The 247854-nt window shown below is 40.9% G+C and overlaps 9 protein-coding genes and 2 long non-coding RNA genes across 12 annotated transcripts; 8 read left to right on the top strand and 3 right to left on the bottom strand.

Moving 5' to 3' along the window:
* Positions 1-10357: 10357 nt before the first annotated feature.
* On the bottom strand, positions 10358-21598 carry LOC124286744 (ADP-ribosylation factor-like protein 6-interacting protein 1). Its single transcript, XM_046723168.1, has 6 exons — positions 21554-21598; positions 16006-16157; positions 15604-15723; positions 15141-15258; positions 11500-11584; positions 10358-11054 (listed from the first exon to the last, which is right to left on the bottom strand). The coding sequence occupies exons 1-6, from the start codon at positions 21587-21589 to the stop codon at positions 10939-10941; spliced, it is 627 nt and encodes a 208-aa protein (XP_046579124.1). The 5' UTR covers positions 21590-21598; the 3' UTR covers positions 10358-10938.
* Positions 17518-21406, top strand: LOC124286745. The gene is made up of 3 exons (XR_006901098.1): positions 17518-17626; positions 17932-17934; positions 21396-21406. It is a non-coding gene; the product is annotated as an uncharacterized LOC124286745 (long non-coding RNA).
* A 231-nt stretch (positions 21599-21829) lies between the features above and the next one.
* On the top strand, positions 21830-33266 carry LOC124286704 (ubiquitin-conjugating enzyme E2 S-like). The gene is made up of 5 exons (XM_046723123.1): positions 21830-21956; positions 24050-24197; positions 25147-25337; positions 31033-31169; positions 32013-33266. The coding sequence occupies exons 1-5, from the start codon at positions 21948-21950 to the stop codon at positions 32146-32148; spliced, it is 621 nt and encodes a 206-aa protein (XP_046579079.1). The 5' UTR covers positions 21830-21947; the 3' UTR covers positions 32149-33266.
* Positions 33267-38663: 5397 nt separating this feature from the next.
* Positions 38664-48274, bottom strand: LOC124286664 (RNA-binding protein with serine-rich domain 1-like). 2 transcript variants are annotated; one of them, XM_046723064.1, is made up of 6 exons: positions 48132-48274; positions 45562-45672; positions 44950-45123; positions 44183-44415; positions 39897-40038; positions 38664-39449 (listed from the first exon to the last, which is right to left on the bottom strand). In XM_046723064.1, exons 1-6 carry the CDS (start codon positions 48233-48235, stop codon positions 39338-39340), a joined length of 876 nt encoding a protein of 291 aa, XP_046579020.1. In that variant the 5' UTR covers positions 48236-48274; the 3' UTR covers positions 38664-39337. The 2 variants fall into 2 exon arrangements, with proteins under 2 accessions (XP_046579020.1, XP_046579021.1); XM_046723065.1 differs by having other exon boundaries at positions 48005-48190.
* LOC124286663 (protein-lysine N-methyltransferase EEF2KMT-like) lies at positions 48259-61358 on the top strand. The gene is made up of 8 exons (XM_046723063.1): positions 48259-48386; positions 54079-54219; positions 56150-56260; positions 56704-56781; positions 57402-57457; positions 57745-58250; positions 59264-59416; positions 60305-61358. The coding sequence occupies exons 1-8, from the start codon at positions 48276-48278 to the stop codon at positions 60406-60408; spliced, it is 1260 nt and encodes a 419-aa protein (XP_046579019.1). The 5' UTR covers positions 48259-48275; the 3' UTR covers positions 60409-61358.
* A 3138-nt stretch (positions 61359-64496) lies between these two features.
* LOC124286665 lies at positions 64497-64779 on the bottom strand. The gene is made up of 2 exons (XR_006901090.1): positions 64728-64779; positions 64497-64654 (listed from the first exon to the last, which is right to left on the bottom strand). It is a non-coding gene; the product is annotated as an uncharacterized LOC124286665 (long non-coding RNA).
* An 11731-nt stretch (positions 64780-76510) lies between these two features.
* LOC124286675 (protocadherin Fat 4-like) lies at positions 76511-86421 on the top strand. Its single transcript, XM_046723080.1, has 30 exons — positions 76511-76574; positions 76758-76826; positions 76953-77131; positions 77320-77490; positions 77625-77732; positions 77907-78035; positions 78144-78311; positions 78404-78521; positions 78682-78740; positions 78961-79164; positions 79284-79418; positions 79542-79706; positions 79862-80188; positions 80322-80404; positions 80560-80647; positions 80833-80958; positions 81075-81139; positions 81262-81502; positions 81667-81876; positions 81990-82106; positions 82210-82677; positions 82797-83300; positions 83410-83541; positions 83662-83985; positions 84103-84612; positions 84732-84872; positions 84989-85183; positions 85302-85634; positions 85743-85940; positions 86068-86421. Exons 1-30 carry the CDS (start codon positions 76511-76513, stop codon positions 86419-86421), a joined length of 5985 nt encoding a protein of 1994 aa, XP_046579036.1.
* Positions 86422-96724: 10303 nt separating this feature from the next.
* Positions 96725-123415, top strand: LOC124286674 (protocadherin Fat 4-like). Its single transcript, XM_046723079.1, has 74 exons — positions 96725-97114; positions 97356-97487; positions 97677-98183; positions 98293-98430; positions 98577-98765; positions 98933-99259; positions 99370-99501; positions 99931-100242; positions 100407-100529; positions 100637-100822; positions 100941-101069; positions 101176-101358; positions 101472-101594; positions 101714-102028; positions 102156-102338; positions 102450-102572; positions 102735-103043; positions 103190-103372; positions 103493-103645; positions 103969-104154; positions 104305-104430; positions 104556-104738; positions 104847-104969; positions 105171-105488; positions 105641-105826; positions 105939-106076; positions 106208-106516; positions 106632-106814; positions 106924-107046; positions 107153-107467; positions 107579-107767; positions 107893-108029; positions 109097-109151; positions 109287-109478; positions 109592-109714; positions 109833-110015; positions 110165-110287; positions 110438-110620; positions 110733-111038; positions 111150-111269; positions 111375-111560; positions 111669-111797; positions 111943-112125; positions 112239-112370; positions 112727-112912; positions 113081-113200; positions 113445-113627; positions 113775-113897; positions 114013-114204; positions 114343-114471; positions 114591-114773; positions 114883-114999; positions 115126-115443; positions 115565-115747; positions 115927-116049; positions 116254-116574; positions 116767-116952; positions 117123-117254; positions 117428-117751; positions 117924-118103; positions 118239-118544; positions 118725-119057; positions 119338-119460; positions 119685-119882; positions 120080-120244; positions 120387-120590; positions 120945-121076; positions 121220-121341; positions 121586-121725; positions 121875-122024; positions 122164-122327; positions 122634-122858; positions 122994-123187; positions 123343-123415. Exons 1-74 carry the CDS (start codon positions 96725-96727, stop codon positions 123413-123415), a joined length of 14097 nt encoding a protein of 4698 aa, XP_046579035.1.
* Positions 123416-123797: 382 nt separating this feature from the next.
* Positions 123798-133469, top strand: LOC124286673 (cadherin-99C-like). The gene is made up of 23 exons (XM_046723078.1): positions 123798-123999; positions 124197-124296; positions 124576-124709; positions 127717-127817; positions 128001-128069; positions 128196-128374; positions 128542-128712; positions 128847-128954; positions 129129-129257; positions 129486-129653; positions 129746-129863; positions 130024-130163; positions 130302-130505; positions 130625-130759; positions 130880-131044; positions 131202-131528; positions 131663-131745; positions 131901-131988; positions 132175-132300; positions 132417-132481; positions 132604-132844; positions 133009-133218; positions 133332-133469. The coding sequence occupies exons 1-23, from the start codon at positions 123809-123811 to the stop codon at positions 133467-133469; spliced, it is 3390 nt and encodes a 1129-aa protein (XP_046579034.1). The 5' UTR covers positions 123798-123808.
* Positions 133470-133554: 85 nt separating this feature from the next.
* On the top strand, positions 133555-153349 carry LOC124286672 (protocadherin Fat 4-like). Its single transcript, XM_046723077.1, has 49 exons — positions 133555-134019; positions 134139-134642; positions 134751-134882; positions 135440-135949; positions 136067-136207; positions 136324-136518; positions 136638-136970; positions 137078-137863; positions 138062-138250; positions 138374-138502; positions 138617-138802; positions 138921-139067; positions 139233-139556; positions 139654-139839; positions 139957-140026; positions 140345-140787; positions 140901-141230; positions 141365-141499; positions 141624-141944; positions 142071-142247; positions 142369-142497; positions 142627-143247; positions 143368-143550; positions 143667-143795; positions 143931-144443; positions 144838-144978; positions 145085-145276; positions 145385-145519; positions 145633-145818; positions 145983-146306; positions 146438-146896; positions 147032-147352; positions 147460-147645; positions 147755-147892; positions 148052-148564; positions 148685-148816; positions 149006-149512; positions 149625-149762; positions 149909-150097; positions 150265-150591; positions 150702-150833; positions 150947-151123; positions 151263-151574; positions 151713-151835; positions 151943-152128; positions 152246-152374; positions 152479-152661; positions 152775-152897; positions 153017-153349. The coding sequence occupies exons 1-49, from the start codon at positions 133555-133557 to the stop codon at positions 153347-153349; spliced, it is 12864 nt and encodes a 4287-aa protein (XP_046579033.1).
* A 108-nt stretch (positions 153350-153457) lies between these two features.
* On the top strand, positions 153458-172726 carry LOC124286671 (protocadherin Fat 4-like). Its single transcript, XM_046723076.1, has 56 exons — positions 153458-153634; positions 153746-153868; positions 154027-154335; positions 154482-154664; positions 154800-154952; positions 155278-155463; positions 155614-155739; positions 155867-156049; positions 156158-156280; positions 156635-156952; positions 157103-157288; positions 157403-157540; positions 157633-157941; positions 158057-158239; positions 158349-158471; positions 158578-158892; positions 159003-159191; positions 159317-159442; positions 159556-159738; positions 159864-159992; positions 160158-160340; positions 160451-160585; positions 160721-160912; positions 161026-161148; positions 161266-161448; positions 161598-161720; positions 161857-162039; positions 162151-162456; positions 162567-162686; positions 162791-162976; positions 163333-163515; positions 163629-163760; positions 164060-164245; positions 164415-164534; positions 164779-164961; positions 165111-165233; positions 165349-165540; positions 165676-165804; positions 165924-166106; positions 166216-166332; positions 166460-166777; positions 166898-167080; positions 167254-167376; positions 167581-167901; positions 168071-168256; positions 168427-168558; positions 168733-169056; positions 169230-169409; positions 169545-169850; positions 170109-170360; positions 170641-170763; positions 170988-171185; positions 171382-171546; positions 171768-171971; positions 172327-172458; positions 172604-172726. The coding sequence occupies exons 1-56, from the start codon at positions 153458-153460 to the stop codon at positions 172724-172726; spliced, it is 10314 nt and encodes a 3437-aa protein (XP_046579032.1).
* Positions 172727-247854: the final 75128 nt, after the last annotated feature.

Here is a 247854-nt window from a genome sequence, read left to right as displayed (position 1 = left end):
CAGTTGTACAATCGACTCTGCTTTTGGCTGCGACTTCCTATGAATATGGAAAGGTTTTGTCGCTTCTTTTTACGTATATAGCATTTCAACAACTGTAAGGTTTTCATAATTTGAGGGTCAATCGATTTTCAAATGTATGCTTTTCTGACATAGAGGTTAGAGATATGGGCGAAATATCTACAATAATTTTACTGAAAGATTTGGGAACGTAAATACGAACTTTTAAAATGCATTTTAAATAAAAATCAGAATTCAACTATAGATTGTATATAATGTGACATTAAAATATGAACCCGTGAAAGTCCGGGTTAGAATATTGATCTTCAGTAACCAATGCTTGTCGTAAGAGGCGACTAACGGGATCGGGTGGCCAGGCTCGCTGACTTGGTTGACACATGTCATCGGTTCCCAACTGCGCAGATCGATGCTCATGCTGTTGATCACTGGATTGTCTGGTCCAGACTCGATTATATACAGACCGCCGCCATATAGCTGGAATATTGCTGAGTGCGGCGTAAAACTAAACTCACTCATTGAAATATGACTATTATTTTAGTAGTAATTTCGGTGATTTAAAGTGTTGGGTAGTCATTTATAGTATCTCAAACGTCCAATGTACGCTCAGGTATGATGTATGTTCGCTTAACAAGCTAATCATGACGTAATGATTCAGACCTTAACCTATATCTGGCAGACAAGTGATTCCTTCTTGAAGCAAAAAATATGGCCACTCAGGACAGGAACCTCAGTGAAAACTGTCCATGAAGCTTGTTTGGCATCCTGAACTTAGTGTTTGAGAGCTTCGTAGTACGGTACTATAGCTGTGCCTCTCCCTACGTGCTCATTGTCATTGAATACGAATCAGAACTGTTGAAGACTTAAGTGCAATCGAAGAAAGTACAGGAGACAAGAGCTGCAATTTCAGTTTCATGGATACCAAAATATAGGGCTATCTTCTGGAGGATGCTACTGGTGCTTAGTATTTTGTGGACATTTGGGGTCTTTACTAATTATAGTATTTTATTTTTCATCATCCTGGTGAAAACAGTTCATTAAGACTCTTTTACCGAAAGCCTGACGCCTGCCGACTAATAAGTGATCAATTCGTGGTATATTCACCACTCAAACACTGGTATATGGCGAGTGTGTGAAAAATGGTGTGTATTTCATTCTATACCAATGCTCGTAATTCTATACTTCATATGAGTTGTTATTGATTTGTAATACTAGGATAGAAGGGACATAACTCGTAATAGCCACTGTTGACGCTACAGTCGAGCCATGAAGTTTCGGTCCACGTCGGCAAGGGTGGAAGCTGGACGTCCATATTGATCATCCCTGCTTGGAGAAGGTTCCGTAAATAGCGTGAATGGCCACATGCATAACAAGCTAGCCCAGATGTTTGTAAATACACGATTTCATTTAGAAAAAGTGGTAAAATATAACATGTTATACTTGGGATTACACTTTTCTCAGTGAGCTAACATTTCTTTGTGTGGTTTAAACCATATTTATTTCCTTTGATGACACATATCTGAATACATTTACATATAACAGTACTGGCGATTAGGTTCGAATCCCGGATAAGACTCCAACATAATGAAATTTACTAGAATCTGTACTTTACTAAGAAGGTGTAATCCCAAATGACATCTGTTGCACGTCTGAAAACTGTTATAGTCTGATGTATGTATGTGAGATATGTACACTCCCCAAACTAATACATTCACTACAGCTTATAACAACGAGGGTACAGCTAATCGAATCCACCCTCCCTTTTCAGCTTAACCTTACTAGTTTTAACCTTGATTGCACTGTTCCAAAGTTTAATTCCCTGTGTTGTTTTAATTAAATGGTTTGGTACTGGGATGTGGGTGTAAGATGACAGGTATTAAGGGGATACACATCTCTCACAATAAAAGAGTATCAATAAAAATACTGGTCCCATCGTGTGTTACCATCTGCTGATGGCCTCCCCTTCTTGCACTGTTGACGTTGCCGTAGCGGTTCCCTCAATATTGTACTGTGTGTCGTCAACCTAGCATATGGCATGCAGTAAACTGAAGGACAAACATACTTGTATTTGAACATTTTAATATCAACATGACTGAAGGAGACAAAAGACAGCACTAGAATACAAAATCTACAGCACTGATAGATAGTTTCACTATTTCACTTCCCTGGAAGGGCAGCTGAGTTCCACCAACGTTCACATAAAACATTGTCCATGACGTGCCAAACATGACTGTCCGCACTTCCTCTAACATCCTCTCTGGAAGGCACAACATTCCATTGAGAGACCACGGGCGATGTTCACAACTTCGTGGCCGTCTACAACATCGTCGTCAAGGTTAGCAAAGCGATCGTCACGTGTGTCGAATCGGCTCAGTATGTAGCTGTAGCACTCGCGCACCTGGAGCCACTTCCGGTTTGCAAGCTTGACGAACACATCCCGCATCCCTTCGGCAACACACTTGCGATTGAGGAGCAGCAGCCCATGTCCAACATGGCCTCGGTTACCTTGGGTGTCCTTGACAATCTTCTCCGTGATGTCCAAGATGTAGGCGTCCAGGGCCTGAACCTGTTCCAGTGTTTTATCGTGGATGTCTATCAGACCATACAGGCGAAACGAAGCGGAGATCGGATCCTGGGGCTCGGCAATGATGAAGTTGTCAGCGACGGGGAGACCGGTGGCGGGAGTCATGGTCCAATATTGGAGTGTGATGGAGCCTTGCTAGGATTCGTCAAAAGAGCGAAGGGTTACGTATAATGACTGTATGTTCCGCTAGTCAGGAGACGATGGTAGAGATGGGGCTTGTTGACATTTATATACCCCAAACCTGACTTTGTGACATCTTCTCACTCCTCCTCACCGGCATCCTGCTCCTGGACAAGCCGAATGAGATGAACCGGCAGTCACAACGTTAACGGGATTATTATCCCCAAACCCTGTCCATTGTTTTCGGGTCCATGAAAAGAGCTAACGCTTGGGTGTATACTGTTTTGACTGTTTTTCTTGAGAACTGTCATATATTGTTGCCTTAATAGGTTGTTTATACTGTAGAGCATGTTGAAACTATGAGGCGTTCTGTCAGGTGATTCCGGAGACGGTCCACTCAATGTTGTTTTTACAACCCAAGCTTAGGGCAGGTTCTTGGACAGGCTTGGTGGGAATGTATGGATAATCTTTCTTCAAGTAGATACCAATCAATCATTATTTCTGCCCAGATTAGTCAACAGGCCTGTAGTACAATCATACATATTATCGAGGCAGTATATCTCTCCGTTCCTATGAATAAATTATGAGATAAACAGCGTAACCACGCCCGAATAGTTCTATATTATGGCACGTTTAAAGATGACCGATAAATATAAATTTCTTCGTTAATAAATGTCTAAAAATAATGTAATGAAGATGTTTATTCGACAGAGATAAGCGATTGGTCCAACTCTGTGTATACCTATAATCAGCCAGTAGTTGTTTCACTGACTCTATAGGCTGCTCACAGCTATATTACCGAACCCAGTAGAGCATAGTTAATGTTTGCAGCTATTGCATAGTTATGTTCTTCGTTGTTATCGCAATGCATCATCATTACATTTCGGAGTACTCTGTAGGATGGCATATTCAACATCCTTAACCAATGTTGGCAAACTTTCATCTGTGGTTCTATAAACAAGGAAACCTACCACATTCACCATAAATCGTAATGTTTGAAATCCTCAGATTTAGGCGCCATATAGCAATAAAGACTAACCTCAGCATAAAATGTCTTGAAAAATAAAGTCGTGAGACAAGACACCAAGTATATCCACATACCTTATTATGCCTATCGGGATTTTATCACCTTGTGTTGATGCTTCTGTCGTATTAAGCGGCCATGACAGATAATTTGTGAAATTCAGACCTAAATATTTATTGGAATTAGTAGTTGCTATAATAACACCACTTTTGTATTCCCATTTTTCACTAAAACCCAAGTGTTAAAAACAATTAATTTTCCACGCACTGCGTTATTTTTTCATTTCATTAATCCCGTTTTGTAGGCCACGTGTTCTTGAAAAGAGGGCAAAATCACAAGCAATTGCCAAATATTACAAAAACAGTTGGATTGTGTCAGGATGTACCTGAACACCATTGGTGCAGTAATGCTGAAACTGATTGGACAATTCATTGATGAAGAAGGAAAACAAAATGGGTTTATAATAAAAAGTTCAGAGCTAGGCGAAACCGTGTCTACTTAACGTGGGAGATAACTGACATGACGAGTACCTTTCGCTAAAATATGAACACTACATAATGAGGGATCCGTCCGGTAATCTGGCTATGATAGTCCTGTGGATGATGTTAATCGTCACGTTCCACGCTGGGGGAAGATGGCACCCTGTAATCAAATCCCTGTGTCTGACCACCAGACGCTGTGCTGGAGTCCTTCTGTAATACGGATCCCAACGGGGTACATGGTATATAGTCTCGCTTGACTGCGCGAGTGAGTGAGTTTAGTTTTACGCCGCTTTTAGCAATGTCCCAGCAATATCGGCAGGGGGAGACCAGAAATGGGCTTTACACACTGTACCCATGTGGGGAATCGAAGTCGGGTCTTCGGCGTCACGAGAAAACTAACCTGACTCACTCAAACATTCACTAGCTGTCGACATCTGTGAATCGGAGGAAAAACCTCGAATTGTGTGTAAACATGGTGTAACGTCATTGGTGTTCAACCCCTCCTTTAGGTTGCGTAGTCCACCCCAATCTTTGCCGCCAATAGAAACCTGTCATGGTGAAACCCTTCACCAGACGCCTTGCTATCAGGTGGTCGTCATTAGTATTCACCTTCTTGTTATAGAATTATCTATTGATAACATATGCAGATTTGAAACTATTGTCCAGTGCAATTAATGTAATGAAACGATCTTGTCTGGACGTCGGTTCTTTGGTCCTGTGCACACCCTGTGTCTCACTTCAACCCTACTTCTCGGCGGTCCTTGTCCTTAGCAAGATCCGAACCCTCTTAGACTTCAACACCGCCCAGCTTCTAACGTCCAGCCTTGTTCAAACTTCTGCAACTCCTATTACAACATTCCTCAACAGCTCCTTTCGGCGGTCCTTTGTCCCACCACGCTACCAAACTGCACCTATCCTCCAAACTCTTCACTGGCTTCCTGTATCAAGCAGAATTCAATACAAACTTCTTCTTCTTACACACAGTGAATATCTTAAAAGCCTCATTCATCTCCATGTTCCAAGCCGATTGCTCCGCTCATCAAACTCCCTACTGCTTACACAGCCTCACGTCAAAACAGCCATGGGATCAAGAGCGTGTCATTTTCAAAACTGCCCTCAAATGATCTGTTCAAACTCTCTTTTCCATAGACAGTTTCTTTTCTCTTCATAGCGCCATTGAGCAATATCTTTTGGAAATAGGCATAATCAATTATTAATTTCATCTTTGTCATTTAAATGATCGTGGAAGTTTGCGTTGCTGATACATGATGTGAAATTTCATTTTGACTAAAAAGGTATTGTGTCTTCATTGTGATTAGATGTTGCGTTCAGATGCAGTGCGACGGCAGTGTAAATGGACACCTCAACCATAGTCACATTCAAATAATTAGTTCCCATGTTTTTGTCGGTGGTGTATATTAGATGGAACACAATAAGGGCGTGGAGAAGATCGCCACTTCATAGTATTAGCACATGTCGGGAGAGGCAGTGGTAAATACGTCATGTTGTAACCTCTCCATCGCCAAAACTGTCGACTCTCGTCGACCTGTGTTCTGTTATTCGAATACGTTGTCTCTGGAACCCACACGTTTGAGGCTGAGCAAATGTTGTTCCGGTCTTCGTGAAGTTCCATGTGTTGGTGGTACTGGGACGTATACGACTGGGATGTGATCGAATTACCCATATATCACAGCCAAGGGGCTGGACACATCTACGACAGAGTTGGATTCATGACAAAACAATGCCATACGGCCCCCAATAGAAATCCGTAGCTTTCGGTATAGGAAACCTGTCTGTCTGTCAACTGTCTGACGGTCAAGGTCACTGAATCTTGGGAAATCCCATAATAATGGCATTGGCACAACTAACTTGACACCTACGCCGTCATACGGTCATTCAGCAGTTATTCTCTTTTATAAAAAACTAACATTTTGATTTCCTCACAATTATCTATGTATGCAGTGTTACTGAGTAGAATGAGAGTTAATATTCCATATGCTGCACTTTTCCGCCAATTATGACAACCAGTAACTGCTCGAGATTGGGTAAGGAATAACTGTGGTACAATAATAGACAACGCCCCACCACAGGTGTTCATGATGTCATGAGATACTGTGGAACTTTCCTAAGTCAGGACACAACTGACAAAGCAGGCAACATTCCAATAAAACTTTAATCACAAATTGCGTACATATTACTAAATTACTAATGGATTAAAGAGCATCCAAAACTCGACACTGTCTACAAAACTACCTGACAGGCAAGATCTCTGTAGTGAAGGTATCCATGAACAAAACGTCTGAAACTCTATTTATTCTGGCTGACAGAAATTTCTTATAGCTGGGGCAGACATCTTATGATTGAGCAGAGAGAGAAAGCATAATTCATTTATATGCTAATCATTTGCATTTGAGTTACCGGTAGTTAAGCTGAACGAGATTCCAATATGCTATTATTAGGTGGATTGAAGATTCTAGAAAGACGAGTTTAACAAGACTATCTGTCCATTGCTGTATCTGAGCATTCCAGTAATCCATGTATAGGAATGAGACGACAGTAATAGCGAGGACCCGGACAGATGAAGCACCTTATGAGTGACCTTAATTACACAACACTGACAGTGAAACATAGAAATGGATGAAAAAACTGGCATTGCTTTGATGTACCACACAATTTACAATAATGCAGTTTGAAAAATTGATGAATCTTTTAAGTTCTAGAAATTTTCTTTGGAAAACTGGATTTGTTATCAAAGACTGTGAAATGATTTTATTTTTGAACTGGTGTTTTAGAGATAACATTCTGATGTTGCGAAAGAATTATCATGGAATCAATGCTGACTTGCCACTTATGGCTATTAGAAATATCATAGTAATGCAATACAACATCAAGTTTGATTCTTCAGGCCATATCATTTACAACCAATCTTAAATATTAGATAACATCCATCACAAAACATTTTATACACCAACATAGTTATCACAATGTTTATCAAACAAGAACAAATGCTTAACAAATTGGTTTACAGCACAACGTCTGAGACAAAAAAGAGTAACATAGAGATAAAAATATCAGAAAAAAACAGAACCAGAAGTCACAACCTTCTCCCAAAATAGGTGTTCTCTGGTCTTAAAAGTGAAAACAAACAAATCCCATTGCTCCAACATCATATACCTTAAGAATGTCAACACAAATATAATGGGATACCGGTATTAGACGTTTCTCCAAGACAGACCAGGGGAAACTATAACTCATCTGCTGGACATGTGTTTTGCTGGCTGAAGAGATCAGTTTAATATCATTACGAAATGTTTAATGTTTGGAATCCATACATCTATCGCCTCTTTGGGAAGTTCAAATAGGTTGATTAAAACAAGTATCTAATAAAATTACGTGTTAAAATCATCTGACAAATGATACAACCACTGAATAGACATTAAAATCCTTCTCATACACAGGTAGTAAAATGATTTGAAAATAGGATGGAAGATTTTCATGTACCCTGATGTGTAAAAGAACTTCAGGCAGATTCTTTTTCAGTCTCAGTGCTTTTCATAATAATTCTATGAGATATAAGATAATTACAATCAATAAATTGGAGCCATGTGATTGGCTTGTTGCATACTTGTAAAACCCAATGAGCTAACTAAACACTGTGAGTTCCTACTGCTGGTTGTGAAATGACTACTGTTCCATGCTACAGCTGATTTAGCAGTGCCATCTGGAGGATGTGTTGGGACAAGATGCATCTGCGACAGCAATGTTTGATTTATTACATCTCTCCAGCAGGAGTATAAAGAAGCCTGCCATCTCTGTTACACCCTGCTTCTTGAGAATGATTATTGCTTCATCCTGCACAAGCTACCTTGCAAATAATTCTTGTATGTACACGTAGAAGTACTTAATATAAAGGTGACGTTCAGGTCAGTCTTGGTCATATCCACACGCTAGATTAAAAGCACTAAATAGCAAGGTATTTTTAACATAATAATGTAATAAAAATGAAAGACTGAAAAGAGCTAAAAATGTACAAACTATAAATACTTGATTAAATGTTTACACTGCATCAAATATGAATAATAAAACAGATGAAATAAATACCTTGGAATATTGTGTGCCTGGAAATCCACGCAGGAAAGTTTGAAAGTGAATCGACAATCTAATGCAAAGGGAATACAAGGAACAAGACTTACAATCGACAAATAGGAAGTGCAATGATTTGACAATTACAATGATAATGAGTTAAAGCTTGGCACTACATGTTACTGATTGACGATTAAAATGGTTAATAATGCTTCTTCATGCTTTATGCATGTTGCCTTGAACAACAAATGATACACATAATCTCATGACATACATGATACCAACCTCATGGTTAATATGAAGAATGAACATTGTATGCAAAAGAATTATTAAGCAAAATGACTCTTGACAGTACCTGAACTCTGTGATCGTTGTTACATAATTCTATCAAGCACCTGCTCTTTATGCCATTTGACATTCATTGAAACATAGGAAGCTCTGGACAATTGACAGGGTAGAATATATGGAAAAAACTGGCTACTTGAAATTAAAAACCTGTATTCAAAATATTTTAAACTTTTTTCAATCAAACAAATGAGCCAAGATTTTCCATAAGACATTTATGGAGAAGAAACACATATCAAAAACAACCAGTGTCTAGGCAGAACTAAAACATGCAAAAACATGCTAAAACATCCAGTTCCAACAGTGATCTTCAATACCACAAGACACAAACAAGAAACCCACTCATCAAATAGAAAATGTGTAAAAGTTAAAAGAAGCCAATTTTGCATGATCTTATTTGAAATAAGACCTAAATTATATTATGACTGATATCACAATAATTTTAAAAAGCCCATATATTTGATTTTGAACTAACATTACCAAATATATATGTGCTTTTGTGCACTTATAATCTGACAGAATTGTCTACAAACAATGACAGATATATTCTGACTTAAAAAACCCACCTTGAGGCACTTTTACTGTAAACTTTTGTGTGTCTTACACATTTCTATTCTATTGTAAAGATGACATTCCCAGAGAAACCACTCAGTAAATAACATGTATATGAATGTACCATTACAGAAATATATATATGTCCTTAATATTTGACACCAGTAAGAAACCACTGAAGGGACACATCATACTAATTCAGTTCAGCCATATTGAGTGAATGCCTCCTTGCTTGTTTCATCATTGTTTGTCTAATTTCTTCATACAGACATACTGTCTTACAAACTTTACTCAAATTTTTCCAGAACTTCATCAAGATGATATGTCCCTAGATTCACCATGCAACTTTTGGTAACATTGTTCAATGACGGATATATTTGCAAACATATTAATATCAAGTTAGAACATAAGTGAATTCAAAAGATTCTAAAACAGAGATCTGTGAAGCCCCTAAGGAGCTTGTCAAGATGAGAGTTGTGACAACCTTTAGATGAAACCTGCAGCAACAACATGTATCAGTTTGTTTGGTCCTTGCATTAACTACAGTCTGCACTTCTCTGGAGTATGAACTCAATGAGGGGCAAGAGGTAAACCTGGAACATGTCTGCATAACAAACAAGTTGTAATCCTTCATCTTCCTTTTCATACTGTGTGTTTAGTGTTCCACTCGCTGATAGCTGTGTGGGGAAGTCTTATGAGACTGGAACCAGAAAAGTGCAAGACTGTAGTCAATATGTTCCTCAGCATTGTCTTTAATGAGTGAAATGCTCCTGCTTCCCACCCTCCTCCTCCATCTACCAGTGCCATGTCTTCACTGCTTCCCACCCTCCTCTTTCATCTACCAGTGCCATGTCTTCACTGCTTCCCACCCTCCTCCTCCATCTACCAGTGCCATGTCTTCACTGAACATATTGCATGCAACACAATGAGACCACATGTCGTGACCAGGTCATATGCTAAAAGTGCTTACCACAATCCCACAGTGAGAACACTCCCTTGTTAAACCCTTGTGATTCCATAACTACCAAACCAGGTTATTCTTGTGACTTGATTACATGAAAAATATCAAAAACACAATATAGGAACATTTCAGACATCAGATTTGCTCCTCATGAATAAAACTATGATGTAAGTGTTGGGGGTTTACTTCTGTTGCAGTTTTGACAGTTTGTGAAGTTATACCTTAGTAAAGGATGCCGATATACGGCACCCTGACAGGTATGCCAGATTTTCCAGGCTGTGGGTAACTCATTCCCTTCAGCATTAGCAGAAATAACACACCCATGGAAGATCAACCTAACGTAAGCCATAGCAACAAATGCTCCCATTCCATCAGCAAAGGAAATATAACAGAACCCAGTTTCCTAAACATTTAACTACTATCAATCATGTCTCAATGAAATACCATGGCTTTGTTTCATCTAAGTCATCAGTAAATGTTTATTTTGTCATGTTATCTAAGTACATAAAAGCCATGCTGAGCCAAATATATCAAATAATAATGCTCAAGTACTTTGTAATACATTTTCTATTTTTAGCAACTCATTTGCGAAAGATATAGGATCCGACATTTCTTCACCTCAAAAGAGTTAAATATAGTAAAGACAATATGTTCGACATATTTCACCAGCCAGCAAGGTAGGTCAAATATAAACCACTCAACAAGAACATGTAACACACCAATAAGTGACTGTAGCAACATTATGCCCAACAGAATGTCCATAAATTCATGTTCAGTTCTTCTTGTCCTTCCCCATAATGAGCCTCTTGATGACTAGCCACACACCACGGAAGTACTTCTGAATGATGCCATGGCGACGAAGACCGGGCACGAGCAGGATGATGTTGACTGGTTTGGAAACAAAGGGAGATTATTTCTATCATGGAATCTACTAATGATCTCTTACCATGGTACTATGTTCTAAACTAGATCAGCAATGACCTTGCAGCACACAGGATCATAACTATAATCAACACTTAAGTTACACAAACAATTGTGTGATCTCTATTTATACCAATTTAATATGCCAAAACTGAGGATGAAATTTAAGACCACTTAATCGGCCTTTTTAAGAATACTAGACATGATATATGTATCTGTGCTTATGTCTGTGGGCCCCATATTTGGTGGATCACAAATGCATATCATTCAAAGTACGATACAACAGGTGCAGGGCTGAAAATGTAAAGATCTTTCAATTCATTTAATAATCAAACATTGATAAAACATGAAGTGTAATCCCTTCCTTGAAACAAAACAGTACACTCCGAGATGGAAAATGTCATTTACTTACGGAGGAAGTATGTGAGGAAGAGGTTATCGAAAAGACTTCCGACCCAGGCAAACACCACCAGGATACCCATGACCAGGATGAAGTACTGGAACAAGACAGATGCTACAGTATATGGTCCTACACAACTCGGGGACTCAAGCTTACATACCTTCAACCACCAGCAAAACCTTAGGAGTCAAAACAATTGCTTACAACCATAGGTCAGTGACACTGAAAATTAACAAAGGACCATAGTTCATGTTGTTGACTGCCTATGCAATAATAATTTCATTCCTGTTTAACGTGTTTAAAAAATAGCAATATATTTTAAGTTTACTGAGTGAGTGAGTGAGTTGGTTTTTTCCGCTGCTTTTAGCAATATTCCAGCAATATCACGGCAGGGGACACCAGAAATGGGCTTCACACATTGTACCCATGTGGGGGTAACTCGAACCCGGTCTTCATGAAGCTTGAACAAGCTTAAGTTTACTGAAACACAGTTGAGGTAACTCTGTGTAACTTAAGTACTTCATGAAGAGTTGCTTGAACAAAAGTAAGATATATATCCAACAAAATATGTCTGTCTTCACCTAGTGTTGATAATTTAAGAAGACCATAGTTAATACAAGATTGTTCCATACTGATCACTCTGATGTGAAGACTTGTACAATTCCATTAGGCAGACAACAAAGTATTCACTATAACAAAACATATAGCAGTGTTCATTTCACAATGCACCATTGTAACTTTTTACACACTTTTTATAAACTGTTGCATTATTCTGATTGCAATTGTGCCAGACCAGCACATCTATATTTTTGTTAGATAATTTTACATAATGACTGATCTGAATAATACCACTTTCAACACTTTAAAGTATTTCTAAATTAACTCAGCATGACAAGTTGTGATATTTACACTTGTATTCTAAAAGCAGGAGTCCATAGAGAATGAGGTGAGGTTGCATAAGATGAGAAATCCCACTCTGTGAAGCTACAACTTCCTGCATGTTTCATCCAATGAGTGAAGTCTGATAACACAATTTGGTTTTGTACTATTTCTCCATGTCACTGTCAATAAAGCAGCAAGGTATGCACAAGAAATACCATAATATAGGGGAAACAAATATAAGGGAACACCTGTATAAGAAGACCAACTTAACCGTAAGTTGAGTATTGTTAAGACAATGCTGGATTCGAACCTGATCTGCAATCCAAACGAAATGAACAAGTTCCAGGACGATAATGCTCGAGATTTGCTCCTGCAGCAGCAGATAATAAATATTATACCTCCAGACAATCGAACCCGGCTCATTATAACAACGCTTGTACCTGTATAGGTACCCCAATCACTATTCCATTAGTGTTCATTTCAAATATATACAGAATGCACCATTGTAACAAAATATATAGCAGTGTTACAATGCACTTGTTACACACTAAACTGTTGCATTATTCTGATTGCAATTGTGCCAGACCAGCACATCTATATTTTTGTTAGATAATTTTACATAATGACTGATCTGAATAATACCACTTTCATCACTTTAAAGTATTTCTAAATTAACTCAGCGTGACAAGTTGTGATATTTACACTTGTATTCTAAAAGCAGGAGTCCATAGAGAATGAGGTGAGGTTGCATAAGATGAGAAATCCCACTCTGTGAAGCTACAACTTCCTGCATGTTTCATCCAATGAGTGAAGTCTGACAACACAATTTGGTTTTGTACTATTTCTCCATGTCACTGTCAATATAACAGCAAGGTATGCAAGAAATACCATAATATATAGGGGAAACGAATATAAGGGAACACCTGTATAAAAAGACCAACTTAACCATAAGTTGAGTATTGTTAAGACAATGCTGGATTCGAACCTGATCTGCAATCCAAACGAAACGAACGAGTTCCAGGACGATAATGCTCGAGATTTGCTCCTGCAGCAGCAGATAATAAATAGTATACCTTGGCCTGCCAGATCACCAGATGTCTGACCTAGTGAACATTTATGGGATGATTTGGGAAGAAGGGTTAGAGGCAGACCACAGCCACCAGCAAACTTACAGGCACTCAGACAAATCCTCCAAGAAGAATGATTCCAAGGGAGACAATTTGCAATCTGATCTCAAGCATGCTCAGAAGATGCCAAGCATGCATTGATGTCTGAGGCAGCTGGTCCAGATACTGACTATTGCCCACACAATGTCAAAATTTAGTTCCAATAAATTCCACCATGACCAAATATCTTAATGTTCCCTTAAATTTTGTTACTAGTACATTTTTTCTAAAACTGCAAAAGATAATCGACCACTCAAAAGTTAGCAATGCAACAATCCATAGCCATCTGATATCTTTCAGTGTATAGAAACTGAGAAATCAGAACATTTGTCCGATCACGCGGTCAGAGACAAATGAAACTGTGTTCCTGAATTAAGCTGATAGTTTTATAAACTGCCAGATTGAGCCACCAAGACATCAACAAATATCTTAATCATTTGAACAGATCAGTCATGATCAGCTTAGCCACTTGACCTAAGTCCCTGGGATCAGTATATGGACACATGATATTTAACATGTTATGTAACATCATTGGATTACAACTATGCCATAAGTGTTTTGAGCCAGTGGCTCCTCTACTCCAGTCATGTTTAAATTGTTCACTCAGTGGTGTCCAAGTTGTCAGTGACAGTTCTGATTTCAGTGGTTAAAACATTGTAACTTTGGAAGTAGTTCTTGGGCAGAAAATTATAATTTTAACACCATACATTATTCTGTTCCATGACCTAAACTGACTACAAGATCTATAGTGTATATTTTCTTAGCTAACTGAAATCTTAAAGTTTGAAACTGTTTAACATGTTTGTTGAACCTGAGTATTGAAATCATGGTTTTCATAAAATAATGAATTACAACTTTCTAATTTGTAAAGTCAATGAGCTATATTTAAAGACTTCAGTGGGTGTTCCACTTTAAGACATGAATTGACAAAGATCTGTAGACAGTAAACGTATAATGTTGTAGAATTGTAAACTGTGTGACACAAAGGTTACAATGTTTTGATGATAGTATAATTAAAAGCACTCAACTTATTGCTCTGGTATTTCTGAATCTGATAGTGAACTGATTGAAGCTACTTATCCTGGACCGGATAAGGATAAGGAAAAATTTGATTTATTCACAATGCAATGAGAAGTATAGCAGTTAAGATGTCACAATTGTGGTACCTTGTTGAATAGCTCTGTGCACACATATGATAGGAGTAATAGTTCACTAACAGAAATTAAAAGAATATCATTTTCTGTTAGTGATGATTAGTACAGTAAATGACCAATGGTTTTGCAAAATGTCCCTAAACTTTGGGCTTGTAGGAGTCTTTTGGCCCCACTTTTCAATTTTCTGAAATAAACACTGATATATTGATGGATGACATATTGAAATAGTACAGAATCACAAGTCCTCATTATAACATACCTATTAATAATGAATATACATAACACCAACAAAATGGAAAATGATGTTCTAAAACACATTAGAAAGTGTGTGCATTTTGAGCAAACCATACTCATAAAGGTCACAGAGAATATCATTAAATAGGGTATTTGAGACCCTTGTCAATCCTGTTCCCTTTACATCGATTGACATGAACCCAGGTCCTATACTTACCACTTTTGGTTTCTCGACCTTGAGTGTGCCCATGGCGTTCTTGAAATTGACGAAGTGATCGCGGGCGTGCATCAAACGCAAACAGATCTGCTCATACTGCTGCTGCTGTACCACTGTCCTGTATTATAGAGGGAGGAACAACTGTTAGTACAGATACAGTGAAAACACTTCCAGTACTGGGGAGCTGGGGTAGCCCAGTGGTTAAGGCGTTTGTTTGTCATGCCGAAGACCTGGGGTTCAATTTCCCACAAGGGACAATGTGTGAAGTCCCCCGCCATGATATTGTTGGAATATTGCTAAAAGTGGCCTAAAACTAAACTCACTCACTTCCAGTACTGGCAGAGATATGTATTTACATATCTGTAGAAATTGTCTTGTCTTGGTTCATTAACTGTACAATGATCGACAATGCAGGTATGCTTGCTTCATTTGCAATATAACACTATGATCCATCATATCTCACCAGGAGCCTGACGCAAACAGGGTGGGTCCAACTATTGGAACAAGGAAGTCAATCAAACTGATGATCAGGCCAAACAGTGAGAAGGTTGTCAGTACCGATGGCTCGAAATACCAGATTAGTCTGAAATGAAATAATGCCATGAAATCATACAGGTCTCATTTTCACATTTCCTGGACTTCATCATGGTCCAGAAATGATGTATTTTTCTGTTAAGTTCAAATCTGATAGTGATAAATGATTTTTCTTTTACTCTTTATACTTCAAGCACCAATAATTATTAAAATGTCCTATGTGTGCTGTTAACAAAACTCCCTCATTCTTTCACCATATCTTTTATTTTACAGACAGATTTTGCATTATCAAGTATTACATGCAAGTAAGATTTTGCAGAAATGTTCTTACGCGAAAATAAAAGTGGAAAGACCAAGGATGACAGCAGGGTGATATGGCTTGTCCCAGTTAAGAAGTCTGGTCATGGGTAGAAGCACCTCTCTCCAACCCTCCAGGTCTTTCTTGAGTTCCTCCAACTCATTATGAGGGCTGGAACGAGGGCTCTGCAAATAGAACACCATAAACAATAAGAAGAAAAAACCTGATATGTGTCACAGATTATGTGCAGAAAGGTTCTTCTACCATGATATAGTACATGTGAAACCTAAAGGCAACATAAAATGGAAAATGTTAGTGTAAACTCTAGTGGGTTGAGTAGGGCTAAGACTGAATCAGTTCATAATTAAATAAAATATCCGCAAAAAGACGATTAAAATCTTTTAAAGTACATGATTGCAAAAAGGAAAAAAGCCAATAAGGGTTCAAAGTCTTAAACCACTGAGAGGTGGAAGAAGACAAATGTGGAATGCTAACAAGTATAACTAAGCTTCAATGTCTCGGAGTTGAAACCATAGCCTCAGAGTGAGGTACCTGAACACCAAACAATCAGTGATCTAACCCACTCAGCCAGCAAAGTTTCCATCTCCACAAAAAGGTAACGTAAGTCTGACAACAAGTACTCTAGATTGAGTATGTTGTAGTAGTAGTAAAGTCAAGTCACTGACAGGGTCTCAACGCCAGTCTAACACCATCACGTCGACACAGTGGACAGACTATTTTACAAGTGTATGTAATATAACTGATATAGCTGTCGACAATGAGATGATTGATGATGTTTAAAACATTGTTTGAAATTATTGATGGAATGGATTGCGTCGACTGTGATATCGATATTGACATTGATAATGATGTTGACTGTATTATAAACGGTGATATTTCTCCAGAGGAGATTGAAGCAGCAGGTAAACACTTGAAGTGTGGGAAAGCTGCTGGGCCAGATGGCATTAAGACTGAAATGATCATTTGCTGTATCCATTTGTTATCGCCTTATTTGGTGTTGATTTATAATCATGTTCTCAGCTCTGGTGTATATCCACAGGAATGGGCGAAAGGAATTATAGTGCCCCTACATAAGAAGGGTAATGTAAATATAGTTGATAATTTTCGTGGTATTTTGCTCATGGCTGTTTTGGGTAAATCATTTTGCATTGTCATTAATAATCGTCTTCACAATTTTGCAGACTGTTATGATAAGATTCCAGAGGCCAAAGCTGGACTTCCTAAAGGTTACAGTACGACAGACAATATTTTTACCTTACAGTGTCTTGTTCAGAAATATCTTTCGAAAACTGGAGGTCGTTTTTATTGCTTATTTGTTGATTTTCGAAAGGCCTTCGATTCAGTCAATAGAACATTATTGTGGTATTCGCTTTTTAAACAAGGTATTCGGGGTAGATTATTTTCAGTTTTAAGAAATATGTATTCTAAGATTTTGGCTTCTGTTCATCTTAGTCATTCGTCGATTGGTGATTACTTTGAATCAGTGAGTGGTGTCTGGCAAGGTTGTGTTCTAGGCTCATTTCTTTTTGCGATGTTTATAACGGAATTTCAAGGTATGTTACAAAATTCAGGTCTTAGGGGTATCTTTATTGGTTCAGATTATATGGATTTATTGTTATTGTTGTATGCAGATGTTAGTAAAGCTAGTAAGGTCCTCTTTGCTTTGAAGTCTTTGTTTATAAAAGATCCAAGTATACCTGTAAAGATAATGTTCAAGTTGTTTGACAGTAAGGTTAAACCTGTGTTATTATATGGGTCTGAAATCAGGGGGTTCGATGAGAGGAAATCGGTTGAAATCTTTCACACAAAATTTTGCAAATATGTTCTTGGTGTAGGTAAGCAGGTTTCTAGTAATGGAGTTTTAGCAGATCGCGGTAGGTTATATATGTATGTTGATTATCATGTCAGATGTATAAGTTATTGGTGTAAATTATTGAGGATGTCGGAGGATCGTTATCCAAAACAGTCTTATTTACTCATGAGGAAATTAGATTTAGCTGGTAGAGTAATGTGGGCTACTTCTGTTAAATATTTGTTAAGTTCCTATGGGTTTGGAATTGTTTGGTACAGTCAGGATGTTGGTGATATTACTCAGTTTATATATAGTTTAAAGAATAGACTAATTGATTGTGATAAACAGCATATTTTTGGTAATATAAATCAATCTTCTCATTTGATGTACTTTAAAGAAATTAAGTCACTTTTAAATGTTGAATATTATGTAAATTTCATCAACCAAGTAACTGTCAGAAGAAATATTTGCCTTCTCAGATTAAATTCCCTCCCTTTACGGTGTAATATAAGGGTGTGAATGTAGATACGTATTGTAGAATGTGTGAAGATGGGGTGAATGAAAATGTTATACATTTTTTGTTTGAGTGTACTGCTTACAATGCAATTAGAGATAGATATGTTCCTGTAAATCGTCAGTTAAATTTAGTCGCTAATTATCATAATATATTAACTAGTAATTGTAGATTTACCCTTGTAAATTGTTCTAATTACATCAAAAGAAGCTCTTTTGTTACAACATTAGCCATTTAATTGAATTACTTTGTACAGTTGCTCCTATTCCACGAAATTGTACTCCTTTTTGCATGTATTGTACATAGGCTGATGGCCTACAAACCAAAATAAAAGAACATGAACATGAATGTTGTAGTCTTTCATATAAATAGGTACATATTTCATTCTAAAGACACATCCATCTGCTCCATATGTCATATCTATAAAGAAAAATAGTAGACACCACAAGCCACGAAATGTGACAAAAGAAATGTATTGAACAGGTGCTTGTGAACTTTTGTGCTGATACATGCAATTCTTGGAAAATAGCTCTGGAAAATGTTTAAGCATATCTCTAATCATGCTTATGATTCAATCACTGATAGTATAGAGAGGTAACCTCCCAAAACTTAAACAGCCATATCTTAGACAGCTTAAAACAACAAGGTATACTTGAGGTATACCCTTCTGACAAGTAACAAATTCTACCTTTCGAAGTCCAGCCCTATTGCCATAATGACCTAATCTGGGGCAGGACTTTTTATATCCGACATAAAACAAAAAAATGTAATGAGATTATTACAACAGTTTACACATAAGAAAATAAGATTTATGGATGTCAACTTCTTTATTGTAAATAACACGATGTTTCGGAGTGTATGCTTACTCCTTCATCACTCCGAAACGTCGTGTTATTCACAATAAAGAAGTTGACATCCATGAATCTTGCTTCTCTTATGCATTCCACTTCTAAAGGTCCTTCAAAGATTTGAGTTTACACATACTTTACAGATTTTCAAATGAAAAAAAGATCTCCCATCTACAGTTCATATCATTTACTTATCAATACAAGCTAGGTCTACTCAGCAGGGAACACTAATTAGGAATGTTCCATTTCAGCCATAGGTGTTGTCTTAATTAATCCCCTTCATTAGTGTCTACGTTATGGCTGTCTAAGATATGGCGGTCTAAGTTTCGGGAGATAACCTATAGAGACAATGTTCCTGTGAGAGAAGTTTACACACAAGATGTGCACAAGATTTGTGATGCTAAAAGAAGGAGGCTGTTTCTTTGAAACACTGGCACATTTCTTCAAAGTGATGACCATGCCATTATTAATTACCATCCATGATTGATAAAGATACAATATGCAAGTAAAGTTTTGATTCATATGATATATAAGAAAATGTGTCTAGGCAATATTCACAAATTGAATTTTTAATCCGTCAGAAAGTAAGTTGCCTGTTAGTAAGTGTTACAATGAACATGAACTTCCCAGATTTTCACAAAACTGGTAACTTGTTACTTCTTTTCAACTGTAATATCCATATGTCGTTGTCACAGACTAAACTCAATGTCTGTTGTATTGACACCTATGTGTCTGCCTGCCCCTCTGCTAATGACAATATTCAATACACAACTTCGATCACTGACCACATGCAATTTGAACTTAACACCTATCAGGCCATACACCATAAACAAAACGCATTGATTTATGACCCGAGTTTGGTCTCTGTCACATTATAATTACACACACAGGCAGGTGTGATACTTGTACACATAACATGTTATGATGTCTGTTGATTGCAAAATGTTATACACAAAAAATGAGCATGTATTTACAAAACCCAACAACTTTATATACACACACACACAATGAGCCGTGTGGGCATTGGCAAATGTACCAGCCGTTACCCTTGAGTGCACACCCACCCGCTCTGACTGGGATCGGTATTCACGGGTGCTTCGTTTCGAGGGAAGTAAACCCAAGTACAATATATTGCACTTTTGATTTGCGATTGTACGCTTATAATTCTGTTTATATGTTTTTTCATAATCAGCCATGTATATTAATTATATGTCATGAATAAGTGATAATTGTGTTTTAATTATGTTTGATTTTTTGGTTGCATGTGACCTTTAATTAAAATGCTTTAAAAATGGTGGTTGCTATAAAATGCGGTGCCGCCGTCTATGTTTAGCACACAAACTCCCTTAAAAGCGCTTGGATGACAGAACATTGAGAGTAGCTTTAGGCACACTTGATAACCAAGAAATTGATGTCACAGAGCATTGTTTTTGGTAACAATGTTTCATAAATTACTTCATAATGTCAAATGCTTAATAACATCCAGTGTTTTTTTCGCTAATTGCATGTCAACTGTAAAACATGTCACCAATACACATATGATGATTTATATCTTAAACATAAGCCCTATTCCAAATATTTACAATGTCTGTGTGATGCAACACAATTCATCATAGCAAATAAACACTGCCATCCTAAAAGTATGATGTCTGAAAAATATAACCCGACAATATATTGTTTTTGTAGATGCTCACAAAGTATCACCCTTTCAAAATATATATCCATTTGAAAATTATTTGATCACAAATATGAAAAATATATGTTTTGCCTCCTGGGACGATTTTCTAGTTTGTTCCATGACAAAGTGCAAAGTAAGACATGTGTTTCCCCCTTATCTATAAATAGAAACAACAATGGCTACTTGTTGCCGAGTTCGTACTTACTAATTTAGAAAATGTGTCATAATAAGCGGAGGACTGTAACTCTGGTTGGCAGTAAAACAGAACATTTTTACATTTACTGACTTCAGTTAAACACCAACGACCAGGACTATGGGGATATATTAGGGAATATATAAATATATAGCTTGTCTTAAATAATTTCATTCCTGCAGTTTCTGCGCGAGATATTCCGATAGAAACAAAACAAAATTCATTTTCCAGAAAGCCTCAAATCGGTTCTGTCGGCATTGCATGTTTGGACCCCGTGTTTGGTGTGAATGCAGCTTGACGTAGCTGAGCCCTACTCTATTTTGGAATGCGCAGTCCGATTAGGCGGAGACAACGTATCCTCGGATATGATTTGACAGCTTTATTTATTCTACTCCTTTCACATTCGTACACGCTAACGGGGGTCCTTCATGTCGTTTACTTGGTGCAATTGTTTACTTTCAAAGTTCACTTACATCTACGTGTTATTCTGCACAGTAATTGCAAACACATTACATTTAAAACAAGAAATACCCACATCTTCCAGAGGCCGAGATTCAGTGCTGTCCGCCATTTTACTTCTTTGTTATGATCTCGCAAGATGTTAAATTTCCGAGACATTTATTATCAACGTGATTTTCAATATTAATTACAAAAGGTGATTCTAAATAAATAAAAAAGATAATTTTTAACCCTATGATAAAAAATGTTGACAGAAATAATTTAAAGACTGAGCATTTTTGTTAACAATATCTTATCTTGGTTAGGATTGGCTAATAAAATAGGTCACGTCTGTAAACATCGGTGTGATTGGTTAAAATTCATATACGGCCTACTTCAACGTTTACAGTGCAATAACAGAGAAGGTGATCGCCTAGGATTGCCAAATTATTTTCTAGATTACTCCTTTCTACTTCAGTTAGTGTGTAAATATGTCGAGTGTAAGTATCTAAGTTACTTTTCTATTGGTTCTTGTCACCAGTAGTGATTTTAGAATAGAAATATTGTTGATAACCAACATGAAATATTCTGCGTTTTGTTCAACTGAGGATGTTCATTTCGCACAGCTGAGCGACCAAAATTGTGATAAAGTAATATACTAATGGCCCTTATTTTGGCCAAATATTTTGAATTTTAGACAAAAATAACAACATGATAACTTAATCTGCGTGGTGGAGCTGAAAAGCAAACAATTGCGCAATTTGATGCTCCCGTTGAAGAGATGGGCTGTCTATGTGTTTGGACTTGTTATTTGTTGCCAAAAAAGTGAAATTCAAATTATAGTGTACCTTTCATTATGTAGACACTTTTATGTTTGTGTTATATGTCACTGCACTCCACAGTAATGTACTATTATGTAGAGTGATAACAACCTGCTGTATTAACCTTGTAATATTATTGTCATCAGCTGGTCATGGTCTTTAGTGCCTCTGAGTATGAGATTTAATTAACGGAATGATTTCCCCTTTCAGTCTTGTAAAAAAAATTCAGGAAACTAAATAAGATATCAGGAAATAGTCCCTGTCTTCTATGCTAATAACCATGAAGAATAATATTTATACTATCAGCCCCGCCATGTTTGAAGCTCCTTGTATTGTCCTCCTCCAAAAATAACAAGCATATTTCAAGAGCAATAACCATATCTATGTTTAGAATATTAACAATATGGAGGTCAGCTGCAGAAAACAAAGTTCAAACACTGTTGAAACAAAAACATTGTGTTGGTCACGCGATATACAACTTGTATAGTAGATCCCATTGTCATGTATTTTAGCTAGTGCAGTGGGGAAGATTTCTGCCCGTAACCCCCGTTAGTTGTTTATAGATGGGTTTTTATTTAGAAAGCTTACCTAAACCTAAACCTAAACCTAACCCCTCAAAATAATCATAATAAATAGAATACATTTCAAGTGTGGGTTACGGGCAGAACTCTTACAGTGCAGTGCACATTACGTGTGAACGTCTAATATAACAACCAGGAAATAGACATCACATTGGCTTGTGTTTTACCTTTGATGCAGTAAGTTACTTTAATAGCCATATTTACTTTTTAAAAGGGAAAAAAATTGTTTTGTTTTTTTAAAAAAACCGTTTCACCCCTATCATAGTATTGTACTGGAAGTTTCTTTTGCGATCACACACACACAAAAGTGAAAGTTTGGTCTATATCTGTAACAAATACAATTACTCCATTTTGTCAATATGGTTTTGTTATGCAATGTTCACAAAAATGGAATTGAGAGGACATGGTAAACAGAATTAATTTCAGCCAATGTGAACTGAATATTGTTATGAGGCCTTGAATGTAAGAAGTACTGTCATTGAAAATACTCTGTAGAGGTTCTAAGGAGAGTGATTGCAATAACTTTGTGCTACAAGGTTACCTAGGTATAATCTGGATATGTATCAATGCAAAATAAAACAACTACATGGGATAAGGAGTGAGTGAGATGAGTTTTATGCCGCTGTTAGCAATGTTCCAGCAATATCATGGTGGGGGACACCAGAATTGGGCTTCACACATTGTACCCATGTGGGGAATCGAACCTGGGATGGAATAAGGAAGATATGTAAACAAGTATATATTATAATGAATTGTAAAATACTTTTTCCTGGCTATATGCACAAGTTCTGAAGCCACAGTTCTTTTTTATATGCCCAAAGTACTAAGTATGAACTGAAGACTTTGAATGGGCCTCATGGTGTTGGATCACATAGAACAAGCATCCAGTACCAGACACATTACCTTGCCATCAAAATGTGTATTTAAGCTGTGTGTGGAATCAATAATCTATGAGTATCAATAATACAGCATCATGTTTTTATTAGCAATGGTGAAGGTTCTAATTAGAGATGACTCCATTCAGAAAGCTTAGACTCTCTTGCTGAAGGAAAACGTTCTCAGTGACAAAAGGTTATGTGGATCTTGAGTAGGACAGAGTTCAACTTTCAGCTTGCTTAGTTCTGCCATTTATTGATCTTTTCTTCCCTCAGGGGATTTCAGGCTTGATCTTGATTTCTATGTTTTTTTCAGAGATCAAATGTAGAGAATCTGTCCCCACAAGTAATTCGGCAGGTGTCCAAAGAATTAAGTGACCTAGCAACCAAACCCCCTGAAGGAATAAAAGTTTTTCTAAATGAAGAGGATATCACAGACATCAAAGCCATCATCGAAGGACCAGGTAAATGCTGGAAAATAATGCTTCTAGAAATAAATTGAAAATGTGTGCAAGACCGGTTGTAATAATGATCTGCCTATTATTCACTGTACACACACAGATATCTCTGAATTCTATTTTATGGTATTTGCATGATACAGATGTCATCTATATCTTCAGTCAAAGTTATTTCTGCTGTGTCTTGTACTGGGCTCTGCTGGTAGAATCTTACCCTGCATGTTTGCCCATTTGGGGATCAGTGGGGGGATAGGCCTATGTCGACTTAATGAAGTAATTGTCCTGCGAGCCTATTCTAAATGAGCTTTGTGTGGTTTCACTCGGCTGGTTATGTGTCACTGTCAGGGTTTGTTGGGTTCATATCTCAGCTTGGGAGTACAACCTTGGACATGATGTTAAAGAACAAGATACGAAAGTATCAATTCTATCCCATTCAGATGCACAAATGTGACTGAACTACAATGGTTCCAGTATCCAACCTTGCATCATGTCTTGCAAACTACTGTAAGATGGGTTACATGGACAGTACAAAATGCAGCTACTGTTCTAATGAGGTGGATGTTATACATGTACTTATAAAAGTATGAAAAGCCAAGAAAGTTCACTGAAGCTAACGTAGAGAAGAGGTAGCCTACTAAGATTGATTTGTGAAACGGCGCCTATAAAGTAATGTAATGAATTTGTGAAGACAACACATGACTTCATATAGTTTTTCTCTCAACATTGAAGTGCTGTAAAGTCATATAGCAGTAACTGACCAATCAGTATTGCCAAAATGTGCATCTGCAAATATCTAAAAGTTAACACATGATCATTGAAGCCTTCATTTTCTCCTTTAAAATGTCAACAACTACTATACAGACAGACCATGACTGACACAGCAGACATACTGCAGGCAGGGAAGTAACACATCTGCCATTCACATGCTTACTCTGTTCTGTACTTCTGCCTGCAGCTGGAACTCCGTATGCTGGTGGTGTGTTCCGCATGAAGCTGGTGTTGGGCAAGAACTTCCCCTCAGAGCCACCTAAAGCCTATTTCCTCACCAAAATTTTCCATCCAAATGTTGCAACAAATGGAGAGATTTGTGTGAACACACTAAAGAAAGACTGGAAGGCAGAGCTGGGACTCAAGCATGTTTTACTGGTGAGATGTGCTGATGAGGCTGATCACTGGACAGTGGTGTATGTAGATTACACTATATGGGACAGACTCATATATATGAGTATTCTAGGGCTGTGTAGATTACACTATATGGGACAGACTCATATATATGAGTATTCTGGGGCTGTGTAGATTACACTATATGGGACAGACTCATATATATGAGTATTCTGGGGCTGTGTAGATTACACTATATGGGACAGACTCATATATATGAGTATTCTAGGGCTGTGTAGATTACACTATATTGGACAGACTCATATATATGAGTATTCTAGGGGCTGTGTAGATTACACTATATTGGACAGACTCATATATATGAGTATTCTGGGGCTGTGTAGATTACACTATATTGGGACAGACTCATATATATGAGTATTCTGGTATTACTGGGGACTGACTGTATATTACACTATATTGGACAGACTCATATATATGAGTATTCTGGGGCTGTGTAGATTACACTATATTGGACAGACTCATATATATGAGTATTCTGGGGCTGTGTAGATTACACTATATATATATGAGTATTCTAGGGACAGACACTATATTGGATATATATGAGTATTCTGGGGCTGTGTAGATTACACTATATTGGACAGACTCATATATATGAGTATTCTGGGGCTGTGTAGATTACACTATATTGGACAGACTCATATATATGAGTATTCTGGGGCTGTGTAGATTACACTATATTGGACAGACTCATATATATGAGTATTCTGGGGCTGTGTAGATTACACTATATTGGACAGACTCATATATATGAGTATTCTGGGGCTGTGTAGATTACACTATATGGGACAGACTCATATATATGAGTATTCTGGGGCTGTGTAGATTACACTATATTGGACAGACTCATATATATGAGTATTCTAGGGCTGTGTAGATTACACTATATGGGACAGACTCATATATATGAGTATTCTGGGGCTGTGTAGATTACACTATATGGGACAGACTCATATATATGAGTATTCTAGGGCTGTGTAGATTACACTATATTGGACAGATTCATATATATGAGTATTCTAGGGCTGTGTAGATTACACTATATGGGACAGATTCATATATATGAGTATTCTGGACAGTATATATATGAGTATTGGACAGACTCATATATATGAGTATTCTGGGGCTGTGTAGATTACACTATATTGGACAGACTCATATATATGAGTATTCTGGGGCTGTGTAGATTACACTATATTGGGACAGACTCATATATATGAGTATTCTGGGGCTGTGTAGATTACACTATATTGGACAGACTCATATATATGAGTATTCTAGGGCTGTGTAGATTACACTATATTGGACAGACTCATATATATGAGTATTCTGGGGCTGTGTAGATTACACTATATTGGACAGACTCATATATATGAGTATTCTGGGGCTGTGTAGATTACACTATATTGGACAGACTCATATATATGAGTATTCTGGGGCTGTGTAGATTACACTATATTGGACAGACTCATATATATGAGTATTCTGGGGCTGTGTAGATTACACTATATTGGACAGACTCATATATATGAGTATTCTGGGGGCTGTGTAGATTACACTATATGGGACAGATTCATATATATGAGTATTGGACAGACTCATATATATGGCTGTGTAGATTACACTATATTGGACAGACTCATATATATGAGTATTCTGGGGCTGTGTAGATTACACTATATTGGACAGACTCATATATATGAGTATTCTGGGGCTGTGTAGATTACACACTATATTGGACAGACTCATATATATGAGTATTCTGGGGCTGTGTAGATTACACTATATTGGACAGACTCATATATATGAGTATTCTGGGCTGTGTAGATTACACTATATTGGACAGACTCATATATATGAGTATTCTAGGGCTGTGTAGATTACACTATATTGGACAGACTCATATATATGAGTATTCTGGGGCTGTGTAGATTACACTATATTGGACAGACTCATATATATGAGTATTCTAGGGCTGTGTAGATTACACTATATTGGACAGACTCATATATATGAGTATTCTGGGGCTGTGTAGATTACACTATATTGGACAGACTCATATATATGAGTATTCTGGGGCTGTGTAGATTACACTATATTGGACAGACTCATATATATGAGATTTATATGACTATATTGGACATTCACTTACACTATATAGACTCATATATAGTATTCTGGGGCTGTGTAGATTACACTATATTGGACAGACTCATATATGAGAGTATTCTGGGGCTGTGTAGATTACACTATATTGGACAGACTCATATATTCTGAGCTATTCTAGGGCTCATGTAGATTACACTGTGTATATTGGGACAGACTCATATATGAGTATTCTAGGGCTGTGTATTCTATATTGGGACTGTGTGAGATTACACTGTATTGGACTATATTCAGACTCATATATGAGTATTCTGGGGCTGTGTAGATTACACTATATTGGACAGACTCATATATATGAGTATTCTGTGTAGATTACACTATATTGGACAGACTCATATATATGAGTATTCTGGGGCTGTGTAGATTACACTATATTGGACAGACTCATATATATGAGTATTCTAGGGCTGTGTAGATTACACTATATTGGACAGACTCATATATATGAGTATTCTAGGGCTGTGTAGATTACACTATATTGGACAGACTCATATATATGAGTATTGGGACTGGGGCTGTGTAGATTACACTATATTGGGACAGACTCATATATGAGTATTCTGGGGCTGTGTAGATTACACTATATGGACAGATATATATATGAGTATTCTGGGGCTGTGTAGATTACACTATATTGGACAGACTCATATATATGAGTATTCTGGGGCTGTGTAGATTACACTATATTACACTATATATGGTACAGGGCTCATATATATGACAGTATATCTGGGGCTGTGTAGATTACACTATATTGGACAGACTCATATATATGAGTATTCTGGGGCTGTGTAGATTACACTATATTGGACAGACTCATATATATGAGTATTCTGGGGCTGTGTAGATTACACTATATTGGACAGACTCATATACAGTATATGAGTATTCTGGGGCTGTGTAGATTACACTATATTGGACAGACTCATATATATGAGTATTCTGGGGCTGTGTAGATTACACTATATTGGACAGACTCATATATATGAGTATTCTGGGGCTGTGTAGATTACACTATATTGGACAGACTCATATATATGAGTATTCTGGGGCTGTGTAGATTACACTATATTGGACAGACTCATATACAGTATATGAGTATTCTGGGGCTGTGTAGATTACACTATATTGGACAGACTCATATATATGAGTATTCTGGGGCTGTGTAGATTACACTATATTGGATGAGATTCATATATGAGTATTCTGGGGCTGTGTAGATTACACTATATTGGACAGACTCATATATATGGAGTATTCTGGGGCTGTGTAGATTACACTATATTGGACAGACTCATATATATGAGTATTCTGGGGGCTGTGTATACACTATATGGACAGTATTCTGGGGCTGTGTAGATTACACTATATTGGACAGACTCATATATATGAGTATTCTGGGGCTGTGTAGATTACACTATATTGGACAGACTCATATATATGAGTATTCTGGGGCTGTGTAGATTACACTATATTGGACAGACTCATATATATGAGTATTCTAGGGCTGTGTAGATTACACTATATTGGACAGACTCATATATATGAGTATTCTGGGGCTGTGTAGATTACACTGTATTGGACAGACTCATATATATGAGTATTCTGGGGCTGTGTAGATTACACTATATTGGACAGACTCATATACAGTATATGAGTATTCTGGGGCTGTGTAGATTACACTATATTGGACAGACTCATATATATGAGTATTCTGGGGCTGTGTAGATTACACTATATTGGACAGACTCATATATATGAGTATTCTGGGGCTGGTGTAGATGTAGATTACACTATATATGGACTAGATCATCATATATGAGTATTCTGGGGCTGTGTAGACACTATATGGGACAGATTCATACATATGAGTATTGGACAGACTCATATATATGAGTATTCTGGGCTGTGTAGATTACACTATATTGGACAGACTCATATATATGAGTATTCTGGGGCTGTGTAGATTACACTATATTGGACTATATATGGACAGACTCACTATATACAGACTCATATATATGTATTCTAGGGCTGTGTAGACACTATATGGGACAGACTCTATATGAGTATTCTGTGACATTGGACATATATGAGAGATATTCTGGGGGGCTGTGACTTACACTATATTGGACAGACTCATATATATGAGTATTCTGGGGCTGTGTAGATTACACTATATTGGACAGACTCATATATATGAGTATTCTGGGGCTGTGTAGATTACACTATATTGGACAGACTCATATATATGAGTATTCTAGGGCTGTGTAGATTACACTATATTGGACAGACTCATATATATGAGTATTCTGGGGCTGTGTAGATTACACTATATTGGACAGACTCATATATATATTCTGAGTATTCTGGGGGCTGTGTAGATTACACTATATTGGACAGACTATATATATATTCTGGGGCTGTGTAGATTACACTATTCTATATGAGTATTCTGTGTGTAGATTACACTATATTGGACAGACTCATATATATGAGTATTCTGGGGCTGTGTAGATTACACTATATTGGACAGACTCATATATATGAGTATTGTAGATTACACTATATTGGACAGACTCATGTATTCTAGGGCTAGATTACACTGTATTGGACAGACTCATATACAGTATATGAGTATTCTGGGGCTGTGTAGATTACACTATATTGGACAGACTCATATATATGAGTATTCTGGGGCTGTGTAGATTACACTATATTGGACAGACTCATATATATGAGTATTCTGGGGCTGTGTAGATTACACTATATTGGACAGACTCATATATATGAGTATTCTGGGGCTGTGTAGATTACACTATATGGGACAGACTCATATATATGAGTATTCTGGGGCTGTGTAGATTACACTATATTGGACAGACTCATATATATGAGTATTCTGGGGCTGTGTAGATTACACTATATTGGACAGACTCATATATATGAGTATTCTGGGGCTGTGTAGATTACACTATATTGGACAGAGATTCACTATATATATATGAGTATTCTGGGGCTGTGTAGATTACACTATATGGGACAGACTCATATATATGAGTATTCTGGGGCTGTGTAGATTACACTGTATTGGACAGACTCATATATATGAGTATTCTGGGGCTGTGTAGATTACACTGTATTGGACAGACTCATATATATGAGTATTCTGGGGCTGTGTAGATTACACTGTATTGGACAGACTCATATATATGAGTATTCTGGGGCTGTGTAAGGTCCCTGTACCCCTTTCTTATAGTAAGTCATGTGTAAAGGATTGTATAGTGAGCAGATTGGAATAAAAGAAGGTTACTTTGGGAATCCCAAAACATTTTGAGCCTACAACCCACACCTTTCCTTTCACTGCCAGATCTTCCCAGTATATGACACCTCCTCCCCCAACTTGTGGATCAAGGCATAGCTATTATCCCACTTGAGCTACATTATTCCAAGTTGATAGTGAAGTAAAATCTGCTGTTCTTTTCCCCAGACAATAAAGTGTTTGCTGATTGTGCCAAATCCCGAGTCTGCTCTGAATGAAGAGGCAGGCAAGCTGCTGCTTGAACAGTATGAAGACTACTCTCATCGGGCAAAGATGTTCACAGAAATACATGCAAAACCTCCAAAGTGAGTATCTTTATAAAATTAGCATGAATCTATGCCCAAATATCTATATGTATGGAATTTAGAGTGAAGTATGTTACTGGGTTGAAGACTTTGAAATTTGAGAAAATATTGTGCAATAGTTAAGAATGCTGATGTCTGATGAGGCAGAGTTCATCTGTAAAATGTTGAATCAGCACCCACACACAGAAATGTAGATTTGGAGGTGTCCTCCTATACTTGCAGTGGGAGGTGTCCTATACTTGCTGTGGGAGGTGTCCTATACTTGCTGTGGGAGGTGTCATCCTATACTTGCAGTGGGAGGTGTCATCCTATACTTGCTGTGGGAGGTGTCATCCTATACTTGCAGTGGGAGGTGTCATCCTACACTTGCAGTGGGAGGTGTCATCCTATACTTGCAGTGGGAGGTGTCATCCTATACTTGCTGTGGGAGGTGTCCTATACTTGCATTGTTGGGTGTCATATACTTGTTGTAAGAGGTGTCATCCTATGCTTGCATTGGGAGGTGTCCTCCTATACTTGTTGTGAGAGGTGTCATCCTATACTTGCTGTGGGAGGTGTCCTATACCTGCTGTGGGAGGTGTCATCTTATACTTGCAGTGGGAGGTGTCATCCTATACTTGCATTGGGGGTGTCATCCTATACTTGCTGTGGGTGGTGTCATCCTATACTTGCTGTGGGAGGTGTCATCCTATACTTGAAGTGGGAGGTGTCCTATACCTGCTGTGGGAGGTGTCATCCTATACTTGCAGTGATTATTACTGATCAGGGTTAAATTACAATGTCTGTAGGACAGAAAGTTGCTAATAGTTTCATTTCTTAAATACACAAATGTCCTAATTTCAGACTCATGACAGCTGATGCATATAATCCCAAGGAAGATAAACTTACTGATGGTCCAATGGCAAAGAAGCATGCTGGCGACAAGAAGCTCTTAGACAAGAAGAAAAAGGAAAAGAAAAAAGTGCTGAAGCGCTTGTGATGTGCTTAACAGACATATTGTGGACCGAGTCCGCTATCTCAGTACTGCATCAATGCCAGCCATCCTTTTCATGTGATGGAGCCGACAGCAACCATGTGGGTGCATGTCTCGGGTGGGGCAGTTTGCCCTGTGTGAATGTCTGGGGCCTCAAGACGGACAACGTTGTGCCCTGGCTCGATCTGTCTGTTTGGTCATATTTTAGTTTGCCTGCTGACCAGGAAGTCATGTGGGGATTTCTCTTATCTTGACTTTTCATGTCTTGCAAATGAAACCTATTTCAGCTGTATTTGAGCATACACTGTATATGTGCATGGATTACACGTGTGAAATACTGGTAAAAACATTACATCCAGTGATATATTCATTGTGTGATCAAATACAGTTGTGTCCACTGTGTAGAAGTCTGTTCTTTTATCATTCGAGAGACAGCATGTTCTTACCCAATCACCTGCTTAGAACAGTGCTCTCAATTTTATATACCTCTACATTACTATCATAACATACCTTGTCTCAATCAAGAATGTCATCACACATTTATTCATTCATGATCAAACTTCCATTTTTCAAGTTAAGAATTCCAAATTGTATCATGCATCTAATAAACTATGATCCAAGGCTGTATGGGGTGCACAGGTGGTCTAATAGTGCTGTTAAATATTTCTGTACATTCATTACAATCACTTCATTGCAATTTCAGTTTCATCCATGAAAAATATTTATGAATCCAGTGTCATTTTCATAAATCAGTTCAAAAGCTTACCAGCCAGTATGTCATTTTCAGTGAGTGCATTGTTCTTAACAAGTGATGGAGTTGGAGATTGTTTAGTGGTTACCTCAAGAAAAAGAACTAATTTCTGTTGTCTCTGAATGAACTTATTCTATTATGTTCTGTTACATTTGTATTATTTATTACTCAGTGATCCTGTTTAGGATTGCAATTTTACATTTGCAGATTAATGTATGTTGGTCTTCAAGACTTGTACATATGTACACTCATCTGTGAATAGTTTTCTTTTAATTTATGACCGAGTCTTATGGCCCTGAGTGCATGCATGTGTGTAAATGTCATTGTCATTTTTCATAGATCATCAAGATAATAAATTTGTACATACACTTAACATGTCCTCTGTTGTCTTAACACATATTTTCATAAAACATGGAGAAACATTTGGAGCATTCAACCATAGTGAGTAACTGTTTATTTTGAGTCTTCTGTGCAATACTTGCATTTCAACACCATGTGCAGCTGGATTATCCCTTCCATTTGTGCTGTCAAGAGCTATCCTTACTAGAAGTTGTACTTGGCTCCAGTCTTTGCAAATTGTCCAAGGGTCTGAGCAAGATGACATTCTCTTTTAACTGTTGCCTTCCCTACATTCACATTAATTGGAATTGTAGTCCAGTTTTACACAGCAGTCTGTTGGTAGCTTGGTCAAAGGAAGAGTCAGGATGTGGTCCAACTTATATCCAGCCTCATATCACCATTAGATGAAGAGTTGTGTCCCTTAGTAACATTGTGTATATAGTATTCCCCGAAATTATTGAGAAAGTTGTTTTTGCAAATATCTAATGCATGTATATAAACTATAGAAGTTTTACTTAAATGAATATGTTGAGATATGATTCTCTTACAGTCTGTCTTTTCAGTACTTTTCAGACCTCCTTGCCCTGCAATACACGAATGAATGTGCCTAGTTATACTACCGATCAAAGTTTGTAGGAAATCGTGTGACAGTGTATCCAAATATTAGACCTCTTCTTTCTTCATATCATTAATATTTCTTAGTCCTTTTTGGTTAATTCTGTCTTCCATTAGTCCCCACACATTCTCAACAGGGGTAAGATCAGGGATGTAGCTCGGCCAGTCAAAACCTTGAACATTTTCATCCAACAATCAGTTTTGTGTAGCCCACAGTGTGTTTTTGTGGTGTCACTCCACGTGATGATATCCCACCTGGGGCTATGTTTTGGGCATTGGTAGATAGGTTTTACTGTATCTTTTGTCCAAATTTTCACACAGTTCGGAAAAAGCCAGACAGAATCTTCATGAGAAAAGAAAACAGTTTAAATGTCTCTTTTTGTGCATCGTTCATCAGTGGTGAGGAAATTCCGCTCTTTTTCACCCTGTTAAGTCTTTGTAATTCTTGTCTAAGTGTTTTCCCCTACTCACAATCTGACCAAGTTGCCAGTGATCTGTAGTACTGAACATCCTTGGCCACCCTGCCCCTGTCTTGTGCTCAATCCCACCTCCTGACTGAATATTCTTCAAAGTTCTGTATACTGTAGATAGAGGAATGACATGTCTACCAGCTAACTCTTTTGTATTAATCACACCCCTTTCAAAATCATCTTGAACCAGCTTTCTTTTCTCATCTGCTGTCAAATCTGCCATGTCAACTAAGGAAGCTGTCTGCACCACCAGGGGAGATAACTCTTGATGTAGTAAGGTTCACTCTTACTCCATCAAGAGTTGCCTCCCATATTGAGTACCTTACTATATAATGTAACACCTATTTTAAAATTTTGTTAGCAGTATTAGGAAACAAAGATTCTTTTGTTTTCATAAGTGTCTCTCTTGGAACTTTTACTGCTTTATGAACGGCATTTTCAACTACCCCACGTGGATATCCTTGTAGCTGGAGATTCGTCTTCAATTCTTCTAATCTTGCACTTCTTGTGTCCACATCCAAAACAATAGTACCAAAAATAATTTAATTCTCCATAAGTCTCAGTCGTCTACAAAATGATGTATATCTACTTTCAATTCTTCTTTGTTCTGCTTTGGTGTTGGCGTAAAATTTCAAACCCTGTTTAAGTAAACTGATTTCATAGAATAACAAATAAAGTGTCCTGAAACATCGGCGCGATGTATCCCACTGAGTGAACATCTAGATGTTCTCTGGATGCTTTGTCTGGAAGGAAACGATATTAAATTTACAATATTTCCTATTTATCAAGTTCAAAATTCGGACAAAGTAACACGAATTTTAAAAAACACTACTTTATAGACAAGTTCAAACCAATGCTAAACCATTGCAAGCTGTGACCTTGTCGCTCTAGAATGTTGTCCCTATTGTGTCAGGTTATTTCAGCAATGTGTGACACTGAGAAGTACTCATGAGAGCCATCAGATACCTTAATATACACCCAAAGCCATTATAAATGCAATTTCAATTTCATAGCTTATTTACTTTCACAGATATAACATGACAAAATTGATTTGGCAAACATTTCTGCAAAATTTCATGGAGAAATCTATAACAAAGGCACAAATCAGTAACGTCAGAGAGTCACAGAACAAGGCAGGGGGTAAGCAGGATTCAATAACGGGTATGCACACCACAGGCCCTCGTGTCTTTGTGAGGATTAAAGATTAATTATTTTTTTTTAGATGACCATGAACTCGAAATGCTTCACAGGACACAAAATCATGACAAGGCTGGATACTTCGGTGTACCCCACCCACCTGCTTTGCCGATCGCTACGCTACCATCGCATACAATCGATTAAAACTTATTTTTTTATAATGTAAACATATTCATGGATGATTGGCCTGTTGATCACCACTCATGACACCTACCAGTTCTTAATTGTTATTTCTGTAAGTTGATTGAAAACCAATTTTTACCCTCAACTACACAATCTGCACAAAACGGGGCTGTGGTCGAAGTAAGCCCTCGGATTGGTCGACGCTTGTTAATCTCCACATTCTTTATAAATTCGCAGGAGTTTTGACTTCATCGAGTGCTTGACTTGGAAATGTAAGCATTTTTTGTCCAGCATTGGCTTTTCAAAAGAAAGCATCAGCTGCAAAGGTCTTCTTAACAAGCGTCGACCAATCAGAGGGCTTGCACCCGTTTGGTGCAGACCTATTGCACCATGAAGCTACCACCCCCAAAATGCTCCCTTTCCAGAACACAGTTATGAGCAAGATGTTCATGTTGACATAGTAAATGTGTTGGAGAAAACTGACATTGAACTGACAAAATGACATCACACCATGGTGTGTTCTGCAGATTTCCCCATTAGCTGCCCATCACTGTCTGGCAAGTTGATGATGGTGCAGTAGGATCTGACCTTGGTAGGGTCAATGGCACTGTATCCCAAAAGCAGTCACATTTCTTCGGACCGTATGTGGGATGATATGGCATTGTCGTGTCCCAAATGTCCTCCTTGCTGCTGTCTGGAATCTGTGAAGACGGATGTGACGGTCTTGAACAGGGGTTGTCATGGGTGACACACCATGTTGGCAACTGTCCCTGTGGTGTTGAAACGATGTCTGAAACAAGTACTAGTGGATGGGTGGACAGGAAAGTGTAGGGCTACCTGCACCTGCGCAGCACCTTGGTTCAGCATTCCAATTGCCTGGTTTCTGTTGTCTTGCGTGGGGCATGGCATTTTCCCCCAAGTGATGGATGTTCAAATTTGAAGGGCCTGAGAGCAGGGAATGCACGTGCACAACATGACATCTGAATCTCAGAATTACACTGAAATGTTGCGTTTTCAAAAATAAAGTCATTACTGTGAAATGATATGGGCTTCAAACCCAGAATTCCACAGGAGAGACCCAGCACACACAACATCTCTGTGACTTAAGGACAAATACTCCAAGTAACTCTTTGCCAGAAATAGTACATAAAATATTTGTTGCGTTTTTAATGGTTTTGAGTATATATGTGAATGTAATCTATATGTAGATTTATCCATCTTAAGCTGTGGGGTGATGCTTATATGTTTCAAGAATGGTGAATTGAAAGGTTTTCAGGGAGAGTTGCATCACCTTGACCAAAGCAGATTTTCTTGGATACAGAAATATATATACTGAACCACAAAAGAAATGTCGCACCAATAGAGGTTTCTTAAAGCACACACATTAATTCACTCTAATTAACAATCAAAACGGAGGATTGAGTTCAAACGTTACAATTATGGTTAACACATATTCGGGTAGCACATTCAGAGTTCACACAATCAAAATCACCAAAAATGATACTATTAAGATACCCCCAAATCACTATTGTGTGTGGCATCGATGAAAGCGTTACATCGTCTGTACATGGAATGAATAAGCCGGTTGATGAAGGCCATAGGCACTTGGGTCGATACTCTGCAAAATGCCTGATGGAGTCCAGCAGCAGTTGTCGGCCTTGGGTGGATGTCATTCAGTCTTCTTTGAATCTCGTCCCAAAGGTGTTCTATTGGATTCAAATGAGGACTGAGTGCAGGATATTGTAAGGTTTGGATGCCATGTTGTCTTAGGAAGTCCAATGTTACTCTGGCAGTGTGGGCACGAGTGTTGTCTTGCTGGAAGATATCATTTCTGTAACGTCCAAACTTTGGTACAACATGGGGTCTTTTGACTTGTTCAATATAGTGAGTAGCCGTCATTTCCTCACCCTGGACAGAGATTCTGGAACACCACAGTGCCCACTATCTGGTTCAGACTGATTGCACCCCACACCATGATGCTTGGACCACCCCATGAGTCTCTTTCAACAATACACTCATTGGAAAACAGTTCCCCATGCCTTCACCATACTCTCACTCTGCCATCGACTGTCGAAACACAATATCGGCTTTCATGAGAGCACAGCACAGTTCTCCATTGTCGATAACGCCAATTTTGATGCTGAGTTGCCTATTGCAGTCTGACGAGCAGCAAGGACAGGACTATGATATGATCTGTGACAGCAGAGGTTTCTTTCATGCAAATGTTGACGCACTGTATCGGTACTAAAGGGTCTGTTGTGACTCCCAGTGGTCTGACTCCTTGTTTCCGTCGCACTGGGGAAGCGATCCTGCAGATGGTTGCGCACAACGGTCTTGGATGCTGTTAGTAAACTGATACCACTCATTCAGTCTGTAGATTGTCCTAACATGAACATTAAAATGGTGTTTTTATTATGATTGTATGGTTTGGTAACATGTTTTTCAATCAAAATTGACTGTTACTACCAACATCAGTGGGTTTTCTGATGAAAAAGCATTTCACCAAACGCACCTAAAAAGGCAGATGTGGTAAAAGTCTGTGTGACATTCATGAAAATGAAAATGCACATGCATATCGTGACAACCCTACCAATAAAAGTGAGTCCCAAACTGCGCCTGAAATCATTTTGTTTTGACACAATCGCCATGGCACGACTTAAAGCGAGATCAGAGAAACCAAGTCTTGGGACCATTGCAAGTTTGCCAGACTGCACGGAGGGTAGCCAATCATTTTGTAAGTACAAAATCCTGCATTTGGTTTTGAAAGACGACATTTCTTTTGTGGTTCAGTATAGTATGAAGATATTATTCATCTGATGTGGCACCATTATGTCCTCAGATCTTCATTCAGATTGCATCAAGTCACATCTCACAGCCAGCATTGTCTGCTCCAAGCTTCTTACTAAAAAGTCTCACAGGGAAAACCTGTGTTCATCCATGTTGCCATGACCAGTTCTCAGTAAAGTCTTGTCAACAATTTTTCCTATCTAACTGTGATCAGTTGAAAACAGAATTTGACACAAATATATATCTGATGTAAAATCTTTAATGAATAAAATGAACATGATTACAAATTAAGGACAATTTCCCTACAACTGAATGGTTTGATACATCAACTAGTTGATACCTGTAGAACATAATATTGTACCTGTGAATAGCAAGTCTCGACATTGCTATTCAAATAATGTCTAACTCAAATAAATCAAAATTAGAAATATCTTGAAGCAGTGATTTTTGACACAAGAACTATCATAACAAATATAGTAAGGCATCACAAATATTTTTCAGGATATTTCATGTAATCATACATAAATTCTACAAAAATATATCCCCAAGAATATTCATGGTCGCTACTGGTAGTTTGTTTCTGTGCTGTGTTAATAGATATCTCACAATGCCAGGAATTTCAAGATATCAGCTTTATTGTTTGTCACAAAACCAACGTGGTAACATTTGTCATTGGAAACGTTTTCAATCACTCGAAATCATGACTGTATACACATCAACATTGTATTGTAACATGTCTTGTGTAACAGATGATTCCACTGCCAAATTTTGATACCTAAACACAATATAATTATAGGTTGTATACATGGTACATGGAAACTAGAAGACATTAGAGCTAAAATCGTTGTTTACAACCAAACAAGACATGAAAATATACGTTTAAGGAATGGGTCAGTGGTGACAAGTCGCAATACTATCGGGATGAGCTGGAACTGGATCGACTGTACCGTCTGCGTCTTGCAGGTGACCTTGACCTGCTCCGAGACCGTCGTCTTGGTGGTGAACGTCGTCGTGGGGGAGGAGATCTGTTGATGAAAACACAGGTTGATATAGGTTGGTGACACTTCATAGCACTTTGGTGAAACCCATGAGAATAGGTATGGTTCTAACAGAACAACGAAAAAATCTGAATTTATCACATAAGAATGATGGCTAATCTTCACAGCCATTTGCAGCATCCTAGGCCATCTGAAACTCATGCTCCTTTTAACATGTATCGCTTTTGTCCTCAAATAGATTTTAGTAATTTACAAGTTGTGGAATTAATTTTACAGTAACATTTGCTTTTCATCTTGATATATTAGCTGTTCATTTGAATCGTGTAAAGGATCCATGTGTATAGTAGTTTCATCAAAATACACATAACAGTAGAAATTAATCTGAAACCATGACCAGCCTGATTAGAGACAGTATACAGAATACCTTTAACCTTAGATATACAGTTCTACCTCTTGAACCTAGAATGTACCCACCTCCTTCTGTCTCTGTATCTTGGAGGGGACTGCCTCCATCTTGGGGGTGGTCGACGTGGAGGACTACGACGTGGAGGAGGGCGTGGCACTGGTCTTGGTGCCAACACAGCAGCTGCCGTCACCTCTTGTCCATCAATCTGACCTAAAATTGACAGGAGCTTGAATCACTCACTACAAACACAACACCATTAATCTAACCAGGAGTGCTGGTTATCACTCATGATTTGTAGATTGATGATTGGAACTCAGTTATCGTACAATAATCGATTGTAATCACAGACCCAACCATTAAACGATATGGGGATAGAGTAACAACATACATACTAACAGACAGAAACACCTGTCCTTCTTTTGCTTCCGATTACAACTAGGATAGACAACTGAGGTTACTTTTTTCACACACTTATCTTGGCTCATACTGTCTGCTTCTCTCTCCCTTCACTCGAGATACAGTTTAAACACTAGAAAGTGTTTTTATTCCTAAAAACAGATGTCTCCCCCTTCCCCCAGGTCAACGTTGAGTGAAAGTTCATGGTGTTTTATAGTAGTACATGTATATGGTTGATGCTTCTAAGCTTACTACTAATTGGTATTAAGCATACAAATTTCGGTGATGAAGGGTGAAGTGGTTTTAGAGTTATGCTCCAAACACCAAAAAACTACCCTTCAAAAAGACCCAAGTCCAAATTTGTTGCCATTGAAACAGAAAAAAATAAAATTGAAAGAAAAGATCAAACCGACGAAAGGCCCATCTACATGATATGGAGAGGCAGTGGTCAATTAGTTTCAAAATTATGCTCCGGAAACAAACTTGACCCTTCAAAAAGGCCAAGTCCAAATCGTTGCCATGAAAACAGAAAAAAATAAAATAGAAAAAACCCTCAAACCCCAAAAGGCCATATCAACCCAAAGACTGACTGACTGAGTTTGGTTTTACGCCGTTTTTAGCAATATTCCAGCAATATCACGGCAGGGGACACCAGAAATGGGCTTCACTCATTGTACCCATGTGGGGATTCGAACCCGGTCTTCGGCGTGACGAGTCAACGCTTTAACCACTAGACTACCCCCACTGCCCCTCAACCCAAAGAAACTGCCAATCTTCGTGAATCTTGATGAAAAGGGGTACAACCTTCTTTTTGCAACAAAAGAAGTAAATCATAAAGGTGTTGTGGTTTTGTAAGACTTGCATGAAATATGACTTGCTTTACATTACCAGAAGTCTCTAAAGTAAGGCCAGAAATGCTTGGAAAATGCTTTTTGGCTTCAATATCAATATGATGATTTTGACACAAGATAAAAGCACATAATGATACATGTACGACTCTACCTAGTTGGATATTAAAGCTCAGATGAAAAATTGCACTTGAGGGGTGACTTCACAGGAGGAAATTTTGACGTTTTAACAACATTTGTAAATATGTTAAGCAGGGCTGCGCGGTTATAACCGGGTTTACCGGTTCAGACATGAAAACGATCGCATTATGCGATCACGCTGATCGAAAACGGTATTTTGACATGCATTCGGAAAACTTCTTAACACTCAGAAATCTTCAGATATTGCCTTGTTTCATTTGTGCCAAATATTATTTACATTCTTATTTTGTCAGGATTAAAAGTTTTTATTAAAGCTTAATCAAACATGATGATTTTGTTTTGTTTTTGCTTTATAAATCAAGCATTAACTCGAGTATAAGTAGTTTTTTTGTTGAAAAAACTTCTTGCAATATATTGCAATACATATCGCAATATATGCTTTCGCATCGCAATATATTGCAATATGAAAATTCTCTGCAATACCCACCCCTAATGTTAAGTACAAACTGTAGTTTTGAAATACAGACAATAATTATTCATATAGCCTCAACTAATTAAATTACATAAATGATTGTAAAAGGTTTTTTGTTTTTTTTAACATCTATATGTGAAAAAGGTGGAACTCTTGTAGTAGTTATATTCAAAATAATGGGTAACCAATGGGTAAAAAGAAATAAAGTGAAAAAAAATAAATATTCAAAATAATTTCGTAAAAAAGTCTTAATTCAAATTGCATAGATAATCTTGTTCACCCATAGAAGTTTCACTTCGTGTATGAGCATTGAACTGGCAACATGCAACTTGATATCTCTGCTGAACAATTAATTTCAAATTTATACCAGTATTTCATCCTGGAGAAACAAAGGAGGAAACCTCTCGTCAGCTATGACAGGGTTTACTGTAGAATGTGTAAAGCCCTTAATTTGACATATAGTCAGGTTTACAAAGTTGTAAACATTCAGTTACCTCAGGGGTCGTGTCAAAATCAAAACCAGGTAGGAAACACAAACTGGATAGCTTTGATAAGGGCGTCATACGCTGTACAGTTCATAAACTGTATGAATGCAAAATCCCACGGACGTGTGCTAAAATACCAGATGAGATCAAAGATACAATAAATGTCTCGAAAACAACACTTATTGTAGCTCTGGTAGAAATGGGGTTCAGGTACACCAAAAGAGAAGATGACAGAGCTGTGTTTAGAGAAAAGTACTCAATCATGTCCATGCGATCAGCTTATCTCAGAACAGTTGAAGAATAATCGCAATTTGGGGTTCCAAATTATATACCTTGATGAAACCTGGTGTAGTAAAAATCACTCAACCGATCGAATGTGGCTTCATTCAGATTGTTCTAAGGCACCAGTGTTACCATCAGGCAAAGGTAGACGCTTGATCATCTTGCATGCTGGTACCTCTAGCAAGGGACTGATTGGGGGTTTTGACTTTGTTTTTGAGGCCAAGCAATCTGATGGTAATTACAATAGTGAAATGAATGGGCAGATATTTTTGGATTGGTTTGAACATCAGTTTTTACCACAGCTGCACGAACCAAAACGTTATCATTTTAGATAACGCCAGTTACCATAACCTGCGTGTCCCTGGTACTACCACACCCACCATCAGAAATCTCAAGGCTCAGTTGCAGGATTTTCTCACTTCCTGCAACGTGCCTTACAGGCAATCAGAAACAAAGCCCCAGCTCATGAAAAAATCTGGCAGCACAAAAAGCTAATCCAGTACATCACTGACAAACTAGCTGCAAAATAAGGCCACATAGTTCTGCGTACACCAGTACGGCACTGTGAGCTCAATCCCATCGAGCTGATCTGGGGTAACTGTAAGAATTGTATTGCTCGCAATAATACCACATTCACACTTTCACACGTTAAAGAGCTTGTGTATGCTTCGTTTGCGAGAATTACCCCCAGAAGTGTGGCAAAAGGCTGAAGATCGTGTTCTCAAAATCGAGGACGAATACCGTCTGCGGGACGACGTTAACGTCAGCCGAGTTGCACCTGTTGTAATTCCGCTAGAGTCCTTGGCCAGCAGTGATACCGACACTTGATATTTTGAGACGGTCCCTGACATGTACTGCCCGTGCGTTACATAACACTGAGACCCACCTGGCAGGCAGATAGGGTGTTTCTTAGAAGTGTTTCTACCATGGAAGTTTTTCTAAGTTTTTCAATATTTTACGAGTAATCATTATGATTGGGAATGGTACATCGTGATTATTCATATGCCATATTAGGTCGAGGTGGTATGAATGATTATATATGAGTTTTGAATCTGAAATATCAACCATTATCAACTAATTGCCAAAAAGCATTTTCCAAGCATTTCTGGCCTTATTTTAATTCATACATAATCAATATCTTCATCAGTTGTTTTAATCCTCCCCTGACCATTTCCATGATGTTCACATGGCAAAATGTATAATGACATAAAGTGGAAGTGAAAATATGGAATCAGAATTTTGTTTAGTAATGAACTTCCACAATGGTGGGAGAGGAGTGAGTGAGTGAGTGAGTTTAGTTTTACAATCCAGGGATCAACAGCATGAGCATCAATCTGGGCAAATGGGAACCGATGACATGTGTCAACCAAGTCAGTGAGTCTGACCACCCGATCCCGTTAGTCGCCTCTTACGACAAGCATGGGTTGCTGAAGACCAATATTCTAACCCGGACCTTCACAGGTAACGTGGGAGAGGAAGGTGAGCAAGTGAGTGAACAGTATTTCAGTTATGCAGAGGGAAGTGAAACAGGTTTAGGGCATGACGCCCTTGATTCCATGATTAAGAGTCGTGTGCTGACAGACCAAGGATCAATATCAAGGTCTATCTAGGATTTAAACCTATGACCAGCTTACCTTGGTATAGCTAACAGATACATATTTGTCTGACTACTGGGCTACTTATATCCTTTACACATTAAGTAATGACTGTTCTGAGTGGTTCTCTCTTACCTCCATCCATGTATTTGATTGCCTTCTCTGCTTCCTCAGGGCCGTCGTATTCCACATAAGCGAAGCCCCTGTGGTATGGGTGAACTCTCTCAGTCGGCATCTCGATATTCTTGATGGTGCCATACACAGAGAAGATCTCCTGAATGTGTTCCTTGTTCACATTTCGGGTCAGTCGACCAACGTGAACTTTGCATGGCTTGGGAGTGGGGCTACGCTTGCGTTTGCGTGGAGATCTACAATGTTAAATAAAAAATATTTAATATGAACATACCACATTCTACTTGGAAAGAAAAAACCCCATCTGTATTATATATTAAAAATTGAAATGATAAAATAAATGGAATTAGGAAAAGTAACCATATCATAAGAGTTAGGGTGTTGTGTCTTCCTTTTCTGCAACTTCTGATTTTTCCTTTCCTGCTTAACAATAGAAGGTTTGGACAAAACCAGTGCTAGTCGATGAATCAGTAACATCTCTTAGTCTTATCACAAAAACATATATTTGTAATCACAAGATCAGTTATTCAATTCCATCCACTAGATTTACAGATTAGAGATTCAAATATCTCTGAACAATATCATCTAGCATAGCAGGCTGTAAAAAGGTCATTCCTAAATCAGAGAAATTTAATTTCTGACTTTTTTCCTTCCACAGATTGTAAAATGAGAACTGGACATGTCTGTGTTGAGTAGTATATACCCAACAAGAAAAACATTACTGCAACACATGGCTCAAATTCAGTAAACAGTAAGACAGTCAGACTCACGATGATTTGCGTCCCCTGCTGCGACTGCGACTACTACCAGAGCTACTACTTGATGATGACCGGCTTGAGCTAGAACTCCCTGATCGGGAACTGCTTCCTGAGCTGCTGCTGCCAGAGCTGCTGCTTCCTGATGACGATGATGATGAACCTGATCTGCTTCTTGAACCTGAAGAGCTGAAGATAGAGAACATCAAAGGTAACTGAATGTGACTATGAGATGTAACCTGGAAGAGGGGCTCTGGTGATTCACTGAATCAAGTTATTGTGTTACCATATCACAGCACAGTAAGTTCTACTTTTAGGTCACTTATTGACACCAAACAGTGCATATTTAAGTTTTCCTCTTATGTTTAATATTAAGGAAATACCAGATGTAACTAGGGTTGGACATAAAATCAGATACACTGGCTGCTATATTTGTTCAACATGCATGTTGGTTGTAACCTTCACATCCTTATAAAACAGTAACCCTTGAATCATGTATGGTATGTCAATCACATTGTCTGCTGCAGATTTCTGATGATAGTTATCAAAATGAAGTCATTGTGTAAATTATAGAATATCCACATACATCTCATACATGACAACAAAACATAGTCAAGGATAACTTACGAGCTACTTCCACTACTGCTGGATGCTGCTCTCTTCTGTCTATCTCTTCCACGTTCCTTCTTTTCAGTGGCACCTTTCTTCCGCTCTCTACTTCGACTCTGGCTCCTAGCCCTGTCAAACATAAAATAAATGTAGAATGATATATTCTTGGGTAGAGCAGAATCTTATCATCCTTTGAAGTACATCAAAGAGAAAAACATGTTAGAATTTACTCTACAATAGAGCCTTAGACCATAATGTTTACATATCATTTATAGTGCTGGAGTGATCGACTGATCGAATAATTGGTCAATCGATCAATATCCCTTGTGCAAATGATTATCAATGTGCTCAGGAGGCTACGGTATATGACCGCAGATAAGCTGAATTTTGATGAAGAAAAAGCAATCTATACAATGGGGTTGGTTTATCTACAGCCAGGTCACACTTTTGTCAATCTTCTTCTCTGGTGGTAAGAAAAAAACACTATCACTTCTCATGAACGAACTAAAGAAAATGACTTTGTCAGTGAACACGTCAAATTTGCAATTAAACATCATTAGACAAGATTATTTACCGTTTCAGTTAAAATTTGTTTTGGCTAGCAACAAATATGACTTTTTGTGAACAAAATATATATATGTATCCATTTTCAGTCAACTACACTTATTTTCGAGGGGGGAGAGTAGGCACAGCACAGACTGCGATTGCTGTGAATAATGTGACCGATGTTAAAAGAATCGGAGGGACACATGATTTCTACATTCTTTAATCACATTTTGAGTAAAATGAATAAACTAGATTGCAAAGGTAAGTCCAGATATTGCAAAAAACATTTAATACGAGATAGTTTAACAACAGCATTAACTTGTGTAGTTCATTATGGATTTGTTGACACTCTTTTTCCAAAGACTGATCATGACGAGAAGATGAACGAAAGTTAGTGGTTTGGTTTATGTATGGAGTGTAAGGGTCAAATTAAGACCATGGCTTCTCTATGGTAATATACAGTATTCAATATCCAGCACTAGTAATTTATATACAGACAAAGCAAAAACATAAAAAGTAACATTATGCTTCCATGTTGCAATCAACAAGTGAATGTGTATGTGTGGCTTCTAATTGATAATTAACAGTAACATGTCAGCACCACAGATACACATAAAGATTGTAAATCGAACCCAAGTGGTATACTGGGACTCTCTATTATCGCGGGCTCTGTATTATCGCTGCACGCGAAAACATTGGGAAAGCAGACCCACCATGCCCCGCATCGGCTGTTTACATATGCAAATTACGTAAAATATATTCATCGCTCTTGAAAAAGTCATTTATTTTATTGGAATGTCATGTCTAATCGTAGAAATAGTAAAGCATTCATCTTTTCAGTAAGTTTTGGAACATTTTGAAACTAGTATGACCCCTACTGCCATTACATTTAGCAAGAATCAAAACATACTTCATCAAGAGTAATCCAACGACAACTATAAAGGTCATTTGCATATTTTCCGTGCTAAAAATATAACAGGAAGTGACGTATTATGCAACTTCACTCTACACAACGGCAGCAGCACCTTGTATGGTACGTTTTAAAGGCGGAAAAACAATATTTTGTAACGTTATTGTTACCTTGTATCCAAATGAATAGAAGTTTAAGATGTTTGGGTTAAAAACATGATGATATTACTAATGTGAATGAAATTCCTACATAGTTTTTAATGATCAAACTATTTAGATTTGTTACTTGTCTTAGTAAACGTTTCACAGTGTCATCTGCTTGTACCAGCAACATCACGGCATGCCACAGTAAGAAAATAGCAATACCACTGATAATAGAGATTTGCTTCAATTTCCAGGTCAAACGAAGTTAGCGACTATGTGCCACATTATTTGTGACAGAGAACAATCGGAATTTAACTACTGCCTGAAGGGGTTGTTATCGGCAAAGGGTATTAAGCGAGTTATGACTATGTGTCACATTATTTGTGACAGAAATGAGTATACATCAGTCAACTGAAACTATATATAAAATGCTAAATGTCAGTAGCCGTTCATAATCATGATAATCCTGATGGCGACAACATTAACTACCGCGATAATAGAGGGTCCCATGATAATATAGTGCAAACAATTTGATACAAGTGATACTTGCTTTCCAAAGACTAAGTTCATATACCCAAATTTAATCAGTTTACAAGGTTACAGTGTGTACACAGTTCAGAAGTATATTGTGTTATGTTTTGTTGAGACTTGAGAGGGTGAATGGATCGGCAAACTACCAGAACAGGTTTCAGCACACATTGTATGTACAAACGTAGTCATAGACAGACACTAAAATCAAAGACCTTATGTTATCCATAGCTACGTTTTTGCAACAACTTTGCTCTAATATTTCTTTTTCAGAAATGCTCTGGCTTCACGCAGGCTGAAAGTAAAACCACATGCTGGGATGAGGTCAACTTACATCTTGATGATTTTCACTTGCTTACAACAACTATTCGCAACGTGAAGGTACTTAAATATGTAAGAACCTTCCGCGAATGTGGGCTTTCTTCGGCAACAGTCTACTTGTATGTTCAATATAAACTCACATGATCAAAACATATTCCACACGTTTCTGACGACCAGACGCCGACACAACGTAGTGCGATCGTATCGTAAATCTGATTGGATTAAATTTACGACTACACGTCATCAACCAATGACTGCCCTCGATACAAAGCTAATTAACAAAGATGGCCGCGTCCTGTGAAGAGAATCAGAATGCCCCGTGCAGAGAAGAAATGCTCAGAGAACTTAGCTCACAATTCCTAGAAATGGTGCCTGTTCGCAGAATGAAACTTAGGGCGAGTTACATGTTATGTTATTTTAGTTAAGTATGAAATCTGGTAATGACTCAGATATGGCCAGTTACATGACAGCGAATCGTGTGTCTTTCACAGCCAGTGTCTTGAGTTTGGCATTTACCAGGTTGAGGAAACCACCCGATCGGACAATAAAAGGCCGAACGGGATATTATAGGCCGTTCTGCCTATTTTGCTATAGGCCGATCGGGTTATATTTGACCATTATTATTATTATTTCACAAACTATCAATTTCCGCACGAAATGGTTTTATATGATCATACAGATGAATAGTTAATGGACCTCCTCAGCTTGAAAAAATAAGTTTTTGGACCAAATGGAAATTTATATAATGTTCAGGAAAAGATGTTCATTTAAGAACACAATTTTGCACAGATTTTCATTTTGAAAACTGAACTGAATATCTATGTCATTAATTTTCAGTGAAAATTGTCAAAAATATTATAGACAGTTTATATTTAATTAGCTATTTCCAAACTCCTTTATTATGTGATGATAATGCTCAAAAAGGGTTTGAATGAAAATCTTAGGACATCAAAACTTGAATGATGTTAATATCCTCATGCGGAAATGCACCACTCTAAATTTATTTGATAAATATCATAACTAAAGGCCAATCGGTAGGTTTCCCCAACCTGTTTTACATTGTTGTCAGTCAGATGATGATGAAATCAAACTGTTTGTTTAGGAAGTCGCCAGTCACCCCTCCCCTTTCCTAGGTATAGTAAGGAAGAACGATAATTTGACCGGGAATATGTAGATGGAAGTGAAGACACATATATCTCAGCCTGATATAATGTTTAAGGGGAACATGATGGGCTGCGTTGAATGGTCACAATTGACTCACAGATGATCAACTATTAAACTGCAATACAAAATGACATGAGAATGTCAGGATGATGGTTTATATTAGGGTGGACATCATGAGTTAAAGGGTCAGATCTTGAGCAATTCACAGGGACTAATTGCTTGTTGCTTTTGTTACTGTTTTTCCCCATGGGTACCCGGGCGATATCCAAGAATTCTTGACTGATTTGTGACCTCTGCTACATCACCTGTAAGCGCAAGTGATAGCATAAGGGCATATCTTCACACTGATTGATGAAATACAGTTTTGTCTTGGAATTAATTGGGAAATGTAGTTATCCTTTTTTACTGCTAATATTTCAGTTATTTTACAATCTGGCTGAAAATTAGGTCCATCTAGTTTATTATGATAGCAATTCAAAACGTTTCGGAGTTTAATCAATTCTACCAGTAATTAAAAATGTTAGGATTGAAAGAAAACGAAAGTCATGTACGTCTATATATTTTTGGCTTATAATCCTGACATAATTAATCTATATTGTTGGCATGCACTTTGGAACTTCATGAGAATTATATTGGTTGACGTTAACGTAAGCAAACCTCTCTCCTGGACGCTGATACACACAAGTTCTACCATCATTGAACTGTAGAGTAAACCTAGACTCGTCGGAGAAAAGAACTGATGCCCACTGAGCACATTGCCAACGAACATGGCGTCAACAAGAGTCACGTCCTGCCATCCGTCTTGCTGAAGGCGTGGTGGTCGTACTGCTGGTCGCCGTGCCCGAAGATTGTTCCTCCTCAGTCGGTTCCTGACAGTCTGATCAGATACCATGGTACCTGTGGCGGGCTCTCAGTTGGTCACGGAGTTGTCTTGCAGTTACTCTGCGTTGTCGGAGGACCATATTGCTCAGGTATCGGTCTTCTCTAGGAGTTGTTGATGGAGGCCTGCCAGAACGTGGTCGATTATTCAGAGTTGCAGTGACATGAAACCGTTGCCATAACCTTCCTATGACACTCTGACTCACAGCTAGTCTCTGAGCCACACTGCGTTAAGGGTTCATCATCTGGAAGCCAAGCTCGAGCTCTTCCTCTGTCTGTTATGCTCAGTAGACGTCTTGTCATTGTTGAATTTCAAGTGACAATAGCAATGCGACAATTACAAGTTTTATAGGGAAAATAAGCATGCACAGCACTAATCCCACGAAGAACATGTGCAAATGCTGTTCATGATGAAGCATCATCTTCCATAAGCACAGTGGTGGCGCTTCTGTGAAGCACTCGATGTTTCAATTTGTTCATTTTTTAACACCCTACATGATGACTATTGGCACCACGGTTATCTGCAGCCTTTATCCATGTCCTGCAATGGTTTTGAATAAACTACCATACACGGAATGTAACATTTCATTCATGTATAAAGCAACCAGCCTCATCAATAACATTACATAATGACATCGCATGACCCTTAACTTGTTTTTAGTAGTATATATTACATTTGACCACTTTCTAAATGGCATTGTGTAATCATAAACCTAGAATACATAAACACTAACTTTTGACAAATTCTATGTGCAAAATAACAGTGATTAATCAGTCAACATATTAATTTTAATCTGTTGATCAATGTTTTGGGGAACTGGGCTGATAATTCCTGTCTTGCTGCCCTTCCACATGCATATTACAAAACATGTAATATATTTGTCACATCTGACCTGGATTTAAAAGGTTGAGTATTTACCCCAGACACTAGACATGGCAAATGGGAACCCTTGTCAAGTCATCTGAATGGTGTTACCATGCCTGTCATATATTCATTGAGTGAGCATCATGTGAATGATCTCTAATAAAAAAGTGTAGGTTCATACCTCCAACTTGGATGACAACAAGGGAGTAGTAATTGTTGTACTGTATGCAATATTGTTGCCAAAAAACTGAAGATTTGTTGCTGTTTTGTGGATTAGAAGGGAACTTCATTGTTGCATAAATAGTATATACTTCTATTTGCTGTGTACTAAAGTGAAAAATTATATATATTTATCTAAGTGGATTTTCAATTTATAACAATGGTAAAGTTTAGTTTACATCTTTAAATGAATCAGATGTGTCATTTTATTACCATAGGTCAATTAACATGACATATTTGCATAACATAATTAGGGTATATCAAGGTACAAAGCACAGAATTAGGATCATAAGCCATGTTAGTCATCACTCCATCCACACATCACTGCTGGGAAACTTTATTGAAACAAGACTAGATTTGGGTATATTTCCAAATAGCTCACTGATCTTTTTGTCTGCTTAATTTAAGTTGAAGAAATTTATGAACACATGCCCCTGGATATGCATATATAAGTAAAATATTGTCTAAAAGTTAATGTCTGCAGTCCTTGCAGATCAGTTGCATCTGGTGGTAAATTGTCTTACTGCAGCTAGAGACAGAGGTGGCAGTGTTAGATTGCTGAGTTGAAATCATAGTGAAATCATCAGTGCCAAATAGTCTCACTGCAGCTAGAGACCGAGGTGGCAGTGTTAGATTGCTGAGTTGAAATCATAGTGAAGTCATCAGTGCCAAATTGTCTCACTGCAGCTAGACACCGAGGTGGCAGTGTTAGATTGCTGAGTTGAAATCATAGTGAAGTCATCAGTGCCAAATTGTCTCACTGCAGCTCGAGACCGAGGTGGCAGTGTTAGATTGCTGAGTTGAAATCATAGTGAAGTCATCAGTGCCAAATTGTCTCACTGCAGCTCGAGACCGAGGTGGCAGTGTTAGATTGCTGAGTTGAAATCATAGTGAAATCATCAGTGCCAAATAGTCTCACTGCAGCTAGAGACCGAGGTGGCAGTGTTAGATTGCTGAGTTGAAATCATAGTGAAGTCATCAGTGCCAAATTGTCTCACTGCAGCTAGACACCCGGTGGCAGTGTTAGATTGCTGAGTTGAAATCATAGTGAAGTCATCAGTGCCAAATTGTCTCACTGCAGCTCGAGACCCGAGGTGGCAGTGTTAGATTGCTGAGTTGAAATCATAGTGAAGTCATCAGTGCCAAATTGTCTCACTGCAGCTCGAGACCGAGGTGGCAGTGTTAGATTGCTGAGTTGAAATCATAGTGAAGTCATCAGTGCCAAATTGTCTCACTGCAGCTAGACACCGAGGTGGCAGTGTTAGATTGCTGAGTTGAAATCATAGTGAAGTCATCAGTGCCAAATCGTCTCACTGCAGCTAGAGACCGAGGTGGCAGTGTTAGATTGCTGAGTTGAAATCATAGTGAAGTCATCAGTGCCAAATTGAACTTCAACTAATTCATAACAATAATGACTTTGGTGTTCTAATTGTGTTAACTACAAGTAATAAGCTTTGTGCTTCATTGTTGAGTAAACAGCCTTACCAGTTAAAGAACCTTTCCCATCCTTCGCCTAAAACGTAATTATTAAATTGTTGATATGATGAATGAGATTCTTTTTGAAGTAAAATATTATTGAACCTGTGCAATTCTTCTTCTTCTTCTTCTTCTTCAAAAAGACAGTATTGATGTTGTTCAAACCACTTCTGTCATGTAGTGGAGAGAGTATCTGCACACAGAGTTCAGTCCCCTGATGGTGTTATACAAGAAGGACATCGAACGATGGTACTTGTTGTTACCTTGCCGGGTGCTCACATCAGTCATTGCATGGCTCTGTATTAGTGTAATAATCTCAGTTTAATTAAAATCAGGCCTTTATGCTGCTTGCTTCTACACAAAGATGTAAGAAATGCCATTAAAGATCACTAAAGAATTTCTTTTCTCAAACCTTGACTTTCAAGAAGTTGACATGTTCCAACCATGAGGCAGCTTTTTTAAGCTTCACATTAACTGTTTAGAACTCGCGACTTTGATTTCAGACTACAGTACAAAAACTATTTGGCTAAGTGTTTGATTCAAAATTTCAAATCTCAGCAAAAAGAAATTCTGGAATGTCAAACAGATGGCCAAGATTACATGGCAGCACTTTTCATGGATATGGAATGTCATCTGACACATAGTGGTATGATTTCATTTCTTTGATGCAGCGAGCACTAAGATCTAGCTTTCATGAGATCACAGTAATCTTGAATGATGAGTTATGTGAAAACATATTTCACCTCACTGATGCTGCTTACTTTCAGTGTAAAGATATAAGATCTTGCATTGATTGACTAGATTGTAAAAATCTTGAATGTTAACTTTATTACATAATAAATTATCCAACCTTAAATTTAAGAAAATTCAAAACCACTCTAACCTGAACTCATTGTCACTAGTGTGAGACTTTGTTGTCTGAAGCAATCAAATTGAACATTTCAGCAAACTCATAAAGCCTGAAAGAAAACGTACAGGCTCTTGACTTCATTGAATGTACAACTAAAATAATTATTTCAATTGATTCCCTGTAGATGTTGAAACTGAAAGACTGCATTTTCAATGTAAATAGAAAGGAACACATTTTGCGTTACTGGAATATAATATTTTCTTCTGTTAACAGAAAACTAGTGGTTTAGATGTATTTTTAGTTTCCCCATGATGTATAAGCAGTAAGATTTACTGTAAAGGAAGTATCAGGTGGTTCACTGACCCTCCAGGTGAATCTAGTCAACCGTGGGAAGTGACTTTGTAGTCAAATCATTCACATCATTCAAATTGTTTTTGTGGATCAACATCAACACTTTTGTTTAATACATAAACATGTTTGTGAAATTGTGTCACAAGGCATTGCTGAAATAAGAAACACAGTGAAGTTTTCATCACAAGGTGCCTGCAGTATGTTACACTGCCAAACCCAGGTATAGTTCACAATGCCAACTGTAGTCTCAGGAGTCCTAATGGTAGATGTTTGGTTTATTCAGGATGAGTATGCGGACAGTTTGGTGACGTATGCTGAAGGACAGAGACGTATCCTGCAGAGCACCATCCTGCATCCAGTGTGCCGGGTTTACCCTCCATCTCTCAGCTACAGGCGGTACTTCATGAAGCAGCTCATCCACAGGGTCAGTACAATCCCACTCAACATTGGCATCAACCTAGAGCAATACACTGATCTTGTCTCCAACAGAAATCCATAGCTCTCGATTTTAAATGCATTGATCGTATCTGAACGGGACTAGAGAAGTTGTTCCCTACATCAGTTGCTCCACAGGCTACATGGTATTTGGCCCTTTTGGACATTGGTCTGCTTGTGTTTTGGATGAAATACAACAATGCCATTTTTAGAAAGTGATCAAATGTAACATATGTTATATTTGCCACTTTCTTAGTAAAGTATAGACTCTAGTAGGGTGTGGGAGCCCGAATCCCCACACCCTCATAGGGCACCTCAACCCAACAATGTCAGACGCCTAGACCGGCTCAGCCACCACGGCTTCAAACTAGAACAATTTTTTGTGAAAGCCGCGGTGGCTGAGCGGTCTAGGTACTGACTTTGTGTGCTAGCGATTAGGTGCCTGACTCTGAGGGTGTGGGTTCGAATCCCGGATGGGGCTCAACCCAAAAAGTACTAGAATCTGTACTTTTCTAAGAAAGTGTAATCCCAAATATAGCATATGTTACATGTGTTTTGGATGTTTAAAGATGCACTCTGCAATTTCTAGCTACATGATCGCTGCTCTGGCATTGTAATTTACTTGCTGAAGGGGCCTTGATGAACAGGGCTTCAGTGTATATTGTCGAGCTGGTGCTTCTAGTACTGTTTGGCCTTGATGAACAGGGCTTCAACATATGTTGTGGAGCTGGTGCTTCTAGTACTGTTTGGCCTTGATGAACAGGGCTTCAATGTATGTTGTGGAGCTGGTGCTTCTGGTACTGTTTGGCCTTGATGAACAGGGCTTCAATGATAGTTGTCGAGCTGGTCCTTCTAGTACTGTTTGGCCTTGATGAACAGGGCTTCAATGTATGTTGTTGAGCTGGTGCTTCTAGTACTGTTTGGCCTTGATGAACAGGGCTTGAATGTATGTTGTCGAGCTGGTGCTTTGGTTTGGCCTTGATGAACAGGGCTTCAATGTATGTTGTTGAGCTGGTGCTTCTAGTACTGTTTGGCCTTGATGAACAGGGCTTGAATGTATGTTGTCGAGCTAGTGCTTCTAGTACTGTTTGGCCTTGATGAACAGGGCTTCAATGTATGTTGTCGAGCTGGTGCTTCTAGTACTGTTTGGCCTTGATGAACAGGGCTTCAATGATAGTTGTCGAGCTGGTGCTTCTGGTACTGTTTGGCCTTGATGAACAGGGCTTCAATGTATGTTGTTGTAGCTGGTGCTTCTAGTACTGTTTGGCCTTGATGAACAGGGCTTCAATGTATGTTGTCAAGCTGGTCTTCTAGTACTGTTTGGCCTTGATGAACAGGGCTTCAATGAGTTGTCGAGCTGGTGCTTCTGGTACTGTTTGGCCTTGATGAACAGGGCTTCAATGTATGTTGTGGAGCTGGTGCTTCTAGTACTGTTTGGCCTTGATGAACAGGGCTTCAATGTATGTTGTGGAGCTGGTGCTTCTGGTACTGTTTGGCCTTGATGAACAAGGCTATAATGTATGTTGTGGAGCTGGTCCTTCTAGTACTGTCTGGCTTTGATGAATAGGGCTTGAATGTATGTTGTGGAGCTAGTGCTTCTAGTACTGTTTGGCCTTGATGAATAGAGCTTCAATGTATGTTGTCAAGCTGGTGCTTCTAGTACTGTTTGGCCTTGATGAACAGGGTTTCAATGTATGTTGTCGAGTTGGTGCTTCTAGTACTGTTTGGCCTTGATGAACAGGGCTTCAATGTATGTTGTCGAGTTGGTGCTTCTAGTACTGTTTGGCCTTGATGAACAGGGCTTCAGTGTATGTTGTCGAGCTTCGGTGCTTCTAGTACTGTTTGGCCTTGATGAACAGGGCTTCAATGATAGTTGTGCTGCTAGTGGTGCTAATACTGAGGTGTATGTTTGTATGCAGCTGGAGGACTACCCCACGGAGGTGTGTGATGAAGTGTATGAGGCCTACACAGATCTGCTGGGTCAGCAGGAAGAGGAGGATGACACTCTGTGTTACAAGACATACACACTGGTACGTACATTCGCATCAGGATCACCACCTGCTGATGTACAAGAAGTGTCTTTTGTACATTTGCCCAGTTGAATATGGTAGCTTATCAACAGAATACTGGACAAGTGGCATGCTTTTTAATAATTTCCTTCTTTTTGAAATTTCTCAGGGATTTGGTGTTTTGTTCATGAAAAGAGTGAATGGGATATATGTGGGCGATAAATAAGTGAAATGGTCTGATCTGTTTTTCAAAATGTTTTGCATATGTAAGTTGATCTGCTTAAATGATTGTGATATTGGATCGTAATGTCATTGTTACCAGTGATGTCACGGAGACCTGCAAAATTGTGAAGTATTTTACAACATTTCCTTGTAGCAGTACATCTCCCAAACAGTTTCTGCTGTGGATGCCAGTTATGGACGATAAATACATTTCCTAGAAGATGTACTCTCTACTGTTTCAGCCACTGGGTGATCAGATATCTCTACAAGAATCGGTACATCTCGTGTCACAGGGAACAACCGGTCTCAGCACCTGGCAGGTAAGGGGGACAACTGTGTCTGGGTTTGTACTCTCATCTTCAAACCAACACTTTTGTGGTACTAGAATCTGTACTGAGAAAGTGAAATCCAAAATATAGTTTCATTTGATCACTTTCTAAGTGGCATTGTGTATTCATGTCGATATATTGCTGTCAATCATGTCATGTGATATTATAAGTTGTTCACTGGTCACGAGGGGGGCATGGGTTGATGTACCCTCGATGTTTGTTTATGTTCAACAAACAAACAAACAACGTATTTATATTACCGAACATGTTAATTTTACTTTTGAATTGTTGGAAGCACAGGTACAAATCTTTTTGTAGCCATCACTAGATTTTGCTGATAAGAAAAACAGATTTAGAGTTATCTCCCTTCCATTGATTTGCATTCGCAAAACATCAGTAATTTCCGTACATCATACGTGATTCAATGTTATTTGAGGTAAAGAATTACTACCACGAAGTACAAATGAGTTGCCATTGACAGCAGGGTACATTGAAATGTTACTTGCTTGTAAGCGGGGTACATTGAAAATAATAGAAGAGTGCTCAGCCAATCAGAAAGCAACATTTATGTGTGAGGTAAGATAAAGCTCATTGTATTAATTATTTTGCAGGCAGCACAGCATTTGGCTGAATGGGTCTTTGAAAATCAAAATATTTTGCAGAACAGGTATGAAACATTTATAAAAGAAGACAGGATATTCATGTAACAGTTTCATATTCATGTTTCTGTTAAGGCAAACAAACTAAAATGTAAATGAGAAAACTCTTCCTGAAGATACATAGTATATTTTTACCAGGGCCTTTAATTTTTGGTCAAGGTAGTGTGGCTTTCTGTGTCTATGACATTGGCCTTCTTGACTGCTCATTGGCCAGCTGAAAAAAATTATGTTTGTTGTAATCCCCTTTCTACAAAAGTAGAGCTTTGTCTTATCAAAGACTGTACCTCTCTTTCAGGAATGTGTTAGAGCTGGGAAGTGGCTTGGGGTTGACTGGTGTGGCAGTCTGTCGACAGTGTGGCGGCAAGCTCATCAGCTACACCTTCAGTGACTGTCATCCGCAAGTGTTGTATATGTTGGCTAGAAACATTGAACTCAATCTCAATTACAACATTCAAAAATCTGATCCTGGCTCTGACAGGGACAAGAAGATACTCCGAAAAATACGTAGACAACTCAGTCTGAATGCAGAAACAGGCTTATGTGATACTGAGAGACTTGAGAATGAGGCGGTGACCTCCCCCACAAGGTCAGAAGAGGAGACAAATCATAACGAAGACCCTGATGAGATTCACACTGATCTGGAGGACCTGGAACTAAGTCACCGTCACTGGAAGCTGGATGAGACAGGGTTGAGGGGCACTTTGAAGAAAGATGACAGAATTAGGATTGCCAAGCTAGACTGGGAATGTGTCAGTGATAAGCTGCTGGAGAAACTCAAGCCAGATGTTATTTTGGCGGCAGGTGAGTATTCTCTACACGAAAGTATTCACCAGAACAGATAAATAATAATAGAAACCTCTGATCTGTTTGAGCATGTGTGAAAAGTTTTTTCTCTGCCTTCCTGCATCCAATTTTCCCCGGTATAACTAAACTAACAGATCAACAAATGTTTTGTCATCATTATTATGGCTTTTTGTCTTGTCAGTACTTTGCATGTGAACAATTACCATTTGAATACCCTTCCGAATTGCTAATTAAAGTATGTTCTATGTTTGTTCTCTACTTTGTTCCAATATAAACAATGTGAAGGATTTGGTCCACACTGCATTCAGTCTCTAAGCAGTCCAGCTTTAGAACAAGATACTGTCTTGTACATAATTTTACTTGATGCCTTCTTGATTCTATGAATACACAATGCCATTAAGGAAGTGGTCAAATGTAACATGTTATATTTGGGATTCTAAAATCTCATTGTGTATTCATAGCTTTTGGCCTGGGAAACCGTGCCAATTTACACTTATCAGAGGGGTACACAAAGTCCGTGGTCTGGACTACTAGTTGTCCGTCTCCTTTTTTTGTGGAAACCATGGTGGCTGAGCTGGTTAGGCAGCTGACTTTGTGTGCTGGCGATTAGGTGCCTGACTCTGAGAGAGTGGGTTCGAACCCCAGATGGGGCTCAACCCAACAAAAGCACTAGAATCTGTACTTCATTGAGAAAGTGTAAACCCAAATCTAACATATGTTATATTCTTGATTCTAGTCATTACCTTGTGATATTGGCACACAGATATTTACACTGAAAGGCAAAAAGAATGTGATTGACTTTGTAATCTGAAATCTTTGTATTACCACCTGAAATCCAAGCATTTTGATTACATTTCATTTATTAGAAATGGTCAAAACCCTGCTTGAATAAAGTGACTTACTGGCGATTGCATTACAATTGAGAACCTGTGTGGAGAATGTGCGGATTAAGCTACAAGTCTGTTTGTTACATTAAGTTCATCCATCTGTATAATGTTTCCCTGTTGTAGATGTGGTGTTTGATATGAGCATCATCCCAGCTCTGGTGTCGTTACTGCGCCAGCTCCTCACCAGCTCCCCTGACACAGGGCAGGACCCCGTGGCATACATCACCTCCACCGTCAGGAACGAGGACACCCGTGATTGCTTCCTCATTGCCCTAGGTCAGATGAACAAATGTTTTGTGTGTTGTTTAATGCTGGGCTCAGCAACCTTTCAGTTTATGATGGCAGTCTATAGAGAACCAAGTCTTAGTCAGATAGGCCAGTGCTGGCTCTAAATATAAGGAACACATCACTGTTGGGACAGAAACATGCAATCTGCCTTACCACAGACTCTCACTGCTCAACCCATTAAATCACCTTTTACTGTTTCAATTCCAATGTAGTCCTGAATATATTATAGAGTTGTTGCAGCTCATATGGCATATCTGCAATGTCAGGAGCTTGTTGATTGATTGAACAGCTTTTATTTTGCTCTCTGATTTGCATCTCTGCATTCTGTTTTTGTAATGTTTCAATTTCGTATTCATGACAGTTTACACATATATTATCTACTGTTTAATTTATTCAGTTGAAAGGGCGACTCATTGCATCACCAAGATTTGAGTGGTTGCAGACTTGATCGCTATATATGATGCTTGTCGTAAGAGGCGACTAATGGGATCGGGTGGTCAGGCTTGCTGATTTGGTTGACACGTCATCGTATCACATTTGCGTAGATCGGTGCTCATGCTGTTGATCACTGGATTGTGTGGCCCAGACTCGATTATTTACAGACAGCTGAGCTGCCATGTAGCTGGAATGTTGCTGAGTGCAGCGTAAAACTAAACTCACTCACTCTCATATGATATGTTATGTATGAGGATTTGTGTCTTTCATTTACGTCAACCTCTTGTGGTAGGCAGCTTCATAGATTAAATCAATGCCAAACATTAATTGAAACAATTTTGGAACTGAAAAAGACCAATGGTTGTGCAATTAATTAACATGTTATATTGATTACATGCTCTTGAAAACTTTGTGACTGAGTATTTTTTGTTTCTTTTGTAGGAAATGAAGGTCTGGCCTACTCTATAATGGAACCACCCACGGCACATATATTTCATTATGACAGATCAGTCCCTATTGAGATAGTGAAGATATTTGTGCAGTGAAATATCACAGTACCAGCATACTGTGTGGGACCGGGACTGTTTGGAGAGATACTGTGACAATCACATCCCCAGCACCGCTGTTGTCAATGTGGCTTTATCATACACAAGGCTTGGACATAATCACTGGGGGTAGGGGTGGGTGGGTGGGGGTTTAAACTGTAAAGGGAGGGACAAGGGGAGGAAGATTACTCGTCAGGGATAAACTTGCCCAACATATTGCCCCTTTTTCTTCAGACATATATCAATATGACCCATATGCAGTAAAGAAAAGTTTGTCCTTGTCCTTGTTATTGAAATTTAAGACATGATCAGAAATGTTTGTTTCATAATGCTTGTTGTATCTCCATGTGATTAACTAATGGCATCTCTACTGGTTTTAGTCGTTTTTTGCTGAACGTTCCCAGACAGGGAGAACATTCTCAGCGAATTCTTGGTTCTTCATGGTATTCTTCAGTTTACAACCTGAGACATCAACCATTCAAACCATATGTTGAATAATGTTAATTACAAACCCCTAGAAACGATTAACATGTAAATAGTCTGGAGATGTGCTAATAGTCTGTAATATATGATTACATAATTTACTAGTGATTGCTATACATTTTAATAGATTGTAGTGGAAGTGAGTTTTCCAGCAATTGTATGATTCATGTAAATATTTCACTGGGAAAATCATGCTGGCTACTACGGTGTCTGGTTAAATGAAGCAGACATAAAATTCAAGGAAATGTTCTAGTCAAACAGTCGATGAAAGTAAAGTGTTGAAACTTCCGTCTTGATGTGCCAATATTAGAGTTATATATCACCATATATGTCACGTATGTTATATTTGGGATTACACGTTCTCAGTAAAGTACAGATTCTAGTACTTTTGTTGGGTTGAGTCCCATCCGTGATTCGAACCCACACCCTGAGAGTCAGGCACACTAAGTGCCGACACATTGTGTAGTAATGTACAGTGCACTCTGTCTAATTCGGACCAGCTTGGGACCGACTAAAAAGTCCGAATTATACAGAAGTCCGAAGTACACAGATTTTAATGGAGTTATCTCCCTATTATCAGCAGAATTAAAATTATAAACTATTTTTCGCAATGTTATTGAAAACAACGATTCTCGGTCACCTGCTTCGGCAGCGGGTCCACAATAACATTGTCAAAGAGCAAAGTAACGATGTTTCGAGGAATTCATGAAATAAATTGAATAAACTAATGAATGAAATCAACAACAACATTCATAAAAGTTGTCAAACGTACATATAAAATTACTATTTCCATCTGTTTGTGCGATCATGTAATGTAAGTCAAGTCACTGACAAGTGACATCTCGGCTCTCGCCGCCTCAATCTTCACGCTCGGACACGATGTTCAATGCGAAAATATATACATGAAGCATTTTTGTCACAGGTCATAGCCTAGCACGATAAGAGTCGAATATCGTTCCATAATTTACGTATAGGTAGCAATTTCTTACTTAATATGTTCAGAATAGCATTATTTTACCCAAAACTTGTTTATTATGACAACAAAGAAGGATTACGTCGGGACCGTGAGTTCAGTCCTGTTTATACAGCAATCCGAGAAAGACAGAGTCCGAGTTTGACAGAGTGCACTGTATAGTAACATTTCCTATGATATGATAACTTGGGGGCCATGATGTGTAGATTCAACATCAGATAAGGCACCTGTAGGGTCATTGCTCACATTGATCAACAACCACAGAGTTGACCAGACCTGATTATATACAGGCTGCCACTGTACAGCTGGAGTTCTGCAGATTCCCTGGCCTGTTGTGCAGTCAGTGTACATTTTAGACAAGAATGTCAATATGTTGTGTCTGAAGGTATATTGATCATTGATTGTAGGAGTTAAACTAAGGGTGCTAATGCTGGTCATGTGTGATGGTGGTCCCAGTGTGTTATACTGATGAAGTACAAGTATCAATAGTAACCATTCCCAGCTACACTAGTGTGCATGTAGTACTGTTTATCATTCCATGTATTCTGGTCCAGAATATACACTCCCATTGTACTTCCCTTACATCCAGTACAACTCCTCCATCAGTTTGTGGAAGCTATGTCATGGCAGATATTACAAGGAACATAGCACCATGTAGGATGGTGGAGGTGTGATGCAACAGTTCTACTTATTTTGAAGGAATATTGCAGTACTGTATTTCACGTGAAAACAAATAATGCTGGATAGTTACCCTACAATTGTGTATGGTTGCTTCCTGATACTACAGGATGCAGAGGTACAAGACAAAAGGTTGTCCGAGATACCTAATGCTAAACTGATCTTTGGGGAGCAAGGTTTGTGTCAGATGTATGTAGTTTAGAATGGTTCCCTTCTACGCAATTTACTGGGGAATTGGTGATTACGGTGCCACAGTTTGATGTGCAGTGAATGTCCCTTAGGCATGCCCAGACTTGTCCTGGGTGTTGTCCCCCTTTCACACCCAGTGTATTGTCCCAGCTTGTCCATTTAGTTCTCTACCACTTTTTACACAGTGCTGTAACAAGTTTTCCTTGGTGTAGTCTCCCTTTTATTACACAGTATCCTCTGTCACAGCTTTGAAGAAGGGTTTACTGTAGTTGGAGGGTATCAACCCTATCATGGAACAAGTGTAGAACTCACAGATGTGCTTGTGAACATTTAGACTGTATGATGTAATGTGATAGTCCATTTTAACAGATAATCAAAATCATGGGCACTTGCTCTGGGCATTCCCCATTTTAAAGTGAATAGGGGTGAACTTTTATACGCTTTTCTTTGACTATATATGACATATGTTTAATACGTTCCTATATTTATATGTCTTCATATATGCTTGTTTTATAAATGTTATTTTCAACTTTCCTACATCAGTGTCATATTTACATGTACATAGGTTATATATGAACAGCTTTCAGTCTGACTGTATGATTATGATGTTTGTCAAAATATTTCTAGTGTTGATATATGTTTAAACAGTGAAAAAAATACCTTGTTCTCAAACATTGTTACTTTATCAAAACCAGTGCTTACTAGGGATGCCACGATATATCGATGCATCGATACTTTGTCTTAGACGATATAATTATTGATACACGTATATTCAAATCTGTGTCAATATTTAGTTTTGAAAGTACCGGTTTAAATATGTATCATTTACATTTTGCAATTGTTTCATGTGTTTTGATGTTATGATGGTTATAAATGATTATTTTTCATGCACAAAGGTGGGAAATTAGAACTTTTTAATCTTTGAGAATAAAAAAAGTTTATCTATTCATGGACAATTATAAAATATGAAATATTAATGTTCAAAATGTTACTAAATTTACGTAATAATGCTGGAAAATAAGTATGGTGATACGTATCGAATCGTGACATGGGTATTGTGATGCGTATCGATTCATGAAACTGAACAAATGAGATTATAAGAAAATTTCGTCTCTCACAGCCCATATTTATGAAATTTGTTAATACCCTGAGACCTGGAAGAAGAATATTTTCAGAGTTTTTTTATGATCAGTTTGTAAATGTTGAAATGTTAAAGAAACAAGACACTAAAGATGGGCAGCTGTTACAGTGTCTTGTACGTTGGTACAGATAGCATGTTTGTTGAAGTCGACGGGAGTCTTATGTAAATATCACGCAGCTTTACAGCTAGCATTGTGTCTTATACCTCTATTAAGTTGATGTGATACTGGTTATCTCTTGTACAATTATATACACTAACATGTTTCTTGTCATGTGTCTCATTTCTGTGTGAAACTGGGATCTCTACAAAGAAAACAAGTACACTTGTTTCATGGTCGTTGTATCAACTCATTGTCATACTGGATCTCTTCGCTTCCTAGTCATGGGGATGCTAATTAACTGAGTTTGAATTATTCTATGAAATAGTTCAAAATGTTTTGTTTTTTTAAAGAAAGCTTCAAAGTCATTTCCAGGATAGAAAATAGCAATTTGTGAAAAATATAAACCTCTAACAGACAATCTATGTAGCATCCAACATAATTGTAGTTGTTAATTTGAAGTAACCTGAAGAAGGAAAATGTCTAACAGACAATATGGGTAGCATCCAACATAATTGTAGTTGTTAATTTGAAGTAACCTGAAGAAGGAAAATGTCTAACAGACAATCTGGGTAGCATCCAACATAATTGTAGTTGTTAATTTGAAGTAACCTGAAGAAGGAAAATGTCTAAAAGACAATCTATGTAGCATCCAACATAATTGTAGTTGTTAATTTGAAGTAACCTGAAGAAGGAAAATGTCTAACAGATAATCTGTGTAGCATCCAACATACTTGTAGTTGTTAATTTGAAGTAACCTGAAGAAGGGTGGGGTTGCATGGTGTTGTACACTCCTGAGTTACTCAAGATTCTTGATATTGTTTGGTAAGAAGGTAATTGTTGTCACATGCAGGATGTGTATCTGTTGAGTCAGCAGTAATGCCTGATCTCAGCTAATTCCTGGATATCCTGTTTGCTGTACCAGTAACCACACTGATGGGAATGAGAGAGATACATGTGTGAAACATGCAGTGCTTTGCCTTGTTTATTTGTACATTTCTCTTTACATTCCTTCTTTATTTGTATATACCTGTATCTATATGGTGCTCAATATCAGTGCTGCCTTCGTATGTTGTTGTCAGCCAATGCCCCTTTTACACTGATTGCCAAAGAGGCCCTTCTGTTCTCCTTGTAACTACACCAGTTTAACATGTAACTGGACCTTTTTCTCTAGTTTCCCGGTAGGGGATTCTAGTTTAGTACAGGTCCCCTGTTACCAAGCTGGTCGTATGAGGCAACTAAATGGAGACCAAGTGGTAGGGCATGATTGTGTGTGATCATACTCCAACAGTGTGAAGCTTACTCATTAGAGAAAAAACCGGTTTGTCTGACCACCAGTCACTTGTTTACAGGTTGCTGTGGTGTGGGGAGAAGATGGTTAAGTGCAGAATAGGATACAAACAATTGTGGCTGAGAAATGGTTATCAAACTTCATGTGATATATGACTGAGAAGTGGACAGTGCTCCCACCTTGAGAGAATGATGGTGTGAGACAAGGAGTGGTGACAGAGTCTCACCTGCTAAATATCGCCCATGTTGCATGGATGTGATAGCCTCATGTACTGTGGACTTGCTTGTCATGTGAAGATAGAGCTTGATACCACACAAATGTTGGTTATGTAATTAAGATGGCATCCTTGCAAAAATAACACCTTTCATTTGTTCTCCTTGTGTCCCAGTGTTGGAACACACACGTTTATATGTGGATGTTGTCAGTCGACCTGTCAGCTTGTGTACCACAGTGGCTGATGTCTGGATACTTAGAACAGGACTACACCACAAGCCTAGCATGGCCTATCATGCTGACTAGTGATGTGAAATTACCACATTGAATAATATTTGCTTTTAAGTGATTAGAAGACATGTTTTGTGCTCAACATTATTTTGTTGCCAAAAGTGTAGATGTATTTATGTATTGTTGGTGTATAGTGTGTATGAGTTATGAGTACTGGGTTTTGTTGACACGGCCATTGTTGCTGTGTAATTGCATGAGTTTGTGTTGGAATTATGTACAGGTTCTACAATGAAACATTACCAATACTCTTGTATTGTAACATGTCAATGGCAATTTTTATAAAATAAAAGTGATGTCCCAATGTTGTGTTGTCCTATTTTCTGCCAGGATCCACTGATTGTAGGATTTCACGGAAGCTGCCACTATGTATACCGGGAATTCCCGCATTTAGGCCCACACGAAATTTAGCCCATGGGCTTAAATTGGGATTTAATTCTTGGGTGTTTAGAGTGACGTCCCCTTTACAAACGCATGGCGAACCTCGATGTTTTTAACATTAGTAGTGCCTCTGCGAGGTTGTCACGTTTACAGAACATTTTGGACACGGTTACAGGGCAGTTAATAGAGACAGAAATTGATCATCTTAACCCCTATGATGTGCATGCAGTTGCAGTTAAATTGAACCATGTGGTCATTCAATTTTGAATTTATAGACCATAAAGTGGTCATTCAATATTTTTTCGAATTTATAGACCAGTTTCCTGATAAAGAGTTTGAGAAGACCCGATTCTTTTATTTTATCAACATATAGCGCATTTTCGAATTTTAGACCTGGGCTTAAATATGGTTAAAATATTTCAGTGATATTCCGCGGTACATATTGTCCATTTCTTGTTCGTTCCATATGAAACTGATCCGTGAAGATCCGGGTTAAAATTGGTCTTCAACAACCCATGCTTGGCGTAAAATCGACTACCGGGATCGGGTGGTCAGGCTTGCTGACTTGGTTGACACATGTCATTGTATCCCAACTGCATAGACCGATGCTTATGGTGTTGATCACTTGATTGTCTGGTCCCGATTCGATTATTTACAGACCACCGCCATACAGCTTGAATATAGCTGAGTGCGGCGTAAAACTCAACTCACTCACATCTGATGTACTATGATATACTCAAAGAGGAGTCCTGCCGAAGGGTTGGAATCCTCACATAGATACAATGTGTGAAGCCCACTTGTGGTGTCCCCTGACGTCATATTACTGGAATATTGCTAAACACAACATAAAACCATACTTACTCACACAAAAGTGGAATCTGGTGTACAACTACCGTATGCTTATGGAAGGAGATAAGTCTCCTTCATAAAAGTGATTTTCGAAGCAAGCAAAAAAGTTAAAAGTAATAGTCTTTGATATATTATCTGTGGTAATTGCACGAACAAGGGATTTACTGTTACTTTCTAAAATAGGCCAAGGTCGAGTATCCAGGTTGAAAAGTGATCCCCACACAACTTCAGGCCTCCTTTTGACCAATGATGCTATGTGCCACTATGTCAGATGCTTGAGGCAGGAGCATGCCCTTTTATAAATATACAAACGTTTCCTGCACTTTCTCTAACTCTCGGGACCAGATTACCCTGGAGTAATCTGGAATGGGCCTAGAAATGTCCACTCCCTGTTGTCTCCCCGTCTGAATATTGTAACCAGCACATCAATGCCCTCTGCAAGTAGTTCATTTACAACACAGTCTAACAACGTCTACATATTATGATACACCACCAGGTAACAATGTAAACGTACTGTCTGGCTATGAATAATCCAACTCTTCCGGTTTATGTTCGTTTTGGGGAAATCGGGTGTCACGTAAGATCGAACTTGAATTGCCTGTGTGAAGTTTGGCAAAACTAATTGCTTACCAGCCCACATTTTTTCTACGGGCACTAGCATGATAAACGTGTGGTCTCTACCTTGTGTTAGAACTTTTCAAGCTGGATATATTGTGATTTACTTATGGATTATATCATTGGAGGCGAAAAGGCTAACCTAATTTACCGTACAGTTCTCTCTGAACATGACATGACCAATATCAGTTTTCAGATAGCACTAGTTGATTTGTTTTGTCAGTCTTTAACACATACAAATTTGTGACCCCGCCTCACACACCACCCCTCCCTGATGGTGCAGTGTGGGCAGCAATACCTAAACACACACCCAAAACACCGTTGTGAATTCAACGAGAGATATTTGCAATTTAACACTTGTTAAATTTAACATTTGTTTTTTAATTTGTTGTTTAATGCCGCATTGAGCAATACTCCAGTTGATGGCGGCCTTCTAGAACAAGTCAAAACATTGATTACACGACAGTCTCGTTTCCTGTTGACTGGGTTCCGTCCTATTGCGCAGCTTAGTACAAAAACCAGTCCAGAATTTTGAGACCAATTCATTTAACTGGATACATAAATATTAATCAGTATTATTTGATACATCTAAGCACGTGTATATTGCAACACTGCGCTCCTTATAATCCTTGCAAACACGTCGTGTAGCGTGCTCTGTCGTACAGCGAGCACTGACAAACAGAAACCTGGAAATCGTGGAAATCTCAAAACGAGGCTCTGCCGCTAGAAAGGTTTGGCGGTCTGGTACGGACTTGATATTATATCAATCACATTGCGCGTTACAGAACTACACTGAATGACCGCAAAAAAACACATAACAGATGTAACCAGTCAGGTGCATTGTGAATCATTTTACGACCTCATCAAACTGGGGCAGTCTGTGACGTCTTAGTTCAAGTCATGCTGCCTGCACCTCGCCATAAAATGTAGAAATACGACGTTATTAAAGTTTAAAATTAAAGTCCATTTGTACAAACCATTTTCTTATGAAAGAAGGAATTGGAATTCAGTGTAACCATAGTTTTTTGTGATGTCTATTTTCACTTTCACTCGAGAAAATTCGGATCGGCTGAAAAGTAGGTCATTGTCTGAATAGGTTAATGAGACTCATGTTTCGGTTTGATGATAGTCGAGTCGGACAAACGATCCAGTGATCAACATCATGAGCATCGATGTATGTTGTAAAGGGGTACAACAGATGTACGCAACTGGGATACGATGACATGTGTCAACCAAGTCAGCGAGCCTGACCACCCGATCCCGTTAGTCGCCTCTTACGACAAGCATTGGTTCCTGAATACCAATTCTAAACCGGATCTTCACGGGTTCATTTAACACTGTACTTGAATATGAGATTATCAAACTGGATTTTCCGGTCCAACGATCACTTGAATGCCTGTTTCTTTACATCCCGTCGTCCCACGACAGGAGCACTGCTGTGGGTGTCTGTAAATTCTTACCCTTTTAGGCAGTTACGTGAATGGCGAATGTACTGAGTGAGCAGGACATGCACATCCTTTTCGAGAGCACCTAGTGTCATCACTGATTTTCAGTGATCCCTTTGACGGGGGTTTTGTAAACAGTTGCTGCTATTTTCCGTTTACACCAAAATAAATCTGTTTAAGAGGATATTGAGGACCGGGTATTCTGTTGCACATTCTGTGTAGGTGGAACACGCCAAGGGCAGTGTATCAGCCACACCACGTGTAGTCAACGATTAGGAAACAACTTCCTGGCACAACTTACACAACTGCTTTGGTGAGCTCGAAATGGCTGTATTACCAAATGCGGAATTAGAGATTATGTGTGTTGTTGGCAGTAAGCTACACTACAAGTGTTCTATATTCGGCATGCTCGTAGACACAGGCCATTCAAGAAGGACATTTGCTATGATATTCTTCCCAGGGAGCTGAGCTGAGTTATGCAAGTCGTGATTTCGTAATACCTTATAGCTGCGCATGTTGCGTGCGCGCATAGCAGCCCGACTGATGACCTTGGAAATTACCTTTAAAGTTTTAGGTAGTTTTTCTTCAAAGTAATGTACCCCAGACGACAATAAACTCCTCTTTAAAACATATAGAGTGGTTGTCATAAGTAGCGTTAACAGGTTATATCGGGGCACACTGGGTTCAGATTTGGCAGGTCCTGTCTTCTTTATCGAAAGTGCACACCTCGTGATCAAACGACAACACCTCACAGTTCTGCTTCAAGGACGCACAGCCAAACATTGCGCACGGCAAACTTCAAATTTCCCACGTGAAATGTGCACCCTGAATTTCTGTCCTGGTAAAAGTCCTTGCAGTGCCGTCATCAGGTGGTGTCGGGGAGCTTGATACCCACCAGTGTGTAATTTACGTTATGAATGACATTTTGTAAACTCTCGTTGAGACATTATTTCTCACGTTTTTCAAACCGCCGTAGGGTTCGGCGTCAGTCCACATAAAAGAAAATGAGACAAAAACTACATATCTACAAGGGCCTTTTGTTGCCTCGACCCCTCTACCCCCGCAATAGATCAACATTAATAGTGAGGATTCTACATGACCATCGGAAATACCAGATGGTGTTCAAACTGCATTTTATCTCATCTTGTTCAACTGATTTCATTGTTAAATAAGGATCGAAATCCGCCACCTATAAGTTTAGATGGCGGGGCCAATGCATGATATATGGTGATCACAATAATTTGATTTCGTTGCGAGTGAGTTACATATTTCTGAGCATGTAACGGCTTATAGCATTTAAATCGATGACATTAAAATATCAACACCACACTGAACTCAAATCACGATACACGCACCGAGTATAAGTATCTTTTGTATTAAACATTTGACCATTGGGATTCATCCTATTTTGGTGGTAGAGGGGACTTGCTGGATCTCGTGGTCAGGCTGGCTGACTTGGTTGATGGCGAGCCATCGGAACCCTGGATCAGTGGTCACAACATCAACCACTCGATGGCCTGGTTCCAACTGAGGTTTTTACTGCTGGAATATCACTGTGTGTGGCATACAACCACACACACGGTCCTTAGCCTTCACGTGTAACGAGAACCTTCTCATGTATTGAGATAGCAGACGTGTTTGACATCATGGCGACTAAACATGGCCAGAACAATATTTTGTTGGACGCCAATCCCGCGTAAAGGAGCTCAGTGTGTCGTAGTAGTATACATGGATTATGACTAACCGCAAATACACAGAAATTCATTCGAACCAGAAAATAAGTTCAAATCATAATACTTAAGTACTCTGAAGTCTGCTGAGAGAACATCGTAATGACTGTCCTAACTGGAATTGTCCCGTGGAAAGTGAACATAACATTCAGATTTCTGTAACGAGGCCATGTATCTAAGTATTTTAAGAAATTGTCATAACAAAATAATAACCGGATATTAAGCCACGACAAAACGGAACACCTACGAGTTACCATAATTAAGTAGCTCTTTCGTGACAGTAGTGGGTTCGAAATTGAGCAGAGCGGTTATACGACAAATCGTAGAATCATTAAAACATACATCATAAACTTCTGGTTTACTGCATTTTGTGCCCTTTCGATGAAGGTTCTTCTTAATCTGTTGTAAACGGTAAATATAGGTGAACGTTTACTGACTTACTCAACATCTGTTAGCATGCCAATATTGGGAGTATGTAGATGAAATATTGTGTATGTCGCGTATGATCAGAAACAGAATGACATTATGTTGTGTTACAGGGTTACATATTCAATGACCGACTCTGTTTTACAATTGTTTATAGATTTAGATCTCCAGCATATTTGTGTTTGACAATTAGTTTATGGAAGGTTGAAATGCAGACGTTATTAATGACTCATTTGTCCTGAAGACAAAATACAATACTTCAGTGAAGCTTTGGACTATTTCAGTGGCATTAATTAGGTGGTATTTTCCTTGTAGATTAGTCCAGGGCATGTTGTTATTATGTTGACAAGATCGGGACAACGGTACCAGGTGTAATCCCAGGAATGACACATGTTGTTACAACAGAAACAATGTTCGGTAATTGGCCGGCGGCAGAGAGTGACACCTTTGTTATAATTGTCCCGGACAAGGCTTGGTGCATTAAGTGCCGATGGCGGAATGAACCGCTTGTCAACCAAATGACTAAGATCTAAAATTATGAACTTTTAATCTATAGCCTAATCCTGAGAAGTGTTGGATTAGCTGCAGTTTTAAAACACTACAACTACAGATACAACAACCTCTTTTCTTCATCCTTCTAAACTGATTTTAATTACATTATAGTGTTACTGGCAGGTTCAGAAGTATATATATATATACAGAGAGAGAAAGGAATGTATATGTTTCATTTATAAGAGAAACTACAGGATACTGAATAAATAAATGCATTTGCCATTTAAAGAGAATACCTATAGACAGACAGACAGATTTATTTCAGTAAAAGGCCGAAGGTCCCAAATACAGTCTTTACAGAATGTTTGACCTATGTGCGAAGTAATAAAGTAGTATTTAACTATTTCCTTAATCTTTGGACTTTCTCCAGATAATGACATGCATTATAATTATATTATACTCCCACAGGAGTAGTCTACCAGATCAATTGCCAATGTGGAGACTCTTACATAGGTGAAACGTCCCGCCCTCTCCCACTACGAATTAAAGAACACAAAACTTCAGTCCAGAAAAATACTCCAAATCCGCCATAGCCGACCACGCCCAAGCCAACCCTGACCATGCCATCCTTTGGGACAACATCCACATCCTGGAAACCAACCGATCAGACTACAAGATTAGGAAACTTCTTGAAGCCATAAAATTCCAACGCTTCAACCCCACCATGAACCGGGATCAAGGTTATTTTATCTCCTCAGCCTATCACCACCTAATTAAAGATCACCAGTTATCCACCCATACCTCGTCCAATTGGATTCTATGCTCCCTTTTGTGTATTGTAATCACAACCAATCAATGTGTACATCAACCTGCTCTCTTCAACTCACATTACCATCTCAGTGTACATCAACTCTTCTATTGTATAAACTTATTCTGCATATTGTTTTAATCACCATCGCTCTGCTCAAATCACTAATTAGCAATCCAATGTATATCAACCTAGTCAATTGTATATACACACTATGCAGCTATGTATATATTCTCCATGTTACAACTCTTTGTATCACTTGCTGGATAACGGTGTTAGTACCTACACCGAAACGTCGCACTCATTGCAATAAAGAAGTTGACTATCCATAGAACTTGGTTTTCCTTCATCTATACAACTTCTAAAATGCCTCTCAAAGAAAGAACATTATTATTTGTTGATATATACTACTATATATCATTGAAATATAACAGGCATACCATAAATATTGCGTTTACAAAGGAACGGGCATTTCATTACGAAATTCAACTCAATCATATATATGATGCACAAGTTCCATTTCCTGGTCTCTCAGTGAATATTTTACCAACGACCGCTGTCTGTTTGTAAATCCTTCCCCTCGGGTTTCTCGCTTGCTTGCTTGTTGTTTATTCAAACTCAAACTCTTTATTCTCTACAAACCGCCAACGGCGGTACATGAGATAAACGTATATACACTTACATAATATACAAGACAGCAGCTTACACGATAGAAAGATATAAGATAATTACAATATTTCATTTTTTAAATGCATTAAATACATGGTTCAGTAATTTAGAAAGGCCTTTAAGGTCGCTTATGCTGGTAGTAGACAAGAGTTTCTTAAAGATGGACAAATTTGGAAATTCTAGGTATTTAGTGTTCAGAGACTAACGTCGGAATTGGAGAAAAGCTTCACATCTAAACAAGTAGTGAAACTCGTCTCCAACAGCGTTTGATTCACAAAGTGGACATTGTCTGTCTACACGTGGAATGCCCAACCATCGGCCTGTCTCAGTTGGTAATTTATGGTTAGACGTTCTAAACTTCAAAATTGGGTAGTATATATTTTTTGGAAGAAGAAGATATTTTTCTAAGATTGGTTTTGAAATATTTATAATAATCCCCCTTGGAACTTGAATCAACATTTGACTTCCAATTTTGGAAAAACTGGGCTCTATAGGTGTATTCCAACAATATATTCCGTGTGTGTGTGTGTGAACAAGTAAACCCGGACCAGGCAACCAGCTCTACGCAATAGGAGTATCATGATCAGATCTACTCAATAGGGTACCATGATCAACTAGCTTAGCGATTAGGGCCACCTGATCCCGTTAGTTGCCCCTTACAGCAAACATGGGTTGCCATGTTCAGTGATCTCTACTCGATTCCAGTTCCCAGAAACGATAGTTGAATACTTCATCTAGAACATGCTAACTTCAATATTTGTTTTCATTAAAAAACTACATTTCACCTGGAACTTCCAGTCACTTTAATGTCACCTGTAGAAGTCGATAACAGTTAAATGTAAAAACATATCATCACAATCCTATATTGAAATCAATTGGAAAACCTCTCACTACAAAGGGATCAAATGTGACAAGCTGCACATACAGTGAGCCAGTGACAAGGTGCTAATTTTCTTTGGACCAAATTCTCTATTGTCTTCATTGGCAGATTCAAAGCTAAAATCTAATGACGCGACAGGAAGGAACCTGTTTTACCATGTGATATAACATGCTTATAACTGCCGGGGGCGTTTCAAGCCATAGGTTAAATACCTACACTCACTGACGGGCGGTCAAAGGCGTTCTGTCCTCATACGACACTTTCCTCCCCGAATACCGAGGTTTGGCGTGAGCGTGTTGCCTTGGATTATCCACCAGACTTGGTTGCCTGTACACGTGAAGGTAGGTAGTAGCAGTACCTGTATGTGTTGGAATGAAGAATATCATTAAGACAGTAGGAAATACACATGGTATAAACTGTGTTGATTCCAGTTTGTAATAACGATATGTAAATTATTTATTCAAATTTATCTGAACCTGCTGGAAGAAACTACGTTTCATATTGAGAAAATTGAAGCATCTTTTGAAGTAGAGACAAACCGTCTACCATTCATGACACAAATCGACAACTACTTTCGATAATGCGTACATTTTTAGGACCATCATACGAGTGGCGAGAGTAACCAGTAGAATACGAAATGCTTACCCTTTTTCGAACTCTTCGAGTCATCGTGATTTTAAGTCATCCTTTTATATAACTTTCATAGCTCATAGTCAATGGATTTTATTTCTATACTCATTACTTTAATTTACAGAACACATAGGCAGTGCTTGGTGATTTTCTATACATTTATATCAGTGGATATTTTTAAAGGTTGCATACATACACGATTCTGGTTAACAGCTTACTGGAATTATGACTTAATGTTAAGAGATATTAAAGCCAATGATGTTAAATCTGTTGATCGCTGTATTATTACGTCGTTCATGTACACATGATAACATGACTCTTAAACGTAACAAACAAGATTTATTAGTGAGTATAACAGGAACGCTGTAGCGCTACCCGGTACTAGCCAGGCAAATTAGCTGTGTCACTGATCGACATATTGCACTGGCTATTAGCATGCGCTGAACTCAATACTTCTTACCTCATTTACTGTCATCGATATTCCATGTAGGTTACATTTGTATCCATCTTGATTGGGATTGTTATGTGCAGCGGTATTTGGTTATTATAAGCCCTGGCGCATTTTGATCAGGCAGACATGCCAGTCTGAATATCTAAATAGTGATTCTGTTTATTAATGGAAAAATGCCTTTTAAACAACTTTTTACAAAAGTACTATAGAACTTGAAGGCCTAGAATACTCCAGCCAGTCAGATTATAAGGTTGACATATTTTATGCTTGTCAATATCCCATCGCTTGTTATGCATTTAATTGTACTTTGAGTTTCACAAGAGTAATCATTCAGAAAAAGCACATGAGTGAAATAATTCGATTGTTCCGCTAGCAGTTATACGGAAAAACAACAAACATGTCGATAGTTATACCGGATGTTAATGACCCGTAGCTCCATGTGGAAATCAATGTGTTGGTATGATTCAACCAGGCTCTTTACGACGAACCACATATCCATCTTTGTCCTAATTAAATTGCAAAATAAATCATTAGCAATATATGTTTAGCAACTATCACAATCTTACCGACATGTTATGGAGCATATCTTGAAAACACTTTTCTCACGGTAGCATTCAAAACAAACGTTACATCTAAAGTCTACCCAATTGAAAAACGTGAGTCATGGTTTATATGTATTTCAATTTTTCTAACTTGAGTAAGTTGTTAATTCTGTAACAGGATTATGGACATTGGGAACATTCTTAAACATCTCCTTATAAATGTCTATGGATCGTGACCAATACCAACCAGACAATAAAATTAATTCTCCTTATATTTCAATATAGCCTTACAACAGCCCCCGGTGTTTCCTTCAGATACAAAAACTGTCTAAATTATTTTAGTAGTGGTGGTGAACTAAGATAAGACCTCAAGTAATAGCTGTAAGTAACACTTCAAAGCCTCGTGCATGTATACCCGTCTACCCTTGAAATCAAGGCCATTGTTTCAGCGATGTCCACAGGCAATGAGGGATTAACAGTCTTCAGTCTAAAGACGATAATTACAAATGTAGTAGGAAAAAACTCTAAGCTCGGGGCATAATAAGGGATTAAAACTGTGATTAGGCCTATTGTTTAAATTTCAGCCAATAGGAGCACAGGAAACGGATTATCAGCCAATCCTGTTTAAGCGGCGCCCACCTTTCATGGTTACAGTATATAGTGAGCGGGTTAGAAAGGTGTAGCCAGATCAACCCGTTTCGTTGGGCCCGTACCTACCTCTCACACTTACCACTTACCCGGAGAGGAACTTGACTTGGGAAAGTGTTTTACACTGCTTCTTTTTGACATTGCAGGGCCAAGCCCAAACTACACAGAATGAGGACTCTAAGGATGTCCGACCTGACCGCCTTGGAACTGTTACTCATCATACTAGGAACAGCCTTCTCACAAGAACGTGAGTCATGGTTTATATGTATTTCATTTTTTCTCACTTGAGGTTAAGTTGTTAATTCTGTAACAGGATTATGGACATTGGGAACATTCTTAAACATCTCCTTATAAATGTCTATGGATCGTGAACACTTGAATACATTTGCATACTGTTTTCTAATTATATTTCCTATGTGTATCGTTTTAGCCTGCACGCCGATAGATTCTGGCGGAATCTCAACTCTAACAGTGTCAATTCTGGAGGCAACAGAAGCAGGTACGTTGTGCTGTAAAATAATGAAATCAGATTATTAAAATAATGCCAGTGTTATATCTATAAAGATACCTAAACGTGCATATTGTATCTTTTACTTTCTTTTACCGTTATCATCTTTGTTTTCAGATCTAAAGGCTAACCCCGACTTCCACACGGCCCAGATACGGATATTCGGCTCCGTGGGGTCTACTGTATCCCTGATATTATCACGGAACATAGCCGGAATCGACCCCAACGATTACTTTCGACTTGAAGACTTCCAAAGCGGGATTTATCTTCGTCTATTTCGGGCACTCGACAGAGATGTACGTACTATGTGGTCACGTTTACGTACTACGTGGTCACGTTTACGTACTACGTGGTCATGATTCCACGTAATGTTGATTCTATATGAAATAATAAATGAATGCTCTATGTTTAAGATTCCCTGACGCCCGTTTCAACATGTTGTGTGATATCCTATGCGAATATAAAGATTTATGCTGTGTTTCAGGGCGCGTCACCTTCAAGTTTTGACGATCAAAATGTTTTCGAATTCGTCATGGAATGCAACTCTCTGATCTCAGCAACTACACGCTACTATCCACTACGAGTTGCAATTGAGGACACCAACGACAACGCCCCCGTGTTCGTCGGCGCCCCCTATTCTATTTCAGTCAGCGAGGTAAGATCATATAAGATCAATTTCCTTTGAACAGAAAAATACAAATAAGGAAAGGTATCTCATGAAGAGATGCAAGACGTTCTTTTGTCATAAGAGTTCCTGCTGTCTCTTATCACTGCACGTTCTCTTCTCAGCTTGCCCCAATTGGAACGACGGTCTTCCAAGGACTTTCTGCCACCGACCTTGATTTTGGAGGAAATAAGAATATTGATTTTGGTATTGTGCCTGGATCAGGTGCAAAGGTGAGACATACTTACTATAACGTTCAACCGTTATGAATTTTACTGCTACCATGAGCTAATGTTGATCTCTCGAATTCCTCTATTCTAAATCACGTACTGCACATCCCGTTTAATGGTTTCATTGTTTGTCATTGTGGAATTCATAGTAGTTATGCTCACACATGTTGTTTTCAGATTGATGGAAGCACGGTATTCCAGATTAGTCGTCCCAGCGAGGGTTATGTCACCGTGACAGGTGGTCTAGACTTTGAAGATCTGAGCGCTGTCAACCAGGCATACTACGTCCTCAACATCTCAGCCTCGGTAAGCTGCAGAACAGTGTTATAAGCTGCAGTGCAGTGTTATACCACATCAATATAGTTTTGTTTGGTACTTGTATTTTGGTACCTAATGTATTTCTTTTGCTTTAAGGACCGAGCATACCCGCTAACCAACCGCAAAACGTCATTTACAACTCTGAGGATCGACATCACCGACGGAGATGATTTGGGCCCCGTCTTTGAATACTCATCCTGTGCTCGTTACGACGGCATCTGTTACAACCCTCGCTACACCACCACCGTCACCTCAAATGAACTGGTAAGTAGTTCAGTTATATAGTTCTGAAATATAAACAGTTTATTTGTCTGAATACTGTCTGACTATATTTTATGCTGAACGTTTTTCTCCAGACTGGCCAGTTGACGTTCTTCCCATCTCCCGCCATCACGCCCACCCAGCAGACCGTTAGCATCCAAGCCAAGGACCAGGACACATTGAACTCTCCCATCAGATTCTTCATCCAAGAGAGTAAGAAATTTAATGTAGAGCCTACCTAGAGAAAGAAACTTCCAAGCAATCTTACTGATTAATCATTACGGAGACGTCATCACATCCCTTATTACTGTCAAGAGTGAAAGAAAGCGCGGTATTTGTAATTGATTTTTAATATTCGTGCAACCTTTTGCAGCAATCCCGTCAGGATACACCAGCATGTTTGCCGTCAACACCCAGAACCCGCCCCCCGGGGTCAGACATGTACACGGCCGCTATTAACCAGATACAGAGCATCAGTAGACTCTCAACACAGACTCTCACCTTAGTCCTCAGGGTAAGCATGTCTGATGTAGATGAGGAACCAAAGAAAAACTGGAAGTGCATGAATTCCATTATGCCATACATCAATATGATTCCGAATTGTCATAATGTCTGGCAATAATAATCATCATCTACATGTGTGTTTTCATAGGCCGAAGAGCAGTCAGATCGTAGGCGGTATGAACGGGCGCAGATTGTCTTGTCCATCAACTCCGCTAATCTCTTTGCCCCATCTGTGACGTCATCAACCGGAAGTTTGACCGGCTACATCTTCGAGAACTCCGCAGTAGGAACGCTGGTGACCGACCTGTCTAACTCACAGCTATTGCAACTTCAAGTAACGGACAGCGATGTGGTGAGTCGGACCGAACTAAACCAAAACAACAACAAAAACAACACACCCATTAAAAAAACTTAAAACAATATTTATACATGTATTTCCTTTTCCTTCAAATGAGCTTGTTTCACTTCCAGCTTGCGTCTGACCCTAGCCAATCTTACACATTCACTGTAACGGGAACAAGCATCTTTAGCGTCAACAGCAACGGATATATCAGTCTCAACACCAACAACCTGGACTTTGAAACAACACCCGTTGTCTCCTTCTCTGTGAGTAGTGGATCATATTACCTATATGACTTCATATTGAAATGACCAATATACTGGCATGAAATGGGGATACTAGCCACCGAAACATTTACAAATCTTGAGTTCACGGTATATAATTTTCAGGTTATTGTTGCCGAAGCAAGCACCGCAGAGAAACGATCATCTACAGTTTCTCTGACTATCAACGTGTTCAACAGAAACGACTACGACCCGATTTTCCCTGCAACAACATCCATCATCAAGGTCGGAGAGGGAGACTACTCCCGCAATCCTCAAACCATCCTTACGGTAAGTTACAGATATCAACCGTGAATCTCAATACTAATAAATGCTACCTTTGGTAATAGAATATATTTTTTGTCATTTCGTAAAGTGTTGACCATCTGACACATTTGATCATCTTCATTTTTACTAGCTCCCATACTTATCCGTTTGTTGTTCAGGTTGTTGCAACTGATGCTGACACAGGCGTCAATGGTGCCATCACGTACTCTCTGGTTAGCGTCAGTGGTGACGGAGACGGCAAGTTCCAAGTTGACAGTGTATCTGGAAGTATTCAGATTGTCGGGAGCGTGGTCCGGAACACCATCTACACCCTGTCAATACAAGCTACTGATAACGCCCTCGACGGGGAACAGAAGTCGGCACAGACTGCTGTCATTGTCAACGTCACTAGGACTGGCAATGAGGGTCCATCAATTCCATCCCCCAACTACAGCCTGTCCATCAGCGAGGGCGTTCCCATAGATACATCCATATTTGCTGTTCCGGTATGTATTGTGTTATAGTGTAAATCGCGCATCATTCGCCATAACGTTGTGACTTGGATTACACCTTGTATTCAACCAGAAGGCATACACATGATAAAACATTTTTTAATGAACTATCTTTCCTATTTGCCAGGCAACTGATATTGACAACGACGTCCTGACATACAGCATCATCTCAGGCAACAGCAACTTTGACTTCACCATTGAGCAAAACAAGTGAGTAAACCGCTTTCTGTTTTCTACTTCTGTCGCATTACCACATATATTGTCAAAACAAGTAACATAGGCAATTTGTTTTCCATGATATTAAGATATCTGCCCTGAAACGTACTGTTACGGCTGAAGTATTTATGAAACCTGTTTTGTTACAGCGGTATTGTCAGAACGAGAACCCGCCTGGACCGAGAGCGTCGCCCAAACTATTCCCTGTTGGTCTCTGTGTCGGACTCCTCAAGCAGGGTAAGGATATATATATATATAATATACATACACATAAACATGTACTAGTATATCAATATCTAAGCCATTATATAAGGGGTCCTAATGCTCAGTTGTGACCATATAAATATGAAGTGTAACTATTCAACACGACCATTACATGTTGGAACTGAATGTTTATCACACCTCGCTCTTCTTGCCAACAGACCGCAACTACTACTCTCAGCCTCGTAGTCACCGACATCAACGACAACAACCCCATCTTCCTCAATCAGCAATACTCCTTCTCCGTTGACGAGAATGTGATCAACGCACCTGTTGGCAGTGTATCGGTATGCTTTAGTTTTCAGTATATTTTCATTCTTGTTCAGTAATACTGGCCTTCGAATTCCAATATAGGAAGTCTAAAAATGCAAACTGATATATTTGGTAATGTCTCTCTGTGCAGGCAAACGACCAAGATGAGCCGGACACAGTGAACAGTCAGATGTTCTACTCACTGAGTGCTGAAAAGTAAGTACACCGCTTATGATATCATATATCTAAATTGAAATGATAAAATTATACCATCATCCCTGACCAGAAAACAGCATGAATGAAAGAAGTTATTATTACCTTTCCTTGACTATTTTCAGATTTACGATCAACTCCCAATCAGGGGAGATCACCACGACCGAAGCTTTGGACTACGAGACTCAAAAGGTGCATTACGTTCTTGTCATTGCCCGTGATTCTGCTGTCGACAGCCGCAGTGGCACTACCACCGTCACCATCAACGTCCAAGACAAACAAGACAACGTTCCTATCTTTGTACAGTCACTGTACGAGCCCAAGGTTCCGGAGAATGAGGCCAACTATCTTGTCGCTACTATAAAGGTAGGTTTCCTGATAGAATGTAGTTTGTTACACGTACAACTTTGATTTTAACGCCGTAAAAATTTCACGACCAATACATGAAATTATAAGAATACTGATTGATATGAGCCCTTCAGCTTATATGTGTTATGCGTTTTAATAATTATTCATTTGAATGTGAACAGGCTGAAGACGCAGATTCTGTCGACAACATCGTCTACCAACTGGTCGGCAGTGGAGCTAGCAACTTCACCATCTCACAAAATGGCGAGATACACACTCGACAAGCACTTGATTACGAAAGAAGTAATTTTTACGAGTTCTTCGTCACAACAGCAGATGGCATCAACTCGTTCCTCCCGTCAGCTACCGCGACTGTCAGAGCATCCGTCATCGTGAGTTATCTGCCTGTTGATATACATACGAACTAAACTGAAATTGATTTTACCTGAGAAAATCACACATTATTGTTGTATTCTTTAATGACTGTTCCATGAATGACTTTCAGGATCAAAACGACAATGCCCCAGTTGTGAGTTTGTCCGTCACCACTATAACGCTGCAGGAGAGTACCCGGGTGGGGGACGTACTTACTACAGCCTCAGCCGTAGACAACGACCCTGCTGTAAGTATCCCGTCGATGTGAACGTTGAAACACAATCCATTGATTGAAATTGATGCAGTACCATTGAATATGGTTAAAACCAAATGTATTGTTCTTTCCACAGAATATGGCCAACAGCCGCATCTCCTACAGCATCAGCGGCGTTGCTCCATATCAGGGCAGAAACCTGTTTTACATCAACCCCAACAACGGACAGCTGCACCTGGGACAGTCATTTAACACAGATACGTCTGGTGCCAGCAGCTACCAGGTCGTGGTGACGGCCACCGACTTTGGCACCCCACCATTATCGGGTGCAGCCACCATGAACATCAACGTAGTGAGGAACACCCAGGCTCCAGTGTTCAACAGTGCCAGCTACCGGGCCACCATTGATCAAACCGTAGGAGTCGGTAGTAGTGTGCTGACCATGTCAGCCTCTGATGGGGACACCCAGCCACCTTACAACGTTATCTCGTATTCACTCGTTGGGGATGGTAATGCGCCTTCATTCTTCCGACTTGATGGTGTTAACAGCGGCTTGATCATTGTGAAGGATACTTTGACAAAGGATTCAAGTCTGTCATACGTGGTGAGTCTTCTGATATGCAACAGGTATTGTTCAGATCATAAATATTCATGTTCTATTTATCAGAAATCAGGATATATTCTGGGTCTTTCCAATAAAGTTATTCAATATCTGTTTTTCAGTTACGAGTTGTGGCTACTGATGGTGGAAACATTGCAACAACAGCAACAGCAACAATCATCGTCAACCGAAATCTCAACCGTCCCACATTTGTCCGAACGTCACTGGCAGCGACAATTGTGGAGAACTTTCCACTAGCTACTTCCATAGCAAAAGTCCAGGCAGTAGACAGTGATATCCTAGCCCCCCACAATCAAGTGACGTATAGCATCATCGGAAACCAGAACGCTGTGAACTATTTCGCTATAAGCTCAAGTGGAGAAATTTCCCTGAAGCGCTCTCCAACTGACACCACCACCAATACCTTCCAGGTGAATGTGTCCGCTCAGGACAGCGGTCTCCCGGCCCCCCTTGGGAGCCAGACCAATGCTGTAGTCACAGTGACAATTTCCCGCAACCAGAATCCTCCAATCTTCTTCAACTCAAGCTACAGCGTGGCTATTCCAGAAACATCGACCGTTGGATCTTCTGTGATCCAGATCTCTGCAACTGACTCGGACTCAAATGTAAGGATTCTTTTGAGTACATTACGTAGTGTGTGATACTTTTGTAATGAATTATCTATATTATGTGAAATTTTCTATGATATTTTTATGCTGACGTACGTATTTGCAGCCCCAGTTCAACCAGATCAGATACACTGTTATTGGTGATGATTCGGCCGGGACCTTCTTTAGCATCAACCCCATCACCGGACTCCTGTCAACCCAGGCCTCTTTACAGTCTGAGAATGTCGACAGATACAGTGTAAGTATATTCACATTGCAAGCCCTTAACAGTACTATCAGTATCCATGTTCCAGTATTACCTTTCATATCTACTGGGTATCAATACTGAAAATAACGTGCACATCATTGTATTTTTAAGGTTCGAATTGTCGCCTCTGACAATGGTTCCCCAGCCAGAAGTGCTACTTCAGTCGTCCTAGTGAGTGTTCAGAGGAATTTCTTCGCACCTGAATGGCAGAGTCAAACCTTCACTACCAACGTCCTTGAAACACAAGCTCTAGGTGTCCCAATCTTGTCAGTGACCGCAACCGACCGTGACCTGCACACACCACATAACGTCGTCTATTACCAACTGACCGGAAGTGCTGCAGTGTTATCACACTTCCACATTAATGAGGTCACTGGTGAGATCAGCATCAGGACCCCCCTAACTTCGGACACATCGGATCCTAATCAATACGTAGTAAGTACAGATTCATCTTTACTAAACGCGACAATATCTGTTAAATGAAGTTGATAATTCAAATATATTTAAAACCAAATAACAGGTTCTAAACTGAAATGTGTTTATCTGCTTCAGTTCTCTGCTCGAGCAATTGATCGTGGTACACCAACCCTAACTGCATCCAGCGATGCCAGCGTTGTCATCAATGTCGTCCGCAACCAAAACGGTCCCGCCTTCGTCGGTGAACCTTACGGCAGGTCCATTCGTCAGGATCTGGGCGTTGGTGCGTCTGTCATTCAGATCAACGCTGTTGACCCTGACACACAAGCTTCGTTCGGAGACATCAGCTACAGCATCATCGGCATCGACACTGCACCATCCTTCTTCAGCATCGACAGTGTCACTGGACTGATTACGCTGAGGGCTAGTGTAGCCACGGATTCTACAACTGAGTATAGAGCGTTGGTCCGGGTCGAGGACAGTGGATCTCCGCCCAAAAGTGACATCACAGTTGTGACTGTTACAGTTAATAGGAACCTTGCGGCACCTGTGTTCCAAGCTCTGTCCTACAATATTACTATACTCGAAACTCAAAACCTGGGAGACACTATTGTCACAGCCCGAGCTACGGACTCCGATCTTATGGTGAGTGTCTTGCAATGAAATTGTGTCGAACGTCTTATTCTTCGATTTGACCCTCTCTGAACTAATTGATGAAACACTGTACTGTACATTTGTAAACATATGTTTCGGTTTTATTCCAGTCCCCCAACAATGCTATTGTGTATAGTGGAGTGGGAACCGCTCGAGCTCTGGAGTACTTCTACATCAACGTTGTGACAGGCGATATCTCTGTTCGGCGCTCCCTCATTGACGACACAACCGCCAACAACGACAAATATACGGTACGTTGACAGCACGGGATGTTACAATATGCTATGCTTCTACATCATGCTGTAGCTAAAAGACAGTTGAATCATTGTTTATGCACTGAAAATATATATTATTTGTACTGTTTCAGCTTACCGTTGCTGCCCAGGACAAGGGTGTGCCAGTCTCCCTAGGGGCCACTCTACCTACGATTGTCAACATCTACGTGATCAGAAATCAGTTCGGACCGGTATTTGCCAACACTCCATACTCGGACACTATTTCTCAAGCCACTGCTGTGGGAACAAGGGTCTTTACAGTCACAGCCAATGATGAAGATCTTAGGGTGTGTACTACCTTATGGCTATTGAATGGTCAGATCTGAAGCACTGAAAACAAGCAGGTGATGTTCATGATGATGCATTGTCATACCATCTAAAATATGTCTTACTTTTTCTATACAGGCTCCCTACAACATAGTGCAGTACAGTTTGATCGGTGACGACAACGCTCCCAAATTCTTCACCATCAATCCTGTTACTGGAGAGATTGCGACTCGCGCTTCCATTTCCAGCGATACTTCTCCCTCCTACAGACTTCGTGTCATGGCCTACGATGGTGGCAACCCCTCAAGGAATACTTACGAAGTTGTCACGCTCACAGTGGACCGCAACCTGTTCGCACCAGCTTGGCTCCGCCCATCTGGTCCCGGCTTTACTGCTGCAACCACTATCTTCGAGAGCGCCGACTTCAACACTCCTGTATTCCAAGTGTCCGCCACGGATAACGATGCAGCAGTAAGCTCATTGACCAAATATCAATATGCTCGTAAACGTAAAGAATAATCATTCAGAATATTGTTTCAAAGTTCGGTGTATATATACTTGAATGTTTTTCACTTACAGGCTCCCTACAATACAGAGGTTTACAGTCTGGTTGGAGACAGTTCTGCCATGACCTACTTCTCAGTTGACGCAAACAGTGGTCACATCCGATTGAAGACCTCTCTCCTTCAGGACACAGCGCAGCAATACACCTTGCTAGTCCGCGTCACAGACGATGCCCAGCCTCAGAGACCAGCCACCAACACGGCCACGGTTCTGGTTAATGTCCTGCGTAATAAGTTTACTCCTTTCTTCATGGATACTCCATACTCTCGTCCAATCTCGGAGAATCTCGCAATAGGTTCTTCAGTGGTCACGGTTACAGCTTTGGATAATGATCCGGCAGAATACGTTTGAACGTGTGAACTATGAAATTATCGGAGACGACGCTGCCCCTGTTTATTTTAATATTGCCCAAACCACGGGAACACTGTCCATATCGCAATCATTGGTTGGCGTGGCCGAGAGTACATTCTACGTGAGGGTTCGAGCCTACGATAATGGTCTACCTATTCCAAGAAGTAACACCACTGTTGTCACTGTCACCATCAGGAGGAATCTCAATGCACCAGTTATCTCCCCTACACTGTACGAGAAGGTCATCCCCGACACCACTCCACTGGGAACGGTTGTAGCAACTATCGGTGCTACTGATGCCGATTTAAGTTCTCCCCACAATGTCATCCGATTCCTTTACTAGTAGTCCGAACTCAATGGCTGACGAATTCTTCTTCCTTGACGCCGTATCTGGTGATGTGTCGGTGAAAAAATCCCTCACACTCGACACGACCCAGAACTCAGTTTACACAGTAAGTCCATTAATTATTTATTATTATTTTATTCTATATTATATTGTATTAAAGCTTTGAATGTATGTTGACATAAAAGTGGAATTTACACGGAACGAAATATGAATATGTAACGGTATTACACAATCATTCATAATAAGTATATGATTATATCTAAAGATATATCTGTATCTGTATCGTAATATCACAATATTACAGATGGCGATTAGAGCTTCCGACACTGGGATCCCCCCTCTGACATCGCAGGAAGCCCAGGTTCGAATCCAGGTGACACGGAACCTCCATGCCCCACGCTTCTTTCAATCTCAGTACGAAGCCACTCTTCCAGAGATGCGTAGTGTTGGGGCTGTCATCGCTCAGCTCACTGTCTCTGATGCTGACACTGTGGTGAGTTTCGTTTCACAATGTACGTGTCCCAAAACTAACTTAACCACAGAAACTTTCTGTTTCGATCATCGTAGTAATATGAATATGCAGAGGATGAAAACTGCTGGATTGTGTATTTCCAGACTCCCTTCAATGCTGTGACTCTACGGGCTGTTGGTGACGACCTGGCTACAACATACTTCGGCATCAACCAGACTGGTTCTGTGTTTGTACAGAGAGACCTCAGAAGCGACACACTGACGTTTTACAGGGTAAGTGTGCCACGAAGTTGCCATTTGTAATACAAATACAACCATAAATACTTCCACTATCTTGGACGACATGTGTATAAATTCCTGATCTATATTGTCACGATTACCCTCCAGCTCAGAGTAGAAGCACGAGATGGCGGCTCTCCAGCTAGAAGTGCAACTGTCCTTGTCAACATCAACGTTCAACGCAACCTCTACGCCCCAGTGTTTAACCCAGCTCGCTATGAAGAAACCATCATGGAAACAACTGGACTGGGCGTCAGTCTCGTCAGAGTGCTGGCTACTGACGCAGACACAAGGGTAAGTATTGCAATATCATACATATATCGGACTTGTCCGCAACTCTATAAATAAGAGTGCACAACTCACATGGTACCATTATACAGGAATTTCATCTTTCCAAACACCAATGTTCCAGGCTCCACACAATGTATCCCGATTCAGCATCAGCCAAGGCAGTTCGAGTTCTCGGGGACGCGACTACTTCATCATCGACTCCGTCAGCGGAGTTGTAACCCTCAGACAGTCTCTCATGACCGACAACACCCAGGCTACAATTTATACTGTAAGTTAAATTTAGTTAAATAATCCCATCAATAGTATTTCCATTACGTCTTACCGTAAGTAAAATAAAGGTAAGGGCGGTAAAACGTAACTATATTTCAATTATATCCAGGAATTGTATTATTTCAATTGTAGCTTTAATGTCATTTTATCGTTACAGTTCAACGTTGACGCCACAGACACCGGCGTGCCTTCCCTCTCCAGCGCCAACGCTGCCACCGTCATCATCAACGTCGTCAGGAACCGCAATCCCCCATTCTTCATCGGTCAACCGTATAGTACCTACATCAACAGAACCTTGCCAGTAGGGGCAGTCGTTTACGACTTAGACGCTCAGGACTCGGACATCAGGGCTCCATACAACACCATCGAATACGACGTCATCGGCGACGATGTGTCACCCGTGTTTTTCACAGTTGAGGCTCAGTCCGGTCAAATCAGATTGACCCAGAGCATTCTAATGGAATCGGAACTAGTCTACCCAGTAAGTGTCTTTATGCAAATACATTTACCTATTCGCCCTGTTTAATCAATTCCTCTGATAATGTTCCTCACTGTCATTGACCCTTTACCTTTTTCAGGTGAGAATCCGTGCTCGCGATGGTGGTAACCCACGTCTCACAGCAACAGCCCTCGTCTCAGTGATTGTCAACCGCAATCTGCACGACCCCAGCTTCCTAAGACAATCCTACGATATCACCATTCTGGAGACTACAGCTCCAGGAACCAGTTTCATCAACGTCGCTGCCAACGATGCTGATATCACAGTGAGTAGACTGTACCAGATATACGCATATTCTACCCGTGAATTGTGTTATTCTAGCGAATACCGATTGGTGTGTGTGTTTAGCAATAAACGAATATTCTTATTTCTTCCAGGCTCCCTACAATGTGGTTCGCTACTACTTCGCCTCGTCCGTGGATCAGTTTTACCTAGACGACGTTTCAGGTCAGATCAGTGTCAGAAAGAATCTTGTTGGAGAGTCGCAGAACTCATTTACAGTAAGTGACAGAAGAACCACAGATAACAACGGACACACAATATATACAAAAGAACATATGCTTATAAATTCAATCATGTATTGTTTTAAGTTATAGTTTCATTTATATATACACTTATAAATCATAACCGGTTTCATATTAATGCCATAAGTATGTCATATTATTACAGAATTTATGATTTTCTGGTGTATTTTATTTTCAGTTCAGTGTAATAGCACGTGACGGCGGAAGTCCCCCGCGGAACAGTACTGTTGTAGCTGTGACAGTAACAGTCCTCCGTAACAACAACCCCCAACCTTCGTCAGTGAGCCTTACACCATCGACCTGAATTCCACACTCCGCGTGTCCACCAGGCCTGGTCCAGGTGGCCGCCACAGATGCTGACGTACAGGACCCATACAACAGGATCAGATTCACCATTATCGGGGATGATGCAGCACCAAGCCTCTTCACCATCGACGCGGCGCTACCGGCGTTATCAGGCTCAACAGCAACATCAACACCGACTCAGCGGTATTTATAAGATTCGTGTCTTGGCTCAAGACGGTGGCAGTCCGAGTTTGTCAGATACGACTGTCGTGTCTGTGAACGTCACCCGTAACCTCTTTTCCGCCGGAGTTCGGAGCACATTCTCTAATGTTGCGATCACCGAAAACCAAGCCCTTGGGAGTCTTTCTTCTTCAGTGTTGTTGCAAAGCGACAATGATGTCAATGTAAGTTGCGATGACTTGTAAAAATCAATCAACTCTTTCATTTCGTTTAAATAACAATTAAACCAAAAAGATCCTGATACCTGATAATAGCTAAAATCATTCTTCATCCACAGATTCCCAACAATGTGGTCGAGTACACATTGTCTGGCAATGATGCCGCGAAGGAGAATTTCCAAGTGGGCAGTCTGTCTGGTCAAATATCTCTGCTGCGGTCAGTGTCTGATGACGGGAACAGACCTTCCACGTACACCCTCACCATCACCGGGCGAGACATGGGCATCCCTCCACGCGCTGCCATCAACACGGCCACCGTGACGGTATCAGTAGCAAGGAACAACCACGCTCCTACCTTCAAGGGCCTGCCATACCTCAAAACCATCTCCAGGACTCTCGGTGCCAGTGCTAGTATATTACAGGTCACCTCTGTGGACGCCGATATTAGAGTAGGTTTCCTTATATAGTATTTGTTATGTCTTGATAATACGAAACAATATGTAGCTAAGTTACTGAGTTAATTACTTCTATATAAATATATTACTGTTATAAAAAATAATTTGAGTATATATTTCACTTGCAGGCACCTTTTAATCAAGTTACACTGAGTGTTGTCGGAGACATTCTCGCGCCAAATCTTTTTTGCACACTTGACGACACCGGAACCATCCGTGTTGCAAACAACGTCGATCTGGCCCAAGATTCCGCTCTCAAGTTACAAGGTGAGTGAATGTTTCAGTAGAGTTACGTCATTAACATGTATCGCCCAGTTTATACTTAGACAAAACTAGATCACACATCAGTAATTTCTTTCTTCATATAACAGCAACTGTTTTCACTCCACTTGTAGCTGCGAATCCTGGCCTATGATGGCGGTGTCCCATCACTTAAAGTGCAACAACCACAGTCGACATCACAGTTCAAAGAACATCTTTCCACCTGTATTCACCAACAACGATGTAATCCGCGTCAGTCATCCAGGAAAACACAGCTGTGGGTACGCTCATCGCCGATGTCAACGCTACAGACGCCGATCCTGACGCTCCCAACAACGTCTTTAGCTTCAGCGGCATTGGGGATGGAGATGCTGACGATATTTCTTTGTCAATCCGGTCGATGGAAGGATAACTCTCCTGAAACCTGTGAATGGCAGTAGCATATATGGATTTAGGGAGTAAAGGATGGCCTACCTTTATTGTTTGTTATTGTGTTTTGGCTATTTGATTCGGAATGAGGGAATTTCCTTCACAGCAGCACCAAGGTTTTGGTTTTTACATATATTCGTTTTGGTTTTAGCTTATTGTTTCAGGCCCAAGATGGCGGCTTCCCTCAGCTACAGAGCACCACTATCGTTGAAATCAGCATTCTGAGGGACACGGACTCCCTTCAGTTCACCCTCCCTAGCTACACAGCCAGTATATCCGAGAATCTCTGAAGTGAACACTGTAGTCACATCTACTGTCGCACAACCTGGGGTAGGTGGATCAATTTATATATAACAACTTTTTCCGAGTTCATATACATTGGTCGATTGAGTCTTCTTGAATGAATACAACACAGATAGAGACGCCATCTAATATTGACATCGTATTGCAGCCTGGAGTGAGCTACATCCTGACTGGGTACAGCAGTGGACCTGACTACTTCACCATCAACCCAACCACCGGCACCATCTTGGTCAAGAAAGATCTCAGGAGTGACCTCAACAAACTCAACATGTACTATGTAAGTAGCCATGGAAATAGTTTTAAACTGATTACAGGCTCTCATCATCAACAGAAGGATAACCTAAGCAAAACGTGTTTTCAGTATCGTCAGTGTTTATCTAACCTGGTAATATTTCTTTACTTTCAGCTCCACGTTAAGGCGTCCCGTCAGTTTACTACTGGTCTGAAGACCGCCATGACACAGGTAAATATCTCGGTAACCAGGAATGAGAACCCACCTGTATTCAGCACTGAGATCTACCAAGTGACCATCCCCGAGACACTGAGCTTAGGGTCATCTGTCCAGCAACTGACTGCTACTGACGCCGACTCTCAAGACATCCTTGCCTACTCAGTTGTTCCTCAGGGGAACATCTCCGACATCTTCTACCTCGGCCCTTCCTCAGGACTCATCTCACTCAGGACGTTCCTGGAAGGCGGAACCATTAATGTCTATCAGTTTAACGTCATCGTCAGTGACCAGTCGCAACCCGCCAAGACAGACAGAGCTACCGTTATTGTTAATATTCTGCGAGACTCTTTTGCCCCTACTCTGTTAGAAGAGAACCCTACAAAACCAACGTCGTCTTCAACGTTCCTATCGACACTAACATATTCAACGTGGAGGCTACAGACCGTGATCTACAAGGCAGCATTGTGTACCTGAAACCATCGGATACCTTGCTGGACCAGGCTACTTCGCTGTGGACTCCAGAACAGGAGCTGTGACAGTCACGGCGTCTTTAACCACCGATACATCCTCATCATATGTGGTAAGAAAGATATTAAATCAGCTTCTTTTTTCAAAGGGTTTTGCTATTTTTGGATAAAATGAAATTAAATTGATATAGTGTTGAATCTAGGCTTATCATTGTCGTGTTACGTTTCCAGCTGGGTGTGATGGCGCTATGACAGTGCAAGACCTCTCCAGAAGGACTATGCCAACTTAACCACATTGAGGTGAACCGTAACCCCAGTATTCACGCCAGAACACCTATGCAAGACGTATTCCAGAATCCTTTGCTCTTGGTGCAAATCTTGTCAAAGTTACAGCCACTGATGCTGACTCGGTGAGTATTAGAAATATGTTCTTACAAGGTTTCATAATAAATACGTTTCAGCGTATCTGCACATCATAATGTCAGGGGTATGTTCCTCCATAACATGTCTGCATTATCACTTTTCAGCACACTGTTCACTATGAGGATCGTGTCCGCCAACCCTTCTGAAGGAACACAGTACTTCTATATGAACAAAGAGACACAGGGATGTTCACCGTCGGTCGTCCTCTCACAGAAATAACATCAGATGGATTTATAGTAAGATTTTACTGGCCTAAATCTATAATTACACGGTTTAATGATTTTTAAAGATTGTTCCGTGCATTAAACAATAATAACATCAAAGAACCACTCTGGATCATAACGTTAAAAATCACTCCTTTGCCTTTCAGTTCAACGTTCGTGCCTTTGACATCGACGGCGTGCCTCCCCAGCAGAGCTCAACGTTAGCCCAAGTGACTATATCCATAGACCGCAACCAGTTCGGTCCTCTCTTTGTTGACGTCCCATACGAACAAACCATTAGAGACCATTCCTGTTGGAACAAGCGTTCTACAGGTGTCTGCCCGCGACAATGACCCCCAGGGCTCAGCCTTCTCCAACATATCGTACGTCCTTATCGGGGACGACTCTATGCCGTCGTACTTCACCTCAACAGCGTCACGCGGCACCATCTCTGTCAGGGCTAGTCTTTACTGCGGAAACACATGGCATATATCATAGGACGAGTAGGTAGCTTACGACGGAGGTGCCCCACCTCGTAGTGCTACGGCAGTAGCTAAGATCCGAGTCTTGAGGAACTTATTTGAGCCCCAATTCAGTGAGCGCAACTATGAAACAGAAATTCTGGAAACTATCGGATGGTAGGGACATCGATACTACAGGTCCGAGCTTTTGACAGCGACACAAGGGTAGGTACTTTTGATCCGTAACACCTGGTGTCAGGACTGATATTGAGTGCCCATTCTTACATCTTGACTGCTATTTTGCCTGTTCCGCCAATGGAATGTGTTGTGTCAAATATTGGTTGTACTGGCTGAACTCTGACGTTAAGGTTATATATACTCATAGAAACGAGTTAGGAAACACCTGAAGTACAAGTGTTCCCATTATTCTTTTCGAAATTTCACCACAGTGCAATACAAAGCTTGTGAAGAAACCTGGAAAGAATAAAGGAACACCTGTACTTTCTGGTGTTCCTTATTTGCTCCATGAGTATATTTATAGATTGCTTTTCAACAAATACATTTTTAATATGATGCTTGGAATTGCATTGTAATGGCATTCTTCATTATTTCAGCCTCCCTTCAACACAGTCCAGTATGAAATGCAGAGTGGCGCGCGTCAGTCTGACATTTATTTCCGGATGGACAGTTCTTCAGGAGCTATCTCAGTCCGAGAGCCCCTCACTGGCGACACGCAGAACCAGGCTACGTTCAGGTACACGAATCTCTTAGCCTCATATATAAGGACCAAACACTCTGTGTCCAACGACCTTTCATCTTATGTCGTCTACTACCAAATACACCATTTTCTTGTCTTGCAGTTCCAGGTGTTGGCGCGGGATCACTCCGTTCTTGGTGTCCAGTCTTCTGGCTAATGTCAGGATCAACGTCCAGAGAACTTTGAACCCCCTTTCTTCCTGACGGAGCCGTACCAAGCCACCACCATCAACTTCAACACCCCCGCTGGATCCAGTGTCTTCACTGTTTCAACATCGTGACAACGACCTCAGGGTATGTCTTGGCAATAATATGAAGTCATCAAATAAACAATGACATATATACCAACATACATTTAGCAGAAATATACCTTGTTTTCATTTGATCATTTCCTCTTGTTCCAGGCTCCTTTTAACACTACTGTATCCTACACCGTTATCGGCGACGACAATGCTCGAACATGTTCACCAATTGGTGCACAAAGTGGCGATATTTCAACGAACAGCCAAGATCTTCAGTCGGACACTGCTTCTGAGTACAAGGTGATTTACCGCTTCATAATCAACATGTTTAAAATTCTATGTTTCATAGTATAGCAATAATGCGCGTTTTAAGTCAAATACATAATGTTAAAATGATCTTTTATATTCCTGCAGCTCCGAGTACTGGCCAGAGATGGTGGTTTCCTTCGCTGACAGCGACAACGACAGTTCTCATCAACGTTGAACGCAACCTGAATGTTCCCCGGTTCCTCACCCAGAACTACAGTGTCAGCATATATGAAACTCATGACTTGGGGCTTCCCATACTACAACTATCAGCTATTGACCTGGATGTGTCTGTAAGTAATATAATCCTCATTTGGTAAATGAACCAGCATTTCTATTGACAACCCTGTGTGCCCAAGGCATCGCGGTATTCAAACAAATAGGAATCGTCCAGCTTTACAAAGAATCTTCTGGAAAAACTTCTTGTATTTACAATCATGTTGTCTACTTCAGAGTCCATACAATGACGTCACGTTCAACATGGTCGGGGACGGTCAAGCTCAGGAGTATTTTGCTATCGACCCAAGCATCGGCTCTGTCTATGTGAAGAAGGCCTTGACACTCATCTCCACCAAGCAGTTTGTAGCCATCGTGTCCGTGCGGGACAACGCCCCTAACCCCCTGACTGCTGCAGACAACGCCTTCGTCACTATCAACGTCGTCAGAAACGACCACCTCCCTGTCTTTGTTGGCGATTCTTGCAATCGTGATCTGAGCCAGAATGTTGCTGTTGGAGCCAGTGTCACACAAGTCGCTGCCGTCGACAGTGATTCAACGGTATGTTAAAACGATAATTATTATACTAATTATGATTATACCATCGTATTGATGTTAAAAATATTATTAGTGTCTATCATTATTTCAAATACGTCACCATTATATTTATTTTTATGAGATACTTTTTTTTCAGAATACTCCATTTGGCCGTATCACTTACGACATCATCGGAGACGACTCTTCGCCCGTATACTTCAACATCAACCCTTCTTCCGGTCTTGTGTCGGTCACCAGGTCTCTGTCCCAGGAGAATGTTGATAAGTACCAACTCCGTGTACAAGCTCGTGACCATGGCGTGCCCTTCAAGTTCAATACTACTGTCTGCGTTTTGACAATCACAAGGAACTTCCGTGCGCCAGTCTTCATCAACGATCAACACTCCACCACAGTCGACGAGACTCTGCCTCTAGGCAGCGTCATCCTCACCGTCAATGCTACTGACGCAGATAGTCTGGCACCGAGCAACATCGTCCGTTACGAAGCAGTAGCAAATACTGGCGATGAGGAATGTTTCCTAGTCAATGAGATCACTGGACAACTAGTCCTCCGTCGAGCCCTTCTCTACAGTCCATGCACAGCTGCTGTCCTCAAGGTATGTACAAACAATATATATCACAATCATTTTATTAACTGAATTCGTTCCTTTAACCGTTAAATATTTAACTGGTCACAATACTGTCATCATTAAAATTCATTCAAAATAACATTATCAACTTGATCTCTACAGATGTACATACGGGCTTATGATCTCGGAGTTCCCCGCTTGACCAGCTCGGTGGCGAATGTGACGGTGATTGTCAACCGAAACAGTTTCACTCCCCGAGTTTCTCAACACCCAGTACAGGATATTCCTTCCCGAGACCGAACCAAGTGGATCTCTGGTGTATAACGTCACAACACTGGACCGGGACACCGTGTCTCCCTTCAATGTCGTCCGTCATAGCATCATCGGTGACGACTCCGCAACCACGTTCTTCACCATCGACGACGTGTCTGGACAAATCACTCTTGCTCAGTCCATACTTCCTGACACTGAGACTTCATACCGGGTAGGTGTTGTAAGAAATAACTTTAAACATTATGTAGATTTTCTGTTGATAAACGCTAAGCGAAAAAGGGAATATCCTGTATATTCACATTCACATTTATGTTTTAGATCCGAGCAATGGCCACTGACCAAGGGACGCCTGCACGGACAGCTACAGCCACAATCAATGTCCAAGTGACCAGAAACCTGTTTGCGCCTCGGTTTAACCCTCTCAACTACGAGGCCGACATATCACGAGACCAGTCCCTGGGTACTTCCATCATTAGAGTGAATGCTACTGACAGTGACACCAAGGTATGTGATGCCCGTTTTGCAAGAAAAGTCTGTTATTCAAGTACATTTTGCATGCTAGTAAACACTTTTGTAATTATGATATTATTTTCACAACGTTCCTTTGCCACAGAGCCCCTACAACAGCGTGCGGTACGAGGCCACAGGAACACAGCAGGCTCTTTCTTACTTCAGTATCGACAATGTTGATGGAACCATCTCTGCTCAACGATCTCTCACTCTGGACGACACACGACGCTACAATCTATACGGTAAATAAACATATAAAAGGTCCTTTCAGACGTTGTTGATTTAGATACGTTTTCACTTTTCAATAAGTTGCAATAATTTGCATGTGCTTGAGTTGCATTGAGTAAATGTTACTGTTTGATTTTATGTTTACTTATATTCTGGTTTCCTCTGCTCATCAGATGACGGTGAGAGCCACCGATCTTGGCACTCCAACACAGCAAAGTACCCAGGTTGCCACTGTGAGGATCAACGTCCTCCGTAACAACAACTGCCCACAGTTCATCAACCTCCCGGCAAACATCACCATTCCAACCTCAGTCAACTTTGGCAACAGTTTGTATAATATCACCGCTCTTGACAACGATCCACCTGGACGATTCAGCACTCTCATTTACGACATCATCGGCGACGACAATGCACCTGTGTACTTCAGCATCAACACTTTCAGTGGTGCAGTCAGCGCACTGCCCAACCTGGTGTCTGACACCTTGACCATGTACAGGTTACGAGTACGTGGCCGGGACGGCGGCTCTCCTTCCTGCGAGATATATGAAGTCCTCACCATCCACGTACGGCGTAACGAACACCCACCCACTTGGATCTCCAACGGTAACTTCAGTACAACCATCTTGAGACACACAACATCCTCAGCCCCATCACTCAAGTCTTTGCTGATGATCAAGACACAAATGTAAGGACAACGGTTTTCATGTATTTCATGCTTACAGAAAACAAGCTTCCCTTTGGATACTAGATTGTTCATGTGACACATGAGTGTATTCTAATTTCTTGTGAATGTTCTGTCTTCAGATTCCAAACAATGTTGTGATATACAGTCTCGCACAAACATCAAACTACCACGACATATTCTTCGTCGATGACGTCAACGGCAACGTGTATTTGAGGACTTCTCTCATTGGAACAACCAGTAACAGTTATGAGGTAGGCACAGACATATCCGGGCTGACATATTGTTAACTCGTGTCATATTAATTCATGATAACTACTTCTCGACAACATTTTGTGAAGTCATATAAAATTACTTTGTCATAATTACGTCTGATTATAATGTAGCTATGTTCTGATAAGTATCAGTAGGTATTTGATAACACTGACCCTCTCTGCCTGCAGCTGTCCCTCGTGGCGACTGACCAGGGGTCTCCGGCACTGTCCAGTACTCCCGCCAAATTGATCGTCAACGTCATCAGGAACGTCAACCCACCCATCTTCACCATGGAGCCTTACACACAGAACATCAGCCAGAATGTCGTGACAGGATTCCAGGTCATCACCGTGTTAGCAACAGATGCCGACCTCACTCCACCGTACAACACCCTGACATATGACATCATCGGTGACGACTCTGCACCAACCTACTTCGTCATAAACCCATCATCTGGTGTGATCAGCTTGTCCCAGTCAATCTCCTCGGATGTCACAGATCAGTACCAGATTAGAGTGCGTGTCCAAGATGGCGGCAGTCCTCGACTCAGTGATGTCATTGTGGTGCTGGTTAATGTTGAGAGGAACCTGTTCCCACCAACCTTCACTAGCAACTCGTATGGAGAGGTCATCCTGGAGTCTCGAACCGTGGGAACTCGTGTTCTCAGAGTTTCTGCTAATGACCTTGACACAACAGTAAGTACCGAATATTTCATACTCATCTTCGGTGACAGCCCAGTAACTAGGGTCCAGTAGAGTTTCTACTACACCTGACATTTGCTATATCAATGTTTTTATTTTTCAGACTCCAAACCAGATTGTGCGTTATGGTATGTTAGGAGACACAATTGATAGCACCTACTTCATGATTGAAGCCGTCACTGGCGACGTCATCGTCAGACGTCCTCTCACCGACGACACCCAAAACACAGTTGTGTTTGCTGTAAGCATCAACCTTCATCTACTATAATATATATCAGTATTTAGCAAATGAAATATAATATACTAACAGTCTTATGTATCTACTATGTTACATTATTTACCATTCGTTCTGAAATGAATCATTAGTACATATGATGTCTTTTGTAGTTCCAAGCAACAGCAAATGACCTTGGCGCCCTCCAACGTAACGCAACGCCAGTTGACGTGACGATCACCGTCAGGAGAAACCAGAACAGCCCTGAGTTCCTCCAGACGTCCTATACAACCACAGTAACGCAGAACCACCCTGGGGGAAGCAGCGTCTACCAGACAACTGTTGCAGACAGGGACACTGTGGTACGAACAACATACTGATGTACCGATATATAGATGTATATTCACTACACTACTAAATACATACAATTTCCTCATTATTTTCATTGTTTTATAAATTCGATTTTATTATTGCAATCTCTGAGATTAAGAAAATACGTTTTATCCTAACTAAATCGGTTTAATTTCAGGCTCCTTTCAATGTTCTTTCCTTCGAACTTATTGGCGACGATTCTGCGACATCATTTTTCACCATCAACCCAAGCAGTGGTCTCATCACGCTGAGAAATGGTGCTGATCTGACAACAGACACTGAAATTCGCTACATAGCCCGTGTTCTTGCTCGCGATGGCGGCGTTCCTTCCAGAAGTGCGACGTCGGTTGTAGTCATCAACGTGTTGAGGAATCTGTTCCCTCCTGTGTTCATGAATGTTGACTTCTTCAGGACTTCAATCAAGGAAACACTGACCGTGGGGTCTAACATTGCTGACGTGAATGCAACAGATGCCGACACCACGGTACGTCTCATTACGTTAATGATAACGTTCTTAAGTAAATATCCCTAAGTCCTTCAAATATGATATGTATCTTTGTGATATACTTGTAAAACCTTTCCTTTCTGTTACAGGCTCCAGAAAACACGATTCAGTACTCCATTGAAGGTGATGATGTGGCACCAGAGTACTTCTTCATCAACCCTAACACTGGAGAAATTACTTTATTGAAACCTGTGGAAAATATCAACATCAATCTCTTCAGGGTGAGTACCCGGTAAAGTCATATGTGTCCTTACAAGCTAAACGGTGATTCGGTTTCAGCATTATGTATTTTATGCTTATACTTATAAAATCTCTCCCAAAATGTCTCCCTCAGATCCGAACGACTGCGACAGATGGTGGCTCACCCGGCAGGAGTGCCGTTACTTACGTTGAAGTAACAGTTCTAAGAGAGACTGGTCGCCTGGCCTTCACCCTTCCCTACTATCGGGTAGTCATCAGTGAGAACACAGCGGTTAACAAAAACATCTTGGTCGCTCTCGCACAACCAGGGGTATGTACACTACATCATTACAGGTCATTTACACAACGTTGACAGTAATCTCCAAGACATCCTAACATCTAGCATTTGTCATATCAGTTGATTTTTCAGCAGAACTATATTTTGTCTTACTATCTTTCTCTCATTTCAGATTGCGTCCTATCGCGTGCTTGGGATCTCGCCCGCACCGACCTTCTTTGACGTCAGTTCCCAGATTGGTGCTATTGCTGTTCGCCGTGATTTGAGACTTGACCCTGCTCGTCTGACATTTTACCAGCTCCAGATCGAGGCTACCGCTACACTGGACATCAGTGTACAGACCGCCACAACCGTGGTTAACATCACCGTAACACGGAATGAGAACGGGCCTGTTTTCACAGACAACAGCTATGTGACCAGCATCCGAGACACCACTGTCATAGGCACTGTGGTTCTCACAGTTACAGCATCCGATATGGATGGGGTGAGAATGATTCAACGTTTAACATTTGTTTAAAAACTTAAAATTAAAAAATGTTATATAATCTTGATATATAATCTTGATATATAATATCTTGAATATTTGAACTCTCATTTATTATTTTTGGATACTAAATGGTATTCTGACCGAATATTTAAACATTTCAGGATCTAGTAGACTACCGAATGCTGGACAGCAATTCTGCCGGAACGTATTTCTACCTCAACCCTAGAACCGGACAACTCTCAACCAAAATTTCACTCCGTGAAATTAACTTGCAGAGAGTCCAGGTAACTATCTACCAATGTATCCTATTTAAAATCCCACATCCAAAAATAGAAAATCCTTTCTGAAAGTACAATATTTACAATGTTTAAATAAGGCTTTTCTATTCCAGTTCCAAATTCAAGCTGGTGATCAACGAGCACCAGAGAGAACTTCACGGTCCAACGTCACAATTGTCATCGAACGTGATCAGCAACGACCTCAATTTGTTGACGATCCCTACACGACTGCAGTTCAAGAGACTACCGTTAATGGATCAACCGTCTACCAAGTGTCTGCTTTCGATGCTGATTTACAGGTAGGTCCAAATTACATATGACTTTAAAGAAAATGTATTTGAAGATATATACATATATATGCACAATGCCCCTGCTCAAACCTAACATAATAACGTAATAATCTTTGATGGTTTTCAGGGTTCCCTCACGTACGAGATCATAGGGGAGGGTGTTGCTCCAGCCTTCTTTGAGATCAACTCTAACACCGGCATGGTTACTGTCTATGACAGAGAAGCTCTCCTGTTTGACAGAGGGACAAACTACAAAGTAAGTTGATTTTAGAGACTCCTACTGATGATGAAAATGAGAACAACAACTATTATTTCGGAGACTTGTATACACATTGCTAATGTCGTCGTCGTTGTTGTTGCAGCTCGTTGTTGTTGTGTACGACTCTGCCTACCCTGCCGTTAGGGATACAGCCGAGATCGGTATTGCCGTCCTCCGCAACATCAACACCCCCATCTTCACCACCAACACCTACGAGGTTACCATTCCAGACACATACGAACTTGGCACCAACATAACACAGGTCTCTGCAAGTGACAGTGATGACGTAAGTCTAGCTTCAAGTTACATTTTATATATTACGACCATTGATAATGAATTTTTATCAAACGAGTAACATTTTTCTTTAGTTTTAATTCTTAAAATCTTTCATGATTTCAGAATATTGTCAAGTATGAGATCACCGGCGATACCCGCGCCTTGGAATTCTATTATGTGAATCCCGATAACGGAGTTATCTCACTGAAGAAGCTTCTCACAGAGGGATCCCAGCCCACTGATACGGTGAGAGTACATCCTTATGCAACTACAACTGACAAAAACAAAGAAAAAGTATTCTTGACTATTTTTGATCGGTTATTTTTAGGTCACATTATTTTTACGTCATCATAATTATTTTTCAGCTGACAATACGAGCCCGTGACCAAGGTGTCCCCGAGAAGTTCGGCAACTGTTTAGTGATCGTATCCATCAAGAGGGACGATCATGCTCCCGTGTTCACCCGCGTCCCTTACCGGGCCACTGTCCAGCGTCTCTCCCCCGTCAACATGACCGTAATCCGGGCGACTGCCACTGACCAGGACTTGCAGGGAACACTCCAGTATGAAATCCTCGGCAACTATCCCGCCCCAAGCTTCTTCCAGATTGATGCCGTTTTGGGTGACATTACAATCAAGCGACCACTTGCATTCGACAGCCTTCTGACAAACACTTACTATGTAAGTAGAAACAATTAAATTCTTTCACAAGTGACAGTAAATTACAAATCGTATGAACATATGTCTGACATTCGGATTGCATTTCGAACTTTGTAGTCGAAAGGTTATGGTAATATTGATATTGCAGGTAACCATGGTTACTTTTGACACGGTGTACCCCAGCAATAGAGCAACCGCAACAGCCACCATCTTCGTGGACAGGAACCCGAATGGTCCGACATTCAACCCCCAAGTGTATGAACGACAGATAGATGAAAACACATCCCTTGGAGCCCTTATCGTTGATGTCAACGCTACTGACTTGGACAACGTAAGATCATATTTCGTGTTATACATTTTGCTCTTATCGCATAAGTATTAGAATTCTGTGGAATAAATCTTGAGATTGAACCCTGTTTTAATGGTGTTAATTTTCTTCTAGGACGTCATCCGATATAGTCTCAAGGGCGATACTCTTGACAACGAATTCTTCTACCTGAACGAAGACACTGGTTACATTTCATTGAGAAAAAACCTTTTGTCTGTCAATGATCGCCAGTTTAGGGTAAGTAAAACATTCGTAATGTGAATCAATTATTGCAAAATACCAATAACTATTATACATATAACTATTTATGTTAACGTTGAGTTGTGACAATCAGTAACGATTATAGCAGACTTCAATTGCTCTCTGACCACCACTGATATCTCATTTACCTTCGTCCAGTTTAACGTTATCGCGAGTGACCAGTCCAATCCAGAACGAACCTCAACAGCCAACGTCATCGTTAACATCATCCGCGATGAGGCACCACCCCAGTTCGTCCAACTGCCCTACGACACGGTTGTCTTAGAGACAACAAACATCGGCACATCAGTCTACAGGGTCTCCGCCATCGACTCCGACATCAAGGGCACCATTGTGTACACGGCTACCGGAGACCTGCAAGCTCCTTACTACTTCAACATTAACCAAACAAATGGCATCGTCACCGTCCGCAACAACATCAGAGATGATGTCGCATCCAACTATGCTGTAAGTATTTCATATGTATACAGCGACGTTTTTCTATATCATACGAATATGTCATTTCATTTTAAATTATTTCGTTTCTGAAAACGTAGAGGTGGTTCACAAAACCAAATCTGTACTAAAATGTACAATAATTTATGTTCGTGTAGCTGCGTGTGGCCGCATTTGACAACGCCTCTCCCGGAAGGACTGCAACTGCCCTACTGAGTATCCAGGTTCTGAGGAACCCCAGCCCTCCCATCTTCACAAGCAGCCGGTATGAGATCACTATCCCAGAACACCAGAATCTTGGGTCTGTCGTACAACAGGTCATGGCCAGCGATCCTGACGGGGTAACTATTCATTTCATTGTTTCAAGATCATTAGACAACTCATAATATTCAGATGTCTTTAGAAATCTAACTGCACATCACGGATTATGTCAGTCAAAATGTTCTTGACTTGATTTACAGGACGTTCTGCGATTCAACCTGGAACTTGACAACAGCGCCAGTGCTTCCAACAGCCTCCTGGCTCTAGAGTACTTCTACATCCTGGAACAGTCAGGGGTCATCTACCTCCGTAAACCTCTAACAGACGACACGGTCGACACTGCCAGATTCACGGTATGTTTCAGATTCATGTGTTGGTCCTCTGCCTCTTCTGACTGACACTGTTTGTGACAATATGCACGTGAAGCCACAGGCCCTCCTGTCTTTGCGAGGATTAGAGATTTTATAGAATATATACAAAATTTTGAGATGACCCCAACTCGAAATGCTTCACAGTATAATACATTATGACATAATGAATTGTACTGTGAAGCATTTCGAGTCGGGGGTCATCTCAAAAACAATATTTTTTAAAATCATAATCCTCGCAAAGACACGAGGGCCTGTGCGTGAAGCTTGTATGATTTCCTTACTAATCTGGCCATTTATTGTCCTAGATGTTGGCCCGAGCACGTGATCAGCGAGACAATGAAAAGGAGTCGTTCGCTGTCGTCGTGATCAACGTCCAGAGAGACCAGTTCCTGCCCGTGTTCTCACAGACGCCGTACATTACCAGCCTTGAGGAGACCGTCCCTGTAGGCACCGTGGTCTTCAGACCATCGGCATTTGACAGAGACCTTGTGGTAAGTGTAAAGAATATGGAACATTGTCTTATTACGTTTACAGTGTTGGAAGATTAACAATGAAATAAGAACTAGGTAACATAACACAAGAAGTGATATTCCCATGAAAATACGCTATAAAATTGAAATGAACTGAAAATATGTTTCCAGGAAGAACTAGAGTACAGAGTGATCGGCGACACTATCGGCCCCTTTTACTTTGGCATCAACTCCACCAACGGCGTCATCACTCTGAAGAACAACCTCCGGACAGACAATGCCAATTTTAACTACACTGTAAGTATGGACACAAGGACATATACCTCACGGGCATTACAATACACATTGACAAATATATACTTGTAAAACGAGAATATGTACATTGTTTCCTTCCTGTGACATATTTAAAATGTATGTTTCAGCTGAGACTGACAGTTATCGACACCGCCTACCCGACCGAGGTCGCCACTGCCACAGTTGACATCAGGGTATCCCGTAACATCTACGCTCCCCAGTTCACCCAGTCACCCTACCGTGTAACCATCAACGAGACGGCTAGTGTTGGTGTCGGTATACTGCAGGTTTCCGCGACCGACGCTGATGGGGTACGTTCTGCACCAATACTATGGTATCTTCTATAAATATGAAATAACTTCCATTTAACATTTACAGTTGATGTCCTTTCACTGACATTTATAATGGTTTGTTCAAAGGACCGAGTGATCTACGAAGCAGCCGGTGACAATGACACTCTCCAGTATTTCTTCCTGTCCAGTGACACTGGGCTCATCAGCATCCGGGAACCCCTCACATCCTCATCCAGATCTGGTTATAGGGTGTGTAATATATCATATCTTTTACACTGACTGAGTGAGTGAGTGAGTATGGTTTTTAGCCACTTATACCAATATTCCAGCTGGAAATGTTATTTTTAGGGAATATTATTATTTTGTTCAGAAGTTTAATATTCACATAATTGAACAATAAATGTTTTATCCAGAAAGTTCAATAAAATGTACATATTGTTCTATTATCAGATGTCGATCATAGCTCGAGATCAAGGCAACCCTGAACAGAAAACACCCGTCCTCGCTCTCATCACCGTTATCAGAGACCAGGCTGCCCCCTTCTTTATAAACACACAGGATTACAGCACCATCGTGAACGAAGCCATACCAGTAGGCAGTAGCGTCTTCAACGTAACTGCACAGGATGGTGATCTTCTCGGCGCCATCAACTACGAACTCATTGGAGATTATCCTACCCAGAGTTTCTTCAGCGTGGACATACAGACTGGGCAGATTGTCACAACTGACAACCTAAAGAGTGACAGTCTCAGATCGGCTAAATATGTGGTAAGTGTGAATTTAATGATGCATATTGTTTTGCATGGATTTTTTCTTGCAGCTAAATGTTATGATAAGCTGGTCGAAATGAACGACACATTTTCCATATTGGTGGGACGTTACACATACATTGTATTTTTACAAGTGATTTCGCTTTCCAGGCCCGGATAATTGCTTATGATACAATCCGACCTATGGTACGAGCAACCTCAACAGTGGCTATCACCGTAGTGAGGAACCCTAACAGACCACAGTGGCTGCAGTCCGCTTACATCCAGACCATCTCGGAGACCATGATGGCGGGGACTAGTGTTCTCAACGTTACAGCCAATGACAGGGATGCTGATGTAAGTTATCAAGCGTTTGAAACACAATCCTGATTATAGTTGTATTTTATCCTTTTTCATGTATTTCCTTTGTGATGTCATTGCATAAATTGTGTTTCTGTTTTTATCGCAGGATATTGTCACCTATGAAATCCTCAGTCAAACCTCGATGCCTTTTGGTCTGACAAGTCCTTACTTCTACATTGAACGCCAAACTGGTATAATCACTCTCAGGGAGTCAGTCCTCAACGCCGACATCAGCCAAGTTCTGGTAAGAATGTTACATATACCTAAGAGTTGTTTATCATCGGACTCATATTATAGTAAGCATATAATTCTTCTTTAATAAACATATAATTATTTTTTAAACATAAAACATAACATATTTTAATTTTCTTACAGATACTCCTAAGAGCGTGTGACAACGGTATTCCTAGACAGTGTGCTAATTCCTCAGCAGGAATCGACATTATCAGGAATCAGTTCTCTCCGGTTTTCCAAAACCTTCCATATGAGATCGTTCTTCCAGAGGCCACAGAGGCGAGCACCCAGGCAACCCTTCTCAATGTCTCAGCCATAGATCAAGATCTGATTGGCCAGATTGTATATGAGCAGGTGCTTCCTGGCAGTGCCTACTTTGACGTCAATCCCGCATCAGGGGCGATAACTCTCAGATCAAGTCTCCTCCTTGATAGCAGACTTCAAATCGTGGTGAGTAAATACACCTTCACTGGATAAACATTTGTGTACATTTCATGTAAAGACATATTTCCGCCTACATTGTTCTGTTTGTTTTGCTATTAATTCTTTTCACTGGTTTGTACAGTTCCAGGTATTGGCTTACGATGACAAGCATCCCCAGAGAAAGACGACAGCTGATGTAACGGTCAATGTTTTGAGGAACCCAAGTGGACCTCGCTTCCTGCAAGATCCTTATGAAGCGACTGTATCAGAGACGTACCCTCTTGGCGACAGCCTCATCAATGCCACCGCTGTGGACTCCGACGGGGTGAGCTATAAAAACATGATATAGAAATATTAAAATATAAAGGCTTCGATCCCTTTTCAGCTATATCCATGAAAAAAATATTTATACCATACGTATTGTGATTTTGCAGGATGTACTCCGATACTCTCTCATGTCCTTATCAATTGACGAGAATCTCTTCTACATCAACCCTGACAATGGCCTCATCTCTCTCAGGAAGCTCCTCTCGGCTTCCACAGCCACAAGATACTCGGTGAGTTCTGCCTGCATCAATACCCAGCACAATCTATTCCTGCCATACCATTACCAGTAGGTAAATATCGTACCCCCCATACTCACACAGATATTGTACGTTTCAGCTGACAGTCAAAGCAACAGATCAGAGAATTCCTGAACAAACTGCTACTGCCCTAGTACTGATTTCCGTGACACGGGACAACAGTGCACCATTCTTTGTGGGAGGACCCTATGCTATCAGCGTTCCTGAAACCCGGGAGATCAATTCCACCATTGTTGCGGTCAGTGCTCGGGACAGTGACATGAAAGGGTCTATACAGTACGAAGCCATAGGCGTTTACCCAGCAACATCCTTCTTCAATGTTGAGGCGACCAGCGGCAACATCAGGATCATCCGTAGTCTGTTGACAGATGGCCTTCTGTTCACGTCATACACTGTAAGTAGTTACCCCGCTAGTCACTCTTCTGGCCATCTTATTCGGCTGCTTACACACTATATTGACAACAAAATCTTTCTTCTAATTAACAATTGGGCTTTGCTATTTCAGCTGAGAGTGGTCGCCTTTGACACTGCGTATCCCACAGCCAGAGCCACCAGTGATGTAACCATCGTTGTTATTCGTAATGAAAACGGCCCCAGCTTCCTCCCATCCGCAACATATGAAACACAGGTGTCCGAAGATGTCGTGATTGGTACCAGCATCCTCCAAATCACTGCAGTGGACCAAGATGCAGGGGTAAGTCTATGGGTATTTCCTCACAGTAGGCAGTTAGTGGTATGTATGTATAGAGACCTAAAACTGTATTTCATAGACTGACTGTATTTACTTCTGTTAACATGTGATCTATGTTGGTGTTTCAGGACGTCGTGACGTACCAGCTTGTAAACGCCACATCGAGTGGAACACAATACTTCTTCCTTGACCGAGATGCTGGGATCATAAGCACCAAAAAAGCGCTCAGTGGAGCTCCTGAAGACCTGTACACAGTAAGTACTAGATCATCACTTACGTTCCGTATTGACTACTCGAAATTCCTGTCCTTTGATAGTAAATACTATACTTGGATATGTATAACACGCCAACTTTATCTCGCCAACAGATCAATCTCAAGGCAGAGGACAACCGAGGCCGATTTGCACAAGCATCAGTTCGGATTATAATAGTTCGTGTGACCGACAACCCACCTGTGTTCCTTGACGCACAATACAGAGCAACCGTTGACGTCAATAGGCCCCTCAACTCATCGGTCATCAATGTCCGGGCAGTTGATCCAGACTTGGGCGTAAGTAGATCACCTCCCCTATTAAGCTTCAAGATCACTTCTCCAGTGTTTGTTGTTGCTAAAACTGAAAGGTTAACGTTATTGCAGTTTCCACTTTTAACCTTTGACTATTTCTGTTTTTTTCAGAATGAGATCCGGTATGATTTGGTGGGTTACTTCCCTGGAACCGAGTATTTCACCTTGAACCCGAGTAACGGGCAGATAACTCTGAAGAACAACTTTGGGGCTGATACATATAAGACGCTTCTTTACGTGGTGAGTGTTTGTAGTGAACAGCTACAAAGGGTGGTTTTATGCCCATCCTTAAGAATGTAATTACTTGTATTAGAATTTTAATATTCATGTGTAATATGAAAATGTTTTTTTACATACACATGCATTTGTATCTAACTGGGACGCTACTTTACAGTTGCGAGTCGAGGCATATGAGACTTTGCGTCCTGAAATCCGTGTTGCCGTAGACGTATTGATCGACATCAACCGCAACCCCAACGCCCCCGTCTTCAGCAAAGGCGTTTACGTGGTGACCATCCCCGAGTCCACAGTCCAGGGAGCCAGTGTCCTGCAGATCACTGCTACTGATGCTGACGGGGTAAGTTCCAAGCAATACCACCTCTCTTAATTCATCCTTAGTAGTACCTATGGAATAACCTGATGTAACACCAATAGTGTATTACATAAGTAATCCCCTTCTTTTCCCAGGACATCCCAATGTACCAGTTTAACCAGTTAGACGTTAACGGTCGAGATGCAGCTGAATTCTTCTTCTTGAGTGCTTCAACAGGCGTCGTCAGTGTCCGGAAACCTCTTAAAGAGGGCACCTCCCGACAATACACAGTAAGTGTCTACTACTGGTATGTTTGTCAGAACACTTGTGGGTGGAATTACTGAATATCACTCTTTCGTGTGTATGAGTAAATGAAAGATACATACTATTTGAAGTGTAAAACTCTCATATGATGTACTTTACAGTTCACTGTGCAAGTCCGCGACCAGGCGTTCCCTGAACTCTTCAGCACTACCACCGTCCAGATCACCATAGACAGAGATCAGTTCCCGCCTGTCTTTACTCAGATGACCTACGTTACAGCTATCACTGAGACTACTGAAGTGAACACCTCACAGCCTATTGTTGTGGTGCAGGCTGCTGACAAGGACAGAAGGGTAAGTGGGATGTTGTATAGATCTACGTCAGTATACAATAATAGCGATATCATACCGGTAATAGAACTGATACGTGTACGATTTATGAACTAAACCTGACTGTTTTATTACAGGAAGATATTGTGTATGAAGCGATTGGCGATGGCTCAGCTCTGGCTTTCTTCAGGATCGACTCAACTTCTGGAGCAGTATACGTCAAGACTCCTCTGATCCAGGATAGTCTTGTTCTATATACAGTAAGTTAATTTGCTCGAACAGAAATGCAACAACATATAAATAACTTCAACACATCACTAAACTGTAACTAGATGTGACCATTTGATTTAAGACTACATCATCATTTTATTATTTCAGCTTCGCGTACAAGCCTACGACACGTTCTATCCAACCAACATCGGCTACAGCACCGTCACCATCAGTGTAATCCGTAACCCCAGCGGACCCGTCTTCACCGCTAACGAGCATGCCAAGTCAGTTCTGGAGTTTACCACTGTAGGGTCCCGGATCATCACCGTCACTGCAACTGATGCTGATGGGGTAAGACGTTGTTACCGTTGATACAACAAACGGTAATAATTATATCGTTTTTGTATTTCAGATGTAGTACACGTACATGATTTGAAACGTAATGTGAATATTTTTGTTGTAAACGAAGCAAGTTGCTAATTTGACGATTCCTGTTTTAGGATGTCCCAGTCTATTCGCTTGTGGGAGGTATGGAGGCACTGGAGTATTTCTACATTTCCCCCAGCTCAGGGGACATCTTCCTGAAGAAACGCCTCTATGAGAGTCCAACACAACAGTACCAGGTACGTACCGTGTTTCACGAAGGTCAAGGTCACGCTTATATACTAAGACGTCTTTGATGTCACTTGGAATATATGTTCAACAAGATAAATTTCCTCCCGCTCTTAAACATAATGACCATTCGGTAAAATGTGACATCTTTTCCATTACAGATGTTCGTACAAGCCTCCGATCAGCGCAATCCGGTCAGACTGACCAATACAACAGTGTTTGTAACTGTTGCGAGAAGCCAGCCTCCGCGCTTTGTCCAAGGGCCATACTCATTCAGTGTTTCAGAAAAGACACAGATTGGCACGTCAGTCTACGGTGTCAGTGCCATTGACTCTGACAAACAGGTACACGTTGCTTCTTTCATAGCGGTAAATGGATTTCATGGACTCGTAGGTCCAACAATTTACGCCTGTAACTCCCCAGGAACCGAATGTTAACAAGCACTATCAATTTCAGGGCACCATCACGTATGAAATTGTCGGTGACGCCCCAGCCCCCAGCTACTTCGCCGTCAACTCCACCACGGGGGTGGTGACAGTCCGTTCCAACCTGCTGCTAGATAGCAACCAGAACTATATCCTCCGTGTCAAGGCACACGACTCTGCGTTCATGTCTCAAACAGCGACAGCCACCATCAGCATCTTCATCGCAAGGAACGACAACCCACCTATCTTCATCAGAGAACCATATACCATCGAGCTGCCAGAAGAGTTTGCTTTAGGACAACGAGTCATCAACATAACTGCGGAGGATGCAGATAACGTAAGTATATATAGTTGATACCATCCATAAACAGATGGTTCCAGACATCCGCTTGTTTTCACTAAAGAATGTTTAGTGCTATATTTTAATCGCTTGTTGTTTGCTTTTTAGGACAACATCCGTTACAGCATGTTAAGCTCCAGCCTCGCCGACTACTTCTACCTCAACCCAGACACCGGAGTCATCTTCCTGACCAAGAGTCTTGAATCAACAGTCCAGAACAGCTTTTTGGTAGGCACTGATTCTAGTGAAGGACATAATACATCCGCTGTAAACTTCTATAGAAATAGATGATATTTGTGGGTTATAATGCTCTAATCACACGTTTCATTTTAGTTGTCGGTTCGTGCAAGTGACAGCCGCATTCCTCAACGTAGCAACGACGCAACTGTGACCATCACTGTCAGAAGAAACAAGTTCTTGCCTCAGTTCGTTGGCCTTCCCTACACAGTGACCATTGGCGAAACACGCCCTGTAAACGACACCATTCTCTCCGTCGCGGCAGTCGACAACGACCAAAGGGTACGTTGTCAAGGTTCACATACACAATAAAGTCAGCAACATATTTACATATTTACTGTTGCAGAGATTTAGTATTTGTTTTCGTTAAATGTATTTGTTGTGTTTTAGGGTACCCTGGTATACGAAGCTGTGGGATTCTATCCAGCACAGAGCTTCTTTGGAATCAATAACGTCACTGGTCATATCACTGTGATACAGTCGTTGAAGAATGACGGTCTGGCTCGCACTGAATACACAGTAAGTACTGATAGTACTCATTAAGTCAACCAAATTGATGAATCTAAGTCAACCAAATTGATGGCTCTGTTTGAATCTTCTTCCCAAAACAACGGACCGATTCATATGAAAGAATAGTCTCACATGTTGTTTTTACAATTTTCAGCTCCGTGTGGTTGTCTACGATACCCAGGTTCCCGCTCAAAGACTCTCCGCTGATGTCTTGGTGTCTGTCGGGCGCAATCTGAACGCACCAACACTAACTCAGACCCGATATTCACAGGCTGTTGACGAGGATTACCCTCTCGGTGTCCCGGTTCTGAACGTGACAGCTTCGGATCTTGATGGGGTGAGTATCTCGAAACATCCTGTAAAAACAACAAAGCATTAACAAACAGGAATTCCTCCAACCATATATTATATCCTTCAAATGTTTAATGACACTGTTCTCGGTGTTTTCAGGACACAATTTCGTATGACATCGTCGCCGATAACAGCGGTGGATCTGCACTTTCGTTTTTCTTCATTGAGCGACCAACCGGAGCTATTTACCTTAGACAACCACTCTCTGCATCAAGCGCTAATACGTTTGCGGTAAGTAATCTTGTTAAATGTTTTAGTAGAAAGGAGTCGTAATATTGTTCTCACATAAAAAGGCCGACGTTTTACATTAATGAAGTTTCCTCATGGTTTGAGTTTTTCTTTACCAGAACTTCTTTCTAGTAACAGATGCACGCAATATGCACTGAAAATGGTCAAAAGGAAGAAAAAGGAAGAAACACTTTGCACTTAATTGGGTTTCTTCGTGAAAATAAAAATGAGTCATTCAAACACATTTTTTCCCCAAATGTATAAAATATTGCTAATAATATTCAGTATATATTCAATCTGAAGTAAGCAATGTCTTCAATGTAAGCACAGTGTTTATCCTTGCCACATCTACCTTGCAGATGACAGTCCGTGCCACTGACAGCGGTCGGCCACCTCGCGAGTCGCGGGCGGAGGTTGTCGTGTATGTACGGAGGGATGAGTTTGCCCCACGGTTCGAGAATTCCCCACTCGTTGTGGTGATCCCCGAGACCACAGCCAACGCCTCGACTATATTCACCGTCACCGCCACCGATCAAGACCAGCAGGTAGGAATCTGGACCACATGATCAGGATTTCTGTTTGCGACTTCATCAAGTGTCAGATGTGAAACAAGTTAGAGTCTTCATCTCTTCAGCTGTAATGGAACTCTCGTTCTTGGTTAAACTGAACAGTGTTTTTCTTCTTGCTAATCCATATACCCAATTCTCTTTTAGGGTTCAATCCAGTACAGCGTGATGGGAGTTCCGCCAGCACCAACCTTCTTCATGGTTACCTCTGGTGGCAACATTGTTGTCAGAGGTGACCTCAGGAATGACCGCGCCATGAACTATGTTGTAAGTGTATGGTATAAAAACAAATATATATAGTTTTAAGTCGTGTTTAGTAGAATATGCCGGCGGGGAATACCAGAAATGTGCTTCAAATATTGTACCCGAGATGAGCGAATGCTTTAACCAGTAAGTTACCTCACCACTCTGTAAGGAATGTGTATCACCTCTCACTATGTTCCTTTATGCATTTACAGCAGTATTAACTAATCGTTATTCTTGATATTCAATTGGAATTATTCATTCGCAGCTGCGTATCCGAGCTGTAGACAGCGCTAATCTTAACGTGTACACCGAAGAGGACGTGAAAATCTCCATCTTGCGGAACGTCAACCATCCTGACTTCCAACAACAATCCTACTCCACACGCATATCGGAGACGACGCGCATAGGAACATCGCTGTTGACTGTCGTCGCTAACGACGCTGACAATGTAAGTAATATTTGGTTACGAAACAACCTAGCGTCAGTTCATGGACTGTTACTTGCATTATATAAAAAACGCCCGATAATTGAAACCTTTTCGTACAAATGCCACACATAAAGAATCAGGCTTAATCAGACCTCTTTGTGTTTTCAGGATCGCCTTACATATGATATACGCGGCGACGAGCGATGCGTCACCATGTTTTATGTCGGTGCGGATAATGGCTTCATATACCTCCGGCAGTCGGTTATGGATACGGCAGATAGCTCATTTACAGTAAGTCTCCTATAACATGTACAGAATGACCACTTAAAAATCGTTGAGATTCCATAAGCTAACTCACTGCATCCTGCTTGGAAATATCTCTAATTCAACTCGTTTACTATTTCAGTGTACCGTATCAGTGTCTGACAATGGCTACCCAACTGCAAACACTGCGACAACAACAGTCTTCATCGGCATCGACCGCGACACTGTCGTACCCGTCTTCTCATCCAATGGTAGATACGCTGTCAACATCAACGAAAACATCGCTGTTGGCAGTTTCATCAGCTCCGTGCAAGCAACAAGACAGAACCTGGCTGTATGTGTTTCGTGAACAATATGTCTGAAATATTTCCGAAAATGTCTGTGAAATATTTAACAGGATTTGATTGCTTTTCAAACCTTATAAATATGTTTTTTACTTTTTTTTTCTAAGAATTATTTGTATTGTTTCCAGGGTCGCATGTATTACGAAATTATCGGCAACTATCCTGCACCAAGTTTCTTCAAGGTTCACAATATGACTGGTGAAATAACAGTTGAGGAAAACCTCCGCAATGACAATCTTCGACTTGGGTCCTACACGGTACGTATTGACCTCGAATAGACTGAATCACTTACTACAGTTGTTTCAAGCTCATATACTGTACATGACTCAAACTTCACGCAGTGTTCACTCAGACACCATATGTTCATTCATTGTAGCTTCGTGTCCGTACCTATGACACGAGCGTGCCACACCTTGCTGCCATTGCCGAAGTGTACATAACGGTACTCCGGAATCTGAACGGTCCAGTATTCAGTCCCTCTACGTACAGAGTGACGCTCAGGGAAGACGTGGACGTGGGAACCTATATCCAGAAACTCAACGTATCAGACCCCGATGGCGTAAGTTGACTTTTCAATAACATAGTCGAGGTCATATAACGGTACATACAACACTGTTTAATGAGTATTCTGTTTGATGATGTATAATCAACACCATTTCTTCCTCCAGGTTCAACTCAGTTGCTCAGTGGACGCACAAGCCTACTTTGCCATCGACGCAAGCACTTGCTTACTCCGAGTTTCCAAAGCTCTTACAGATGATACCAGCAAGGCAACCGAATACACTGTAAGTACAGTACGAGCATTGAAATAAACACTATACGTACTGGGCTCTTTTTCTGATTTTCTTCTTTCAAATAGAAGTCCAAGTGTTTATGTTTTATAATAATTATTGCTTTTATTTTGTTATAAGATCTTCGTGACTGCGACTGAGATGACCAGCAGCAACCGTCAGTTCGCCACGGCCAGCGTCCAAGTGACCGTCCTCCGTGACCTGTACTCCCCTCAGTTCAACAACCTCCCCGCCACCATAGACGTGAACGAGGACCTCCCAGTCGACAGAGCCATCTTCACTGCAGATGCATACGACGCGGACATCCAAGGAACAATAAAGTATGAGCTGACAGGGGTCTTCCCAGCAAAGAGCTTCTTCGAGATCGACCCTTCTTCTGGTGCCATCGTCCTCATGAACAGCCTCCTCTCAGACACGCTTGGCCGCACGTCGTACACGGTGGGTCCAAGTCCGGTATACTCTATACACAGCAAGGAAATACTGAACACTTCGTATTGAACTATGTGGCAAACATAATGCCGTTCAAAGTTATATTTACTTATTTATTTCTATTACTTAGGCTCGGGTACAGATTTACGACACCGCACGACCTGACAACCGCACACAGGCAGATCTCGTCATCCGGGTAGTGAGAAACTCCAATGGTCCCATCTTCTCTTCTGCGAGTTACGAAGCTTCTGTGGAAGAGAACTTCCCCCTGTATCAGTCCCTGGTTCAGGTCGTCGCTAGTGATGCTGACGGGGTGAGTCCTTATACGATGTCATGGTGTTCCTGTGTTGAATGTGCATGAATATTCCTCTGTGATTACTACAGACGATATGTCTACCAAACGTTATATGCCGATCAAATACTTACTATTCACCTAGAAATACATTACAGACAAAGGTACTTATGCATATGTTTATGATTAATGATTTCCAGGACAAGCTCACATACACCCATCTAGGCACTGCCGAGGAACAGAAACTATTCTATCTGAATCCAGACAGTGGAGTTATCTCCCTTGGTTCATCTCTGCAGGACACGTCCAAGAATCAGTTTGTGGTACGTGATCACCTCAATTATCAGCTCATACAAAACCTTCAAATAATATATAATATAGTTATATGATGAAATTCAACAAGATAATAGCTTAAGAATGATCAGTCTAATACATTCTCTCATCTTAGTTCCATTATGACCAGTGTGACAAATGAAGCTAATTACACATAGCATCATCTTCATCCAATATTTTAATGACGTTTCCAGTTCGAAGTAGAGGCTTCAGACAATCGCGTCTCCAGTATAGCCAAAACAAATCGTGTGACCGTGGTTATAACTGTACAACGAGACAATGGTCCCCCACGGTTCCTGAACGCTCCGTACGTCTTGGATGTCCCCATCCGACAGCCAGTCAACTCCACCGTGGTGATCGTCATCGCCCGTGACCCCGACAACAAGGGAATGATGAGGTACCGACTGGACGGCATCGCCCCCGGCACCGACTACTTCTCCATCAGCGACATCACTGGCAACATCATAGTGAAGCAGGAGTTGACTCTCAACACCGATGTCTATGCTAAATATACGGTAAGTTGCGAAATAACAGATCTTCCCAAAAGACATATCAGGCATTTTGTGAAGTTGACTTTTTATCTGGCTTATAATAAATGTCATATTTCATTGTAAATGAATGTTTAATTTTTGACACTAATATAATAAAAATAGTTCACACTAATATAATAAAAATAGTTCACAAAACTGTTTTTCGTTTTTTCACAGCTTTTGGTATCTGCTTATGACACCAGCAGTCCAGAGATCGTCATAACAGAGCCAGTTCAGATTAGAGTGTTGAGGAACCTGTATTCCCCAGTTTTTGTGACGAAGTCGTACATGCAAACCATCTACGACTTCATCCCTGTAGGATCAAGCGTGCTACAAGTCACTGCCACGGATGATGATATTACCGTAAGTAAACCTTTGAAAACATGTCACCTACAGATCTAAATGTTTATAACAATATAACAATAAAAACCCTCAATGTAATCCCCACATGACATTCACACATCCGTTACGCTATGGAGGATGTAATCCAACATAACTAAGGTGTGACTTTGATTTATTGTGTTTTTATTCAGGCTCCGGAAAACACCTTCACATACGACATAGACAATACTTCGCCAGCCAACGAGTTCTTCTCAGTGGATCCCTTCAGTGGCATTATTAGAACCACAAAGGATCTGTCAGAGAGCACCGCTTCCTCCTACGTGGTGAGTAGAATTCTGTCCAGATAAATACTGAACAATATACCAGCCACAAGAATGCTATTAAAACATTTTCGGTGCAAATGTTTTAATCATCAGTCTCACGTTATTCTTATCGAATCCCCATACTACAATGATTGTATCAACCGAATACCTGCTGACACGTGTTTTCTTTACAGTTTAATATAATTTCCCGTGATCTGGGCGCCAGTAGTCGATCTGACACCGCTACTGCTACAGTTGTGATCCAGCGAAACAGTGGACGGCCAGTGTTCATCAACCCTGATCAGTATGACGTCACCGTGTCCGAGACCATGTCCGTGTTGTCCCCTATCCTACACGTGCAAGCAGTGGACACCGACTCTGTGGACACGCCCAATGGTCAGATCGTCTACACACTCACTGGTCCAGCAGAGGCGCAACGGTTGTTTGAGGTTCATATGATGACTGGAAATATCACGGCCAGAGTCTCCCTCACAACCGCTGCTAATGACACCTACGAGGTAAGAAAATATATCATTAATGAAATATATGGACCGCAACAAATAAAATATGTCAAATACCATTATTTATAAAATACATGTATGGATAATAATTTTCAAAATGATCAAAAGTAATATTTATATTTGACGCTATATATTTTAAGTTAAAGTTCTGATGTTTTTCCCATGACAGCTCACTATTCGTGCCAGCGACCGAGGCACACCAACTCAGAGCTCTGAAGTAACAGTGGTCATCCGAATTCGTCGCGAAGGAACCCCGTTCTTCCAGGAACCAGAATACATCGTCAGTCTGACTGAAAACACAGCAATAGACACTGTAGTGATTGACCTGAATGCCACAGACCCACTTGATGTAAGTTGTTAACGCTCCAACATCAACATGAAACAGACGTAATTGAATACAGAACTTCTGTGTGTAAACAACCTTTCGTCAACTATCAGATGCGATAACATGCGGTGCCATTCATATTGATATTGTCTGTTTCAGAATAAGCTGATCTATGAGATCAATGGTGACGGAATGGCCTCTACATTGTTCCGCGTCAGTCCAGATACGGGTCTAGTGAGCGTGGCCCAACCCTTCAAAACAGACACTCAGGAGTCCTATGTTATCCGTATACGTGCCTACAGACAGACGGACGCAGCAGTGTTCGCCACAGTGATTGTCAGAGTGGTCATTACCAGGAACGCCAATGCTCCAAGCTTCTTGCATAATGACCTGGTGTTTAACTTGGCGGAGAATTACCCTCTGGGCGTTTCACTTGGTCAGCTCAATGCTACAGATAAGGACATCGTGAGTACAAGGCTACACATCCTCTCTCTGCTGTATCTGTTTGATATGAAAAGGATCAGTACTTTAAATTTGATTTTTGAAAATTTGAATTATTACCATTGAATTTTTTAAAGAATTTTCAAATTTAATAATTTATATTCCAAATTAATCTTAATGTAGTTATTTCATCATTTGTTTCAGGGGAATAATGGTAGAATAACGTACACCATCGACGCCCAGAACTCCATACCCCTGTACGTGCGCGACTTCTTCTACGTCAGCCCTACAACAGGTACCCTGTCGGTAACCAAGAGCCTCCAAGAAGACGCCAACCAACCCCTGAGTTATGTCCTCAATATCCTAGCAACAGACAATGGGTACCCTACTAAATTCTCAGCACTTCAAGTGACTGTCAACGTTGTTAGAAACCGCAACGGTCCTGCTTTCTCCAGTGACGTGTATGAGACTGATATCGATGAGGATGTTTCTGTTGGAACCAGCCTCCTGCAAGTACAGGCTGCAGATGCTGATGGTGTAAGTGGGATCATTCATCATCGCCAGATACATTCTTAACTCAATTTCATCATCGTTTGAAGAAAGTCAGCCGGCTTTTCAAACCATACTAATCAAATTTAAAACATTCATTTATCTGTTTGTGGTATAAGCTGAGGCACTTAGTAAATGTCACCTGAATAATGCTTAAAAGGATTTAAATGGAAAACGTGGATCATTATCAGTTTCAATTTTAATGTGTTTGTCAGGGTTCGTTTTATAGGTATTGCTGACAAATAATGTGGTAATGTTTCAATTACAGGGCCGAGTCACCTACACTCTCCTGTCAACTATACCCACATCTCTGTACTTTAACGTGGACGAGAACACCGGCGTGCTGAGTATGGCGGCGTCTCTGCTGATGGACAACGCAGCTGTATACACTGTAAGGATCACCTGTCTGAACATAAAACACAACTAAAACACCGTTATCCATATAGTTAGCTCGATGTGTGACCGCTACATACTAGACAGAGACATTTATGTTTGTGGACTGCCAACCACATTAAGTTCCAGTCAATGCTACAAGGTAGAATGTCATGGCATGTCTAACAGATGGAAAATGTTGGCCTTTATAAAAATGGGAAATAAACACAATCTGTTTTCCAGATGACCGTGAGAGCCCGGGACTACCCAGGTGAAGGTGCCCTGTACCGCAGCAGTGAGGCTACCCTGGTTGTCACCGTGCGACGTAACCCCAACACCCCGGTGTTTGTACAGTCGGCGTACAACATCACCATCTCCGAGTACACGGCTGTTCAGGACGTCGTAGCAACCATCAGGGCCACAGATGCAGACCCTAGTGACGTGAGTTGCCTTCATACTTTAATGATTGGTATCCTATTAAAAAATTGTAAATTGTGATACTTTCTTGACCCTTTCTACTCCTTTCAAATTAATAAAATTACATGAATAATAATAATTATTAATAGATGTAATTACGATGATTATGATGATTGTAACAAGTATACAATCATAATGATATAAATAATGTTGTCTTCTAGACGCCAAGCGGCCAGCTAGTGTACCGCATCACCAGCGTGACGTTCCCCGGCTTCCAGAGCTCCACCCTCCGAAATAACTACGACTTCTTCATCATCAGTCCGACATCAGCAGACATATATCTGGCCCAGACTCTCAGCAAACATGGTGTCCCAGATACGTTTTATGTAAGTGGCACTCTAACGTCGGAATAACTAACAGCAAATTACAATCATGAAAGATTACAGGAAACCAAAATACATCTGGAATATCAGATACGACTTTAAAGGGTCTACAGAACATATAGAACGCGCCATCTCTTGTCTCCAGATTACTATTGAAGCTGCTGACCGCGCCCTGCCTCCCAAGATCGCCACTGCTCAGCTGGAGATTCACATTGTCCGCAACATACACACCCCACGCTTCACTTCCACAAGCTATGGGGCAACTATTGAGGACACTGCGGCTGTTGGGAGAACGCTGTTCACTGTCACCGCTCTTGATGCTGATGAGGATGTACCTCTGAATCAAAATGTAAGTTCATTTTATTTTTATTGAAACATTAACAATTTATTTTGGAAAATCATTGCGTTAAGCAATACATGTCATATCCCAGTAACCATTGAGTAGAGACGGCGGTTGGGTAGCCTGATGGTGAAGCGTCCGCTCGTTATGCTGAAGATCCGGGTTCGACCCCCCACATGGATACCAGGTGTGAAGCCCATTTCTGGTGTATCCCGCCTAAATGGCCTTGATATTTCTGGAATATTGCTAAAAGCGGCGTAAAACCACACTGACTGACCCACCATGGAGTGGACTGTTTCTTAAAGTTGTATGTCATGTCAATAAATTGAGCTCAAACATGAAATGTATCTTTAACTATTTCAGACCCCCAACGCAGAGTTCAATTATATTGTTGATCCCAAATACAAAGACGCAGTGTGGTACTTCGACGTCAGTTCCGATGGCATCGTGAGCATCAGGAACCCGCTCGTATCAACTGATACTCCGTCATTCTTCGTAAGTATATGGCCCTGACCGAAGGTATTTAAACCTGTCATAATCTTAAGTTTGCAGTTGTTGGGAAATCGAGGTCTTCGTTAAAAAGATATCATTTGATTTGTGTTTCATGAAGGCATTGAATATGTGTTTTGTCTTTTCAGTTCAATATTATTGCTATTGACAAGAGCTGGACACCGTTAAGCAGCCGAGTTCCAGTTCGCATCAACGTGACCCGCACCAGTACAGGGCCCAGGATCCTCGGCTTCACAGCGCCTATTTATTAGTGAGTCTCTTCAACGGTCTCCATCGCCTTCACTATTCAATTGACGTCGTAAAGCTCAACTTCCGGACTTTATTGTCCCCGTGTCAATATACTCAAAATGTAAATGCTTCCTTTTCAAATGATGCCATTCAAATATTCATTTAACTTTTACTGGGCGATTCGTTGAAGTGGAATGAGTTATCAAAGAGCACAGAGAATAACGTGGTGGCTTAATGGTTAATAACTTCCGTGTTATCTCTTTCAGCGTTGTGCTACCGGAGAACTCGGTCGGGGACGGCAACCGCTTTAAATCATTGATAGTCCTGGACACGGAGAATCAAGACATTGATCTCAATGTGGAGTGCCGAATCATCTACATTAACGGGGAAGCTGATTTGGTCGGGAGTAAGTGTGAACATAAATTCAGTAACACCAATCTCAAAAGCTAATCGAATTGAAAAATAAAAACATTGTGATTTGGATTGATCAGTGTAAATCATTTTTAATTTACTGTTAATTTTTATGATGTATTAATTAACATGTTCTCATTGTAGCTATATTCAGTGTTCGGACAACCCGAGACGGCAAGAACTGCGAGCTGTATATGATCGGGAACTTGGACAGAGAGCAAGGAAGCCTGTATAACATCACTGTTGGAGTCCATCACCAGACTACTGTCAGCAAGCGATCTATCAACAATGCAGGTACGTCAGCAGATTGTCTCATTTCTCTTACAGGACCATGTTCTCCCACAATCATCTAAATATAATAATTCAGTTACCACAACTCAATTTATCAGTTTCCCAGGGCCGACGATTAATTGCTATTTGTTATGGGTTGCAGTATACAACACGTGGGAATACACCAACATATTGGTGTCGGTGACTGACGTCAACGACAACGCCCCCTCGTTCAACTTCCCCGTGTATCCTGTCGTTAACCTGCAGGCATATGTGACGGCTATAAGCATAGCAGCGCCCCCTAACAGCAAGGTCACTCAAGTGCAGGTAAGTTCACACACAACTATGTGTAGGACATTGAAACCGGTATTCCGGAAAACCCTTTACACCACGGCTTCTGGACATTCCAGTTAGAGATAAGAAAAGTAATTTTCATAAAATAATACTTTCTTCAAATGTGGAATGTGTTGGTTTAAAATAATATTTTAATCAAATGTGTTTTCTAAAGTGTATGTATCTATGATATTTTTTTTATATGAGTAGCCTCCAATTTGTTTTTCTATGTTTAAGATGTTTGTAATAAATAACATTGACGAGGTATTCAAAAGTGTAACGCGCACCTTTCTCCGCCAGGCGACTGACCCAGACTTAGGCCTGAACGGGATAGTGTCCTACTCCGTCAGCCCCATCCCAGGGCTGTTTGATGAGGTGCCTTTCTACATCAACTTTGACGGGGAAATCTACACCACAAAGGACTTCTCCCACGAGGAAGCCTTCCCGCGCCAGTTTGTGTTCAAGGTCACAGCTAGCGATAACGCAATGACGTCAGAACGGCTACAAGCGGAATCAAATGTTTACGTAAGTAAACACTTAAGACAATCAATGCAGCGTTTGATAGTGTTGTTGTCTTGACAACCATCACCATATCCGTATTGTACGCGGGTGCATGTCTTAATGAAATAATGCTTAATGAAATAATGCTATCTGTTACAGGTGAACCTAATTGAAAACAAGAACCGGTTTATTCTTGTTCTGACGAATACCCCTCCGGAAAACGTTATACCAAAGATGGAGTTCTACAGACAAGCACTACAGAATGTCACTGGACGTATCATTATCATCGAGAAAATCCAAGGCCGACTGTTTACTGAAGTAGGATCCAGCGTGTTGGACCTTGACATCACTGGGTAAGATGGCATTCTCCTCTCCTGTCCTGTTAGCCTTCTCTATAGGAGAAGATCAATGTAACTTGCTTATCATTGACCAAATCAACGTGCACTTTGACGTACATGTATTTGTTCAAATATGCGACAGTATCTAATGAAGTCACTGTTTTTTTCAGAACGGATATCACCTTCGTCGTGGTGAACAGCGACAGCTTCCGACTTGAAGAAAACACTGCTATGGACATGTGAGTATATATATATCTTGGTGATTTGGAAACACATGTTTATGTCAAGCCGTACTGTTGGCTCGGCTGTAAACAAAGATTGATACGACTTATATCAAAGGTTTTAATGATTTTACTCGGTATTATATACGAGTACAAATTTCCTTTGAATATGTAACCATTTGTACCCCTTAACACAAAACTTTAATCAACACTGAATGAATATTTACCTAAGGAGAACTGACAATTATTATAAACAAAATAAAGGGGAAATGTACGTTGGGAATACATGTTTACGCTTAACGAACAATTGACAACATTCTTGTTTATTTACAGTGTAACCACAGAAAGCGACCAATCAAAGGCGATCTTGGCCCGTGTGAAACAATCGGCACTACAGATAGGCAGTTTCGTCTCCATGATTCGTAAGCCATACCAAGCGAACGCGATGTCCCGAAGTTCGGCATTTCTAGGCGGTGGCGTGATACAGGTCACTAAGTCTTATGTGTGGTGGCTGAACAACCCCTGGGCAGCCTTCGTGGCTCTCGGCGCCATCATCATCGTCCTCAGCCTTGTTGGAATCATCGTTCTTCTTTATCTTTGGTCAAGGTTGGTACAAAACACAATATAAAATACGCTAATATTGGCTAACAATGTGATCGAACCAAAATAACGGCGATTTATCATTGTAAACAAGCGAATCGCTGAAAATATTCTGATGTTTTCACTAACTCTTTTTGACTCTGAAAGCATTAATATCATGTATATTTGAAAAAACATCTTATAAGAACACGTTATATTTTCAGGTATACTCACTATCTGCATCAGTTCAGGATTTACCATTCAAACTTCACCAATCCTGACTTCACCGAACCACCCAGTTTCCTCAGAGAATATGAAACTCAGGTAAATACATAGTCTGCCAGTTCCCATATCATCTTCTACCTACTACCTACACCTACAGCAAATATCTACGATTCATACACACGTTCTCATTTCACAGTCGGAATCCTTTAATCGGCTGAGCTGCTTGCAGTTATTTCTTATGACTATGGAAAGGTGGAACCAAATTTACAAACTAATTTTGTGTAACACTGACGGTGTTTCAGTAAATTTGTTTGAAAGATTCATTACTGTGAAGTGTTCCCATGAATATGTGCTGATGATAATCTATTCTCCCCTCAGAGTCTCAACATGTACGTCCCCCCTGACGAGACGGTGCAGGCGCTTGGGGAGATAAACATGAACTTTGATTTAGACACGCCCCGTCCCCCTGGCACTCATGGAAGAGGTTCCACACGCAATCCCATCTACCAAAGGTGAGAGACCTGAATGGTTGCCATTGGAGCTCATTAATTCGATTTCCTTAAGCTGTGAACTAAAAGTGTTTGTGTTCATTTATTGAAAAAAGGTCTTTGGTTATAAAAAAAACTTCATTCATGTATAACAAAATCCTTTCTGGTTTATTTTCCAGTCCCCGCGAGCAGCACACTGGCTACGTAGAAGGAACGACCATTTTGTAACTGAAGACTGACGTAATCAACTTGATGGGCGATGATGATTGTCCGTACTGAGGACAACCCACACAATTAGTCCCCCAATAAAACATGTGTTGTATATTTTGATCATAAAACATTGGTGTTTTAAACACTACAATCGCAATCAGATGTACTGATGTAAAATCATATTTGTAAGTATGTGCAAATGTAAATATGTATATGAAACACTCCAAGTGATATCCATATGTATATAGTGACACATTGTCTCGAGAGTTATATTTTGTCATTGCCAAATGAAATCCTTTTGTATATTTATACACTTTTTTATACACTGCTATTTAATAAAAAACTATCATTAATATACATATATGCGTTGTGTTGAAATTGATGCAGATGTAACACTTAATTACACTCAGGCGACTGAGCTCGATCTTGGCGTCATACCACACTGTCACACTAAGAGTAACCTGTGTTACTATGTATGTATTAAAGTCTGCAATTATAATGCTGTGACAATTTTACATTGTCGATTGGTGTCTTTCGACCAATACAGAATATTGGTGATCAAATCCAACCCGGAACCACACAGGGCTGATGTGTTTGGATCACGCCCTGACACACTCTAGATCTTGTATTATAATTACGAGTCATGGTGATTTTAAGTCATCCTTTTATATAACTTTCATATATCATAGTCAATGGATTCTATACTACCCATCAAAAGTTTAGACTCACTAGTGTAAATGTAGCCACTTACTTGTCCACTGCTCTAAACTAGCTTTTTGCAAAATATTCCATACTGTTTAAAGGTACTGTTTAGTTATAAACTGGTGTATTGTAAAACATATTCGTAACATTGAAAAGATTATTGTCATGAGTTCAGTAAATGATTAAAATCTGTGAAAATTGGCGAATTCTTAACAAAACTTTACACCAAAACGCATCTGTTTACACGCACGACATTTGCTCATGCCTTTCGCAATTTGAAGCATCATCCTTGTGCAATTCATCTGCATAAAGTTTTCAGTTGGTTCCCCCAAGTTGGTGGAGAAATTCATCTTCGATGTAACCACATACATATACATAACATATAGTGAGTGCTTTAAGTGAGTCTAAACTTTTGATGGGTAGTATATTTCTATACTCATTACTTTAATTTACAGAACACATAGGCAGTGCTTGGTGATTTTCTATACATATATATCAGTGGATATTTTTAAAGGTTGCATACATACACGATTCTGATTAACAGCTTACTGGAATTATGACTTAATGTTAGGACATATTAAAGCCAATGATGTTAAATCTGTTGATCGCTGTATTATTACGTCGTTCGTGTTTCACATGATAACATGACTCTTACACCTAACAAACAAGATTGGTTAGTGAGTATAACAGGAACGCTGTAGCGCTACCCGGTACTAGCCAGACAAACTAGTTGTGTCACTGATCGACATATTGCACTGGCTATTAGCATGCTCTGAACTCAATAATTCTTACCTCATTTACTGTCATCGATATTCCATGTAGGTTACATTTGTATCCATGTTGATTAAGATTGTTCTTTGCAATGGTATTTGGTTATTATAAGCCCTAGCGCATATTGATCAGGCAGAAATGCCAGTCTGAATATCTAAATAGTGATTCTGTTTATTAATAGAAAAATGCCTTTTAAACAACTTTTTACAAAAGTACTATAGAAGTTGAAGGCCTAGAATACTCCAGCCAGTCAGATTATAAGGTTGACATATTTTATGCTTGTCAATATCCCATCGCTTGTTATGCATTTAATTGTACTTTGAGTTTCACAAGAGTAATCATTCAGAAAAAGCACATGAGTGACATAATTCGATTGTTCCGCTAGCAGTTATACGGAAAAACAACAAACATGTCGATAGTTATACCGGATGTTAATGTCCCGTAGCTCCATGTGGAAATCAATGTGTTGGTATGATTCAACCAGGCTCTTTACGACGAACCACATATCCATCTTTGTCCTAATTAAATTTCAAAATAAATCATTAGCAATATATGTTTAGCAACTATCACAATCTTACCGACATGTTATGGAGCATATCTTGAAAACACTTTTCTCACGGTAGCATTCAAAACAAACGTTACATCTAAAGTCTACCCAATTGAAAAACGTGAGTCATGGTTTATATGTATTTCAATTTTTCTAACTTGAGTAAGTTGTTAATTCTGTAACAGGATTATGGACATTGGGAACATTCTTAAACATCTCCTTATAAATGTCTATGGATCGTGACCAATACCAACCAGACAATAAAATTAATTCTCCTTATATTTCAATATAGCCTTACAACAGCCCCCGGTGTTTCCTTCAGATACAAAAACTGTCTAAATTATTTTAGTAGTGGTGGTGAACTAAGATAAGACCTCAAGTAATAGCTGTAAGTAACACTTCAAAGCCTCGTGCATGTATACCCGTCTACCCTTGAAATCAAGGCCATTGTTTCAGCGATGTCCACAGGCAATGAGGGATTAACAGTCTTCAGTCTAAAGACGATAATTACAAATGTAGTAGGAAAAAACTCTAAGCTCGGGGCATAATAAGGGATTAAAACTGTGATTAGGCCTATTGTTTAAATTTCAGCCAATAGGAGCACAGGGAACGGATTATCAGCCAATCCTGTTTAAGCGCCGCCCACCTTTCATGGTAACAGTATATAGTGAGCGGGTTAGAAAGGTGTAGCCAGATCAACCCGTTTCGTTGGGCCCGTACCTACCTCTCACACTTACCACTTACCCGGAGAGGAACTTGACTTGGGAAATTGTTTTACACTGCTTCTTTTTGACATTGCAGGGCCAAGCCCAAACTACACAGAATGAGGACTCTAAGGATGTCCGACCTGACCGCCTTGGAACTGTTACTCATCATACTAGGAACAGCCTTCTCACAAGAACGTGAGTCATGGTTTATATGTATTTCATTTTTTCTCACTTGAGGTTAAGTTGTTAATTCTGTAACAGGATTATGGACATTGGGAACATTCTTAAACATCTCCTTATAAATGTCTATGGATCGTGAACACTTGAATACATTTGCATACTGTTTTCTAATTATATTTCCTATGTGTATCGTTTTAGCCTGCACGCCGATAGATTCTGGCGGAATCTCAACTCTAACAGTGTCAATTCTGGAGGCAACAGAAGCAGGTACGTTGTGCTGTAAAATAATGAAATCAGATTATTAAAATAATGCCAGTGTTATATCTATAAAGATACCTAAACGTGCATATTGTATCTTTTACTTTCTTTTACCGTTATCATCTTTGTTTTCAGATCTAAAGGCTAACCCCGACTTCCACACGGCCCAGATACGGATATTCGGCTCCGTGGGGTCTACTGTATCCCTGATATTATCACGGAACATAGCCGGAATCGACCCCAACGATTACTTTCGACTTGAAGACTTCCAAAGCGGGATTTATCTTCGTCTATTTCGGGCACTCGACAGAGATGTACGTACTATGTGGTCACGTTTACGTACTACGTGGTCATGATTCCACGTAATGTTGATTCTATATGAAATAATAAATGAATGCTCTATGTTTAAGATTCCCTGACGCCCGTTTCAACATGTTGTGTGATATCCTATGCGAATATAAAGATTTATGCTGTGTTTCAGGGCGCGTCACCTTCAAGTTTTGACGATCAAAATGTTTTCGAATTCGTCATGGAATGCAACTCTCTGATCTCAGCAACTACACGCTACTATCCACTACGAGTTGCAATTGAGGACACCAACGACAACGCCCCCGTGTTCGTCGGCGCCCCCTATTCTATTTCAGTCAGCGAGGTAAGATCATATAAGATCAATTTCCTTTGAACAGAAAAATACAAATAAGGAAAGGTATCTCATGAAGAGATGCAAGACGTTCTTTTGTCATAAGAGTTCCTGCTCTCTCTTATCACTGCACGTTCTCTTCTCAGCTTGCCCCAATTGGAACGACGGTCTTCCAAGGACTTTCTGCCACCGACCTTGATTTTGGAGGAAATAAGAATATTGATTTTGGTATTGTGCCTGGATCAGGTGCAAAGGTGAGACATACTTACTATAACGTTCAACCGTTATGAATTTTACTGCTACCATGAGCTAATGTTGATCTCTCGAATTCCTCTATTCTAAATCACGTACTGCACATCCCGTTTAATGGTTCCGTTGTTTGTCATTATGGAATTCAAAGTAGTTATGCTCACACATGTTGTTTTCAGACTGATGGAAGCACGGTATTCCAGATTAGGCGTCCCAGCGAGGGTTATGTCACCGTGACAGGTGGTCTAGACTTTGAAGAACTGAGCGCTGTCAACCAGGCATACTACATCCTCAACATCTCAGCCTCGGTAAGCTGCAGAACAGTGTTATAAGCTGTAGAACAGTGTTATATGCTGCAGAACAGTGTTATAAGCTGCAGAACAGTGTTATAAGCTGCAGAACAGTGTTATAAGCTGCAATGCAGTGTTATAAGCTGCAGAACAGTGTTATAAGCTACAGAACAATGTTATACCACATCAATATAGTTTTTGTTGGTACTTGTATTTTGGTACCTAATGTATTTGTTTTGCTTTAAGGACCGAGCATACCCGCTAACCAACCGCAAAACGTCATTTACAACTCTGAGGATCGACATCACCGACGGAGATGATTTGGGCCCCGTCTTTGAATACTCATCCTGTGCTCGCTACGACGGCATCTGTTACAACCCTCGCTACACCACCACCGTCACCTCAAATGAACTGGTAAGTAGTTCAGTCATATAGTTCTGAAATATAAACAGTTTATTTGTCTGAATACTGTCTGACTATATTTTATGCTGAACGTTTTTCTCCAGACTGGCCAGATGACGTTCTTCCCATCTCCCGCCATCACGCCCACCCAGCAGACCGTTAGCATCCAAGCCAAGGACCAGGACACATTGAACTCTCCCATCAGATTCTTCATCCAAGAGAGTAAGAAATTTAATGTAGAGCCTATCTAGAGAAAGAAACTTCCAAGCAATCTTACTGATTAATCATTACGGAGACGTCATCACATCCCTTATTACTGTCAAGAGTGAAAGAAAGCGCGGTATTTGTAATTGATTTTTAATATTCGTGCAACCTTTTGCAGCAATCCCGTCAGGATACACCAGCATGTTTGCCGTCAACACCCAGAACCCGCCCCCGGGGTCAGACATGTACACGGCCGCTATTAACCAGATACAGAGCATCAGTAGACTCTCAACACAGACTCTCACCTTAGTCCTCAGGGTAAGCATGTCTGATGTAGATGAGGAACCAAAGAAAAACTGGAAGAGCATGAATTCTATTATACCATACATCAATATGATTCCGAATTGTCATAATGTCATGCAATAATAATCATCATCTACATGTTTGTTTGCATAGGCCGAAGAGCAATCAGATCGTAGGCGGTATGAACGGGCGCAGATTGTCTTGTCCATCAACTCCGCTAATCTCTTTGCCCCATCTGTGACGTCATCAACCGGAACTTTGACCGGCTACATCTTCGAGAACTCCGCAGTAGGAACGCTGGTGACCGACCTGTCTAACTCACAGCTATTGCAACTTCAAGTAACGGACAGCGATGTGGTGAGTCGGACAAAACTAAACCAAAACAACAACAAAAACAACACACTCATTAAAGAAACTTAAAACAATATTTAAACATAGATTTACTTTTCCTTCAAATGAGCTTGTTTCACTTCCAGCTTGCGTCTGACCCTCGCCAATCTTACACATTTACTGTAACGGGAACAAGCATCTTCGGCGTCAACAGCAACGGATATATCAGTCTCAACACCAACAACCTGGACTTTGAAACAACACCCGTTGTCTCCTTCTCGGTGAGTAGTGGATCATATTACCTATATGACTATATTGAAATGACCAATATACTGGCATGAAATGGGGATACTAGCCACCGAAACATTTACAAATCTGAGTTCACGGTATATAATTTTCAGGTTATTGTTGCCGAAGCAAGCACTGCAGAGAAACGATCATCTACAGTTTCTCTGACTATCAACGTGTTCAACAGAAACGACGACGCCCCGATTTTCCCTGCAACAACATCCATCATCAAGGTCGGAGAGGGAGACTACTCCCGCAATCCTCAAACCATCCTTACGGTAAGTTACAGATATCTACCGTGAATCTCAATACTAATAAGTGGTATCTTTGGTAACAGAATAATTTTTTGTCATTTCGTAAAGTGTTGACCATGTAACTGCACATTTGATCATCTTCATTTTTACTAGCTCCCATACTTATCTGTTTGTTGTTCAGGTTGTGGCAACTGATGCTGACACAGGGGTCAATGGTGCCATCACGTACTCTCTGGTTAGCGTCAGTGGTGACGGAGATGGGAAGTTCCAAGTTGACAGTGTATCTGGAAGTATTCAAATTGTGGGGAGCGTGGTCCGGAACACCATCTACACCCTGTCAATACAAGCTACTGATAACGCCCTCGACGGGGAACAGAAGTCGGCACAGACCGCTGTCATTGTCAACGTCACTAGGACCGGCAATGAGGGTCCATCAATTCCATCCCCCAACTACAGCCTGTCCATCAGCGAGGGCGTTCCCATAGATACATCCATATTTGCTGTTCCGGTATGTATTGTGTTATAGTGTAAATCGCGCATCGTTCGCCATAACGTTGTGACTTGGATTACACCTTGTATTCAACCAGAAGACATACACATAATAAAACATTTTTTTAATGAACTATCTTTCCTATTTGCCAGGCAACTGATATTGACAACGACGTCCTGACATACAGCATCATCTCAGGCAACAGCAACTTTGACTTCACCATTGAGCAAAACAAGTGAGTAAACCGCGTTCTATTTTCTACTTATGTCGCATTGCCACATATATTGTCAAAACAAGTAACATAGGCAATTTGTTTTCCATGATATTAAGATATCTGCCCTGAAACGTACTGTTACGGCTGAGGTATCTATAAAACCTGTTTTGTTACAGCGGTATTGTCAGAACGAGAACCCGCCTGGACCGAGAGCGTCGCCCTAACTATTCCCTGTTGGTCTCTGTGTCGGACTCCTCAAGCCGGGTAAGGATATATATATATATATATATATAATAGGCATACACATATACATGTATATAATATCTAAGCCAGTATATAAGGGGTCATAATGCCCAGTTGTGACCATATAAATATGAAGTGTAACTATTCAACACACCCTTTACATGTTGGAACTGAATGTTTATCGCACCTCGCTCTTCTTGCCAACAGACCGCAACTACTACTCTCAGCCTCGTAGTCACCGACATCAACGACAACAACCCCATCTTCCTCAATCAGCAATACTCCTTCTCCGTTGACGAGAATGTGATCAACGCACCTGTTGGCAGTGTATCGGTATGCTTTAGTTTTCAGTATATTTTCATTCTTGTTCAGTAATACTGGCCTTCGAATTCCAATATACGAAGTCTAAAAATACAAATTGATATATTTGGTAATGTCTCTCTGTGCAGGCAAACGACCAAGATGAGCCAGACACAGTGAACAGTCAGATGTTCTACTCACTGAGTGCTGAAAAGTAAGTACGCCGCTTATGATATCATATATCTAAATTTAAATCATACAATTATACCATCATCTCTGACCAGAGAACAGCATGAATGAAAGAAGTTATTATTACCTTTCCTTGACTGTTTTCAGATTTACGATCAACTCCCAATCAGGGGAGATCACCACGACCGAAGCTTTGGACTACGAGACTCAAAAGGTGCATTATGTTCTTGTCATTGCCCGTGATTCTGCTGTCGACAGCCGCAGTGGCACTACCACCGTCACCATCAACGTCCAAGACAAACAAGACAACGTTCCTATCTTTGTACAGTCACTGTACGAGCCCAAGGTTCCGGAGAATGAGGCCAACTATCTTGTCGCTACTATAAAGGTAGGTTTCCTGATAAAATGTAGTCTGTTACACGTACACCTTTGATTTAAACGCTGTAAAAATTTCACGACCAATACTCGAAATTATAAGAATACCGATTGATATGAGCCCTTCAACTTATATGTGTTATGCATTTTAATAATTATCCATTTGAATGTGAACAGGCTGAAGACGCAGATTCTGTCGACAACATCGTCTACCAACTGGTCGGCAGTGGAGCTAGCAATTTCACCATCTCACAAAATGGCGAGATACACACTCGACAAGCACTTGACTACGAAAGCAGTAATTTTTACGAGTTCTTCGTCACAACAGCAGATGGCGTCAACTCGTTCCTCCCGTCAGCCACCGCGACTGTCAGAGCATCCGTCATCGTGAGTTATCTGCCTGTTGATATACATACGAACTAAACTGAAATTGATTTTACCTGAGAAAATCACACATTATTGTTGTACTCATTAATGACTGTTCCATGAATGACTTTCAGGATCGAAACGACAATGCCCCAGTTGTGAGTTTGTCCGTCACCACTATAACGCTGCAGGAGAGTACCCGGGTGGGGGACGTACTTACTACAGCCTCAGCCGTAGACAACGACCCTGCTGTAAGTATAGCGTTGATGTGAACGTTGAAACACAATCCATTGATTGAAATTGATGCAGTACCATTGAATATGGTTAAAACCAAATGTATTGTTCTTTCCACAGAATATGGCCAACAGCCGCATCTCCTACAGCATCAGCGGCGTTGCTCCATATCAGGGCAGAAACCTGTTTTACATCAACCCCAATAACGGACAGCTGCACCTGGGACAGTCATTTAACACAGATACGTCTGGTGCCAGCAGCTACCAGGTCGTGGTGACGGCCACCGACTTTGGCACCCCACCATTATCGGGTGCAGCCACCATGAACATCAACGTAGTGAGGAATACCCAGGCTCCAGTCTTCAACAGTGCCAGCTACCGGGCCACCATTGATCAAACTCTAGGAGTCGGTAGTAGTGTGTTGACCATGTCAGCCTCTGATGGGGACACCCAGCCACCTTACAACGTCATCTCGTATTCACTCGTTGGGGATGGTAATGCGCCTTCATTCTTCCGACTTGATGGTGTTAACAGCGGCTTGATCATTGTGAAGGATACTTTGACTAAGGATTCAAGTCTGTCTTACGTGGTGAGTCTTCTGATATGCAACAGGTATTGTTCAGATCGTAAATATTCATGTTCTATTTATCAGAAATCAGGATATATTCTGGGTCTTTCCAATAAAGTTATTCAATATCTGTTTTTCAGTTACGAGTTGTGGCTACTGATGGTGGAAACATTGCAACAACAGCAACAGCAACAATCATCGTCAACCGAAATCTCAACCGTCCCACATTTGTCCGAACGTCACTGGCAGCGACAATTGTGGAGAACTTTCCACTGGCTACTTCCATAGCAAAAGTCCAGGCAGTAGACAGTGATATCCTAGCCCCCCACAATCAAGTGACGTATAGCATCATCGGAAACCAGAACGCTGTGAACTATTTCGCTGTAAGTTCAAGAGGAGAAATTTCCCTGAAGCGCTCTCCAACTGATACCACCACCAACACCTTCCAGGTGAATGTGTCCGCTCAGGACAGCGGTCTCCCGGCCCCCCTTGGGAGCCAGACCAATGCTCTAGTCACAGTGACAATTTCCCGCAACCAGAATCCTCCAATCTTCTTCAACTCAAGCTACAGCGTGGCTATTCCAGAAACATCGACCGTTGGATCTTCTGTGATCCAGATCTCTGCAACTGACTCGGACTCAAATGTAAGGATTCTTTTGAGTACATTACGTAGTGTGTGATACTTTGTGATGAATTATCTATATCATGTGAAATTTTCTATGATTTATTTATGCTGATGAACGTATTTGCAGCCCCAGTTCAACCAGATCAGATACACTGTTATTGGTGATGATTCGGCCGGGACCTTCTTTAGCATCAGCCCCATCACCGGACTCCTGTCAACCCAGGCCTCTTTACAGTCTGAGAATGTCGACAGATACAGTGTAAGTATATTCACATTGCAAGCCCTCAACAGTACTATCAGTATCCATGTTCCAGTATTACCTTTCATATCTATTGGGTATCAATACTGAAAATGACGTGCACATCATTCTATTTTAAGGTTCGAATTGTCGCCTCTGACAATGGTTCCCCAGCCAGAAGTGCTACTTCAGTCGTCCTAGTGAGTGTTCAGAGGAATTTCTTCGCACCTGAATGGCAGAGTCAAACCTTCACTACCAACGTCCTTGAAACACAAGCTCTAGGTGTCCCAATCTTGTCAGTGACCGCAACCGACCGTGACCTGCACACACCACATAACGTCGTCTATTACCAACTGACCGGAAGTGCTGCAGTATTATCACACTTCCACATTAATGAGGTCACTGGTGAGATCAGCATCAGGACCCCCCTAACTTCGGACACATCGGATCCTAATCAATACGTAGTAAGTACAAATTGATCTTTACTAAACGCAATATCTGTTAAATGAAGCTGATAATTCAAATATATTTAAAACCAAATAACAGGTTCTAAACTGAAATGTGTTTATCTGCTTCAGTTCTCTGCTCGAGCAATTGATCGTGGTACACCAACCCTAACTGCATCCAGCAATGCCAGCGTTGTCATCAATGTCGTCCGCAACCAAAACGGTCCCGCCTTCGTCGGTGAACCTTACGGCAGGTCCATTCGCCAGGATCTGGGCGTTGGTTCGTCTGTCATTCAGATCAACGCTGTCGACCCTGACACACAAGCTTCGTTTGGAGACATCAGCTACAGCATCATCGGCATCGACACTGCACCATCCTTCTTCAGCATCGACAGTGTCACTGGACTGATTACGCTGAGGGCTAGTGTAGCCACGGATTCTACAACTGAGTATAGAGTGTTGGTCCGGGTCGAGGACAGTGGATCTCCGCCCAAAAGTGACATCACAGTTGTGACTATTACAGTTAATAGGAACCTTGCGGCACCTGTGTTCCAAGCTCTGGCCTACAATATTACTATACTCGAAACTCAAAACCTGGGAGACACTATTGTCACAGCCCGAGCCACGGACTCCGATCTTATGGTGAGTGTCTTGCAATGAAATTGTGTCGAAAGTCTTATTCTTCGTTTTGACCTTCTCTGAACTAATTGATGAAACACTGTACTGTACATTTGTAAACATGTTTCGGTTTTATTCCAGTCCCCTAACAATGCTATTGTGTATAGTGGAGTGGGAACAGCTCGGGCTCTGGAGTACTTCTACATCAACGTTGTGACAGGCGATATCTCTGTTCGGCGCTCCCTCATTGACGACACCACTGCCAACAACGACAAATACACGGTACGTTGACAGCACGGGATGTTACAATATGCTATACTTCTACATCATGCTGTAGCTAAAAGACAGTTGAATCATTGTTTATGCACTGAAAATATATATTATTTGTACTGTTTCAGCTTACCGTTGCTGCCCAGGACAAGGGTGTGCCAGTCTCCCTAAGGGCCACTTTACCTACGATTGTCAACATCTACGTGATCAGAAATCAGTTCGGACCGGTATTTGCCAACACTCCATACTCGGACACTATTTCTCAAGCCACTGCTGTGGGAACAAGAGTCTTTACAGTCAGAGCCAATGATGACGATCTTAGGGTATGTACTACCTCCATGGCTATTGAATGGTCAGATCTGAAGCACTGAAAACAAGCAGGTGATGTTCATGTTGATGCATTGTCATACCATCTAAAATATGTCTTACTTTTTCTATACAGGCTCCCTACAACATAGTGCAGTACAGTTTGATCGGTGACGACAACGCTCCCAACTTCTTCACCATCAATCCTGTTACTGGAGAGATTGCGACTCGCGCTACCATTTCCAGCGATACTTCTCCCTCCTACAGGCTTCGTGTCATGTCCTACGACGGTGGCAACCCCTCAAGGAATACTTACGAAGTTGTCACGCTCACAGTGGACCGCAACCTGTTTGCACCAGCCTGGCTCAGCCCATCTGGTCCCGGCTTTACTGCTGCAACCACTATCTTCGAGAGCGCCGACTTCAACACTCCTGTATTCCAAGTGTCCGCCACGGATAACGATGCAGCAGTAAGTTCATTGACCAAATATCAATATGCTCGTAAATGTAAAGACAAAATCATTCAGAATATTGCTTCAAAGTTCGGTCCATATATTTCAATGTTTTTCACTTACAGGCTCCCTACAATACAGAGGTTTACAGTCTGGTTGGAGACAGTTCTGCCTTGACCTACTTCTCAGTTGACGCAAACAGTGGTCACATCCGATTGAAGACCTCTCTCCTTCAGGACACAGCGCAGCAATACACCTTGCTAGTCCGCGTCACAGACGATGCCCAGCCTCAGAGACCAGCCGCCAACACGGCCACGGTTCTGGTTAATGTCCTGCGTAATAAGTTTACTCCTTTCTTCATGGATACTCCATACTCTCGTCCAATCTCGGAGAATCTCGCAATAGGTTCTTCAGTAGTCACGGTTACAGCTTTGGATAATGATCCGCAGAATACGTTTGAACGTGTGAACTATGAAATTATCGGAGACGACGCTGCCCCTGTTTATTTTAATATTGCCCAGACCACGGGAACACTGTCCATATCGCAATCATTGGTTGGCGTGGCTGAGAGTACATTCTACGTGAGGGTTCGAGCCTACGATAATGGTCTACCTATTCCAAGAAGTAACACCACTGTTGTCACTGTCACCATCAGGAGGAATCTCAATGCACCAGTTATCTCCCCTACACTGTACGAGAAGGTCATCCCCGACACTACTCCACTGGGAACGGTTGTAACAACTATCGGTGCTACTGATGCCGATTTAAGTTCTCCCCACAATGTCATCCGATTCTTTACTAGTAGTCCGAATTCACTGGCTGACGAATTCTTCTTCCTTGACGCCGTATCTGGTGATGTGTCGGTGAAAAAGTCGCTCACACTCGACACGACCCAGAACTCAGTTTACACGGTAAGTCCATTAATTATTTATTATTTTTTTATTTTATATTATATTGTATTAAACCTTTGAATGTATGTTGACATAAAAGTGGACTTTACACGGAACGAAATATGAATATGTAACGGTATTGCACAAACATTCATAACAAGTATATGATTATATCTAAAGATATATCTGTATCTGTATCGTAATATCACAATATTACAGATGGCGGTAAGAGCTTCCGACACTGGGATCCCCCCTCTGACATCGCAGGAAGCCCAGGTTCGAATCCAGGTGACACGGAACATCCATGCCCCACGCTTCTTTCAATCTCAGTACGAAGCCACTCTTCCAGAGATGCGTAGTGTTGGGGCTGTCATCGCTCAGCTTACTGTCTCTGATGCTGACACTGTGGTGAGTTTCGTTTCACAATGTACGTGTCCCCCAACCTAACTTAACCACAGAATCTTTCTGTTTCCATCATCGTAGTGATATGAATATGCAGAGGATGATAATTGCTGGATTGTGTATTTCCAGACTCCCTTCAATGCTGTGACTCTCCGGGCTGTTGGTGACGACCTGGCTACAACATACTTCGGCATCAACCAGACTGGTTCTGTGTTTGTACAGAGAGACCTCAGAAGCGACACACTGACGTTTTACAGGGTAAGTGTGCCACGAAGTTGCCATTTTAATACAAATACAGCCATAAATACTTCCACTATCTTGGACGACATGTGAAATGAATTCCTCATCTATATTGTCACGATTACCCTCCAGCTGAGAGTGGAAGCACGAGATGGCGGCTCTCCAGCTAGAAGTGCAACTGTCCTTGTCAACATCAACGTTCAACGCAACCTCTACGCCCCAGTGTTTAACCCAGCTCGCTATGAAGAAACCATCATGGAAACAACTGGACTGGGCGTCAGTCTCGTCAGAGTGCTGGCTACTGACGCAGACACAAGGGTATGTATTGCAATATCATATATATATCGGACTTGTCCGCAACTCTGTAAATAAGAGTGCACAACTCACATGGTACCATTATACAGGAATTTCATCTTTCCAAACACCAATGTTCCAGGCTCCACACAATGTATCCCGATTCAGCATCAGCCAAGGCAGTTCGAGTTCTCAGGGACGCGACTACTTCATCATCGACTCCGTCAGCGGAGTTGTAACCCTCAGACAGTCTCTCATGACCGACAACACCCAGGCTACAATTTATACTGTAAGTTAAATTTAGTTAAATAATCCCATCGATAATATTTCTATTACGTCTTACCGTAAGTAAAATAAAGGTAAGGGCGTAAAAACGTAACTATATTTCAATTATTTCCAGGAAATGTATTACTAGTATTTCAATTGTAGCTTTAATGTCATTTTATCGTTACAGTTCAACGTTGACGCCACAGACACTGGCGTGCCTTCCCTCTCCAGCGGCAACGCTGCCACCGTCATCATCAACGTCGTCAGGAACCGCAATCCCCCATTCTTTATTGGTCAACCGTATAGTACCTACATCAACAGAACCTTGCCAGTAGGGGCAGTCGTTTACGACTTAGACGCTCAGGACTCGGACATCAGGGCTCCATACAACACCATCGAATACGACGTCATCGGCGACGATGTGTCACCCGTGTTTTTCACAGTTGAGGCTCAGTCCGGTCAAATCAGATTGACGCAGAGCATTCTAATGGAATCGGAACTAATCTACCCAGTAAGTGTCTTTATGCAAATACATTTACTTATTCGCCATGTTTAATCAATTCCCCTGTTAATGTTCCTCACTGTCATTTACCCTTTACCTTTTTCAGGTGAGAATCCGTGCTCGCGATGGTGGTAACCCACGTCTCACAGCAACAGCCCTCGTCTCAGTGATTGTCAACCGCAATCTGCACGACCCCAGTTTCCTAAGACAATCCTACGACATCACCATTCTTGAGACTACAGCTCCAGGAACCAGTTTCATCAACGTCGCTGCCAACGATGCTGATATCACAGTGAGTAGACTGTACCAGATATACGCATATTCTACCCGTAAAACTGAACAATGTTATTCTAGCGAATACCCATTGGTATGTCTTTAGCAAAAAACGAATATTCTTCTTTTCTTCCAGGCTCCCTACAATGTGGTTCGCTACTACTTCGCCTCGTCCGTGGATCAGTTTTACCTGGACGACGTTTCAGGTCAGATCAGTGTCAGAAAGAATCTTGTTGGAGAGTCGCAGAACTCATTTACAGTAAGTGACAGAAGAACCACAGATAACAACGGACACACAATATATACAAAAGAACATATGCTTATAAATTCAATCATGTATTGTTTTAAGTTATAGTTTCATTTATATATACACTTATAAATCATAACCGGTTTCATATTAATGCCATAAGTATGTCATATTATTACAGAATTTATGATTTTCTGGTGTATTGTATTTTCAGTTCAGTGTAATAGCACGTGACGGCGGAAGTCCCCTCGGAACAGTACTGTTGTATCTGTGACAGTCACAGTCCTCCGTAACAACAACCCCCCAACCTTCGTCAGTGAGCCTTACACCATCGACCTGACTTCCAACACTCCCGTGTCCACCAGCCTGGTCCAGGTGGCCGCCACAGATGCTGACGTACAGGACCCATACAACAGGATCAGATTCACCATTATCGGGGATGATGCAGCACCAAGCCTCTTCACCATCGACGGCGCTACCGGCGTTATCAGGCTCAACAGCAACATCAACACCGACTCCAGCAGTATTTATAAGATTCGTGTCTTGGCTCAAGACGGTGGCAGTCCGAGTTTGTCAGATACGACTGTCGTGTCTGTGAACGTCACCCGTAACCTCTTTCCGCCGGAGTTCCGGAGCACATTCTCTAATGTTGCGATCACTGAAAACCAAGCCCTTGGGGAGTCTTTCTTCAGTGTTGTTGCAAGCGACAATGATGTCAATGTAAGTTGCGATGACTTGTAAAAATCAATCAACTCTTTCATTTCGTTTAAATAACAATTAAACAAAACAAGTCCTGATACTTGATAATAGCTAAAATCATTCTTCATCCACAGATTCCCAACAATGTGGTCGAGTACACATTGTCTGGCAATGATGCCGCGAAGGAGAATTTCCAAGTGGGCAGTCTGTCTGGTCAAATATCTCTGCTGCGGTCAGTGTCTGATGACGGGAACAGACCTTCCACGTACACCCTCACCATCACCGGGCGAGACATGGGCATCCCTCCACGCGCTGCCATCAACACGGCCACCGTGACGGTATCAGTAGCGAGGAACAACCACGCCCCCACCTTCAACGGCCTGCCATACCTCAAAACCATCTCCAGGACTCTCGGTGCCAGTGCTAGTATATTACAGGTCACCTCTGTGGACGCCGATATTAGAGTAGGTTTCCTTCTATAGTATTCGTTATAACTTGATAATATGAAACACTATGTGGCTAAGTTACTGAGGTAATTACTTCTCTATAAATATATTACTGTTATAAAAAATAATTTGAGTATATATTTCACTTGCAGGCACCTTTTAATCAAGTTACACTGAGTGTTGTCGGAGATGATTCCGCGCCAAATCTTTTCACACTTGACGACACCGGAACCATCCGTGTTGCAAACAACGTCGATCTGGCCCAAGATTCCGCTCTCAAGTACAAGGTGAGTGAATGTTTCAGTAGAGTTACGTCATTAACATGTATCGCCCAGTTTATACTTAGACAAAACTAGATCACACATCAGTAATTCTTTCTTCATATAACAACTGTTTTCACTCCACTTGTAGCTGCGAATCCTGGCCTATGATGGCGGTGTCCCATCACTTAGTGCAACAACTACAGTCGACATCACAGTTCAAAGGAACATCTTTCCACCTGTATTCACCAACAACGATGTAATCCGCGTCGTGATCCAGGAAAACACAGCTGTGGGTACGCTCATCGCCGATGTCAACGCCACAGACGCCGATCCTGACGCCCCCAACAACGTCTTTAGCTTCAGCGGCATTGGGGATGGAGATGCTACGACCTATTTCTTTGTCAATCCGGTCGATGGAAGGATAACTCTCCTGAAACCTGTGAATGGCAGTAGCATATATGGATTTAGGGTAAGGGTGGCCTACCTTTATTGTTTGTTATTGTGTTTTGGCTATTTGATTCCGGAATGAGGGAATTTCCTTCACAGCAGCACCAAGGTTTTGGTTTTTTTTACATATATTCGTTTTTGGTTTTAGCTTATTGTTCAGGCCCAAGATGGCGGCTTCCCTCAGCTACAGAGCACCACTATCGTTGAAATCAGCATTCTGAGGGACACGGACTCCCTTCAGTTCACCCTCCCTAGCTACACAGCCAGTATATCCGAGAATCTCCTAGTGAACACTGTAGTCACATCTACTGTCGCACAACCTGGGGTAGGTGGATCAATTTATATATAACAACTTTTTCCGAGTTCATATACATTGGTCGATTGAGTCTTCTTGAATGAATACAACACAGATAGAGACGCCATCTAATATTGACATCGTATTGCAGCCTGGAGTGAGCTACATCCTGACTGGGTACAGCAGCGGACCTGACTACTTCACCATCAACCCAACCACCGGCGCCATCTTGGTCAAGAAAGATCTCAGGAGTGACCTCAACAAACTCAACATGTACTATGTAAGTAGCCATGGAAATAGTTTTAAACTGATTACAGGCTCTCATCATCAACAGAAGGATAACCTAAACAAAACGTGTTTTCAGTATCGTCAGTGTTTATCTAACCTGGTAATATTTCTTTACTTTCAGCTCCACGTTAAGGCGTCCCGTCAGTTTACTACTGGTCTGAAGACCGCCATGACACAGGTAAATATCTCGGTAACCAGGAATGAGAACCCACCTGTATTCAGCACTGAGATCTACCAAGTGACCATCCCCGAGACACTGAGCTTAGGGTCATCTGTCCAGCAACTGACTGCTACTGACGCCGACTCTCAAGACATCCTTGCCTACTCAGTTGTTCCTCAGGGGAACATCTCCGACATCTTCTACCTCGGCCCTTCCTCAGGACTCATCTCACTCAGGACGTTCCTGGAAGGCGGAACCATTAATGTCTATCAGTTTAACGTCATCGTCAGTGACCAGTCGCAACCCGCCAAGACAGACAGAGCTACCGTTATTGTTAATATTCTGCGAGACTCTTTTGCCCCTACCTTTGTTAGAGAACCCTACAGTACCAACGTCGTCTTCAACGTTCCTATCGACACTAACATATTCAACGTGGAGGCTACAGACCGGGATCTACAAGGCAGCATTGTGTACGAAACCATCGGATACCTTGCTGGACCAGGCTACTTCGCTGTGGACTCCAGAACAGGAGCTGTGACAGTCACGGCGTCTTTAACCACCGATACATCCTCATCATATGTGGTAAGAAAGATATTAAATCAGCTTCTTTTTCCAAAAGGGTTTTGCTTTTTTTGGACAAAATTGAAATTAAATTGATATAGTGTTGAATCTAGGCTTATCATTGTCGTGTTACGTTTCCAGCTGGGTGTGATGGCATATGACAGTGCAAGACCTCTCCAGAAGGACTATGCCAACTTAACCATTGAGGTGAACCGTAACCCCAATCCCCCAGTATTCACGCAGAACACCTATGCAAGACGTATTCCAGAATCCTTTGCTCTTGGTGCCAATCTTGTCCAAGTTACAGCCACTGATGCTGACTCGGTGAGTATTAGAAATATGTTCTTACAAGGTTTCATAATAAATACGTTTCAGCGTATCTGCACATCATAATGTCAGGGTATGTTCCTCCATAACATGTCTGCATTATCACTTTTCAGCACACTGTTCACTATGAGATCGTGTCCGCCAACCCTTCTGAAGGAACACAGTACTTCTATATGAACAAAGACACAGGGATGTTCACCGTCGGTCGTCCTCTCACAGAAATAACATCGAATGGATTTATAGTAAGATTTTACTGGCCTAAATCTATAATTACACGGTTTAATGATTTTAAAGATTGTTCCGTGCATTAAACAATAATAACATCAAAGAACCACTCTGGATCATAACGTTAAAAAAATCACTCCTTTGCCTTTCAGTTCAACGTTCGTGCCTTTGACGACGGCGTGCCTCCCCAGCAGAGCTCAACGTTAGCCCAAGTGACTATATCCATAGACCGCAACCAGTTCGGTCCTCTCTTTGTTGACGTCCCATACGAACAAACCATTAGAGAGACCATTCCTGTTGGAACAAGCGTTCTACAGGTGTCTGCCCGCGACAATGACCCCCAGGGCTCAGCCTTCTCCAACATATCGTACGTCCTTATCGGGGACGACTCTATGCCGTCGTACTTCACCCTCAACAGCGTCACCGGCACCATCTCTGTCAGGGCTAGTCTTACTGCGGAAACACATGGCATATATCAAGGACGAGTAGTAGCTTACGACGGAGGTGCCCCACCTCGTAGTGCTACGGCAGTAGCTAAGATCCGAGTCTTGAGGAACTTATTTGAGCCCCAATTCAGTGAGCGCAACTATGAAACAGAAATTCTGGAAACTATCGGAGTAGGGACATCGATACTACAGGTCCGAGCTTTTGACAACGACACAAGGGTAGGTACTTTTGATCCGTAACACCTGGTGTCAGGACTGATATTGAGTGCCCCATTCTTACATCTTGACTGCTATTTTGCCTGTTCGGCCAATGGAATGTGTTGTGTCAAATATTGGTTGTACTGGCTGAACTCTGACGTTAAGGTTATATATACTCATAGAAACGAGTAAGGGAACACCTGAAAGTACAAGTGTTCCATTATTCTTTCCCGAATTTCACCCACAGTGCAATACAAAGCTTGTGAAGAAACCTGGAAAAGAATAAAGGAACACCTGTACTTTCTGGTGTTCCCTTATTTGTTTCCATGAGTATATTTATAGATTGCTTTTCAACAAATACATTTTTAATATGATGCTTGGAATTGCATTGTAATGGCATTCTTCATTATTTCAGCCTCCCTTCAACACAGTCCAGTATGAAATGCAGAGTGGCGCGCGTCAGTCTGACATTTATTTCCAAGTGGACAGTTCTTCAGGAGCTATCTCAGTCCGAGCTCCCCTCACTGGCGACACGCAGAACCAGGCTACGTTCCAGGTACACGAATCTCTTAGCCTCATATATAAGGACCAAACACTCTGTGTCCAACGACCTTTCATCTTATGTCGTCTACTACCAAATACACCATTTTCTTGTCTTGCAGTTCCAGGTGTTGGCGCGGGATCTTGGCACTCCGTTCTTGGTGTCCAGTCTTCTGGCTAATGTCAGGATCAACGTCCAGAGGAACTTGAACCCCCCTTTCTTCCTGACGGAGCCGTACCAAGCCACCATCAACTTCAACACCCCCGCTGGATCCAGTGTCTTCACTGTTTCAACACGTGACAACGACCTCAGGGTATGTCTTGGCAATAATATGAAGTCATCAAATAAACAATGACATATACCAACATACATTTAGCAGAAATATACCTTGTTTTCATTTGATCATTTCCTCTTGTTCCAGGCTCCTTTTAACACTGTATCCTACACCGTTATCGGCGACGACAATGCTCCGAACATGTTCACAATTGGTGCACAAAGTGGCGATATTTCAACGAACAGCCAAGATCTTCAGTCGGACACTGCTTCTGAGTACAAGGTGATTTACCGCTTCATAATCAACATGTTTAAAATTCTATGTTTCATAGTATAGCAATAATGCGCGTTTTCGTCAAATACATAATGTTAAAATGATCTTTTATATTCCTGCAGCTCCGAGTACTGGCCAGAGATGGTGGTTTTCCTTCGCTGACAGCGACAACGACAGTTCTCATCAACGTTGAACGCAACCTGAATGTTCCCCGGTTCCTCACCCAGAACTACAGTGTCAGCATATATGAAACTCATGACTTGGGGCTTCCCATACTACAACTATCAGCTATTGACCTGGATGTGTCTGTAAGTAAATAATCCTCATTTGGTAAATGAACCAGCATTTTTATTGACAACCCTGTGTGCCCAAGGCATCGCGGTATTCAAACAAATAGGAATCGTCCAGCTTTACAAAGAATCTTCTGGAAAAAAGAAACTTCTTGTACTTACAATCATGTTGTCTACTTCAGAGTCCATACAATGACGTCACGTTCAACATGGTCGGGGACGGTCAAGCTCAGGAGTATTTTGCTATCGACCCAAGCATCGGCTCTGTCTATGTGAAGAAGGCCTTGACACTCATCTCCACCAAGCAGTTTGTAGCCATCGTGTCCGTGCGGGACAACGCCCCTAACCCCCTGACTGCTGCAGACAACGCCTTCGTCACTATCAACGTCGTCAGAAACGACCACCTCCCTGTCTTTGTTGGCGATTCTTGCAATCGTGATCTGAGCCAGAATGTTGCTGTTGGAGCCAGTGTCACACAAGTCGCTGCCGTCGACAGTGATTCAACGGTATGTTAAAACGATAATTATTATACTAATTATGATTATACCATCGTATTGATGTTAAAAATATTATTAGTGTCTATCATTATTTCAAATACGTCACCATTATATTTATTTTTATGAGATACTTTTTTCAGAATACTCCATTTGGCCGTATCACTTACGACATCATCGGAGACGACTCTTCGCCCGTATACTTCAACATCAACCCTTCTTCCGGTCTTGTGTCGGTCACCAGGTCTCTGTCCCAGGAGAATGTTGATAAGTACCAACTCCGTGTACAAGCTCGTGACCATGGCGTGCCCTTCAAGTTCAATACTACTGTCTGCGTTTTGACAATCACAAGGAACTTCCGTGCGCCAGTCTTCATCAACGATCAACACTCCACCACAGTCGACGAGACTCTGCCTCTAGGCAGCGTCATCCTCACCGTCAATGCTACTGACGCAGATAGTCTGGCACCGAGCAACATCGTCCGTTACGAAGCAGTAGCAAATACTGGCGATGAGGAATGTTTCCTAGTCAATGAGATCACTGGACAACTAGTCCTCCGTCGAGCCCTTCTCTACAGTCCATGCACAGCTGCTGTCCTCAAGGTATGTACAAACAATATATATCACAATCATTTTATTAACTGAATTCGTTCCTTTAACCGTTAAATATTTAACTGGTCACAATACTGTCATCATTAAAATTCATTCAAAATAACATTATCAACTTGATCTCTACAGATGTACATACGGGCTTATGATCTCGGAGTTCCCCGCTTGACCAGCTCGGTGGCGAATGTGACGGTGATTGTCAACCGAAACAGTTTCACTCCCGAGTTTCTCAACACCCAGTACAGGATATTCCTTCCCGAGACCGAACCAAGTGGATCTCTGGTGTATAACGTCACAACACTGGACCGGGACACCGTGTCTCCCTTCAATGTCGTCCGTCATAGCATCATCGGTGACGACTCAGCAACCACGTTCTTCACCATCGACGACGTGTCTGGACAAATCACTCTTGCTCAGTCCATACTTCCTGACACTGAGACTTCATACCGGGTAGGTGTTGTAAGAAATAACTTTAAACATTCTGTAGATTTTCTGTTGATAAACGCTAAGCGAAAAAGGGAATATCCTGTATATTCACATTCACATTTATGTTTTAGATCCGAGTAATGGCCACTGACCAAGGGACGCCTGCACGGACAGCTACAGCCACAATCAATGTCCAAGTGACCAGAAACCTGTTTGCGCCTCGGTTTAACCCTCTCAACTACGAGGCCGACATATACGAGACCCAGTCCCTGGGTACTTCCATCATTAGAGTGAATGCTACTGACAGTGACACCAAGGTATGTGATGCCCGTTTTGCAAGAAAAGTCTGTTATTCAAGTACATTTTGCATGCTAGTAAACACTTTTGTAATTATGATATTATTTTCACAACGTTCCTTTGCCACAGAGCCCCTACAACAGCGTGCGGTACGAGGCCACAGGAACACAGCAGGCTCTTTCTTACTTCAGTATCGACAATGTTGATGGAACCATCTCTGCTCAACGATCTCTCACTCTGGACGACACCGACGCTACAATCTATACGGTAAATAAACATATAAAAGGTCCTTTCAGACGTTGTTGATTTAGATACGTTTTCACTTTTCAATAAGTTGCAATAATTTGCATGTGCTTGAGTTGCATTGAGTAAATGTTACTGTTTGATTTTATGTTTACTTATATTCTGGTTTCCTCTGCTCATCAGATGACGGTGAGAGCCACCGATCTTGGCACTCCAACACAGCAAAGTACCCAGGTTGCCACTGTGAGGATCAACGTCCTCCGTAACAACAACTGCCCACAGTTCATCAACCTCCCGGCAAACATCACCATTCCAACCTCAGTCAACTTTGGCAACAGTTTGTATAATATCACCGCTCTTGACAACGATCCACCTGGACGATTCAGCACTCTCATTTACGACATCATCGGCGACGACAATGCACCTGTGTACTTCAGCATCAACACTTTCAGTGGTGCAGTCAGCGCACTGCCCAACCTGGTGTCTGACACCTTGACCATGTACAGGTTACGAGTACGTGGCCGGGACGGCGGCTCTCCTTCCTGCGAGAGATATGAAGTCCTCACCATCCACGTACGGCGTAACGAACACCCACCCACTTGGATCTCCAACGGTAACTTCAGTACAACCATCTTGGAGACACACAACATCCTCAGCCCCATCACTCAAGTCTTTGCTGATGATCAAGACACAAATGTAAGGACAACGGTTTTCATGTATTTCATGCTTACAGAAAACAAGCTTCCCTTTTGGATACTAGATTGTTCATGTGACACATGAGTGTATTCTAATTTCTTGTGAATGTTCTGTCTTCAGATTCCAAACAATGTTGTGATATACAGTCTCGCACAAACATCAAACTACCGCGACATATTCTTCGTCGATGACGTCAACGGCAACGTGTATTTGAGGACTTCTCTCATTGGAACAACCAGTAACAGTTATGAGGTAGGCACAGACATATCCGGGCTGACATATTGTTAACTCGTGTCATATTAATTCATGATAACTACTTCTCGACAACATTTTGTGAAGTCATATAAAATTACTTTGTCATAATTACGTCTGATTATAATGTAGCTATGTTCTGATAAGTATCAGTAGGTATTTGATAACACTGACCCTCTCTGCCTGCAGCTGTCCCTCGTGGCGACTGACCAGGGGTCTCCGGCACTGTCCAGTACTCCCGCCAAATTGATCGTCAACGTCATCAGGAACGTCAACCCACCCATCTTCACCATGGAGCCTTACACACAGAACATCAGCCAGAATGTCGTGACAGGATTCCAGGTCATCACCGTGTTAGCAACAGATGCCGACCTCACTCCACCGTACAACACCCTGACATATGACATCATCGGTGACGACTCTGCACCAACCTACTTCGTCATAAACCCATCATCTGGTGTGATCAGCTTGTCCCAGTCAATCTCCTCGGATGTCACAGATCAGTACCAGATTAGAGTGCGTGTCCAAGATGGCGGCAGTCCTCGACTCAGTGATGTCATTGTGGTGCTGGTTAATGTTGAGAGGAACCTGTTCCCACCAACCTTCACTAGCAACTCGTATGGAGAGGTCATCCTGGAGTCTCGAACCGTGGGAACTCGTGTTCTCAGAGTTTCTGCTAATGACCTTGACACAACAGTAAGTACCGAATATTTCATACTCATCTTCGGTGACAGCCCAGTAACTAGGGTCCAGTAGAGTTTCTACTACACCTGACATTTGCTATATCAATGTTTTTTTATTTTTTCAGACTCCAAACCAGATTGTGCGTTATGGTATGTTAGGAGACACAATTGATAGCACCTACTTCATGATTGAAGCCGTCACTGGCGACGTCATCGTCAGACGTCCTCTCACCGACGACACCCAAAACACAGTTGTGTTTGCTGTAAGCATCAACCTTCATCTACTATAATATATATCAGTATTTAGCAAATGAAATATAATATACTAACAGTCTTATGTATCTACTATGTTACATTATTTACCATTCGTTCTGAAATGAATCATTAGTACATATGATGTCTTTTGTAGTTCCAAGCAACAGCAAATGACCTTGGCGCCCTCCAACGTAACGCAACGCCAGTTGACGTGACGATCACCGTCAGGAGAAACCAGAACAGCCCTGAGTTCCTCCAGACGTCCTATACAACCACAGTAACGCAGAACCACCCTGGGGGAAGCAGCGTCTACCAGACAACTGTTGCAGACAGGGACACTGTGGTACGAACAACATACTGATGTACCGATATATAGATGTATATTCACTACACTACTAAATACATACAATTTCCTCATTATTTTCATTGTTTTATAAATTCGATTTTATTATTGCAATCTCTGAGATTAAGAAAATACGTTTTATCCTAACTAAATCGGTTTAATTTCAGGCTCCTTTCAATGTTCTTTCCTTCGAACTTATTGGCGACGATTCTGCGACATCTTTTTTCACCATCAACCCAAGCAGTGGTCTCATCACGCTGAGAAATGGTGCTGATCTGACAACAGACACTGAAATTCGCTACATAGCCCGTGTTCTTGCTCGCGATGGCGGCGTTCCTTCCAGAAGTGCGACGTCGGTCGTAGTCATCAACGTGTTGAGGAATCTGTTCCCTCCTGTGTTCATGAATGTTGACTTCTTCAGGACTTCAATCAAGGAAACACTGACCGTGGGGTCTAACATTGCTGACGTGAATGCAACAGATGCCGACACCACGGTACGTCTCATTACGTTAATGATAACGTTCTTAAGTAAATACCCCTAAGTCCTTCAAATATGATATGCATCTTTGTGATATACTTGTAAAACCTTTCCTTTCTGTTACAGGCTCCAGAAAACACGATTCAGTACTCCATTGAAGGTGATGATGTGGCACCAGAGTACTTCTTCATCAACCCTAACACTGGAGAAATTACTTTATTGAAACCTGTGGAAAATATCAACATCAATCTCTTCAGGGTGAGTACGCGGTAAAGTCATATGTGTCCTTACAAGCTAAACAGTGATTCGGTTTCAGCATTATGTATTTTATGCTTATACTTATAAAATCTCTCCCCAAATGTCTCCCTCAGATCCGAACGACTGCGACAGATGGTGGCTCACCCGGCAGGAGTGCCGTTACTTACGTTGAAGTAACAGTTCTAAGAGAGACTGGTCGCCTGGCCTTCACCCTTCCCTACTACCGGGTAGTCATCAGTGAGAACACAGAGGTCAACAAAAACATCTTGTTCGCTCTCGCTCAACCAGGGGTATGTACACCTACATCATTACAGGTCACTTACACAATGCTGACACTAATCTCCAAACCATCCTAACATCTAGCATTTGTCATCAGTTGATATTTCAGCAGAACTATGTTTTTGTCTTACTATCTTTCTCTCATTTCAGATTGCGTCTTATCGCGTTCTTGGGATCTCGCCCGCACCGACCTTCTTTGACGTCAGTTCCCAGATTGGTGCTATTGCTGTTCGCCGTGATTTGAGACTTGACCCTGCTCGTCTGACATTTTACCAGCTCCAGATCGAGGCTACCGCTACACTGGACATCAGTGTACAGACCGCCACAACCGTGGTCAACATCACCGTAACACGGAATGAGAACGGGCCAGTTTTCACAGACAACAGCTATGTGACCAGCATCCGAGACACCACTGTCATAGGCACCGTGGTTCTCACAGTAACAGCATCCGATATGGATGGGGTGAGAATGGTTCAAAGTTTAAAATTTGTTTAAAAACATAAAATTAAAAAATGTTATATAACATCTTGAATGTTTGAACTCTCATTTATTATTTTTGGATACTAAGTGGTATTCTGACCGCATATTTAAACATTTCAGGATCTGGTAGACTACCGAATGCTGGACAGCAATTCTGCCGGAACGTATTTCTACCTCAACCCTAGAACCGGACAACTCTCAACCAAAATTTCACTCCGTGAAATTAACTTGCAGAGCTTCCAGGTAACTATCTGCCCATGTATCCTATTTAAAATCCCACATCCAAAAGTAGAAAATCCTTTCTGAAAGTACAATATTTACAATGTTTAAATAAGGCTTTTCTATTCCAGTTCCAAATTCAAGCTGGTGATCAACGAGCACCAGAGAGAACTTCACGGTCCAACGTCACAATTGTCATCGAACGTGATCAGCAACGACCTCAATTTGTTGACGATCCCTACACGACTGCAGTTCAAGAGACTACCGTTAATGGATCCACCGTCTACCAAGTGTCTGCTTTCGATGCTGATTTACAGGTAGGTCCAAATTACATATGACTTTAAAGAAAATGTATTTGAAGATATATATATATATGCACAATGCCCCTGCTCAAATCCTAACATAATAACGTAATAATCTTTGATGGTTTTCAGGGTTCCCTCACGTACGAGATCACAGGGGAAGGTGTTGCTCCAGCCTTTTTTGAGATCAACTCTAACACCGGCACGGTTACTGTCTATGACAGAGAAGCTCTCCTGTTTGACAGAGGAACAAACTACAAAGTAAGTTGATTTTAGAGACTCCCACTGATGATGAAAATGAGAACAACAACTATTGTTTCGGACCACTTGTATACACATTGCTAATGTCGTCGTTGTTGTTGCAGCTCGTTGTTGTTGTGTACGACTCTGCCTACCCTGCCGTTAGGGATACAGCCGAGATCGGTATTGCCGTCCTCCGCAACATCAACACCCCCATTTTCACCACCAACACCTACGAGGTTACCATTCCAGACACATACGAACTTGGCACCAACATAACACAGGTCTCTGCAAGTGACAGTGATGGGGTAAGTCTAGCTTCAATTTACATTTTATATATTACGACCATTGATAATGAATTCTTATCAAACGAGTAACATTTTTCTTTAGTTTTAATTCTTAAAATCTTTCATGATTTCAGAATATTGTCAAGTATGAGGTCATCGGCGATACCCGCGCCTTGGAATTCTATTATGTGAATCCCGATAACGGAGTTATCTCACTGAAGAAGCTTCTCACAGAGGGATCCCAGCCCACTGATACGGTAAGAGTACATCCCTATGCAACTACAACTGACAAAAACAAAGAAAATGTATTCTTAACTATTTTTGATCGGTTATTTTTAGGTCACATTATTTTTACGTCAACATAATTATTTTTCAGCTGACAATACGAGCCCGTGACCAAGGTGTCCCCGAGAAGTTCGGCAACTGTTTAGTGATCGTTACCATCAAGAGAGACGATCATGCTCCCGTGTTCACCCGCGTCCCCTACCGGGCCACTGTCCAGCGTCTCTCCCCCGTCAACATGACCGTCATCCGGGCGATTGCCACTGACCAGGACTTGCAGGGAACACTCCACTATGAAATCCTCGGCAACTATCCCGCCCCAAGCTTCTTCCAGATTGATGCCGTTTTGGGTGACATTACAATCAAGCGACCACTTGCATTCGACAGCCTTCTGACAAACACTTACTATGTAAGTAGAAACAAGTAAATTCTTTCACAAGTGACTGTAAATTACATGAACATATGTCTGACATTCGGATTGCATTTCGAACTATGTAGTCGAAAGGTTATCGTAATATTAATATTGCAGGTAACAATGGTTACTTTCGACACGGTGTACCCCAGCAATAGAGCAACCGCAACAGCCACCATCTTCGTGGACAGGAACCCGAATGGTCCGACATTCAACCCCCAAGTGTATGAACGACAGATAGATGAAAACACATCCCTTGGAGCCCTTATCGTTGATGTCAACGCTACTGACTTGGACAACGTAAGATCATATTTCGTGATATACAGTTTTCTCTTATCGCATAAGTATTAGAATTCTATGGAATAAATCTTGAGATTGAACCCTGTTTTAATGGTGTTAATTTTCTTCTAGGACGTCATCCGATATAGTCTCAAGGGCGATACCCTTGACAACGAATTCTTCTACCTGAACGAAGACACGGGTTACATTTCATTGAGAAAAAACCTTTTGTCTGTCAATGATCGCCAGTTTAGAGTAAGTAAAACATTCGTATTGTGAAACAATTATTGCAAAATACCAATAACTATTATACATAAACTGTTAATGTTAACGTTGAGTTGTGACAATCAGTAACGATTATAGCAGACTTCATTTGCTCTGACCACTCTGATATCTCATTTACCTTCGTCCAGTTTAACGTTATCGCGAGTGACCAGTCAAATCCAGAACGAACCTCAACAGCCAACGTCATCGTTAACATCATCCGCGATGAGGCACCACCCCAGTTCGTCCAACTGCCCTACGACACGGTTGTCTTAGAGACAACAAACATCGGCACATCAGTCTACAGGGTCTCCGCCATCGACTCCGACATCAAGGGCACCATTGTGTACACGGCTACCGGAGACCTGCAAGCTCCTTACTACTTCAACATTAACCAAACAAATGGCATCGTCACCGTCCGCAACAACATCAGAGATGATGTCGCATCCAAATATGCTGTAAGTATTTCATATGTATACAGCGACGTTTTTCTATATCATACGAATATGTCATTTCATTTTAAATTATTTCGTTTCTGAAAACGTAGAGGTGGTTCACAAAGCCAAATCTGTACCTAAATGTACAATAATTTATGTTCGTGCAGCTGCGTGTGGCCGCATTTGACAGCGCCTCCCCCGGAAGGACTGCAACTGCTCTACTGAGTATCCAGGTTCTGAGGAACCCCAGCCCTCCCATCTTCACAAGCAGCCGGTATGAGATAACTATCCCAGAACACCAGAATCTTGGGTCTGTCGTACAACAGGTCATGGCCAGCGATCCTGACGGGGTAACTATTCATTTCATTGTTTCAAGATCATTAGACAACTCACAATATTCAGATGTGTTTACAAATCTAACTGCACATCACGGATTATGGAAGTCAAAGATACATCAGTCAAAATGTTCTTGGCTTGATTTACAGGACGTTCTGCGATTCAACCTGGAACTTGACAACAGCGCCAGTGCTTCCAACAGCCTCCTGGCTCTAGAGTACTTCTACATCCTGGAACAGTCAGGGGTCATCTACCTCCGTAAACCTCTAACAGACGACACGGTCGACACTGCCAGATTCACGGTATGTTTCAGATTCATGTGTTGGTACTCTGCCTCTTCTGACTGACTCCGTCTGTGACAATATGCACTTGAAGCCACAGGCCCTCGTGTCTTTGCGATGATTAGAGATTTTATAAAATATATTCAAAATTTTGAGATGACCCCCGACTCGAAATGCTTCACAGTATAATACATTATGACATAATGAATTGTACTGTGAAGCATTTCGAGTCGGGGGTCATCTCAAAAACAATATTTTTTTAAATCATTAATCCTCGCAAAGACACGAGGGCCTGTGCGTGAAGCTTGTATGATTTCCTTACTAATCTGGCCATTTATTGTCCTAGATGTTGGTCCGAGCACGTGATCAGCGAGACAATGAAAAGGAGTCGTTCGCTGTCGTCGTGATCAACGTCCAGAGAGACCAGTTCCTGCCCGTGTTCTCACAGACGCCGTACATTACCAGCCTTGAGGAGACCGTCCCTGTAGGCACCGTGGTCTTCAGACCATCGGCATTTGACAGAGACCTTGTGGTAAGTGTAAAGAATAGTGAACATTGTCTTATTACGTTTACAGTGTTCGAAGATTAGCAATGAAATAAGAACTAGATAACATAATACAAGAAGTGATATTCCCATGAAAATACGCTATAAAATTGAAATGAGCTGAAAATATGTTTCCAGGAAGAACTAGAGTACAGAGTGATCGGCAACAGTATCGGCCCCTTTTACTTTGGCATCAACTCCACCAACGGCGTCATCACTCTGAAGAACAACCTCCGGACAGACAATGCCAATTTCAACTACACCGTAAGTATGGACACAAGGACATATACCTCACGGGCATTACAATACACCTATTGACAAATATATAATTCTAAAACGAGAATATCTACATTGATTCCTTCCTGTGACATATTTAAAATGTATGTTTCAGCTAAGACTGACAGTTATCGACACCGCCTACCCGACCGAGGTCGCCACTGCCACAGTTGACATCAGGGTATCGCGTAACATCTACGCTCCACAGTTCACCCAGTCACCCTACCGTGTAACCATCAACGAGACGGCTAGTGTTGGTGTCGGTATACTGCAGGTTTCCGCGACCGACGCTGATGGGGTACGTTCTGCACCAATACTATGGTATCTTCTATAAATATGAAATCACTTCCATTTAACATTTACAGTTGATGTCCTTTCACTGACATTTATAATGGTTTGTTCAAAGGACCGAGTGATCTACGAGGCAACCGGTGACAATGACACTCTCCAGTACTTCTTCCTGTCCAGTGACACTGGGCTCATCAGCATCCGGGAACCCCTCACATCCTCATCCAGATCTGGTTATAGGGTGGGTAACATATCATATCTTTTACACTGAGTGAGTGAGTGAGTATGGTTTTTAACCACTTATACCAATATTCCAGCAATATTACGGCGGGGGACACCAGAAATGGGCTTCACCCATTGTACCCATGTGGGGAATTGAACCCGAGTCTTCCGCGTGACGAGCGAACGCTTTAACCACTAGGCTACCCCACCGCCCTCTTTTACACTGGCAAAGGTCATATGATACAGATTTTTACTGGGAATGTTATTTTAGGGAATATTATTATTTTGTTCAGAAGTTTAATATTCACATAACTGAACAATAAGTGTTTTATCCAGAAAGTTCAATAAAATGTACATATTGTTCTATTATCAGATGTCGATCATAGCTCGAGATCAAGGCAACCCTGAACAGAAAACACCCGTCCTCGCTCTCATCACCGTTATCAGAGACCAGGCTGCCCCCTTCTTTATAAACACACAGGATTACAGCACCATCGTGAACGAAGCCATACCAGTAGGCAGTAGCGTCTTCAACGTAACTGCACAGGATGGTGATCTTCTCGGCGCCATCAACTACGAACTCATTGGAGATTATCCTACCCAGAGTTTCTTCAGCGTGGACATACAGACTGGGCAGATTGTCACAACTGACAACCTAAAGAGTGACAGTCTCAGGGCGGCTAAATATGTGGTAAGTGTGAATTTAATGATGCATAATGTTTTGCATGGATTTTCTTGCAGCTAAATGTTATGATAAGCTGGTCGAAATGAACGACACATTTTCCATATTGGTGGGACGTTACACATACATTGTATTTTTACAAGTGATTTCGCTTTCCAGGCCCGGATAATTGCTTATGATACAATCCGACCTATGGTACGAGCAACCTCAACAGTGGCTATCACCGTAGTGAGGAACCCTAACAGACCACAGTGGCTGCAGTCCGCTTACATCCAGACCATCTCGGAGACCATGATGGCGGGGACTAGTGTTCTCAACGTTACAGCCAATGACAGGGATGCTGATGTAAGTTATCAAGCGTTTGAAACACAATCCTGATTATAGTTGTATTTAATCCTTTTTTTTATGTATTTCCTTTGTGATGTCATTGCATAAATTGTGTTTCTGATTTTATCGCAGGATATTGTCACCTATGAAATCCTCAGTCAAATTTCGGTGCCTTTTGGTCTGACAAGTCCTTACTTCTACATTGAACGCCAAACTGGTATAATCACTCTCAGGGAGTCAGTCCTCAACGCCGACATCATCCAAGTTCTGGTAAGAATGTTACATATACCTAAGAGTTGTTTATCATCGGACTCATATTATTTTTTAAACATGAAACATAACATATTGTAATTTTCTTACAGATACTCCTAAGAGCGTGTGACAACGGTATTCCTAGACAGTGTGCTAATTCCTCAGCAGGAATCGACATTATCAGGAATCAGTTCTCTCCGGTTTTCCAAAACCTTCCATATGAGATCGTTCTTCCAGAGGCCACAGAGGCGAGCACCCAGGCAACCCTTCTCAATGTCTCAGCCATAGATCAAGATCTGATTGGCCAGATTGTATATGAGCAGGTGCTTCCTGGCAGTGCCTACTTTGACGTCAATCCCGCATCAGGGGCGATAACTCTCAGATCAAGTCTCCTCCTCGATAGCAGACTTCAAATCGTGGTGAGTAAATACACCTTCACTGGATAAACATTTGTGTACATTTCATGTAAAGACATATTTCCGCCTACATTGTTCTGTTTGTTTTGCTATTAATTCTTTTCCCTGGTTTGTACAGTTCCAGGTATTGGCTTACGATGACAAGCATCCCCAGAGAAAGACGACAGCTGATGTAACGGTCAATGTTTTGAGGAACCCAAGTGGACCTCGCTTCCTGCAAGATCCTTATGAAGCGACTGTATCAGAGACGTACCCTCTTGGCGACAGCCTCATCAATGCCACCGCTGTTGACTCCGATGGGGTGAGCTATAAAAACATTATATAGAAATGTTAAAATATAAAGGCTTCGATCCCTTTTCAGCTATATCCGTGAAAAAAATATTTATACCATACGTATTGTGATTTTGCAGGATGTACTCCGATACTCTCTCATGTCCTTATCAATTGACGAGAATCTCTTCTACATCAACCCTGACAATGGCCTCATCTCTCTCAGGAAGCTCCTCTCGGCTTCCACAGCCACAAGATACTCGGTGAGTTCTGCCTGCATCAATACCCAGCACAATCTATTCCTGCCATACCATTACCAGTAGGTAAATATCGTACCCCCCATACTCACACAGATATTGTACGTTTCAGCTGACAGTCAAAGCAACAGATCAGAGAATTCCTGAACAAACTGCTACTGCCCTAGTACTGATTTCCGTGACACGGGACAACAGTGCACCATTCTTTGTGGGAGGACCCTATGCTATCAGCGTTCCTGAAACCCGGGAGATCAATTCCACCATTGTTGCGGTCAGTGCTCGGGACAGTGACATGAAAGGGTCTATACAGTACGAAGCCATAGGCGTTTACCCAGCAACATCCTTCTTCAATGTTGAGGCGACCAGCGGCAACATCAGGATCATCCGTAGTCTGTTGACAGATGGCCTTCTGTTCACGTCATACACTGTAAGTAGTTCCCCGCTAGTCACTCCTCTGGCCATCTTATTCGGCTGCTTATACACTATATTGACAACAAAATCTTTCTTCTAATTAACAACTGGGCTTTGCTATTTCAGCTGAGAGTGGTCGCCTTTGATACTGCGTATCCCACAGCCAGAGCCACCAGTGATGTAACCATCGTTGTTATACGTAATGAAAACGGCCCTAGCTTCCTCCCATCCGCAACATATGAAACACAGGTGTCCGAAGATGTCGTGATTGGTACCAGCATCCTCCAAATCACTGCAGTGGACCAAGATGCAGGGGTAAGTCTATGGGTATTTCCTCACAGTAGGCAGTTAGTGGTATGTATGTATAGAGACCTAAAACTGTATTTCATAGACTGACTGTATTTACTTCTGTTAACATGTGATCTATGTTGGTGTTTCAGGACGTCGTGACGTACCAGCTTGTAAACGCCACATCGAGTGGAACACAATACTTCTTCCTTGACCGAGATGCTGGGATCATAAGCACCAAAAAAGCGCTCAGTGGAGCTCCTGAAGACCTGTACACAGTAAGTACTAGATCATCACTTACGTTCCGTATTGACTACTCGAAATTCCTGTCCTTTGATAGTAAATACTATACTTGGATATGTATAACACGTAAACTTTATCTCGCCAACAGATCAATCTCAAGGCAGAGGACAACCGAGGCCGATTTGCACAAGCATCAGTTCGGATTATAATAGTTCGTGTGACCGACAACCCACCTGTGTTCCTTGACGCACAATACAGAGCAACCGTTGACGTCAATAGGCCCCTCAACTCATCGGTCATCAATGTCCGGGCAGTTGATCCAGATTTGGGCGTAAGTAGATCACCTCCCCTATTAAGCTTCAAGATCACTTCTCCAGTGTTTGTTGTTGCTAAAACTGAAAGGTTAACGTTATTGCAGTTTCCACTTTTAACCTTTGACTATTTCTGTTTTTTCAGAATGAGATCCGGTATGATTTGGTGGGTTACTTCCCTGGAACCGAGTATTTCACCTTGAACCCGAGTAACGGGCAGATAACTCTGAAGAACAACTTTGGGGCTGATACATATAAGACGCTTCTTTATGTGGTGAGTGTTTGTAGTGAACAGCTACAAAGGGTGGTTTTAAGCCCATCCTTAAGAATGTAATTACTTGTATTAAAATTTTAATATTCATGTGTAATATGAACATGTTTTTTTACATACACATGCATTTGTCCTTACGCTGTATCTAACTGGGACGCTACTTTACAGTTGCGAGTCGAGGCATATGAGACTTTGCGTCCTGAAATCCGTGTTGCCGTAGACGTATTGATCGACATCAACCGCAACCCCAACGCCCCCGTCTTCAGCAAAGGCGTTTACGTGGTGACCATCCCCGAGTCCACAGTCCAGGGAGCCAGTGTCCTGCAGATCACTGCTACTGATGCTGACGGGGTAAGTTCCCAGCAATACCACCTCTCTTAATTCATCCTTAGTAGTACCTATGGAATAACCTGATGTAACACCAACAGTGTATTACATAAGTAATCCCCTTCTTTTCCCAGGACATCCCAATGTACCAGTTTAACCAGTTAGACGTTAACGGTCGAGATGCAGCTGAATTCTTCTTCTTGAGTGCTTCAACAGGCGTCATCAGTGTCCGGAAACCTCTTAAAGAGGGCACCTCCCGACAATACACAGTAAGTGCCTACTACCTGTATGTTTGTCAGAACACTTGTGGGTGGAATAACTGAATATCACTCTTTCGTGTGTATGAGTAAATGAAAGATACATACTATTTGAAGTGTAAAACTCTCATATGATGTACTTTACAGTTCACTGTGCAAGTCCGCGACCAGGCGTTCCCTGAACTCTTCAGCACTACCACCGTCCAGATCAACATAGACAGAGATCAGTTCCCGCCTGTCTTTACTCAGATGACCTACGTTACAGCTATCACTGAGACTACTGAAGTGAACACCTCACAGCCTATTGTTGTGGTGCAGGCTGCTGACAAGGACAGAAGGGTAAGTGGGATGTTGTATAGATCTACGTCAGTATACAATAATAGCGATATCATACCGGTAATAGAACTGATACGTGTACGATTTATGAACTAAACCTGACTGTTTTATTACAGGAAGATATTGTGTATGAAGCGATTGGCGATGGCTCAGCTCTGGCTTTCTTCAGGATCGACTCAACTTCTGGAGCAGTATACGTCAAGACTCCTCTGATCCAGGATAGTCTTGTTCTATATACAGTAAGTTAATTTGCTCGAACAGAAATGCACAACATATAAATAACTTCAACACATCACTAAACTGTAACTAGATGTGACCATTTGATTTAAGACTACATTATCATTTTATTATTTCAGCTTCGAGTACAAGCCTACGACACGTTCTATCCAACCAACATCGGCTACAGCACCGTCACCATCAGTGTAATCCGTAACCCCAGCGGACCCGTCTTCACCGCCAACGAGCATGCCAAGTCAGTTCTGGAGTTTACCACTGTAGGGTCCCGGATCATCACCGTCACTGCAACTGATGCTGATGGGGTAAGACGTTGTTACCGTTGATACATCAAACGGTAATAAATATATCGCATTTGTATTTTAGATGTAGTACACGTACATGATTTGAAACGTAATGTGAATATTTTTGTTGTAAACGAAGCAAGTTGCTAATTTGACGATTCCTGTTTTAGGATGTCCCAGTCTATTCGCTTGTGGGAGGTATGGAGGCACTGGAGTATTTCTACATTTCCCCCAGCTCAGGGGACATCTTCCTGAAGAAACGCCTCTATGAGAGTCCAACACAACAGTACCAGGTACGTACCGTGTTTCACGAAGGTCAAGGTCACGCTTATATACTAAGACGTCTTTGATGTCACTTGGAATATATGTTCAACAAGATAAATTTCCTCCCGCTCTTAAACATAAAATGTGACATCTTTTCCATTACAGATGTTCGTACAGGCCTCCGATCAGCGTAATCCGGTCAGACTGACAAATACAACAGTGTTTGTAACTGTTGCGAGAAGCCAGCCTCCGCGCTTTGTCCAAGGGCCATACTCATTCAGTGTTTCAGAAAAGACACAGATTGGCACGTCGGTCTACGGTGTCAGTGCCATTGACTCTGACAAACAGGTACACTTTGCTTCTTTCATAGCGGTAAATGGATTTCATGGACTAATGGTCCAACAATTTACGCCTATAACTCCCCAGGAACCGAATGTTAACAAGCACTATCAATTTCAGGGCACCATCACGTATGAAATTGTCGGTGACGCCCCAGCCCCCAGCTACTTCGCCATCAACTCCACCACGGGGGTGGTGACAGTCCGTTCCAACCTGCTGCTAGACAGCAACCAGAACTATGTCCTCCGTGTCAAGGCACACGACTCAGCGTTCATGTCTCAAATAGCGACAGCCACCATCAGCATCTTCATCGCAAGGAACGACAACCCACCTATCTTCATCAGAGAACCATATACCATCGAGCTGCCAGAAGAGTTCGCTTTAGGACAACGAGTCATCAACATAACTGCGGAGGATGCAGATAACGTAAGTATAAATAGTTGATACCATCCATAAACAGATGGTTCCAGACATCCGCTTTCTTTCACTAAAGAATGTTTAGTGCTATATTTTAATCGCTTGTTGTTTGTTTTTAGGACAACATCCGTTACAGCATGTTAAGCTCCAGCCTCGCCGACTACTTCTACCTCAACCCAGACACCGGAGTCATCTTCCTGACCAAGAGTCTTGAATCAACAGTCCAGAACAGCTTTTTGGTAGGCACTGATTCTAGTGAAGGATATAATACAGCCGCTGTAAACGTCTATAGAAATAGATATTTGTGGGTTACAATGCTCTAATCACACATGTTTTATTTTAGTTGTCGGTTCGTGCAAGTGACAGCCGCATTCCTCAACGTAGCAACGACGCGACTGTGACCATCACTGTCAGAAGAAACAAGTTCTTGCCTCAGTTCGTTGGCCTTCCCTACACAGTGACCATCGGCGAAACACGCCCTGTAAACGACACCATCCTCTCCGTCGCCGCAGTCGACAACGACCAAAGGGTACGTTGTCAAGGTTCACATAAACGATAATGTCAGCAACATATTTACATATTTACTGTTGCAGAGATTTGGTATTTGTGATCGTTAAATGTATTTGTCGTCTTTTAGGGTACCCTGGTATACGAAGCTGTGGGATTCTATCCAGCACAGAGCTTCTTTGGAATCAATAACGTCACTGGTCATATCACTGTGATACAGTCGTTGAAGAATGACGGTCTCGCTCGCACTGAATACACAGTAAGTACTGATAGTACTCATTAAGTCAACCAAATTGATGGACCTGTGTTAACCTTCCCAAAACAACGGACCGATTCATATGAAAGAATAGTCTCACATATTGTTTTTACAATTTTCAGCTCCGTGTGGTTGTCTACGATAACCTGGTTCCCGCTCAAAGACTCTCCGCTGATGTCTTGGTGTCTGTCGGGCGCAATCTGAACGCACCAACACTAACTCAGACCCGATATTCTCAGGCTGTTGAGGACGATTTCCCTCTCGGTGTCCCGGTTCTGAACGTGACAGCTTCGGATCTTGATGGGGTGAGTGTCTCGAAGCATCCTGTAAAAACAACAAAGCATTAACAAACAGGAATTCCTCCAACCATATATTATATCCTTTAAATGTTTAATGACACTGTTCCCGGTGTTTTCAGGACACAATTTCGTATGACATCGTCGCCGATAACAGCGGTGGATCTGCACTTTCGTTTTTCTTCATTGAGCGACCAACCGGAGCTATTTTCCTTAGACAACCACTCTCAGCGTCAAGTGCTAATACGTTCGCGGTAAGTAATCTTGTTAGATGTTTTAGTAGAAAGAAGGAGTTGTAATATTGTTAGAAAAAGGCTGACGTTTTACATTAATGAAGTTTCCTCATGGTTGAGTTTTTCATGCTACTGAAAATGGTCAAAAGTTAGAAAAAGGAAGAAACACGTTGCACTTGTTTGGCTTTGAGTCATTCAAGCACAGTTTTTCCCCTAATGTATAAAATATTTACTAATAATATTCAGTATATATTCAATCTGAAGTAAGCAATGTCTTCAATGTAAGCACAGTGTTTATCCTTGCCACATCTACCTTGCAGATGACAGTCCGTGCCACTGACAGCGGTCGGCCACCTCGCGAGTCGCGGGCGGAGGTTGTCGTGTATGTACGGAGGGATGAGTTTGCCCCACGGTTCGAGAATTCCCCACTCGTTGTGGTGATCCCCGAGACCACAGCCAACGCCTCGACTATATTCACCGTCACCGCCACCGATCAAGACCAGCAGGTAGGAATCTGGACCACGTGATCAGGAATTCTGTTTGCGAATTCATCAAGTGTAAGATGTGAAACAAGTTTAGAGTCTTCATCTCTTCAGCTGTAATAGAACTCTCGTTCTTGCTTAAACTGAACAGTGTTTTTCTTCTTGCTTATCTATATACTCATTTCTCTTGTAGGGTTCAATCCAGTACAGCGTGATGGGGGTTCCGCCAGCACCAACCTTCTTCATGGTTACCTCTGGTGGCAACATTGTTGTCAGAGGTGACCTCAGGAATGACCGCGCCATGAACTATGTTGTAAGTGTATCGGATAAAAACAAATATATATACTTTTAAGTCGTGTTTAGTAGAATATGACGGCGGGGAATACCAGAAATGGGCTTCAAATATTGTACCCGAGATGAGCGAATGCTTTAACCAGTAAGTTACCTCACCACTCTGTAAGGAATGTGTATCACCTCTCACTATGTTCCTTTATGCATTTACAGCAGTATTAACTAATCGTTATTCTTGATATTCAATTGGAATTATTCATTCGCAGCTGCGTATCCGAGCTGTAGACAGCGCTAATCCTAACCTGTACACCGAAGAGGACGTGAAAATCTCCATCTTGCGGAACGTCAACCATCCTGACTTCCAACAACAATCCTACTCCACACGCATATCGGAGACGACGCGCATAGGAACATCGCTGTTGACTGTCGTCGCTAACGACGCTGACAATGTAAGTAATGTTTGGTTACGAAACTACCTAGAGTCAGTTCATGGACTGTTACTTGCATTATATAAAAAAACGCCCGATAGTTGAAAACTTTTCGTACAAATGCCACACATAAAGAATCAGGCATTAATCAGACCTCTTTGTGTTTTCAGGATCGTCTTACATATGATATACGCGGCGACGAGCGATGCGTCACCATGTTTTATGTCGGTGCGGATAATGGCTTCATATACCTCCGGCAGTCGGTTATGGATACGGCCGATAGCTCATTTACAGTAAGTCTCCTATAATATGTACAGAATGACAACTTAAAAATCGTTGAGATTCCATAAGCTAACTCACTGCATCCTGCTTGGAAATATCTCTAATTCATCTCGTTTACTATTTCAGTGTACCGTATCAGTGTCTGACAATGGCTACCCAACTGCAAACACTGCGACAACAACAGTCTTCATCGGCATCGACCGCGACACTGTCGTACCCGTCTTCTCATCCAATGGTAGATACGCTGTCAACATCAACGAAAACATCGCCGTTGGCAGTTTCATCAGCGCTGTGCAAGCAACAAGACAGAACCTGGCTGTATGTGTTTCGTGAACAATATGTCTGAAATATTTCCGAAAATGTCTGTGAAATATTTAACAGGATTTGATTGCTTCTCAATCCTTATAAATATGTTTTTTCCTTTTATCTACGACTTATCCCTATTGTTTCCAGGGTCGCATGTATTACGAAATTATCGGCAACTATCCTGCACCAAGTTTCTTCAAGGTTCACAATATGACTGGTGAAATAACAGTTGAGGAAAACCTCCGCAATGACAATCTTCGACTTGGGTCCTACACGGTACGTATTGACCTCGAATAGACTGAATCACTTACTACAGTTGTTTCAAGCTCATATATTGTACATGACGTAAACTTCACGCAGTGTTCACTCAGACACCATATGTTCATTCATTGCAGCTTCGTGTCCGTACCTATGACACGAGCGTGCCACACCTTGCTGCCATTGCCGAAGTGTACATAACGGTACTCCGGAACCTGAACGGTCCAGTGTTCAGTCCCTCTACGTACAGAGTGACGCTCAGGGAAGACGTGGACGTGGGAACATATATCCAGAAACTCAACGTATCGGACCCCGACGGCGTAAGTTGACCTTTCAATAACATAGTCGAGGTCATATAACGGTACATACACCACTGTTTTATGAGCATTCTGTTTGATGATGTATAATCAACACCATTTCTTCCTCCAGGTTCAACTCAGTTGCTCAGTGGACGCACAAGCCTACTTTGCCATCGACGCAAGCACTTGCTTACTCCGAGTTTCCAAAGCTCTTACAGATGATACCAGCAAGGCAACCGAATACACTGTAAGTACAGTACGAGCATTGAAATAAACACTATACCTACTGGGCTCTTTTTCTGATTTTCTTCTTCTTTCAAATAGAAGTCCAAGTGTTAATGTTTTATACTAATTATTGGTTATTTTTTTATAAGATCTTCGTGACTGCGACTGAGATGACCAGCAGCAACCGTCAGTTCGCCACGGCCAGCGTCCAAGTGACCGTCCTCCGTGACCTGTACTCCCCTCAGTTCAACAACCTCCCCGCCACCATAGACGTGAACGAGGACATCCCAGTCGACAGAGCCATCTTCACTGCAGATGCATACGACGCGGATATCCAAGGAACAATAAAGTATGAGCTGACAGGGGTCTTCCCAGCAAAAAGCTTCTTCGAGATCGACCCTTCTTCTGGTGCCATCGTCCTCATGAACAGCCTCCTCTCAGACACGCTTGGCCGCACGTCGTACACGGTGGGTCCAAGTCCGGTATACTCTATACACAGCAAGGAAATAATGAACACTTCGTAATGAATTATGTGGCAAACTAATGCCGTACAAAGTTATATTTACTTATTTATTTCTATTACTTAGGCTCGGGTACAGATTTACGACACCGCACGACCCGACAACCGCACACAGGCAGATCTCGTCATCCGGGTAGTGAGGAACTCCAATGGTCCCATCTTCTCTTCTGCGAGTTACGAAGCTTCTGTGGAAGAGAACTTCCCCCTGTATCAGTCCCTGGTTCAGGTCGTCGCTAGTGATGCTGACGGGGTGAGTCCTTATACGATGTCATGGTGTTCCTGTGTTGAATGTGCATGAATATTTCTCTGTGATTACTACAGACGATATGTCTACCAAACGTTATATGCCCATCAAATACTTACTATTCACCTAGAAATACATTAAAGACAAAGGTACTTATGCATATATTTAATTATTTCCAGGACAAGCTCACATACACCCATCTAGGCACTGCCGAGGAACAGAAACTATTCTATCTGAATCCAGACAGTGGAGTTATTTCCCTTGGTTCATCTCTGCAGGACACGTCCAAGAATCAGTTTGTGGTACGTGATCACCTCAATTATCAGCTCATACAAAACCTTCAAATAATATATAATATAGTTATATGATGAAATTCAACAAGATAATAGCTTAAAAATGATCAGTCTAATAAATTCTCTCATTTTAGTTCCATTATGACCAGTGTGACAAATGAAGCAAATTACACATAGCATCATCTTAATCCAATATTTTAATGACGTTTCCAGTTCGAAGTAGAGGCTTCAGACAATCGCGCCTCCAGCATAGCCAAAACAAATCGTGTGACCGTGGTTATAACTGTACAACGAGACAATGGTCCCCCACGGTTCCTGAACGCTCCATACGTCTTGGATGTCCCCATCCGACAGCCAGTCAACTCCAGCGTGGTGATCGTCATCGCCCGTGACCCCGACAACAAGGGAATGATGAGGTACCGACTGGACGGCATCGCCCCCGGCACCGACTACTTCTCCATCAGCGACATCACTGGCAACATCATAGTGAAGCAGGAGTTGACTCTCAACACCGATGTCTATGCTAAATATACGGTAAGTTGCGAAATAACAGATCTTCCCCAAAACAAATATCAGGCATTTTGTGAAGTTGACTTTTTATCTGGCTTATAATACAAGTCATATTTCATTGTAAATCAATGTTTAATTTTTGACACTAATATAATATAAATAGTTCACAAAACTGTTTTTCGTTTTTTCACAGCTTTTGGTATCTGCTTATGACACCAGCAGTCCAGAGATCGTCATAACAGAGCCAGTTCAGATTAGAGTGTTGAGGAACCTGTATTCCCCAGTTTTTGTGACGAAGTCGTACATGCAAACCATCTACGACTTCATCCCTGTAGGATCAAGCGTGCTACAAGTCACTGCCACGGATGATGATATTACCGTAAGTAAACCTTTGAAAACATGTCACCTACAGATCTAAATGTTTATAACAATATAACAATAAAAACCCTCAATGTAATCCCCACATGACATTCACACATCCGTTACGCTATGGAGGATGTAATCCAACATAACTAAGGTGTGACTTTGATTTATTGTGTTTTTATTCAGGCTCCGGAAAACACCTTCACATACGACATAGACAATACTTCGCCAGCCAACGAGTTCTTCTCAGTGGATCCCTTCAGTGGCATTATTAGAACCACAAAGGATCTGTCAGAGAGCACCGCTTCCTCCTACGTGGTGAGTAGAATTCTGTCCAGATAAATACTGAACAATATACCAGCCACAAGAATACTATTAAAACATTTTCGGTGCAAATGTTTTAATCATCAGTCTCACGTTATTCTTATCGAATCCCCATACTACAATGATTGTATCAACCGAATACCTGCTGACACGTGTTTTTCTTTACAGTTTAATATAATTTCCCGTGATCTGGGCGCCAGTAGTCGATCTGACACCGCTACTGCTACAGTTGTGATCCAGCGAAACAGTGGACGGCCAGTGTTCATCAACCCTGATCAGTATGACGTCACCGTGTCCGAGACCATGTCCGTGTTGTCCCCTATCCTACACGTGCAAGCAGTGGACACCGACTCTGTGGACACGCCCAATGGTCAGATCGTCTACACACTCACTGGTCCAGCAGAGGCGCAACGGTTGTTTGAGGTTCATATGATGACTGGAAATATCACGGCCAGAGTCTCCCTCACAACCGCTGCTAATGACACCTACGAGGTAAGAAAATATATCATTAATGAAATATATGGACCGCAACAAATAAAATATGTCAAATACCATTATTTATAAAATACATGTATGGATAATAATTTTCAAAATGATCAAAAAGTAATATTTATATTTGACGCTATATATTTTAAATTAAAGTTCTGATGTTTTTCCCATGACAGCTCACTATTCGTGCCAGCGACCGAGGCACACCAACTCAGAGCTCTGAAGTAACAGTGGTCATCCGAATTCGTCGCGAAGGAACCCCGTTCTTTCAGGAACCAGAATACATCGTCAGTCTGACTGAGAACACAGCAATAGACACTGTAGTGATTGACCTGAATGCCACAGACCCACTTGATGTAAGTTGTTAACGCTCCAACATCAACATGAAAAAGACGTAATTGAATACAGAACTTCTGTGTGTAAACAACCTTTCGTCAACTATCAGATGCGATAACATGCGGTGCCATTCATATTGATATTGTCTGTTTCAGAATAAGCTGATCTATGAGATCAATGGTGACGGAATGGCCTCTACATTGTTCCGCGTCAGTCCAGATACGGGTCTAGTGAGCGTGGCCCAACCCTTCAAAACAGACACTCAGGAGTCCTATGTTATCCGTATACGTGCCTACAGACAGACGGACGCAGCAGTGTTCGCCACAGTGATTGTCAGAGTGGTCATTACCAGGAACGCCAATGCTCCAAGCTTCTTGCATAATGACCTGGTGTTTAACTTGGCGGAGAATTACCCTCTGGGCGTTTCACTGGGTCAGCTCAATGCTACAGATAAGGACATCGTGAGTACAAGGCTACACATCCTCTCTCTGCTGTATCTGTTTGATATGAAAAGGATCAGTACTTTAAATTTGATTTTTGAAAATTTGAATTATTACCATTGAATTTTTTAAAGAATTTTCAAATTTAATAATTTATATTCCAAATTAATCTTAATGTAGTTATTTTATCATTTGTTTCAGGGAATAATGGTAGAATAACGTACACCATCGACGCCCAGAACTCCATACCCTGTACGTGCGCGACTTCTTCTACGTCAGCCCTACAACAGGTACCCTGTCGGTAACCAAGAGCCTCCAAGAAGACGCCAACCAACCCTGAGTTATGTCCTCAGTATCCTAGCAACAGACAATGGGTACCCTACTAAATTCTCAGCACTTCAAGTGACTGTCAACGTTGTTAGAAACCGCAACGGTCCTGCTTTCTCCAGTGACGTGTATGAGACTGATATCGATGAGGATGTTTCTGTTGGAACCAGCCTCCTGCAAGTACAGGCTGCAGATGCTGATGGTGTAAGTGGGATCATTCATCATCGCCAGATACATTCTTAACTCAATTTCATCATCGTTTGAAGAAAGTCAGCCGGCTTTTCAAACCATACTAATCAAATTTAAAACATTCATTTATCTGTTTGTGGTATAAGCTGAGGCACTTAGTAAATGTCACCTGAATAATGCTTAAAAGGATTTAAATGGAAAACGTGGATCATTATCAGTTTCAATTTTAATGTGTTTGTCAGGGTTCGTTTGATAGGTATTGCTGACAAATAATGTGGTAATGTTTCAATTACAGGGCCGAGTCACCTACACTCTCCTGTCAACTATACCCACATCGCTGTACTTTAACGTGGACGAGAACACCGGCGTGCTGAGTGTGGCGGCGTCTCTGCTGATGGACAACGCAGCTGTATACACTGTAAGGATCACCTGTCTGAACATAAAACACAACTAAAACACCGTTATCCATATAGTTAGCTCGATGTGTGACCGCTACATACTAGACAGAGACATTTATGTTTGTGGACTGCCAACCACATTAAGTTCCAGTCAATGCTACAAGGTAGAATGTCATGGCATGTCTAACAGATGGAAAATGTTGGCCTTTATAAAAATGGGAAATAAACACAATCTGTTTTCCAGATGACCGTGAGAGCCCGGGACTACCCAGGTGAAGGTGCCCTGTACCGCAGCAGTGAGGCTACCCTGGTTGTCACCGTGCGACGTAACCCCAACACCCCGGTGTTTGTACAGTCGACGTACAACATCACCATCTCCGAGTACACGGCTGTTCAGGACGTCGTAGCAACCATCAGGGCCACAGATGCAGACCCTAGTGACGTGAGTTGCCTTCATACTTTAATGATTGGTATCCTATTAAAAATTGTAAATTGTGATACTTTCTTGACCCTTTCTACTCCTTTCAAATTAATAAAATTACATGAATAATAATAATTATTAATAGATGTAATTACGATGATTATGATGATTGTAACAAGTATACAATCATAATGATATAAATAATGTTGTCTTCTAGACGCCAAGCGGCCAGCTAGTGTACCGCATCACCAGCGTGACGTTCCCCGGCTTCCAGAGCTCCACCCTCCGAAATAACTACGACTTCTTCATCATCAGTCCGACATCAGCAGACATATATCTGGCCCAGACTCTCAGCAAACATGGTGTCCCAGATACGTTTTATGTAAGTGGCACGCTAAGGTCGGATATGTCCGAAATTTCAGCAAAATGTAAACACATCTACCATATCAAATACCTTCTGTGTAAGTGGCACTCTAACGTCGGAATAACTAACAGCAAATTACAATCATGAAAGATTACAGGAAACCAAAATACATCTGGAATATCAGATACGACTTTAAAGGGTCTACAGAACATATAGAACGCGCCATCTCTTGTCTCCAGATTACTATTGAAGCTGCTGACCGCGCCCTGCCTCCCAAGATCGCCACTGCTCAGCTGGAGATTCACATTGTCCGCAACATACACACCCCACGCTTCACTTCCACAAGCTATGGGGCAACTATTGAGGACACTGCGGCTGTTGGGAGAACGCTGTTCACTGTCACCGCTCTTGATGCTGATGAGGATGTACCTCTGAATCAAAATGTAAGTTCATTTTATTTTTATTGAAACATTAACAATTTATTTTGGAAAATCATTGCGTTAAGCAATACATGTCATATCCCAGTAACCATTGAGTAGAGACGGCGGTTGGGTAGCCTGATGGTGAAGCGTCCGCTCGTTATGCTGAAGATCCGGGTTCGACCCCCCCACATGGATACCAGGTGTGAAGCCCATTTCTGGTGTATCCCGCCTAAATGGCCTTGATATTTCTGGAATATTGCTAAAAGCGGCGTAAAACCACACTGACTGACCCACCATGGAGTGGACTGTTTCTTAAAGTTGTATGTCATGTCAATAAATTGAGCTCAAACATGAAATGTATCTTTAACTATTTCAGACCCCCAACGCAGAGTTCAATTATATTGTTGATCCCAAATACAAAGACGCAGTGTGGTACTTCGACGTCAGTTCCGATGGCATCGTGAGCATCAGGAACCCGCTCGTATCAACTGATACTCCGTCATTCTTCGTAAGTATATGGCCCTGACCGAAGGTATTTAAACCTGTCATAATCTTAAGTTTCCAGTTGTTGGGAAATCGAGGTCTTCGTAAAAAAAAGATATCATTTGATTTGTGTTTCATGAAGGCATTGAATATGTGTTTTGTCTTTTCAGTTCAATATTATTGCTATTGACAAGAGCTGGACACCGTTAAGCAGCCGAGTTCCAGTTCGCATCAACGTGACCCGCACCAGTACAGGGCCCAGGATCCTCGGCTTCACAGCGCCTATTTATTAGTGAGTCTCTTCAACGGTCTCCATCGCCTTCACTATTCAATTGACGTCGTAAAGCTCAACTTCCGGACTTTATTGTCCCCGTGTCAATATACTCAAAATGTAAATGCTTCCTTTTCAAATGATGCCATTCAAATATTCATTTAACTTTTACTGGGCGATTCGTTGAAGTGGAATGAGTTATCAAAGAGCACAGAGAATAACGTGGTGGCTTAATGGTTAATAACTTCCGTGTTATCTCTTTCAGCGTTGTGCTACCGGAGAACTCGGTCGGGGACGGCAACCGCTTTAAATCATTGATAGTCCTGGACACGGAGAATCAAGACATTGATCTCAATGTGGAGTGCCGAATCATCTACATTAACGGGGATGCTGATTTGGTCGGGAGTAAGTGTGAACATAAATTCAGTAACACCAATCTCAAAAGCTAATCGAATTGAAAAATAAAAACATTGTGATTTTGATTGATCAGTTTAAATCATGTTTAATTTACTGTTAATTTTTATGATGTATTAATTAACATGTTCTCATTGTAGCTATATTCAGTGTTCGGACAACCCGAGACGGCAAGAACTGCGAGCTGTATATGATCGGGAACTTGGACAGAGAGCAAGGAAGCCTGTATAACATCACTGTTGGAGTCCATCACCAGACTACTGTCAGCAAGCGATCTATCAACAATGCAGGTACGTCAGCAGATTGTCTCATTTCTCTTACAGGACCATGTTCTCCCACAATCATCTAAATATAATAATTCAGTTACCACAACTCAATTTATCAGTTTCCCAGGGCCGACGATTAATTGCTATTTGTTATGGGTTGCAGTATACAACACGTGGGAATACACCAACATATTGGTGTCGGTGACTGACGTCAACGACAACGCCCCCTCGTTCAACTTCCCCGTGTATCCTGTCGTTAACCTGCAGGCATATGTGACGGCTATAAGCATAGCAGCGCCCCCTAACAGCAAGGTCACTCAAGTGCAGGTAAGTTCACACACCACTATGTGTAGGACATTGAAACCGGTATTCCGGAAAACCCTTTACACCACGGCTTCTGGACATTCCAGTTAGAGATAAGAAAAGTAATTTTCATAAAATAATACTTTCTTCAAATGTGGAATGTGTTGGTTTAAAATAATATTTTAATCAAATGTGTTTTCTAAAGTGTATGTATCTATGATATTTTTTTTCAACTGAGTGTTTTGAAAAATTATAATTATATGAGTAGCCTCCAATTTGTTTTTCTATGTTTAAGATGTTTGTAATAAATAACATTGACGAGGTATTCAAAAGTGTAACGCGCACCTTTCTCCGCCAGGCGACTGACCCAGACTTAGGCCTGAACGGGATAGTGTCCTACTCCGTCAGCCCCATCCCAGGGCTGTTTGATGAGGTGCCTTTCTACATCAACTTTGACGGGGAAATCTACACCACAAAGGACTTCTCCCACGAGGAAGCCTTCCCGCGCCAGTTTGTGTTCAAGGTCACAGCTAGCGATAACGCAATGACGTCAGAACGGCTACAAGCGGAATCAAATGTTTACGTAAGTAAACACTTAAGACAATCAATGCAGCGTTTGATAGTGTTGTTGTCTTGACAACCATCACCATATCCGTATTGTACGCGGGTGCATGTCTTAATGAAATAATGCTTAATGAAATAATGCTATCTGTTACAGGTGAACCTAATTGAAAACAAGAACCGGTTTATTCTTGTTCTGACGAATACCCCTCCGGAAAACGTTATACCAAAGATGGAGTTCTACAGACAAGCACTACAGAATGTCACTGGACGTATCATTATCATCGAGAAAATCCAAGGCCGACTGTTTACTGAAGTAGGATCCAGCGTGTTGGACCTTGACATCACTGGGTAAGATGGCATTCTCCTCTCCTGTCCTGTTAGCCTTCTCTATAGGAGAAGATCAATGTAACTTGCTTATCATTGACCAAATCAACGTGCACTTTGACGTACATGTATTTGTTCAAATATGCGACAGTATCTAATGAAGTCACTGTTTTTTCAGAACGGATATCACCTTCGTCGTGGTGAACAGCGACAGCTTCCGACTTGAAGAAAACACTGCTATGGACATGTGAGTATATATATATCTTGGTGATTTGGAAACACATGTTTATGTCAAGCCGTACTGTTGGCTCGGCTGTAAACAAAGATTGATACGACTTATATCAAAGGTTTTAATGATTTTACTCGGTATTATATATGAGTACAAATTTCCTTTGAATATGTAACCATTTGTACCCCTTAACACAAAACTTTAATCAACACTGAATGAATATTTACCTAAGGAGAACTGACAATTATTATAAACAAAATAAAGAGAAATGTACGTTGGGAATACATGTTTACTCTTAACGAACAATTGACAACATTCTTGTTTATTTACAGTGTAACCACAGAAAGCGACCAATCAAAGGCGATCTTGGCCCGTGTGAAACAATCGGCACTACAGATAGGCAGTTTCGTCTCCATGATTCGTAAGCCATACCAAGCGAACGCCATGTCCCGAAGTTCGGCATTTCTAGGCGGTGGCGTGATACAGGTCACTAAGTCTTATGTGTGGTGGCTGAACAACCCCTGGGCAGCCTTCGTGGCTCTCGGCGCCATCATCATCGTCCTCAGCCTTGTTGGAATCATCGTTCTTCTTTATCTTTGGTCAAGGTTGGTACAAAACACAATATAAAATACGCTAATATTGGCTAACAATGTGATCGAACCAAAATAACGGCGATTTATCATTGTAAACAAGCGAATCGCTGAAAATATTCTGATGTTTTCACTAACTCTTTTTGACTCTGAAAGCATTAATATCATGTATATTTGAAAAAACATCTTATAAGAACACGTTATATTTTCAGGTATACTCACTATCTGCATCAGTTCAGGATTTACCATTCAAACTTCACCAATCCTGACTTCACCGAACCACCCAGTTTCCTCAGAGAATATGAAACTCAGGTAAATACATAGTCTGCCAGTTCCCATATCATCTTCTACCTACTACCTACACCTACAGCAAATATCTACGATTCATACACACGTTCTCATTTCACAGTCGGAATCCTTTAATCGGCTGAGCTGCTTGCAGTTATTTCTTATGACTATGGAAAGGTGGAAGCAAATTTACAAACTAATCTTTGTGTAACACTGACGGTGTTTCAGTAAATTTGTTTGAAAGATTCATTACTGTGAAGTGTTCCCATGAATATGTGCTGATGATAATCTATTCTCCCCTCAGAGTCTCAACATGTACGTCCCCCCTGACGAGACGGTGCAGGCGCTTGGGGAGATAAACATGAACTTTGACTTAGACACGCCCCGTCCCCCTGGCACTCATGGAAGAGGTTCCACACGCAATCCCATCTACCAAAGGTGAGAGACCTGAATGGTTGCCATTGGAGCTCATTAATTCGATTTCCTTAAGCTGTGAACTAAAAGTGTTTGTGTTCATTTATCGAAAAAAGGTCTTTGGTTATAAAAAAAATTTCATTCATGTATAACAAAATCCTTTCTGGTTTATTTTCCAGTCCCCGCGAGCAGCACACTGGCTACGTAGAAGGAACGACCATTTTGTAACTGAAGACTGACGTAATCAACTTGATGGGCGATGATGATTGTCCGTACTGAGGACAACCCACACAATTAGTCCCCCAATAAAACATGTGTTGTATATTTTGATCATAAAACATTGGTATTTTAAACACTACAATCGCAATCAGATGTACTGATGTAAAATCATATTTGTAAGTATGTACAAATGTAAATATGTATATGAAACATTCCAAATGATATCCATATGTATATAGTGACATACTGTCTCGAGAGTTATATTTTGTCATTGCCAAATGAAATCCTTTTGTATATTTATACACTTTTTTATACACTGCTATTTAATAAAAAACTATCATTAATATACATATATGCGTTGTGTTGAAATTGATGCAGATGTAACACTTAATTACACTCAGGCGACTGAGCTCGATCTTGGCGTCATAACACACTGTCACACTGAGAGTAACCTGTATGGCTATGTATGTATTACAGTCTGTAATTATAATGCTGTGACAATTTTACATTGTCGATTGGTGTCTTTCGACCAATACAGATTATTGGTGATCAAATCCAACTCGGAACCACACAGGGCTGATGTGTTTGGATAACGCCCTGACACACTCTTGTATTATAATTACAAAAAGCTTGTTGACATTGACCTGAGCTACTCTACATATTCATAACCCAGGAGGTCAAATGGCACAAACGGCATGTCGAGTTAATTTCATTAAATGCAGATGTTAAGCGGCGACCTTGTCTCGGCTGTTCGGGCATGTTGACAATCAGGTGACAAAGGTGCAGCCCTTCACAATAATAGACCCAGCCAGTTGTGACACGGTCACGCAATGCATTAGTATTCCCTTGATCAGGTCAAGCCGAACAAGCTGTAGTGGCGACATCAGTATGCTAGTATCACATGGCCATTCACACCAGGTGGATTTTATACTACATGTATCGATTATACACACTTTACGATATGTCGTACCTTGCAATTGCCTAATAGTATGCAATCTGACTGAACAGCTGATTACATTCACGGGAAGGCATCAGTCTGTAATGACGTTTTAGATGTGGGGACAATGTGTGTCCGTTTGTGTAGATAACAGCTGATCTCTATTCCTACACAGTTGTTTCTGTTCTGGTCAATCAATGTCACCACCGATGTTCTGGTCAATCACCGTCACCACCGATGTTCTGGTCAATCACCGTCACCACCGATGTTCTGGTCAATCACCGTCACCACAGATGTTCTGGTCAATCACCGTCACCACAGATGTTCTGGTCAATCACCGTCACCACAGATGTTCTCGTCAATCACCGTCACCACAGATGTTCTGGTCAATCACCGTCACCACAGATGTTCTGGTCAATCACCGTCACCACAGATGTTCTGGTCAATCACCGTCACCACAGATGTTCTGGTCAATCACCGTCACCACAGATGTTCTGGTCAATCACCGTCACCACAGATGTTCTCGTCAATCACCGTCAACACCGATGTTCTGGTCAATCACCGTCACCACAGATGTTCTTATGACACGGATATTATGGTCAAACAGTCTCCATCGTTGCACTGGTTTCCCTGCCAAACATGGTTTCTGAAGAAAGATGTTCGCCACTGCTTTGTAGAAATGGCACAACAGTCAGACAGAATGCTCATGTGGAGCGATCCGTTCCTATGTCGGCATCCCTGCGTCTTCCGTGCTATTCCCAGGTCAGTGAGCACCTGTACGACTTGTCTCAGGAGTTTGTCCCAGCAGAAATACCGTTAAATATACGGACGTAAAACCAAATTCATCTCCATCCTCAATAATCTCCAGGGTATACGTTCCGATAAATCTCCACTATACCCTGGATGCATCTACGGCATCTACGATTATATTACCTCCCTTGGATGGCTTTTTGTTCAATCAGGTGTCTACGCTGGGAAGTTGAGCGTACCAATCACAACTCACTTTCGCTTTTTAAATTATCCATTCGTAACTACTCGCCTCTTTCCGTGACTTACAAGAAGACTCGTACCCCTATCGTACGCCATTATTGCCAAGAATCGTGGCAAACCAATCAAATCGCGCGTAGTAAAACGCATGAAAATGGCGGCACCGTTGAAGTTTGAAACTTCGCTAAACTATGCAAAGCACAATTTAAACATAAACTTTGAGCTAAAGGATCAGAAACTTTAAACACTGAAACATATTTACAAAGGAAATGACTGTATTGCTGTTGTGCCCACGGGATATAGGATATTCTAGGAGCCATGTTTGGAAATTCAGAGTTATCTTTCCTTGGTATTATACTAGACTATTTATATCTCCATGCCCGTTTGCGCTTAGACAGGGCCCAGTCGTAAACATGGCCACGAGAGGGGTACGAGAAGCAATCCGGCTTGCCGGAATAACACGAGTAGTTACGAATGTTAAATTATCTAACCGATTAAACTTGGCAACACAATCATATATAGTTGCAGAGGTACTCTGAAAGAGGTAGAAGGAGTTCTTGCATATATTTCTTAAGATTTCAAACCTGTCAATATGTCTGTATGTTTCCCCCCCAACTCTGAGTCGCACTGCGAACAAACTTTCGCGGCTGCGACCGCTATCTTTGTTGACACTGGCAAGCTCGGTTGTAACGGCGGCTTTTCTGATTGGTTACTGTGAGAATGCGGAGCCAGCAAAGGGAGGTAATAAAGCCATCGGCTCGAGCCGTAGATGCATCCAGGGTATAGTGAAGATTTATCGGAAGTTTCATGGTACATATGAGGATAGCCTTCCGCACCTAACGACATTGGTTCACGGCCTCTGGACTAACTATTCAAGTAGGACCATGTGTCTGTTATATGCTGAAATATTGAAGTCAATGACATACCCGCCATATAGCTGGAATATTGCTGAGTGCGGCGTAAAACTAAACTCACTCACTCCATGACATACGGGCGCCATACCAGTACACCAGCATGCATACTGGGTACGGTTTTACTGTAGCTGTCTGTGCTATGATTATTAATGGTGGAACAGGAAGTATATCTTTCCACTAAATGATTACGCTAGAATAACATAAACTGTAATAGACAAGCTCCCACTGTACAGCGCCAAACCACCAGCTGATATACTTGATGTCAATTTCTTGTTTCTCACATCCGTGCTTCCATTTATAAATAGTTTGATGATAACTTTACTTTGCAACGTAATCACTTTGGAGGGTCGTCGAGATACTAATTAGGGACCGTCACCAGCATAATTTGGAACCAGAAATATAACCCCACTTTTAAGATACAGAGTCTTTCATAACACACATGCGTCATTAGCTTGAAGTTCAACCACTCAATGTATCGCACAGGACAGGCCATGTAAAACATACGATCATCATGTATTCAATATTCTTCAGAAATTATAATTATCCCCAGGCTAAAAGGAAGTTTTCAATTGATAAACCGATAATGTCGCAAGAGAGACGTAGGCGGTAATGAACTAATACGCTTAACCCCTTGTGGCCTGTGTCATATGCGATACTTATATTTGTATAGCTACCCTGATTAAATCTTAAATGTTATAATGATTGTGAGTTAATGGCGACACTTATCAATGTCCCTGTTCAACACGGGTCCCGTATTACAGTTCGTAACGTAGTCCCTCTTTAAGCATTACATGTTGTTGGAATGGAATTAAATGTTGCAGTTCAACAAATATCAATGCACGTTTTCTCCAACAATGCTTTCCTCCTTTCATCATTCTGATTATATTTTATTATCATTTTATTGATCAGTCATGTTACAGAAACTCATATAATATATTGTTGACATGTGGCGCAGCCTAAAACGTATTTTGCCATCTTAAAGCTTAGTTTGAATGATATGGACAAACAAAGGTTTGGATCTGGTGAAGTAATATTCGCCATTATGTGACCCGCTTTACCCAAAGGAATCTTGAAGCACATAAAACATCCCTGGAATGAACTAGTTGTTTGATTTAATCAACTTCGTGCTCACTATGAAATTATCAAAGAATTCTTTGATGGCAAAACATAATCTTCTGCGTTATTATCATCTGTTTACGTTTGAAAAGGTTAATTCCTCCCCTCGGAGATGTCATAATGTTCCAAATTTAATTTTCCTGGAAACTAATATGCATCTCACAGACCGACATTCGCGGATGGATCTCGCAATCAGAAAATTAGACATAACATTTATGACTCACAAGAAGTGCACTTCTGGCAATCAGCGTTAAATGTTGATTCGACTATCAGAATGAACAACAAATGCATGTAAACAACGCAAGAAGACAGCCGCTTGTCATTAAATATGGTATAGTCCACTCTTCAAACAGTAGGGCATCATGAAATATAAATGCTAAAATTAAGTACTAGAACAAGGATAAGTGATGACAAATATCGTGTCCAAGAACGTTTATGTCTGTAAACTATAACATCAAGACATCCAATGTATTCCTCATACTTCCACTTTCATGGACGGTGGATTAATCTCGGCTTGCCGCTATTGTTGTCAGTGTTTTTGATTCCGCATGGTGTGATTTCTTGGTTTCAGTGATTTGGTGTAAACCAGCGATGCGGCGTGTCCAGCGGAGTGTCTCCTGGCTGCTGGAAACTTGCAGAAGGTGGCGATATTTTTCAGTGTTTCACAGTCTTTTAGTATACTGTAGAACAAGTACCAACAAACCAAACATATCGACCGCGTACATGATGCCTCAGCTCAACGGCAAGAGTACAGCAACGACTGATCCAAAACCAGGTTGTATACGAAATCAAACGGAGCATTAAACTACTGCATAAATTCATAAGGCTGAATCCGCAAATGAAGCTCTTCTGTTTCAGATTGAGAGCTATATATACAAATTCAAAATGAAAAAAAACCACTAGACATATAAGATTTTTCAACCTATATAAATATTGCTTAAAGATCGACTTAAAGAAACTTTGTCTAAATTCAACATAGGCATCACATGGCTCAGAAGTGTAAAGGAAGATTACATGATTGTTGAATCGACATTGAAAAAAAAATTATACTGTAACACGTAAAACAGATTAAAAGATTTGGACAAACAGGGCAAAAGCTCAACACATTCCGTTAACGAAGGAAATACCATCCAATATAAACTCTTTAAGAAGAGAAACGCACCGGCCAAAAATAAGAAAATGTATTCAACGCATTGAAGTGTACATAAGTCGATTAAGCTTGAACATAGATGAAGGAAAGTCCACACACGGATGAACATATGTATTGTTGTCATTGTCAGCATTAATTCAGTTCACTCACTGCACATGTGTGGACACAAGGGGGCGTTCAGGTCACTTCTCGACACAGCCTTGGAAGGGATTGCACAAGTCGAATTTTGCATGGGGAATTCTTCGCCATTCCTCCTGCAACGCGTTGGCGAGTTCTGCAAGTGTCTGAGGACGATGGTGACGTTTAAGGACGTGTCGATCAAGTTGGTCCCATAGATGCTCTATCGGGTTAAAATCAGGCGAGTTGGAAGGCCAGGGAAGAAGGACATTGACGTTTGCATTGGCGAGATTGGCACCTGTTACATGAGCTGTGTGGGGACGAGCGTTGTCGTGTTGAAACAGTTCCCTCTGGCAGTTAAAAGGTGGGAGGAGGTGAGATCGCAGGATTTGGTCGATGTAGCGACTTGCTGAAGATTGCCTTGAACCAACACTAGCTCTGATCTCCCCGTGTAGGACATGGCTCCCCGCACCATGACGTTTCCCCCACCTTGAATCCGTCCACCTGTCAAACGCAGTTCGGCGCAAAACGTTCATGTTGTTGTCTCCCATCCCGTCGTTGCAGGAGAAGCGCGATTCATCGCTGAACCAAACACAGCGGCAGTTCCCCAGGTTCCATGCCTGTACCCTGTTGCGCCAGGGCAGGTCCAACTTTAGGTCGATATGGTCGAATTACCACTTCTCTGAGACAATTTCGGATGGTTTGGTCGGAAATTCTGCAGTGCAATTGAGCAGGAGTGGTCACTCTTGGTCTTCCACTTCCGGGACGATATTTGGTCCAGTTGAAGTGGGTATATCGATGCCATAATCGAGATATGGTGCTGTGGTGGGCGTTGAAGTGGCAGACTGGGATCCACCTACTTCCAAACGTCCAATTGCGATATTTCGGTAAGTAGCATTCAATCTTGGCATTTTGATCTTCTGATGAATTTGAGTTTGGCCTTTAATAGTCGATGTCTCCACTCCGACACAGTGCACGTGCATTACGTGGAAACGTTTTCTGCATGTACTTTTCACGCATCGTTTTCATTTTTTATGACAAACGTTTACAAACACATTTGGGGATACTTGTGCGCATGTACAACGACAACATCAAGCACGGCCTTTATTAACGGGATTCAAACATAGGAACTGGCTTAATGACGATTGCTGTCAAAATATATCGAGATGAACTGCTGAAAACGCCGTTTTTTATCAATATTCCAGCAATATCACCAGAAATAGGTTTGAGACAATGTACCCATGTGGGGAATCAATGCCGGGTCTTCAGTGAGACGAGCCAAACCTTTGACCACTAGCCTACCCCTCCGCCCCTCAAGCGGGTGTATATCTGGCATTAACAGAATTAACGTATATACACACGATGAAGACAGCTGAGTTGTTTCATACATGTGCAATAAACATAAATCCCATGTGCATTAATCATCACAGATCAAGGAATCGATCAAAGTTAGGGTAATTGATCCCCAGCAACGGAGGTAAATTGGCAGTTGACATCTGTTGACACAGTCATAAGTGCTAATTGCTCTCTAACAACGTTCCGGTATCATGGATCGGATATAGTGCAGTGGGGGCTATTGTGTTAGCACGCGTTTCCATCGCTTCTATTAGTAGAACACGTGTTTATCTTTGATGTGTAAACATTATTTATTATATTTTTAATAAGACTGATATGCACACATGCCACGAGGAGAATTATGTTACAGTGAAATCCATTCTCTTCAGCTATTCCCAATCTAATGGACATGCATTTTTGGCAGCAATCACTGAAAACACATTTAAGGCATTGTGCAATTTCAAGATATGTAATGTTAGTTTGTGTTTTTGTAGCAGGGCATGGAATCATCTCACTGATAACATCCTTACCTTGTCAGCTTCCTGATGGGGTTAACCTCTTTAGTCATGTGGACAAGTCATGTGGGCTTCGGATCATCAGGTCTATGGTTCGAAACCCAGCATGGGAGCAATTTATCAATGATCTAACTAACTATTAATGTACAATCTAACTAACTAACCATATGTGTTTCATTCTGTCTACCAGCATAGATACTTGGAGCATACACTCTATTAAACAGAACAAGCAAACACACTAAGATCACAGTATATACCTTCAATATATGCCAATATGTTCGCTCCTTCACCAATGTGATCAGCACATGGTTGTAATATGTTTTCAAAGCGACTCTGAAAAGGGCATGAGAAACTACGGCGAAGGTACATTTGGGTCGTACATGGCAGTTGTGCGCGAAGGAACACGAGCGACCGGAAGATACTGTTTTGGGCTACTTGTACGTAAAAATTAAAATAACACGAGAAGCTACCTACTACTACTACTACTGCTGCCGCTGCTGCTACTGCTGCTACTGCTACTGCTAATGCTGCTGCTGTTACGGCTATTACTACTACTACTCCTGCTGTTGCTGCTACTGCTAATGCTAATGCTGCTGCTGTTACTACTACTACTACTACTACTACTACTACTACTACTACTACTACTACTACTACTACTCCCTTCTGAGTGGGGATTGGGTGATAAGTGACTTGGATGTCATTGAACACAGCATGGATCGTTGCCTTGGGATGACCAGACGAGTTCCAGCCGCGATTCAGTTGGGATATGGCTCAACATCTGTATCTGCCATTAACCTCCTAATGTCCATAACCATCTACGTGTATACCTTTCAGTCTACATACACATCTTCATCATTCTGTCTTTTTTGTGATGAATGGACTTTTTAGACTTTGCCTTGATATTCCACTGAGTGTAGGTGAAACAAAGGCTGTTCTTTAAAACATGGCGTCTTGTGTTGGTACAGTGTGTCTGGTTGCGATGGTTACCTCCAGATGTGTCTGTAATTGTACTTACTGGTCATCATCTTGTGTCCTGGTATCTACTGGACCTTGATCTCTCGCTTCGTCAGAACACTGCATCATTTCAATACCTCAATACTTGTGCTGGGTTAACGAGTTATTGGTAATGCTACACTTTTACAGGCATATCGGTTCTGTTGATTTCGTTAATAGAAATTGTCTCATTTTTCGGAATTAATTCGCTACTCATTTGTGTAAAGCTCATTAGTCTTCAGTTTCACAATCATATTACAAAATTGTGGAATTGGATGCATTATTGCCATAGGCATGCTTCTCTTAACGCAATCTCGAAATAAAGTAGGACAAGAGGTGTCGCAATGAGAACCTTTAAGTTATGGTTCCAGGGAAATGTCGGACATTTTAGACGGGTCGTTGGACGTCAGATCAAGTTTCCACATTCATACTGCTTTGTGCAAACCACATGAACGTGGAAATAGCGTCAATCAAATATCACAATGACGCCATCTACTGCTGATTCTACAATGTCGCCGTGTAAGGGGTATGGATGTGTGCTGAAACCTGGCCACACAGCGTCGAGCTGGCCTTTAGCTTTAGGCTTCCCAGTGTTTGATGGCAGGTACAGAGATCATTGTTGGATTCCAGCGAAAGCTGACCAGTTGGCTTCCATAGCAGTGGTTGGAGCGCAATTCAGAAGACATTTCACGCAGACCCACATTTACCTGGTATTCGCAGACAGAAGGAGACAGCAAACCTGTATGGATTACTGGCGACTACAGTAGCTCAGCTGCCGTAATTGGAAGATGCATTCCCCTGGGAGTAGCCTACAACTTTCTGGTCAGGGGGAAGTATATTGTTTCTATAGCCAGGGAACTGCTGAAACGCTATCACACTTAAGGGTAAACCTTGTGTTTCTATAGCCACTGATTCGCTGAAATACTATCCTGCCACGGAGCTGCTGATAAATAGAATAAAAAATGGAAACGCGTTGTTTATATAGAAAACGCGTTGTTTATATACCCACGAAAGTCACAAACACTATCACACAATGGGAAACCCAGCACCTCCAGGCAGGGCAACACATTTACGAGCCAATGTTGCTGTAAGGTCGTTCCCACAACGGAACACCGCTCTAAGCGCTGATCAGATTAACGCGAGTGGGATCCACGTGCATCAATCACTGTTTGTAGCCTTCATTTCATGCTACGAAAGGTACTAACACCAATCCTATACGCCATGGTTTGAATATCTATGTATTTCTATTTGTACATCAACTTGGTTTTATACTTCAGTCTTATCTTTTGTGTAAACATCATTTAACATTGTGTAAACTATATAGTATGACCAGAAATTATTGAGAATTTTAGGAATATGTTTAAATTGGATTTCTAGTATAAACAACCTTGACCAGCTATCAAGTGCTTGGTTTCATTCAAGAGAGACAACTCCGTTAATCCTTTTTCACTAGTTTGTGAAGTGTTATCCCCCTTTGTTTACTTGCTAGCAGACGACATTTTCAGTGATCCTCAGTATGGATGATTTAGAGAAGGGGAAGTTGATTTTAGAGTATTATAACAAGGACATCAGATCAGATAAAGTGATTTCAAGTGGAACAGGCATACCTTTGTCCACTGTTTATCGTGTTTTTAAAAATATTGCAAATGGATATGGCATTGAGCACCAGGGAGGCGCAGGTAGGCCCAGAGAATTTATTGTCGGTGACAGGAGGCGGCTTGGTATTCTTGTTTCTAAAAACAAACGAAGGAGTTTAGAAAACTTAAGGCTGGATATGATTGATAGAGGAACTGTCGCTGTGTGTAAGGAGACAATTAGAACTGAGCTGCATGCAATGGGTTGGCAGAAAAGTCGAAGAATTCCATCACCGATCATGAAACCTGAACAAAAGGAGCGAAGGTTGAACTGGTGCTTACAGCATAGAAATTTTAACTGGGACAATGTTATTTTCTCAGATGAAAGTTCTGTGTGGCTGTTTCCTAATACACTGAAATTCTGGACCAAACAAACTGAAACACCTTTGTATCAGCGCCCAAAGTACAGTCCGAAATTTAACGTGTGGGGTGGCATATCTGTGTTAGGGGCAACGCCCCTCTGTGTATTTGAAGGGAATATGAACAGTGAGCGTTACACAGATATTCTCGAGGGACATTTACTTCCATCTGCTCACGTGTTCTATGGAAATCGTTTTATTTTCCAGCAGGACAACGACCCAAAAATCGTTCAAAGCATTCACAGGCCTGGTTTCGGACCCAAAATATGACATTATTAGATTGGCCAAGCTAGAGCCCTGACCTAAATCCAATAGAAAATGTTTGGGGACTTATGAAGGAAAGTGTCAATAAGAAAAATCTGACAAATATGGCTGAAATGAAAGAAGAAGTGGTCCGATATTGGGACAGCATGGACCACGACTTTCTAACTTCTTTGATCAGTAGTATGCCCCGCCGCATTGAAGCCTGCATTGCTGCCCATGATGACTTGACAAAATACTAACTGTTCGACTGTCTTTGAATCTGGAGTTATGTTCTGCTAATATTCACATATAATACGTGAGTAATGAGTGAAAAAATTAAAAAAATAACAATCTTTAAATTCTCAATATATAACCTTCCAACATCGCATTTCTGCACATCACTTGCTTGATATCGGTGTTGGAATATTGCATATACACGAGAAGGTCGCATTCATCTGCAGGAAAGAATTTGTGTATCCATTGAATTATCATCCTTGTTCTTCATCACAACTATTAAAATCTTGAAAGAGGTTACTTCTTTGTTATATGTTTGTTTCACATTGAATCTGTGGTGTTTTCACGAAGAAAATACAACGTGACTAGTATTATGGTTGGCGGAAGTGTACTACTTTTTCTTACACACCCGTGGGTAAGAAACCTATGTGAGAAAAGTGGCATCACACATATGTGTGCGATCGATTTCGAATCCCGTGATTGGCTACTCCATGGTGATGACCTAGGGTCAGGTTATGACGGACTACTTTCCAGATTAAAATTCATTGATAAGTTACTCGTGCTTCAATCGAACAGAAACATGTTACTCGTGTAAAAAAACACCTTTACACCTACCTGTTATTTTCACGATTGCAACATAAACAGGTATGTATACAATGAAACACAATTAGAATAAATATAACACGAATCTATTTATTTTCTAATTCCTTTTATTAACACTAGATTTCCAGTCATGAATTCAAAATGGCTCGGACAATCAGTGATACCTGTGTAAACAATTATGTGATAATCACCGTTAGACATAAAGCCCGGGATTCCCTTCGAATATTCAAATTGTACAACATTGGTACTTTTACTGGAGAGATGCGACATGTGTCATGTGTCGTCTTGCAGAAATACCTGACACGATAACGTCAGTGCCTGTCCATTGTGAGATCGATTTGCCTCGTTGTTTCTTTGATGCATTGATGAAGATGACATTTTTCACTGATAAACATGATGAGGACCCACTTCAAGCTCCGAGATACTATGTGATTCCAATGTTATCAAATTCACTCATGATAATCAGAACGAAAACACACTCGTTGAAACAATGTACAACCACAGGCCATCGTGTCTTTGCGAGGAAAGAATATTGTTTTTTGAGATGACCCCCGACTCGAAATGCTTCACAGTATAATACATTATGACAAGGCCGGACACTTCGGTGTACCCTACCCGCCTGCTTTGCCGCTCGCTACGCTACCATCGCATGCAATCAATTAAAACTTAATGGAAACATAATCATGGATGATTGACCTATCGAGCACCACTCATGACACCTACCAATTCTTTATTGTTATTTCTGCAAGTCGATTGAAACCCGATTTTGACTCTCAACTAAACGATCTTGACACACCCTCGTTTTGTGCGGATATATCGTCAGCCATTTGTGTCAAGATCGTTTAGTTGAGAGTCAAAATCCGGTTTCAATCGACTTGCAGAGATACCCAAAACACTCTTTCGATGACGACAACCACCAAGCGATAACGATGACGTCACACGCTCAAATATTTTACGCTTGCAAGGATTAAAATCATCCACATTTGCATGGTAACATCATCGTTTTAGAGGGTTTAATTAATTTTCTGTGATCTTATCTAGTTTTCATTATCACTATTGCCTTGATGATGCGAAGATGTGGTCACCATGGGGATGAGTAGTGATTAGGAAGCAAAGTGACGTCACTCATTCATAAACGTTGTGTTGTGTGTTATTGCGCAGCTACGATGAGAAAATATGAAATTTGAATCTATTCGACCATAAAATGGTGCGATTACTGTACTCGTGTCTGTCAGATACGCTTTCGCTCGTTAAATACGTTTTGAAACAACTCGTTGTAAGATAAATGGTATCTGACAGACACTCGTTTAGTAATCTCTATATATCACGGGGTCTCGCTCGATTACACAGACAATAACAGGCAATAACATCGCGGTTAATTGATCACGTGATGGTCACCTTACGTCATTCTAAATATACCACAGAATTCTTTTACACATTTTATTTTGGAAACTTACAGTACCAACGCACATGGCTACACATGACATACCACCTTTGTTCATTACAACCATTGTCCTTCTTTCACCAGAGGACAAGTTGAATCCGCGCCTCGCCTTTCCTCAGTTTCACATGAAAATATAGTTTTGTGTGAAACATATCAACTGAACAAGACAACCTGGAGACAACTGATTTTATTTCAATATGCACGCGAGTATTGCTCGTGTAATAATTATAATCGGTTATATATTGTACTTTGAAATCAAACCTCCTCAGGCGTATAATTGTACTAATTTTAGGTTGTTATCTTTTAGGTTGATATTTGTGTACACTAATGACTTTTGTCTGTAATTAATCAATATTGTTTTGGCGTGACGTGATATGACACTCGAGTGAAAGGACATTTAATGTCAGGAAGTTGTGGCCCGTTGTCTGGGAGACAGATGGTGACGATCAGTTAAAAATATGTAATAAATGGAACATTTATGGAGGTTGTCTGCTTCATAAAAACATCATCAACATCGAGTCAGTCGATGAAGTAAACACGTTTTTTACAACAAAATACAAAAATTCTTTTTCCTGAGTGACAGGTTAAAATGCAAGCCGAGGGAAATCAGACCGTTCACCATTACGACGCCATTATCACATCACAAACATGTGCTGTTCCTGTACATTTGTAGACAATATCCTTTCAACCCCCACTCATTGGCGATCCTAATCGAGATGATTGTATTTGATGTACATCCGTGCTCCGCTGACAATTCAGACGATTTGTAAATATTACATTTGCTTGTCTAAATCATGAAACATGCACATCGGAGGTATATGGACGACGCATAACGGGATACTGAAACCCAAACCCATGTCATACAAATGTCACTGTTAAACAAATTATGCTCGATTTCGATTGGTCGGTCCGAGTGTATGATGTCAAAATAAAACACCTGACAGTGTGATTCGGCCACCACATAGAATCGTACGTATAGAACCGTATCGTATGTATGTACATTAAGGCTTGTAGGTTTCGGAAACCACTTCTTTGACGTATCAGAGATTCGGGCCCAGTCATAAAAATCCTATTTCAGTTCAGAGGCACCCTTCTGTCCGAGCTCTTGCCTGGCTCATATAGGTATCGCAATGTGTCACAAAGACCAGAAACAAAGCCCCATTGTACACAGTTGTAGTACCCGCAACACCACAACTTGATACTCAAATCAGTTTGAAGAATTCGTGTGACAAGAACCAATTATCAGTAATGTAATGACCGACAGAATGAGAATAGAGCTAAAAGAACGACGTAATCTGATAAAATGTACAAATGGAAGTATTGTTAGGCACGCTGAGGATTGATTGAAACCCTGAGAGATTTCGAACCAACGATCAAACAAACATGGCACATCTAGGGGACGCAACATCTGTTTCTAGTTTTCGCCGTATCCTCTGTATATGAAACATCAACTGGAGAACTGCAAATTCAATATAACTACATGTAATTCTTAGAGTGACTGTGGTGTACATCCTACGTTGTTAAAATTATGGGAAATACAATCACGAAAAGGGGAAAAGAATTTACTTAATACTAAAGGCCTTTATGGATTTCATATTCTTTATTTTGAGTCACACGACGTTTCGAAGTATATTGGTATGAGGATCTGTTTTTGTTAATTGAAATGTCACGTTAATTAACGTTTGGTTATTATGGGTCACAAAAGATCAAAGCGCTGAGTGTGGATTTGAACTCGCATCTTGAAACTTAGGCTATGTGATTTCACCTGTTAAGAGTAAGCTGAGCAGCTATGCTCCGAGTTACCTCCTCTTTGTTATGCTTCCGGTGGAAGACTTTTAGAGGTCGCAGTGTGATCTAAATGGTCGTAGTGAGGCGCGGCTACTGCTAGAATTATCAAGAACTGTATAATAGATATATAAGGGATGATTGTTGAGATGTACGGGACTACTACTACTGTGGATTTATGCTCATCTGTCTGCTAACAGCGAGGGTTCAAGATCGAAGCCTCGTCTATATTTGATCTTTCAACAGCTGTCAACAACCAGTCAGTGCATCTGTTTTTTACTGGGAATAACAAAGCTTATGTGAGTTAATATTTAGATTTGTGACCCAATTGTATTGTATTAGAAATCTGTACTGTAACCTTGTTTTCTATTCAATATGGCCAAATAAAAAAAATGTTGTAGTTCCGATTGCACCTTTTTAAAATTTAGGGTAGGTAGAATTTAAGTACAAGTAAAGTACAAACTAATAACACATTTAGCAATGCATATTTGTTTATTCAATCAAGGTTTCGGACATCATGGCGACTTTCTCTATCGGAATGACCGAGGTCCGTCGGTGCCGGGAAAAAAACAATGGTATCTAAAAGCTTATTTCATTCATACGGCTTAAAAAATTAGGGAATGTGAGTGAGTGAGTTTAGTTTTACGCCGCACTCAGTAGTATTCCAGCTATATGGCGGCGGTCTGTAAATAATGGAGTCTGGACCAGACAATCCAGTGATAAACAGCATGAACATCGATCTGAGTCATCGATATGTGTCAACCAAGTCAGCGAGCCTGACCACCCGATCCCGTTTGTCGCCTCTTACGACAAGCATGAGTTGCGATATATGTACACGTGAAACAACAACAGTGGTAAGATGTAGGATGACAAGGGAAGCCAGTAGTTATATAAATAGCACTAATTGGCAGCCAGGGAAAATTAATCCAGGCATGAATGATGACGTAACAATGGTGGCATTTAACGAGGGAGAAGGAAATAACAATGGAGGCCATGATTTAATCCAGGCCTAATATATATGTAGCACTTCAAAGACTCCACTTAAAACTAGAATACAGAATGTCAAACGCACCTGTATGTTTGTGAAAACTTTCGGAAAGTCGGACTCAGAAACTGAAACTGAAATTCGATCCTTTCTTTGAGTCTTGTGTGGTCGCAGAAACCAATGTCATCTCATGTCATATCCTAAATATAGAAACTGATGAACTATGTGTTAAATACGAAGGTCGTTCCCTGGCATCTCCTGGTACATCTTCATTAAACACAAACAAAACCATAGCAACGAGACAGAAGCATGGTGTTCATGATAATGTGTCCTCTAGCACTCCCATATCACGTCTTGACCTTATCTAATATGGCTGTCTGCAATGAAAGGTGACACGAGGCGCCGTTACCTGGTCACACAGTTATGCAATCATCCACCTCCACAGATAAATATTGTCCCGACTTTGGAGTCTTGCGAAAGCGACAAACCGTATCATATATTACGGGATCGATTATTTCTCTGTTTGAGGTTTCTATTCTAGGTATCGTCCCGCCCTTCACAACTAGTGCTCTCTCAGGTAACTGGACGTATTGTCTGCTGTTGCGAAATTGAAGAAAGGATTGTGTAAGGGCAAGTCCTTATAATCAACCGTATGAGTGCAGCTTATAGGTCAACTTGTACTCAAGCTGTCATATCTGTCCTATGACGCAATGCTGGCAAGTGAGGGGGAGTCTCTCTGTTGAGTTTACTCCATTAGTTATATTTCTTGTTGATCTACACGTTTGGATTGTAAAGCATTTGTACTCTTAATTCCTGGTTGTCACTTGGACCGTTCTGTACTGCTGTATTTGTTTGGTAGCTACTGGCTCATTGGTCGAATATGACCATTTCGCGTCTTTTGAAAACTGGATGATTTCCAAGTTGATGCATCACCCCCTGACTGATTTGTTGCATACATGTTGTCATGGATATATACGTTGTGGCATTGAGTTTCATGAATCGGTAACGTATCACGATACCCATGTCACGATTCGATACGTATCACGATACCCATGTCACAATTCAATACGTATCACCATACCCATGTCACGATTCGATACGTATCACCATACCTATGTCACGATTCGATACGTATCACGATACCCATGTCATGATTCGATACGTATCACGATACCTATTTTCGTGGCATTATTGCGTAAATGTAGTTACAATTTGAACATTAATATTTCATATTTTATAATTGTACATAAAAAAATCAACATTTTTTATTCTCAGAGATTCTAATTTCTCATCTTTGTGTATGAAAAATATTCATTTATTATAGTCATAACATCAAAAAACATATTACAATTGCAAAATGTAAACGATACATAAACGTATTTAAACCGGTACTTTCAAAACTAAATATCGATACAGTTTTGAATGTGTTGATAATAGTATCGTCTTAGAAAAAAGTATCGATGTATCGTGGCATCCCTAGGCCACGGGTGATTGTCTCATTGTGGACTACTGGTTTAATGTATGTCATATTCTGATTCGTCTTAAGTTTTAACACAGATTTCTAAACTTGAGGAGTTTGAATGCCATGTATGTACATACTCCTGTTACCACATGGTTGGAACAGCGTAGGAAACGTTGCTGGCATTAGTGGTTCATAAGGTTTCCACCTAAGGCTGGCTTGTTGGATGGTCAAGTTTCGATTCTCTTCTGACAGTTTTAAGACGAAGGTCGATGCAGTATTTTATTTTTTTATTCTTTCTGTGAGCCTTTCATAAGAACAGGTCGATTGTTGTCAATGAACACACACGTTACACGTAACTGGACACCTCGATCTTGTTCGTACGAACATAGATCAGTGAGTATAGGTTTGTGAGACAGTCACGGACATACGTATGTAAATACTCGAAACATGAAAATCCTGAGTAAGAACATTATGAAAACTAACATCCAGATTAAGAAACATATTACCTAGATACATCATCATATACATGCGTATAAAGCCAGACCCCTTCTTTGATGTTTTAAGACGACACATACTACATCCATTACAGAGTTATTTTGGAGCTTGTAAATAACTTACAACATATTCTGGTCTGGGATATTAATCCTAACATCGACGTGATTCATAACAACCTTTGACCGACGTAATGACAGCCTCTGTTTGATATAGAACATCCTGCCAAGTATTTGACAATATGAGCATAACTATTATTAATTGATACGGAGGCAGTTACCTTCTACTAGGGTACGTCACGCCTGTATTGTGCTGATAATATGTTTTCGACCCACGCTGGCTGACGACCCCAGTGCAATCCACATGATTGTGTTTGATGTGCATGCGTGTCCCGTTGACAATTCAGATGATTTGTAAATATTACATTTGCTCGTCTAAATGATGGAACATGCACATGGAAGGTAACTGAGCGATGTGTACAGGCACACCGGAAACCGAAGATGTCAGAAAAATGTCGCCGTTAATATCCTTCAGGGTTCTTGATCTTATTTCAGTAACCAAGTTATTATACAGTACACAGAATTGCTTTTCATCAACGGCCTCTTGATAATGTGTTTCGAGTGCATACACTGAGTTATGATCCAGTGTACGTAAACGCGTTAAAAACCATACCACGTTGTTCTTTCGTATGTTATTTCACATCCTATGCTCGATTCTGATTGGAGGTCCAATGTGTGTGATACCTCACAGTGTGATTCTGATTGGAGGTCCAATGTGTGTGATACCTCACAGTGTGATTCAAAGTATCCACCTTCTTTGATGTTTCACGATCCTTTTCAAGTCATGTTCGCTTTCAAACTTTCAATTAGGCTTCCCTACTGGAATTCATGTTTCCAACAACGGGGGCGGTGGGGTAGCCTAGTGGTTAAAGCGTTGGCTCGTCACGCCGAAGACCCGGGTTCGAATCCCCACATGGGTACAATGTGTGAAGCCCATTTCTGGTGTCCCCCGCCGTGATGTTGCTGGAATATTGCTAAAAGCGGCGTAAAACCAAACTCAGTCAGTCAGTCATGTTTCCAACCACCCATGAGAATGTAGTGCGCTTGTCTTTTGTTGGACTTGGACACTTCATTGACGTAACGGAGTTTCGAGCATGACAGCCAATTATGAGCATCAAATCTACAGTTAGCACAGCTCCACCTCTCTGGTGCTTGGTTGATGTCTGCCGTCACTTAGTTCACGCCTTGATCAATAGGGACTGCTTAACTACTTATGTCCGTTCATTTGAAGTGATATGTGTATTCTGTTACTAGTAAACAACAACACCAGTCTACGATATATGTTGATTCTGCATTCAGTTTACACATTGTATAAGCTATTAGCTCATAGCCTCGAAGTAGAATGAAGCATAGAATGTAGTTATTGTTACCTGTCTAGTAAACAATCGTCTGTTAGGAACCAAATACTTATTCGCATATTAAAGCTTAATATCTGGTACAGCACGTTCGAATATATATTTTCCTTTATCAAATAAAATTTAGTCTTACGAAACCTTTTAATCGGAGCAATATTGTGTGACGATGATGTTATCAAATGTTGACCGTGAAATATATGTTCCAGAAACACGATTGAATCGTTTTACAAGACGTCACAACTAATCCAATAACTTGGGATACCCGATGTTTAATGACAAACAATATTTGCTTTGATGAATCTGCTTTTTATCAATCAATATGACTTTCAGCTTCGTCATGATGTTATGGCACCGGCAGGGACATTATGTAGAAGAATAATATTACAACTCGCGAAGGAAACATTGCATTAGCATATGATTGGCACAAAATCATTTGACAATGGGTTAGTGTCTGTGGTTTCACCATTTTCCTCTTTAGAAGTAGAAACTGTTCCGGTAGCTGACGTCAATGTAATCAGGCATGCTGTTTGAAAGGTAGAATGCAAGGCTAAGTGATGCACATATTGGGGCGGTGGGGGTAGACTAGTGGTAAAGGCGTTCGCTCGTCACGCCGTAAAATCATGTTCGATTCCCCACATGGGTACTATGTGTGAAGCCCATTTGTGGTGTCCCCCGCCGTGATATTGCTTGAATATTGCTGAAAGCGGCGTAATACTAAGCTCACTGACTCACTCATGTACATATACACAGAAACACCTACAGTAACGCATTATGCATTTGTTATTGTAATATCTTGTTAGAATGTTGGCAAATGCCTGCTTACCCTTGTAGCCTGTTATTGAGAGAGTAACTGTATTGGAGCTATTCGCAGCATGAACAAAGAGGTTAGTAAGTCCCATGAGAAACTGTGTGTGTCCCACTAAACTCCTTGCGATCATCGTCACTAGTTGGGAGTAATTCACATGGCCATCATATCGTCGGAATCTTACAATGGACTCTCTTTTAAAAATAGATTACAGAAAGGGTTTCCACGCCTATATTTGTACAATGACCTTAGAGTTATATTTCTCCCTCTACGATTGCAATGGAGGAGAGTACCCAATCCTTTTCAACTATGGTTTCTTTTGTAATGAGAGCATCATTTGTCACGATAGAGGCGTGTTTAGTAGCAGACATGACAATAATTTAGCTGTCAAACCATTTGCAGCATTATATTCACCAGTATCAGTGACACACTGAGGCATGTGGGTTGCGTTGTACAATTGCTGACGTATGAGACAGGACTACGCAGTCAGAATATTTCAGTATTAAATTCTCTTCTGTTTACAGCGGTTTTATCGCTCTGTAACATTACATCTGACACTGTTGAACACTCCCCATTACACTGTTATCTCTTCTTACCCGGATGTTTTTGTCTAAAAATGGGTACCACTTCTCCTACTGTTCAAGGAACACTCCCAGATCGATTAGAATTTCTATAGAAACGAATTCCAGTGATGAAAGTGGACTCGAATATCAAAGATATGACAGGTCCCAGGCTACCCACACAGGAACGAAGCCAAGTCCGTAGAGGCATCAGACTCATTATTAAGAGCATAATAAATATTATTAGAGTCCATGATCCACGTTTCCAATGCGTGCAATGCTAAATGTCACGGCTAGAAATTAGTCTTGTTTGTTCCGTTTGATTGTTTTGCACGGATAACGTGATGCCCGAGAAAAACATACACTTGAATTTGACACCTTCGTACACGTAGGCTTATCAACCAACACAAATCAGGTGATTAGAAACTGAGTTTCAGCCAAACCGAGGTCGTGTTACATCATAACCAACTTGGTTTCCCTGAAATCATAAGATTTCAATGTGCAAGTCTCACAGACTGCTATGCACAATAGAAAAAGGAACTTCATATGTGTTTGTCAGTATGAGATTACCTTGTACTACATGTCATAATGAGTGTAATAGTCTATAAGTATTTCGTTTTCAAGTACATTATAAAGAAACTTGAACAATGGACTATGAGATGTACCACAAGTAGAGATTGGGGTGTACAATAAACCATAAAGAACGTTTTTTACCATACGTTATAGGGATTATGGTGTACAATAGGCCATACATTTCCTATACGTCATAACGGCTGATGTACAATAAGCCACAAAGAAAATGATGTACCATGTCCAGCAATATTTCAGCTAGTAATTCATGTGGTGTCTACATTAAATTTTTAAGTTACTATCGGGCATGCTCTGTCTTCGAAGAATTCAAAGAGTCTCATAGAAAGCTCATGTAAGAAGTTGTTTGACCAGGGATATGACATTCTAGTGAAGCTATTTAATGTGTTTCATGCAGACATGTTGAGGACATTTCCTAACTTAAAGCATCACAACAGAAACATATCTGATGCAAGTCCGCATCTTGATTTACACCACACGTTTCCGTGTTTAGTTTTCAGGTGACCAATTGGCTACGATGACGTTCAATCAACAAAGTCAGAGAGCTTGACCACCCATTTAGTCGCCTCTTACCACAAGCTTTTGTTGCTTGGGGCCACTATTTCCATTCGGAATCCGCTTCAATATTGTTAGTACCTGTATAGTCAGCACCCAAAAGTATTTGAACACATTTCTCCTCTAATTCGAAATTTGCAGGGTATTGCATTTCGATAAGTTAATGAATGAAATATTTCTAATAAACAGACATAATATCGATCAATAGAACTTCAGCTGTCAATTGAACTCACTGCTTTGCATTGAGTGGGGTATTAAGAAACCGTATTGATGAATGTCATATATATGATTGGCACTACGTTGCATGACAACGTTTGGAGGGGTGTTGCAATTCATCACCGTCACGGAGAGGGGAAACCATTCCGGAAATATTAGCGGACTTTCCGTGTACTAGATTCTGCTAGGCATCGGGAAAACAAGTTGTCCATTGATACATGTTGACATTGAGGAATGTTGTCTAGCCATATCACACCTGTGTCCGTCAGAGAATTGCTTTTAAAGTTCTGTGGAAACCTCCTATAAGTGTGTAACAGGTGCTGCTTCTGATTATCTCTGTGAACTACTCCAGCTGTACACACCAGAAAGATCTCTCAGATCCGCAACGCAGAACTACTCCAGCTGTACACACCAGCAAGATCTCTCAGATCCGCAACGCAGAACTACTCCAGCTGTACACACCAGCAAGATCTCTCAGATCCGCTTCGCAGAACTACTCCAGCTGTACACACCAGAAGATCTCTCAGATCCGCTACGCAGAACTACTCCAGCTGTACACACCAGAAAGATCTCTCAGATCCGCTTACGCAGAACTACTCCAACTGTACACACCAGAAAGATCTCTCAGATCCGCTACGCAGAACTACTCCAGCTGTACACACCAGAAAGATCTCTCAGATCCGCTGTACACGCAGAACTACTCCAGCTGTACACACCAGAAAGATCTCTCAGATCCGCTACGCAGAACTACTCCAGCTGTACACACCAGCAAGATCTCTCAGATCTGCTTCACAGAACTACTCCAGCTGTACACACCAGCAAGATCTCTCAGATCCGCTACGCAGAACTACTCCAGCTGTACACACCAGAAAGATCTCTCAGATCCGCTACGCAGAACTACTCCAGCTGTACACAGCAGCAAGATCTCTCAGATCCGCAACGCAGAACTACTCCAGCTGTACACACCAGAAAGATCTCTCAGATCCGCTACGCAGAACTACTCCAGCTGTACACAGCAGCAAGATCTCTCAGATCTGCTTCACAGAACTACTCCAGCTGTACACACCAGAAAGATCTCTCAGATCCGCTACGCAGAACTACTCCAGCTGTACACACCAGCAAGATCTCTCAGATCTGCTTCACAGAACTACTCCAGCTGTACACACCAGAAAGATCTCTCAGATCTGCTTCACAGAACTACTCCAGCTGTACACACCAGCAATATCTCTCAGATCTGCTTCACAGAACTACTCCAGCTGTACACACCAGCAAGACCTTTCAGATCTGCTTCACAGAACTACTCCAGCTGTACACACCAGCAAGATCTGTCAGATCTGCTTCACAGAACTACTCCAGCTGTACACACCAGCAAGATCTCTCAGATCTGCTTCACAGAACTACTCCAGCTGTACACACCAGCAAGATCTCTCAGATCTGCTTCACAGAACTACTCCAGCTGTACACAGCAGCAAGATCTCTCAGATCTGCTTCACAGAACTACTCCAGCTGTACACACCAGAAAGATCTGTCAGATCTGCTTCACAGAACTACTCCAGCTGTACACACCAGCAAGATCTGTCAGATCTGCTTCACAGAACTACTCCAGCTGTACACACCAGCAAGATCTGTCAGATCGGCTTCACAGAACTACTCCAGCTGTACACACCAGCAAGACCTTTCAGATCTGCTTCACAGAACTACTCCAGCTGGACACACCAGCAAGATCTCTCAGATCTGCTTCACAGAACTACTCCAGCTGGACACACCAGCAAGATCTCTCAGATCTGCTTCACAGAACTACTCCAGCTGTACACACCAGAAAGATCTCTCAGATCTGCTTCACAGAACTACTCCAGCTGTACACACCAGCAAGATCTGTCAGATCTGCTCCACAGAACCTCTTGTGTGTACCCAGAGTCAGAACCATCCGGTTTGGCCATAGATCCTTTGTGTTCTATGCAGCCACGGAATGGACTAGCCTTCCCCACACTCTTAGAACTGCACCATCATACTCAGCATTCAGATCAAATCTGAAAACTTATCTGTTTAAAAGAGACTACCCTACATGCTGAAGTGTATGAAATGAACTTATTTCAATCCTGTGCTGTGTACTTTGAACATTGGGCGCTTCGAGCATGCATTATGCACGGAGAAATGCGCATTACAAATGGACTATTATTATTATTATGTTTTACAGATTAAAGATAGTATGCAGCAGAGAGGGTTCGGGTGATCCTGGCACAGTCAGGCTGGTAAGGCTCATCATCAGCTCAGGGCCCTTGCCCCCTCTACACGCAGCCCAGACAGCGAATGGGACTTTCCCAGGAAACGCTGCTATTGTTATTATTATTATTACTTCCAGAGTCTATCCTATTGTTCACCATGAAACTAAACGGACTAAGGAATTGTATGGGCAAATTGGGGACTACGTCGTAGGTCACTGTTGTCACTGAGTTAAATCTTGAAACGCCCTCCATATTTCTACCATAAAACTTCACTGAGGAATGCTGTCACTTTGTATACACCTTCTAAGCAAGAGTCGTTCGAGGCTCTTGGAAATCTTGGAAAAAATACCATGTGTCTCAAAGCAGTGAAATGTAAAAACAAATTGGCAGTTTGTTTTGCCATACAGCCTTGTGGAGAGCCTGAATCGCTATGCGTGGATCTAAGTATGAAACACCTGGGGCGGCCTCAGTGGTCTCATTTAACTTCAGGTGAGTAAATCAGTGGAAGGGCACTGACTGTTGGTGTATATTATCAGATCATCGATATGTCCGGTGCTGAAGTTAACCTTCTTGGACAGATAACGTTGTTTTTCCAACTAGAGCAGAATTCTGTTTCAAGAAGAGACACAACTGGGAATACCGATTTCGTATCCAAATATTTTACCTCCCTTTGTACATGTTTCTTAAAACCCTTTGTAGGGTTGTTAGGCTTTTACTTTCATTGTAACAAATTGTCCTGAACCTCTGAAGATATATATGAACCTATATCTACGCACACAAATGTTAGCTAACAAATGTTCCGTAAGTCCATGAAGGCAGTTTTCCCTCAAGTTTGTCATGTGAGGTAGTGATATAATACGGTGTAAATGTTTGACCGAACTGAAGTCGGACCATTTCTGAGATTGTGAAAATCCATGCAAATCATTTTTGAGAGTGTTTGGGGCACAATACACATGTCTCAATATGACACAGATGAAACTGTGTCATTTGTCTCTTTGTTTCTAGTGCCATGGGTACAGCACTGGATGGGCTACTTGAAGATTATTGAACGACATCAGATCGTCGATATACCTAAAGATTCTCCTCCAGTTTACCTTGTTGTGGGTTGGCCGATCTGAGCTGTTAAGGTGAGTTGTCATCCGACTAGGATCTGCGTATACTTTACTCCCTGTCCAGTGGGACTTCGATCGGATGGGAGTCAGCTCTTCACTGAAAGAAAGAACTGTCATTTTGTCCATCACATTAATGGCAGACCTGATTTTATACACATCTTTGTCTGTTCGCGACAAGAATGTCCCCATGCTTCAGATGACGGTGGCAGAACAGATGAAGATCCACATGAGTCTCGTAGTGAGGATGCTTTACCCAAACCATTTTCTTTTAACTGAATCAGTGCAATAACAAACGCAAAAACATCAACATAAATAATGTACTGAAGGAAGATGATTCTTATTCGCCACACTGCTTCAAGCAAAAACATGACGTGTACAGGTTTCTCAAGCAAAAACATCACGTGTACAGGTTTCTGAAGCGCAGTTGACAAAGTAATTGGTGTTAATGCGTTATGTTGTTTCACTCCATGAGAATCTTTGTTTGACTTTTTTGTTGACGTTGTCCTTCTACATTTCGAAAGATACTTATCTTCCCTTGTTAACAACTTTCCACTAGCTTACAGCATGGTTTGAATAGTGTGTGATAACAAATCAGGGAACGTCAATGGCCATTACTGTTTGAGATAATGAGTCACCTAAACCCACTTGGTGTCGGCCTTTTCTGACACGCTCAGCAGTCTATAAGCCTCGAGGGTAATGTGAATATGGTGCAATTCCATACGGTGATGTGACAGATTCGTTAATTAAGGAGTTATAATCTAAAGTCACAGATTCGTTAATTAAGGAGTTATAATCTAAAGTCACTGATTCGTTAATTAACGAGTTATAATCTAAAGTCACATCGGTAATATTTTAGCCATATCGTGACTACCAAATGTTTAATAAATGAGAACTTAAACGATATATATACCTGTCAACAAAGGACAGTACAATAACTAGAATATCACATATTTAGATATAAAACTAGCTTGCAATCATAAAACAATATTTCTATAGACGATACATTATAAAATAGGGCTACAGATCGCCAGATGCCGAATTCAGAGGCATGACAGAACAAAACTAGCTAGTTATTGACCATCAGTCTCTAATGTAAAATAAAGTTTAAAAATACATAACTTCAGTATAATATATTTTTCGAATCTATGGAGTTCTTTAAGATGTCAGTTGTGCTTACATCTCCTCATGTTTGCCAACATTCCATTACTAGTCCTGGATGCCTCCTTTCTCAGATGCTGTACACATCTAAGTCTAAGTATTCAACAAGTTACTGCTTTCCTGAGAGTGTCGTTTGCTTTTAATCTGGTGCACTTGGCTCTATTCGGATGGCATCACGTAGGTTTTCCAAGTTGAATAAATAGCAAGCTATTTTCACAGTTACAGATACATCTGTATGAATAACTACAACATTTCCAACTAATTAACTACATCGAATTAAAGACTACATCAAACTATCATGTAGTATAAATGATAAATGATAACAAGTGTTTGCGAAAAGGTGAGCATAACCTGACCTATCTGGGGGACACAACAACATGCACAGGCGCATTCTGACAAGGTGGCGCAAACAACATTGCTTCTGCACAAAAAGAAAGTGAATGACTTTGTGTGGAAAGAGTCATTCCAGTTTTTCATATGCTGAAGGCTGCAAACAAGAAAAATCAGGTAATGATGCTTTAACTGTTGTCCTACCGGAGATAAAAATTATAATTTTTTTGATAAAATATGTTTTTTGTTATTTAGAAAAACAAACATTCGTTTTCTTGGAAATTGAAGTTGGATTTCTTCCAGAACAAAAACAATATATCGTCACGTGGTTTACACATATGCGTGGAAGTTGCATTACAAATGTAAAGAAAAGTTTACCTCTCATAAAATACACATCGCGACCATATTGCACGTAAGCATTTCATATATCAGTATGAAAAGGAAAATATTAAAGGCAAATCACAATTGACAATGTCAATTAGAATGGCGGATGACATCGTTGGAAGTAATGTTTTACCCTCTGAGCAAATGCAGGAGCATACAGTCACGTTGCAGCAGGATACTGCCCGATATCAGATCGTCGGCATGGGAGACAGGATGGGATGATGTTTTGTTCACTGTGTTTGCTACAGCAGACAAAATGGGTTCTTTCCAGTTTCCGGTTTTTCGGTTTCTCACAAAATATATAAATATAGAAATTTGATAAAGTAACAGTGTCAGGAACAGACAAAATCCAGTCAAATTGCTCAAGAATGAAACCTCACAATACCAACCGGTGTAATGTGTGTTGTAGATCTACTATAGTCCCAAACATGTCAGGTCCAAGTACTACTTCCCTACTACTGGGGATCCTGGAGATCGTCTATGCCATAGTCATTCCCCTTGCCTGAGCTTGCTACATGCAGTGGGAAAATGAACTTGAATCTACAGAATGTTTTAGACGCGAAAGGGTTTACGACTCATCACATATTGAGTTGTACATCCGTAATAAGAGCCAGAAAAAGTACGAAGAAATCGAGATGTGCAACGTTTATACTGTTTAGAAGAGCACAATGGTGCATAGGCAGAAATACGTTGTGGAAGTAGTATTTGAATCACCAACATGTTTGATGCAATGTTCTGTGGAACATGGAGCCAAACATTTCATCATTTGCCGAAAACGTTTGTTCCAAACGTTCTTAGAGGCAGCGACATGGGTTGGACCTCAGCCTTGGTCGGCAGTTGTGTCACCAGATTTTATATCCGTATCCGAAATCTTAACCCACGGTTATGGTCTCAACAGATGACGAACCGTGAAGATCTGGGTTAGAAATTTTCATCAGTCCATGCTTTTCGCAATAGGCGACTAACGGGATTGGAATATTGCTGATTGCAGCGTAAAACTACACTCACCCACTAACTCACTCAAGAGCTGATAAGTATCCCTCTCCGACAGGCGTATGTTGAACTATCGACTGTAATTATATATCAACTCTTGTCAGGCAATACTGAGATTATCATCTTATGATCCTCATTTCCTGTCATAAATACCATGGTTTAGCACGGATAAGTGTTTGTTACCAAGTAGCGCATGTGGCACCATCGGCTTATGGGCAATTAAAATAATATCCTGGTACGCAAAAATCAAGGTTATTTCCTTACCACATACTTGTGCAGTAAACTTTGCCAGTATAGGACAGATATATAAATACAATAATACCATTACACATTGTATGGATATTAAAAGCTGTCACAACTATTGATATTTTATATCTTTATTGAGATGAATAGTTTAATAGTGTAACTTGGACATCTAACCGAGTTTAACTGAGTTTTGCATTAGTCGTTGAACGTCAGATGAGATTTTGTTAGACTACTGTCCATCACGTCTTTAACATAAAATGCCAAACTCATTGGATACGCCTCTATTGGTAAGACAATCCCCGATTCATGCTAATCAAATGTTCACTGTCAACTTAGTTTATCCTATCCCATTCTTCCTTCAGGGGAGCGCCAAGTTCCTCGAGAATGGTCGGTAATTGTCGACGGTGGCGTAAGCGCCGCCAAAGCATATTCTAGACATGTTCGATGAGTAACAAGTCTGGACGGAGTGATGGCCATGGTAAGGCGGTTATGTTCTGCTGCTGGAGGGACTCAGTAACAGGTCGGGGCGGAGGGATGGCCATGGTAAGGTGGTTATGTTCTGCTGCTGGAGGGACTCAGTAACAGGTCTGGGCGGAGGGATGGCCATGGTAAGGTGGTTATGTTCTGCTGCTGGAGGGACTCAGTAACAAGTCTGGACGGAGTGATGGCCATGGTAAGGCGGTTATGTTCTGCTGCTGGAGGGACTCAGTAACAAGTCTGGCCATGGTAAGGTGGAGGGATGGCCATGGTAAGGTGGTTATGTTCTGCTGCTGGAGGGACTCAGTAACAGGTCTGGACGGAGGGATGGCCATGGTAAGGTGGTTATGTTCTGCTGCTGGAGGGACTCAGTAACAGGTCTGGGCGGAGGGATGGCCATGGTAAGGTGGTTATGTTCTGCTGCTGGAGGGACTCAGTAACAAGTCTGGACGGAGTGCTGGCCATGGTAAGGTGGTTACGTTCTCCTGTTGGAGGGACTCAGGAATAATGGTGCTCTTGCTTTGTCATCCTGAAAAACAACGATGTCCCCCTCACACCATTACTGAAGACACCGATAAAACGATCGCACTCGTATGCGGCTGTCAAGGAAGTTCAAAGTGGACTTCTGACATGTAGCCGGTTAAGAATCGTATGTCCACTCACTGACACCTGTAGCTCCGTGAAGCCCATTTCCAGTTTCAGAGGCACTTTGACCACTGTGACGTACCAGTCGTTCTGATGAAACGGTCTTGTGACCAGTTGTCGTCGTATGTCATCAACATTATTTATCTGTCCATATCGTGACTGTACTCTTCCTATTACTAACTGCAAGACGTTAACAGCTCATGTCACAATGCTCTGTCATGTTCCGACTTCAAACATAGCAATAGCAGATGTTCCTGACGTGACAAACACCGCTTGTGAAACAATCGTACAATTTCACTTTAAATTTCAAAGTTTACCCCGACCATGATCAGGCACATTGGGAAATTACGCTTGTACGGCGTTAGCGTGTTTGCACGAAATTATTAACACGCTGTGAATGGAATAATCATTTTTTTAAATCCATATGCAATCATCTGACTTCGATGATTCATTTCCAAATGATATCGAGTATCGATGTAACATATTTGGAAATTACAACAATTACAACGTGTTACTCCTTCGATTCTTAGGCACAATTACTGTTCCGTTAACACAACTACTTCAGACAGTGTATGGTCTTCAGTAACCCATGCTTGTCGTAAGAGGCGACTAACGGGATCGGGTGGTCAGGCTCGTTGACTTGGTTGACACATGTCGTCGTATCCTAATTGCATAGATCGATGCTCATGCTGTTAATCACCGGATTGTCTGGTCCAGACTCGAATATTTACAGACTGCCGCCATAGAGCAGGAATATTGCTGAGTGCGACGTAAAACTCAACTCACTCACTCACTGGTCACAGGTCAGGTATTTAATATTCTCACAGCTATTAAAGGGTATGTGGGTAGATTTATCTCACACAGCAACGATACACCTCAATTTACGTTTAATCATCATGGATAATTATTAAATAATTCCAAAAAGTTTAGTTTCTCTTGCAGTGGTACGGTAGAGCACAGCATATTGATGAATTCATTACCGTTGTCATTTAATGTGAATGTTTTCATACTTTGCTAAACATACATGGTTTAACTATACGATATTCCCCCCCCGTTATCTGTTATGGTGTAGCTATCTGTACATAAAGCACATGCAGCGCTGTCCAATGCACAAAGCGACTTTTCCGTTACGACTATCTTAAGATCGCTTTGGGGCGAGGGTCCATAGCAACATCGTCATCGTGATGCATGACCGAGGTCATTTTTAAGAAGCTATTGCCTTCTATAATATTTTTTGTATTATTCAAACCAGCATTGCTTAGGTATACACTTACATTGTTAGTATCCAGTACATGGTCTGTTATTGTCGGGTCTATGCATGCAGGAGATGTACTAGCAACATCGCCTTCATAGCTGTATACCTGGTTGTAGTCATCAGTAATCACTACAAACATTTACAGTTACTCTAAGTAAAACTTCATAAGTGTTGTCATATCAATCTCTTATCCTACTTCCCATATTCGACCCGTGAAGATACGGGTTAGAATTGGTCTTCAGCTGCCCATGCTTGTCACAAGAATCGACTCGGTGACTTGTGGTTGACACGTGTACCACAATTATGCGTAGATCGATGCCTATACTGTTGATCACTGGATTGTCTGGTCCAGACTCGATTATTTACAAATTTCAGGTTCAGGTGGGTAAATATATCAGTGAAAGGTAATTGGCTATCTGTTGTTACTGAACGATTGTCCATATATACTTGAAGTTTAAGTTAAACATCTCTTCCAAATTACTTTGTTTTGACTTGGCCAACCCGAACAGACATACTGACTCATATGCATAACGGAACATAAACGCCAGAAATGGAGCACATGGACATTACTTCTTATCTAGATGCTTTACCCCCAAGTCCAGCATTATAAAAGTTATGAAACATAGTTGTAATTACCAGTAATTAATTACAAATAGCGGAGTACCACAAAGGCAAGACACAGGACCATCACAGCCCCTAATGTAGCCATCGCTAGCAACTAGTAGCCAGTCAACAAGGAAGCTTCATGTCACAGTAAGCAGTTGTGGTGGTGACTTTACATAGTAATTTACGACACATGATGGCTATTTCAAAGATTTTGTACATGTGGTTTATACGACGAAATTAAGAAAAAATAATACACAACAGACTTGACAAAGCTGGTGCGCTAACATCTAAATGTTATAAAACACAACGGAGTGAGAAGGCTGCTGACGTCCGCCAGTCTTTCAGTGAAGAACATAAAATCAATTGCTAACGGAAAATGTCTCATTTACCGAAGCAGTTTTACCAGCTTTTGGAAATCACATCTGAGGTCGATCTGAAGGGGTTCCGTTTAGCAATGTCTAATTGACACCTTGAGATGTTGAACTGTTTGAAGTTGGCGTATTTCCATCTATTGGCCTGCTTAACATCTGGATCTGTTTGTTAAGAGAGTTTCAATACAATCTGAAAAAGAATTTGAAAAGGACGACATGGTGACTTGAGGGTGTCATTATCAGCCGGTGTTCTGTTGGATGTGGCAATCAAGCTAACCTGAGAAAATACAGGCCGGCCAAACAAACAGAGAAGTGTTCATTAAGTAAATAACAAGCAGTTTAAGTGAGCTGAAAGAACCAAAGTTCAAGGTGGATAGCGTACAGTGCTTGACTAATGTACAAACTTCTGTAGATGTAATATCACCTCATACCACAAACTGAACACTTCTCGGTAATATCACCATATGTGGAAGGAATGTTAGTAAACCTCCTGACAAGAGGCGAAGGACCATAACGTTAACGCCCTCAAGATCCACCCCAACTACAAGGCCTCATCGATATCATTAAGTTAAATCATTAATACGGACGGACAGGCAGTAGAAAAGTTTGTCGAAGAGTCTAGCACTGGGAATGAGGACGACTGCAATTGTCAGATGAAAGTGCTCAGCATATATGAGCTTGAGAAGAACTGAAAACTTGTCCTTCAGACTAGACAACAATCTAGTACCTTGATTGAATATGCGGCAACACGAATTGTATTGAACATAGATTCCCGACTGAAAATCTGTTATGTCACCTTACAGGCGTTCTATTTATGCACTGTCAGCATGTTTCAGTAGCCTGGAGTGTTGCTGGCTATATTTTCTACATGAAGTCACATGATACTATTAATGTAGTGAACCCTTCCATATATCACGACCCTGTGGTATAAGGCATGCGCACTGCAATACTTTGCACACAGCAGCGCCCCACGGGTACAATAGGAAAATATGATTGTAGGTTCAAATTCCCGTTTTGTCCACGGTTCCCAGTTGCGCAGATCGATGCTCATACTGTTGATCACTGGATTGTCTGGTCCAGACTCGATTATTAACAGACTGCCGCCATATAGCTGGAATATTGCTGAGTGCGACGTAAATCTAAACTCACTCACCCACTCGTTTTGTCCCATGTATCACCGTGGGCGTGTCTCTAAGCTGACACGCCCTGATATCAAGGTAACGTGTGGGTGCATTAGATAATTCAAGCTAGGAATTAGGCACTGCCGACACAACTATGTGACGTCCAGCATGTATGTTGCCCTAAGGCCATGTCTTATTGTCTCCCGCGGTGTGAAACACGACAATAGACAAACAGACAAAGGAGCAAAACGCATTCAAGGAACCTGAATAGTCGGCCAACAATGACAGTTTGTCAACGTGGATGGGTCATTTATTTAGAGTACACGTGTGTCCTATTGCCTTTGTGTCCAGTATAGCAATGGACAGACGCTCTAAGCCACTGGAATAGTAAACCGTGGAACACCAATATCCTAAAAGCATTGGCATCAGCAGAAAGGCTTCTTGGTTTTGTTACAAGAACACATATACAGTACCGTGTAATGGCCAAGTCGTCAATCCTTTATATGGTTAATGTATTTTGTGTAGAACTATGAATTAAACGATGCATATGAAGAGTAGCAGAGATGGAAATGTGTCAGTGGTATTTGGTATTTGAGTATTAAATCATAACCGATTGGTTTTGCACAGATGTACATCCATTCAATATTCAATAAATTCAATACTAGACAAATTGTATATCCGTTTCTTGCTTGAGTAGCCTCAAGAGGCCTAGACATATGCGTTATTTTCGAGTTGGTAGTTTCTGTATCAGTACCGGAAGACATTGCCGGACTGGGTAATTAGGATAAACGACATCACCTTGCTTTCACTGTCGCTATGCAGTCCTAACGAAATCGCTTCTCGTAAATCGAATAAAATATCTTGATCTTTCCCAGTTATGGCTTATCAACACAACCGTATTAAGAATTATGTTAATCACCTCATAGACAGACAGACAAAATAGTTTATTTTTGTGTCACGTGAATGTACATGTAAAAAAATGGCAACGGTAAAAAGACATAGAAAAATACAGACACCAGGCCAGATGGCCAATGAGACACACTAGACAATATGTGCATAAAATGTATAAAATATAAGATTAAAACATTAAGGAGTATCACACATATGAAAGACCTAAGGAAAAAGAAAGAAATTTATAGGGAGGATAGCTTACGCCGATACATACGGCTAACTAAAGCGGCCAGTGGATTAACAATAATTTCTGTTTGTAAGAGGAGTGTAGCTTGTTCAGTGTTTGATAACTGAGCAAAATTTGGGTATAAGATACTAGTTTTTCTAAACAGATCATACCGAAGATCAGAATAATGAGGACAGCTAACTAAGAAATGGACTTCGTCTTCGACAGCCTGACTACTACAGTGACGACAAAGCCTGTCTGCAAGTGGCTTCGCGGGACGAGAAAATCTACCACGTTCTATTTCTAATGGAAGTGTACCACAGCGAAGTTTACCTAGAACGCTACGGTGCCATCTGGGCAGTATAGCAGTTATATATGGTTCTGGAGTAACAGTGTTCTTAAACTGTCTATATGTGCGTAGCTTATTACCGTTGGGATTACCCTGGTCATTCCACAATTCCCGTAGCCACTCCTGATGATCTAACAACTGTATATGTTGAAATGACAAAGTCAATTCACTACTAGACATGTGAAGCATGTCTTGCACTGGGAGTTGCAACGATTGTTATAAAGATGACACTGTGTTATCCCATGATTTGGCTAAACGCCGTGACCAGCTGCTAATAACAGAAGGCAATCTATCAGGTGCCATACGGCGCAACTTAACCCCAAAACGTAATACTTCTGTTCTTTGTTTTGACAAAGTACTAGTCCATCCCATATCACCCCTTACTGCCAAATTAGGGGTTTTGCTATTTACGCCAATGAAAAATCTACAAGCACGGTTCTGAACTGCAATACAATTAAAATCACTACAGGCTCGGATTACCTGATGTTACAACACTCACTGACAAAGGTAGCTGATGTTACAACACTCACTGACAAAGGTAGCTGATGTTACAACACTCACTGACAAAGGTAGCTGATGTTACAACACTCACTGACAAATGTAGCTGCTGACATTGATCAGATATGACTCAGAGGATATTAATAACTGTAAACATGATATTGGTGAAACTGCATTTCGGGGATCGAGAGGGAGGTCAACAGAAAGACTTGTGAAATTTATAGACCAAATGCAGAAGGTGTTCGAATTTTGCTCGACATAAATGGGAAGTCATTTCTCTTGTCATTCTGTGGGTGGTACTTGGTTGTCAACTTCAGTCTTTATTGACAGACATACATCTAAGTCTGAAACGGATTCGGCGGTTTCACTGGTCTCTTTAATGGAGGGTAAATCACTGGAAGGGAAGTGTCTGTTTAAATATTATTGATCTGTCATACTATCAATACACCAATCATAGAGGTCAACATAGTGGCTTGTTTCTTATTTTACCGCCCCGAGCACAAAGTCATATTCGTATGCATAAAGAAAGAGTTCAGCATGGCGGGAGCACAAGTTTGGTGGCCATGGGAATGTAGAAATGTATCCCGTTCCCAAAGGAAAGGTCAGATCGTTTGAAAGTTGGAATCGCCTTGTTTTTCACCTAAACATGCAAAGGCGCATTATTCACGAGCTGCCACTCAAACATCAACGATAATAAGCTTCCAATAAATACTACCACATAATAAACCATCTTGTGACGTGGTCAGTGTTCACTTGTGTATGCTCTTAAGTGACACAAACATGAATTCAGCTCAGTACTAAAGCATTATTTAAAGCCAGATTTATCTGTATATTCTTCATAAATGGTTACGGTCATATAGCTGGAATATTGCTGAGTGTGGCGTAAAACTAACCTCATAAATGTTTTATAATTGAAATTGAAGGACTGGGATATCTGAGTTTGAGACAAATGATATGTTCACTGCAGTATCTTGTCACATAACACAATACATGGCAATGTAAACATGTGCATGTCGCCATTAGGTCAGTGAGCATGGACATCGGATGAACAGCTTCCAGTGAAGAAAACTCGAACCAATCAGCTAAAGGAAGAGTAATCCCACCGGCACCTGCAAGTAAGACTGTGAGTGACTCTCCCTCGCTGTGTTATAACGAGTCTACCGTTGTTCAGAATTACAAATTGACAACATTCAAAACTGACATTTTGTCTCCAGGTGACTGTATTTCACTCGATAGGAAATGGTCATTTCTTGTATTTATGCTTATTGACACTGTAAATAGCTGATATTTCTGTTTTTCTCGGCGCGCCATATTTGGTTGTGGTTCTTATGTATTCGTCCGCCGGTACCGAGTTTTGACGTTTGACCAAAAAGATCCTTTGTTATCATTATCAGTGCTGATCGTATTTAAACGGTGACGTAAAGAAATCATCGTCTGTCTGATGAAAAATGATACAGATATCTGCTGTCTTGATGTTAAGTAGCTTTTCAAATACCGAACTATGCCTTACTTTTTAAACCGTGTGCCTGAAGAAGTGAACAGTCTTTAGTTTACAGTTATGAGAATTTGGATTTCGTTAATCGATTTTTCCCTATTAGTATTGTATATATACCATTAAACAAAAATTGGAAGTATGTGATAAAGAGAATGTATCGTGTGTCTAGTGAAATAATTATGTATCTGTCATCTAGTGAATGATAATTAGATTTGTGTATATTTATATTGTACATTAGTGAAGTGCTACACGCTTAATGGAAACACGTGCAGTGATATGTTTTGATACATGGTAATATTTGGTGAACTAACAATGAGGTGAATATTTCGTCTACTAACAAGGAAGAGAGGTGGTAGAAGTAATAGTATTGTAAGAGAGCCACTCAAATCAACTTGACAGGATTGCAACGTCAAATCAGCTAGAGATTAAATGTGAAAGGTCGACATCACAGAATTACCATTTCCATGGGTAACCATTGAAATAATTTCCATGGGGCATAAGAAAGTAACATAGGGGGGACATTATAATGGATGTCTGAAATCAGTAAAAGCCTGCAGCACCGCAATTTTCATAAAAAGAAAATGATTGTTTGTTACCTATTGCCACAAACCAGATAGATCAGAAGTCCAGTGACGTGACATACCATTTACTGGTTTTGTTCAAACTAAAAGAGTTTTGTTAATGTTCAATTAAAAGTCCAGATGTATGTAAGTCCAGACATACTGCTGCTTGTAAGTGACAAATGAAACGTTGAAGAAATATGTTCGGTTTGCAACACAGTGGGCATCAATCTTTATGTCTCGACCCAAAATGATTCTTTTGCTGTGAAATAAATACAGCTGACAAATTCTACTCAGCTCATGATGAGGGCCGGTGGGGTAGCCTAGTGGTTAAAGCGTTGGCTCGTCACGCCGAAGACCCAGGTTCGATTCCCCACATGGGTACAATGTGTGAAGCCCATTTCTGGTGTTCCCCGCCGTGATATTGCTGGAATATTGCTAAAAGCGGCGTAAAATTAAACTCAGTCAGTAAAACTCAGTCTCTCAGCTCATGATGCAATTCTGGGACTTCACTCCACCAGCAGAACACCCATCCAATTCAAGCACATACGTCAACGCCATAGATTAACCAGTTTTGATTGTCTGACGAACCAGAAAAAACCCGCCTCCTTCTTCTATGCTGCATCTGTTTGATGTTGAATCAATTCTGGATGAAAATGTAAAACACGTTAATCAAAACCGTGTACAATGTCCCTGAGATTTCCATCCACTTATGATGTCCAGTTACTCCCCTTTCTATGATATATGAGGAGCTGGAAGCCAACCAGTAGCGGATATTAGAGCCAGGATGTTTCAGTAATTCTGTCATGCTAACTCACCAATCAAAATACCACGAAAACATGATACACGAGTCCACGTGGCTGACATGACAAACTGATATTTTCTCAAACTCAAATAAACATTTACCACAGTTAACATGGTACTTTGGACCCTACAAGTCTCAATCATCTGGGAGCAGAGAAGATGTGCAATGTGCTCCAGTCGACTTGAGCCACCCGGATCACTTAAGCGACCGGGACCAAAAACAAAATCAGGAAAATACAGCTTCAGTATTATCCCAAACAACCTATTTATACATAGGCATCAGAGATTCAGTTTAACCTTGCTGAACTCTCTCCACAAAATGATCAACCACCAAGACATAAGTTGAATCGACTATCGATTAACACTGCCCCACATGTTAGGGAGACGAAGCAAACGAAGTACATCAACAACAAGCTGACAAAGTGCACAAAGTGTCAATTAGACATTGTTAGACATCGCTCATTCCAATCGACTTCATATGTGATCACTTACTCAAGGTAAAATTGGCAGCGCGAATGATTTATGTTCCTTGCTTATTGATTTAAAGAACGTGACTTAAGAACTGGCAAAACGAACCAGGAATCATTGGCAACAGCTTGGTATTGATCAGGGCGGTGACAAAGTTTTGGAAACATCTGAACGTGTGTATGTATAATAAAGAATGTTCTCCAGTTGCTTATATGGAACCAGCGTAAACCCATTATGACTCGTTATATCGTCTGGATTTACGACTCTGGAGGTCTGTGTAAGAACTTTTGCATATATTGAGACGTTTTAACAGAATTTAAGGGGGTCTACGTTCGTTTGTTCTAACCTGAAACCAAGTGAAGAAACAAGGAGGCCTTATCGTAAACTTTAAGGTAAATATGTTTAAAACATGCCTCATCTCTATACGGACGTATAATAGGTTAAGTTAAGTTTCAAGAAATGAAGTCCCCAATCAACTCTACCAGAACAACACTGTGTCAAGCGCAGTTACTTGCCAGACTGTCGCTGGTTTTAAAGTGCACGAGTTTGAACCATTGTTTTCTGATATTCACTCACCAGTTTCTATATCCTTTTATACAAAGCCTTTTGTTGTAAATAGTAATACCACTCCCATTGTACATAATGAAACTCCCGAGGTCAGGAGATTGAACAAAGCACGTGCGAATGAGTATTGAAGCTGTTGGTAACTCAGATTTAGTTATACAATCTATTGTCAATGTTCTTAATGAGGGTTCTGATGACCCACTCCATGTAATCACTCATGTTAGTGATGCCATAACCAATGTGCTTGTCTCTACAGCAGGTAAGGTTTTCGGCTTTAAGTGCAAAAATCAATCGCGTCGACATCCCTTAAAAAGCGTACTAATCAACTTGGTTTGGCAAACAATGCAAAATTTCACGGGGAAAATACTTTAAAGCAAAAAATCTCGATTGCAAAATGCCAGTAAACATTACAAAAAATGTCTTGTTAAGTTTCTAATAAACATACTAAATCCATTCAGGATAAACTATCACAACTTTGGAAAAATGATTCACGTTCCTTTCGGAAAATACTAAAAAAGAAGTTAAGCAGAAACGGGCTCAAAACATTCTCCACAAATTGATTCTTTTCTTTTACTTTTTTTTTAAATCGCAAAATGAAGAGTCACCTTGAGAACATAATTATGATGATAACCTTTCTCATGTGGACACTGGGAATACCACTATACTTCTCAAATTACTAATGATGAAATATATCATGTGTTAAAAATCTTAAAATAATAAAACCCATGGAATTGATTATGTTGTAAATGAATATATTTCTACTACGATTGATATATTCTTAGATATTTATGTTAAAATGTTTAGCATTGTACTCGACACTGGTATCCCCCCAGATAAGTGGCTAACTGGTATCATCAAACCAATTTATCAAAATAAAGGCGATCCTAAAAACCCTGAAAATTATAGACCAATAACACTACTAAGCTGTTTTGGAAAACTTTTCACATCTATTTTAAACAGCCCATTAAATAAATTCATCGAATCAAACCAAATTCTTTCCGAAGCTCAGGCTGGTTTCAGAAAGAGACCATATTTTCAGTTATTTCACCTTTCGGAACTATTTTTAATATCGCAAAAAGAAATATTATTGCACATTTATCGATTTCAAAAGCATTTGATACTGTCTGGAGATCAGGGCTCTGGAAAAAAAACTTTTACAAAATAACATATCTGGGAAATGCTTTAAGTTAACATGTATGAAAATATACAATCATGTGTTTGTAACGGCGGTAATTATTCTAATTTCTATTTATTTAAACAGAGTGTCCGCCAAGGAGAGAACTTGGCTCTAGTTTTGTTTTCATTATTTCATAATGATCTTGAAGATGCTTTAGCTTCAGATGCATGTGGTGGTTTACAACTTAAACCCGGTGATTTCGACACCCACTTAGCTACGCTCATTACACTTTTTCCATTGCCATTTGTTGATGATACCGTCCTTATGTACTCAGACTCTTGTGATTTGCAAAATATGTTATATTCTTTTCATAATTATTGTAAAAAATGGAAGCTTAAAATTAACACATCCACATCCAAAATTCTTATTTTCGGTGGATCCCCAAAGAAAATAAAGAAGTTTCAATATTGGAGATACTATCCTGGAAAATGTAGATAATTATCCCTATCTTGGCATTACACTACAAAAGAATAGTAAATTTACTAAAACCAAACGTATGCTGTTGGGAAAGGCAACAAAAGCAATGTGTTTTTTTGTATTAAGCCAAGGCAGAAAACTTAAACTTTCCATTGATTGTCATTTGAATTTGTTTGATTGTATGGTCACCTTTATTCGTTTATATGGATGTGATGTGTGGGGTTTTGAAAATACTTCTTGCTTCGAAATTGTTCATCTACGCTTTCTCAAATATTAACTATCACTCAGGAAAAGTACACCTAACATTATGGTATATGGTGAGCTTGGTGATTCCGACTTGTAAATGCTATAAAAAGCAGAATAGTATGTTTTGGGGCTAAACTTTTAACCGGAAAATAGTCAAAATTATGCTTCTTAATACATAAATTAATATTCAACGATTATATATTTGGCAAATGTGAACATTAATGGATAATATATCTATCTTGAGAGAATTTTCGACAATCTTGGACTGAGGAAAATCCCAAAATTTTAAAAGTATATTTTGGCTTAAAACTGTTATAAAAAATAAATTATAAGATATGTATCCGCAAACGCGGATGTAAACAATTGAAACCTCTTCCAACGCAACAACTTATAGCATTTTCAGAAATCCATCTCTCAATTTTGAACCATACCTAAATTTTCTGCATTACAATAACTGGTTAAACTTTCGAGCTTCCAGTCATTTTCTTCCAATTGAGGCAGGTAGATGGCAATGAATCCCAGTAAATGATAGAAAGTTTACAATGTCTTACCTAAATGATATTAGTGACGAATTTCATTATTTATTGATATGTCCCATATTAGAATTAGAAAGGGAAAAATATATCAAGAAGTATTATTATATGAGACCAAATATGTATAAAATGAATACACAGGATAATTACAGGCATTACTGCTCGATGAGGGATGGAGCGATGCGATCCGAGGTCTGTACTTCGTCCACAGAACTTGATTAAAATTGAATAAGAACATCACATGTCGTAATTACACGCAGGTTTGAATGGGTATTTGTGATTACGTTTGTCATTATATTGAGTTAGGTTACGTTTGTCACTGTCGAAATTTCAATCACGTTCCTGATTGTACTTGGAATACCATGTATTGCATTTGGTATATCATGTGTCACATGAGCGAAATATTTAACGACATACGATTTGGTTAGTAAGTTACTCCATTGAACGAAATATGCCTACCCGGGGCATGCAGTTAGAAGACAAATCTTGAGGGGTTTATAAACTAGATATAGAATTAGATGTGACAAATCTCACTGGATATCGAGCAAGCCCCGTCCATATTTAAAAGAAATAGACATACCCATGGGCACCAATTGCGGATCTGTTTCTTTGTGCATATGAATCAGAATTTCTGCTTGGGGCTGCAAAATCAAAACAAGGTAATTTGGCCAAGAAGTTTAACTTTAGCTTCAGGTGTATCGGTGATTTGATATCATTCAATAACCATCAAATAGCCAGGCCAGTTCCCTTCCACTGTTTACATTTCACAACTTTTGAGATACAATCGAGCATGCTCTTTTTACTATATTTCAAAGAGCGCAAACCACTCTTGCGCAAAGGTTGTTTGATCAAGGTTCCAAGATTTAAAGCCTCGGTAAAACTTTCAAACCGTTTTATGGTATACATGAGGAGGACAGTTCCAAATCTGATGCATCAGTGACAAAATGATGCCCGAGACAATTCCCTATATCATACGTTCCCGAATTATTTCATGTGAACAAATGACTACCCATGGTATATGTTAATGACGGGTGTCACCGGTGGGGCAGGATACGCTGACCTTTTCGTGAACGCCTGGTATCATCACCATTTCACTATTTCATAGTGATTCATAAACACATTCTCTGTCATCGTATCGCATGGCGACAATTACTGGATTGTCTGGTCCAGACTCGATTTGTTTAGAAACAACATCGTACAGATGTAATACTGCTGAAACAAATATCTGCTCCTGATATAGTCAGAATTGTACAATCGACTCTGCTTTTGGCAGAGACTTCTTATGAATGGTGAAAGGGTTTTGCCGCTACTATTTTGTAATCCTAGTGAAACAGCTTTGGAGCAAGAGTAGTATGACGTTCTTTGAAATGTTCGTGAAAGGAGCGGGCTTAATTGTACCTCAAACGTTAAGACATGTAGACCCATTCCTAATTCCTTGAAATGACGTCCTTGAAATGTTCGTGAAAGGAGCGGGCTTAATTGTACCTCAACGTTATGATATGCAGACCCATTGCTCTTTCCTTGAAATGTACGTTCCTTGAAATGTTCGTGAAAGGAGCGGGCTCAATTGTACCTAAAACGTTATGATATGCAGACCCATTGCTCTTTCCTTCAGAAATGACGTTCCTTGAAATGTTCGTGAAAGGAGCGAGCTTAATTGTACCTCAAACGTTATGATATGCAGACCCATTGCTCTTTCCGAGCAGATTTAAGCCTCTTGCTCAAACGTTGTTTGATCAGGATGAGAACGTACACATTCCCCAGTGAAGCTTTCAAAACAGATCGTGTCGTGTACTCACCAGTACAGGTGCAGTGCTGATAAACTTCTGTCCTTCCTTTGATTCTGGCACGCCACTGGGCCGAAAGTCTGCCCATATAATTCCAGCGCCACAGATGCTACAGTACAGTTCAGAAGGGTGACATGACCCCCTGTACAGTTCAGACTGGTAACATGACCCTGTACAGTTCAGACGGGTAACATGACCCTGTACAGTTCAGAAGGTAACATGACCCGTACAGTTCAGACGGGTAACATGACCCTGTACAGTTCAGAAGGTAACATGACCCGTACAGTTCAGACGTGTAACATGACCCTGTACAGTTCAGACGGGTAACATGACCCTATGCAGTTCAGACGTGTAACATGACCTGTACACTTCAGACGGGTAACATGACCCTGACAGTTCAGACGGTAACATGACCCTGTACAGTTCAGACGTGTAACATGACCCTGTACAGTTCAGACGGGTAACATGACCCTATGCAGTTCAGACGGTAACATGACCTGTACACTTCAGACGGGTAACATGACCCTGTACAGTTCAGACGTGTAACATGACCCTGTACAGTTCAGACGTGTAACGTGACCCTGTACAGTTCAGACGGGTAACATGACCCTATACAGTTCAGACGGTAACATGACCTGTACACTTCAGACGGGTAACATGACCCTGTACAGTTCAGACGTGTAACATGACCCTGTACAGTTCAGACGTGTAACATGACCCTGTACAGTTCAGACGGTAACATGACCCTGTACAGTTCAGACGGGTAACATGACCCTGTACAGTGCAGACGGGTAACATGACCATGTACAGTTCAGACGGTAACGTGACCCCGTACAGTTCAGACGTGTAACATGACCCTGTACAGTTCAGACGGGTAACATGACCCTGTACAGTTCAGACGGTAACGTGACCCCGTACAGTTCAGACGGTAACATGACCCTGTACAGTTCAGACGGGTAACATGACCCTGTACAGTTCAGACGGTAACGTGACCCCGTACAGTTCAGACGGGTAACATGACCCTGTACAGTTCAGACGGGTAACATGACCCTCTACAGTTCAGACGTGTAACATGACCCTGTACAGTTCAGACGGTAACGTGACCCTCTACTGTTCAGACGGGTAACATGAGCGCAAATAGTGTCATATCATGTGAGCGTTTGTTCCTTTACAGGCATATAATTGTATAACGTTAACTAGGATGACTGAAGCAGTGTTTGGTGGAAACAATTGTAGGGTCTGTGTGCATTTTACTACAATATCCCTGGCTCATGATTACTTACTATGTAGAGATCACGGGTAACATTTATATGCATTCTTTGCAAAATAAATATCAAGCAAAAATGATCGGGATATGTCTGTCGACCTCTGGCGAAAGTAGAAATGTCATCTGCCGAATCCAATAGAACAAACAACGACTGTTTAGGGAGGAAATAGATTCATCTCTATAGTTGACTTGAAGTTATGTTTCACGTGGTATGTCTGTCAAGGAAAAGCTAATCAATCGAAATTTCCGGAATGATGTCGCTAACAATAAATGCTTCGAGAAAGAAACGAATCTCGACACGTTTTCCCCGGAGGCTCGTGCAGCTCATTATCGTATATGATGATAGCAGATATGTTTCTCTGTGTTCGCTGGGTGTAATAAAATGACGACAAAGCTTAAGTTGCATTGATCGACATTAAGTCTAATATCAAAGGTATTTGATTCACCTACAGATCGAGAGACAATATCCTGTGTGCATAGTTTTCTATTTTGGAGTTTTGAACTGGCGTTTACACACTCGTGGTTTTATCATGTGGCAATTCCTTTCTACAACTTTATGAATTCAGGACTATACAGCGTCTCGGTTGATACTTTAGCAGCACTGTAGCACGCCATATGTGTTACGATTATATGCTATCCAAAAAGCAGTAATTAAACTGTACATGTGATGTAGACGATGTCTGTTTCTTTGATAGAGATGTTTTGAGTTGTCTTGGTTGGAACCCGTAGAATGATTATTGATATTGGATATGTCTGAGTGGATATCATCACAAGACATTGACCAAAGTGAGTATGACAAATGGAAAATGATTAATACCGATATTCAGATATAAGATTGATTTATTTCATAATTATTGATATATGTCTTGAATATTCTCATGAATGGAACGCGGGAGATGGAATGTGACCACACAAAAATAAGTCTTACCTTACCCTACAGCCCTGTCTATTTCATATTTGGACATATTATCTATGCTTTAAGACTCAGAGGGACAAGACTGTATGACACGAGGGTTGACTTCCACTTTCTAATCGGCAGCTTACCCTTTATGCCCAGCAATATTTCTACAGCCCCAGCCTTTGGTGTCCACTTGTCACAACTTTGGAGGTATCTAGTACATGTCATTTGGTCTTGATAAAAAAGGTCATGTTCAAATTTGGGAAACTCATAACAAATGAACGATGGCCAACAATTCATAACACGAGCACAAAAAATTCAACATACTTAACTCCAGAATGAATGAATGAATGAATGAATGAATGAATGAATGAATGAATCAATGCATTATCTACGCTTAGTATAACGCAACTGCGAATGAAATTTGACTTGTTTCAGATAACCAGCCTACATTACGAGAGTGTCACCGTGAAGTGTTTTTGTTTCTCAAGCGCCATACTATCACGAATAACAATCTCACAGAACAAACAGCTCTCGTATCGAGACGTGCCATTTCGCTTGTATGAAAAGGAAACAGGGCTTATGACATAAAATGACATTATCGTGTTTTCATAACTGATTGAATTTCGATGTCGAAAAATAAATCTCATTGACGGGTTGGGTATTATGTAAGGAGCAGGGCAGGTTTATATCGAACGGCTTTGTGCATTACACTTTGTATCTTGGCGTCTTCGTGTTGCTGGTGTGTAGTAAGAATAACGTCAGAAAGGCCCATAATTGAAGCTGATTTATGGGCTCTTGCATAACGCATGTCATATTTCGGCATAATGAATTGTGTTGACCAGACGGGACAGATACATTAAAAGGTACAGTTTTATGTCATTAAGCATAGCTGTACTTGTCTGAGAGTGTACATATATATTAGAGACACTCTGTACAGTTGCATATCATTAACATATGCTGCATTTATATAGTTATGTATATAGTTTGTCCTCTGTTGCCAGGATGGTTCAGGATTCAAACACATAATAAACTGAGTGAATTTTGTTTTAAAGACGCACGTGCCATCCACAAGGTTACAGTTGTTTGTGCAATATGTTTGCTAAGGTAGTCATTTCTGAGTGAAAGAAGAAATTGTTATACGTCGTGTAATAAAGCTGATCTCCACTTACTGCGTTGTTATCGTTTATTGGCAGTTCGTGAAATGTAAGAGTGGTGTTCAGGTGAACAACACAAACTGCTCCACGAACCGTTATTGTCCATCACGACTTGTGAAAAAGTGTTGAGTTTTCAAGACAATTCGGCGTTGGGGGTGCCGTTTAGGAAATTCCAAATCGATTTCTTCTGTTCTTGAGAAACTTTTCCCATCAATGAAGTTTCACTATGCTTTGTGTGCTACACGACACAATCCTTAAAGAAAACATGTTGTGCATGATAATTTTGTGAAGGGTTTATCAGAACTGTTCTGAATATAGGCCGATCCATATTAACATCTAAAATACTACGAAATGCTTTGAAAAGGTACTGCGCCTGCTATTGATTGTAATTGTACAGATACTGAAGGCCATTGTAGTAGGTGTTTGGGTGATGTTAGCAGTTCGTGATCTATCACACATACAGACAGCGTTTGAACAATTCAAGAAAATACTTGATAGAAGTACCTTTTCACCTACAGTATACATATTTACGATGGCTCATTATTAATATGCTTGTAAATCCCAGTGTTGGTGTGAGCCACCGTGATATGACTGTGCGGTTCATGACAAGAGGATTCTGTGTTGTTCAACACAGCAGTCTGCTACATGCCAGCTATATGCAGGGCGGCGTTCTGTAAACACAAACCAGTGATTGATCTTAAGAAATCTCCCCCGGAAGCGACTACCAACACACGTAAACTGAGTGTTATCAGAGTTGTACTTGTATGCTTATACATATTTGTTTCAAAATATGATTGTGTTTTGGGTTTGCCTACACAATATATGATGATCGTGATCGACGAATCGTAGTAGCTTTGGTTTGGTCGCTCGGTATTTGGATTTCATTTAATGTACGAACCGTCATAATGAACATTCGATGCTGATGTGCATGTCATCGACACAAATAAGACTTTATAAGTTACTGTATACATGCACAGATCCGGGTTAGAATTTGTCTTCAGCAGTCACTACTTGTAAGAGGCGTCTAACAGGATGAGGTGGTGACGCTTTATCCGGTTGATGCTTTTGCATGGACCAATGGTCATACTGCCAGGTCGACATTCAGGTTTTACCGACTGCCGTCATACAGCTGGAATGTTAACAAACAAAAAAACAAGCAATATATTTCAAAACAATTTGCAACATACATTTGAAAACTAGTTTTAGCTACTCGTCCCAGATTTCGACTCTCCTTTAGAGAAATGTTCCTGAATTCTTTCATACGTTGGTCCCTAACATCAGACAAAGCAAGAAAGGCTGGGCAAGAAAATGGCTGCAACCAGCATGTATTGACACTTCAGAATCTAAGCAGCTGTGGACTTACCATTTCTTCCCTAGTTCTACATGTGATGAATTATCCTGAAAGGGTATCTCAAGATGAGGGCGATATTATATTCAGTTCAAGGGAAATTTCTGTCTCTTGTTCAAACTACCAGACAAAAGTTTGGATGTTATTTCATTAAGAACGTTTTCATTACTGTACCAAAATAGTTGAAAGCTTCTATTATCAGCTAACGTACTCTGCGACAGTAACAAATTAAACATGTACAGAGAGATCGATGTGTCTGTAATTAGCTGTACAGAAACAACTCATTTCACAGCAACTGATAACCACTTACCAGAAACCACCTGTCATGGAATGGTTATATTTCAGGAAGAATTAAGAACACCTCTGTACGGGCTTCATGACAAAAATATTTACCTTCAAGAACGTAAGCCAGAGGGGTTTAACATGGGAGTGATAAACACAGATATCTACCATCACAAAACTAGCTTGCGGAACAAATATAGGTGTATGAACATATATGGCCATTGCGGTACTATACTTCTCACAACATGCCTTGAGAATGCATTGGTCAGCAGTTTATGAGTGAGAGGGAAAGGGGAAGGGGGGATGCAGTGTTGTAATGTCTTTGACATTTAAGGTGTGCCACAGTGTCATAATGTCATACGTAATTCAAGATAATGTATACTAAATGGAGCTAAGTACCAGGCTAGTCATCTTATCACGAATGCCAGAAGGATAAATTTAGTCCTTGACATCCAGTTAAGAATCTTCCAAGACTATATTGAAGAGATCTTCACGTTTCACAATTACCATACCCTTACCATACCGCTAAACAAAGGTTTAAGGACCTCCCAATACGGTCACGACACAAGAATCTGAGATCAGATCGTCGCTTACCGAATCGTTAAGGTGACAGTAGGAATGGGTTTTCCCTGTCCATACAACACGGAGTATTCACAATTCAGAACGACAGCTGCGATCTGTGTCACTGATTCCGTTAAAATGACCGTGTACGTCTTACTTCAAAGGGGCAAACATTTCAAACGAGCAAGTGAGAGGGAAGCGGAAGCACTGTCAGGCAATCTTGGCCAATTATTGGACCTTCCATGTTTTTATTCCAAACCTTTTTACAAAACATATTTCAAAGAATAGTCGGGTATGAGTGTAAATGTAAGATGTCCTTACATACAATTTAATGTATAGACTGTTTGAAATGAGTTAGTGAGTTAATATTTATCGTCACATCGGCAATATTTCCGCCATATCGTGACGAGTACAATTTATAATTATATTAAAGATCAATAACATTAGAAATTAAAAGCTTGTTGACTACTAGTTTATCACAGATATCAATTTAAAACTAGTGATTAAATCTAAAATATTTTAACTATAAATGGCAATGCAATATAAAAACAGGCTATAGATTGCCAACAACTGAAGGTAGATCAACATACTAGGGACCATGGGGACTTACAATACATTTGTTTCCTGCATGGACCATAGCTGGATTTACATCATCCCTTCAGCTGTTAGCAATTTAGACAAATCTAGCCATACATTAAAAATACACATATTCTACGATTAAAAAAGTGGAGAGTTTAAATTTACTTTGAATGTTTTGGGACTTACGTACCCTCTCAGGAGGACAATAATTGTACAATATTTTACCCCCACTTGAGGATGCAGCCACTAACAATCTGAGTTACTAATTTAAACTTCCAATCATAAAATATTTATCTATTTACAAATCATTTAACAAATCTATTTCTTTTAAAAATGCAATAACTAAATGAGAACTGGTATTATTAAAAAGATCCTTCATAGTTCGTGTTTAGAAGTAGCTATCCCTTGTGATGGAATATTCAACACAGTCAAGGCAGACATGCTTGACCGTGATTCTTTCATCACAAGGGATGCAAAACGGAGGGTCCTCACCTTTCAATAGGTATTTATGAGTGTATCTTGTGTGGCAATACGACATCGTCGCATGATGACCTCCTCTAACTGTTTGAAATGAAAGTGTTAGCTAAGTTATTATAACTGGTTTAATTATTTTATCCATGGTGGTCCAATAATTAAAACACTTTATTATCAATCTAAAGTTCATTTCCATTTCAATCCTTTTCAATTACAAGTGAAAACGATGTTTACATGTGGTCAGTAAATTTCCACTTCCCTGACCTTAACCTTCATGTGTAATGTCAAAGCTCACAGGTCACATCATGACCTCTCCAAAGCTCATGCATTTTGGAGCACATGCTTGCCAGTGTGTATTGGACCTCCACTCTGCCTGGTTGTCACCAAGCTGAGTGTAAGATGAACTGTGCAAAAACACATATGTGAGTTTCCCCTTTCATTGCTAGGTTGTACTATTTCTAAATTACACTGAAATTGTATATATGCCAAAAGGTTAATTGGTTAGTGCAAGAATGTTAATAATTCACAAACTTATTCGTAAATTTGTGGTAGTTAATTTTGCAATATCAATGTATTCATATATCATTTGGATGAAATATTGAATATGTTATGTATTATGAATCTTTCATAATTTTATAGAAATATATTGTCTATTGTAGTTTTCTGAACCTCATCAACGTCACAACTCTACTCCTGAACTCAATACAACTACTATTCAGCTGTGTCAAGTCCTTAGTCACAGCCATGTATTATGAACTGTAATTCTCAAAATCTCCATACAATAAACCCTGTTGATGTGAGCATCAGTTTTGAGTTCTTGCATCAACATTACTTCAGAAAAATATGTGTCACAGCAATGTATTATGAACTGTAATTCCCAAATCTCCCTGTTGATGCGAGTATGTGTAAATGCAAGATTAGTGGTCTTGATTAACAATGAGGTAGCCAGTTTAAAAGTAGTGCAGTAATACGCTAGAAAGCTGTTTTCCGATTGGCTGATGTTGACTTCTTGTTGCTCATCGGTTGGCCAAAGTGTGCGGAAGGTCGTTCATCTGGCGTGACCTCTAATGCAGGGTCATGAGATTTCTGTTTATCGGTTGCCGTTGATATTGATGTGATTGGTCTTATCCTGCCGCCAGCTAAACAATACCATTGCAACACTTAATTTAATGAAAGATTATTTATTAATTTGGATGCTTTCTACATGAGTGTCTGATGAATTGACATAAATAGAGCAGTGAAAATCCAGGTTAGAATTGAACTTCCTCAACCCATGTTTGTCCTAAGACGTCACTACCGATACCGAGTAGTCAGGATAATTGACATGGATGGCACATATTGTCGTGTCCTGTTGATCAATGACATGGATGACACGTATTGTGTCTCATTGATCACTGATATGGATGACACGTATTGTCGTGTCCTGTTGATCAATGACATGGATGACACGTATTGTCGTGTCCTGTGGATCAATGACATGGATGACACGGTGTCCTGGACACGTATTGTCGTGTCCTGTTGATCAATGACATGGATGACATGTATTGTCGTGTCCTATGGATCAATGATATGGATGACACATATTGTCGTGTCCTATGGATCAATGACATGGATGACACGTATTGTCGTGTCCTATGGATCAATGACATGGATGACACGTATTGTGTCTCATGGATCACTGATATGGATGACACGTATTGTCGTGTCCTATGGATCAATGACATGGATGACACGTATTGTCGTGTCCTATGGATCACTGACATGGATGACACGTATTGTCGTGTCCTATGGATCACTGACATGGATGACGTATTGTGTCTCATGATGTCGTGTCCTATGGATCACTATGGATGATGATACACGTATTGTCCTATGGATCAATCCTATGATCACACATGGATGACACGTATTGTCGTGTCCTATGGATCAATGACATGGATGACACGTATTGTTGTGTCCTATGGATCAATGACATGGATGACACGTATTGTCGTGTCCTGATGGATCAATGACATGGATGACATGTATTGTCGTGTCCTATGGATCAATGATATGGATGACACGTATTGTCGTGTCCTATGGATCACTGACATGGATGACACGTATTGTCGTGTCCTATGGATCAATGACATGGATGACACGTATTGTCGTGTCCTGGATCACTGATATGGATGACACGTATTGTCGTGTCCTATGGATCAATGACATGGATGACACGTATTGTCGTGTCCTGTTGATCAATGACATGGATGACACGTAATGTCCTGTCCTCAATGACATGGATGACACGTGGATCAATGGATCAATGACATGGATGACACGTATTGTCGTGTCCTATGGATCAATGACATGGATGATACACTGTAATGTCGTGTCCTATGGATCATGGATGACACGTGATCAATGACATGGATGACACGTATGGATGTCGTGTCCTATGGATCAATGATATGGATGACACGTATTGTCGTGTCCTGTTGATCAATGACATGGATGACACGTAATGTCGTGTCCTATGGATCAATGACATGGATGACACGTATTGTGTCTCATTGATCACTGATATGGATGACACGTATTGTCGTGTCCATGGATCAATGACATGGATGACATGTATTGTCGTGTCCTATGGATCAATGACATGGATGACACGTATTGTCGTGTCCTCATGGATCACTGATATGGATGACACGTAATGTCGTGTCCTATGGATCACTGATATGGATGACACGTATTGTCGTGTCCTATGGATCAATGACATGGATGACACGTATTGTCGTGATCACTGACATGGATGACACGTATTGTCGTGTCATGGATGACATGGATGACACGTATTGTCGTGTCCTATGGATCAATGACATGGATGACACGTATTGTGTCTCATGGATCACTGATATGGATGACACGTATTGTCGTGTCCTATGGATCAATGACATGGATGACACGTAATGTCGTGTCCTGTTGATCAATGACATGGATGACACGTAATGTCGTGTCCTCTGGATCACTGATATGGATGACACGTATTGTCGTGTCCTGTTGATCAATGACATGGATGACACGTATTGTCGTGTCCTATGGATCAATGACATGGATGACACGTATTGTGTCTCATTGATCACTGATATGGATGACACGTGGATCAATGTATTGTATTGTCGTGTCCTATGGATCAATGACATGGATGACACGTATTGTGTCGTCCTGTATGGATCAATGACATGGATGACACGTATTGTCGTGTCCTATGGATCAATGACATGGATGACACGTATTGTCGTGTCCTATGTCAATGTCATGGATGGATCAATGACATGGATGACTGACATGGATGACACGTATTGTGTCTCATGGATCACTGATATGGATGACACGTATTGTCGTGTCCTGTTGATCAATGACATGGATGACACGTATTGTCGTGTCCTATGGATCAATGACATGGATGACACGTATTGTCGTGTCCTATGGATCAATGACATGGATGACATGTGATTGTCGTGTCCTATGGATCAATGACATGGATGACACGTAATGTCGTGTCCTATGGATCACTGACATGGATGACACGTATTGTCGTGTCCTATGGATCAATGACATGGATGACACGTATTGTGTCTCATGGATCACTGATATGGATGACACGTATTGTTGTGTCCTATGGATCAATGACATGGATGACACGTAATGTCGTGTCCTATGGATCAATGACATGGATGACACGTAATGTCGTGTCCTGGATGGATCAATGATGACACGTATTGTCATGGATGGCACATATTGTCGTGTCCAATGGATCACTGACATGGATGACACGTATTGTCGTGTCCTGTTGATCAATGACATGGATGACACGTATTGTCGTGTCCTGTTGATCAATGACATGGATGACACGTATTGTCGTGTCCTGTGGATCAATGATATGGATGACACGTATTGTCGTGTCCTGTTGATCAATGACATGGATGACACGTAATGTCGTGTCCTATGGATCAATGACATGGATGACACGTATTGTCGTGTCCTATGGATCAATGGATCAGTTCAACTCATGCTGCCTGTTAGGCGCAGCGAGGTATCAGACAGCCTCATCCTCACATGGTACCCAATTGCAGCTGGGTGGACTGGGGCACATAGTCACTGCATTTTGTCCAATGATACTGCACGTTACTATACCCGCAACTTGGTGTCTGCACGTGTGTCCACCATCTGTCACCTACCATCTGATGAGTGGGTTCTTTTAAGTGCACAGGGTTGCGTAGTGCACACTAGGTGAGTGAGTGAGTGAATTAATATTTAACGTCACATCAGCAATATCTCAGCCATATCGTGACGAAAACAATTTATACAATAAAAAATGAAAACATTTTGGAGAGTAAAACCTGTCGACGATGGACAGTAAAAATACTAGAATATCACATATATGAACATAAAACTAGCATGTCAAACTAAAAGATTTTAATTAAAGAAGACAATACAATATAAAACACGGGCTGTAGATCGCCAACAACTGAATGTAGATCACCATACTAGGAACCATGGGGACTTACATTACTTTTGCTACCTGCATGGACCCTAGCTGGATTTACGCCATCCCTTCAGCCGCTGGCAATGTAGGAGGATTTAGCCTAAAGTTAAAATAACAGAAATACTGCGATTAAAAGGTATGGTTGTGCGAAATTGACTTGGAAAGTGTTTGGGACCTACGTAACCTCTCAGGAGGACAATAATTTTACGATAGTTTAAACCCCTTTGAGGATACAGCCACTAACAATCGCAGTTGGTAATTCATACTACCATGTTTAAAATACCATTTATATATTTACAAAGCATATTATTCAAAATTTATGCAATAATTCTATTTCTTTTAAAAAACGTATTAAATGATAATTTACAGTATAAAAGATCCTTCAATGTTTTGACACTGAAATATTTATCCCTTGTGATGGAAAACAGTGCACACTAGGGATTGTGACAACACTGAAAGAGCCTGCAAGTGATGTTAGCTACAAGGTGTTTACACCCGGTCACAAGTTGGGGTCGATCCAGGCACCTTTCGCTTACTAGCCTTAGACAGCTCGCCCACCATGCCCTGACGTATCATAAGACCAACTCCCCATGGCTTCACACATTACTGTAGAAGCATTGTCAAAATGTACTTGTTGAAGCTTCTTTTCATCGTGGATGATTTCGTTTCCTTACATTGGTATACTACAGCTGAATTTATTGTATTGAGATGAACTATGATGTTCGTTTTCGCATTTTTGTTATGTTGTACTCTGGAGAATGCGAGATGTGTATATGGATGCATCTCTGGTCTCTTGAATATATAGCAAGAAGTCTTAAGATACGTCAGTATGGAGCATATCACACACAAGTAGAGGATTCTTATTTCATCTTGCTGACTTACATTACCTGTGAACTGTTTGTGTCTTATAGTCAATGTCGGCCAAGCCTTTCAAGCGTCAGCCGACCAGGAACTATGTGTTACAAATTTCTTGATCATTTACAGAAAATACTATATCTGGACAGTCTTTTCTGGCTTCTTTCATGAAACGAGCACTTTAGCATAATTCCCTGACGTGGGGGTATCCGCTTAAACCACGGGTGTTTGATCCACATCATACCGTAAGTGGTGTCTCTCTCAGTTTCCATTATAAATGTACCAACTGCAAAGATCAGGATGGCATCGCGATTCCAGCGCGATAAAGACATGTCGCAAACATGAGCGAGTAACCTATAGAGCAGGAAGGTATCACAGCGGGGGGAACACTGGAAATGGTGTCCTCCCATTTGTGAGAACTCCCAGTTGTGAGACACATTAATTAATGGTTCAGTGCACACAGGTGGTGTTTCCACATCCCTACAATGAAAGTGGGATCAGCCCAGTTGTTGAAGAGTACCCACAGGAGACATAGTTCATTGATGAGTTGATTAATGAAATTGATTATCAAAGATTATATTTACACAGAAGAAATAGTTCATTAAATATGTTATTTATTCAGAAGAATATGTAAAATTATGATAACACATGTTTATTGACTATCATGAAGTTTGAAAGTCATTTTGGTGAAACATATTTTATTATCATTATCAAAGTGTTTAATTTTTAAGGGCTTTTAATGGAGTATGTTAATCAATTTATCTTATAAAGTTTCATTAAGTTACCTCCAAAAGATTCAGTTACATAGCAAATCAGTAATTAGCTAGGGTTAATCCATTCTATCAGGCAGGGGAGAATGGTGTGTTTTCTTTGTTAAATACCTACTCCACTGTCTCATAACTGGGAGTCTCACAATTGGGAGTTCTCACAAATGGGAGTAGACCCTGGAAATGGGCTTCACACATTGTGCCCATGTGGGGAATCGAACACGGGTATTCGGCGTGAATGCTTTAACCACAAAGCTACAGCACATCTTCATATGGAAATGGTCATACGATTATTACAGTATATGTAAACTTTGGAAGCACGGGCGTCTAAGTGACTCGATAAAGAAGTATTTGTAACTCGAATCTGGCATTGGTTGAATGTGACCACGCGTCCGGTCATGCGCATTCTGCCATGACAACCAATTCTTCAATAAAAAAAGGGATCCGGTATATCTTTTTACACATCAACAATTGTTTAAATTACAGAGTAACAATTAGTATCCTTGTTAATAAATGTGCTTGTCTGGTGTCGGTGATCAGCTTAACGTATCCTTTTGTTTAGCTTGCCTTCTGTTATCTCTCTATGGTCGCATAGAGGAAACGCCACCTTCGCATTAAAGATGTTGACCTGTGACACATGACAGTGGATGCTGCTGGGTAGGTTAACGGCTGAGATTTGTGTGAAAGGGAATGACGTCACTGCCAGTGCCCTTGTAAACGTGGGTCATCAAGCCTGAAAGTCATAATGGATCCCACGGCTAATTAAACAGGAGTCCCTGACGAACAAACCTTGACACTGAGTGTGCAAGTAGATTAGTTGATGATGTAAAGCTGATGTCTCGTATGTCATTAATCATGGCCTGCTGGGACATGCTCACTGATGGCATGACGCCACCTTTAGTCAGAAGGGCCACATGGTTTTCAAATTATGTATGATGCAAATCGATTATACGGAATGAACAGACATTGTTGCCAGCCACTCCTTGCTTTGAAATTTAACGAGGAGAGTATTGCAGGTATTAAATGATGTGTGATAAATAAATGAGAGTATTTGATGTATCAAGTGATGAAATATCTGATTCTTGTTGAACTGGATAAAATATTTAATGTTAGAATTTATACTAAGTTCTTTTTTGTTACCAAATGCCCTTGTATGTAACTGTTACGGGTGTAAGTGTTCACTGACCAGATTCTTTGATGGTTATAACAAGTTACCACATCGTTATCAGTTTCGTTGTGAGAAGTCCATAAACGTGTCAAGTAGTTTGTAATCATTTAATACCTATTAACTCATATAAATGTATTTTACAGACGTGCCTATACTGAACAAAACAAGAAACGTCACATTCGGCGAAAAAATGTAATAGAAAATGGGTAGTACAAGGTAGATAATATGGGCGGGGACCATAGTGGCCCTTATCAACAGTGATGAACCACGTGGGGTGCATGTAGCACACTCTTTTCTGTGAAAAGGGGTGCAGGGTCACGTGACCACGATTTTATGTGCCACCAAAACGTGTGCAGAAATGCTGGTGATTCGAAAAAACTCATTAATCACATCAACAATCCTTGAGAGATAGACGATTCTCATGCCAAGCCTTACAAATGTTGAACGTGAAGGTGCAATTGACATGCTGCAGCATGGTCAGTCTTCTGTGGCTGTGCCATGAGATACAGTAGACGGACAATTCACAACCTTGAGGGAACGTGTGCATCAAACGGATCATCCCAGGTGTGAAGCCACATGCAGAGGACAAACAAATTCAGTTACGTCATTTGCGTCACCGGTTTACGACAGCAACGCCAACCAGTAACGCGCTGTTTAGGGGTCATGTAACTGTCCATACGTACGAAACCGCTTGCGCGCTGACCATATTCGTGCCCGATGTCCTTATTTTGGGTCGATTCTGACAGTTGAACCGTAATGAACGTCTACACTGGGCACCGAGACCACCTGACCTCAATCCCATCGAACACGTGTGGGGTGATCATGGAAGAAGGCATCGTGCGTTGAATGTCCAGGATCTGGTGTTGACTGAAGAGGGTCACCAAGCTTGCCCTAATTTCCAAATTAGTGTACGCTCAATACGTCCTTAAATCAGATTTATCCACTTGTCACACACTTTGCTCTATATGGGTTGAGAAATAACGTAACACATGAGAAATTTATTTTTTTGTTTAGTATATTTTCGTGTAGTACATATTTATAAGTACCCTGTACCCTTTCTTCCAGTCTTGATTGCCTGTGATGATGTATTATACACAGTATGCCAAAAAGGCAAGTGACGTTAATTCACGAGAGACATGTTATCCATAAATCTGATTTTCGAGTGGGTTATTTTTCTCACAATCAATACAAGTAATGTCATCCAGGTTTCAGTGTAACTGAAGTGCAGTTTGATCTGTACCAGGAGTTTGTGAGTAAGGATGTACGAAGCTTTTAGCAATGTACCATCAATTCAAACCCGGATGTACAGGCTCAGCGATTGAGGCGACGAGAGTGCAAGAAAATTGTATTGCTATTTTCCTTGGTGACTTGTGGATTCTTAGATTCGCCGTGATAGATACTCCGACTGTTATCTGCTAATCTATGAGACGAGTCAGGTCTGCTTTCAGATGTTATTTGTTGTTTAAACGTACATAAGGTAAACACAAACCGACACAGAAGCATGAAATACGATTTCAAACATCCTTCAACGGTAATATTATCAAACATTCATTAATCAGAAAAACAGGTTTGTCCACAAGTAGGAACATGTTAGTGTGCATTGTGTTCCTATGCAGAATACACCTGGAAAAATGTTGTATGTTTCGGCTAACATCAGTGGCATGTGTACGTACAGTACGTCGGTAAAGCTGTACGTGCGGGTAGGTGAGTGCGTGAATGAGTGAGTTAGTTTGGGTTGGTGAGTGAGTGAGTGAGTGAGTGAGTGAGTTAAACGTCGTTTTCAACTGTATTCCAGCAGAGTATGAAATAAGCCAAATGTCCAGCGAGACATCAGGGCTGGTAACTTCAAAATGTTACCAGCCCAAAATGGATTTAACCAGACCAGACACCAAGATATGGTGAATTTGCCAGACCATCGGGCTGGCTAGCTGTAAATTTAGACTGTCAGTCAGAAATCTAGCCCGTCTCGGGCGGTCGGACTGGCCTTATTTCATCCACTGATTCCAGGTAGACGCGTAGTGCCAGCTTACTGTTGGAGGAAGCCCAAAGTTCCTCAGTCTGTTGAAACCCCAAACACAAGAATGGTGTGGTTAAACCAAGAAAAACAATCCGGGAAAACCGGGAGTCGAACTCCCAATCATAGGTTCCTGACGACCTCTGCTCAGCACCTTGGACGTAACTAGTTAAATGCTAAGTAAAATATATAAGCATAGTTTTTCTTTCTTTATGTAATTACGATACACAGTGGTTTTCAAGAATGTTTGAAGTCTGTGCTAATGTAAAAGTAATTTCCTGAGTGAGTAATGTTTCTTCTGTAGATCGTAACACTACATATGATTATAAATGTCAACATTCATCAGAGTATTCTAATTTGAAGCGCCATTTTGGTATTTCCAACACAGTAGGCTTGGACATGAAAGGTGTTTGAAATAGAATACATTCCAACTCAGTGGTGTTAAAGTTGATTAAATCGCAATAATCCTTAAATTAGACCTCGCCACTAACTAGTTTGCTCTATAAGAATTCGTTGAGACTTGAAACTGTTAAGTCGGCAGCTGTTTGTTGGCTCTGTGCCATCAGATGGTAGGTCTTAACAAGACCTTATTGTACAATGGACATTCGTTTAACCGAACTCTTTCATATCGATGTATGATTTAATGCATCTTTCGGATAAGTGGGGTATATCTTTGCAAACTTGAATATTATTTCGGAACCCCAACAAGACGCGATCTCTGGTACACGTGATTCTACGTTGTTCAGGAATATGTAAGTATCAGATATCGGAGTGTGTGAGTCAGTAAGAGAAGTTTTACGCACTATGTTCCAGCAATATCACGCTGGGTTCACCAGAATTGGGCTTTACACATTGTACAAATGTTGGGAATCGAACCCGTGACAAGCAAATGGTTTATATTAACCACTATGCTACCCTACCGCCCCATTTGATTATGCATTTTAACTTTGATTTTACTACGTAGAGTAGTTTCGCTTTTAGTTACACTCAAGAACTGTGACGACAGATGACGCAACACTTCACACACTGAGCTTCACCACGCTCACATATGGCTACTTTAATGGATACATAGAAAAAACTTCACTTTTTATAACATGAAAAATATATGTTAAATTGGTCCATTTTACCATTCCGACTACATCATGAACATGTGTTTATCCTGTCCTGAAAGTGGCCTGTCACAAACACATGCAAAGACAAATCAAGTGTTCACCCGAAATGTACCGTGATATTAATTGTTTTCCTAAATTGTCAGTGTGAGTGAGTGAGTCAGCCCCTTAAAGACATATGTCGGTGATATTGCTACGGAGTAAATCCTGAAACTTTGAATCGTTTTCCCACTCACCCTCTAACTACCCCAGAGTATTACCTTAGTGTTGTTACCGCTAATTGTGGTTGTGATCACAAAGGCACTTACGTGACACCAACTATGACAGTTAATACACAAATGGCATATACCAGAGATATATTATGTTACAACCAAGGTGATTATACATCCTTAACTGCACTTATCAATGAAACAGATTGGACTGAATTCTTAGTAAATTGTCAGGATGTAAATCAAGCTTGTGAAATATTATACCAGAAATTGAACATATTTCTCAAATCATGTATCCCTACAAAGATAGTAACTATAAGGTCAAATCACAAGCCATGGTTCGATTCAGGTCTAAGACGAGAATGCAGGAAATGGGACAGGTTACGCAGAAAAGCAAAAAGAACAACGCTGTTATCTGATATTAAAAAATTAAAAAAGCAACGTCAAAAAGTCAATAACATGAAATATTATACAAAAGACAATTTATTTTGCTGATGTAGACAATTTTCGCCTGGATTCATATGCTGAAAGCAAAAGTTCATATTGGAAGCTACTACGTTATCTAGTAAAACAGTCTGGCGCGAATACCTGCATACCCCCTCTTACATCTAATGATGATCATGAAAGTCCATCTGGTTTCTCTGACTGTGAAGAAGCTGTAAGACTGAATGAGTATTTCCAATCTATTTCAACAGTGGATGAAAACAATGCATGTCTACCATATTTTCAATAAACGAACGGGCGCAATTTTTGACACCCTAACTTTATCCAAATTTGAAATTGAAGATGTCATTACATATGAAAAAGGCGTTCGGTCGTGACAGAAAAAGTCATCAACTGTTGAAAGAGTTGTCTTCAAACACCTGTTTAATTATTTTCATGCTAACAAACAGCTCCTGTATAAATATCAGTCTGGTTTTCAGCCAGGACATTCCACTGTACATCAATTAAATGAAATATACCACCGGGTTTGTGAATCATTGGATAAAAAAAGAATTTTTTGGTATGGTATTTTGCGTTATATCAAAAGAGTTTGAACAGAGTATATTTGTCAATGGGTCAGTTTCCAAGCTGAGGACTCAAAGCCCTGGTGTCCCACAGGGGTCAGTGCTTGGTCCTTTTTCATTCATTGTATACATTAATGATATACAAGATGAATCAGATTGCTTAACGCGTCTATTTGCTGATGCTTCATCTTTGGGTTACTCTTCACCAAATAACAAAATTATTGAAATTTATGTAAGTTAAATATTTGGGGTAAAAGATGGCTAATTAAGTACAACCCAGAAAAGACGGAAGCTGTCCTATTCTCGATGAAAAATGATATCAATATACCACATCTTTACTTTGATGATGTTGAAATTAAAATTGTTGATAATCATAAACATCTTGGAGTTAACCTTACCCATAATGGAAAATGGGCTGGTCATATTTAAAATAGTTTCACAAATTGTTACCTCCATGCGACTATTGAAATATGTATTGTGTAGGGTACTCTTAATGAGATCTACACCCTGTTCATTCGGCCGCATCTTGGATACGCATGTGAAGCCTGGGACGGGTGTACTCTTGAACAAATAAATAAGTTAGAACAGATTCAATTACAAGCAGCAAGAATAGTTACTGGTTTACCAAAATATACATCACGTGAATTTCTATATTTTGAAACTGGATGGGAAACATTACAAGATCATTGTAGAAAATGTTTGATGTGTAGAATTCAAAATGAAATGGCTCCTGCATAACTCAAGAACTGCTTCCCTTGAATGTTGGTTCTAAATCAAAGTATAATCTACGCAGTTCTCTAATATACACATTCCTATTTCAAGACTTAAACGTTCAAATGGATCCTTCTTTCCATCTACAATATGCTCTTGGAACAATTTACCAACCACCTTTCGCGATTCAAAAAGAGTTTCAACTTTTAAATCATGTATACATGATAACCATGCATATGCACCGCAGTATTATTCATGTGGTAAAGGAAATTAAATATTATTCATACCAAGTTACGTTATTCTTGATTTGTACAGAGTTGGATTGAAAACTGATTTATATATGTGGTGATTCTATTGAAGACTCGTATCATTATATGTTTGAATGTCCATTGTACAAACAACAGCGAGTTAACTTCATGTTATCTGTTAAGCGCATTTGTTCATCAGCAGGTATTTCAGTCGACCTTAAACTTTTGTTAGAAGGAAGTGCAGACCTATCATCATGTGAAAATACAAATGTATTCAAGCTGGTGCTATCGGTGATTAGTGAGACAAAACAATTGTATAAGCTCTATCTCCTTTTTACTTATTCTACTTTCTTGTCCACTATCTGTCATCTTTAGTTGCGGGAATCTAAATTACCTATGTACAAACCAAGGAGAGGGTATTCCAAGTTGGAGATCAGAACTTGTTCCGGATCCTTTTCTCTGTCTAAAACAAAAACAAGGTATCTCAGTGTTGTTACCACTAGACCACCCCAGAATGTATCTCAGTGTTGTTACCACTAGACTACCCCAGAAGGTATCTCAGTGTTGTTACCACTAGACTACCCCAGAAGGTATCTCAGTGTTGTTACCACTAGACCACCCCAGAAGGTATCTCAGTGTTGTTACCACTAGACCACCCCAGAAGGTATCTCAGTGTTGTTACCACTAGACCACCCCAGAAGGTATCTCAGTGTTGTTACCACTAGACCACCCCAGAAGGTATCTCAGTGTTGTTACCACTAGACCACCCCAGAAGGTATCTCAGTGTTGTTACCACTAGACCACCCCCCCAGAAGGTATCTCAGTGTTGTTACCACTAGACCACCCCAGAAGGTATCTCAGTGTATCTCAGTGTTGTTACCACTAGACCACCCCAGAAGGTATCTCAGTGTTGTTACCACTAGACCACCCCAGAAGGTATCTCAGTGTTGTTACCACTAGACCACCCCAGAAGGTATCTCAGTGTTGTTACCACTAGACCACCCCAGAAGGTATCTCAGTGTTGTTACCACTAGACCACCCCAGAAGGTATCTCACCACTAGTGTATCTCAGTGTTGTTACCACTAGACCACCCCAGAAGGTATCTCAGTGTTGTTACCACTAGACCACCCCACCCCCACTAGAAGGTATCTCAGTGTTGTTACCACTAGACCACCCCAGAAGGTATCTCAGTGTTGTTACCACTAGACCACCCCAGAAGGTATCTCAGTGTTGTTACCACTAGACCACCCCAGAAGGTATCTCAGTGTTGTTACCACTAGACCAGAAGGTATCTCAGTGTTGTTACCACTAGACCACCCCAGAAGGTATCTCAGTGTTGTTACCACTAGACTCACCCCAGAGAAGGTATCTCAGTGTTGTTACCACTAGACCACCCCCCAGGTATCTCAGTGTTGTTACCACTCTCAGTGTTGTTACCACTAGACCACCCCAGAAGGTATCTCAGTGTTGTTACCACCACTAGACCACCCCAGAAGGTATCTCTCAGTGTTGTTACCACTCTACCCCAGAAGTGTTGTTACCACTAGTGTTGTTACCACTAGACCACCCCCAGAAGGTATCTCAGTGTTGTTACCACTAGACCACCCCAGAAGACAGTGTTGTTACCACTAGACCACCCCAGAAGGTATCTCAGTGTTGGTATTCACCACTAGACCCCACCCCAGAAGGTATCTCAGTGTTGTTACCACTAGACCACCCCAGAAGGTATCTCAGTGTTGTTACCACTAGACCACCCCAGAAGGTATCTCAGTGTTGTTACCACTAGACCACCCCAGAAGGTATCTCAGTGTTGTTACCACTAGACCACCCCAGAAGGTATCTCAGTGTTGTTACCACTAGACCACCCCAGAAGGTATCTCAGTGTTGTTACCACTAGACTACCCCAGAAGGTATCTCCCACTAGACCACCCCAGAAGGTATCTCAGTGTTGTTACCACTAGACCACCCCAGAAGGTATCTCAGTGTTGTTACCACTAGACCACCCCAGAAGGTATCTCAGTGTTGTTACCACTAGACCACCCCAGAAGGTATCTCAGTATCTCAGTGTTGTTACCACTAGACCACCCCAGAAGGTATCTCAGTGTTGTTACCACTAGACCACCCCAGAAGGTATCTCAATGTTGTTACCACTAGACTACCCCAGAAGGTATCTCAGTGTTGTTACCACTAGACCACCCCAGAAGGTATCTCAGTGTTGTTACCACTAGACCACTCCAGAAGGTATCTCAGTGTTGTTACCACTAGACCACTCCAGAAGGTATCTCAGTGTTGTTACCACTAGACTCAGTGTTAATACACTGCATGCAGAATGATCGATAGTTCTCTTGCCGTAGGTCATATAACACCAGAATTCTAGAGTAATTCAAATGTACGAGGTGTCCAGATTGCGGTTGTCCTGAGTGATGAGGTTTCACTGTCCGTCTTCCTCCATGAATAAAGTCCAACAACGACTGTACCTGTGTGTTGCTGACCCTTCATTACAAGCGTGTGCCAAAAGCTCCAGTCAATAGTTATGCTGATCAAAACCCTTCTCGTCATGCCCACTCGGGCGGGCCGTGGGCACTATCGTAGGGATGTTTGTTTTAAAATAATACTGTGAATCATACATATATTAAACTAATTATGTAAATTTTTGCAATACAACTAAATATAGAATATAGAACCTCAGTGCAAAAGAATATCCAGCCTTGACTATCTCCAGAAACAAATTCCGTTTGGTGTACAGGGAAAAATAGCTGTGAAAATAATATATGGATGGTTCACTGAAAATCAGTGATGACACCAAGTGTTTGCGAAAAGCAACTTTCAGCACCCGCCATTCACAAGAACTCCTGTTTCAGTCAGTATCTTCAGGTGACCTCTACTGTGACTTGCGCCGTCAGCTTACTATGTGGGCTGCAAGCGGCTTGTTATGGTATTAACGAATCACATCTGGTTTCTTCACCCCATAGTGAGATTATCTGGGTCCAGGAAGTAGTTCTAATTCCAGCCACGTTCCTTGTCAAATTATTGCTCGATACAGAATTGATATTTCCGTCGGTTTTGTATATTATGGGGTACAGGATACAGTGTGTTACAGAGACATGTCATGTCGCTCATAAGTACATTTAACCCTTTATATTATCAGTTCGTTTTCAAGTCCTGTAGCTTTGGTACATTTAGGCAAACAGGCCTACTAAACAAGAGCACTACTGGGGGTTATATTGAATTATGACTATGTACAGTTGGGCCTGTTATCGCAAGTTCGATACCCAGGTTCACAGTGATTCTGTGACACTAAACTACCCCTGGTTGTGGGTTTCGCCTGTGGTAAACGTCTAATACCTATATCACTCCGAGCTTCCTTTCCTACATGAAGCTGATGCGTCTTGAAACACCGTATAACGCGGTGTTGTGCTATGCTAACTCAGTATAATGTGTACGTGCTGCTAGGATACAGGGCATAGTTCTGATTCATAAAGGGTTACACCTTACAAATAGAACACCCATAGTCCAGAACTCTGCAGGGACACACGACATCCTCTTCATGTTGTTTTGTTATCCTCCGACACACAAAAATACTTTTAATCGTCTGGTATAATGAATCATCTCCGGGGAGTCTCCGAAACAGATTCCATTGGTCAGCAAAGACGAAAGGCTCCCATAATTCTATAAAGGGATGAATGATTAAGACAAAATTGAAGGAATTAAAGATATACATACAATACATGTCTATATCACTCTATACCACATGTCTATATCGCCCAATACCACATGTATATATCACCCCATTTCACTAGACATGATCCTTGGAAAATATATAAAAGTCTTACTTCCTCATGGGGAGGAGTGAGAGAGTGAGTTGAGTTTTACGTCGCACTCAGCAATATTCCAGCTATATGGCGGCGGTCTGTAAATAATCGAATCTGGACCAGACAATCCAGTGATCAACAGCATGAGCATCGATCTGCGCAATTGGGAAGCGATGACATGTGTCAACCAAGCCAGCGAGCCTGACCACCCGATCCCGTTAGTTCCCTCTTACAACAAGCATGGGTTACTGAAGGTTCATTCTAACCCGGACCTTCACGGGTTTCCTCATGGCGAGGAGAAGACACTGACAGAGAATTTCAACACCTTCTTCGATGAGAAGATCACCAAACTACAAGGTGATATTGATTCCGCTTCTGATGACGTTGTATTCGAGGTTCAGTTCATTCCATCCAGTAACAGAATCTGAGGTCAAGAAAATAATGCTTTCCTCAAATCCAACTTCATGTGAGCTTGATCCTATCCCGATAAAATTCCTGTACTCACAGCACAGAAACTGCTTTAAATTATGTCATGAATTCTGTCAGATCTGCAGTCGACCATGGTGACTCTGCTTTGCTTGTCCTCCTGGATGTATCTGCAGCAGTCGACACAATTGACCATGAAATTCTTCTTGAGCGTTTACTGAAAGAATTTGGTTTGACCAATGTAGTTCTTGACTGGATCCTACCTTTCAGACAGAACCCAGTCCATTCACATCGGAACATCTTCATCACCAAGTCACACCCTAACCTGGGATCAGTTTTTGGACCCTTTCTTTCCTCCCTGTATACTCAACCGCTCGGAAAACGAAAGTGTCTCATCATTTCTATGCGGACGACAGCCAACTGTTTGGCAGTCTTCACAACAAAGTCAGCTAGAGTGCAAATGCAACCTTAAACCGATCATTACCGATATTTCCATTGGACAATCTTCTATTCCTTTTTCGTCTCTTGTGAACAACCTTCGCGTTCTTTTAGACTCAAAACTCAGCGTAGACAAGCAAATAAGTTATCTAGTAAAGACATGCCACTACCATCTTAAGAACATCGGCAGTATCCGCAAAGTCCTGACAAAGGAAGTCACTGCCACCCTTGTGCGGACACTGATTCTATCCCGCCTGGATTACTGCAACAGTTTAATTTTTGGCATCTCTTCGTCCCAACTTCATCGTCTTCAGAAAATCCAGAACATCACTCATCACTCTCACCAGTCCTCGCTGTCACATTTCTCCCATTCTGACTTCAAGATTCTCTGCCTCACCTATCAGTCTTTCGTCAACTCAGGACATTCCTACCTTCATGACCTAGTGACACATTACTCTCCAGAAAGAACTCTTTTGGCTCAAGAGCTTTTTCTTCTCTGTGGAATTCCTTGGGCCCAGGACCTTTTGCTTCTCTGTGGAGCTCTCTCCCAAAATCATCTCCTTCCCTAAGTACAGTCAAAACACTCAAGAGTTGTCTATTTCTCCGCAACAAGTGACTATTAATCATCTGTACCTTCCATCTGTCTAAAGTTTTAACTTGAACTCAGGAAGCGCTTTGAACATATCCCTGTGGCGTGGAAAGGGGCTATATAAATGGCCTATTATCATTTATTATTATTTATCAAACCCAATATAACATGTTTATATCACTCTTCACCAAATGTCACATGTGTATATTGCCTGATACCACATGTCTATATCACCCCACATCAAATACCACATGTCTATATTACCCCACACCACATGCCACATGTCTATATCACCGCACACCACATGCCACATGTCTATATCACTCCACACCACATGTCACATGTCTATATCACTCCACACCACATACCACATGTCTATATCACCCCACACCACATACCACATGTCAATATCACTCCATACCACATGCCACATGTCTATATTACCCCACACCACATGCCACATGTCTATATCACTCCACACCACATGCCACATGTCTATATCACTCCACACCACATGCCACATATCTATATCACCTGACACCACATGCCACATGCCTATATCACCTGACACTACATCCCACATGTCTATATCACTCCACACCACATGCCAAATGTCTATATCACTCCACACCCCATGTCACATGTGTTTATCACCCCACACCACATACCACATGTCCATATCACCCCACACCACATGCCAGATGTCTATATCACCCCACACCACATGCCACACATGTCTACATCACTCCACACCACATGCCACATGTCTATATCACTCCACACCACATGCCACATGTGTATATCACCCATGCCACATACCACTTGTCCATATCACTCCCCACACCACATGCCACATGTCTATATCACCCCACACCACATGCCACCATGTCTATATCACTCCCACACCACATGCCACATGTCTATATCACTCCCACACCACATGCCACATGTCTATGTCACTCCACACCACACACCACATGTCATATCATGTACACCATATTGCCACATGTCTATGTCACACATGCCACATGTCACATGTCATATACACCACACACCACATACCACATGTCTATATCACCTGATACACCACATACCACATGTCTATATCACCCCCATACCACATGCCACATGTCTATATCACCCCCACACCACATGCCACATGTCTATATCACTCCACCACACCATGTGTACATATCACTCTATATCATGTCACATGTGTTTTCACATGCCACATGCCACATGTCTATATCACTCCACACCACATGCCACATGTCTATATCACTCAACACCACATGCCACATGTCTATATCACATATGTCTATATCACTCCACACCACATACCACATGTCTATATTATACACTCACTACATGTCTATGTCTATCACCTCCACACCACATGTCTATATATATCACCTGTCTATATCACCTGACACCACATTCCACATGTCTATATTACATGCCACATGTCTATATCACACCTGACACCACATACCACATGTCTATATCACATGACACCACATATATGTCTATATCACCCCACACCACATACACACATGTCTATATCACTCCACACCACATGCCACATGTCTATATCACTCCACACCACATACCACATGTCTATATCACATGCCACATCTTCTATCACTCACATGCCACATGTGTCTATATCACCCCACACCACATTACATGACCCACATGTCTATATCACCCCACACCACATACCACATGTCTATATCACCCCACACCACATACAACATGTCTATATCACTCCACACCACATGCCACATGTCTCTATCACTCTACACCACATGCCACATGTGTATATCACCCCACACCACATACCACATGTCCATATCACCCCACACCACATGCCACATGTCTATATCACTCTACACCAAAATGCCACATGTCCATATGTCCCCCACACCACATACCACATGTCTATATCACTCCCCACACCACATGCCACATGTCTATATCACCCCACACCACATGCCACATGTCTATATCACTCCACACCACATGCCACATGTCTATATCACCCCACACCACATGCCACATGTCTATATCACCCCACACCACATACCACATGTCTATATCACCCCACACCACATGCCACATGTCTCTATCACCACACCACATACCACATGTCTATATCACCCCACACCACATGTCACATGTCTATATCACCTGACACCACATCCCACATGTCAATATCACCCCCACACCACATGCCACATGTCTATATCACTCCCACCACACCACATGCCACATGTCTATATCACTCCACACCACATGTCTATATTACTCATACACATGTCACATATCACTCCCACACCACATGCCACATGTCTATATCACTCCACACCACATGCCACATGTCTATATCACTCCACACACCACATGCCACATGTCTATATCACTCCACACCACATGCCACATGTCACATCACTCCACACCACATACCACATGTCTATATCACTCCACACCACATGCACATGTCTATGTCTCCATTCCACATGTCACATATCATATCACACACCACATACCACATGTCTATATTACTCACATGTCTATATCACTCACACCACATGCCACATGTCTATATCACTCCACACCACATGCCACATGTCTATGTCACTACATGCCACATGTCTACATCACTCCACACCACATGCCACATGTCTATATCACTCCACACCACATACCACATGTCTATATCACTCCACATCACACCACATGTCCACATGTCTATATCACCTGACACCACATATCCCACATGTCTATATCACCCACACACCCACATGTCACATGTCTATATCACTCCACACCACATGCCACATGTCTATATCACCCCACACCACATGCCACATGTCTATATCACTCCACACCACATGCCACATGTCTATATCACTCCACACCACATACCACATGTCTACATCACTCCACACCACATGCCACATGTCTATATCACTCCACACCACATGCCACATGTCTATATCACTCCACACCCACATGCCACATGTCTATATCACCCCACACCACATGCCACATGTCTGCATCACCCCCACATATCCACATGTCTACATCACTCCACACCACATGCCACATGTCTATGTCACTCCACCACATACCACATGTCTATATCACACCACATTCCACATCTACATGTCATGTCACTCCACACCACATGTCTACATCACTCACATGTCTATATGTCTACTCCACACCACATGCCACATGTCTATATCACTCCACACCACATGCCACATGTCTATATCACTCCACACCACATGCCACATGTCTATATCACTCCACACCACATGCCACATGTCTATGTCACCCCACACCACATGCCACATGTCTATGTCACCCCACACCACATGTCTATATCACCTGACACCACATGCCACATGTCTATATCACCTGACACCACATGCCACATGTCTAAATCACCCAAACCACACCCAACATGTCTATATCACTCCACACCACATGCCACATGTCTTTATCACCCCACACCACATGCCACATGTCTATATCACTCAACACAACATGCCACATGTCTATATCACTCAACCCCCCACGACCCATATTACATGACACCATATGTCTATATCACCTGACACCACATACCACATGTCTATATGTCTATATCACCTGACACCACATGTCTATATCACCTGACACCATCATGTCTACACAATGATGTCTACATGTCACCACATGTCTGTATCACCCCACACCTGACACCACATGTCTATATCACTCTGTCTATATCACCTGACCCATACCACATGTCTATATTACATGACACCACATGTCTATATCACCTGACACCACATACCACATGTCTATATTACATGACACCACATGTCTATATCACCTGACACATATCTTTATCACCTGATACCACATGTCTGTCTGTACCACCTGACACCACATGTCTATATCATCTGACACCACATACCACATGTCTATATTACATGACACTGCATGTCTATATCACCTGACACATATCTTTATCACCTGATACCACATGTCTGTCTGTACCACCTGACACCACATGTCTATATCACCTGACACCACATACCACATGTCTATATTACATGACACTACATGTCTATATCACCTGACACCACATGTCTATATCACCTGACACCACATACCACATGTCTATATTACATGACACCACATGTCTATATCACCTGACACATATCTATATCACCTGATATCACATTTCTGTCTGTAACACCTGACACCACATGTCTATATCACCTGACACATATCTATATAACCTGACCCATATCTATATCACCTGACAACATACCTGTATCCTTTCACACTTTACGTCACCTGTCTATCAGTCACAGTACCGGTACTGTAATGTTGTCTTTGACACACGGTAAATAATGGGCATGTTTAGTTCATCCTCAATGAAACTAAGATATGGTAGTACCTAAATACATGGTGGCCATGATAGTTCACGTGAATTATATCACGTAAATCATTACGCGGAAGTTGTATCATATCAGTCGTATAGATTTAAAATATTCCACCAGCATTGAATAAGTGTTGAAACATTTTGTATGGACACTGTTAATAAGAACAATCCTTTTAACCGACACTGTAACCATTATCTGTGCTATTCCTCTTTATAGATTATACTCTGTGATAACCACACATACACGAGAAACAAGTGATGAT

The sequence above is a fragment of the Haliotis rubra genome, unplaced genomic scaffold (genome assembly GCF_003918875.1).
Source record: "Haliotis rubra isolate DU_JTF1 unplaced genomic scaffold, ASM391887v1 Scf39, whole genome shotgun sequence".
NCBI classification, from domain to species: Eukaryota; Metazoa; Mollusca; class Gastropoda; order Lepetellida; family Haliotidae; genus Haliotis; species Haliotis rubra.
The sequence above is the reverse complement of the archived record's forward strand: the minus strand, read 5'-3'. Positions and strand labels throughout refer to the sequence as shown.

What these genes read in the sequence shown, in the direction of transcription:
- LOC124286704 (XM_046723123.1), top strand. An exon ending in AGCCATCATCGAAGGACCAG is followed by an intron (nt 24,198 to 25,146) that starts GTAAATGCTGGA and finishes TTCTGCCTGCAG; the next exon opens with CTGGAACTCCGTATGCTGGT. An exon ending in GACTCAAGCATGTTTTACTG is followed by an intron (nt 25,338 to 31,032) that starts GTGAGATGTGCT and finishes TCTTTTCCCCAG; the next exon opens with ACAATAAAGTGTTTGCTGAT.
- LOC124286675 (XM_046723080.1), top strand. Translation starts at nt 76,511, where the DNA reads ATGTCCGACCTGACCGCCTTGGAACTGTTACTCATCATACTAGGAACA. An exon ending in CACCCGTTGTCTCCTTCTCT is followed by an intron (nt 79,419 to 79,541) that starts GTGAGTAGTGGA and finishes TATAATTTTCAG; the next exon opens with GTTATTGTTGCCGAAGCAAG. An exon ending in TGTCGGACTCCTCAAGCAGG is followed by an intron (nt 80,648 to 80,832) that starts GTAAGGATATAT and finishes TCTTGCCAACAG; the next exon opens with ACCGCAACTACTACTCTCAG.
- LOC124286744 (XM_046723168.1), bottom strand. Translation starts at nt 21,589, where the DNA reads ATGGCGGACAGCACTGAATCTCGGCCTCTGGAAGAT. An exon ending in AATCTCGGCCTCTGGAAGAT is followed by an intron (nt 16,158 to 21,553) that starts GTGGGTATTTCT and finishes TTCTATTTGCAG; the next exon opens with AGCCCTCGTTCCAGCCCTCA. An exon ending in AGGTCGAGAAACCAAAAGTG is followed by an intron (nt 11,585 to 15,140) that starts GTAAGTATAGGA and finishes GTCTTGTTCCAG; the next exon opens with TACTTCATCCTGGTCATGGG.
- LOC124286673 (XM_046723078.1), top strand. Translation starts at nt 123,809, where the DNA reads ATGATTCGTAAGCCATACCAAGCGAACGCGATGTCCCGAAGTTCGGCA. An exon ending in ATTCTATTTCAGTCAGCGAG is followed by an intron (nt 128,713 to 128,846) that starts GTAAGATCATAT and finishes TTCTCTTCTCAG; the next exon opens with CTTGCCCCAATTGGAACGAC. An exon ending in CAGATTCTTCATCCAAGAGA is followed by an intron (nt 129,864 to 130,023) that starts GTAAGAAATTTA and finishes AACCTTTTGCAG; the next exon opens with CAATCCCGTCAGGATACACC.
- LOC124286664 (XM_046723064.1), bottom strand. Translation starts at nt 48,235, where the DNA reads ATGACGTGTAGTCGTAAATTTAATCCAATCAGATTTACGATACGATCG. An exon ending in GTGGAATATGTTTTGATCAT is followed by an intron (nt 45,673 to 48,131) that starts GTGAGTTTATAT and finishes TATGTTTGACAG; the next exon opens with GGCTAGGAGCCAGAGTCGAA. An exon ending in AGATACAGAGACAGAAGGAG is followed by an intron (nt 39,450 to 39,896) that starts GTGGGTACATTC and finishes TTTCATCAACAG; the next exon opens with ATCTCCTCCCCCACGACGAC.
- LOC124286672 (XM_046723077.1), top strand. Translation starts at nt 133,555, where the DNA reads ATGGCCAACAGCCGCATCTCCTACAGCATCAGCGGCGTTGCTCCATAT. An exon ending in AATCGGAACTAATCTACCCA is followed by an intron (nt 139,557 to 139,653) that starts GTAAGTGTCTTT and finishes TACCTTTTTCAG; the next exon opens with GTGAGAATCCGTGCTCGCGA. An exon ending in ATTCCGCTCTCAAGTACAAG is followed by an intron (nt 141,500 to 141,623) that starts GTGAGTGAATGT and finishes CTCCACTTGTAG; the next exon opens with CTGCGAATCCTGGCCTATGA.
- LOC124286674 (XM_046723079.1), top strand. Translation starts at nt 96,725, where the DNA reads ATGACGGTGAGAGCCACCGATCTTGGCACTCCAACACAGCAAAGTACC. An exon ending in TTAACTTGCAGAGAGTCCAG is followed by an intron (nt 100,530 to 100,636) that starts GTAACTATCTAC and finishes TTTCTATTCCAG; the next exon opens with TTCCAAATTCAAGCTGGTGA. An exon ending in CTGCTGACAAGGACAGAAGG is followed by an intron (nt 109,479 to 109,591) that starts GTAAGTGGGATG and finishes GTTTTATTACAG; the next exon opens with GAAGATATTGTGTATGAAGC.
- LOC124286671 (XM_046723076.1), top strand. Translation starts at nt 153,458, where the DNA reads ATGGTTACTTTCGACACGGTGTACCCCAGCAATAGAGCAACCGCAACA. An exon ending in CAGTGGACCAAGATGCAGGG is followed by an intron (nt 159,192 to 159,316) that starts GTAAGTCTATGG and finishes TTGGTGTTTCAG; the next exon opens with GACGTCGTGACGTACCAGCT. An exon ending in ATGTACCTCTGAATCAAAAT is followed by an intron (nt 171,972 to 172,326) that starts GTAAGTTCATTT and finishes TAACTATTTCAG; the next exon opens with ACCCCCAACGCAGAGTTCAA.
- LOC124286663 (XM_046723063.1), top strand. Translation starts at nt 48,276, where the DNA reads ATGGCCGCGTCCTGTGAAGAGAATCAGAATGCCCCGTGCAGAGAAGAA. An exon ending in TGAAGCAGCTCATCCACAGG is followed by an intron (nt 54,220 to 56,149) that starts GTCAGTACAATC and finishes GTTTGTATGCAG; the next exon opens with CTGGAGGACTACCCCACGGA. An exon ending in AGATGTTATTTTGGCGGCAG is followed by an intron (nt 58,251 to 59,263) that starts GTGAGTATTCTC and finishes TCCCTGTTGTAG; the next exon opens with ATGTGGTGTTTGATATGAGC.